At 27.1% G+C, this 262,848-nt stretch overlaps 9 protein-coding genes and 3 pseudogenes across 11 annotated transcripts; 7 read left to right on the top strand and 5 right to left on the bottom strand.

Annotated features, from left to right (window-relative positions):
* The first annotated feature begins 8,029 nt into the window (after positions 1–8,029).
* On the top strand, positions 8,030–8,673 carry LOC149058331 (uncharacterized). The gene has a single exon (XM_089221023.1). It carries the CDS (start codon positions 8,041–8,043, stop codon positions 8,452–8,454), a length of 414 nt encoding a protein of 137 aa, XP_089077149.1. The 5' UTR covers positions 8,030–8,040; the 3' UTR covers positions 8,455–8,673.
* Positions 8,674–13,268: 4,595 nt separating this feature from the next.
* Positions 13,269–19,492, bottom strand: LOC107164181 (esterase E4-like). Of its 3 annotated transcripts, none has more exons than XM_015511906.2 (9): positions 19,290–19,492; positions 17,671–17,993; positions 17,457–17,597; positions 16,848–17,193; positions 16,263–16,453; positions 15,852–16,190; positions 15,019–15,175; positions 14,795–14,921; positions 13,269–13,627 (listed from the first exon to the last, which is right to left on the bottom strand). In XM_015511906.2, the coding sequence occupies exons 2-9, from the start codon at positions 17,872–17,874 to the stop codon at positions 13,423–13,425; spliced, it is 1,710 nt and encodes a 569-aa protein (XP_015367392.2). In that variant the 5' UTR covers positions 17,875–17,993; positions 19,290–19,492; the 3' UTR covers positions 13,269–13,422. The 3 variants fall into 3 exon arrangements, with proteins under 3 accessions (XP_015367392.2, XP_015367394.2, XP_015367393.2); XM_015511908.2 differs by having other exon boundaries at positions 19,383–19,491; XM_015511907.2 differs by having other exon boundaries at positions 19,336–19,490.
* A 4,369-nt stretch (positions 19,493–23,861) lies between these two features.
* On the top strand, positions 23,862–33,213 carry LOC107164186 (low-density lipoprotein receptor-related protein 2-like). The gene is made up of 6 exons (XM_015511916.2): positions 23,862–24,364; positions 27,001–27,141; positions 27,250–27,459; positions 27,576–27,780; positions 30,360–30,601; positions 32,557–33,213. The coding sequence occupies exons 1-6, from the start codon at positions 24,274–24,276 to the stop codon at positions 33,126–33,128; spliced, it is 1,461 nt and encodes a 486-aa protein (XP_015367402.1). The 5' UTR covers positions 23,862–24,273; the 3' UTR covers positions 33,129–33,213.
* Positions 28,459–29,764, bottom strand: LOC149058330 (uncharacterized; annotated as a pseudogene).
* Positions 33,214–37,510: 4,297 nt separating the features above from the next.
* Positions 37,511–38,177, top strand: LOC149058329 (uncharacterized; annotated as a pseudogene).
* Positions 38,178–38,790: 613 nt separating this feature from the next.
* On the top strand, positions 38,791–43,521 carry LOC149058328 (uncharacterized). The gene is made up of 2 exons (XM_089221316.1): positions 38,791–38,871; positions 42,788–43,521. Exons 1-2 carry the CDS (start codon positions 38,791–38,793, stop codon positions 43,268–43,270), a joined length of 564 nt encoding a protein of 187 aa, XP_089077442.1. The 3' UTR covers positions 43,271–43,521.
* Positions 43,522–46,414: 2,893 nt separating this feature from the next.
* On the top strand, positions 46,415–51,003 carry HDAC3 (histone deacetylase 3). The gene is made up of 3 exons (XM_015511914.2): positions 46,415–47,393; positions 48,125–48,312; positions 50,484–51,003. The coding sequence occupies exons 1-3, from the start codon at positions 46,689–46,691 to the stop codon at positions 50,890–50,892; spliced, it is 1,302 nt and encodes a 433-aa protein (XP_015367400.1). The 5' UTR covers positions 46,415–46,688; the 3' UTR covers positions 50,893–51,003.
* Positions 51,004–62,667: 11,664 nt separating this feature from the next.
* LOC107164188 (dipeptidase 1-like) lies at positions 62,668–242,211 on the top strand. Its single transcript, XM_015511919.2, has 13 exons — positions 62,668–63,112; positions 99,035–99,321; positions 189,243–189,390; positions 194,296–194,479; positions 222,514–222,670; positions 231,900–232,032; positions 232,108–232,258; positions 236,793–236,859; positions 239,849–240,025; positions 240,107–240,191; positions 240,281–240,356; positions 240,998–241,136; positions 241,210–242,211. Exons 2-13 carry the CDS (start codon positions 99,052–99,054, stop codon positions 241,318–241,320), a joined length of 1,698 nt encoding a protein of 565 aa, XP_015367405.1. The 5' UTR covers positions 62,668–63,112; positions 99,035–99,051; the 3' UTR covers positions 241,321–242,211.
* Positions 129,146–135,993, bottom strand: LOC149058327 (uncharacterized). The gene is made up of 13 exons (XM_089219653.1): positions 135,171–135,993; positions 135,016–135,066; positions 134,733–134,807; positions 133,059–133,247; positions 132,739–132,992; positions 132,407–132,678; positions 131,519–131,741; positions 131,191–131,451; positions 130,635–131,006; positions 130,029–130,562; positions 129,861–129,955; positions 129,490–129,692; positions 129,146–129,385 (listed from the first exon to the last, which is right to left on the bottom strand). Exons 1-13 carry the CDS (start codon positions 135,284–135,286, stop codon positions 129,259–129,261), a joined length of 2,772 nt encoding a protein of 923 aa, XP_089075779.1. The 5' UTR covers positions 135,287–135,993; the 3' UTR covers positions 129,146–129,258.
* A 6,784-nt stretch (positions 242,212–248,995) lies between the features above and the next one.
* Positions 248,996–253,975, bottom strand: LOC107164179 (uncharacterized). Its single transcript, XM_089218359.1, has 8 exons — positions 253,886–253,975; positions 251,572–251,764; positions 251,335–251,496; positions 250,299–250,480; positions 250,049–250,229; positions 249,870–249,996; positions 249,183–249,364; positions 248,996–249,099 (listed from the first exon to the last, which is right to left on the bottom strand). Exons 1-8 carry the CDS (start codon positions 253,973–253,975, stop codon positions 248,996–248,998), a joined length of 1,221 nt encoding a protein of 406 aa, XP_089074485.1.
* Positions 253,976–254,109: 134 nt separating this feature from the next.
* LOC149058326 (uncharacterized) lies at positions 254,110–256,544 on the bottom strand (annotated as a pseudogene).
* Positions 256,545–256,808: 264 nt separating this feature from the next.
* sina (E3 ubiquitin-protein ligase sina) lies at positions 256,809–259,890 on the top strand. Its single transcript, XM_015511918.2, has one exon. The coding sequence runs from the start codon at positions 257,394–257,396 to the stop codon at positions 258,402–258,404; it is 1,011 nt and encodes a 336-aa protein (XP_015367404.1). The 5' UTR covers positions 256,809–257,393; the 3' UTR covers positions 258,405–259,890.
* The last annotated feature ends 2,958 nt before the right edge of the window (positions 259,891–262,848 follow it).

Below are 262,848 nucleotides of genomic sequence, written 5' to 3'. Positions count from 1 at the left end.
ATGACGAACGATGATGGCGGGTATACAGCAAAACACCGCTTAATCAAACCATCCCTCAAGCGGCACTACTGGGCACTGGCGACGGCCTTTTCCGCATGCACAATATTAATATTTTGTATCGCTTGTGATAAATTTGACGTGATAAGACCAGGTTAAGGAACATCGTAAATTGTGCAATTTTACATAATAGGCACTCATGTAATTCGAAATATAAAGTTTTGACGTAAATTATAATAGCAATAATAGGCATTTAAATATTTAGTACAATAAGCCTATAAATTGTATTTCAATATATTATGTATTATCTAAGCATTTGAATTTGCAATTTTAATGATTTTACTCACAAATCTAACCCCCTAGCATTTGCCAAAATTTAAATTATTTTTACAAATTCAACTGCGATCGTGGTGTTACGGTGTTATTAAGAGTGTCTTTATCTGCATGCACGAGAATACATATTTTTTTGTAGAAGAGATCTACAACCGTACTGACTTGTTCCCGCGATCTATGACAACGCTGTTTTCCGTTTTCATTTGATATCACTGAATTTATCTTTTCTATACTGTGTATACTATGTGCCAGTGATATGTTAATAATTATTAAAATGTGCTGCAGTTTTCCACTCAATCTGTTCTACCGACGACGGCCTTTTTCACACGGACCATAATATTATATTGCTTACCGTTAGCGATAATTGTGTGACAATCGATTCTACAATTCGTCGTAAAAGCATCGAGCAAACTGTTTTACGTGTCACAATCTGAACAAATATTTTGCGTTTCGGTTTAAATTCTAAATCCACAGCTACAAACGCGGTAGCATTACGAGTGTACTTATACACACACACTCTGTTTGTATAAAAGACCTGTAACATTATTACTGCAGCCGATGACAACTCTATTTTTCGTTTTTGTTGAATCGACGATCGTTTTCGAATCGATTATTTATATTCTATGCCGATGATATACAAGTACTACATCAATGTCTGACTAGACCTTCGCTAGAACGGCACTACCGCATGGTCAGCCTTTTTCGCATGGACAATAATATATTATACCTAGCGTTTGGTGTTCGCAACATCTATATGACTTTATGGGACAGTCGATTCGATAATAATTTGTCGTAAAAATATTGTAAAACATTTAGTAGTGAGTTGCGTGATATGTGTGTGACTACTGTTTTATCGTTTTATGCGCTTCATTTTATAAGTATAGTTGTGTATAGTAATAATACTTTAAAGTTGAAACATATAATAGAGATTTAAGGTTTAACGTAAAGTATATATTTTAAATATTTAATTAAATGAGCCTAATTTGTTCTGTACACATAATTTAAAATCTGTCCAAAAAATTGTAGTTTAAAGGTTTTAATCATAAATGACCCGTTTCCACCACAACACCTGTCACAATTGAATTTGTTTTTCAAATTCTGCTGCAATCTCGTGGTGGTTTACGAGTGTCGTTATACGTAAACATTGTAAAAAATATACCTACAAATACAATCTTATTACAATGATCATCTATGGCATATGACAATGGCACTCTCTTTTTTCCTTTTTTGTTCGATTTTATCAAATATATCTATTTCTATATAGGTACTGTGCCTGCAGTGATACGATACTATATATATACTTATATACAACACTGTCTAACCAGACCGTCGCTTTAGAGCGGCACTATCGAATCATTAAAATTAAAAAAAAAAAATTTAGAATTTTTAAAAAAAAATGGTAGATTTGTTAGGTTTAAGTTTCCTAAAACTTAAATCTACAATTTTTTAAAAGTTCTAATTTTTTTTTTTTTCTGGATAAAAAAAAAAAATGACATGTCTGTTTATTGCCCCAAAGTCTTCAATTGCACTGCTGTCAGAACAAATAGAAACATGAAGACAACGTGATTTCGACATTGTGCGTCACGTGATCCATGAAAAAATCTGAATAAAATATAAATTATTGTGCATATGCATATATGCCCATGGGCTCAAGTTGTAAGTCCACAGCACCTGCAACCACGGTGATGTTCATACGAATTTCGTTCAATGTCATACCTATATAAATTGTTTTTATACAAGAGACCTAAAATATTATTGAATGTAATATTGTTATCGCAATCTATGACGAATCTGTTTTTTGTTTTTGTTCGATTTAATCGAATTAATAATATTTTCTATTCTGTGCTAATGATACATCGTTGCATAATAATATCTTACCGTTAAAGACGATAAAAACCACTTGTCATAATTATTATAATATTATGTTCACCGTATGGCGTCATGCGAATACACTTATTGTGGATTAAGCGTATACGCCAGTAATCTACGACGACGTGACTGTAATGACGTGCAGTATGGCGTACGCATTCGATCGACAAATTATCATTTCACTTTTACCTACGTTTAATTACCACCTAGGGATTATAAGTATTAAGTATCTACTTTCTTATTAATGCAATGTATACACAAATAATGCAGTTGTTTACTTTATTCAATAGTGTGTAAATGATGAAACGAAACTCTCTTAAAGTAGGCATACCTTTATTTTATCAATATATTTACAGCATGTATCTTGGAGATTATTTAAAACAAACGATAATATACTTAAATAGTTAAATGTATTATACTCTTTAGCTATTTTATTATCATATTGGAATTCGCCGTTTTGTCAATTGATTGCTTATAATATATCTTATATAGTTTTATACAACATTGATCAGAATTCAGAGGGCGGAGACACGATTGAGCATAAAACACCTTTTTTTGCGACATGATTGAGCAAAATTATTGTCAGCGTATTTTAAAGGAAATTGAAAAACAAAAGAAAACCAATACAATTGAACATAAAAAAAACTCTACAACGTTGCCATTTTCATTTTCAAAATAATAATAATAATAATAATCGAAACATTTATAAGTCAATAATAGTTAAAATATTTTGGAGCATAATTAAATGTGCCATCGCCAAAAAATACTCACTACAATCATTTTGCATAAATCGTATATTTTTTTTTCCGTAGTTAAACATACAAAATTATCATCGGTCGGCAAATAAATGAATTGTTGACCGTTATATTTAAAACATTCTTCATTTTATAAGTTTCTTAATTGATAAATCACTTCATCCACGGAAGTTTGTAATTTAAGATAGGTTTGATTTTATTTATCATACTCGTACATTGCTTTCATTACCTACATTTCTTACATTTTGATTATTTAAATTTGATGTTGAAGATGAATTTAAAGTTCGGTGCGAATAATTTTAAGTGGTCGTGTGAAAATTGATTATTCAGCTTTTCTTTTACAATTTTCTCTCAACATTTGTATTTCTATTTTCGCAATTGAATTTTAATTGTGTTTATGTTGTCTATAAGTTTCAATCACTTTACGTTTATCTAAACCTGAGCAAATTATTACTGAAAATTTATTATTGGTACACCTTAATCTTAAAAGATTATATTTTTTTCGTTCTCCGGTTAATTTATATTTGTATAAATTTACTAGTGCCAATTATTTGCCTCATTCCAATAAAATAATAGTTACATTGTCCATATTAGAAAAAATAGAAACTACAACATGTGTTTATACATTTTATATATCGATATAATACCACTTAAATAAATAATAATTGTGATAAAATATTTTTCAATGTGACAATTTCTTTTTTAAATGAACGATATTTCGATAGGGAATACGCACCGTTTTCTTTAGTTCTATTTATATCGTTATATCGTCGCGCGGGTTTCTGCATGTTGTTTGGAATTTAGTATTTACCAGATATTTAACTATCGTATTTGTTCAACTGATACACAAAATTGTTGCCATGAAAATGTGCATTATCATTTATCAATCTGTGTGTTTCTGTATTCACTAAGAATGCCTGTATTTTGGTTTTGTTTGCACTCCGAATTTTGATTTTAACCGTCCAGTGTCCAGGTCGTTCACAAATCACGATTGCAGTGTAGTTTTTGAAGTTTTTCCAAAGTGTCTGAGTTTTATACGCCTACATTATTTTAGTCCATCCACAATCTCAAGAAGTTCCATCGCTGGATGGATTCTTCACTCAAGTCATCAGTCCCTTTTATTTTATTTTATTTTATTTTTATTCTATTTCTTATCAACACTTATACTCATTGTAAAAATATATTTACAGATTGTATAATAAAACAAAATATACTATAAAAAAAAAAAAAAAAAACATTATTTTAGTAATCAATTCAACGGTAAAAACGATATAGGTTAGTACTTATTATATATTTATAACAATAATAAGACATAATGCAGTGTTTTGTATGTAAACACAATTTAGAAAATCTTAAGTCGTTAATAGTTCATTTTAGAATTTTCCATACATAACTTACTATAGGTGATCGAACACTAATATTATTTCTATAATAATTTTGAAATTTTATGCCTTGATTATCTTATATTTACCCCCAATGCTAAATGTTTAAAACGTCGTAGAATTTTATTGCTCAGGAACTAATTTAATAATCAATAACATTGCCAATAAAGCTGAGCTCGACTCACGGCTCTCGGCTCGCGTCTGATATAATAACTGGGGTAAAAATACATGAAAATAATAAATTACAAAATGGTGACAACATCACATAAAATATTCTATGCTCAATCGTGTTTTCGCGAAATTCTGATATAGTGTAAGTATATTTCACATTATACAAATATTAATTTTTTATAGTCAATCGTATTATTTTGATTGCTTATAGATTATTAGTGCCTCGCAAGTGATAGTTGGTTGTTTTCTAAAATGTTATTAGATAATCATAAAGACAGACCGAATGAATATATAATTTAATTATTAATTGTTTACAGTGGGTATTTAACGACTTAACGTATTTTACAATAACTATAGATTGAATATTGATAATAATAATAAGAAGGTGTAAGTACTTATTTTATAAATTATTTATTCAGATTTGATGTAATAGGTATTAAAAGTTGGAATATTTGAATTAATAGGATTATATTTACATATTTTATGTTTTTATTGCAAACATTAATTTCCTAAATAATTTATTTAAAAATAATAACAAAAATGATAATTATTTCACAGCAAACTATATTCAACATTTATAAGAAATCTAAAAATTCTATAAAAAATGATTGTCATACAAGTTGTGACCTACAATATTCAAAATACATAGTTATAGGCGTTATAACTATAATGAAAATCCTTCATATTTCCAAATAATTATTTGTTGGTAACTATAAAAAATTTTTAAGAGCCTTCACCTATAAGCATTATCGTCACAGCTCAACAATTACAATATGATAATAATATATTAGATCCAAGGCCGAGTAAGCTAACTTATATTTTTAGCTTAATAATTAATAAAGAAAAATATAAGTTAAGTTTAAAGTTACTTAATTAAAGTAGATTATGAATAATTCAGCTACGTTATATTTTTAACTGAATATTATAATATAAAATATATATCTGATAAAAATATATAAACGAAACAAAAATACATAGTTAGTTGTAAATAGTATCGCGTAATAAATAAATACCAAGTCATTAAATGGATAAAGTATTGAAACTATTGTTAAATTATAATAAGTAATTAGTTACTATTATTTGTACATTCAATATTTAAAAAAGTATCGTCAGTGTTAATGAAAATGCATTTTATTTAAATTTCAGTTCACAATGTCTAATTCTCTAATTATACTTCATCATATTTAGTTACTTATGTACATTAAAAAAACCACGATTGTTACTAAGTTCTATAGTTAACTCATACTATGTATAGGTAACTAAATTAATCAACTGTATCAATGTTAAAAAAACAGGTAAGTTGTGAATGCTGAACAGTAGATATATAATTGTATACGAAAAATTATTCTGAGCGGAGACGATTTATCTGTCTAGGATGTATTATAGATTATTAAAAATTTTCAAATCTTAGATTTAAAAAGAACATTGTTTATGAATTTCTAGCTTAAAATGATTTGCGAATTTTCGTGATTTTTACGTATGTTATCAAAATTCAAACTTTGAATGCTTGTAAAAAAAAATTGTGACTTTATGTATTTATTTTACTTTTCAACTGCTATTGTAAAAATATGTTAGGAGCCTTGTATTATATTTTCAAATCTTTAGATATAAAAGGAAAATTTTTTATGAATTTCTAGCATAAAATATTAAAAAGCGCTGGGAAAAACAAAAACAATTAAGGCAAAATGGGAATCTTTTACACAAAATCGGTTTTCAACAAAATTGATTTTGGTTTTAATATAACTCTAAAATAAAATACCGTAGATAAATGCAATCTTCACTGAATAAATTTTATACTAACATTTTCCATACACCATAATAATTTAAAAATATTTTTACTCAAGTTGAACTATCTAGATATTTATAGGCATATGCATTTTTCCATTATTATTAGTTTTTTTAATTAATGCATTTTAATTATAAGCCCATTAATGTGAAGCCTTTATATTTAGGAAATAAAGTTAAAGAACTCAAAAACTTCTTGTATGAATTTTGATTCTGATAATCAAATATTTCAGAAAAATTATTCACAAAATAATTTACAGTTGACGATGGGGGTTCTCATTTGAAGAAATAGAAGTTTGTATTACTACACTACAGCTAGGATATTTCTAAAGTAGTGTCTGTCAAAAACCTCTAGAATTTTAAAATATGATTTTTAAGTATATTTAAAAATTCCAAAAATCTGATTTTGAATAACTAAATAGTTGGATGAAATGAAAAGGGTGAACTTGGTGTTTGGTGAATAACCCTATGTATAATCTCATTATGTGTTTTTTTGTTTGCAATTTTTGTTCAATCATAATCTGTAAGAATGGTAAAAAAATACGACCATAAGACAGATTGTTATTCGAATCAATCATGTGTAATAAAAGTCAATCACATTTCAGACTTACATTACAATTGATACTTTTAATATAAATTATTAAAAATAGTAAAAATATGTATGCTTTAAACCCACAGGTTTGCAAAAATAATCATATAGTAATAAGTTGTAGTACCTCGTATTTAAATTTTAAATTTTGTAAGTTGATCGAATAAGTAGTAAACTCTTATAGTAAGTAAATTAGGCAGAATATTCAACTAATTTAAATATTGAAAAATGAAAAAAAATATTACAAACGTTTAAAATATTTGGTATCTATACGTATTACGTATATAGTATAAACTATTACTTCTGCAAGATTATGTTTTGTTTCATTTGATACTGGTTTATCACTAAAGTGAAACTCTTATATATCTTGGGAAATTTTGCTTCTCAGATTCTTGGTTGAAATTGTGTAAAACCATAACTCGCTCCAATATTAAAATAACGAAAAACACTGACAATGTTGTCACATTGAAGTTGTACAATAGGCTAAATCTCTCGAAGCTGAACGTGATTTGATGAGCATTCATAATTGGTTACTTTACGTAAGACAGAGACTATAGGTTAGGTTATAGTAATTAGGGACTATTCCATCCACTAATTAGTTTCGATTAGATTGTGTATTAAGATTTTAAAATTCAGGTTATGTTGAAGGTAAACTTGTTGAAGGTAAAACTCATGCTAATTATATAAAATATCAAATATGAGTATCTATATAAATAAAAGCACAATAGAAGCTAATATTGAAAAATAAGTACTCTCTAAAATATAGTGATTATCTACTGGTTAGTATTATGATAGTGTGTGTTTTGATCATATCATATTCTTGTTATTAACTTTTGAACCAATTTCACCTATTACAGAATAGTGTGAATAGGTTCATGGACTCATGGTATAAACAAGTTATAGTTTTAAATTAATTGAAATATTTTGAAAATTTCATTGCGTATGGTAAATTTATAATTTACACGGTAGATAACTAATATTGTTATTATTCAATTAGATATGTAATTTTATCTATACTTGATCTTCAAAATTGTATAAAGAAAAATGATGCTTTTGTTAACTGATACACGAATTAAATTCGTATATCGTGTTTCGTGCAGAGTGTTAAGTTACCTATGATCACTAATTATTACATGTGACACAATAATTTATATTTGATATGCCTCCTATACGACGAAGCAATTTAGGTAGAAAAACCCGGAATGCTACAAACCAAGGTAATTACCGATCTAACCAAAGTGCTCAAGAACGTGACGACCGAAATGAACGTGAAAGAATTCGGATATCACAAACGCGTGAAGTGCGAGCGCGACATTCAACTAATAATCGCGCAAGTTTGAATCGAGCTGCTTTCAGTTACGATGTGTCAATTGACTACAGTAACTACCACTGTGTTGTTATTGGTTCTATGAACTCGGTTTGCTCATATTGTAAGGCTTTGAAATACAAAAACGAAGCTAATGGATTGTGTTGCGAAAATGGTAAAGTGAAATTGATACCATTGGATCCACCACCAGAGCCATTGTACTCATTGGTTTCAGGAATAGGAACAGATTTCAGGGGCAATCATTAAGTGTTTGTGGTATTAATCTGGAAAACCCATGTTTCTCACATGGTTAATTGTATGTTGCCTTTTCCCGTGCTGGGAAACCATCAGATTTGTTTGTCTACGCACCAGGTAATCAAACAAAAAACATCGTATATCACAAAGCACTACAATGAAAATAAAACTGATTTTTGTTAATAATTATGATTGACATGATTAACAATAAAGTGATTATTTACTTTTAAATGCTTATATATGTTTTATTTAATTATTTTTTTATTCACATCGCCCTATCACCAGGGTGACGGTTCTGTTCAGGAGAATTTTTTGCCCCGACAGGACGAGTTACTGGTGACGAAAAGGTGATACAAATTAAATTAAATAACAAATAAAATTGAATTAAGTTTGAGTCATATGGAGATGATACATTTAACGGGCAACGAAGTGCACGGGATCAGCTAGTATAAGATATAAATTTAATTTTAGATTCTGAACGAAGTGATGAATGTATTGATTTTACAATGATGTGTGTGTGTGTTTTTTTTTGTGTCTGTGTGCAGTATAACTAGTCGAAATAATGTTTCGATTTCAAACATTGGGGGTGGTTTCCGATGTAAAATTGAAGATCCTTAGTGCATTATAGAGGTCAAAAGTAAACATTTTCCAACAGTTTTAAAAAAAATCGAGAAAAAAAAATGACAGAAAAACGGGAATTTTTACGCAAAATCAGTTTTTGACCAAATCGATTTTTTTATAATATAAATATTATGGTTGTAATTCAAAAACTAATAATAAAAAGTTCCTCATAAGTTATTCTTATAGTGATTAAAAAATTATAAGAATACATTGGAACAATTTTTTTTTTTATTAGCATTTGAAGTTCAAATATTCACTTAATACGTAAAAATTACGGCAATTTTCAAATTATCTTAGATCGAAATTTATAAAAGTTTTTCTTTTTAATTCTAAGATTTGAGAATTTAATACAAGGCTCATAATGTATTTTTACAATAGCAGTTGAAAAATAAAATAAATGTATAGCCACCATTTTTTTTTTACATGTATTCAAATTTTAATTTTGACAACATACGTAAAAATCACAAAAATTCGTAAATTTATTTACCTAGAAATTCATAAAAAATTTTCTTTTTATACCTAAGATTTGAAAATTTAATACAAGGCTCCTAAAATAATTTTACAATAGAATTTGAAAAATAAAAGAAATATATAGTCACACATTTTTTTTATAAGCATTTACAGTTCAAATTTTGACTAAATACATAAAAATTACCGCAATGTTCAAATTGTCTTAGATCGAAATTCATAAAAGTTTTTCTTTTTAATTCTAAGATTTGAGAATTTATTACAAGGCTCATAATATAGTTTTGCAATAGCAGTTGAAAAATAAAAGAAATGTATAGTCACATTTTTTTTTTACAATCATTTAAATTTTAATTTTGACAACATACGTAAAAATCACGAAAATTCGCAAATTATTATAAGCTAGAAATTCATAAAAAGTTTTCTTTTTAAATCTAAGATTTGAAAATTTATTACAAGATTCCTTACAAATTTGTCAATCTTTATCACAAAAAAATGTCCACCGGAAATTCAAATTAAATTTTTATTAGCATTTAAATTTCAAATATTGACAAAAATTCGTCAAAACCATGAATATTTGCAAATTATTTTGTAGTTCAAAATTCATATTATTGTTTGTATTTATATCTAAGGTTATAAAATTTAACACTAAGTTTTCCATAAGTTTTGCTTAAAATAGGTATAGAGAAAATTTGAAGCGTCATTATAGGAAAAATGTTTTGAGCGTTTGAGTTTTAAATTTTTATGAAATCGCGTAATGATAACGATTTATCCTCAAACCAGGTATTCGTATATCTATGATAATATAAGGTATTATGAATTATGATAACTACATGATAATTACACTCAGTGGCGTACCCAGGATTTTCGAATGGGGGGGGGGGGGGCTAAATCTATATCGGTATTCGGTACCATAATAAACATAACGTTTATGCTTTGCTTATACTAGGTCATTGTTACTAAAGATAATACGTTGTATTCAATACCGTTTTTTAGAAATATCATGGGTTGTACTTTGTCTTTTATAATATAAAATGTATTCCAAAACATGGCCAATGGGAGGGGCTGAAGCCCCCTTAGCCCCCCCCCCCCTGGGTACGCCACTGACTACACTAATTGATTAACCATGCCTTATGCAAAATGCGTCTTAATTGAAAAATAAAATATTTGTTTCAAAATAGAATATATGACAATATTTAAATATAATATATCCTAGACTGACAAATCATCTCCGTTCAGAATCGTTTTTCGTATACAATGATACCTATCATTGCATTCAAATTTAATCCTATCCATTACAGTAACCTACTGTACAGCGGAGCGACATCCACGACTTACCCGCTTTTTTATATATAAATTCGTTTCGCGTCATTCTAATTCCAAAAAAAACGAATTTATTTTTGCTGTTTTTTGTGTAAATGTTTTTTATGCTTTTTTATAGCTTTTTTCAGTTTTTATAGCTGTGGATTTTTATATGTTTCTATTGTGCTATAATAATAATTAAAAAAAATGTTTATTGAATTAATAAGAAATGTGAAAACATGCAATAATAATTTATAATATAGTATATATTATTTATTATTTATATCTAATGGAGATATTACAACTGAAATTTCAGGTAAACTAATTACTAAACCGTGTATACTATACTGTGTGGCGTTTCATCAAACGAAATTATCATGAGTTTGATCTAAATTATGTTATATCCTTATATCTAAGTAATATAATATTACCCATCTCGAGTTTCAAGTCCAACAATTACGAGAGTTACTCGTAAGTCATAATTAGGGAATGGATATCATTGTAATGAAAAAATCAAAGTATGTACATAAATATCTACTTATTTTTATTGAAATATGTAAAAAAAAAAAATCAAAAATATGTAATATCCACTTAGCAGAAAAAATAAGTATTAAAAGTAAGTATAAAAATCTTATCTCTTATCTAATTATTAAAACAATGCGAAACTATATATTCTCTAAGATTTAAAAATGTAAAATGGCGGCGATTTGGTCGTAAAATGTTTTTATATTGACAGAATGAATGTTCCATATCAACTGACGTATAATGATAGCATACTTCATATTAACTACATCAAGTAATGTGAATTTGACAGTTTTAATTTGTTTTGTGATTCTTCAATAACGCATAAACTTTCTGATAAGGACATATTTCGAGTTGTTTTATAGTATGCATCAAAAAACCAAAATTAGCAGACATTTATGTTAAATTATTTTTTAAATTATTATTTTCCATCAAATTATTTGCTTTATTGATAGCGGTGGCAGTTTAAGTATTAAGATTTGAAATTATATTTTTAATTTTTTCAAAATGTTCACAATAATATTGAGCGGCTTCTAACCACGTAACCCATCTCGTTAAAATAGGCTCTGTAGGTAGATTGAGATCAAGGTATAATTCTTTGATTTTAAAACTCTACTTAATGCTTTTTTAGAAATATTTTCTTTATTGTTGCTATTAACTGGTCTACGTCAAGGTAACTTGATCTTATTGTTTCTGTCACTCGATGAAAAGCATGTGCTAACTGCTAAGCAAGTGACATGTATTAGTTAAGGGAAAAATGCATTCAGAACATTACCTGATTTAGACATATACGGAGCGGTATCGGACAAAAATAATAATACATTTTCATATTTTACTCCTTCGGGCCATAATAAATTCATAGAAACACTAAAGAACTTAGCAATGGTTTTATGATTGCATTTATTCAACTGCTCACAATTTAAGAGAAATGAATTACTAGGCTCAGACAAGTTTATTAACAATAACATAACGACATTATGACTCATAATATTTATATTTTAGATTCTGAACTGAGCGATGAATGTATTGATTTTATGATGATTATTGTGTTATTTATTTATTTTTTGTGTCTGTTTACACTATAATTTGTTGAAATAATGCTTCAATTTTCAACTTCAGTAGCATTTGCGGTTGGAAAGTGAATCTAGTTGGTGCATTGGGGTGGTCAAATTTTGAGATTCTGAGTAGTTTTAAAAAGCGCCGGGAAAAACAAAAAAAAGATTAAGAAAAAACGGGAATTTTTATATAAAATCAATTTGATCAGATAACCAATTTTGGATGTTTGTGTAACTCTAAAACAAATTACCGTAGATATATGAAATGTTTACTGAATGTTTATATTGACATTTTCTATACTTGATAAATTTTTAAAAATATTTCAACTTTTTTAAAGTTATTTATAAACATCTGAAATTTTCCGTTTTTTAATGTTTTTATCCTATTAATGTTAATAAAATTGTATTCGTTGGGTCAAAAGGCTTGACAATTTAATATACAAGGTTCGGATAAATTATCGTTTGGGAGGATTAGGATTTGTCTCCACCGACGATAGTGTTTTGCTCGAAAATAATTAGTTATTAAATTTGATTATGTATACCTGCGTACCTGGTAAAATAATTGATAATTATATACTTTTTTAAATATTTTATTTAGTTATACTAAAATACTATTGGATAAAAGACCATTTACTTTCAGCATCGCGTTATTCGCGTTTCGTCATTACTGAATTAAAATGTATTAAATTCATTACAGTAACCTATTCTGCAATGATGTGGTAAACTTGAAACTTATCATACATTAATTAAAAATTAAGCAACTGACCTATATTATTTTTTTGAATGAGGTATAGGTATATGTTTAAGTAATCCTATGATGTTGTTATCCATTGTTATTAGATGAAGATTAAAAAAAGATAATTTTTATTGTAATTTATGGTAATTTATTTATTTTAAATTTAAATTTTGAATATATGATATTAATAATTATCATTAAACAAAAATTTGAACTTTAATGTTTAAAAATAGTATCATTGTAGTAAATGTTATAATATCACGTTTTTATGTTAATTATTTATAACTCAGTTTTTATGTCTTCCGGTACATTAACTTCATTGAATTCTGTTAATGACAAACTACTCCAAAATGCATAATTTCGATGGTTTAATTGTTCTTTGGCTTCAAACGTTTGTTTTTGAGTGATCTTAATGAATCTAAAAGGATCAGCTGGATTCTTGGAAACAGGTAACCAAATTTTTGTATTTCCAATATCCGGTTCTCTAAAAAATTAAATAAAATTATAAACATTATGATTTTAACCTATTAGTTGTTAATAGGGTTATGAGTATGAAATATTTCACATGAAATTTTCACTTTGAAATATTGAAGAATATAATATTTTAATATTTTGTTTTTGGTATGTTTGACAAAATCATCACTATACTCAGATGGTCAATCTGATTTCATAGCTGATTAATGATCATCGGTTCACGATTGTGTTTTTTTTTATGTTTATAATTAAATTATAATGATAATTGATAATACTAATATAATATAATATTTATATATTATTATATTCATAATATTCATAATATATTAATGTACAAATGTGATATTATATTAGCTCTATTATAGGCTCTAAATTATAAATTACAATAATGCTATTATACTAAGGATTAAATAGATATAAAAATTGTATTTTGTTTGAATTTAAATAGGAATACTATATAAGATTTTGACTCATAGATTATTATAATAGGGACTCTGGTTATAAAAATATATAATTAATAATTATAAAATATTAAATAAACATTAATTGAGAAATTGAGATGGGTAATTCATGTGTTTTGTAACTTTTTTAACTATGTTTATATGCAATTTATGTAATTTGTATAATGTACTAGGTATGTAAAAAAATACTTCGATAACATTTCTACTCTAGATTTAAATTAAAATATTTTTTTATTATTTTTCATAAAAATGAAACATTTCAACAAAATATTTTTATGAAATTTTAGAACACTAATTGTAGATAACTGTTGATAAATACTTATCTAGAATATTATAAAAAATATTGTTGGTACATTTTTAGACTTTTTTTGTAAGTAAGGGGAATAGGCCATTGGGTGTGGGGTGGTACGGTAGGGGTTATTTTTGTATATATTTTTAGTAGGTTTTTAAGTGGGTAGGTTTGTAACACGTGGTTGTGTATGTGTGGCTAGGGCCAAGGATATGTTGCTAAAAATCCCGGGTGGTCACCCATCGGGGTGTTAGCAACTGCGGCCGGTAAGTACGCTGCTCAGTGCGTTTCCGCAGATTGAGCGTACGACCGCGACTCACCAAGCCACCGTTTTTAGACTATATTAGTCATTAGGTTAAGAACCTAATAAACTTAAATTTCTTACATTGATAACAATCATTTATTACCGATAAAAATTAATAATTACCCATTTTTTATAAAGGTGGCCCAGATGTTGACCATCAATTTGATCATATTTCTATCTTCTTCATTGTCATGAAGAGGGAAAACATTCTTTTTCAATACATAATTGGTATCGTCAGAATGAGTTACATCTAATAATATATTATTTATAAAGAATTAACAATATAACGTATATTACAGTATTACACATACAAATAAAACAAATAATATCTAAAATATGTCATTTACTTGATCCTCGGGAATATGATTTTGGATCGATACTAGCCATGATAGAATAATTACCACTGTATCCAAATTCATGGAAATATACAGGTGCCGTATTCTTTGCGGCAATATGCTGAGCTGCTTTACTTACAGCATATCCAAACAATCTATCTGAAATCATCTAAAATATGTGTATACTATAGGTTATTAAATGATTGTTTTAAGATAATTTATGTAGATTGTAGGGTTAAGAATAAAAAGCGCAGCGATAATAATGCACTAAAAACTGAACAATAAATGAATTTTAGAAAAATAATCACTAAACACAAACTATGCTTAAATATGACCTACCTAATTAAAAGTCTAAAAACCTAAAAATATATCAAACAAGAAAATATTAACGACAAAAATATATAAGTACATATTTTGACGGTAATACATTGGTAAAATATGCAATTATATGCAAAATAAAATGTTATTATTATTTTTATTTTTTAATATAGATATCATGACACACATTTCTATATAAGAATGGAACCTATTGGACAGCCAAAAAAAAATATATGTAAAATCATAAACATCTAAAACCTATTGATAAAGATCTGTTTTAATCCTCAAATATATAAAAAAAAGTTGTAATTTAAAAACAAAAAAAATTACTGGATAATATTCCTTTTTTTTTGGGGGGGGGGGGGGGGAAATATAACGAAAAAATGGATTTGATAGATATAGTAAGTTAATAAAAATTTAATTAGTATAGGAATGTAGAATAATAAGTTTATTTATTTAAAAAAAATATATAAAAAGTTGAAATTTAAAGTTTATCTACATTTAAGCTACTTATAGTACTAACTTACTTCCACAAGGTTGCCTACAGTTTCTTTTGATACTGGTTTGTCACCAAAGTAAAATCCTTTTATATCTTGAGCAATTTTGCTTCTCAGATTCTCGTTTAAAATTGTGTAATTATAATCAAGAAGATGTGGTAAATATTCATTCCAATTATTGTTTAGTTCATTTTGACCATTTTCATACATAATAAATATCGCTAAAATAAGACCCTCATCTTGGGTAATGCTCATAAGCACCGGAATGTCATACGGAACGAGTTTTTCAGGGATATCGGGTAAGAATTTTTCATCTCCGGCTACCTCAACAGTTGGACCAAATGGTGAAAAAGGATTGTATTTCCATGGCTAAAAACATTATAAATAAAATACAATTTGAGTTCATATAAATTTATTATTTAATAAACAACAAAAAATTACCATGAAGTTTATAAATGATTTTGCAATGTCCGTTCCTGGTCTAGAACGAAGACATTCCACTATATCCATGGAATTATTTGTTGGACATCCCAGCAAGTTTGCAATGTACTTTGTTTTTTGATCAACGTTTTCAGTATACGACCAAGGACAGAATGCACTACCACTTTGAAGTATTACTCGATTAAATAAGCCTTAAAATGAAAAAAATATTTATAACTAAAGTTATAACTTTAAAGTGCATATACATCTAAAATATTAGGCTAAATATTTCTTATATTAAAACTAACTAATCCAAACGTTAACATTGGCATAAGTTAATTTAAACTAATTTTATTTAGTTTCAAGTTATTGAGACTATAACTAATAGCCCAAAATAAATATAATATGCTTATATATGCCAAAATATCAAAAAATGTAAGAACAAGCACTTTCAACAAAAATGCAAAATTTATGATATCATTTATTTGACAATTAATTAGAATAATTTAAATTTCAAGAAATTAAACGTAAAATATCTTAATTTATAGTGCATGAACATAGAAAAAGTCGAATGAGTAAAAAAAAAAATCATTCACACATACCTACCTTTAGACATTGGTGAAATCATATGATAATGAACTGAACCTGCTCCAGCAGACATACCAGTGATAGTTACACTATTTGGGTTACCACCAAATGCAACTATGTTTTGTTGTATCCACTTCAATGCTGCTACTTGGTCTTTCATTCCGTTATTTCCGGGTAAAACACTATCGCCGGTGGAGGCAAATCCTAATACTCCCAAACGGTAATTTATTGATACATAAACAAAATCGTTGACATCCAAAAGATATTGAGGACCATAGGAAATGCCTTGACCACCCATGTACGCGCCGCCGTGTATGTGCACTACTACATTCATTAAATCACCAGACGTATTCACTTGTGGTAACTGTATAATTAATGCAACTATATTTTAATTTACATTGCAATGCCGTATTGTGGTACTAGGGTATAGATTTAAGAATAATGATAAGTAAAACAATCAAAGTACAAGTTCAGATTATTAGTGTTTTGTATATGTTATTTTTGAAGTGTCGAGAGTATATAGATTTAAAAAGTATTTTAATTGTTTATATAATAGGTACGATAAAATAGTAATACATTATTGACTATTAATATTATATTTATTATTTACATGGATTTTTCACGTACCTTTGGTGTATAAACATTGAGATATAAACAATCTTCTTGTCCAATAATTTTTAAATCAAAGTCATAATCCGGTCCTAAACAAGCGCTTCCAGGAGTTGTGGCGTTCCATATGCCCAACCAAGGTTTTACGGGTTGTGGTTCCTGTGAAAATAATATTCAATGGGTTTTAAATTTAAATTGACATGCATGAATAAGAAAATTGTTCTTAACATACTTTAAATCGATAGTTTTGAACTGGAGGACTTGCGTACGGTATGCCTATGAATGAGTAAATTTTTCGACCATTATAGGTATATTCAAATCCACCTGCAATTTCACCAGAATGGACTTTCACTTTAGGCGTATTAGACGCCGAAAATGTCAAAAAGCATCCGATAAATAAAAAAAAGCTTAATAAAATTCTACATGCTTTTTTCATTTTTAATGGAGACGAATGTTGATTTAGATATTAATTTTTTCAGATTTCTTAAATATGTACTAATAGTAAACTATATTTATCTTAGAAATCGCTGTGTACTTAACCTTTACAGCCAAAATCTGAAAATAATAATCAATTAGATTAGGACGATTAGGTAGTTGCACAGATAATAAATAAACTATAATGTATTTAGGTTTCTTTAATGAGAATTGAAAATTGAAATTAAATACCTAAGTAATTATTATACAATAGGTTAATATTAGAGCTATTAAATTATATATGGAGTTGGCTACTATACTCTATGGAGGTATAATCCTCCGGAATTTTATTCATCATCGTTTGACATATACGACTATCAACGAATTTAATATCACGATTGAGCAGTTCGTTACATACTTTGCATATGTAATATGTATATATTTCGTTATTCTTTGTTTAAATATCTAATATCTTCCAAATTTTAACTTAAGATGTCTATAAAATAAAATGTTGTTTATATATTTCTTAGATTTTTTGGTTACAATATTAACTACATATGAAAAATTTTGTTTTTAAATGTTCAAGTCTTTTAACTTAGCAGAAAATTATGTATCGACAATAATTGAAAATAAAAAACAAAAATCTAAATTTATCATTTCTATAAAAACTCAAAAGGAATACAAATATTTTAAAATCGTATTTCGTATGAAAAGTGATCACATAAACATATTATGATGAAAATTAAAATTAACTAATAAGATTTAAAGGTAAGATTATTATCTAGCCAACCTCATATGCTTTTTATCATATTTTAATTTTTTAGAAGCCCTCGATAATAATGTTATTTTTAATTTTTATAATAGGTAAATTCACTCCAAATTTTAAACTAACGGAGTTAAACGTGATCTTCTGAGCGCAAAATTTGGTATGTTACGCACTTGTAAGAAGGAGATTACACATGCAGGTATCACGTCCTAGTATTATTAGTTTAATAGTTATTATTAATAAGAAATTTTCATTATAATATTTTAAATTATTATTTAATTCTTTTTATATATTATTATATTAATACTATAATATTATTATTAGAGTACCTACTTAAATTAAATTTACTTAGCATTTATTTATATCACATCTTTAAAGTGCTTAAAGATCTGTTTTTTTTTTTTTTACTTAGCTATTTTTTATACGGAGTTAAACGAAATGTTGATGTCGTGATATCACCAATTTTTTTTGTAATTTGCCTCCAAGATTATTATTATTAATAATAACTATTAAACTAATAGCACATTTTGCGCTCAGCAGATTACATTTAACTCCGTTAGTTTAAAATTAAGAGTGAATTTACCTCTTATAAAAATTAAAAATAACATTATTATCGAAGGCCTCTAAAAAATTAAAATATGATAAAAAGCATAAGAGGTCGGCAATCTTACCTTTAAATCTTATTGGAGGTCAATTCACTCTAAATTTTAAACTAACAATGCTATACGTGTACTGCTGAGAGTAAAAATTGCCATGTTACGCACTTGTAAGATGGAGACAACATAATATGCGGTTAGGTCTTTTTAACAATTAGAAATATGATACCTAATAACCTAATAATAATAATATATAATATATATTTATATTACGCGTTGAAGCGATAAGCGATAACGAATTACGAAATGACACAAATAATAAATACCTACGGGAATGCGAAATAGCAATAGAGAGATGCGTTGTAATTTTCTCCTACCTAATCCACCAAATATTGTACTGCATACACGAAATGGAGTGGGGGAACCGGTCGGAACGACACGCGATATACGGCCGCCGTGATTTTATATTTCATTTTAATTTATCATCAAAACGTTTACACGTTTTTATCATTAACTTAATTTCTAACTGTACAATTTTGATGATTTTTCAAAAGGATCATCTGCACAATTTTTCTGATTTTTACAGTTTATTAGGTATTAATTGATTCAGAAGATAATTAGTTTGGTCCGGTTAAAAAAAAACACCAACATTTACACTGTTTAAATAAATGTCCGATCCTGCTTTGAGATAATAATATACATTGTCGTGCCACCGCTATATTATTTTTTTACTTAGCTGGATGTATAGAGTTTACTGTAACGTTATAAATTAGAAAAATTAACGATGCCTACGATTTACTGGTTTATGTTAACATTACCCAGATAATAAAAAAATTTTACAGCTATATAATCACATCATATTAAGTATGTTTAATATTAACAATACCCATAAAATATAAATATTTTAACATTAAATTTATCTTCGCCAATTATCATAATCATTTGATGAAAACTTATCGATTAACATGGTAAACATAGTAATAGGTATTTTTGAACAATATAAAAATCATTAAACATTTATTTAGGTATAATAAATATTATCAATACTATAAAACACAAAAATAGCGATAAGTATATCAATAGGTACCTACCTATATTTAATTATCCATACTCAATTTTAATTTTATTACCGCTCATATAATTAAACGTTAAATATTAAAATATATTATTATTCACTACATGATATTATGATCTTAAACATGTAAACTAATATAATATATATTAAGCTGTTTAGTATTAAGAAAGTGCGATAGTGTAGTTCGTAAACGGGTGAAACAGTAGTAATACAACTAACAACATATTTTACATAGTACTTTTTTAGATCTCCATGATTCAAGTTCCCCTACTTGTTTATTTTTTAATTCATGGTCATAAAATACAACAATGTGAACACACTGGATTATAGTAACGGCGGGTGAAAAATCGGTTATTTAACTAGTACTTTGTTCGAAAACAGTGCCTATTGATATTTATTTTATAACCTGTTTAATTATCATAATTGGAAGCCATTTATAGCTATTTGATATTTTTGAGGTTCTTCGTATTTTTTATAATACCCAAAATACACATGGTACACAATTTCTTTTTAAACGTTTCTGAAATTCTAAATGTTGAATAAAATATTCATAAAAATTACGTTTTAAAATGCATAATATATTACAATAGGTTCTTCATAAGTTGTAAAAAAATTCGATATGATAATATAATAATATACTATTTATGGTTAAAATAATAAATTTACTGACTATAAGGTAGATAGTTCAACATGAATGTAATATGTAAATACGCGCGCGATCTATAGCAGTAATCCATTTCTATGTGTAATGCTTTTTCTTTTAGTACCTATCAATGTCTTTATCTTTCCAGCATTTACTAACAACAAATTGTTCATTAGAATAAGATATTGTACTATACTAAATATACCTTAAAATATGTCTCGGATAAAAGTAGTCGTAATTGTTACATGTAGTTAAAAATTTTTGTTGAACAAACTATTGTTTCAAAAATTAAATAATTTAGTTTAATATGGGAACATACGATATGTTAAAAATATATATAATTCACTGAGATTTGCAGACTTCTTGAAAATTAATTTTATATTATAAATAATTTATAACATAAATTAAAAATCAAGAAACTCACCATTCTAAACACCCTGTGTGTACAAATAAAATAACTTTTATTTTTACTTATGATTTTTTTTTTTTATATAGGTACCACTAACAGACACTTGTACTAGACGTACAATATGATATTTTTTAATACGGAAAATAAAAGATAAAAAACATCTTACCTATTAATAAAATAGGTTTTAAAAAAAAAAATGTAATGTAAAAATATTTATTTAAGCCATGGAATTTTATTACATAGTAGATCCGGTAAGAATTTCAGCATTCAGTTTTTTTTCAAAAATAATATTTTTAATCTCGTTCCATTGCACAAATTGGGAGCATTTAAATTTCGCATGAGAATAATAGGTGCAACATTTTTTAAATCAAGTTTGTATGGGGGGAGACCTGATGGATTTTATAAGTTAAGAAATTCAGTCGGGTTATGTATAGCTTCATCTTGATTAGTATAAGTGTATCTATGGAAATATTGTTTTTTTTTCATCAGCTTCGAACATGTTAAGAACTTTATCGTTTATGATGTTGACGGTGTCGTTTTTAAGGGCCGATTAACGATCGGTTCAGTAGTTTCCGAGAACATAGGCCTCAAAGGTTTTCATTTTCACATTTATATAAAATACATATATGTATATTATATATAAATTATATAATAAACGTTTTTTTTTTTATAAGATAGAGTTATCACGATTAATATTAAAATTGGTTAGTTGTAACTTATAAGCATGAACTAATATAATATGGATTGGTAAGAATACTTGTATCGGCAGCACAGTTTGCGTATTCTATAAAAGGTTTATTGGGAGGCTTCTCTGTAACAGGTACCTAAGTTTGTCTCATCTTGAGCACTGCGTCTAATTAACTTATTCCCATAATACTATTTATAAATATTTATACATCTATGTAAATAAAAAATAACATATACCAAAATAATGGTTATAACAATTAACCACCAGATTCAGAGCGGTCTATCCTCTCAGACACACACAAAATCCGTACGAAAATCAGATCGGAAAAGGGGTTCCCATCAATCACGTCGCACGTTGTTTCCATTCCATCATATTATCTTAGTAAATTCATAGTTATAACTTATAAGTTACAAAAAAAATGTTTGCCGGGGGGACAAGTTAATTTTTTCGAACGTTCAAAATTAGACACTGGATATTTACCAGTAAATTAACTAATTATCTAATTGTCTTGTCATTCAAAAGCTATTATAACTGTAGGTTATTGAATTTTCATCAATGCTTATTTTAACATTTTCTATTCAAATTAAAAATAAGATTTTGACTAATTTTGAGATATTTATAGACATTTGAAATATTCAATTATTGTTAGTTTTTATTCTTTAATGTCAATAAAATTGTTATTTCTTAGCTCAAAAAGCTTGAAAATACAAAGGTTCTTTACAAAGGTCTATACAAAGGTTTACAAGGTTCTTCATGAGTTTATATCAAAGCAGTAAATAAATATAAAAGCTCCAAAGGTACGATGAATTTATTTTATAAATATTTAAAATGTTATAAAATTTACCAAAATCTTAACAATTTTCAAATTATTTTGTAATTAAGAAATTATAAAGTTTTTCAAATTTTTATTTAAGAATTGAAAATTGAAAATAATGATTCTCATAAAAAGTTTATACTATAATCAAAAAAATCTAAAAACATACTCGTATATTCACAATACCTAATCCTATTCTTACTTTTTACATTTGTAATAGGTAAATTAATTCTAAAATTAAACGTATAACAGAATTAAATTAATTATTCAAAACATATACATTTGCTATGTTTCGTGTTTGTAAAACGGAAACAACACATACTATTATGATGGATATATATCACAAAAGTTTACTTTACAATAATTATAAACGTTATTATTTGTTGGGGGCAGGATGAGAGTTAGGGTCTAATGTTAAATTTGCACTTATTATAAATAAGATAGTATACAATTAATATTAATAAATAATATTAATTTTCAAGGCCAATATGTTCGAGATAATATGGGATATAATGCTAGGATGCTAGATTTTTCACCAAGACAATAATAATTTGAAAGAAAATTACACAAAACCTATATAAATAAAAAAATCCATTTTATTTTGATGAAACAAATATAAAATGGCATGAATTATTTCGTCTTACATTTATTTGTTTAATATTACCTACATTATAATATTTCGTTCCATTTAACGATATTCTACATATTTTGCTAACCATCATGTTTTATTTGGTCATTTTGTATTTTATTACGTTTAAAAAGTGCAGTCATTTTTTTCATGTATAACGCATAAAGGTCAAAGAGGTGAACGTTATTATAATGTTTGCAAGCTCAAATTTTTAGCTTTTATCAACCTAACAAGGAAATTGTTTAATCTATTTTTAAATGTAACTTTTGCCTTTTGCGTATCATGCATACCAATCCAGTCCAATTAAATCTTATCAGAGCCGATAACAAAGTTCAGCAAACGTCAGATCAACAAGTAGTTAAAACCGAGAGACGAGGGAACGTGACCGCTGGCCGGTAGCTTCTAGTAGTGACTTGTATGCGCGCGCGAACACGACGTGTGTTCCATGTTTCATAGTCAGACACTTAGTTTATTGTTTATTGTGCGTCCGGATAAAAATTAATAATAATACAAATTATACGAAATTCGCTTTGTAATGCATACACGCATTATTATACTCCTCATCTGTATAAAAGTATAGTGTGCAATGCCAACTCATCATAATCGGAATCGTAATATATAAATTGTCATTCGTTTTCGGTCCGTTATCTCAGACTTTGGCAATAGAAGATTTTTGGATTCTGCCCCTTACTCAACGCGGTTTTTCCGGGAACGTGCGCCTCACTGTGATATTCTGAACTGATCGGGACCGCTCCACTTAGAACACGCGTGAGCGGCGATTGTGATCCAACGTACTTCAGACATGGCTAAAGTGACGTCGCGTTCAACTCACGTCTTTATCGCCACTGCAGCTGTTCTCTGGCTGGCGGCCGCGGGATACGGTCAAGACGAAGGTGGGTTCAAAAACTTTTTAAAATAACGACATTATATGTAAAACTGTTAGTATTTATAAATTGTTATAAATGAAATACGCTGAGAGGATGTGAGCGCAATCATTGTTTTCTACATCTGACCCATGTGCAAATGAGCAACATATACCAAATTTGTGTTCAGTAGAACCGAACTTTTATAGTTATAAAATATGTAGTGAGAAATTATATATTATTAACGTAAAATTTTGATAGAGTTTACTTTAATACAACCATTGGGAAATCAAAAAAAAAAGCGACAAGTGGGTATCGCTCTGCTGTACATTAGGGGATGGGGTGTGGACCTCTGACAATGGTAGTTTAAATTTGAATGCAATGATAGGTATCATTGTATACGAACAACGATTCTGAACGGAAACGGGTTATCTGTCTAGGATATATTATAGATTATTAAAAATTTTCAAATCTTAGATTTAAAAAGATCATGTTTTATGAATTTTCTAGCTTAAAATAATTTGCGAATTTTCGTGATTTTTACGTATCTTGTCAAAATTAAAATTTTAATGCTTGTAAAAAAAAATTGTGACTATGCATTTCTTTTATTTTTCAATTGCTATTGTAAAAATATGTTAGGAGCCTTGTATTAAATTTTAAAATCTTAGATATAAAAGGAAAATTTTTATGAATTTCTATCTAAGATAATTTAAACATTGCCGTAATTTTTACGTATTTAATTTAGTCAAAATTTGAACTTTAAATGCTTATAAAAAAAAAATCGTGCTATGTATTTTTAATATTTTTCAACTGCTATTGTTATAATGTGTTAGAAGCCTTGTATTAAATTTTCAAGCTTTTCTACCCAACAAATAAATTTTTATCGATATTTATAGAAAAATTATCTAAAAAATTGAAAAATTAAAATGTCAATATTCAGCTCAAAACAAATCTAAATATTTTGAATATTTTATCAAATATAGAAAATTTCTATATTTACATTCAGTGAAAATTTCAAGTATCTGTGATCATTTGTTTTAGAGTTACACCAAAATAAGAAAATCGCTAAATGTGAAATCCAGTGAAAATCCAATGTTGTAAAAATTTAAATTTCCAAATATGCTCATAAATATTTAATTTGAATTTCCGTTAGACATTTTTTTTGTGCTAAAGATTGACAAACTTGTAAGGAATCTTGTATTAAATTTTCAAACCTTAGATTTAAAAAGAAAATTTTTTATGAATTTCTAGCTTAAATTAAAAACTAATAATAATCGAAAATAGCAAATACCTATGAATAGTTCAACTTGAGTCGAAAAATTTTGAAAATTGCATAATAGATAGAATATACTTATAAACATTCGGTGAAAATTTCATGTATCAATGGTCATTTGTTTTAAAGTTACATCAAAAACCAAAATCGATTTTGTCGAAAACTGATTGTGCGTAAAATTTCCCATTTTTTCTTTAACTTTTAGTTTGTTTATCCCGATTATTTAGAAAAATATTGAGAATTTTTTTCTTTTGACCCTCCCCCCAAAGTACCAAATAGATTCACTTTCTCATCGAACGAGGTACTGAAGTCAAAAATCGAAGCACTTTTACTGTCCCAAAACGTGATGACAGACACACATCATGGTAAAATCAATACATTCATCGCTCCGCTCAGAATCTAAAAAATATCGTTGAAACTCAAGTATTTTACTGAGTTAAGGACGGTGGTGTAATTATAAATTGTTATTCAAACTTCATTTTGAAGTTATAGATAGGCAGTTGAAGACAATAATTTATCACGCGAATACTTTACCCAATGGAGATGAGGGTCGTACGCATTAATATACCGTTGAAAGTTGTGATGAACTGAAGATAAGTGATATTGATAAGTTCTTCGATCATAGTCATACTAGTCATACCTACGTCATATATGATTAATATATTTACGTTTTCCATAGATTTATAGATTATAATTTATAATATTGTATTTTGCGATGTTTATCCGAGGTTGGCTTAAGAAGCGACTACTTGTGTTACTTTAATAAATTTTATTAAACATTGCTTAAATAACAGATTTTTTTTGATTTTTTATAATCAATAAAAAATATTTACCTACTCAAAAGTATAAAAACTAAATTCGTTAAAAGTATTTATTAAGTATGAAGTTTATTTTTTGACAAAAAAATCTAAGGAGTATAATATGTATACACTTAAATGTTTATATATTTATTACAAACATTTTAAGTTCAAAAAATTCGATATTTTGTCAAATTTCATTTCTAGGCATTGGGAATTTTATTTTAGTATTTTCAATAATTGCCGATTAAGCTTAATCTTTTTTGTTATTATAGCAATTAAAAATATCAAAAATTAAATAGGTATACACTGGCATTTTAGTTCTACGAAATTATTTAATCTAGTATTATAGTAAATAGAAAATGAAACATAATAAACATTTGGTGAAAATTTCGAGTAGGTATCTGCAGTAGTTATTCTACTAGTGAATTACAATGATGTAAGATAGTCTATTTTAACGAAAACTGGTATTCACAGCTATTACGCAAACATATCTGAAAATGTGTATCGTGTATGCCACCTTTGCCATAATAGTCAATCACTAATCGTAATACTATAAAATAATATATTTACTGTTGGTTTTTTTGTATTAACAGTATCGTCACCTTGCAGTAATAATAACGGCGGTTGTCAGCACATGTGTAACGAGTCTATAAGTGGTAGCGACGGTTTGTTAGCGTACAGTTGCTCCTGTAACATAGGGTATCATCTTGCAGAAGACATGCACAACTGCGTTTGTGAGTATTTATTAATATTTCTAAAACCATTTATCCGTGCGATTCGTGTACTTGTAGAATATTAACGTACACTTGTACCTAACCTGATATTTTTCGTTTTAATATTAGTGGTCGAAGAATTCTTGTTGTACTCGGATGATAAGTTCATCAAAGGTAAAGTCTTGAGCAATGTTTCGCAAGGGTATACTGCCGCCATACTGCCAGTAACGACAAGTAATGCCGGGTCCGCAGGTCTAGATTTCGACGCCCGTGATAACTACATTTATTATTCAGACGTTTCTCAGAACATTATCTATAGAATACACAGAAACGGGACAGGTGGGCGTATACCACTTTGATGTTATCTTAAATAACGTAAAATAACACGTTTTGTGGAAAAGGCATAATTTGGTATCAGCGAATACAGGAAATAACACTGTGTCATACATTTTCAGGTAAAGAAATTGTATCAACCTCTCCAAATGGATGCGTGGAAGGTCTTGTCGTGGATTGGGTGGCAAAGAACCTATACTACATCGATAGTAGAAAAGGTACGTTGAATGTAGTTAGCACTCGGAATGTGACCAATCAAAGGGTGCTATTGAAGATCACGAAAAAACCCAGCGTACAGAGAGGAATTGTTGTCCACCCTAACAAAGGGTAGGTGTTTCGTACATCATAAGAGAACATAATATAATTTACAACGGCGTTTGAGTCTAATACTCTAGATATAAAGTTTTTATTTTTTTACAAATAGGTATCTGCATATTTATCTGCATATTTCATATATTTGTCTCACGCGTTGTTTTAATAATTTCAAATATTAAGATTTAAGAGTTACAGAATAATAAAAAAAACATCAAGCCAATTAATACAACTTTTATCTAATTATCTGCAGATAAATTTTTATTTATTTAAATAATATAGAAATACTAGCTGTCCCGACACGGCGTTGCCCGCGTATTAGTTTGTCTTTTGGCATTTTCGTAGGCCAGTGTATACTGTATAGTGTTATTACTTATTAGTTATTATGTACCTATGAGAAAATAATTTTTTTTTTTTTTGGAGCTTATTAGTGGTTTGGGCGTTCATAGCGTATAGTAAACTATTGAGAATGTCAAATTAATATTCTTATAGTGTCACTAATAATAAATAAACCTCGGGATTAAGGATAGAACATAGTCTGCAATGAATGAGTAAATTACAAAGTTCTTAATTGATAACATAAACAAATATATTTTTATAAATTATATGCATTTTAAACTATTTTAGATTCTGAACGAAGTGATGAATGTATTGATTTTACAATGATGTGTGTGTTTTTTTTTTATTGTCATCTTTCACAGTCTTTCCATTCATCTCTCAGTCATATACCAGTATACGACATTCCCACACACAATATTATTATTTCTTCTTCGAATCACGATTTCTCGTGTAGCTGTACGGTCGCCAACCATGATTCCAGCAACGTCGTCAACTACAGGTGCATTGAATCTACAAATGTGCTCTCCAGCTGGTGTTTTATCAGGATTGATGACAATTGCGTGATTGTCACTTTGTAATTTGTGCATGTGTGATTTGAATAATTTCAACAATTCATTGTGCTCATTCAATAAAGCGTCCAGATCACCGATGAAGCGTCTGGAAAAAGGTGAATTAAGGTTATTGTTACTACAACGTGCATCCACGCGATTGGCAAGTGCGCTTTCGGAGTCCTCACCGCCCATAAAGTAAATTTGTAAAAATGTATGTGGTTCGTTTGGCATTGGTAGCAAGTGAGTCCACTCTATGATAAACTTGGCCTTTGATTTTGAATGTTGAATTAAATTGTTGACCATTTGCAGCATTATTTTTTAACTATTTCTGTTGCTCTGTTGTTCTGCTTGTCATTTGGAAACATGAATTGAATGTTCGAATTGACTTCAGGAACAGGTTAGAATCTGGATCCGTACCGATAAGTAAACCGTTCAATGGTTCAGGTGGTGTTTCAATTTCCGGTAGTTGCACTTTTCCTGACGCGCAACACATACCAGCTGGCTCATTTTTGAACTTCAGCGCATTACAAATGCGGACATTCCTTGTCCATAGCACCAATCTCTACTTTCGAATGAGCGTAATATTCAATATCGGGCCCATACTCGAATGCTAGACGAAGGAATGAATTGGATGTAAATGCTCTGTGTACCTACTTGTTGGCGTTGTCGGTCATTTGCTTTGCGTGTGTCAACTACGAATTGACGCGCTTCTAATCGTCTTATTTGATTTTGTTCAGCTTGTGCCTCACGCAATCGCACCATGTTCACGCGTACATTTTCATTGTTCGGTTGGATTTGTACGTCTCTTCTTTGTGCTCTTCTATCTCGCATGCTTGTACTTTTGGTCGTTCGACGGGCCAAATCAGACCCCTTGCGTCTTGCTGGCATTGTACAAAATACACAAATCGATGCAATTAAAGTTCATATTAAACTAAATTTATTTATTTATTTTTATATCTATGGAAATACGTCAGACGACAGCGGCGACAACGGTGGCTGATCGGTCAGTGTGGCCATTGATTAAATATATGAAACAGCGTTTAATTTAAAAAAAAATATATATATATTAATAATAATAATAATTGAATATGTTATGTTTGGCAACCAACGGAAACTCTATAAAAAAAAAAAATTGTCGTAGGTTAAAAAAAATCCCTGTATGAGCCACCCTTTAAAATAAAAATAGGGGTGTGAAAAATAGTTTACATCACTCTCTGAGACCTGCTTAATATACACAACAAATTTCATGAAAATCGGTCCAGCCGTTTCGGAGGAGTTTGGTAACAAACATTGTGACACGAGATTTTTATAGGTATATTAGAAGAAGAGAAGATACAGTGCATTTATATTATATCTAGATACATTTTATAATGTAGAAAACTTTTTGTACTTTTTATTCGTTAAGATACCTTTTTACCCTAAAAAATCAGTTTGAATTCCACAAATTAAGATTTATGTATTTAACGTTTCCATTATGTACATATATACTGTAATCATACCGTTTGACATTTTCACTCTGAATTTGAATTATATGTAATTTACCATATTGTTTTTAATGAATAATTATATTTAAAATCTAAAATAATTACATCTCAAATAACTAAATAATAATTTTGTGTATTGTGTGGATGATTAAATTGTCATTAATGTAAATCTACTAAAGCACGTGTATAAGTACATAATATTATGGTTAATGGGTTTTAGGTACATATTCTTTTCCGAAATGGGTATAAGCCGTGCGTATACAGATGGTTCGAATCTGATCAAGTTAGGCAGCCATAACCAAAGATGGCCGAGAGGTTTGGCTTTGGATTTTGCTACGGACCGACTGTACTGGTGTGACGTACTGTCTGAAAAAGTCCAACATTCGAATTTGGACGGGACTGATGTGAGGGATATCATATCGACTTCAATACGAAGTCCATGGTTGATAACCATACATAAAGGTATGATTGTTGATAATTTACTTGATTTGGATTGGGTCGTATTTGAGCATTTTAAACAAGCCCCACTCCTCTAAATAACGATTTTTAATTTATAATATTATTTAAATAAATTAAACTAACTTTTTAAATTAAGTTAATATTCAATAAATAAATAAAAATAATACAATATATAATTTATAACGATCCGTGCCTTAGTGTGGTTCGGCTTCAGTCACAAATGTGCCTCGGCTGCCAGCACCGACAGGTGCCACTAGTCCTTGGATGGGTTATGGATGTATCTATGTTCCTAGTAGCTAATCCTTAACATATATACTAATCGTACCCTCATCTACAGTTAAGAACCTAATAAAAAATCAACCAATGCCCTATGTTGCTAGGGGTTAACTTATAACTTGACAGAATCAAAAATATTGCACTAAAATTCCAAACTATCACTATTTTAAATAATTAAAACCCATAGAGTTCATTTTTGACATTATTTAAAAAAAATTAACTTCAGTTTTTGAGAAATTTTGAGTGGAATTATGTATCTTTAAATATACCTACATCACCTCATAGATGCTGTTTTCAATTTTGTGTCTTTTAAGATGCACTACTTTGTAAACGATATTTTAGTTTAGTATCTTAATGGATACATCACTCTGAATTCCTCATTTTAAAACTAGTATCCTTTAGTGTACATCACTCGATTATGTCTATTCTAAGTTTTATTACTAAAAAGATACTAAGTAAAACTATTTAGGTAATAAAATGTAAAAACATGACTTTATTGCTTTTCAATAAGAAAAATTTAAAAAAAAATTATAATAATAGGTACATAGCAGTATAGTATATGATAATATAATATTTTATATACCTACTTGTTAAATAATATAAAAAATGAAACATTTTTTTTCTAAATAAAACTAAAAAATAATTATACAACCAAACGGTTTTAACGTACCTATCTAACAAATTAGAGTTACCTATTAGAATTCTGAAATCAGAAAAATCGTTTTTAAAATCTTTCAAAACAAAATTAATTAAATAACAAATATCAAGAAATCAACAACATACAAATATAATTGTATTGCACTCATTTCTATTTAAATTAAATATTATTTTATTATTTAGTAATACGCATGGCTAGTATAATTTTAAGCAGAAATGTAAATATATATGATAATAACAAACTTTAGATAAATAATTATAATAATATCTTTTTAGATGCATCAATAAGCATGATGCAACTAAGCATTGTATTTTATTGGATACATCAAATATCAACCATAAAAAACAACAATATTTGAGCAGTAAAACCTAACAATTTATTATATTAAAATGATATTGAGGCTTAGCTGAATAAATACTACAAATTTCAGCTAGTTGTAGGCTGTAGCATATATTCTGATATTCAATGACTTATATAACACTCTAAAGTCACAGTAAATCACAAACAATAACAGCGTAATCAATTTTAGATATAATCAAATGATATTAGAAATATAAACTCTTTGGAATATTTAAAAAAATTTACAAAAGTTTCATGGGAAAAATAAATATTATTTTTAAAAATCAAAATTAACTGAATCACGTGTATCTTTTAGGATACAGCGTCAAGTTAAGGATTAAATAAAATAAAAAGGTATTAATAATAATAAAAAAAATTGACAAGGATCATCTACATAACAACTAGAACTAATGTCCCGGGCGGCCATATCATAACGTAGTGAAATTAACTTTCGTAATGTTGTGAATTGAGTTTTAAATTCGTTTCAAATTGTAAAAACGTTGGAGTTGAAATTACCCCAAGAAATGGTTAAAACTGAGATTTTAAAATGGTTTTAAATATAGGTTACCGTACACGGCTTTTCAGAAAATTCAGTCACCAGTAGTTGTGCGTGCGGGTGCTGCAGTTGGCGTGTGCGTAGTATTATGAATTTATGATTAATTGTCTTTAATATTTTTCCATGCAGATTGGATGTACATCATCGATTGGGACCGGGACGCTATAATGAAATTACACAAGCTGACCGGCGTCTTAGACAACATCGAGGTTCGGCAGCCGCGAAACTGGTTGATGGGCGTGAAGGTTTACAGCGAACATGAGCAGCTCATCATCAATAATCACCCGTGCTCGATCGCGGCTGACTATGGGGGTTGCCAGAAGTTGTGTTTCGCTGTGCCGTTCAAAAAGTGGAAAATTTCGTTACTCAAGGCGCGTTGCGACTGTCCGTTTGGCGAGATGGTTGACTCGGACGGCAAGACGTGTGTGACCGACCCGAACGCCGAATCGATGGTTTGCCCGAACGCGCAGGACTTTGCGTGTAATAATATGCGGTGCATACCCAAAGCTTATGTGTGTGACGGTTACGACGATTGTCACGACAACTCCGACGAGGCACTAAACTGTACCAGAGCAGAATATACTGAGCAGCCTAGCCCGGTACCAACGGTCGTGACTGTGTCGGGAGGTGCCTCAAAATGTATACAATATCGTTTAGTAACTACTTTGTCTATTGTGATTGCATACTTATTCATTATTTAGTTATGTATTAAATATATTATCTAGTATTGTTTGGCTGACTATTACAGACTCCAGTAAAATAATAAAATATAATTTAATAAAATAATTTGTTTCAAATTGATTAGATTTGAACCGTCCTTGTCTGCGCTGTAAATTTTTAACGATGATGCAATTACGAATCTATACCTATAAAAGTCCACTAACCATAGTATTATGTACTTACGAGCAATATAATTTACTATAATTTAATTATTAAATTACACGGTTGGTTAAATGATTGTAGATGTACGATAATATGTGTCTTATCACATTATGACATAATAATATAGTATATATTATAAATTAAAGTTTTCTAAGTTTCAGGCACATAGATTGCATGATAAAATTAGGGTAGCCTAAATATCACTAAAATTTTTCTCCAGTTGCCATATGCGCAATTAGAGCAAAAAAAATTGGGGGACTTCAGCCCATCACATTTATTTTTCAAACACTGCCTCTCAGAATCTATTTTTTCCACCCTTGACCTCTATAAAAAATATGCTTATTGGAAGGCAAGTAAAACTTAAAAATAATAAATACAAATTTTATATTCTTATTTTTCTATTTTTTTTAGCAAATGTATTTAAAATAATTTGTCAAGTGCGGCTACTCACAAATCTTTATTAGGTAATAATATTATTATCTCTTGATAGCTGTACTTGTATATACATATACTGAGAAGTTTTAGTTTTACATACTGAAATTCGGTGGTTATCAAAAGGTAAGGTTTTAAACATGTTTTATGAAATGAAAAATGAGTTGTTGCAATTGTTCAATAATATCCGAATATCGACTTCGTAACTTAATTAAATAATCCATTATGGTCTGAAAAACTTGCTTATCTAGCTGATATTTCTAACCATTTAAATATCCTTAATTCCAATATGCGAGGTAAAGATGAAAACATATTTACATGTCTGATAAATTAAATGGGTTTTTATGGAAAATTAATCTTTAGATATCACAAGAAGGAAAAAAACAACTGCAAATGTTTCCATTAACAGCATATATTGATCCAGATGGAGAAGTAACATCTGATTTGGTAATAAATCATCTCATAATTTTAAAATAGAAAATAAAAAAATACTTCCCATCTTTGCCTATTCGAATATGATTGGGTGCGCAATCCTTTTGCAGTAACATCAGATATAATATCACATCTAGGATTAGTTGAACAAGAACAACTTTTAAGACTTCAATCTGATAATTCATTGAAATTAAAATGCAATAGTATACGATAATTACAGAAATTGCAATAAATATATTATTACTATTTTAAATAATTATATGATGTTTTTTTTATAAAAAAGTTCAAGTTGTCGTGGCAGATCTTTCAAATCTCACGGCACACCCTTTGGGAAACACTGGTATAAATAATAACGTAAAATGTCCATTTTGTTCAAATTTTAATCAGAAAATAACGATTTTTTTATTTTACATTCATACAACTTGAGTAAGCAGATAGAATAAAACATGATACATGTCATGTATCATTGTATATGAATTTTTTTATAACCATGTGTATGCAATAATAATGATCTACTTTTTTTTTATTGAATTTTTCACCTTTTATAGTTATATTCGTGTATACTTTTCAAACATGACATAATAATTATAATGATTTCAAATTACGCTGTTGTTTAATAGAATAAAAATGATGTACTCTTTCATTGAATTCCTTTAGTACTATTTGTGTCAAACTTAAAAGTTGTATTATTATGTCGTTGCCAATTTGATTGTACTGACTTAGCCAGCAGGTGTAGAAACTATTTTGGTGCAATCTCATAGGATTTACAAGTATAAAAAAATGTAACAACGTTATTGTATTTTTGAAATGGTCATCGGTATACTACTGCCTATTGTTATATAAGAAACATACAGGGCGTCCCACAGAGATCTGACATTCTGACAAATGAAATAACTTTTGTTCTAATTAATATTTTTAACAAATTTCTTTTAAATATAATTCATAGACACTTACGCTACATTTTTAGAATACATTTTTTATTTTTTAATACTGAAAATAAAAAACTTAAAAATTGATAAATTTTTTTTTCGAAATATTCAATATAGCCAATTTATAAATTTAATTTTCAGAAAAATGTATATGGTAAAAACACTTATTTAAGTCAAAAGGCTGATTTTTTACAATTTTTTTAAATATCAATATTTTCGTTAAGTAAATTACCATCTAGTTTATGTTAGAAACCTTGTAATCTCAAATAATAATAAAGTTTTTTAAAAATATTATATAAGAACATTTTTTAATTAGTGCATGTTAAAATCTAATTATTTTTTTTTATTGTATTTATTTTAATAATATGTGATGTATAAACTATAAATTACTATAATTTACCTAACGAAAATATTGATATTTAAAAAAATTGTAAAAAATCAGCCTTTTGACTTAAATAAGTGTTTTTACCATATACATTTTTCTGAAAATTAAATTTATAAATTGGCTATATTGAATATTTCGAAAAAAAAATTTATCAATTTTTAAGTTTTTTATTTTCAGTATTAAAAAATAAAAAATGAGAGATATAAACTAGTAGTGGTGGCCCTACAAGCGATAAGATGGAATGATAAAGGAACGCTAGATATTCAAGATACAAAAACTTAGTAACTTCAGTAAGAGAATTCAAAAGCATTAACCCAAGAATATCAGTGTTAACAATAGAAGCACAATATTTCGATATCACATTCGTGAATGGGCATGCACCCATGGAAGAAAAAACGCAAGAGGAGAAGGACGAATTCTATGATAAACTGGAACACACGCTAAACGAAATCCCACAAAATAGAATTAGAATAGTCTTAGTGGACTTCAATGCCAAGTTAGGGAAGGAGAACATACTTCGGTCAACGATTGGTGTCCATAGCCTTCACGATGTAACTAGTGAGAATGGACTCAGGCATATAGATTTTGCTAGTGGTGGAGGACTTATTGTAAAGAGCACGATGCTCCCACACAAAGATATTGATAAGGGTACATGGAAGCACCAAATTGTAGATATGTCAGTCAGATAGACAATGTCCTGATAAATACTAGGTTCATAAATTATGTACATGATGTTAAAACTGTAAGAGGAGCTGACTGTGATTCAAACTACTACCTAGTTAAAGGAAAGCTGAAAGTAAAACTCAAGAAACTAATACATAGTAAAGGATTATTAGTGGACAGATTTGATGTGAATAAGTTAAAGGACACCAATATATGTGAATTTTCAAACAAAAATTACATGAAACAATGAGCAGTTTAAACATAAATCAAGAAGAGACAATTGATACTAAATGGAAAGTGTTAAAAGATGCTATAAAAACGGTCAAAGATACACTAATAGGAAAACAAAAGTGAACAAGGAAACCGTGGTTCAACAATTCCTGCAAGGAAACATTTAATAGAAGGAAAGAAGCCAGGACTCAATTGCTCAATGACCCCACTAATAGAGAGAAAGCTATAGTATACAAAGAACGCCAAAAAGAAGCAAATAATATATTTAGATATGAAAAACGGAAATATACAAAAGATGTACTAAAGGAAGCTGAGGTTGATTATAGATTAAATAAAACTAGAAAACTATACCAGAAGATAAATTCAATTAGAGGAGAGTACAAAAAACATAATAAGTTCTTTAAAAATTACGATGGTTCTCTAGTAAAGTAGTAACAGAACAGGACAAGGTATTGGAAAAATGGAAACACATTTTGCATCATTACTTAATTGTGAAAACCCAGTGGAGACATTTGCATAACCTAACCTAACCTAATGAAACTGACGAATGTCCGCCTCTAATAAGCAATTATTTAATATTACAACAAATTTTAGCTAAAAAGTGTATATTTCATTAATTTTATACACATATTATGCATATTTCATATTTTTCTAAAAAAAATTGATTTTTTTCTTTCTTAACCTGTATATTTCAACTAATATTGAATATAAAACTCGAAATGACCAATGTTGGTATTTATTGTTATCGTAAATATAATGATGGTTTCTTCGTTTATCGTTACTGTTAATTGTACACGATTGATGTTTGAAAGTTTCGTTTTAGACGTCGTATCATTAGTAAGTGAAGTTCGTATATTTTTGGAATTCAGAATAATATTTTTGCATATATAACATTTTTAATGCATATTTTACAATTTTTTCATGCATATTTTACCTTTTTTAGCTCCTACAATTTCCGAGCCCTAATAATAATTAAATATATTTTAACATAATATCTGGTTTAATAAGTTGCCAAAATTACTTAAAATGTCAGAACTATTTTAAATTAAAAAAAAAAAAAATTGTTAACAGTAAAATGATAAGTTATATTCAATTTTATTCAGAAAAATCTCGTACTTCAAATGGTTAATCAATTTATTTTCCAGTTAATGAGATCCAATATAATAACACTGAGCAGGTGGAAGATAATGCTGACCAAAGTAAACTAGATCATGAATTTAAAAAAAAATATGATTCAAAATAGAACAGCAGCAAGAATGGGATTTGAATTACAAGCTGAAAGAATGCTGCGTTCATTAAGACAAAAGTTTACTCCAGCTTAACCTGATGATACTGTTCGTATCCGAGTTTCTGATGTTGACCGAGGGTGTATGGATCTACAGAACATACATTATTAGCAGTTGTCGTAGCTGTCGATAGACGATAATGAATTTTACACACTAGGCACAAAAGAGGGTGTAATAAATCAATTATACACCCGTAATCAATTTGCTGTATGCAAAGAACAATTATTAACACCTGAAGAAGTTGCTACTGACCAATACATGTCCTTAAGGAAAGCTTCCACTTCAGTTTCTCAAACAGGTGGACAGGGGTACTTGAGATGCAATTGTAAGGCGAAGTGTGTATCGAAGAAGTGTAGTTGTAGATCCTCAGGAATTTTATGTAATTCAAAATGTCATAATAGTTTATCTTGTTGCAACAAATAATTTTTATAGTATAAAATAAAATAATTTATGTATAATTATTAACCCTTTAACTAAAATTATTTTATCACTAGGTATACATTTTTTTTTACAAAATGTCAACATTCACCAGTGAATGTCTACATCTAAGAAGAAATTGACATTCACCAGGAATTTTGGTGAATGTGACATTCACCAAATGTCACGTACCTACGTCTTGCTATGTTTCCAAAATACACGAATTCTATTACGCTATAAGCATTTACACCAAACTTAGCATTTAACTTTTCTCTGATTATGGACTTAAGTTCTTGATTTTTATGCTAAGTAAAGGCGTAAAATGGAGATATTTTTATTAGATTTATTCAATATAGTATTATACCGACAATTTGATTGTATACAATCAAAATATATTAATGTATTATGTATAAGTTTATGAGCTTATATATTACTATAATATTATATACATAAATACATTATACATATAACAAAACATGTATTCCTATTTCCTAGACCCCAGTCACCACACGTGTCTAATAATCAGTTGTTAGATAGTGGCCCAGTATTAAAACGTATAAAATATGAAAATTAAATAAAAATCAATGAATTTATTTTATTATTACTATTAACTAATTGTTTTTATTGTTGCTTGGGATAGTTTTAGTTAAAATATACAAACAGTAGATTATAATTTGATACATTCAGGATAAAAATTTTAGACGAGATGGAAACAAATGATACAAATTATAACAAGAGCAATACAATATACAGCAGAGATTTTAAATGGCCAAAAAAAATTAAAAAAGTTTGTATCAAATAATTATAGTTTATTATTCCATAAAGATAGGATGGGTTTATATGATTTATCTCATTTGTGAAATTTGAATAGCGTGAATACAGAAACAAATATTCCTAACTATATTTAATAACATTATGATAATATACATAGGCATGTCCACGGGGGGTGCAGGGTTGCACCTGCACCCTCTGCAATTTCAAGTGGCACCAATGCACCATGAATTATTAAGAAAAATTATTTAAAAAAGGGGGCTAGGGCCCATTAGCCCCTTGGGTACGCACCAGGTTGCACCCTCTGCATCAAAGATACGACTATGATAATATAGGCTAAATAGATATTGTTCTATAAAAATCTACAACCAATTATAATATTATTATTCCAATAGATCATCGCTATTACAATTTTTTTTAGATTCTGAGCATAGCTAATGTTTTGAACTTATGTATTTCCAATGTGTGTTTTATTTTTGTCTGTCATCAACATTGATATTGAGGTGATAAAAATGCTCCAATTTTCTCATTTTTTCTGGTTCAAGTAAACAATTTTTTTTTAAATTTTTTTTTTTTAATATGTTAAATAATAATAGAAAAGTTTAATAACAACAAATTTCTAGACTAAATTATATAATTATAATAAGGTTGTGTTATTTAGATGGTTAAATAAATTGGTCAAGTTCTGTCTCCTGGAGGAACATGAATATGTCATATAAATCGCTGGATAGATGATTGCGGTTTAGTAAATCATTACTTTTTTTTGATTTTTGAGATCATTTTAATCAGTAGCTGGTAGTTACTGCAAATTTTCAATTTTGCCTTCCTAAAAGTATTATCTATATATTATATTATTATAATTGGTACCAGATAACTTCACCAAAGGTGATGATCAAAGAATTTCTTCTATACAATTCAAAATACCTAATTTCTGAATACAAAAAAAAAACAACAAAACATTCATCATTGTAAAATCAATAGGTTTCATATTCATCGCTAAACTCTGGAAAATCTAAATATATATATATTGCTGTGGTTTAAATACTTAAATATTTTTCTTTAATACAATCTATATTATTATTTAATATTATATTGAACCTATTATTATTAATATTTATTTACATCTATCTACGACTACAGCTCAACCTAATAATTAGTTTTATTATTGATCAAAGTCCGTGCATTTATATTTATTAAAAACAATGTTTTTAGATGTCTACTTAATAAGTTACTTACCTATTTATAGTTTTTCACTTTTGCATCAGCAAAGGTATAAAGTATAAAGGCTGTATATTAAGAATATAAGTAGGTACCTACCTATATTGCGAATATTGCGATATCTCCTGAGATTATAAATGTGTCATATTTCTGGTTTTAGATTCTGAACGAAGTGATGAATGTATTGATTTTACAATGATGTGTTTTTTTTTTTGTTCTTGTGTCTGTGTACAGCATAACTAGTCGAAATAATGCATCGATTTCAAACTTTGGGGGTGGTTTCCGATGTAAAATTGATGATCCTTGGTGCATTATAGAGGTCAAAAGTAAACATTTTCCAACAGTTTTCAAAAAAATCGATATTTTTATATGGTTGTAATTAAAAAACTAATCACTGTAAATACTTGAAATTTTCACCAAATGTTAATGTTAGTGATATCTATATACAGTTTAATTTTCAAAAATTCAAAAATTATAATTGATTAACCATGCCTTATGCAAAATGCGTCTTAATTGAAAAATAAAATATTTGTGTCAAAATAGAATATATGACAATATTTAAATATAATAAATCCTAGACTGACAAATCATCTCCGTTCAGAATCGTTTTTCGTATACAATGTACCTATCATTGCATTCAAATTTAATCCCATCCATTACAGTAACCTACTGTACAGCAGAGCGACATCCACGACTTACCCGCTTTTTCATATGGTTGTAATTCAAAAACTAATCAGTATAAATACTTGAAATTTTTACCAAATGTTTATGTTAGTGATATCTATATAAAGTTTAATTTTAAAAATTTGTTGACCTTTTTGAGTTATTTATACACCATTGAAACTTTCAATTTTTTTGAAGTGCCAGCAATTTTTTTTAATTAGCATTTGAAGTTCAAATATTGACTTAATACGTAAAAATTACGGCAATTTTCAAATTATCTTAGATAGAAATTCATAAAAGTTTTTCTTTTTAGATCTAAGATTTGAAAATTAAATACAAGGCTCCCAACACATTGTGTTAATACATAGGCACGATTTTTTTTATAAGCATTTAAAATTCAATTTTGACTAAATACGTACAAATTACGGCAATGTTCAAATTATCTTAGATAGAAATGCATAAAAGTTTTAGATTCTGAGCGGAGCGATGAATGTATTGATTTTGCCATGATATGTGTTTTTTTTTTGTGTGTGTGTCTGTCATCACGTTTTGGGGCAGTAAAAGTGCTTCGATTTTTGACTTCAGTACCTCGTTCGATCAGAAAGTGAATCTAGTTGGTACTTTGGGAAGTTAAAAGTGAAAAATTCTTAATACTTTTCTAAATAATCGAGAAAAACAGACTAAAAACTAAGGGAAAAACGGGAAATTTTACGCACACTCATTTTTCGACAAAATCGATTTTGGTTTTTGATGTAACGTTAAAACCAATGACCATAGATACATGAAATTTTCACCGAATGTTTATATAAGTATATTCTATCCACCATGCAATTTTCAAAAATGTTCGACTTAAGTTGAACTATTCATAGGCATTTGAGATTTTCGATCATTATTAGTTTTTTTTAAATTAATATCGATAAAAATGTATTTGTTAGGCAGAAAAGCTAGAAAATGTAATACAAGGCTCTTAACATATTGTTACAATAGCAGTTGAAAAATAAAATAAATTCATAGTCACATTTTTTTTTTATAAGCATTCAAAGTTTGAATTTTGACAAAATACGTAAAAATCACAAAAATTCACAAAATATTTTAAGCTAGAAATTCATAAAAATTTTTTTTTTTATATCTAAGATTTGGAAATTTAATACAAGGCTCATAATATATTTTTACAATAAAAATTGAAAAATAAAAGAAATGCGTAGTCATAATTTTTTTTTTACAAGCATTTAAAGTTTGAATTTTGACAACATATGTAAAAATCACGAAAATTCGCAAATTATTTCAAACTAGAAATTCATAAAAAATTTTCTTTTTAAATCTAAGATTTGAAAATTTTTAATAATCTATAATATATTCTAGACAGATAAATCGTCTTCGCTCAGAATCGTTTTTCGTATACAATGATATAATATCATTGGATTCAAATTTAATTCCATCCATTACAGTAACCCACTTGTAACCTACTGTATAGCAGAGCGACATCCACGACTTACCCACCTTTTTTAATTTAATTTTTTGTTAAAAAGTTAAATAGTAATTTTTTAATTTTTTAAAAATTAAAAATTAAAAATACCTATTTTATGGAGTTTATCTTGCTGAAAATGTCGACCTTTCAACATTTTGTTTTCCTTAATCTCATGATTTTTATTTTTTAATAATTTTTCTAGTTCATCGATAAAACGGCACAAAACTAGTTTTATCTTGGTGGCGAGTTCTCCTCTACGGCTAATGGGTGTATCCTCACGGGACATTCTGTATAATATAACTATCGTTAATCGTTATCCTTTAACGTCTGGATTGTGGATGGTTATCGACTGTAAGATTATCAGAAAGTTGACTATATTTTATGTGAGCCAAGGGGGCATATGAGTTAGTATTATATCTAATAGAATAATTTGTGAAATACTTAAAAAAAAGCTACTGTTCTATACTGCAATACTGTATATTAATTTTCTGTATACAGATAAGTGTTTACAAATTCACACAATTGTTCCTTGTAATTTATTTAAGCTTTATAGATATAGGTAGCTAATTCTTGATATTTATAGGTGATAAAAAATCAAGTTGCCACATGTATGCTTTGTAAACCTCAAGAAAAAAATCAATCCATAGTCACAGAAGAGTGTGAAAAAAAAATCAAAGATTTTCAAGCGCTGTTTGATAGGTTTCCGAACCTAAAAGACGTGTTATGTAAAATGAATATTGATGAAATAGACAATTTGGTTAAAGAAAAACATAAAACTATATACGATTCGGATTATAATAAACCAAAACAACACGATTATATTATTGTTAATGGTGCAAAATTAAATTGTGACGACAGTGACGACCACGACGATGACGGTGAACCATTCAAACGCGACATAAGGATTAGGTTGAAAAAACCTTATGTACAAAGATTAGGTTTAAAATATTCAGGAATTTCGCCGCCTGAACCATACGTAGTTCCAATTTCCGAATATCGTTCTACAATACATTCATTAGGTACGAGAATAATAAACGAAAAATTAATGGTTCCAAAAATGACATAATTTGTTAAAAATATACGAATTTTAATCAATTTATAAAATATAAGAAGTTAAGATGCCAAATACATTAACGTTAATAAAATATGATTCCTTGACTACTAATTTTAACAGTACTGGCCCAAGGTATTTTGACGACCCGGCAATTTTTTGAAAGGCGCCTTTAAACAAATTCTGTATACCTAATACATTTAATACTTTTTATACTTACCTACATATTTTGTTTAATATTTTTATATTTATGAATAAGTAAAGGATTGCAAAACTTATTCGGATACAATTTATTATTATTATTATTATTTATAATTAATAGGTATTAAAATTATATCTTTAATCGTAGGTATACAATATACTAAATAATAATAATAATACCTAAATTGTTTTTAAATATACATTTGTATTGCTAATACTATTGTATACAAATTTTGTATTATTTCGTTTAGATTTAAATTAGAAACTATATCATTTTCTATACTGATTAATGCCAAATTGTTGAGACATTCTTCTGTCATTGTTGATCTCAAGTATACGTTTTTATTAACTAAAGTTTGCCGAAACTTTTCTCGTAGCTTGCAGTAGTTACAGGAATTGTCATCACAATCTCATTTTCCCGAGTTAATGATTATATAATATTATTGTATATTATTTTTAATTGTTGGTGATATAATAATAGAAACTGAAAAGTGACGTATAATCAGTAAAAAAAATTTTAAACAGAATATTACCCTAAAATTTATAAAATATTTATATATTAAAGCGCCCCTATAAAAGTAGCGTTCCGTGCAACCACCCGGTTCGTCCGTATCTTAGGCCGGCGCTGCTTATTTATTATTACTTAATAAAGTTATAAACAGTGGCGCACAGAGGTATTTTAAGAGCACATGCAGTTAAAATATGTTAGTCCCATCCAACGTTTTATTTATGAAAAATATTTTCACTTATTATTCACTGTAGTTCAAGGAAATTAATTATTATATAATATAGACTATAGTCTATAGTTTATGACGTTTATGTAATCATACATTTATAAACTTTCCTGTACAACCTGAAGTAACATACACCCACTCCCTCTCGAGAACGGTAAACGGAAAAAAAGTTCCCCTATTTTTTTAAATTATAAACCATATTTTATTCAATTTTTAATTATTTTATGAAAGGCATGTATCAAAATAAATACATTTTTATATTTTTTTTAATAATATTTTAATAAGTTTTTTATATTATATTTTTTTATATAATTTAATAAATTTAATATGCAATTATGTTTATAAATACTTATATATACAATAAAAGACTAAATTTAAATATATTCTATTATATATATATGCATTTTTTGTAAGTATCAATAAAACTGAAGGAAAATATCTAGATAACTATGTAGAATTGTAGAAAATAATATTTTGTTTTTATGTTCTTTCGTGAATATATGAGCATGATAATTTTTAATCCTAGAAAGCTAGGTACCAATTTAATTTAGTTGTAATTATGTAACATGAATTACCTTTGACCTATGTACCTATATAAATACATATATGATAGAAAACTGAATTTAAATGTAATATTAATTTGGAGACTTTCTTTCCGTGAGACTTTTTTACCGGACCACCGAGGACTTTTTTTCCTGATATAATAGTGATAATACTATAATAGGTATTCGAGAACACAAGCAGTTGCCTTACTTGCTAACCTGTCTGGGAGACACTGATTATATATATAATATTTTTGCATTATTTCATAACTGTTGGTTTAATTGTATAAAGTTGTCTACTATCGCCCCATATTAAAATGTCATCTTACACCATATTACCAATATATCAGGCGACCAACGACCGAGCAACGGATAATCGCACGTGATTCGGATGCGTGAAATTTAATTAGAGCCCGGTCGGAAAAAAGACTAGGTAGGTTGGTAGATAGTAGGTACTCCTCCTTGTAGACACTGTTTCTCCCTCAAAAAAAAATTGTATACTCCATACTCATCTATAAAGTTTATGTGGCGCTTAAAAACTTCGTATCGTAAAAAAAAATGCATGGCACTTTACGTCTATACCACCTTAATTCCATCATATTATTTAGCAGAACGTCAGAGTGTCTGAAAAGTAATAAAGGCTATCCCATTTAATGTTATCAGATACGTACAAATATTTATTTTTATTTTATTTTATGAAATTCATACAATGAATATTAAATACTGCGCACATTTTTTTCAAATTTTTAAATTTTTAACCTTTTTATTGTGCACATGCACAATACAACTTGCATTTTTTAAATGGCAATACCTACTTTTAATCACTCCAATAGGTATATAACTTTTGAACGGTAAATTTGCGGAAATTTTTTCGCAACAGTTTTGAATTCAGCATAAAAAAACACGTATTTTTGAAAAAAAAGGGTGTCCGGTAAAGTAGATTTGTTCTCCTATAGTTGCACCTCACGGCTCACCTATACCGGCTACCAGTGCTACCACATGAAATTGCTTTTATAGAATAGTCTGATTGTTGCATAGATCCCTGCATTACTTTTGTAGTGATCAATGAACCCAGAAATGTGACAAAAAGTGGAATAAGTGGCTTTTGGCCATAGATAATACATGTATTATCTATGATTGTGGCTCGTACGGGAAGGTAATATTATTTCATTTTTGGGAGAAATGAGGCCCACGCCTGAAATAGCTTACTTTTTCCACCTGGCACCTTCCCAGTATTACAGAAATTATTTTTAATTATTTTATAAGCATATATTTTTTCCAAGTATTTGATATAACGATTGTATTATTATTAAAAGTGTCTATAGTGTCAACCAGTCTACCATAGAACAAGACGAAAGATCCTGTTCTAATAATATTCTTTATTATTTATTATTCGAACTCGAAGCGCTGAAGCTGAATTGATTGAATGATTGGACATTTGAAACTCCAAGGTCTTGAAGTCGAATGAACCGATGATCGCCATTTTATGGTTTTAAATTTATAAAATTAAAAATATTAACAGTTTTGAGTTTTTAACAGTCAACAAGGTAGCGGCAGTAGCTGGCGATGTACTAACATTTTGCGAACCAATTGAAAACAATATCTCTCCTTATCTGTTACTAACTTCTGAACCTAGAACCTCCGTCGGTGCGCCGTGCGATAGTGCATTACTATTTACTAACAGTACTAACTGCAGTAGTGCAGTTGATTAATTTTGATATTGTGGTGTGTGGTTGTCGAACCGATAGTTTTGTTTTATCTAAGTCTGTCGTGTATTATTGTATACCAAAATCAAATAATAGATATTAATTTATAATTACTGTTAAGTATTTGAAAGAATATCATTCTTATTTTACGTTAACTTAAATTCAAGTGAAATGCATTTGAATACGATCGTCTTGGAGTCAACCGCTGTGTTATTTATGATTTTCGAAATGTTCTAATATTACCATCAATATGTCGAACAAGCGAGTCTTTTACTTTTATAACCCTGATGTGGGCAATTTCCATTATGGACCTGCACACCCTATGAAGCCACATCGTTTGTCGGTCATACACAGTTTGGTATTGAACTATGGTCTCTACAATAAAATGAAAATCTATCGGCCTTACCGTGCTAGTGCTCACGATATGTGTCGGTTCCATCATGACGAGTACATTGAGTTCCTTCAAAGAGTAACGCCACAGAACTTGACCACGTACAGCAAATATTTGAATCATTTTAATGTGGGAGAAGACTGTCCTGTATTCGAAGGTCTATATGATTTTTGTTCCATGTATACGGGTGCTTCACTGGACGGTGCAATGAAACTAAACAAAAACTGTTGTGATATTGCCATCAACTGGTCTGGTGGTCTTCATCATGCTAAAAAGTTTGAAGCGTCAGGTTTTTGTTATGTAAATGATATTGTAATTGCTATTTTGGAACTATTAAAATATCATCCAAGAGTTTTGTATATTGATATTGACGTACATCACGGTGATGGTGTCCAAGAAGCATTTTATTTAACAGATCGTGTGATGACTGTATCATTTCATAAGTATGGTAACTGGTTTTTTCCTGGTACTGGTGACATGTATGAGATTGGAGCAGATGTTGGAAGATATTATTCTGTAAACGTTCCTTTAAAAGAAGGAATTGATGATTTTAGCTATTCACAAGTATGTAAAAAGATAAAAATAAAAATAATTACATTTCTAAAAAAGATTTAGTTATAAAATTTTTGAATAACATTTAGTGTTTGAATCAATCAATATATATTTGAAACACTATTATATTATCTAAATTATTAAGACATAATCAAGGCATTTGTTGCTTATATAATTTTTTTTATATAATATTGAGAAGTTTTGGGCATTTTGTAGAAGCCGTAGAATCATTCCATTATTATTAATGTTTTTGATATTTAAATTATAAAAGCTACAAATCTTAAAAAATATCATATAAAGATTTCACATATATTAACATAACCTACATAGGTATTTATACAATTATATAGATTGAATACATTAGGGGTCCTATAAGAAATATTTAGGTTTCTTTTAGTTAATTTTCATGACAAATAATAAAATTATGAGGTATACATTTTAAAATTGCATATTAAATTTAATATTTGTCTGTACTTGGTTTTAAAAGTCATTAAAATACTAATTATTTAAATACTTTCTATTTGTTGTTATAGCATTAAAATGTTTTAACTGCTGTAAAATATAAATTTTGATTGAGATTTGTCAGATATTACCTAAATGTTAAGATTGTTCATTAAAATATCTTGATAAAAGCTATGACAAATACCTATCTACACGAAATAAACTTTCTTCATGCAATAAATAATATTATGTTCAAAAAATTGATTTAATTAATTTGTATTAAATAAACTTTATTATTTTAGGTATTTAAACCTGTAATTCAACATGTGATGGATCTTTATCAACCTACTGCAATTGTTCTTCAGTGTGGTGCAGATTCATTAAATGGTGATCGTTTGGGTTGTTTTAATCTAAGTACTAAAGGACATGGAGAATGTGTTAAATTTATTAAAGATTTAAATGTACCTCTTTTAACAGTTGGTGGTGGAGGGTAAGTACTAATTAAGGAAAATATATTTAACATATTCAATTAATTTAGTTCTTAAATCAGACATACTTATATATATAAAAAAATGGAGTGAAATGGTTATTCATTAATTAAGAACGGCTGGGCTGATTTGGCTCAAATTATACTTTAAGTCATGACTAGGTAAATAAATATGATGATTATAAAAAACAGTTTTCATCTGGTTTGTGCATATCTCCACTATTCTATACACTAAACCATTGCCTATAGTTCTCGGCATTTCATTGGTTGGCAATGTTAATAAGATGTCAGCGCAACATTTGTTTTCTTTCTCTAGCCCATGTGCAACATAAACAAAACACATTATTTTACGCAGAATCGTTTTTTTTAAGTAATCTTAGAATAAAATCGTCCATTAACAAAGAATAATATTTTTTAAGGAATGACGTATCAATATTTTGTTGTTATTTGATTTTGTATTCAACTTTCAAAGTAAATAAAATATGTTGTAAATTTAAATTATGTTTAAATTGTATTGAGACAATATTTAGACAAATCGATAATATGTCATACCCTCAAAAATATTATTCTCTATCTTTTATTTGATGGGTAATTTTACTGTCAAGATCACTTAAAAACATGGAAAAACCATTCTGCCTAAATGCGTTTTTTCTATGTTGTGCATGGGCCAGAGAGAAAAAAAAAATAAGGCACTGACATCCTCTTAATAGAATTTAATAGAAGCGGAGAACTACGCAATAGACGAGGCAAGGTTCGTACGCTTATAGCAAAGTTGTGATCATACCTATTTATTTAGTCATGCTTTAAGTATATTTTCCTGCTAGATTTAATGTTTTAGTGAATAGTAATAAATCAATTTGAAGCAAAAATAATATTAAACATACTAATAGATCAATACATCAACTTTTGGGCTAATTATTATATTATACCTTTACTAAATGTTAATTAACTTAATTTAATAAATATATAAATATTTAAATATTCATTTTAAAGTTTTATATAGGTACCTATTTTAACTATTTTATTTAATATATTTATATTTAATAATTTTTTATTCTAATGAATTTATTAATTAAAATAAATTACTTAGGTATATTAAAAATCTAATAAAATTGCTATTTTAAGTTTCAAGGCATCATTAAATGTTTTGGATAGGATACAATAAAAATGGATTTGGAAGAATTGCTAAGGGTTACTGAAAGAGATACTACACATCTTTGTGTTATTTAAAATCAACAACAATTGATTAATTTCCAGGGGGGAGGGAGCTTCGGCCCACTATGCTACCGGTTTATATACTCTACTATCCCCCTTAACACGGCCCTGCTAGCAATCTTTAAATGTACTTATAACTCTTAGTTATTAAAATTATAGATAGATGGGTGGAAAAAAATTGAGGGGCAGTCGCTCAACCTAATGTAGGTAGGTCTTGCTTTGCAGGTATGCTTTGCAATACCTCTAAAAACTGACTTTGGAGCCACTTATCCCATACCTTTATTATACTTTACTCTATAACCTAAATACTTAATTTGAAAATTGTAAATTGTAATACTTATATTTTTACATTCTTGAGAATTTAACCCAAATTTTTGTTTAATCCACATGGGATGGGGCAATATCTTTAAATTATGCAGCATCCTATTTCATTTTTTACCAGTTTGCGCTTGCCTACCATGTCATCTTGTAACAGTTGTAACTTATGCAATTTTCTTTGTATTAATAAAATACTGATGAAAATAAATAATACAATTAATATTAATATGCATTAAATATTTTGTCAATTTTAACAAAATAATTATTTTAAATTGGATAATAAAAAAAAAATTACGATTTATTCCTAAAATATATTTATTAAAATGTTAATATTGGATTTACGTTTTTAATAAAAATAATTTATTATTATTGTTTGATAAAAAAAAATAATGTTTTTAATCATACCCAATACTCAGCAATTCTAACTATATGTTATTCTTCCTTAAGACCTAATTACTTCTAAAATAATTAGAATGCATACCAATTAATACAATTTTTTTTTTGTACTTATTGATAAATAAAAAATTGTTTATTGTTTTCATAGGAATAGCTGAATTTACCCCCTTCTCCTTTTATTCTAAACATCAAAGTAATTGTTATGTTAAATTATGTAAATTATAATGTTCTTTATCTGAATTTAGGTATACCTTAAGAAATGTAGCGCGGTGTTGGACATATGAAACGTCTCTTTTGATTGATGAAGAAATTAGTAATACGATTCCTGAACATGAATATCGTGACTATTTTGCTCCAGACTTTTTATTACATCCTGAGGTTGTAACACGGCAAGAAAATGCCAATAGTAAACAATACTTAGAACTTATTGTCAAACATACCTATGATAACCTAAAAATGGTACAGCACTCTCCAAGTGTGCAAATTCAAAATGTACCAGGTGATGCACTTCCTACAGAGGAATTTAATGCTATTGCTTTAGATGAAGTTGATCCAGACGTGAGACAATCACAGGTTGAACTTGATCGGAGAGTTGATGCACCAAATGAATTTTATCAAGATGACAAAGATCAGGATTTTGACGAAACTAGATAAATTTATCACTTAATAATTCCTGAATATTTTTTTTCAATATTTGTTTTAAATGTAAATATATTTAAACAGATTGATGCATATATTTTAATAAATTGACAAAAATGTTTAATATTACACATCTTTTTTTTTTTACATTAAGAGAAAAAATAATTGTTTTATATGTATGTGTTTTAACTTTTTAAGTTATAATAACATGGTTATATATATATATTATTTATATTTTATTATTTTTGATCTTGTAACGTGTCAAGAGTTTTATTTTAGAATTTAAAATTTAAAATCAAATTAATGAAGTTTGGAAATATAAATGAAAAAATTAATAATATTAAAATAAATTTACAGTATGAATAGTATGATTAACTAAGCATTACTTACCAATTTGTAGTTTGGTGACAAACCTTACTAACACTCGTAATTATTTTTTGAAAACATGCTTTATTCATTACCTGTAAATATTTCATTTTTTCTATAGATTTAACAGTATTATAATGTAATTTATTGTATAAAAATGTATAATATTTGTATTCACGAATAACATTCTAGGGCCATTCTTACAATGTCCAGTTAAAGTTAATGGACACTTAACTTAACAGAATTCTGCTGGTAAAAATTCCACTAACGATTGGTTAACCGGACATAGTAAGATCACGCCTTAGTTTACTTTATTAGTCAGACATTGTAAAACTGTACAGAAAATGTTCCACAGCATCTTTCTCAAAAACTTATAACTGACATCTTAATCGGTATGGCATACCGATTGGGTTTACTATGGGTACTAGGTTTATCCGGTATTATTGGATTTATGTTAGCATGTTAATTCTAGCATAAATTCTTTTCTATGGTAAAACTGCTGTTTTTTTTTTGTGAGTTTTTTTCATACTTTTTTCAGTGACTTCTATTTAAAAATCAATTTTTTTTGTTTTTTAGTATGATAGGTTTTATTTTATAGTAGTTAATATAATAATTCTAATTGTTCCAACATTGATGGTAGAACTGCTGGTTGATAGCTTTTGTTGGCGTCGTTGACTTTGAAATTGAGATTTAATTATTTTGTAAGATCACTATACATTTAGAGATATCATAACATATTATATCTGGTGCTTTTAAGGAGGTTTGAGGAATTTCAATTGGTGTTATTTTAATATATCCTTCAGACGATTCCATTTTTTTTTCTTTCAATTTTCATGGTAAATTGTTTGAGATTTAATTGATTGAATGTTGTTGGGGAGTATTGAGCACCAGAGACTGGAGTGGCTGTGAAGACTGATTTTATTAAATGATTTTTCTTGAGGTCATTGTTTAGGCATATCATAACCAAGTTTAATCAAATTTTTATTATATATTGCTCACTTCTTGATTTTGACTTATTGCCTTCTTATAATTATTATTAATATTAGTTTCCATGTCATCAATATATGTCTTATATGAGGAGAACAAAATGGAACATTTTTTAATTTTCATATGAAAAAAAAATGTGCCTGAAACCACAATAATAAATACTTGACATGATTATCTCTAAATATGTATTTATTTTTTATAATATTTAACTGTTTCAATTGATTTGTCAGTATTTATTATGTTTAGATACATTTTTAATATTTAAAAATTAAATACAACTTTTAATAGGTTTAGATAAATTTGTAATTATTCTCTTAATGAACTGTTTTTTTTAAGTATAATTTTTAAAATGTAATACTTCATTTTGTTTTACTAAAAAAATTATTGTAACTGATAACAATCTTTAATTTATCTACCTATCGTATTATTTCAGTATATAGGTACAATGTATCATAACTTGTGAGATAGTAGATTATAAATTTTCTTTTATTTAAAGAAGTTTGTATAATTTTGCATGTATTTTTTTTTATGTACAAATATTATATTAAATAGTTAAATATTTAGAAATATGAATTATTGATGTAAATTAAAAGTAATATGTGAATACTCAAATAGAATTAGGTGTATTATGTAAGACTGTAACTCTGCAAAAATCATTCATACTGACTTCAAAAATCAAGTAAATTTAACCGGTAATATATTAAAAGTTTTAAAATATATTTTGACTTTATGAATTGTGCTTGTTGATGAATATTATTAATTTTTAAAATATCCAATATGATATCTACTTATTTTCAATTTTAATGTAGTCCAGATAAAATAGGTTTTAATGTAATAATCAATAATGTAATATAATATCATACATTAGTAGCTGAGCCTAAAAATATTATAGGTCCGTTTCATTAACACCGCCATATTGAAACTAAAAAATATACTAACAATTGTTATTTCATTTGTACACATTTGTAATCCTAATATATACTTTTGTACAACTATCTAAATCTGGCAAAAATAATTTTAACTAAATTTATATATTTTTCATACTAACTAATTTTAAACTAAATAAATTTTTTTATATACAATTTATATTATTTATGAATACTGGATTTATAATTTTGTAGTTTTTCACTGCAGGTTTTTGCTAATAGCATCAGACCTAATGTATGTAAGAGTTTCCCACTATTCCGAGCAACATGTATACATATGGATGCTGGAGTAACTTTGTCTACCAGATCTAAACTTACATTAGATGCATTTTTTTCTCCAAATATCCAAATGTATGCCAACTATTTCTAAATCAATAAAAATTAATGTTGGCATTAATTTCTGTATTATTAATATTCAGTAGGTATTAATAACATTTTTAAACTACAACAAAATAAGTTTTATTCATGCAAAAAAGTGTATTTACTTTTGTTATTTTCATTAATAATTTCAACAAATAAGAAGTTACAAATCATGATATACCTATAGTAAATTATTGAAATTATAAGTATTTAGTATTTAAGCCTTAAGGTGACTTGATATGGCTGGTGACAATTTATATGTAAAGAAATGATACATAAATTTGGGCCTAATAAGTAAGTAGTAATAACTAATTGATAACTGAAGTCTGCTATTGCAATTATTGCATTAATTCACAATAATTATAAAGTTTGTGGGTTAGTCAGTAAACATTATTGACTATAATCTTTATCAGTTCTAAAATTAATTTTATAGTTTGTAGTTTATGGTCAGGCACGGATTGGGCCGGTGGGATGCCGGGAGTGTTCACGGTGGGCCGGGCTACTGGGTCGTACTTTTTTTTAGAATAACAGATTTTAATAATAATCATTATAAATTTAAACCATGAGTAGCATGGACTTATAGTAATTTAGGATTGGCATACAAATTTTTTTTAACACTACCATCAACTCAGGTACCTACGTATAAATTTTATAAATTATTTAAATACACTATAAATATCGATTCATACCATTTGCGTTTTGCGTAGGTAGCATGTGAGTGAACATTTTAGACATTAAAATGTATTAAAAACAGACTATCGGAATCCAAGATTGGCGTTTATGTTAATGTCCGTCGAAAAAGAAATACCTACAGATACAGATAACATAATCAATAAAGTAGCTACTATTATAGCTAGTACCTCTAAAACATTAACTAAATAATTAATTACATAATAAATTGAAATAAATTGTTTATAAATATATTTGTGTAACTAAATTTGAGTATATTTATTTTTCATAAAGAGCCGGCTTAGGTACAGGTTTCCCAGGCCGAATTTTTATCCCAATCCGTTCCTGTTTATGATTTAGTTATTTGTTATTAGTTGTTACTTCCTCATGGTAAAACGTTAACATATTGGGTTTTATGTTTTATCCTTTTATCTATCTTTTTAATGAAATTCATCAAAATTAAATAATATTCAAATAATGATCTGCCATAAACACTATCAATACAAAACCTTGGTTATGGTTCTAAATTTTTAAAATATCATCCGAAACAAAACAAAATTGAACTTTTTAAATAGGTAGGACAAGTTATTTGAATATTCAATATATCATATGAAATAACCAATTGATTGTTGATAAAATTGCTAACAAATATTTTTTTGCACAGATATATTAATTTTTTTTTTTCGGATATTTGTTTCGTGAAGATTTTTATACTTATAAGTTATAAATAGGTATGGGGTTCAGATTCAGTCATTCAGACCTCCTCTTCACCAATTAAAATATGAAATTGAGATAAAAATGTTTTCATATATTAAAATTTAGCCTAATAAAAAGTAAAAAAACCGTAGAAAATACTGAACACTTGTTTCATAGATAATTATAATTAAAATATATATAAAGTATAATATGATGGTACCCTAGGTAATATTCTTACCTTTAAATTTTTATGATAGGCGATTTGATTTTACCATAATATTAAAAATAATAAAGTAAAATAAATATGTACTTTGAATATTAAAGTTACTGTTGCTTGTTAAGTAGGTATTCGCTGTTAGCGAATAGAAAACAACACATTAGGTATGTGATCACATGTGGGTATAATAATAAATAAAATCCTTTAAATAAATGAATATTTTTAAAACTGTAAAAATAATGCCTACCTATCTAAATCCTAGCATGTATTATCAGATACCTGTATATCAGATACCTAGCTGTGTTCTAAGTTCTAATAGATAATACCTACAACTATAATGGGTACTTAACAATTATTATTTGAGTGGGTAAATATAGGTAAGTGTATAATAATTTATTTTATTTAATAATCTTCAAATGATAGTAATATATTACTAATAATACTAATTAATAACTATACATATTATGAGTTGACCTTTATTATATAATTTATAGGTACAATTTTTCAAGCTTATAATTGTCTACATAAAATATGTTTATTAGTAGGTAGTAGGTACCTACCTAATCTGTTAGCTAATATGAAATATTATTATCAAATATCAATACACATCATATAACTATTTATATTAGGTATTTAAAGACCAAAGAAAACAACTATTATAAAGTAATTAAGTTATAGATATTAGTACCTTTTCCTCCTATAAACTATTTCTGGATGTTTCATGGTTTGAAGCAAATAACCTACCTGGATCAGGATGAGAGATGTTATTTTTCAAAACTAGTATTATACTATTATAGGTTAGTCTTATAGTATTCACTATTTGTGGTATAAATTTCAGTATGTAGGGTACATTTGACAAAGGATTTCCGTTTTTTTCACAATCGTTTGTGGGGTGTTGATTACCATATTTCACAAAACGCGGAAGTTACAACAGCAATTTATTGTATGCCCCAATGACTGGCAGTTAAGACATTGAAAGATGTTTTTTATTTCCGGGAATTTCCTATTTTTGTGCACGTAATATAATATTAATGTATAATATGCAAAAGTAAAAAGATTTTTTAAAAATATGATAATATTTATGTAGGTAAGATAATTTTTAATATATTTGTATCAATAAGTACGAATAATAAATAGGTACCTATGTATGTACCTCCCTACCATAGATTTTGTCGAATATTTATTAGTTTTCATAGATTTAGATGTGTTCTAGATTACTAATATAAAATCTGTAGAATGAAATAAATTATGCAGGTAAAGGTAAAGATACTTATAAAATAATCGAACAAATCCACCAAAGGTTTTTTCAAGTATCAGTGTACAAGTATATCAAAATAATATACAGTGCATGTTTTAAATTGAAACCCCATTTTTGGAGAAAAATAAGGATTTTAAAATTAATGAATGCACATTCAATATTTTATTATCCATATAGACTTTATAATGTAGGTGCTATAGCTAGTGAAATTGTTCTCGTGTTCAACGACGTACGATTTTCTTTCCGTCTCATTAAAAATTCCATCATTTTTTTTTTTGCATCTGCTTGTTACCACTCAATGATACCCTTTTTGATAAAAACTACGTCGCCTACTTTTGTAACGAGAAAAAAAATATACATACAGTATAATAATATACATACACTAATAATAAGGAAAAAAGACGATGAAACAAAATGGATAAAAAATAAAATGACCTTCTAGAATATAATATATATTATACAATATGTCTACGGACTAAGATTACGTAAAAGTATTTAAAAGCATTTTGTTAACGTAAATGTTAAGTAAAACTCATAAAGTATCGTTCAATATGAAAGTTAAGTACCTATTTGTTCATAAGTAATAAACGATATTATTTAAACGTTTAGTATAGGTTCCAACCTATATTGATTATTATATAATATATTAGTTATTGGCCTATATTTTTGCATTGAAATATTTAAAAACCTATATAACCTATACTTACATCAATTGAAAGATAGGTAATATTTTTATTATTTTGTTTTCAGTTTTAAAATTTTAAAATAGATACCTTCATTTAGATTTATTAAGAAATTATGCTTAATTCCAAGCGCCTAGTGGTTTAAATGGTTTAATTCTCTATTGATGTATAGGTGCCGTATTTTAATTCATACAAATATATTATAATTAAGTAACTTTTGTAAATTATTTTGTTGCAATTGTTAACACATTATTACACAAAGAATTTCAAACGCAGAGATGATAAATAGCCAAGAATGTATTTCAATTTAATTCGTAGTATTTTGTGTACCACCTACTTTTGTCTATACATATTATGAGACATAGACGAGGCACTATAGCCTTTGTAGTAGTCTGTATATCAATATACTTATATGTATACGAGGGTACCTACCCATTTTTTATTTAAATTATACACTATCCTGAAAATGGCTACCTAATAAAATAATAGTAAATATTTTTCAGAATTGTTTTTATTTATAAACAGTGTTGGTATTTTAGGTACTATAATTATAATAGTTATTAATTTAGGTACCTACTACTCAATAAACTCGAGTGTTAAAATTCTGATGTCTTACAAGTTATAACGCTTAATATTTAATATTTTTTATTTCTTGCTATAATTTAATTCATATATTTATGATAGTAACTTTTCTATAATTACCATTGAGTAGTAAAATCTATACAAAATGGCAAATAGTACTTACCTGTAGTCTATGTAACTAATTTATGCAGCTCATGTTTATTCGAGGTATTTATACAAATATACAATGTTCTCGAGATTATGAATAATGTTTAACGTAGGATTATGAATTCCGATTAATAAAAGTTTTTTTTTTTAAATATATTTGTTTTAGTATGATATAAATATAACATATATTTGTCGTGCACAAAATGTAAATAACGTACATTTATTAATTTAAATGTTTAATACTTACAAGGAATGTTATTTAATAGATACCAATTGGCAATTGTTTAGTTATCTATAAAAAAAAATTCATTACATAATTTATTAAGATCAAATTTATCCACATTGTATTGTTATGATTGTTCATGAATTTATTTACTATTTTGTGATTAAAGAATTGGAATTATATTATAAATATTTTAAAGTATCATTTAGCCAGATTATATTAAACATTAAATTAGCATAATTTTGTGGTATAAAAGGTTTCTTTTCAGATGAAATAATATGTCTTTTGTTATTTAATTCGACCTTAGAGAATTTATTTTTCTTGCAGTATTAGATATAGTACCTACCTACTACATGTCTCACCTCTACATTTAGATTGGTATCTACTATAAAATTACCATTTTAATAGATTCGTCTTTCACCTTTGTAACATTTATGTGTGTGGTCACGTAGATGTGAGTATACATTTTTTACAACCAGTTAAAACAAGCAACAATAATGGAATAAGGCCCCTACTCTAATACAAAACCATTATAAATGCAAAATCATCTGTGCTTCGTCAACTTATTTTTATAATAATTTTGTTATATTAAATCGATGAATAAAGTGAGTTGTCAAATAATAAATAATTTAGTGATGGGTGATCTGAATCGATCTTTTTCATACAATTAATCGGTTTTTTGAATCGATCTCCAGGGCTCGACCTTTTAAGATCAATAAAAATTTTTGATAGTAATGATAATGACTAACGATGAGTATAGAAAACCTTTATATATTATTATATTAATCGTTATGAATCACACCGCCACGAGGAGGCATTAGGTACGTCAAAACATGCCATTTAGTGATAAAAAATTTCGATTTTTAAGAATCGCTTTTTTGTCACTGGTCTTTTTTTTGAGTCGATCTTTTCTTTTCAATTTAAATCGATTAAAAAGATCGATTCACTTTTAAGAATTGCCCATCAAATGTTAATATTTCGATTTAAAGCCTTAAAGGGCATAGCTTGATTACTATATAATAATCATTTGGATAATAACAATAACAATTTGTCTCTACTCAATGGAGGATAAAAAGAAGTGTGTATATTCAATGTACATGATGGTTTAATATTAAAATATACGAGAATATTAATTTTAATTTATGATAATAGTAATAGGTGAAATTATAGTGTAGATAATTATTATTTATTACTCTAGGTTTATATCATAAAATGTATGGGTCTAAGTCAAGTAAGTCGTATGTCGTCGTACTATTGTGCTTTTTTTACGATGGAATTTTATACCTCTACCTGTGAAATTTATCGGTGTAACCGAGCAATCAAATGGAAAAACGATTCTCTCATCACGCGACGATAAGCAATTAGCTTTCGAAATACGAATATAATAAAATTGCAGTTTTTCCACTGTGAGAAATTAATTAAAAGAACAAAATGTAATTGGACTTATCATTAATTTTTGTACCTACACATTTTTCCCTTTCTAAACAGTTTGTGCAGTGAAATGCATTTTTGTTTTTTACTTCTTCAAAGGAAAAAGAGCCTCGTAGGAAACGGGTCGGATGGCTTGTTTCGTTTAGACCCCGAGGTTATAATTCAGGAGAAACAATCAAACAACTCATAATATTGTCGATCACTGCGGAGGCGGTAAAGACCACGGCCGACTTAAGGCTGATGAGTGATGGGCCTATAGCTCAGAATTAGATAACTTTTTTATTTATTTTTGAAGCATTTTTATGAAGATAATTTCTTAGCTATGGGAATGTGTTGTTTCAATATCATAACATATGCATAAATGACTAATTTTTATTTTGCAGTTTTTATCGTTAAGGCATTTTTCAAAATTTTAAAGTCATTTAAAATCATTTTTCACTAATTTAAAGGAAAACCATGACTTTATTTTTTCCGTGATGTTTTGAATTTTATAATTAAAATCATTTCAAAATTAGATGATTTCAATTATATTTTAAAACTATATAATATATATGATAAATATTAGAGATCTTTAGTCATAGCAAATAAATAAACTTTTTCATAAAAATAGTATTAAACTATCGTATTTTTTATTAAAATTATTAAATGCATTTAAGCCAATTAGAAAAAGTATTATTATAATCTCGACAGTTTTACGAATTGAAAATGTTTGTTGTCATTTTTTTTTAAACATTATAATGTCATATTTGCATTTTCTTTCTTCAATTCCGAGCTTTTAAGATAATCAAGAAAATTATCGTAATTATCCACTGTAATTCCACATAATATGGAAAACTTCTTAAATAATGATAATAGGCCTCAGTTGTGCCTCTCACGATTGCGTTCGAAAAAGTTGACGCCACAACATAAATTATAAATTATAATGTACCAGACTACGGTAATCACCGGTGAGAACCGACTACCGACTACGCAATGTTTATGAGTAGAGTTTGGATGTCGATGACTTAAAAAACACACAAAAATGCCTTAAAAAAAATGCAAAAATGCCCTAAAAACTTCAAAAAATTACCTTAAAAACTGAATCAATACTGACAATAGTTCCTTTTACTACAATTATAAGCACGTCAATCAATAGATCTAATGTCTATATCAATTTAATCCTGTTTTTTGGATTTTTTCCATACAATTTATAAATATAATACTCGATAAGCGTAACGTTTGATAAGCGTGTATGAGTTTGAAAGAGCATTTGTTTTATCAATATTATTTTGACAATATATAACACCTAAGGTCTCAAACAATAAATCCAAATTCAGAGTTAGATTTTAAAATTTTAAATAAATAAAATTTGTTTCCAAACTCTGGTTTAACACTTTCTCTAATTTAAAATTTGAAAAAAATTACCTAAAGGATTAAAAAATGACGTTAAAAAAAAATGCATTTATAGCTAAAAATACAAAAAAATCATGAAATAAAATCAGAACATTCTGCATCAAGGGAGCACGAAACAAATTTTTAGTTAGGATAGCATTGTATAGAATAAAAGGAAAAAAAATCCAAAAGTCATCAACATCCTAATTCTATTTATGAGTGGTATTGGTGGCCTAAGTATAATCTCCATATTTTCCATTGGTTATACGCTTGTTAAATGGTCAGTGTGAGTCATTTTTTCCAGGCCATCATCCGACAATCGTTAATACTAGTTTTGCTTTTCTTTCCTATTTTAGGCGTTCGCGATTTTAGTGTTGTGCCGTGAGTAGAAATTCCGACCATGAATCTAGGTTTATAACTTACTGTTTAGCGTTGTAGTCCATGAATGCGTTTTGTATATAGTATTCTGGTAACAGTGACGAAACAAGTCTTATCTCCTCTAGCCTACCACCTGTTTCCTGAGGATTTGCAGCCGGACGTTCCGTCAACTCATCAAGGTAGAATGCACATGCATTATTCACTGCAGGTTACTTGTCGGAAAATTAATTCTATGTAATCACTGTTTTAAAAATTAGAATCTGTTGAGTTTACATATATTACCTAACACCTACTATAAAAAGGTTAAGTTCCTATATATAGCCACCTAAACGGGTAGGTATCTAATCTGCAACCTGTATGTCCTATATTAATATATTGTTTTTTGCATTAGTGCGCTCGTCATAATAGCGTATGCGCTGAATTATCTTACAACACCACTGCGCGCGCCGGATAGATTATACCTAATAATTTATCATAATAATAATAAAAATAAATGTCCGTATTTATTGAATTAGAACTAATGAGCGTCCGCACTATTATTATCTTTTAGGCTTTTAACATAATATATTGGTTATACCTATTGGGCCATTGACTATTACATAATATAATAAATTATCAATTATTATAAACCAATTACAAAAATATGAAATGATATGATTCTGGTAGTGATTGGTCTTCAGTATTTTTCTCAGTTTTGTAAGAATAAATTTAAAATTCAAAATTATTGTCCAACACATTATTTTGAAAATTATGAAGAGGGCCTCCAGTACCCCCGGACTGAAGTTGAGTCACCGTAACTCCGCGCGGCACTGACCATAATATTTTTGTTCGATATTTTCAAAACAGTAATATATTATTATTATGTTCAGTGTTGCAGTAAGATGCAAACGAGTGTTGCCCAAAAACTAAAAGTGATTGTAGGCAGGTAACAGAAGTAACGAAATAGAAAATAAAATAAAAACGTAGACATTATGACGGTGGTAAGCTCGGGGGAAATGGACCGGGTAAATCGCAACGGGCGTTCTTTGCAGTCCGCGTACCCGTGTCTCGCGTCTCTGTACCACCGCCGACACAATCTTGGTCGCCCGCTGTTATAGCCGTGTTCTCGTCATACCGACCGTTAATTAATAATTAAACACGCGCGGTCGGCGGCGGCCACCATCACCGCCGCCGTCACCGCTCACGTTTTATACGCCGCGATCGCGGGGCGCGCGAGCCGTCTATAGAAACGCGTGGCCGCTGGCCGCCGGCGTCACCATTTCGGGCGCCCTTTTGGCCGGGGACGGACGGCCGCGCGCGCTCGGATTCGGTCGAGTCAAGCCCCCGGGTTTTTCCGTGACTCGAGCGTGGCCGGGCTGAGGGTGTGTAGCAGCGGCGTCGTCGCCGTCGCCAAGGTGCGCCCCCTGTACACCCACCAACCCATCCAACCATCTCGTGCACCGACAATCCCGCCGACGCCGTCGCCACAGCCACCACCGCCGCCGCCGTTACAGCGGTGTTGTGTAACCGCGTTGTAGTCGCTGTGCGGCACGGCCACACCGTGCACGGGGGTCTGCTCTGAACACCGCGCGGTTGTCATTGTGTCGTTACGCGTGTACCCCGAATACACGCGACTTCAACAACAACGATAGAACATTTTTTTTTTCCACGGCATATTAAATTATTGTCATAATTATTATTTTATTTCACGTGCCTACATTATCGTTCACTGTGCACAATCACTGCCGCTTCGTCACGTTTTGCGCCCGAACGACGCGAGCACACAATTAACGCGTGGTTTTTTCAAATTACCAACAATAGTTGCTGTTGTCGTACCTTATTTGCACTGTGCACACGTGGCCGTCACCGTGCTGGCGTTTCGGGCGGTCGATTATGCGAATGTGTCGCCGCCGCCTCCAACTGCAGCTAATACGTTCATGCAACACGTTCGCTTGGCGTTGGGTGAGTGCCGTTGACTTAAATACCTAAAAGGCTAAAAATACATGTTGTTGGATGCAAGATATACATTTGGCGGGATGGGCTGTGGTTGGCAGATCGAATTGACGAAAATGTGTTGAGGTTTAAAAAAACGTCTGACTGCCCAGTAGGTAGGTAGGTACCTATATTATGCGTATAATCTTTGGAAGCAGTACCTACGCTAAAACATTTCTATTTAAAGTTAATCCTGAAATATAGGTGTTATGTTTGTTAGGGCTTGGATTAGAAAAAAAAATACATGTATAAAAATTTGCTAACCCAGAGATAAAAAAATTCTCATTAATCAGGATATATAATTAGAGAGGATGTGTTAACATATTTTTAAAAAAGAACAGGTACTACATCCCTCTTGACCTCTGCAATTCAAGCACTGAGTATATAAAATGATAGTATATATCATGCATGATTGTTATCGTATCGACTCTTATAAAATAGCAGTAATGGGGGGGGGGGGGGAGGAATATTTATCGTCTTTTAACCATAAGTTATGATTTATTAACTATCAAAATGTAGTGCTTGTCAAAAAATCAGCCACATAATTTCACCACGACTGAGGTCATAATAATATAATAATATGCATTTTGACTTAATCATGTAAGTCATATATTGTAACTGTATAATGTGAAAGTGCACTGTATTGGGTAGTTTTGATCTCAATAAATGTATCAACTATCAACTATCACTTGAAGTTTCCCGTCATATCAAACGTCGATATCATGTGAGTACCTACTAAGTTTTGTGTTTTGTATGTTAGATTTTTGGTGTGTCCGAAATCCAAATTGGTATTACCCTATAACAGTACAACACGTACTGTGTATACATTTGATCACAAATCGATGAAAAAAGAAATTATTACATTAATAAATAAATAAATGAGTATACAATTATATAATATAATTTACATCGTTCGTGACGTGTGTATTGTGAGCCATATAATAAAGTTTAAAAAAAAACTTCATTGTCCGTTACAACAGATAATCGTTTTTACTACTTATCTATACCTATAATAATATTATAATGAAGTACAGTGAAACCTCTCTTAGCGGACACCTCTAAATAGCGGACATCTCCAAATAACGGACTTTTTTTTAGGAGACTGGGACATTTTTACTATTTATCTTTAAATACAGGACACTCTAAATAACGGACACTTTTATGACATTGATATTAGGAATTTTTATTTTAAATTAAAAATTATTTTGGAATACCTGAATATTATTAAGTGATCTTATGTGTACATTATTATACTGTATATGAATATCTTATCTTATCCGTTAAATCATTGCAATAATATTATTATCGCGTCAACGAAATATTGTATCTAATGCATTGTCCTATGTAATTCACTGGGTGTCTTCATCTACAAAAACTTTCAACCAGAAACAGTGAAGAAATGGTTTTTGCGATCTGGCTTTAGGCACCGTGGTCCGTGATAACAACGTTACAGACGTTGATGATCTACTTACACCCATAGAAGAACTTGGCAGTCTTATTAATAAAATTAGGTACGGAAAATTACTGCATAACACTAGACGATTGCGTAGAGACTTATTACGACGCTGATATTGAAAATCCATCTGATAGTTCGAGCATGTCTACACAAAATGAAGAAAAAAACGATGAAGAAAATAATGGGCCCGAAGATCAAGAAATTTCACAAATAAGAAGTCTGCGAGGGTATTGCTAGCAATAAAAGACATGCGTAAATATATTTCTTCTATCGAGGTACGGAAAGTTCATTGTTCTCAAACACAGTCCAATTATTAGAAAATACCTTGACATACGAAATAACTACGCTTGCAATAAGTAAACAAACTAAAGTAACAGATTTTTTTCAGAAATGTTAGTTTTTATTTTTTTAAGAAATATTTAATTAATGTAAAAATAAGATAAAAATTTAGGTAACTTTTTTTTTCATAAATATTAGTTTTATCATATATTTAATTAATGTAAAAATAATATAAAATAAAATTATTGAATTTATTTATTTATTAATAAAAAATGTTTTCTTCTAAATACCGGACACCTCTAAATAGTGAACAAAATTTCGGTGACCGAGAGTATCCGCTATTCAGAGGTTTCACTATATTACGTATGGTTTTTTTTTTGTATGTACCTACCTAGAATTATTAAAATCTTCTAAACTATAAATCTATCAATATTATCAATTTATCTGTAATTTATCAATTCGATATCGACATGTATTACTGATAAAAATAATAATAACACAATATAAGAAGATATAACTACTGTATAACAATTAAAATATAGTGGTTTTCTTTCGGCACGATTTTCGTTTTTTTTACCTATACCGCATTAGGTTCGTAATTTATTAGTTTTTGTTTTTTTCTCTCATCAAGGTTTTTCTTTTTATGCATCATCTTAACAGCAGCTTATATATATGTATATACTAGCTGAAGCTGCGCACTTCGTAGCCCGTTAAAAATCCTACCTCCTATATGCCTCAAATCGAGTGTTAAGTTCGTTTCCTATGATTATGCAGCAGTATATTTTTATACATATAAATAGGCAACGGTTAAAATATACTAAGTAATAATCTTACAACGATATTCAATTTAGTTTATCATTATGTGAATTTATTCGTTTTATCGAGTAAAGTCTAACAATTCAAATATTCATATAATATTGAATGGTATTTGGGCCGATCACTTTTTTATTTAACCTATATTCTGCCAATTATAGGTCTAATAATTCTCTGTACCAATTAATTTTATCGCAATCGGTTTACCAACTGGAATGGTATTTAATTCTGGAAATTTTAAATTTCCGTCAACACAGCACTACTTGGTGCCCCATTCTTAAATTTGAATGCTCTATAACAGCGGTTCCCAACCTTTTTTAGTTTCGTGGACCACTAATTGTGTAAAAAATTATTTGAAGCCCACCCATAGCATACCTATATACGTTTTTATAAAATTATAATATATATTATATACATATATACATGCATATATAGTTATTAGGAATAAAAAATTAAAAAAATTAAAAAAAAACATTTTCATTACAAAAAAACTTAATTATATTACCTATATATATATAATATTTATTAATATTATACCTATGGCTTGCGGCCCAGTTCCATGCTGCTCAGAGCCCACAAGTGGGCCGCGGCCCATGGGTTGGGAACCGCTGCTCTATAATATATATATATATATATATGCATAATTTATCAATTTGTCCAATAACCACAATGACTCTTGGATGAATACTGTAATTATAATTATACCAAATTTCGTTGTAATCTGTCCATCAATTGGAATTGGAATACATAAAGGATAAACAGACAGAAATCCATTTATATAAATATATAGCTATGTATATATTATATATAAATAGGACTGTTTTGTCCTATATACATTCCTAAACGGCTGGACCGATTGCGATGAAATTTAGTACAGAGATATATTAGAATTATGGGCAGAAGATAGGCTAAGTTAAAAAGTGACAGGCCTAATTATCATTCATAATCTCTTTGCTCAATTGTTTCTGAAGCTCGTATTGCCATTTTATTTCATGCTTGAGGCGTACAACTATCGATCTATCTTTTTTTGGGAGACATAATTTTAAAGGTAGAATTTTTTACAGACTACAAAGTGCACAGTTAAAAATAATTCATTTAACATTTAAAATAAATGTTAAATTAATAATATAATAATAATAAGCAACCATCACTAATAGAAACCATTTATAAATGAACAAAAATTTCCATCGTAAATTTTAAAATGTTTATTCGAGCATCTCCTGGGGTTGGGCCTATCACTTTTTAACTTAGCCTTCCTTCTGCCTATATGTCTAATATATATCTGTACGGTACAGACTGTACCAAATGTTGTCGCAATCAGTCCAGCCATTTAGGAATACATAAAGGACAGACAGAATAATATATATATTCATACCCTCAGCCTCTCTTGATTTCCACTCGTCGCGATCGCACAATAAAACGAACATTTGAATGGATCACGTACTACACTCCCTAAAAAAAATTTCATCCCCAGAAAAAAAGGTTTGATATGATATCCCTTTACTATATTATAATTAATTGATCGAAAATTGATAGTTATTTTAACAATTTTTACATTATTATATTGAATACTATATTTATGGTAAACAAAAGCTTCTTAAAATTTTGAAAAATAAATTTAAATTTTTAAGCTTTGAAATGTTTCAACCGTTTGATATGTGTATACATACTACATAGGCATCTGTATATATATTTTTAAACTTGTTTAGCTGTGGTATAGGAGCATGATATGTTCAACATTTTAATAATTTAATAGTTTATCAAATGACTGATTTTGGGGCAGGTACCTATTTAAATTTTGAATTTTACATTCTATTCAAATTATATTTGAAATTAATTTACATTGCATTGACATATTTAGCGAAATACCAACTATGGATGGTATGCTGTGCGCAGTCCTTTTTTCAAAGTATTTTATTTTTATACCTACATTATTGTTCGTGTTTTTGTGGGATTTTAAAGCATAACTTCTATGGAACTAGTTATTACAGGAATTAAATATCGATCTATTCTGCTTTATTTTCCTAGTAAGTTATGTAGTAAATGGTAGTACTGGTATGTAATGCGATATGCAACAAAATACACGAGCTTTTAGAAATAAAATATATATTGTACTTCAAACAGTTCAAACTATAAAACAAAAATTGTTTATTTGAATGTTGCGCATACCTACCTATAATTAATAAACTCGATTTAATGAAGAATGCTATCTAAACTATAAAATTAAATAACACAATTTATTTCTGATGGGAACTTTATAGATGATCATATGATGTAGTAAATAGTTACATGATATTGTTTATGATTATTAATATTTTAGCAGTGATTATTTATAATTGATAAGTGTTAGGTACTGAATCGGTTAAATATAATTTTTAAAATAGGAATAAAAATAAATATTTTATTAACATAAAATTGTGCGTATTTGATCAATGATCATAGTTAAAGTGGAGAAAATAATAATAATAATAATATAGCTCAAATATAAGAACAATAATGAATAAATTGACAATAATTTAATTTCATCTGATCTCAACGATCGGTGATCACAACGATAGTTGAGGTTAAAACTAAAGTGAAATTCGCTATTAACGGGCGATAAAACTTGTGTTAGTGGATAGATTATTACTACTATAAGATCTTTATTTAAACGTACATAATGTTATCTTATAATAGTAGTTTTGATTAAGTTTTATACCTTCGATAAATTGGGATATCTGTACATCACACTCATATCTGCATGACCGTATATAACATATAGTTATGGTAGATCACAATATATGTTAGTCAGACCTGCTGAAATAATTTAAATATTAATAATTATCATATAAGATACAAAGGTTAGGTTATAGATGATATTTTTTACCTTAGTTACCTAACCTATAGCGAAAATAGATTTGAATGTAAAAATGTGTACTTTTATAATTTATTATGTTTAAAAATATGAAACTAAATTGAATACATAATCAGGTAGGAAGGTAATTAAAACAGGATTTACATTTATAATTTAAATGCTACGATTTACGAGTATGACGAAAGTCTAGGTTAATATAGTTCGTTAGGATATAAATAGGTAGGTTCCCTAATAAGTTTATCACATATATTTTAATATTTGAACTGTAGGAAATATAATTTGAAATATATTTACATTTGGTGTGTGTAAAAATTAAAACTATCGACAAGATTCAAAAAAATTTAACTGTTTTTCATTTGATATGTAGCATCATTTGCTATAATATTTAGATGATTTTATAATATTTGAATCGATACAACCAATAATGCGCACTAGAATACATTTCTTATAGAGGAAAATAATTATGTGTTGTGTGTCAATCATAATATCAGTTGACGCAATGCAGTTTCAATACTACCATATGCCTTCGATTTGAATGTTGAACGATAAGTTAAACATACAATAAAAAAATTAAAATGTTATACATTAAAGATTATTTAAATTTATGTGCTATTAGATTTTTAATATTTTAATTTCAACAGATTTTGATTTAATAATATGATAAATTTAAATCATCGGAGAATCGATATATTTGTATTTGAATTAGCTTATATTTTTAATATAGCTCAGAGAAATATAGTATAGAGAAGCAAGGAGAGGAAATTAAATTTTGCAATTTACCTATATCGCACTACATACGTATTAATAATAATATATTGATGATCACATTAACTAATGTCTAATTTTATTATAATAGAATCCTTTGATTTGTCTTCATAGTATTAATTATTGCTGAGTGCTTTTGTTTTATTTTCAAATATTAAGAAAGTATACATTACAATATTGTTGTAATCTATAATATTACATGTGTAATTTATTATTATTAAACTATTTATTCTATTTTCTATTAAATATATCCCAGCTCCTCGGGTTCTCCTACTTAAAGTGTTGTATTCTTTCAGTTATGTACTAATTTTGACATCATATTATTATCTAACTAGGTCCACAAATTCAATTTCTTAACCATGAGATATGCATATACGATATTATAACTTACAGAAAATTTACATTTTTTAATATTTATTCCAAATTTATACTACGTGAAACATGGGTAGCATGTATATTAGGTGTATATATATATATATATATATATATATATATTATATTGTATACACATGAATATACTATATTATATGCCTATTACTAAATTATACTCATGTACGATGTACGTATATTTACTATTATAATATTATAATTTGTGCATACTTACTATTCTTAAGTCTTAAGGGATTGAATTCGTGTACCATACAACGTAATGTATTATATTATTATTGCAAACGCAAGGAATACTTCCATTACGAATTGAGAACATGGATTAGGTTAAGACATTTTAAATGGAAGTTGTCAGCATGTATGATTCACGTCATATTCATTAAATTAAACAGTTAATAACTTCTCAATGGATTGGATAGAGAGTATAACGTAGGTTAGGTTATATCCATCGTACTATCCACGTATTTCGCTTAGAATAGCATAAACGAGCGGTGTTATTGTTATTTTGGTTTGTACATATTAAGTGTGTATTTCAATGATATTAATTTAAATATAATAGTATATCATTTGGAAAATGATAAAAATATGACGAGGGTGTCGACATATATAATATGTTAATACTATATTTATATTGTTTTTGTTTTTATTACTCCGTTACTCTGGTTTGAGTACTTAAATATTTATTATGATTTCAAGTGTTTTTAAATGGATGGAAACTGTAGTTGTCAATATATTATTATGATTGTTTTATGAAAATATATTAAATATAAGTCTCGTATTATCATATTACTTTTGTATAGTATTATACTCGGTGCTGTATTACTATGAATTTCATGTATATAGTACCTATATACATATTTATTTTTAATTTTATCGTTTATCAGAATGAAATTGAAGTTGATACATACAAATAATGTGCAATTTAACAACAACTTAACAGATAATATAATTTTGATTATTTTAAATGTTATACGCTTATAATTTTAATGTTTATAATTCAAATGTTATTTTAAATACATTTTTACGATTAAAAACGTTTAAGGCAAGTAAACTAAGATTAATTATTAATTTAGTTGAATAATTGCATGGTCAGGAAGATTAAAGCGGTGTTTTATTTTTATTTTTTTAAGTGATTATAAATATGAGTTTAACTAATTGTTAGAATTGTGATTTCTATTGAGTTTGTATAATTGTTTAAAATATTTTGATTTATCTACAATATTATACATTTACGTAATTATTGTAAATTAAAATAAGCATTTAGCTAGAGTTCCTATAACTACGGTTAAATGTATATGTAGGTATGTTGTTTACTGTATATACAAACGAGTAATTAAAATTAACTATAAATCTCATCTCGGTTTTGACACCTGATTGAAATGATCGATGCTTATTGTTTTCCACCCACTATATAGGTATTATACAATAATCTTTAATTATTAACACGAATATATGAATGAGTCTTTACTCTTAATGTGCTTATAAACTTAGTTTCAAACTATGTTGGCAGGTAACTATACTGTAAAAAAATTATTTGAGAACTTTCAATAACTAAAATTAACACCTTAAGCCATGTTCTTTGGAAACAGTTTCCATGGAGTATAGTAACAACTTATCTAGTATCTATAAATACAACTTTCTATTAGTTTAGTCTAAATAAACTTAATACATTATAGATAGAAAGTAATTTATCAAATGTTTATTTATTTATTTCATCTAATGAATTTTTTTTATGCGATTCAAAAATAATGTGCATACTGCATAGTACAATATAGTACATCTATGTAGACATATATTAATAAAAGCTAAAAACTAAATTTTTAAATAATATATTTTAAAGATAGTTTTTGAGGTTGTACTTATTGAAATTAAACAAAAAATTAGATTTACTGCGATAAGGAAATAATTCTAAAGGTTGCATGTACATTGTACAGTAGTAATTTCTAATAGAAATAATTTTGACACCAGATCATTATCATTCATTAATTGAATAGGCCGATAAGTTAAAATGTCCAAAAATAAACTGATAATAAATGTATGCACTAAAAATATTTATTAGTGAAATAGCCGTAGGGTTCGGGACTTCTTGCGCTTAAAATTATCGAAATACACAGCTAATTTATTTTTTGTTTTAAAAAAACGCATAAAGTATATTATTATTTATTAATTACTATTATAAAAATAAAAATCTGAAAATTAGGTAGGTACTTAATGTAATAAAAATAATTTTTACATGGGTTAATCATCTGTATCGTCTTCATGTTCATTTGTAACATAAAACAAAAACAAAAAACATTTATATAGGTATTATTATTTTTAATAAGTTTTTCATAATTTTACCGTTAAAATTATTGCAATGTATGTTAAGATATTATCTTATGTTCTCAAATTTAAATGCACCGTAATTATCGGTCAGTATATTTTTGTAGTTATACCTATAGAGAAAGAACGTTCAACGCCCACGGAAGTGATCGGCGCGTAGGTACTTAAAATATAATATTAAGAGGACGTTACACCCGCATGTGTTGTCTCCGTCTTACAAGTGCGTAACATTGCAAAAACTGTTTCGCGCGGGAAAGAACCGAGAAAGCTACAGTTATAACTAAGAAACGAAATTTTCACCACAAAAAAAGGAGAATTTTGTCTGTGCAATATCGATTTTATTTTTTCGATATCAGAACTATAAAAAAAGTTATTCATGCTTAAAAAACACAAAATTAATGTATTATGAAACAATAAGAATTTTTTTCTTATAAGTGATATCGGAAAAAATAAAAACGATATTGCACAGACAAAATTCTCCTTTTTATGTGGTGAAAATTTCGTTTCTTAGTTATAACTGTAGCTTTCTCGGTTCTTTCCCGCGCGAAACAGTTTTTGCAATGTTACGCACTTGTAAGACGGAGACAACACATGCGGGTGTAACGTCCTCTTAAATCATTAATGTTCATATCTTCAGGTAATCCGTCAAAATTTACTTCATCTCTCGACAAAATGTTCGAAATTTTTATCAACAATTGCAGCTACTTTATGAAAGGCATGAGCCAAACATGTCACATGAATAATTTTTGAATATAGATTTTTTATTGCATATCTGGACTTCACCATATAGGGTGCATCGTCGGACAAAAGCAACAGCACATCATCGTGTCTTACTCCTTCCGGCCACAGAATATTCATGGATTTATCAAATAATTTAAAAATCATGGTATGGTTAGCATTTTTCATCTCTTCTACGTGTAACAGAAATTGTTTACCGTAATTATTTTCTTCCAATGTACCTACAATGCCATTTTCTACATATCTACCGGTTACATCAGTCGTTTCATCAATACTAACCCATATTTTTTCCCCATAAATAACGTATTACGAATTTTGTTTATTGTATTTTTATATACTTCATCAACGTAACCTTTACGCAGAGTGGACTCACGTGGTACTTCTTTTCCTGTATATTTTGTTAGAAAATTTCTGAAATTGCAGTTGCTTAATTTATTTAATAGGATATTGGCGGACAACAATGCTTTGCACAAGTCATGGTTAAACGTGCTTTTTTTTTAATGTGTTGAAGTAAATACTAACACTGCTGTGACTGTTGTGAGGTACTATTAATCCGACCTTGTTGGCGCTTCACTGATAATTTATGTTTTTCTGTTTTTAAATGTTGTAAGACAATAAATCGCCTATCAACACCTACTTTCGTTTCACATACTACTTGTACAAAATAAAATAATTCCATCCTAAGAAAAAATATTTTTTTCCTGATTCGGATATATATTGATTAATTTTACCATTCATTTAGGTCGTTTTTAAACACAAATTAATTGTTAAAAAAAAAAAAGGCACAGTTAATAAGAGATAATGTAAGCGTGATGATATGATTAACGAACGAACACGTGCTTTTCATTTCATCGTACAATTCATACCCGGCTAATAACTGATTACTTGAGAGAGTTTGAATTTATTTTGTTTCGTGATAAATCTGTAGGAGTATAGGATTAATTATAGGTTTTATTACAACTATAAAATTGTCAATATTGTCGATAAAAAGGTTGATTATTAAGCGATAAAGATACTATATCATCGTAAACAGACGTATGTGTTAGATGCTTAGATATGATAGACTACGTCCATCCAATTATGATTTTTCCAGACAATTTTACATCTATAAAAATATAAAAATGTGAAATATGCCCAAATATATCAAAAATTGCTCAAATATGCGCTTTTCATAAAATATGATGAAATATGCAAAAATATGCAAATCCAAACTTAGTATTTGATTTCGTCATTTCATAAAATAAATTTATAACTCACTTAGAATAGACTACGACCACTACAAAAAAACATGCAAATGCAAGAAGTTCCGAACCCTAGAAATAGGTAAGGCAACGTAGGTATTTATAAACACATTTTCATTATTATTTATTTATTGTATTATTTTTTTTTCATTATATCCATTAAATTGTACTAATATACATTTTAAAATCGGAGGTAAATCAATACTTAACGATATTAATTGATAAAAATGTACCTTATTATTATTTGAGACGAATCCATTCAGAATTGATTGCATTTTCCTTCTTTTTTATAATTTTTTTAATTATTTATTTTTCGTGTTTGTATATGAGTAAATCAGGACTATTCTGTTTAAGCCTATTTCATATAATATCAATTATATATTATTATCTACCTATATTGAAAAAATATCTAGGTGAATGCATAATATTAGATATTAGATATTAATATAGGTATAATTTAAATCATTAATATATATAAATAATTATAAATACATAAATGTATAATATATTAATATATAATATTAGACGAGAGCCCAATGAACGCCGAATTACTATACCTCATTTAAAAAAATATATATTTTATTCTATAAAAACCTGGTAATAAGTAAGTACCTAAGTAAGTAAGTAACCTAGTAAGTCTGATGACAAATTTGACAATGTAATTTAAGATTAGAATAGGAATGCTTCCAGCGGTGCCACCTGCCATGTTTAAATCAGTATTAATTGTTATATTACTATACCTATATCAGAAATTTTATATAGTAGCTTATAAATACGGACATTATCCAATATTATATATCAGAGGTCGGCAATTAATTTCCATTGGAGTCCGGAAAATTAAAATAATAAATAAATGAGGTCCAGAGAAAAATATTTTTGTCAAATCTTTAAATTTTTATAGTAGTATAATATTATGAAGACAAAAAAATTGTAAGATATGTTGACGGTCTATTCTGTGGTCCAGTTTTCTGTCTTCTACGGTTTGGATTCGGACCGCGGACTGTCAGATGTCGACCGTTGTTATACATAATAAACGCCTATACAAAATTATGAACCCAATAAACTATAATTAATGAATATCATAAGTAGATTATATATAATTGTGGGTCATAAGCAGATGCAGAACAGTTTTCAAAAAATTTTCCATAACATTTTTCAGATTAAAAACTCTTTTAATAGATAGCTATAAAATTAGTTTATCAATTGATAACATATGTTGAAGAATAATATATGAATGAGTGTATGACGTACAACATTGAGTTCTATTACTTTCAAATATTATTTAACAATAAGACATTATGTCTTAGACGTAGGTAGCACTCCTTGTCTTTATAAATATATACCTAATAGAAAAGTTGAAATTGGTATTTATTTAATTGAGTTCGGGTTTAATTTTATTGCTCCATACAACATTTTTTTATGACTTAAAAAAATTAAAACAAATTTTAAAGTTTTTAAGAGGTACAAATTTCAACTGAAATGTATTACTAAACCTTCTAAACATTTATAATTAAATATAATATTTCTAATATCATAAAGACATTTTCATGACAATAATATATACAACTTTGAAGCTTAAAATATTTTAGCTAACTTAAATAAGACTATAAGTACAAGCTTTAAGTATAAACAGCAAAGTATTTTATAAAATATTCAATTATTAAAATTTTGATATTATTTATAAATTATAACACTAGTTTTGTTTATAATTCATTAAATTGTATTTATATTTATATGATAAATTTTGTAACTTAAAATTATATTAACATTAATATAAAAGTTGCAATTAAATAGATTTATATTTCATAAATAACTTATGGAATTGTTTCAATTTTTATTTAAACACTAAAGAGGAATTTATACCTTTATCGCTTTTTCACAACCAGAAACACCAAAAGCATCTTAATTAATATTTATTCCAATACAATCGATATCTCTCACGTCAAATCTTTCCCCTCTTTTTCCGTTTATTACTCCATTTAGTTTAAATATGCTGGGTCGACTATTTTTTTATTTTTTAAGAATCCAAATAAAAAGACGATGGTTTTTAAATTGAAAATTGAAGAAACACATTAATCAACGGATGTAAAAATCTGCAGTAAAATACCAGATGGAAAAAAATGTCAGTAAAATAAATAAAATAGAGTGTCAAACAACTTACAGCTGTGTAGTAATTTACGCATTGAGTATTAAATACGTATTGTATTGAATTTTAAATGTTTTTTTATGTCATTTGAATTTACTTAAAAAAAAATGCATATAAATAAAGTTCTTTATTTTAAACTTATTCTTTATTTAAATTTATTTTTACACATAGTACCTAATTTAATAATATTATCTTTAGTATTATAATTTACAGCATCTACCGATAAGCTTTATAATAAAATTAATTTTTATTTTATAATATGAATATTGAAGTACCCAATAATATCAAAGAAGTAGCTATCATACTAGACATAATCGTTTAAAATGTAATGTAGCTAGTGTAACGATAAAGTGAAAAACCTATTTTTTCCACTAAAATCTTTATATTTTCACTTAGTCTTTTTACACATCGATTGATTTTATTTAGGATGGTTAATGGATTAATATTTCAATATGTTCTAGTTATTAAATACGTACAAACCAAAATAGTAAATACTATATTAACGAAATATTCGATAATAATAGGTAGAATCTTACAAGAAAAAATTCGACTTTTTTAATAATAATATTATTTGTTGTTGATGTTTTATCATAATTGTATTTGAGTTTAATTTGCTTATTAATTGTTGTATCTACTGAGATTTTTTTCACTTTTATGACATTTTTTAAATAATAATATAATTTTTTTTTTAATACTATTTAATCTAAATTTTCAATGTAGTTTTTTGAAAAAAATAAATTTTAGTTTTTTCTGTGATATATTCTGTATTTTCATAATGATTAAACACTTACTTTACATTTAATAAAGTATAAAACGTTTTTTAAAGAGTACAGGTATGTTTTTAATCTTGTAATGGGCAATAAAAAATAAAATTTGGTTTTCACTAGTATAAAAATATTAGATGTCAAGTAGATAAGTATAATAATGTAAGCATATAAAATCAAACGCCAGTTACATAACTTCAACTTATTTAGAATTTGAGAAATTTCCCATGGGTTAGAAGTTGGAACTCCCAATAAGAAAATAAATTAAACTAAAATACACACTAAACAAATACCAACTACCAATTGGAGTTGTAATTTGTTTGCACTTGTACTTGTTTATATATAATGTAATATATAACGAAATATTGATGAACAGTTTTGGTTTATAGACAAGTATTCAATTTAAATATATCATTTCGAAAATTGAGTATAGTTTCAAATAGTTATTACTTATTTGTCATAATTCAGGGTATCAATATCTATAGATACGTCATTAAAGTAAAACTATCAAAAATAAACGTTTCATTTTAATATATGGTATGGTATATAATATAATAACACATAATATATAATCACATTTATACTGAGTGATTCATCATACATTTTTACCTACAATTTTTCTTTAAATGCGCTTTATTCAATTTATAATCTTTCTAATTCTAAATATGTCTATATATTTTAAAAACCATATTTTCAAATATTTAGAAGTTTAAACTATTACGAAGGGACTACGCTTAAAACAGCATAATGTATTAATGTGATAGAAAAATGTTGGTAGTATTATACTTTTAAATTGTTTATAAATATTTCTATAATTTGAAAAATAACTACTTCACCTAAGGGATTTCTTAAGTTACATGATGTGTTAGTCAATGACTAAAATATATTGTTTATTTATTTATTTGAACATTATCATAGTTACTTAGTATAGGTGTAAATAGCGTTTGAGATTTAGGATCTTAGGCACCCTATTTTCGTATATGTTTATCATACAATTTTGTAGTTATAAACATTGCTTGAAAATTATTTAAGTAATATAAATCATTGCAAGTTTGGTATATAGTAAGTTTTATAAACCTGTCTATGACATTTTTGTACTATATTATAATCTTAAATAGGATCAAATCTATGCTATATCATCCAGTATACTGCTATTTATACACATATTATAATAAATTGGTAAGGTACAAGGGGAAATTACTGTTATGGAAGAAACGGGCTTCAGGCTTGGATAGTAACTATGGTCGGACCACAGATATTTCAAAAAATAATTGTTAAATGAAATGTAATAATAATAAATGTACCTGTCGTACTAGCAACAAAATTTGTAACTAGAAATTCCATAGTATAGTACCCATATTAAAATAAAATTTGAATTTATTTCATGTATAAAAAAAAATGCATCTTTAATATAATAAATGTTACCTAGATAACATCAGCCATGGATAATAATGCTTAGTCAATATTCAAATTTTGAGAATGATTAGTACCCATCGGCTGCCATTTGCATAGTATTAATTCTTCATTTTCCACAAAATAATATGAATCAAAGAAGCGAGAGGATGATTATTCTTGGTGAATCAACATGTATATCATGTAAGTACCATTTAAATTTCTACGAAGTGTATTACATAATTCGATATCTTCAAAATAAATAGAAATTACTCAATCTTTTAAAATAACGAGGCCATATTTACGAGGTTAAATTTATAAAGTAAAGTACCTATATAAGTAAAAATTAAATAAATTGTTCAATCAATAATAAGTATAAGAAGAATATATTGTGTTTTTATTGTATTTTATCCGAAGTCTTTTCTGAAATGTCGGGTAGCTTCTATCTTTAAATAAACATGGTGGATCTTTTGTTTAGTACCTATGCGCTTTTACAATTATTGTTATTGTGATAAAAGTGAGAAATTCAAAATTTGGAATGGTTTGAAAAACAGTTACTAATTCTTAAAAAATAGGGAGATAAAATATATTTTGTCGATGGATATTTTTAACAAAAATGTTTTAAGAAAATTTGTAAATGTTAGTAAATTTAAATTTAAAATTTATTATTCAAAAATAATTTCACGTAGGGTTCCAGCACTGGTTAGCCTCCCTCTTCATAATTCATGTTAATTGTTGTAAATCAATAAATTACCAGATTTACTTATTATGCAAACATTGATTGTAAATATATTATTTCACTTATTTTAAAATTTTGAATTAATAATAAACATTATAAGGGCTAATGGGGTCACTAATCTTTATTTTTTTTGATTCACTGAGATGAATTTGTTTTATAGTTTTGTACTTATTAGAGTTTATTAATAATTACCCAACCGAAAATTTTGTATAGGTATGGTATCATAATTATAAATCACTTTATGTAGATTATTGTGTATTGCATAATATTATTATTTAATACTACACATTACATTTTGTATGTAACAAATATGTTTACACCATAAATATTACTATCGAAATTATTAAATTTAAATTTCAAAGAAAGTGTCAGATTTTCGTTTTATTTATCGAACTTTGACCATCAATAGCTTTATTTTTTTAATGATATTAAATTTATAAGTACTAATAAATCATGGGAATCGAATATAATTTTGATTGGAGCTCAGTTATAACTTATAATAGCGTATGTAGATTAAAGATTTTTCAACGATACAGTTAAAGCAAATAAGAGCATTTTGAAAAATCGTGTGTTCGAAAGTGTCATGTTGACTAGATATTCGTACTTTATACATGTAACTCCACTCCACCCCCTAGTATTAATTTTACGAAAACCTAGTTAAATGAGAAATAAAAATTATCTGCGAAACAAATCACACAACGATATTAATGACCTTATAGGAACCTTGTAACTATAAAGTTCTAAAAAATATTTTTTGGTGACTTCATAATATGAATTTGGCTGTCAGCAATGTTTTTGGGTTAGTCTTAATTGATCTTTAGTGTCAGTCTACGGGTATAGAAGACGTACAGTGGACAATCTTACGCATTCACATACATAACTATTTAGGTATTCCCTGAACACAAAAAAATAAATATTTTCCATTCGAACAGATGGTACTATGGGAATAGCACGTTACAATGCATGCTCAGATTTTAATTTGAAAAAATATACAAACTCTCGGTAGTATTTATTAAAGAACGACCCTGGAGCATATTTTTTAATATTTTTAGTTGATTTAATATTGTATCTAGACATTTTTGAAATTTTTAAATTATAATGTGTATGAACATTCAAAAGACGAAAAAAATGGTTTGGTATTCCTTCTCACATGTTAAGGATTTTAAATATTTTCTCATACAAAATCAGGATAATCATAGTGATCCACTTTTGATATTATAATTAAAAGTTTTTTTTACTGAGACTACGATAGTAACGAGGCCCTCTTATAAAGCTCATTTCGACAAGTCACATTTTTTAAAGTTAACCATTGAAAATATGCAATAATGCAAACTATTATGATTATAATTATTAAAATATAACAACATTTTATAATTATATTTATAAATTAAGTTAGGAAAATCATAGAGGTAAAAATAATAAGAAATCTAGTTATACTAAGCAATTAGTTAGTTATATTTATCTAGCCTATCTAGAGTAACTAATTAAATTTAAGTTCACATGGGAATCGTAAGAACGATAATACATTTATTTTGCTGTGTGATTGTTAATTAAATAATAATTTTTAACTGTAGATCATATATTATATTAACGTTGCTGAACCGCTAAATAAGACAGCTACTGGATTTCTTGATGTAATTTAGTTTCTTAATTTGTTAAAGCATTCGAAACTCAGAATTTCATGTTCCAATTATGAGTTGTAGAATTTTGACCATTGGTTTGGTCAATTTTGATTAGTTGACATTTGAAACATTTACAAGAGGCTCATTGAATATTTTAATAGTTAAGCCAATATACCTATTTCAAGCAATAGCAATATAGTTACGGGTGATCTTAATAATATAATGTCTCGTTGAGCAAAGAGTATGCAAACAGTTCCCAAATTATTATTTATCGAAAATTACCTACTGGCTATTACTATAATAGAATTGACAAATTAATGTTCCTCCCTCCAAACTTTGAATCGATAGGTCTTATTATTAATTATAATGACATAATATCTCAAACTTAAGTGTGTATACATTTAATTAATCGATTAGTCAATCAAACTCAAATTGATGGAAATATATAAGTATATTTACATTGACCGCGAGAAGTGGGTGGATCTTACATTATACTAAATCTAAAATTAATAATTTGTTAGTATTTACTCTTATCTTACTTATATATTAAAAATAGAGAATTCACGTTTATATTGATTTTCAAGAGATGTAATATTTTTGTTTTGATGTTACGTTCTATATAGGTATTAAAGTATTTTGTGACTTCATATTTAAAATACAAAAGTAGATTCCATATATTATATGAGTCTGAGTGACTCAAGTCCCTTTCTTTAAAAAAATTAACTATTGGCTTTAAGGGATGAGCGTAGGAATGGATATTACAATGTCTTGTTTTTATTAACGATTTTATAGTCACTATTGACTACAGTAGTGTTTTTTTTTTTTAACAAATAGCAATCAGTTGTTAATAGATTTTCATAGTGGCTACGCAACGTTTCACAATATGTAGGTACTTAATATACATTTGAACATTAGTGTGTTTTGGTCGAATTTATCAAATCCCTATTTAAATAACTTTATATTTATACAATAATTTTGCATTAATTTTAGTATATTTAGAAAATGCTTTAGATCTGAGATTAGTCTTGTAAACATATATTTATATTTATATAATTGAAGTTGATCATTGACGACATTTGTTTGATTTTATTAAAAGGTATTTTAAAGATTTCTAAATTTAGAACCGTTTAACAAATAATACAATGCATAAAAATATTTGTAGAATCATATAAGTTGTCAACCACAGGTCAACGGATAAATAGGTACCTTCTATCACGTCAACGTAGATCGATGAATTTCAACTTTTGTAGTATCGGCAGTCGAGGTGTTGTATGTAGATGTGTTAGGTAATAATAATTTTAAGATTTTTACCGAAACGTGTGTTATTATTAATAATGTACAAATCTTCATAATATACTTAATTGGATCCAAAGATATATTTCTTAAATTGTGTAAATAAATTAATATATTTTTTTTTTTTTTTGTTAGAGTTGTATGATTGTTTTTATTATAGTATTTTATTGATTGGATTGAATTAATGAAACAATCATCCTTATTAATTGTTCACTTTTTGACATAGTTTTCAAATAGGGAATCTCAATAGGGGAGCTCCAGTACTACAAGTTATTTTTTAATTTTTTCTTTACAAAAATTACATTAATACAATGGTAAATCTGTGCAGAGGAGGGCTGAATTCACATTCACATTAGGCGGGTTTACCGCCCCCCCCCTCAGTGGCGTACACAAATATTTCAATGTTAAGGATTATATAACAATAATAATACGTGTATGTAAATATAATTATCAAAATATAGTTTAACAAAATACTGAGGGGGGTTTAATCCCCCCTAATGTGTGTGTATGCCACGGACGTACTCAGACAGAAAATAAAAGTGATGAGGGGAAAATTATAAGTTCTATTATCTGTCAGATAAACTAACATGGAAAAATCTGTAAATACCTAAGGTATGTATAAAAAAAAGTGGGTAAGTCGTGGATGTCGTTCTGCTGTACAGTAGGTTACAAGTGGGTTACTGTAATGGATGGAATTAAATTTGAATCCAATGATATTATATCATTGTATACGAAAAACGATTCTGAGCGAAGACGGTTTATCTGTCTAGGATATATTATAAATTATTAACAATTTTCAAATCTTAGATTTAAAAAGAAAAATTCTTATGAATTTCTAGTTTGAAATAATTTGGGAATTTTCGTGATCTTCGTGATTTATACATATGTTGTCAAAATTCAAACTTTAAATGCTTGTAAAAAAAATTGTGCCTACGCATTCCTTTTATTTTTTAGTTGCTATTGTTAAAATATGATAGGAGCCATGTATTAAATTTTCAAATCTATTAGATATAAAAGGAACATTTTTTATGAATTTTCGTGATTTTTACGTATGTTGTCGAAATTCAAACTTTGAATCCTTGTACAAAAAAAAATTGTGACTATGAATTTATTTTATTTTTCAACTGCTATTGTTAAAATGTGTTAGAAGCCTTGTATTAAATTTTCAAGCTTTTCTACCGAACAAATAAATTTTTATCGATATTTATAAAAAAAAAAACTAAAAAAGTTGAAAAATTAAAATGTCAGTAAACAGCTCAAAACAAATCTAAATATTTTGAAAATTTTATCAAATATAGAAAATGCCTATATAAACATTCAGTGAAAATTTCAAATACCTGCGGTAATTTGTTTTAGAGTTACACCAAAATAAGAAAATCGCTAAATGTGAAATCCAATGAAAATCCAATGTTGTAAAAATTTAAATTTAAAATGCTCATAAAAATTTAATTTGAATTTCCCGTGGATATTTTTTTTTTTGTGATAAAGATTGACAAACTTGTAAGAAATATTGTATTAAATTTTCAAATCTTAGATTTAAAAAGAAATTTTTTTATGAATTTCTAGCTTAAAATAATTTGTGAATTTTTGTAATTTTTACGTATTTTGTCAAAATTCCAATTTTGAATGCTTATAAAAAAAAAATTGTGGCTATGAATTTCTTTTATTTTTCAACTACTATTATAACAATATGTTAGGAGTCTTAAATTTTCAAGATTTTCCACCCAACAAATACATTTTTATCGATATTAATTTTAAAAAAAACTAATAATGATCGAAAATTGCAAATACTTATGAATAATTCAACTTAAGTCGAAAATTTTTTGAAATTGCATGGTGGATAGAATAAACTTATATAAACATTCGATGAAAATTTCATGCATCTATGATCATTTGTTTTAAAGTTACATTAAAAATCAAAATCGATTTTGTCAAAAAATGAGTGTGCATAAAATTGCCCGTTTTTCCCTTAATTTTTAGTTTGTTTATCCCAATTATTTAGAAAAATATCATGAATTTTTTACTGTTGACCCCTCAAAGTACCATCTAGATTCACTTTCTAATTGAACGAGGTACTGAAGTAAAAAATCGAAGCACTTTTACGTCCCAAAACGTGATGACAGACACACACAAAAAAAATTAAAAAATTAATAAATAAATAAAAACACACATAATGGTAAAATCAATACATTCATCGCTCCGCTCAGAACATAAAATTAGATCAACATACATTATAATAGATTAAAAAAAATAATGAATAAAAACTGATAGTTTTAGCTATATGAAAAGGATTAATGATGATTCGCATAAGGGAGTGCACAAAATAACGCATCTATTCATCCCCAGATTGTTGCTATGTTAATCGAAAGCTTGTGAAACTTTTCAAGCTAACATAATGATTGAGGTCAACGAAAATCATCGCCTATAATCCAAAAAATATGGTCAAGATGTCATGACCAAGACTATATTATTCACTTGATTCAGAAAACAGCTATAAAATTAATAGAGGTTTGATGAGAATTAAAGTAATATTTTCCTATTTTCCTAACCAAATGTTATACGATAATATATTGCTACGTCTATAGCTTGAAAAGAAAACGGCAGACTAAAAACATTCAAAATGAAGAAAAATATACTTGATTCAAAATGAAACCAAAAAAAAAAAAACATGTAAACTTATGAGATGTAATAACACAAAATTTTTTTTTTTACTAAGAATAAGCCCTCGGCGACATCGGCCACTGGGAACATATTATCAATAACACAAAATTATAATGCCTGAATGTCGAACTATTTAAGGAGTGCCGAACAAAATTTAAAAAATGATGATACAAACGATACATATCAAGGTAAATACCTTCATTTAGTATTTCAAACGAAGATATATCAAGGGCCTCGTCCTTAACAAAAATATCTAGCTAATAAATAATAACATTACTTTTACCATTAATAAAAAGGTAGGAACCTCAGAATCTAATTGAATTTTAAAATATATAGAATTAAATAGGTATACATAAACACTCCATAAGAGAAAATTATAAGGCAAATTAAAAGCTTAAAAAAAATTAAACAAAATAATTGTAAAACTACATGGAATCTACAAAAGGTAAAAATAAAGACAATATATAAATTACAAAAATAAAACATAATTTTTCCTATATGTTTATGTACCTAATTGTATTTCATTGATACTGTTTTAAGAATATCACTAATGCTAAGACAAAAAAAAAGCCACAAAACTAATGAAATAATGTAAATTATGTTTGAGAGTATGTAAGTATAGTATATAGTACCTACTATATAGTACAGCTATCAAACCATTTAAGGTTAATTATGTACTATCTATTCGAAATAAATATTTTTAAAAACAATCAGTGGTTGAGTTATTTATTTCACAGTAGAAAAATACTTACCCAAGTATTCACAATACTCTAATTAGCAATTACTTACAGTCGGTAGGCGTGTACACGGTATATACCAATTATACTAGTTAACTATAAAATGGTATAACATTATGGTTTTTTTATATTTATTACTTATAAATTATCCATTTAATAATTATGACTTAAGTGTGAAGTTTGTAGAATTATTAAATTAAATACGCCAAACAGAATAAATTGGATAATAATTTTTTACACGAATAATATTATATTACATTATTCGTACTATACGTACTTTGCTGTGGTAATTTTAGTCATAATATACTTGTAAAAACTTAACCCAAAACAGATTTGCAAGATATTTTGCGTGTTTAAAACACTGTATCTAAACATTCCTTGACCTTTAAACATTTTCACATTTTGCTTGATGTGTAATACTATATGATGTGTACATTAATGTTATTTTTCAAAACTAGGAGAAATGTCAACAATAGCCATAATGTTTTCAGTAAGATATTCAATATTAGTACAATAGAAGGTATCTTCAATTTTTAGCTAACTTAACCAATGTTGGCCAAATATTGATTTAGCACATCCGATCAACGAGAAAAATAGGTATTGTGCCATAGAATTAGTAGGGTAATAATGACAATGTGTCTAATAGTACCTATTACTTTTCTCAGAATAGTAATAATGTTATTGAAATTTATATTTTAAAGACATAAGTATTCATATACCAAGAATAATTGATTACCTATAGAAGAGCTAACAGACCTTATAGTTTATCAAATGTCGATAATTATTTGATCCATTTTTCAGTTATACATATTAAAAACACCACTTGACTTTGATTAATGTGCATAAAGAGTGAAGGCGTATTGGTTAAATTTATAAAATGTTAAACGTGTCATCTGGAATCGTTTAACTCTCAAACATAATTTACATTATTTCATAAGTTTTCTGGCTATTTTTTTGTATTGGTTAAATTTATAAAACGTTAAACGATTCCAGATGACATCCCTTCTTTTATCTCTTTATTAAAATACTAAGCACTAAGATAAATAATATTATTAATATTATTATTGTCTACGAGCTATTAATGTATATTTGCAAATTGTTAATATGATATATTGAGATGTATGAAAATAATTCATATCCGGTACATAAATATCTTGTTTTGATGACCAATTCCGTCCATGTTTCGTCACATGTTTCCTACCCATATGTTAGAACTGATTTTATGACCGTTTAAATATGCTTGTATCTTTTTAAAAATTTCTGAATCACTATAGCTTTGTTAACCGAAAAAAAATATTTTATAATTGACTTGGATTTTTAACCATTATTTTTTTTCGTTTTGTTGCGTTATTGGCAATAATTATATTAAATTGTTGGTATCTATTTTACTCTTAGGGGCTGAACGTCTTTGACCTCCAAATATCTAAACCAATAACTGGGCTAACGAGTTGTCATATTTTTTGTACAGTAGATTCTTAATATGTCGAACGTCGCTATCTCGAATTTTTCGTTATCGTATTTATTTTTAATTATATACGTGCCTATCAGTATTTTGGCTCGTCTTTTAAGCTTTTCATTACTTTTTGCCACTTAGATTATTTCGTCTGCGTGTGCTAAAATTACAAAATTAGTATTTCCTGGTATCTTCTTCATACATTATTGTTTATTTTGTAACTTATATTAATATATGTTGATTGAAATAGCTATATCAGTCATATGTCATAAATAATAATTATTCTGTAGTAACTTGTAATGCATATCGGGTGTTCTACTTTAATAGTAGATAATTAAGACTTTAATAGTGTAGTGGTAAAAATAAATATAATAATAAAAGGGGGGGAAGCAGTAGTGGGAAGCGGGGTAGAGAGATAGTGTGAGAGACGGATAGAGATATGTGAATTATTACAATTAGGTAGCAGGGAAATATAACGCTAGACGGTGTCCACCGGATGTATTGACCCGGGATCACGTCAAGTACTTTTGTAATCGAATAATATAACTGTGTTACCTATACTGCACTTCCTTATTACTCCACTACTTATATTATACTTAGATCTTCATGGTCTATGATTTACTCTAAATATGACAAATATGACTGTTCACTTACATCGTATGGATTGTGATGTGGGGTACGTAGACCCTCACTGTATTGGTTACGTCTTTGGTCGTGTAGATCGATGCACGTTATTTATACCCTTTGATTATATTTTTACAATATCCTATCACAATTAATTACACTGTTGACACTTACTAATCGGGATTAATTGTCATCTACATTCATGTCTCACATGGACAGGAAAGGATTTGATACTAGGCGGATTTTTATGAGATTAAGCTACATAACGATTATGTGTGTGTTCAGGTTTGCTTATGTACTTGTATTCTTAATATGTGTACATTTTGTCTCGCTTATATAATTGTAGTTTGATTCTCGTTAAGGTAACGAGCCGGTCCAAGAGAATATCCTGTCCGCTCCTTAGCTCTAAGAATGTGACTACAAATATACTTTGATAATTCAAAGTTTAACAAACAATGAAATATCAAGCAGCGCCCAAGATGTATTCTTAGTATGCACACATATATCCTAGTTTTGGTTATGTGATTTTTTTTGATTTTTTAATATGTGTGCCTTTTGTATCGCTTATATACTTGTAGTTTGATTCTCGTTAAGGTAACGAGCCGGTCCAAGAGAATATCCTGTCCGCTCCTTAGCTCTAAGAATGTGACTACAAATATACTTTAATAATTCAAAGTTTAACAGACAATGAAATATCAAGCAGCGCCCAAAATGTATTCTTAGTATGCACACATATATCCTAGTTTTGGTTATGTGATTTTATTTTTAATATGTGAGATAGAATGCATATTTGATTATTTGGAATGGATCATTGGATAAACAATGGATTGAAATTAGTATGAACATTATAGGATTGCATGGGTGACGCAGTAAATAAAATAATGACGTTTTTTTTTTGTGATTAACGAACATAGATGAATATACATAAATAGACTCATACCTGGTGATAGAATAGACGCAAATATTGGAAGTTAACTGGTTACAGAATAAAAAAAACACTGATTATGGTTAAACGAAGATTTTAGCGACATTTAGATTACTGTGGGCAACGTGGACATGGTGTAGCGTAGACCTCCGTGTTGCACTGTGAGTTGCACTGTGAGTGGCACTGTCTATGCATGGCGCTTATATAATGAATCGATTGTTTTTATCCTCACTCAATTGTTATTGCGTAATCTGGGAACGTGTTTTTTTTTTCGTGTCTGCTACGAGAAGTACGGTTGTGCGCATGTTAGTTATGTCGAGTTTTCGCACATTTTCGTTGGTATTTTTGCAATGTTTTTACTAAGGGGTTGTTCTGTTACGTCATGTGGTTCTGTGGGTTATTGTTCTTTTCCTTTTTGTATAATATCTTAGTGCATATGTGGTGTTTTCTGTTGAATGTGTGTTGTGCGTATGTATGAGCAATGAGTTATGTTTCGCACGTTGTTATTGGCTTTTTGCAATATTTTATATAGAAGAAGTGTTATGTTGGGCCACGTGTTCACACGTGCTAATGTTATTTGTGGTTTGTATAACATTTTGCATTGATATTTGTTTGAGACTGAGTGAATTTTGTATACTGTGTACGCGTATTTTGTGTTTCATAGTTATGTGAATTTATTGTTCTACCGAATTTGGTATTTTGAAGTTATTATTTTGTAGTTTTTATTTCTGGTGCATATATGTAATTGTTGTGTAATATTTTTGATGTAGTCTTTTTCTGATTTGCCTTATTGTGTTATATGGTTGCTTTTTGTCTTAGTAGTGATATTACGTCGCTTAGGGATGTATTATATTGGTGCTTATTAGTGGATTGTCTGTTATGTGCAATACTCATGAGTTATACAATGTTGATGTTATTGTGGTTATAACAATGTGTTTGATATTTTAATTGTGTACGTTACAAGGCACAGTTTGGTTAAACTATGTGTTTCTTGTATATTATTTTTGGTATGATAATATTTCGACTTATGTCATGACATATTGGTGCTATTGTTTGTTTTTTATAAGGTTTAATTGAGAGTCTTTTGGTACTCGTCTCAAAGTTTTTAATTAAGTTTGTACTTGTGAGTTAGTATTACTATATACGTTAGTTTTTGGTGCGCTGGAATTTTGGTTACGTAATATTATTTTGTGTTGCGTAATAAATTTAATTTGTGTTTTAGTTTAAATTTGGTTAAAATTTGGTTTTTTTTTATGTTTTATTCTAACTCCTAGGTATGGTCATTTTCTGTATATTCATTTTGTAATTTTATTCAAAATATAATATGGTATAATTCATATATTACAATAGCCTTAATGGCTTTTCTATATATTCTTTCTTTCTTTATTTTATCATATTTTTTTTTTTTTTTTTTTTTTTTTTTATTGGTTAAGCATCAACTACATAGGTTATTAGCTTACATGTGTTAATTTCTACATTAAATGATTATATGCTATTGTACAATTCTATTTTTTTAAAGTATAAAATTATGCTATGAAAGTTTGTAAATGGACCAATTGCTTCGTACAGGTTGTCTGGGATGTTGAAATCTTTTCTAGCTTCGTTGAAGTTTGGGCAGTGGATGATGATATGTTTGATGGAGTAGTTTGTATTGCATGTTGGGCAAAGGGGTGGATCTGTCTTTGCCATAAGATGCCGTGTGTCAGTTTCGTGTGACCGATTCTGAGTCGATTAAGAATTGTTATCATATTATATTCTTATTATACATCCATTTGAATTACTGTAATCGTAGTACACAGTTCGTATTTAGTTAAATTATTAGCCTCAGCTTCTATATTCAACGTCGATAGTCAAACTTTATCATTTAAATTGATATATCTAGATACTGTATTGGTTGACAAGTTTACAATTTATGCGACCTTGTAAATTCATACGATACCTTGCAAATTTGTATAAGTTACACAACAAATTTGTTGTACGTAGTAAATATTTAAGTAAATTTAATTCAAATATTGTTTACAATATTTATAGAAAGCGTTCAATTTGAAACCATATTTTTATGAAAAAAAATAATGATTTTCGTCTTTCTGTTTTTTCTCGGTTATGCGGAATTTAATATTCTAACCAAATATTCTAACCAACTATTCAAAGTAAAGAGTACTAATAGTTTCTTAATCTATTGTTGTAAAATATGTGTATTTTATATTGTATATATCAAAATAATAATAATAATAGCTAGCATTATTGTATATAAAATAATATTTTCTACGACGAAATGATTATATTTCTATTTTCGTTCATGTAATATAATATATTAGTAAATTTATTTATATAATCATACATAATAGTATTATACATATGAACAGATCGACAATAAAATATTTACTTTACATGTTTAATCAAAGATTTATGTACATAACGGAGAAATTGTAATTTGGTTTTACTTAATGATTAAGGGATAAGTTTAAATCGTAACTTATATTATGTATATTTTTTTAACAAACCTAAGATTATCATTATCGAAACATCTTAGCATCGGAAGCATTTATAATTTTATCTTACAGTTCATAAATAATCTGCAGGTTTTTGAATTCCTGAGAAATCATAACATATATAGGTAAAAAAAAAAAATTTTAAAATAAATAATGATAACATGTTTAAAAACATAATTTTATATATTTGGGGATTTAGTCATCAAGGATCAATACAGTTTTCTGATTTTATATAATATTATTTGTAATCTTATATGTATATTATTAGAAATATAGTTAATACAATTACATTTTGAATGGTAAATTAATATTTAAAAATAGTGAACATTATATATATATATTCCATTTATGATGAATGGTTCAAGTAAATGTACTAAATACTAATTTAAAAGAAGTACTGTTTTATATTCGTTAAATTTCCCATTCATTAGTATTTTTACTGTTCTTTTAGAAAGTGTGAAATATAAAATTTCTAAGTACCTATTATCGTATTATTACATTATGAATATTATATTTAAGTTCAAAAAGTAAGAATGGAACATTTAAATAATTAATAACACAGTGATTAATTAATAATTGAGGAATAGTTTGAACTCGACCCGATTTATATCACCTATAGTCTTATTATTAAGGTGCTACTAACTCTACTTCTGTTAATACGAGTATTATACAGTACGCTCAAACTTCTTCTATTTTATTATTTTTCTGACCAATGTAATATTTTAAACTTGAAAATATTAGAACACTTATATTATTAGAGAATAAAACGTTAGGTAAACGAGGAATTTATATATTATGATCATTAATGGCACTATACTTATTATATAATTAATTTTATCATACGGATTTTCATTAATACGTTATAGTTTATTTGTTGTTTATGAAGATAATTCTAATATTTAATACAAAATAAAGGTATATTATGTTTACACAGTTTTGATAAAATTTTACGCAGCCTTCAATCGACTTGACATCATTGTTAGATCATACATTGTGTGTTAGCTTACCTATACCTATATACTATACATAATATATATTATATATATGTTTTTGATTTTGGTGATGATGTTAGTGAATATATTGTAATACTTTTTATTAAAGAGAAATGATTTCAAATAATAGAAGACAAAAATTTTTTTGGGGGTGTAGTGGCCGAGTGGTTTAAGGCGTCCGTTCGAACCCGGTCATGGGTGGCATCGCTTTCTCGGGCAGTTCATGCTGTCTGGAAAGAGAGGCCGCCGCCCCCCACCCGGGCATTGCAGAAACCTACGGGTGCATATTCGAAATTCGGCCAAAAACACCCATGAGTACCAAAACCAACAGTTCCCTCCCCCACAGTTCCACAGGATAATGGCCCTCGCTGTCGAAGCTTCAACCACCAATAAAAAAAAACCTTTTTAATTTTTTTTTATCATAATTTACTATTAGGTTATGATTTTATGTACATTAGTCTTATTATATTGTATTGGTTTTTTTAAAAGAAATAAAGTAAGTATATTTATGTAACTCAATTTTTAGTTCCTAAAGTTTAGGTTAGATTGAAGTGCGTTTTATAATTTATAATTTTTGTCTACTCTTTTACTTTGTAGTAGTTATGTATAGTAATTTTTACAATTTAAAATACAATGTTTTATTTATTTCATACAATAAACGTATTATCAATAAATTAGTTTTATAAAAATTGTTGTTGATTTTTATGAGCAATAAGTGATATAGCCTCAAACTTTAGTACTATATAACATTATTAAATTAATAATTTTTAATAAATATGTTATGTAGTTATATTACTTAAATAGATAAGATCATATAATATACATTGTAATAATTTAAAATAGTTTAAATAAATCTGAAATGTATGGAGCATCTGATATTTGATTTAGATCATGTTAAGACCTAACTAAAAATATGGATTTTCTTTTTGTATCAGACAATATGATAACACTGTACTAAAAATAAAATATTATCATAGAAGATCATAAATGAAAAAAATAAGTATAGGTATTTTTCAAAGATAAAAATATTCAATACCATATTTCATGAAATATATCAGAGTTGCTATTGTAATATTTCATATAGCATATACAATATTCTAAAATACTAAAAGTTCAGAGACTGATTTATTGATGATAGAGGGGGAGAGTTTACAGGTTTAATATTTATTTTTATTTTTTTATAGTTAATATAAAACCATGGTGGCATGGTGTTTACACTGTGTTCCAAACTTCATAATAGTTTTGTAATTTTTTTAGATCATAAGTTTGCCATACAACCGTTATTAGTAATAACTTATTACTAATTATAATCACTTTCGGTAAACATTTGATAATTTATCTTCTTCTTTCTATCTTATATCATATATACTATGGATGAAACTACAGCCTATAATATCAGTACAAAAAGTTGTTGCCAATATTAAAGAGGAGTCTCTGAATAAGGTTTTCGATATATGTGCATACACGATGCAATTCGTCGCTTATTTATCCAGATGTTATAATGTTATATTTTTATTTTGTTTACGGCTTATGGCTAATTATGTGACGAAATGCATCGCGCATGAGCATATTGAATACCTAATTCAGAAACGCCTCGCTAATATCGGCCACAAAATAATACGAAATAATACGGTATAGCTCCATCTATAGTACATGATCTAAGGTTTCTATGCTATTCACCAGTTGATTTTTCTCAACTGTGTAGTCAAAACTCATATTAAATTATTGAACTTATTATTAAGTTATACTACAATAGTTTAATAATACTAAAAAATTTAACATAAATACTGTCATGTGACCATTCCATCAAATTATAACATGCCACTACTAATTATCGCTAAACACCAACCTTAAATAATATCTCTGTAATAAGTGATAATGTTATACATTTTATTATTTCAAACTATATAGCATGACAGTGAAAATTCTCAAATAAAAAATTGATTTTAGGATTACAGTTCTAAGTTTTTTTTGTAAGAAATAATAATATAATCATCACTATGAATATTTACATTTATAAATTATTATGTTATAAGCTGATGAGATAAGTATGTGAGTGATCTTATGCTGTATTACTGTCCATATATTTTGATTGCTTGTTAGTTACTGTTCTTTAATAAATTTATCAAGTAAAAACTAACGGAAAAAAATAAATAGTGATAATAATAATAATAAGATAACCACTAAATAAATTTACACGACAAAATATTATGCTCGAATATTTTCATTGGTACAAAATATAGATTGATCAGTTTTGAATAACAATAAACATACGTATCATAGAATTATATCCATTTAAAATATTGAATTGAATAACCGATATTAAGTAAATTAATAAGAAATAATATTGATAAAATGCAGATCAGACACTAATCTGGATCTCTTTCTACACGTGTCTCTATTTGCCCACCACGGCTGCCACTCCTATACAATAAACAGGTACAATAAAAAAAAATTAAACCACTGTACAATTAACCTTTTGTGCACTCCAAATTTTTTATTACATTCAAAATTCTTAACAGCACATTACTGCTGCATCTAGTAAGATGATTAATGGAGCTTTTGACGTTGAAAATCTGACAGGGAGTCGTTTAGTCTTTTTGCATATCGTGGTGTTGATGACGACACTTAATCATCATTTCCCAAAAAAACCTAACAGATTTACAATTCAATGATCCGTAATGACTATCGCAGAATATATTGGTACACTTCTGAGTTCTGATACTTGGCTTTCGTATAGGAAAAATATCGTTATATTACGGATTTATATATTAATCAAGGTTATTTTTACCATTATACTTTGTAATAAATAATATATTTTACTTATTACTATTATTATTTTTTATTTTTCAAAAATTTGAATTAAAATGTCCTAAGTATGTTGAAATTATTAAGTAAAATATGGCATGTTTTAAGATAAAAGAAAAAAGAAGAATTAAAATGTTAATTAATTTAGGATTATCAACTGCGTATATAAATTTAATATACCTGTATAAAAACTAAATAGTTATCAGATCAAAAATAATGACACTATCACACCTTACATGGCCATAGTCTAATAATATATTGATATTAGGTTAGATAATAATTACTGTAATATTGTATAATGAAATTACAAACATTGTTAATCCATATTTTAATCTTCATCATAATATTAGACTGTTATTCATTGATTTTTGGATGTAAAATATAAATTAATGAACATAAAAGTTTCATTGCGGGTTATAACTTCTTTTTAATATATCAAACTTATACGAGTAAAATTTATAACGATAATAATAATTATATTATCTATTTATATTTAACTTTAAATCTATATCCACCGCCTAAATAAAATTGGTAATACAAGTATTATATAGGTATACAGGGTGACAAGCAATTGACACAAGTGGCTCGTTATTTCAGAATATAATATACATTACACACTAATTTACAATGTCATTATTACTTTACTTTAATGTATAGTAATTAATTTTGTTTCACACGTTTAATCGATCAATATCAGCACTGTGTAATATTACCTAAATACTTCGTAATGCATTTCTCTTTTTACTGTTTGGATTTTTATTAGGTATAATATGAATATTTGAACGCGTAAAGTGTAACTATAAAAGCAATTCCTAGAAAATCACTGTTCTCGGGAATATTGTTATATCTAGCTATTATATCTATTATTTGAAAAATGATTAATACTTATTGTAAATTGTTTTTTTTTTTTTGGCTTAATATGAATTTTATGAAAAATAGTAAATAATTAAATGTTAATAAAAAATATAGTGTGTTCAATGTAGTGAATATACGCCTTGATTAATCTAATTATGAATAAAGACAATATTTTACGAATCAGTTGACGAATTTGGATGATTGTTATTTATAAAATTTGATATTTAAATATTGACACACTTAATAGCGAGTACTATATGGTGCTCGTAAATGAATTTCGTATTCATACACTTTCATTGACTTATGTTAAGTGAGGTTATTAAATATCTATAATTTAATATAGGTAATAAGTATACATTTATAAATATAATATTATTATACATAATGTATCAGGCACTTATAATAATTGTGTTACCATAATAGTTATAAATTAAAAGTTATAACTCAATCAATTGCACTATCCGCAGTACCGCAGTAATTATACGATGTAGCGGCGTTTTATATTATTTGACGTAAGTTGTGCTTATCTAGTGAAATTTTTATATTTTTATTAGCTCTAGTATTCCATTTGATGTACATAATATTAGAATAGAACGTGACCAATAGAAATTTCCATCCGGAATCGTTAACGAACACTAACGAACCTACAGCAGCAGTCCTTTTAGAGACAAACAAATGTTCTCTCTCCATTATCTCAGTCACTCCATCTCTCTTTAATATTCAGTGGTGAAGTGTGTGTGTGTGTGTGTGCGTGTGGGTTTTGCTCTCTTCTTTCTCTCTCTCTCATTCTCGAATTACGTTTGAAGGGATCGATTAATTCTATACAAGCTAGAAATTAATGGTTTATTTGTTTCGCGTGTCGAACGGAACCCGATAATTAAACTTTGAAACTATATGGAAAGCAATACATTATTTAAATGTACAATGACATTTGCCAATAATTTCGATGCTAAATATGAAACCGATTACATACTTATAATATATATTATACAACAAATGCTTGCGCTTGTGCACGCGCGCGCGCGCGCACACACACACCAACTAATAGCGTGTTTCGCAAAAGTTATTTTCATCATTGTGTTAACTGTATTTGTCATTTCATTTTAAAAGCTGTCTTCTGAATGATTTGGAACATTATTGTTTAATTCCACTGAGAAAAATAACTTAACGAAAGTTCAAACATTTCAACTCTCTTTATATCAAACTATACACATCATTTAATAAAAGACAAGATTGACTTTTTGAAACTTTTGATTTCTCCATGTTAAGAAGCAATGGAAAACGGCTAGATATAAATCAAAATAAACAAGAGTAAAAAAAAAAATTAGCACAATTTGAAATAATTTACGATGTACCTACTGTCAAATACATTATATTTAAAATAAAACAGAAATATTTTACATATGACTGTGAAAATTAATAATAAGAGGTCAGTTAAAAAAGTTTATAGTTAAAGCTTCAATATTTAAAATATTCACTAGTATTTAATTAATGTTTGTGTGTGTGTGTTTTTGTTCAATAATGAGTGCAATGAGTGCAATTAAAAGAGGTTTAAGGGTTAATTTTGATTTGGTGATGGTGTGAAGTTTCTCGAATGTTGGTGTGTTAATTTTGATTTCGATGTACCTATGACGATTTTTCTATTGACTTTTAACCGAGAGTTTCGTTTCCGTTTATTTGAGGTGCTGAAGGCCGGGCAGGTGTTCGAAAGAGATGATTTGTTTTGATGTTTTTCTATTTATAGATGTTAGATCTTGTACGACTTATAATGTCCTTGAATGTTTTGCATCTTTTATAGTTGGCTGTGTGATAAAAATTACAGCTTGCGCATTTCGCGGGTTCCTTCATTTTTTTAGGGCGTTCGTCAGTGAAGTATTCTGGTTCGCATTTCTTGCAACGCGAAATGCGGTGGCAATAGTTTTGTGTAGATATATCCGAATTTCTGAAATCTGTTGTATTGGGGAAGACCTAGGAGTAATAATATAAATACCTTGTGGAACAAAATATTTTAATTATTATTAAAACGTTGATTCTCGTAATATAATACCAATGAAAGTTTATTGTTGAATATTATATTTGGTTTACACATTTCATCCATTTAATCATATATGAAACTGTATATGATGTGTTTATATTGGGTTAGGAATGGATACTAGATTAGGGTTAGTCTTTGGGGGGCTAGGTAAATTGAGTCCGAGATAAGTTTGGTACATTTTGAGGGAAAACGCGAATTGGGTCCCGAGATATTCATTGATCCCTTAAAAAAAACACGAGTTGGGTCCACAGTATTATTTTATAATACTCGAATTGGGTCCGTGGTAATATTGTCAGTGCCGGTCGCACACGCCTTCCACTGGCACTGAATATATTATATATATTATTTTAACAAGACGTATAACACGATGTATAGATGTGGCCTATAACTTTCTAGTAAATAGTAATAATGTAGTATGTACTATATTAATAATTTTAAGTTTTATGTTTACAACAGTAAAATATAAATTGGTAAATGTTTACACAAACCAAAATACTCATCATGCAATTTATGATTTATGAATATTATGACTTGGAAAAAAAATTAATAAAATTAATTACTGAGTTAAGTTAATTTAATTTTATATCCTAACTTTAATTTTAATTAATTGTATTCAATTATTTTCATTAACTTGCCCACCTTTGCATAAAATATACCGGGACCCAACTCATGTGCTCCAAAAAATATACCAAGACCCAACTCATGTACCTCAAAAAATATACCGGACCTAACTAATGTACTCCATAAAGTATACCGGGACCCAACTCGAGTTTGTCCCATTTTGAAGGCGGTAAATTGAGTCCCGGGAAAAAATTGGTAGTAAGTAAATATTTTGATTTATGTTAAGCTATTTATATAAGGATATAATATTTAGATTTATATTGTTTAAAAATATTAAAAATATAAATTAATAAAAATAATAAAAAATAAATGTAATTATTATTATACATTACATTATATTATCATTCATTTCAGTATCAACATCATTATGTCTCTTAAAAAAAACACTTAAACCGTATTTTAGAATTACAGTTTTGTTTTTTTCACTTATCATTACTTCCATTTTCCAAAATTGAAAAGAAACACTCAAACACGTTACTATTTCTGCAAACACGATACCTATAGTTATTGTTGGGGAAAAAAATAATTATATAATTAATAAAAATGCATGTTGCTATTTTCAAAATCATATACATGCAGTCAACGAATGTCCACAAATCACAAATAAAAATTTTATAGTGCATATTTTTAATTTTCAAATGCATATAAATCGTTTTTCCCTGCGACTTAAATTACCTACTACCTTATTTTTTCTCTGACTCAACTTACATACTACCTATTTTTCTCCGGGACTCAATTTACCAACCCCGGTCTATAGAACCACGAATTAACGTACAATATTCATTATTGTCATCATATAACCGTGGTTTTGCATTTACAAAGTATAATTTTATATCAAGTTCGTAACCAAAATTCTATTTTTAATTTAATTTTTACAGACAGTTAGCTAACGACTATGGTTGAACAATTGTTACAAGAACGATGTGGTCGCCAGTTATCTTCCTGCGTGCGGATGAACACCAGACTGGCTGGAGCAGAATTCGAACTAAATTGTGGAAAGAAACAAAGTTCCAGAAGATCTACAGAACAGAGAGAAAGGGGCCATGTGTCAGGAATATTCGACAGAGAGAATGTCGACTTAGATTTAGATCTCAAGTATCATCTTCAGACTTGTACATGTTCTTGCAACCACATGGGCTTTGGAAATTATATGGATTATTATCAGGTTAGTTATAACTGTTATTGTAATATGATATATTCAATCGAAATATATAATATAATTTAAATATATTATATCAAATAGGAACATTATTCATATTATAGTCCTATCTATAGGCATTTAACAGTAGTGTGTATATTCAGTTTATTTATGCAAACTGTCGTGCTTATATAGTGTAGTTACTAACTAGTCAATATTGCTCCTTTTTTGCTTTTAGTCTTTACATTTTTTTTTTTACCTTTTTTTTATGTTTGTAAACATATATTCACTAACGAATAAATATGGTTATTTAATTATTCTAAAAACAGTTAGTCTTGCGACGATTTAAAAAAATGTCTCTGGCAACGTATCAGAACTCAACAATAATGTCCGTGTATACCATAGTGCGTGAACACTAGTTTTTGAATGTTTAAAAGACATGGGGTTGTTATACAATTTATAGTAGTTCCATGTTACACAATAGTTAAAAACTTTCTGTATATAAACATAAATATGTATGTATTATCATTTATCATTACATGTTATGGGCTTATGACATTATATGCACATGAATACATAGTCTTATACCATTTTTTATAAAACATAATTATAGGTTTATAATTCGATTATCATACTAAAGGTCTAAAAGGCGAGAGATAATAATCATCCAAAATTCAATCGTTTTATTTTTTTATTAGTATTTTTGAAGTTATAATTATTGTTGAAACCTAATTATGCAAAAACAATTATGTTTATAAAATTAGCAAAATATATAATAGGTATAGTAGCTAGTAGGTATAGCTATATGTATAGTTAATTATTTAAATATTAATATATATTTTAGATATTAGTATACTACCAATTTTATATGCGATTATAATGAGACGTAAACTCGTAAATAATGCTAGGTCATAATAAAAATAAATTTAATTTATCACAAATCACAATATTTGTTTTAAAAATAAGTACAATATAATTGTGATTGATTTTTCATCTATATTAATTAATGTGTTAATTATTAAATACGTATAATTTTTTCCATTTTGATTCGTCAAGATCACTATATAGATATGATTACATTTTGGAAAACACATATCATATTATCATAATGATCGAAGAGTCTCGCCAGAGACTCCTTTTTGTGCGTAAGAAACACTGAGATGAAACAACACAAAAATATGAAATAAATAACAACTCAACCCAACCCGATAGTGAGACTATTATACATTAAGTTTTGTCTCAGCGTTCGAACCTCTAGCTCGTACACGTTGGTTGTATGAGGAGTGCGAGAGAGAGACAGAGCTAAAAATTGCAGTTTGTGAATTTCATTTTTCGTTCCGTGGATCCGCCGTACTATGCTATATTATCACACCAACTGTACAAACATTGAAAAAAAAATTAGCACAAAATGCCGCGAATTACAGATTTGCAACGAAAAATATAGTCAGACAGATTATAACTGGTAAAAAAGTCGACAACTATTTTTTAATTTCAAATTTCTTCATTAATATACGCTGTTCTGTGGTAATTTTTTTTTTTTAATGTTTGTGCCGTTGAACATCTTGAATTTTCATGAATCGATATTTTTTTAAGTCGAATCATCAGCATTTTGGAATTAATTTAATTTACTTATTAACCTCAAAGTTCAGAAACTTTTTTAACAATGTGCCTTTTTAGCACAAAATTTTGGTATTGAATTCATTTCTTTATTAAGATCCAAATTCTACTTTTTAACCATGAATCTTATTGGCACAGAATTTTAAGATTGATCTAACTTTTTTATTAACATCAAAATTCTATCTTTTCTTTCAATCGCTTTAATTTACGAACAGAAAGCCTTTTAACTGCTCTAAGGTACTTTTTTTGTGGATTATATTATAAAAATTGAATAAATAACTAATATATAAAACATGTTTTTGGCGTGGCTATCAAGAATATTCATTTTTAGTAGGTAGCTTACATTTTAATAGCTAGAAACAGAGAAACTATTCACTTTTGGTTTTTACAAAATATGATTAAAAATTAATATGATACTTCTGCTATTAAAATCAGTATTTTAGTTACGTATAATATAATTAACGGTATTTTCAAATATAAATTATGATATTATACATTATAATTCCAACGTCAATACCTTAATGTATGTCAATTTATTTCTTAAATAATATATGACAATAACTTGATACCACCAATTACCAAGGTGGTCGATGTTTTAACTATTTATAAAACAATTAAACATATAATAACATAGTATTAACCTTTTAATGCATGAATATTAAATCCCAGCTATCATAATTTTGTATTGTTTCAAAGTATTTTATGTAGGAAATAAATTATACCTACCTATATTTACAATTTTTTATTTATGCCTGATGGACAACAGTTTTTTTTTTCATTTATTCGATATTGCTATATTATAAATAGATTTTTGTTAAAGTAGGTATTTGTTACAACTTTTTCTGAATGTGCACATTCATCTGATGATTATATGTCAATATAAATAAGTATAGGGACTATCGTTTTTTTTTTTTCATTAAACAAATTATCCGCGGCATCTGTGGCCATTGGACTTAACAATACATTTTAACAATATTCAAAATTATTTACACGGTAATAAGTAGTGAGTAAAAGAAAAAAGAAAAAGAAACATAATATAATAGTATTATTGGTGAAACAGAACGTGTATACAATTACAATTTGTTAATAAGTTATGTTTACAAAAAAATAAAAAAATTTAAATTTAAAAAAAAAAATAAAAATAGAAAAAAAAAATAAAACTCTCCCCCAAGTTAGAGGGTATCCACACTGGTGGACCTCCCTCCTCACGCCATTCATGTTATACCTACCTTTTCTTTGTTATCATATTTACTTATTGTATGTATATAAATTACAGATTGTAAATATTCTATTTTATCTAATAAAAAAAAAAAAAAAAGTATGTTTACTATTGTTTTATTTTTCTTCGTATCATTACTATCAACTACAAAAGATAATAATATTTTATTACTTTCATTTAGATATTTTAAAATTTCATTACTTATATGAGTAAATTATTGAATATAATATTTCTTTAAAAAATATGGAATTTTTTATGTGTATTGTATAAGCTCTATGGAGGTAGGGGAGATTAGTCATTTGATCTAGTTGTTAGTTATATAAGGTGTAATAAAAAACAAATCCATAAAAAATGAAATAGGTTGTTTTTGGATGGAAATAACTTAATTTAGGCATGTAACTAAAATAATAATTAAGTCACAAAGTGTCAACCAGATCAATATTTTAAGAAAGATGAAATATTTTAGGCCACACTGTAGACTTTCATTAAAAATCCATTTTACGGTATTAGGATAAAGGTTTAGTGTTCAAGCACTATATATAGCTATAAATGTATATTACATATATATATGTATATTGTATATATATACGTCTTTACGTTATGGTGGCTTAGTCAGCTGAGTTCAGCTAAAGCTTATGAAAGTATAGCATGATATATAGCAACTTCATCGCACAATTAATAATTTATTCTAGAATAAGGGAATTATAGGACTGTCGAGTTTTTCAAAACTATCATTTGAACAGTGAACAGTGAATACAGAATATTGACATGTATTGCATTTTCTAGCAAGCTTGTAGTAAATAATCTTTGAAATATAGATTTTACTTCAAATATTTTCTCTAGATCGTACATGCGTTTGAATTTTGATCATTAGACATGGATGGTGGATTACAGAGAAATTTGAAATAAATAATAAAAGGGATTACTATGAAAAACTTGGGTACGTGACTGTTGTTTTAATTAATCCCCGAAAAACTTAATATTTTGGAAAGAGAATATTCGATTCTACCTGTCATTTTAAGATATTTATCTTGAAAGAGGAACACCAGATATATTTTTATCTCAAATAACCAAGTTTAATTGATTTATTAGGGAACACACATTAGAAATAGAATATTTATGAATGAATAATTCCTATTTGGGTTGCATGGTTGATTAACTGAGTTGAATTACATGTTTTGTGATATTATCATTTTGATAATTGTTCGTAAGTTATATGTTATATTTACTATATCATTGTTCTAATTTAAATGTAAATATTAAGCACAAAATAAATAAACGGGTTTTAAATATTACAATGAAAATAAACTAGGTGTATAAGTATGGATAATAAACATATAATCCAATTAATCTTATATTTATAATTACTTTATATATTAATGTAGTATGTGATATATTCAGTGTGTAAATGGATTGGAAAGTCTTTAATACTAATTCAGAATGTAGGTGAAATATTTTAGTGGAGAAAAAATTATAAATTATGACTATTATATAATTACCTCTCTTTTACCATGATATACGTCTATATGGCATGTAAATATATTATATCAAAAAACGGAACTAAACCATTTGCACTAAATCATGAATTAAGGTTAGCTTTAGAGTAGAGGCAGTATTTTCCAATTAATTGATCTTCTGCGTACCAATGTATATTTTATATTTACGGAGAAAATAGAAAATTTTGAATATTAATTTATATCATGTATTTTTTTTTTTAATGTGAAATATTATAAAAAAAACTTCAATCATTTTGGTTTTTGTAAGATTTTCTAACTTATTTTAATCATATCATTGAAAATTATTACATTTTTTTTTATGTTTTGGTAAATTAATTATTTATTATTCAAATTTAAAATTTCATTTATATTGCTAAAGGATACTAATAATTTTGCGGACCAAAATATGACCAAAAAACATATCTTTCGTACAATAAACTCTTTATTTATTTATTTATTTCGTGAACTATATTTTAAAATTATTATTTTATTAATTTTATTAAACTTATATTAAGTCACATTATTAGACTATAACAGAAATCATAACCTCTTGGCTACCTTGCTGGGAATTCATAGTATTGACTATATACAATGTCTATATGTTTGAATAGATATGAAATTAATATTTGGCCTGTAATTATTATTATTATTATGTAATACTAATAATGGTATTTACATATTGTAAGTTGGAACATATTGCTGTAAATATTTTTAAACTTTAAATATTTTATTGATAAATATATCTGGAAGATTAATTAAAGACTATACGATGAACAAACTATTTTCAAAATAACATTTTGACAAACAAATATTTAAAAAAAACAGGATAGTTACGGATAAATATTACAAAAAAACACACTGAAAGAAATTCGTCAGGAGTGAGGACCACAGGACTCAAAACTGAAATAAATTATAACCTTATAAGCAAATAGGATATGTATGTTCATTGTTCACCTTGAATTACAATACGTCTTTATATATTATTATAAAAAAGAAAGAAGGATTAGTATATATTTAAATCGATTCATAGAATATAGTTTTTTAATTAATGTTTTTTTTTCATTTTATAAATGTTCTGGATCCTTTTGTTTATGTTATAGACCACCATTAAGGCTATTGGTTGTACAGTAATGATATGCCAGTTCAAACATTAAATTATTTCCAAAAATATGCATATATTTATAGAAAGGGTGGAATCCTTAAGATTACTTATGCGTAATTTTAAATTTTGACATTAATATGGATATTCAAATTGTGAATTTATTTGATGTTGAATACATGATGTAATGTACATGATTAAACATATACTAGGTACAGAAATTAAGTTTCGAAAAATTGAACGATTATAAATAAAACATAATATTTTTGTAATTTGTTTTAAGCTTAACTTGGTTCCTGCTTGAATCATTAATGATCTTTAAACCACATTTTAGTATCAGAATGTTTAAACTTTGAGATGTGTTTTTTACTCTAAATAATACAATGCACATAGTTTAAATTAAGAGAAAACATTAAAGCCACTTATTAATTTCTTCTTCATAAATTATATTTACATTTGAAGATCTGAAACTATCCTAAAATCTGCAATCTACATAGCTAGTCTTTGTTTGTCATGGAAACAAAATACGCGTTGTCTGTTATGCACTTTATGACTCGTCCTAAAGTTTTATTGTAACTCAAATCGTAACAAAATAATAGTTTAGACGTCTTTGTATAGCAACATATATTTCCTTTTTCGTCACATTTTACTTTAATTACTCACCTGATACTTTAACTGACTGTGTAAATAATCAAGTTACTTATGACAAATACAGAATATACAATATTATACGATTTTTAGTGTTTCCAATAAAATAAGATTGCTGTCGTTTTGAAACTGTGGTATAACTTGTTACGCTATAATACATAGGAACAAAATATAGAATAAGATTGTTACGATTTTACATAACAAATAAAAAAACATACGCAAAATAATAAAATACAATTTATATTTTATTATTTACTACGGTTAATGACAATGTATTGGTTCAGACGTAATATAAAGACTGCCTGTATGGAGGTATAGTATGCTAGATGTCGACGCTCCGTGTCATAATCAAAATCTCAGTGTCAGCGGATTCCACGGTCTCGCCGTTGAATAACACACTATTCCTGATGGTCTTAAAAAATATCATGTAGAATTAATATTATATTATAATATGATTCAGGGGTTCATAACAAGATGGACACCCTGTATTTTAGGATAAGTTTTATTCACATATTTATCAATCTGAATAATTAATTTAAATTACTATTGATTATTGTTTCGAAGATTTAGAGCGTAAGATAAACTCTGTTTTGTATTTATTTTTATATTATTTCAAGCAATATTGTTCTTAATCGTTGTACTACCGAAAGTCGTCTAATAATCATACTGCAGTTCTTTATAAGACTTATAGCTAATAAAGACACTAATAGATACTTCTCAAGCTTCAAACAAAATCTAATATATATATAGGTTAACAGAAGCTATACTTTTGATTATATAGTATCGTAAACTTTCAAAAAAAAATATATATATATTATTAATAGCAATGACATGTTACACTAATGACAATACATTATAAATTAATTGTTGGTATTTTTTTTCTTATACTATTTAGTTGCGTGATATTACGCGTGAGAAAAATATATGCTAAATCCCTTTTTTTATTGGTATTGGAGGGCAAATGGGATCTTATTATTAAGGTGTTAAACAAAAATTCACAAAGAAAATACAAATATTTTTATATCAACAAAAATTTAGTTACGAGTTACTGTCATTATTATAACGAATTATTGTATTGTTTTTAATTTGTATAAAATCACTCACAACATTTCAATCTACTGAGATTGATAAATATAGATGTTAAGAAATTTCTTAGAAAGTACTGTGTAGGTTCATCTGTTTTTCTATATTGTATATGTGATGAACTATATGATAATTACCTTATGTGGAGTCTTCTTAATTATAAAAATACCTATCTGAATAATGTAGTAACACCCTAAAATCCAAATTTAACAACTAATATTCTATTATTTTATTAGCTATAAAATTTATGAAAAAATTGATCGTAATGTTTAAATGAGTTGGAAAAATCACGTTTTGAAAAATCGGAATTTATTATTATAATGTATTATGTTAATTAATAATTGTTTATTTTATTTTTATTTTAAAATATACGTTGACTAAAATATATTTTATAAACTATCAAATTTAGATTTGAATTAAAAAAAGGTACTCGACTGTAGATTACAGTAATTTGGCAAAACTACAGTTGTTTTGATATACAATACTCACATATATTATATGTATAATATGTAGATAGCGACAAAGAGAGTTTGGCTGTATAAAAAACAATAACCCAATTTTTTTAGTTTGCTTTGGTCTTGAATAATATATTATATATAGCGGTTCAACCTTATACCTACTGAAAAAACCGTTTTTTTTTGTAACTTAATGTGATATATTCAACAACTGTAGTACTTCATAAGGGTTTTCTTTTCATCAACTTTTAGTCATGATTGTTTAAAAAAATTCACGATATATTATAATTGTTTAGTATTTCTATTTTCCCAAACTGAAACAACTACAGTTTTGGGTAGAAAGTATACTCGTACCCGGAAATATCCTTCGTGATACTAAATAATATATTAATTTTTTTTTTTTTTTTTAATTAGCCGGTGTTAACATACGCCATTGGGTGTGGGGTGGATACTATAGGTTTTTGGTTTGGGTAGGTTTGTTAGTACACGTGTGTGGTTTTTCCAAAATTTTGAATTGGGCGCCCATAGGTTTCTGCCATGCCGGGTGACGGAAATATTTATTTTGTAATACACATTATAGTAATAAGTTATTACTTATAACTAATGATAATAATTATTTTTTACGAACTACACGATATTATTGATTTATTTCCAATCAACAGTTTACCGCGCTCTGATAAATATAACTACGATTTAAATGTGAGCCTTATTAAATTATTGAGATTATCGCCTTATCGGGAAAGCGTATAACTTTAAATCATGCATGTTCGAGTATATTACATGTTATACCTTTATCACGATTTGTAAAATAATTTCTCTAATTCGATAAATAAAATACTTCAATTATTTCTACGGAACTATAGGCACCTGATAGGATAATGGTGAAAATGATCACAGAATGTGTACGGTTATCATACGCGTACCTACATATAAATTAATTCTACTCTCGTACAGGCGCTAAATAATAAATAAACGCGTACAAATATTATAAATGTATTTTTTTTCTCCCGAATTGTAACAATAATCCGGTCACGCTTTTTCTGCAGGGATGTAGTTTTAATACAGAAAACATAAATAAAAGCATGTAAAAAAAGAAGAAAAAAACGTACTTTACGAGACAAGTGAACGACGCTACTTTTTTTATGTCATCAAGACCTGACGACCACGTACCAGCGTAATATTTTCCTGGCAGATTTTTGTATTTGACATGTTGGGAGAAAAATACTCGGAACACGTGCGTTCGTGCTTGGAATTATTATCAACGATCGGAATACAAGTATAATATACATCGTTATGTTTCATTGTGACCAAAAATAATTATAAAAATCACACGTATTCCCATCATAAAGGTATACTTATAGACTTATAGTGTATATCAGTATACCTATTACCTTAGAACCAACAACGCTATAATACATTTTTACTTTCGATAATAAATGTGTAACACAGCGTTAAACTGCAAGCTTGTTGATTCAAAATATTAATATAATAGTTATATATACTTTAGTATCATCTATGATGGATATATACGTATATGTTTAATAGTGATGCAATACAAACATTTTTTATTCTCATAATATTATAATTGTGTCAGCTGTAACATTGTTGATATGGACAGAACGGCTTTGACGTAATAACCATTATTCGACTAAGACGTATTTATTTATTCCAGATGCATTCGCCATTTTGTTCATTGTATAATATATTGACTGTTTTCAGAGAACATAATTATACCTCGGAGACTAGAAGATTTCCAATCTTTTGTGCATTAAGTATTTTCAGTAACAGAATCGAATTTGGATTAACTGTACATTCTCCGTTCCACCAGAAAGATATGTTTCGGGATTTTCAATGTCTAGCATTTAATGACGTTTTATCGGTTCACATTTGCAGAAGCTGTTTGGTTTCTATTCTTCTATTTGACTTCGAAAAATCTAAAACTCTGTCCGTTGAATGTAATCTATGTCCTTCGTGGTAGTTTTTATGATTTAAACCTTTGTGCAGAGCCAAGGTTTTCGACAAACAAGTGGAATCGACAAAATTACTTCTGAATTCGGTTCTCTCCGTTTAACAAAGGATTTATTTCTAGACGGCTGTTGTAAGTGCAATATACAGTGAAACCTCCCTTAACGGACACCTCTAAATAGCGGACATCTCCAAATAGCGGAGTTTTTTCGGGGACAGGGACATTTTCACTATTTATCTCTAAATATAAGATACTCTAAATAACGGACACTTTTATGACATTGATATTAGGAATTTTTATCTTAAATTAAGAATTATTTTGGAATACCTAAATTATTAAGTTATCTTATGTGTACATTATTATACTGTATATGAAAATCTTATCTTATCAGTTCAATAATTAAAATATTATTGCGTCAACAAAATATTGTAGGTGTCTAATGCATTGTCCTATGCAATTTACTGGGTGTCTTCATCTACAAAAAATATTCAACCAGAAACAGTGAAGAAATGGTTTTTGCGGTCTGGCTTTAGGCACCGTGATAACAAAGTTACAGACGTTGATGATCTACTTACACCAATAGAAGAGCTTGGCAGTCTTATTAATAAAATTACGGAAAATGATTATATAACACTAGACGATTGCGTGGAGACTTACGACGCTGATATCGAAAATCCATCTAATAGTTCAAGCATGTCTACACAAAATGAAGAAGAAAATGATGTCCGAAGATAAAGAAATTTCACAAATAAGAAGTCTACAAGGGGATTGCTAGCAGTAAAAGACATGCGTAAATATATTTCTTCTATCGAGGTACAGAATAGTGAATTGTTCTTAAACACAGTCCAATTAGAAAATACCCTGACATACGAAATAACTACGCTTGCAATAAGTAAACAAACTAAAGTAACAGATTTTTTTCAGAAATATTTAATTAATGTAAAAATAAAATAAAAATTTAGGTAATTGTTTTTTTTTTTTCATAAATGTTAGTTTTATCATGTATTTAATTATTGTAAAAATGATATAAAATAAAATTATTGAATTTATTTATTTATTTAAAAATAAGTTTTCCTCTAAATAGCGGACAAAATTTCGGCGACCTAGAGTGTCCGCTATTCAGAGGTTTCACTGTACATTAAATATGTTTACGTAAATATTACAGTAGGTACATACAGTATGATTCTTTTATCAAAATACGTTCATTTTGACGTATATTACCCATGCTGCTTCCAAAGAAAATTCCACATTTCCGAAAAATTAGTAGACCAGGAATTACTAAAATTAGGTCAGTAATATTCACTGTGATTGAGTACTATAGTAAACCTAACCTACTTAAATAGATTCATGCAAAAAAATGTTAAATTTAGATTGAGCGAGGGACAAACATGATGTAATTTTGTTGAAAAATTAATATATTTTCAAATCTTTTTTTTCTTCGAAAAATGGCTTAAAATGTTAAAAAAATTGTTTTTAAAACATAATTTTATAGACAAAAAAATGTATTGTTTATTGATAAAAAAAATCACACTCCATAGTGTAGTTTTATTTAAGATAAAAATGGAAAATGTTTCAATAGAAGTAATATGGCAAGGAACATAGAACATAGAATATTTTATGTACCCCAATTATTTTGCCAAACTTCTCAAATATGAGCAATTAAATTCGTTCTGTAATGTACCAATTCGCTATAAATAAATCCAACACACAACTAACAAGGAACATACCGTAGAGTTATAAAATATTTAAATTTTGGAACGTTCATCAATATTTAACCAATTTTAGATGAATCATTGTCATTAAATTACCTTAAATTTATATTATAATTGTTGCATATTATATTATTATGTGATTAGGTAGCGAATAAACAATAGCCATGTATCGAATGTATTCAAATCTAGGTTTCAATTTTAAAATTAAATCAAATTTATGATAACATATGGCTTATAGACATTTAGACATATAGTTCGGCCGGGATAAATTAGTACGTGATCTTAAATGAGTTACCTATGCTATTATTTAAAATTCGTACCACCAAATTATATATTAGCAACTATTTTCATAACTGTGAATTGTAATTTTGGACTATTAATTATTATAATTAAATAGTTTAATTTTTATGACAAAGTAGGTAATTTTATGTTTAAAATAATAAGCAGTAAATGAAAAATAATTCTTAAAGTTGTGGTTAAAAATGATTAAGACGCTAAATTACCTTTTCTTTGTAATTAAAAGTAAAAGTTGTACTTCGTTTTAATACATACCTATTAAAATTATATTATATAGGTATTAGTTTATTTATTGCATGTCTCATTTTGAATATTTAAACATTTATGGAAATATAATGGTAGAATAAAAATGTGTATATTAAGTTCAGAGTAATAAATTACTAGGTATGTGAGATACAAATGGTAAATAAGTCTATGGGTAAACTAGGCCTATATTAATTTAAATAACATATTTCCAAATTACATCATAATTGGTTAGATTAACATTATCTTACGATTTAACCAACATGTACCTATAGTAATAACTTATTACTAATAACAAATAATTCTGTTAATTAGACAAACTAGATATCGCTGACAAATCCAAAGCCACACCTCCACCACATAAATTTTAACCAGTCTAAAACAATCTAAAGCAAAATTATTCTTAGTAAAAATACATATTCTGACCCCCATGCACTCAACGCCATGAAGAACTACAAAAATAAAATACTGAATAGTCATACTAGAGCTGCTAGTCATGTTACCAGCTTTGTTATTTTTATGAACGTATAACTAATTATAAGGTACTTGTTTTAAAACTTAAAATATTAATTATCTTTTCGGACTAGATAAGTACAATCATAACATATACGTCTACTTAAAAGTACTCATAATGAGAAATAAAATAATCAGATTATTTAGAAACGAGAAAAAACAGTACTGTAGGCTTGATTAATTAATTTAAGAAAGAAGTTGATTAAACAGTTAAGTTTTCGTTTTTAAATATATTGTGTATTATTTTTATGATTATTTGGCATTTGATTTGATAGCTTGTGAAGAACTTTGTTGAGAATTATTATTATTAAAATTTTAAATATGAGTTGCTGTGTTAAAATTTTTGTATATTGATTTTGGAATATAAATTTTCATTATCATCAATTTTTATTTTACATTTATATGATAAATGGTTACGAAGTTGTTTTAAGTTTTTAAAAGTAATGCATCAGAGATAATTTTAGTGTTTATTACCATTAATGTGGGTAAATTTGGCAGGAGTTAACGTGGCTTTAGATAAGGTTACAGACTCGTGGTTTTTGTCACATCAAACACATAACATCTGGAATGATTGTTGAAGTAAAACCAAATGTGACCGTAGCCTAGGCAATATAAACATTGTGGTATAAGTTTGTTAGTTCTAGTTTCTTCAAATTTGAGTTTAACATTGGGATTATAATTCAAAAATATGTTTGTGATTTAATAAAGACTTGTATTCTACAAAAAATAGAGGTAGGTATTGTTAAATGATTTTAGCAAACATTTTTATATTTATCACTGAGCGTTTTCTGTCCATGTTTCCTCGGCATAGTTAATGCAATCACTTAATGAAGTCCTACTAAAACCTCTAATTTTACCCAAGTCAGTAACACAATCTAACTGTTGTTCAATAATCAAAATTAAATACAATAACGTCATCACTTCGCTCTAAAAACCATTAAGTATAGAAATGCCATAAACGACGAGAGATTTCAAAATGTCTTATATTTAGTTTACAAACGGCACTTACTTATAATGGTTTACCATACATCCGAATTTTACAATTTTGAATATCTTGCTGGCGCTCAGTAGTTTGAAATATAGACTTAACTTGAAAAAAAATTATAAAAACTCATTGTTAACAACCTATATAATATATTATATGAATACATCCAAAAACATCTAACGGAAATAAAAGGCGTTTAAATGGTTATCGATGTACAATAAATAACCAATAATATAAATCGCGTATTCACATAGTCCATAAATGTGTCAAAACTACGTTTACTATAGTTTGATGTAATAGCCACGGCTATATATAAACAGTGTTAGCATAAACCAGGTAAAAAATGATATTATCAATCTTGTTTGGAATTAACTATTTAAATATGTTTTTATAATAGTAGCACTATTTAGTATCATGATTAAATGCCGAAAAAGATCTTAAGTGTCTTTGGTTATTTTTTTACCCTTCAAATTCAGTGACCATGCTACTGCTGAATCTTTAATAAAATATTTCAATACCCATTATGTGAAATTAATGAGAATAAAATTCAAGAAATGAGGTGTTGCCATAAATATATAATACTGGGATAGAATAATATAATTTGCATTGATTTGATCACGTCAATTTTATATTTTGCTGCAAAAAGTTAGCAGAAATAAAGATTATAATAACAGTTACCAGCTTACAAAAAAATCCACAACTTATTGTTTTGTTTAATAAATTGCACTCACATTTTAAATTGTAATATTCGATCCATTATTATTTGGTTGTTGGAAACTATGATGGATATATATTAAAAATGGACTGCGATTTGTAAAAGCAAACACGAGTGGAAGTAATGGGATTTATGCGAATAGGTTTCTTGAAGTAGTACATTGATACATTCTGTACTTCCATGTAAATAGTAATATACAACATAGTCATTTAAAATACATAGACAAACTAATAAAATACTGTTTATGTTTCTATGAAAACCTCTAGTATGAGTTTCCCTCTCGCTTGATGTCGTGTTCAAATGTTGTGGACAAGGGATAAGGGACGAGACTTGAGTGCAGACCATTATTAATTTGGAAATACCGTTTAATCGCAAATAAATGTTTACTATTTTCTTTTACGAAACAATTCATCTCATCAACATTAGATGACATTTTAAATTATTTATTTTATTCTGTATTAATAATCAAGCTAAAGAAATGGTGTAGGTAATATTATTATAATTATGTGACCAATGACCATATAATAAATATAAGTTGTATTTGTATACATTTATATACGTCGGAAGAAAAATACTATTATTGTATGACAAAATATGTGAGTTTTATTCGTATAAATTCAGACAGGTCTGCTTATACTTAAAATTATTGTTCATCATACACTTATGTACATTAATCTCTATAATATCGTGCATTAAATATTATAATAATGCTATTATTTGTCATATTCAATTACATAAATGGATTATGTTTGATGAATAATAATGGCTGTACTTAGAACTCATTAATATAACATTTTAAATTACTGTTTATCCAATTATACAAATGCAAACTTGGTAATTGTTAGGTACCTACTTGTCTATTTAAAGTTCATACTCATACAATAACAATCCTTTAACTGAATTCTGGGCCATTACGATACCCTATACGACTATACGTAGGTAAGTTACTGTGTTTGAGGCTAACTATGTTATAGTAAATACTTAAATATACTTTTGAATTTATTAGTTTTATTGTTTGGTTTTTTTTTTTTTTTGATTTTAATGAACTTTCTACCACAGTTTTATACGTAAATATTTGTTTTTTATTAATTTTTTTTTTACTGTGAATAAGCCTAAAAATCTCAAATATCGGCATATTGGTATTGGTCCATGAAGTATCGATGATGAAGTTTACTCATTACGAAAATTTTCAAAAAATCAATAAGTTAGTTGGACGCGTGTGAATAGTTTCTACTATGAAATAAAAAAAACTGTTGTAGTACTATTATCTTAATTGTATAGAAACTTGTTTTTATATTATATATTATAATACACAACAATTCACTATTGGAAATACTTCAATATACTAAACTTATACATTTTGAAGTAGTTATGTTATTATTATTACAATATGAAATTCAATATTAAAAAAAAAAATGATATATTTACATATATATTATAATATATAGTATGTTAGTACTTTATATTTCATTTTATTTTACCTACTTTACTTTTAGAAAAAAAGTTATTTTCTTATCTATAAGAACGAAGAAATATGGGGATAAAAATTCAATTTATACATTTAGGCATTTAGCTAATAATATCGTATGAGACAGGCAAGCTGTATTTAATATAAATATAGAATTGTATGCAACTGTTATATTATAATAAAAACGAATTTAAATTATACCTACTTTTGTCCGTAAACTTATCATTTTTATAAATGTTCAAATTTCAGCTTTTAGGATTATAACAATGAGACTTGTGTAGATTTTTGGATATTTTCTTCAATATTTGTGAACTGTGCTTTTATATGTTTAAGAATGTTAAAAATTCTATAATTAAAATAATAATGCACAATGGACTACTAATGTATTATGCGAGAGTAAAAAATTAATAAATATTTAATACATTTATCGGCAAACTTTATTAATTATTTTTAATTTATCTGTTAAGAATTAATATTATGAAACTGTAGTAACTGCATAGATATTTACCAACTGTATGGCAAACAATTTGCGTAATGATGTATTGTTTGGTGGCAACCTTTTAGTGATCTTACGATATTATTTTATCTGAATAAGTGTGGATCAAAATGTTTCACTTCCTAATTGAATAAAAATATTTAAGATTAATTATAAAATGGAATAAAATTCTGAATTATGTTTAATATTGATAATACAATCAGGTACCTTCCTCGTATTAGATTTATTCTCAATCATAACATTAAAATAATTTATGTATGATTGGGATAATATTATTATGATTTGCTTAAAATGATAAGATTTTGTCCATTTTAAAGTATTGATTTTTATCGACCAATGTTGTGTTCTAAGAGTTAATAACTATAACAATGAAATGTATATTGTAGCTTGATGTGGTGCGATCGTACACTCAACTACGGAGGAAACACTTTGAGTGTACTTACCGGCCGGTGTTGCTATTTCCCGGATGGGTGACCATCAGAATTGTTAGCAACAAACCCTTGCCACACATATATTATGTGTTCAAATTGTTTCAAACCAACTGCATTCCTCTACAAACAGTTAATGGCCATATTTGTTAGGCTTATGATCAATAATATATATATTAGTGAAAATAGAAACAAAATGTGTCATATAAATGTTTGTCTAATCTATTATACTTGCTATTTATTTTATATCTTGTCGTATAATTATCACTGTTTTGATTCATCTATTACTCAATACATTTTAATTGTATTTTAAACATTTTTTTTAAGCTAGTATACTTTATACTCTAATTGAATGGCATATTAATTAATTTCATTGAATTTTATCTAGAGTAAACTTAACTAGACGAAACTTTAGATTCATTATAGCTTTTAATCCTTATAATAAAATACTTCATTAACTTTTAAAACTCTCGAATTTTGCTTCCCAGTGAAATCATTAAAGACTCGGTGTAAACTTAATGAGTATCGCTTTATAAGACAGAAGATACCCATAAAAATACTTATTAAATGTCTACACAAACTAGTAGATATATAAATGTATTAAATATTTATTAAAAATTAATAACTTTACATTATTTTATCAAAAAACTACATTCTGTCAGTGATTGTATAATCGGTTATAGCCGTTATTATAGGTATTAAAATAAGTTGACAGAAGTTGCTACTTTGAATTCGCGGAAATGTATACAACGTATTCTGTAAAAAGTTTTTTAAATTAACTGTGATTAAAGATTATATTTTTACACAATATTAATTTCAATTAAAAAAAATAAAAACTGAATAAACTTTGTTGTATTTTATAAAACAAGAGATTTTATCATGATTGATTATTATTAATTTAATTGATATATTATAGTCACCTAATAAAGCATATACTGTTATATTATACTTATATCAAATGTGAAGTAACTATATATATATATATATGTCAATCTTTTAAATCACTTGACATTGGTACATTTGAATAAATATTTAGTACGTAAATTATTAGGTGCCTAATATATATATTAACCTAACCTATAAATAGTTTGTATAATTTTTAATATTTATTCAAATAATATTATTTTCGTATGTTGATATCTGAACATATATACATAACGATAGTACTACTTATATTATATATATTATATCAATGCTTGAAAAAATGTTTTACTATGTTAACAATAATTAATAATAAGTACCATTTTTACTTTGGTCAATATTAAAGATCTGCTGAGGTATGCAATTCTTAGTTTGTTTATTGTTTAATTATTATGCCCATAGGTAGACTAATTTATTAGAACATTAATTGTTAAAACAAAATACATTTATCAAACTTTTGTTGGTCCCGTGTCAGAAAATTATCGGGGTACTTTCCAAATGGAAATATACAATCTTGTGTAATGTACATATTTTCAGCGAACTTATTGGTTTTCTGGTGTTTGAGGGTCACATAAATAACGGTTAAACTAGAAATTCCATATGATTTTCCGGTCAATTGGATAAAAAAAAAGAATGAAATAAAAGGTAGAAAAACCGTCTATATAGTAGTTAACCACTATATGCTGTACATTAGGAAATGATGGGTGTCGAGTGCAACTCGTCATATGAAAGAATATAATATGTTCAATTTGAATTCAGTAATTATTATTGTGATGATATACGGTTCTGAGTCGCGACAGTCTAATTTTTTGGTAAAGAAGGTTACAAAAAAAATAATAATATTAACATTTTAACAAAATATTTTCGTATTCCCCCACCCCCCGTTATTTTAAAAAATACTGAGAAATTTTTACTCTCCGAAATATAAAATAGAACCAATTTTTTAATTTTCTATGTTCCCCAAAGTTTATGATCGTAGCATTTTTATTTTAGGAATTTATGCATGTCTATTCAAGCTCAAGAAAAAAAAATTGTAAAATCAATAGTCATCGATTCGCTCAATGTCTAGAAGATATAATTATAATAAAAATAATAAAACAAAATATAAATAGATAAGAAAATAGCATCAGTGATTAATGCCCCAGTATTTAATATATTGATCATCCGCGAGGATACCTGTCTATTCTGCTATCCAATGCACTTTCAATCGCGGTGTGCTGCGCAAAGTCAATGCTGTTTGGGCGTCGGTGCAGCTACTTTGACGAGTTGCAGCAATAATGACGGCGTAAATGTGTTTGCAAAACGTCTGTTTAAGGATTTGTCCGCGTTGACGTTTTTAGATGCAGTGCAGTTTCCACCCTCCTCTTCAACGGTTTGACCATATAAATTCAGTTCACTTCACAACACGAGGACGTTCGATTCGACTTTTAAATTGGATTAATAATATTTGCTGCACACTGAATAATATGATGATGTCTCATTTGCGATTGCGCGCACGCTTTGTCCACTTTGTCCGTCTCATAGAATAATAAATGTGATATTAACGTTTGAACGGTTTTACGCAAAAAATATCTACGAGCAATTACGCCGTACCATACTGTACCAATGAAAACCTCGACCATATGCATAGCCATATATAATATTATTTTATGATTATTAACGAGAAAAACTTTATGTGAAAAACTATGATATTTTTTAACCTAGTTGCATTTAGTCACGTCATTTTTGAGCCTCGCGGGTTGTAGCTGAATGCTTTGAGGCTGCACGTCAATAATGACTGCGTAGACGTGTTTGCCGATGTCCGTTTAAGGGTGTTTTTGTGCCGACGGCTTTAGTTCAGAATTTCATTCAGATCTGCGGGGTTGCTTGATTTGACTTTTTAATTAACTTTATAATATTTATTGAGCCTCGATCACGACCGTATCATTGAGACGGACGATTTTGCACACGCCTTGTCCATTTTATACAATACTAAATGGGTATGGGAAGACCATTAGTATGTATGTGTGTGTATGTGTGTGTGTGTGTGTGCGTGTGTGCTGGTGCAGATAAATATGCTTTTTCACGGGAACACAGTAGATTTCGTTGACGACTTTAAATCAATAATAGCATAAATAATTATCGTTTGAACGGTTTTACGCGAAAAATCGTCCGATCTCGGATAATCGCACAGTACCATATTTTGCCAATGAAAACCTCGACCGTAACTGATGCGCATTGCCATTATATATTATATCATGATATAATATATGACATTGTAACATGCGATGGCTATAATTTTTAACCAAATCGTGTTGAGTCGCATGTGCTCGCAATGACTAAATTTATTCGATTCGCAATTAGAACGTGTTACATCCCCGAACATTTCGCATTATGTCCGTTACATAAAAATAATAATTATTATGACATGCATTCATCGACCGTTGGTTTTCGTAACGGGTCATGGAGCTTAACCCCGAGGCAAATGTCCATTCATCTGTGTGGCGATAATCTTTTTCGCATCTCACGCATCTCCAACAGTCGAATACGCCATAAACATTGAGTTAGGCGGAGAAAATGTAAATCAATGCGCAGTGCGCACACAAGTCTAGTAGATATATATTGATACCTACGGCATGTTTAGGAAGTTTTATTTTTCAGTAACTTTTATTCTTATTATTATTTTCTTGTGTATTGTAGAATACATAATATAATGTTATACGTGGTAATTATATAGTTAGTGATTATTGTCAAAATTGTAACTGTTAAAATAACGTAGCAAGATTGCAGTAGTGACTTTCCTCGTTAATATTAAAACTTTCCAGTGGTTATATATTATATATATATACTATATGGATAGAGGAAATTTACTACATAAATCGTAATTATTTCTGATGCCTCTCACAGGACGCAATTTTAGAACAATAATAATATTATAGAATGTATGAATTTTACCATGCATTTAATTTGATTCTCCGAAGGGTTGAAATCAAAAACTTTTGTAAAATATTTTTTTTATTATGATCAATATGTTTACAAATAAACATTTCAGATGTGCATAATTTTAATCTTGTACATTCATAAATTATAATTTCTAAAAAAAAAAAAAACTGAAAATTAACTCATTGCGTATTATTTGATGTGCCCCTGTGGCTATATAACACATTATTCGAAGCTGATATTATGTGAAAGTATTGACAAATATATTTTGGGTCGTGCTTGTTATGAACATATTGGCAGTGATGATTTGTTGCTTTACATTTCATATCAGATACAGACTTGTATTAATGTATTATGTTCATAACATATTATCATTATTATAATGAGAAACAGTATAGTAATAATAATGATTATATAAAAATTATGTACTAAATTAAACAGTATAAGAACCTACATTGAAAAATTTAATAAATTAATGGTTGGATTAAGAATTTCATTGATTACCTACAATTAGGTACCTTTACTTATTAAATATTATTTATTTTCGTGATACACCAATATAATACATTAATACTTAACAGTAAAATTTAAGGAACAGAAAAATTTCCAAATACGATTTCATATCACACTTAGTAAATGTTCAATTATAGTTATATAATTGTATTATAAAACTAACTTGTGAGTAGAATCATTATACATAATACGTATTGTAGCACAAATTATATGTCATGATTAATTTACGACTAGCAGCTGTACAGAATTTAAAGAAGTACATTTATATTATACCAACGTACTGGTAAAATTAAGCTGAATACTTAATTAATTATATTAAGTACCAGGTTATTTTTTTTTCATTAATCAATTTATTTGAAAATTATTTTTAATACATTTAAACAAACATATTATGGGTAATTATTTTTAATTTTTCATATTTATATTAGATTAAAAAAAAGTTTAAAAGCCAATGGCCACGCTTTTAAGGCTCCTTCTTATTAATAATAATAAAAAAAAATTAATCTATAAACTGATAATAAATAATCAAAAATGTAACATTTATAAGTTTGAATAGTATGGTTTGATAATATTGTAATGTATATTATTCGTATTACGTATTTTATGCAAATCAAGGGCACACGCATAATAAAATTGCCTATATGGGACGTTACATTACAAATATAATAATAACTTTGGATAAATTATTATTTTAATTTATATTATCAACCGAGTTCATAATTTGATTACAAAATTATACAAATGGATACAGAATTTTTTTTATTTTACACAAGTACATTATATGTACAAATATTAATTTAAAATAGTTATTCATCCTGAACCTTTCCAATCCGTAGGTAATTCGTATTTTGCAACTGCTCATTTCGAAACGTTATTGATTTCGAATTATTTTCCAAATACACTCGAGTATACAGCATATCTTGTTGTATTCAATATCCTTCGAATCTTTTGAATACGCATTGCGGGGTTTGCATCGGTTCAAAACACACGAATACTTTGTAACCGCATCCGAAAAGAAAAACTGGGTCGTTGACATTACTTTCGTTGATTGCATTAATTTATCAAAACACAATCCGTTTCGTTGTAAAAATAAATATTACTCACCCTATCACAACATATCCAGGCACGTGAATCCGGGTACTACTACTAATAATAATAACAATGAAAATAATACAAATAAAACTCTGCTACCTGCCATTCATTCCATGGATGTAAAACAATAATTGTTTGCTTCATTTTAGATCCTGAACACAGCGATGGTTTGGTTTATATTCTGCAGTTGTATACAATGGCAGCTATGAGAATTTTTCATTTTTTATTCCGGAAAACATTGGGCCCCCTAAAAACTTTCGAAAAGTTTAACTACCTACATGAATAATTAAACTGTAAATAAAACATTGAGCGATATGTAATTTTTTTAAGTTGGTATATTATACTGTACTTTTTCGGAAAAAACTAAAAAATGTATTGCAAATTGATAAAATATGACAACACAAATTCATTATAAGGTACATAATTCGTATAAGTTTTTAATCATATCTTTGTGTCGTTGCACATAATATTTTTGTTCCATTATTTTTTAAATTATTAACTATTATACTATTATAATTTCTAATAATATACGTAAAATATATGTTTTTAATTACTTTCTTCTTAGTTAGTAGTATAACTGCGAGTATTACTTACACTGACAAGAAATTAATATGTTCTCTCACATCTATAATATATTTTTCGTTTTATGTTGTTTCCCCTTGTCTCTATACGTGTATAGGAAGGTACCTACTCAATACGTTCTGGAAATATATTTTTCGCAATTTGTTTTATGTGCACTTAAAATTTGAAAAATGTCAGATATTATAAACATTACAGGAAACCGAGGTCCGGTCTAAATGGGTTTTTTGAACGCCATCATTTCATCGTTTGTCATTGCCCGTTCTCAAGTATATAACAATAATGCATCACTGGCCGCGCCGCCGTGGTGAGCGGAGCGATATGAGAGTCCGTCACCCTCGCTGCCCGAATATTATTATCATGTTTTACCCTGCCCACTGTTATTTTTTTATTTTCATCTAAGTTCGAGTTATTAGAGGGAATGGGATCTACTCGGGATACGCACTGGCCAAAACCCGAATACATATTTTTTGTGTTATTTTCACGGGCCAATGGGTTTAAGAATGGTGTACCGACCTTCTCCAAAAATATAGCACCTCGCCACCTCCGAGTGTATACATTTGAAATGGACCGTGCGTTATGCGTAGGTATATACTCTCCTACCGCTACATACACGCACATCTATAATCTATATACATACAAGGTGATCCATTTAATGTAACACACCATTATTGTTTCAGAAATGTTTCTTTTACATAAACATTTTAAATCGTTACGCATTAAAATTCTTCTAAGATGAATATATACTTTTCATCGATTTAACTTTTTATTTTTTTATAATAGATATAACAGAGCATGCGTTTTAATTCCTTATTCCAAACTAGAGTATTTTTTTATGTACTTCGTCGATATATGCAAATCAAATTATCAACGAGTAATGTATCATTCATAACTTAGTAGTAAACTAAGGTTTTTAGTTTGGTAGAGTTCGGTGAAGTGATAAACAGAGGTACCCCACAAAATTTTGGTCCGCTATTCCACTCATCTAAAACTAGATAAATTATTTATAAACTTAAAACGATTTACTTAACTACTTGATCGAAATTTGAATTTTATAGACTACAATTAATATTATTCTTCGTAATATGAAACTAAAAAGGTATAATTACATTTAAAAAATTTAAAAAAACTTAAATGATTATTGAAAGATAAAATAGAACAAAATATATTTTTATTTTTCAAAAACTTTGAATTTTAATGATTTAAAATATGTAAAAGAAATATTTTCAAAATATTTGTGTTTTCTGAAATTAAGAGTGTCATGTGTTAAATGAATCACCCCGTATATTTAAATAAATGTGTGTGGCGATGGTGGGGATGGGAAGCTTTTATTATTTTTGTGAAATTCGGCCCCACCGTTTGAACCTCACGTTGGTATATATACGACTGGAAATGGATTTCCATAAGAATCAGCAACAAAATAACACTTTTTTATAATATTGTTCGGCATTCAGCAGCAAATAATCTTACTTCACAAGTATATTATTACGTATGATGTGGTGGTATGTCCAAACCCTTAAAAGTACAATTTCGTAAAATCTATTAAGTACCTACGTTTTTTAATCTCTAAAAACGCTGTGCGTTAAAAAATAAAGGTAACATAATAATATTATTATAACAACTACGGCTAGTGAATAATAGTTTGTATTGAAGGAACATTCTGTCTCAAGTCGCCACTCAATTTCAACACTATCGTGACGGTCACGACGTGACCCCGACAAGCACTCGTATTAGTAAATAATCATATTTGGCGAAAGCTCTGAAAAAATGCAAGCTCATAGTTTGGGATGAAAGTCCAATGTCTCATAAGAAAGGATTTGAATTTTTATACAACTGTCTAAAGGATCTGAAAAATTCGAATTTATTGATGGGAGGAGTCACGGTACTGTTGGTTGGAGATTTTCGACAAACTCTACCAGTCGTACAAAGAGGAACTCGAGCTAATAATGAAATTTCAGCTTGCAACAATTCTTCATATTTGTGGCATCTAATAGAAAAAGTTTATTTGATTATAAATTTGCGAGTACTTACATTTAAATGGAGACATAACTGCTATGCAGTTTTCAGAGTTATTCTCAAAAATAGGAGATGGAAAATATCCGGAATATGAAGAAAATTACTTTGCCGACCCGATTAGGTACTTTTGTAAAAACTATAAAGGAACTCACAGACAAATTATATCCAGGTATCGAAAACATCAAAGATAAATCAATGTACTGGTTATGTGAGATGACAAAATATTATTAGATTCTTTCAAAGCAAAAAATATGGAATACAGATTAGTGAATTCAGTACTGGAAGTAGATTATCCAGTTTATTATCCAGTTGAATTTCTCAATTCATTCAACCCTCCTGGATTTCCACTACATTTATTAATATTAAAAATTGGTTGTCCTATAATGCTTCTCGGAAAACTTAGTCCATCAAAATTGTGCAATGGGACACGTCTACGGATTACTGGTCTACAAAAGAATTTGATTGAAGCTATTATAATGACTGTATCTGCAAAAGATGAATCAGTTCTTATCCTTCGCATACCAATGATACCATCAGATTATCCTTTCAAATTCAAGAGAATGCAGTTTCCTGTAAAAGTATGTTTTGCCATGACAATAAACAAATCATAAGGGCGAACCTTGAAATTTGCAGAGATCGATATAAGAGAAGATTGTTTTTCACATGACCAATTGTATGTGGCATGCTCCAGAGTCAGTACGCCCACGAATGTAGTTATTTTGGCACCAACAGAAATTACAGCTAATGTAGTTTATAGAGAAATATTTTTATCAGCTTAATAAACAATTAATATAATATGACATTTTTTTTTTAAAATCTTATTTAAATTTAATTTAATTAGACATATTTAATCTTACCATATAACAACAATTAATAAACCTGGCAACAACGGGTAATTCAGCTTGTATTTTATAATTAGATTATACATTTTTTTTTTTGAGAAGTTTTTGAATTTTATATTTTTTCCAAATTGATGTTTTAGTTATTATAACTGATACATTAATATGAAATATATGATTTGTAACGTCACATCTATTTTTAATCTTTTTTAACAGTGTTTACCCATTGTTAAATTTTTAAATATCAAAAATATTATAGTGGACACATTTTGAAAATGCTGGTAAAGACGTATAGCCGACTGCTGTATGTACATGATATTATATGTTTTATTGGAGAACGCATGTATTATATTGTATTATAAATTCGTAACTTCAAATGTATTCAAATTTAACAGTAAAAACATATTGTATATATTATTATTTTAGAAACAATATAAGACGTTTGTATTATATAAAGGTCTAACGCTTAGAAATATTATTTTATTTCACTTTCAATAAAATACATCTGGTATGAAAAATTTGAATTTTGATCAAGTATTTTATTTGAATTAACGATAATAAAAGCGACATGGTTGGCCAACGCTAAGTATAGGATGATCAACAAAAATATTTATAATACTGCTGCGATGGAGTGACATTTAAAAAAAACTAATTATGAATAAATTATAATTAATAGTGTTTGAAAGTACTAAATATTTTGTTTATTTTAACAATAAAAATAATACAGTTTTCATTTTTGTTTTTTTGTTCTTATTTAAAGTGATAAAAAATGTGTATAAAATTAAAAATATTATAATATTTTTTAACAATCATTTGTAATATTAGACATGCCTGTAATGCATAGAAAACATACAAATTGATACGTTTTGTTTTTTACGTGGTATTATTACTTTTGTTCATTATTATAATGACAGTAGTTGTAGTAATATTCAATTTGGAAGAAATTGTATTGTTAGAACAATAATTATTTGTTTCACAATTTGTTATGTTCGACACAGTATAAGTTATCAAGTTTTTACTATATTTCTCAGCTGAATCTGTAGCTAGGGAGGTTAAGGCGTTAGGAATGTTAGAGAGAAGTACCAAGAACGAATCTGGTTATGCTGATTCAATTATTGTACGGTTGAACATGTATAAAATAGCTAGCAGCTAGCTGCATTACCGTCCAAATTGTTTCCAATTTTTTTTCTGTGGCTAATTTGAAATCACATTATTATTTTTTTCTAGTTTCTTATTTGTTTTCTTCAATTTTTTGCTTTTTACCCTTTTATAGCCTTTTTATGTTTTGATTGAAATACTATTGAAACTTTTACACACCCATTTTAAGAACATTTTAAAGATTATAATCATGTTGAAATAACATTATACTAATAATTAAGGAACATTTTCCTAACTTAAAAATAAATATTTTATTGTATTAATAATTTAGTAATATTATATTCAAAATATTTTAGAAACTCGAGAAACATTCGAAGAACATTAAAATTACATTACTATAAATAATTTGAAATATTAGCTAAACATTGTTTTATAATTTCTAACATTTTTAAAATTTTCTATGAAACTAGTTTTACTATCTCGGCTGCAATGTCATTGAGGTTCATTAGACGCAACATAAATGGTTTCAGTTTATGTTCATGCCATTTAACCATACATTGTCATGGGTATTCAATCGATAAATATTTTGTTTATTTTATGTATATGGATGTCGATTTTCTATTCTTACCCGCGTAAAGATAGAAACCTACTGATAAAAGTGCTATTCAATCAATGCATTAAGTTAAAACATTTTTTTTGTTTTTCTCTATTCTTGGCTACCCTGTTTTTATGATTATAATTTTAAAGTATTTGTATCAATACATTTCACGTAATATGTACATTGTCTATATTTTGATACTCATTGTAGACTAATCAATGATGAATCTGCTTAATCCGTATAGTACTCACCTTTAAAGATCTTCAAGGATCTTTAAATCATCTCGTCGGTTTTATCTTTTGCTTTTTCTGTGTTTTCCGGTTGCGATTAAAACCATTAGTATTGCTCAATAATTGATACATATTTTAATGTTCAATTTTGAACCACGTTAAATACAAATCTAAATAAATTATTGAAATTATATAGGTTCGTGAATTATTAGCAACCGTGCTATATGATATAGCAGAATAACTATTGGTGTAGTATAATGATAAACTGCTCTCTTGGGATATTGGTGAAAAAATAGAAACAAGAGATCCATACGATCAAACTTTATACACATAACATCCACAATAATCCATCAGATATTTGTATTATCAATGGCATTCAATTTTGTTAAAAATGATTAAGAAAATGTCAATGGAAATGTTCAATCTCCATTTACCTACTTACCAAATTACTTTTTCTAGGTATAAAAAAATTAAACATCTTTTAAATGTGCAATACAATTTGTTTATTTATTTAACATTTTTATTTAATATTTTATATTATTACCAAATTATACAACCTTTTTAATTAGAAACACAAAAAGTGAAATCTGTATGCACTAATAGACGGAATAAGTCATAACTACATATTTCATTGATTTGCCGTTAGTGAAGTATAATATTTGTTTCAAAAGAGTTTTATTTTTTCACTAACAGTTTGAACAAATATTATATTTAAAAAAAACACAAATTGTGAGGCTTAATAATATTCAGTTGATATTGAATATAATCTGACAGAAAATACGTAAATTTAATAAATATTACTAGGTGTGTAATCTGTAATATTATAACATAGATTAAAAATGTCCTGTCTAGGACCGTTAGTGGTATCTATTTTTTCTTTAAACCATATATTGTAAATGTGAAATATAAAAATATCTCATGGAATTAACACTAATTTAACATTCTTTGATTTTATTAACGATGCGGTGATTAACTTTATGCGTTTACGGCGTACAATTATTATTTATTTATGTCATATTTAATAACATACGTCAATATTTTTGCATATTACATAAATTTAAGTCGTATTTTTATGAAGACACATTAATGTACACAAAGTAATATTTATAAATATTTATATCATTTTAAATATATATATATATAATACTTATTTAAAAGGGAGGAAAAATAAATGCTTATGTTTAGTTTATACTAACATATATTATGAAGATAAATAAATAAGTACTTTCTAAATTAAATAATTAAATATCGATCACCGTAGTACCTACAAACACGTACTAATATGTAATTATTTGTACAATTTAATATTTAAATATCATTATAAGTTTCTAATTGTACAATATTCATGCCAATATTAATTAATCAATTAACACCTTTTTAAAGTAAAGATAATTAATTTTTGAAATGTATTTTTTAATACATTTTACAAACACTACGATATTGACAATCATATCACATTTATAAAAATTAATTTACTAACTTACAATTAATAATCAAAAGTAATATTTTACTTTGAGATTTAGAATTATTTCCAATCATCCCAAAAAAACATGCAAATGAAAGAAGTCCTAGAAGTATAAGAAAGTATGATAAATAATAGCTTTTAACAATGATGACGACAATTATAATAATAATAATAGTTGAATGCAGTATTTTATTTCATAAATTGTAATATTATGTCATGAAAGATTGACCGATTCATGAAATATTTAAATACTTCACAAAATATGAAAAACCTATTTACATATCATGAAATTGGCAATTTTCATGAAAAGATCGATTTCATAAAATGACCTCGACATATATATATATACATGGTAAAGGTATATTGGAATTCAGATTGGTATTTCGAAATTAACGGAACTTAAATACGTGATACTCATACTTGTGGCATTCTTCTTAAATATATATCATAATGAATTCACGTCTTAGTTAAGTATATAAATATTTATATATATATATTTAATAGAAATTATATTTAAAATTTTGGCATAGCATTTATTTTTATAACATTTATTTTATATTCGACATCGAAATGGCGTTTCTTTTAATAAAGCGATTAAATCTATAGTTGGATAACATAATTCATTGTGAAAGGTGTATGACGCTAAAAGTGTATAACAGATACTGTTAAGAGGACGCTACACGTAAAGCGAAAAGTATACAACGGCCGAGAGAACGCGCTGTTAAGTGTTTTGGCGATCCGCAAGCGCGCGGCGTTTAAGTCACGCCCACTACTCATAGTCCGTGGCACTGCTCATTCAGCGCGTCTGGCCGTTTCGGGAGCGCCGATTATTATTTCTTGAACGGTCGACCATGACGGATCGCATCAATATAAATTTCACACACGTAAACGCCGCGGTATTATTTTTAATATCCGTGCGTATCCATTCGAACTTTTTTTTTTTAAAGCTGCTGCTTACCTAAATATATGTAGCAATATTTATATAGTAAATACGGTAATACAACATAGCTTGATTTGTAGTTATTGAATTATTACTTATTCAAATATAATTATATAAAAAGCTACAATATTACTTATTGCGTGTGTCAATTCTATTTGAACAGAAACATATTATTTTTTATTCAAAAAAAACAAAAAGGTATTATAAATTAAAACAATTTTGTTTCAATTGCTGGTTTTATTGCCACAATACCTATAATAATATGGAATATTTACACAAATAAAAAAACATTTATAATTTTAACAGAAGTATTATTATAATTTGTTATTTTTTTTTTTTTTTGCATTTAAAATATGTTTTGGTTCTCTTATATCAGAGATACTTATTCGCTTTCCATATAGAGGGTCTATGATTTCGGGTAATAAACACTCAATATAAAACCTAAAAAAAATATAATAATATATTATTATATTACCTAATATATGTATAAAATATAATATATATAATATATTTAAATTTAAACATATATTGTTTAAATCACTCACAATTTTAGTTTATCGACCATTTTTTTCTGCCAAAAAGATACATCAAAATAGATTTTTTCAACATTAGTCCAATTGGGCGTGTGTATGACAAAATAGCATACATTTCTTCTTGTGACCCGTAATTGACCCATCACTTGGTAAAAGTATATATGGTCTTTTTTAAGTAAAATATTGCCTTGTTCGGTGATGGTGCAATATGATAGCTTAAAAATACAATTTTATGAAATTTAAAAATATCATTGCGATTATAGACTATGTATTAATTAATAAAATTGTACATATTTTTCCATAAAATATTTAAATTTTAAACTTATTCGATTTTAAACAAAGTAAAGAATGTATTGTTTTATACAAAATAATAAGAGATTTACCAATTTATTTTCCACTGCTTCAATGGCACTCTTCGTATTCTTTGCTACAAATGGACACTTAATTTCTAGTATTTCATCATCACCTATCAACCCATCTTGAACAATCCAATATAATATTTAAAGTTAAAAATAGTATTATGAATAAAAATAAATAATTTTTAGTTTTACCAGGGCTTGCAGCCAAATAAGGGAATTCTCGGTCAATAAACAAACCACAAGTACGTACGGTCAACCCATTCAATTCTTCAAACTGTCTCCTAGCATGAGGCTCCATTTCAATACCATAGCTCATTGATTTACACATTGTCGGATACTTATATAAAATGTTATGGACTTTGATTTTACAGCTAGTGTTCTCTCTCATTTTACATATTTCTCCAAACTTAGACGCTGTTAATCTTTTTCGACGCTCGTTTCTCCATGCATCACATTGACTTTGCCCTCTAGTTATTTGTTCAACCTCGTCTATGTCGACATCATTCAGTTTTTTTAAAAATGCGGTTTTTTTTTCAGCAAAAGCTTCTGGGCTGAGACTAAAGAGGTCATCCAAAGGCTCTGCTAAGCCATAGTCTTTGTCCGGCGCACTAGATTTTGTTTTCGGTTTGGATCGTACCACTCCCGCAGCGAAAAGTTTTCGTCGTCTCATTGTTGTGTTACTTCGTATCCGGTCTATATTATTTGAATATTTTTTAGCAAATTTTCCTATTATAAATATATTTTATTATTACAATGTACAGGTGCTTATGTATAAATAAATACTTTTAAATAATTTACCGGGGCTTTTTAGCATAATTTTCTTATTTATAGTTCGTATGTAGTTTCCTGAATTATGTGCAATAATAGCAGCATGGACCCGTGTTTGATAATTATTAGATTGTGTAAAATTAATTCGCTTGCCTCCGATATGCTTATTAATAAGGGAATTAAACTGCTCACACGGGTTGTTATCGACATCCTCTAACAAGCTATCAGCGTTTATTTGCAGCCTATATACTATGTTTCGGAATTCAGCCATAAAACCCGATATTTCTGCCTCAGGAACAAAATTTATTTTACCAACTTCTGGCCCCGTACAAAAGTATGAAGCACAACTGTCGTGTTGACCCAAACGGTGATATGGAGCGTTTGATATGTCTTTTCTAAGCCCTAAAAATATTGTTCAAACAAAATTAAAAACAAGGAAATATGAAATAACCATAAAAATGTTTAATGAAAATAATTTTTAGTTATTATATAGTTTTAGTTTTATAAATGTTATATATTTGTGTGTGTATAAATTTGGTAATTCCAAAATATTCATAAAATTTGATATATTTTTTTTTATGTTCACCTGTTGTTTTTTGCTGAAGTGTTAAATCCGTGCTCAAATGATATCTAACTGCTTTCCTAATATCAGACCGAAATCTCAGAGTGTTGTTTATTATAAAGTTACGTATGATAATGGGATATTCTGTTCTTTTTGAAAGGGCACTCAATTTCGTCATATAATTTCGCAGTAGATGATTTCTGCATTCAATTTTTTTAATTTTGAAATCTGGTCCATACGGCATAACTTCGTTTATTCGTTTGGTGACGCTACTGTCACCGTCACCTGAAAAATATAATTAATATATAATATAGAAAGTGGAAAATATAATTTCTTGAAAAATATAATTTACCAATTAATTTGTTATATTTTAAACCATGCATACTCATGCTGTTAAGAAATCCTTCCATTATTCCGTCCGCTTCCATTGCCGTTGATGCTTTATTCCAATTCAAAAAACATTTGTGAGTTGGTGCCTCTATATTTAAATTATTCGCCCGTTCACAAACGGAACAGTACCGATTGCGAATTCCAACGAATAACACCTTTTTGGTGTTATACCCTATAATAGTAGCCTGTAAAATTATTTAAAATTATATTATTAAAACAGGTACCTATACGAGATAACAAAATAATTTATAAATGTACACAATTTTAAATACAGCTACAGGTAAAAAAGATGTAAAAGCTTTGAATTTTTAGATTCTGAGTGAAACGATGAATGTATTGATTTTACAATGATCTGTGTTTTTTTTTATTTATTTCTTTTTTTTGTGTCTGTCATCACGTTTTAGGACAGTAAAAGTGCTTGGATTTTCTTCGACAGTATCTTTTCTGATAGGAAAGTGAGTCTAGTTGGTACTTTGGGGGGGTCAAAAGTTAAAATTTCCCAGTAGTTTTCAAAAGCGCCGTGAAAAACAAAAAAAAAATTAAGGAAAAACGGGAATTTTTACGCAAAATTTGTTTTACAGAAAATCGATTTTAGTTTTTGGTGTAACTTTAAAACAAATGACCGTAGATACATGAAATTTTCACTGGTTGTTTATATTTTATTTTTATAGTCATTTTAAGTTCGAATTTGGACGAAATTACTTAATAAAACAGTTTAGTCAAAAATATCCGGACAGAAAAAAGTCAACTTTAATATTATAATAGGTAATGTAAATACTTGTAGAATGTAATTATAACATAGCTAATTAAAATAATAAGGTACAAAAAAATAAAAACTATTGTTTCTTACCGCTCCAGAAAATGAGTTATACTTAGTCTTATACGATCTTTTTGACCATTGGCCATCTGTTACTACAGTGCATAGCGGTGTACCATTTTCATCAACATTACCAGTGTTGATGGCAATTTGCCTTTCTTCATTACCAGCTTTTATCATCTCATCAAAAGCCGTTTCTTGAATAGAATTGCTCATAACGGACAAATTTTTTAAATAAGATACTGTTGATAAAGAGGGGAGTTCTATAGATGCCGACAACTCGCTAAGCTGCGTATGTCCAATACCTTTAAAATATAAATAATTAATACAAATTGAAAATAATTTTAGAAAAATAATTTAATTACCAATTGCTAAACTGCCATTTACAATAGCTTTATTGATGGGCAAATATTTATCTTTATTCTTAATATTTTCAGATGTAAAAGATGAACTCTTATTACACATTTTACACCGAAAACTAAATACGGACAGGTATCCTTTATGACATTCTGATTGAAATGCCATATCCAAAAATGAACAGTCAAAAGGTTTATGTCGACTATTTTGTATTTGATCAAACAAGTGTTTGATATCCACAATTCTCCGGCCTTCAAGACTTCTATAATAATTATATAAAAAAAAATACAACTAAATGCTGAAATCGCTATAAAAAATAATGACATACTCAGAAATTGTTGAATTATCCTCACTATTATAATCAGTATCTAAACTATATTCCAACAATTCGGATCCATTTTCTTGACCAAATCCAAATGACGATTCAACTACTTTCTGCCTTTTACTTTGTGGTGTACTAGTATTTTCAGGAGCAAACGGACTTACGTGTTTCTCAGCGGTAAAAATTTGTGAATCACTATATTAAGTTTTTAGATTCAGAACAGTGATGAATGTACTGATTTTACAATGATTTATTTTTTAGATTCTGAACGGAGCTAAGTGATGAATGTATTGATTTTACAATGATGTGTGTTTTTTTTTTTTATTTTTTTTTTTATTTTTTTTTTTTTTGTGTCTGTCATCACGTTTTAGGACAGAAAAAATGCTTCGATTTTCTTCAACAGTACCTTTTCTGATAGGAAAGTGAATCTAGTTGGTACTTTGGGGGGTCAAAAGTAAAATTTTCCAGTAGTTTTCATAAGAGCCGTGATAAACAAATGAAAAATTAAGGAAAAAACGGGAATTTTTACGCAAACCCGATTTTCGACAAAATCGATTTTGGTTTTCGCTGTAACTCTAAAATAAATGAAAGTAGATTCATGAAATTTTGACTGAATTTATATAAGCATTTTCTACACACCACACCATTTTAAAAATATTTTGACTTATTTTGAGCTGTTTACGGACATTTTCAGTTTCCATTTTTTTGCTATAAATATCAATAACATTTTATTTGTTGGGTAAAAATTCTTGAAAATTTAATAGAAGGCTCCTAATATATTGTTTCAAATGTAGATGAAAAATATCAAAAATCCGTAGTCACAATTTTTTTTTCTAAGCATTTAAAGTTCAAATTTTGACAAAATACGTAAATTTGACGAAAATTTGCAAATTATTTTGAGTTAGAAATTCATAAAAATTTTTCTACTTAAATCTAAGATTTGAAAATGTAATACGAGATTCCTCATAAGATTGTTTATCTTTATTAACAAAATAAATGTCTACAAGCAAATCTAATTAAATTTCGTTGAGCGTTTTAAGTTCATATTTTTCTAAGATTGGATATTCACTCAATTTCTCATGTAGCGATTTTGTTATTTTGTTGTAATTCAAAAACGAATTACCGTAGATACCTACATGAAAATTTTACTGAATGTTTATATTTTCATTTTCTATACACCATAAAATTCAACACATCCATTATTATAGTCGGTGAAACACGATTGCGCCCGTCCTACCTTTTTACATGCAAAAAACGCAACATGATTACGCTCCATGAAATATAGGTCTAGCCCTTATAAGAATTTTCCAATGCCTTTTAACTGGTCATAACTCATAAATATAGGGAAAATAAAGTACTTAAAAACTTAGGCTAAGTTTACCACCCCGACTGTATTTTTAAAAATTAATTGGAACATTGTTATAAGGGCAAGACCTATATTTCACGTAGCGCAATAGTGTTGTGTTTTTTGTAGGTGAAACGGTAGTACGGCCGTACGGGAGCAATCGTGTTACAGCCATTATAGTGACCTACTCTATGACCGAGGTCCACTGATATACACTATACAGCAGGTTAACTTCCCCGGTTTTTACATATTGTAAATCGTGTATACTTGAAGTTATTATTATTATATTATATATTTATATATTTATATTTAAGATTAGATTTACATATACTTACGTAGATATAGACAAAACATTACTATGAATTATTGTTGAAGTCACCAGATTTGATCCGTTTTCCGCGAGTTGTATACTAATAAATATCAAATATCATAATATATGTGATTGGTATTTATAGTATTATGTATGGGTAATATATTTTCAAATTGAAAATTAAACACCATATTTGCTATACAATAGTTTACAAATGACTAATTTAACATATTTTTTAATCACAACAAAAAAACATATGAACACATATAAAATTAAATTATCGAGTTTGTAAATAAATTACAACTTACTCGACAATATCAATGTTAGGCTCTTCTAGGCTCAAATGTTGCCTTATTTCTCTTTAAAATCATAAAAAAATAATCATGATGGGTATTCAAGTTTGAAATTTTATAAACAGATGATAGTCGATAGACAACTAATTAGGTAGTAAATATATACTTACATATTATTATGCCGATTTTTTTTAGCCATACCTGCCATACTTAACCGGGTCTTCATATCTAATTTACGCTGTCTGTTTTTTTTTTTAACAGTACGTGCTTTTTTGTACGGAGACATAATACAAAATCAAGTTTCACAGCGCAGTGGCAAATGCCAAGTAAAAGTTAAAATAATGTAAAAATAAATAAAATCGCATTGACATCGAACGTTTGACGTTCACTGTTGGATGTAGAAGTCACAATGAAATAAATTCATATTTTATAAAATAATATAATACGGAATTATAATATCATCGGCAGTATTATTGTTTTCGTATCGACGATTTGGATATTTATAAACTATGCGGGCCTGCGATAGATAGCTATTTTCGACCTATGGTGCGGTACGGTGCTTATGCGCGCGGTGTACGTGTATGGGTACGTTTTTAGAACACTGCCGCTAGAGTAGCACTGGCAGCATTATACGGGACTATTACATGTTACAAATACGAAATATTTTTCAAAAACATGTCTCAGGAGAATCAGTCTCATTTGGGTTACATTAATCGTACAAAATCCAACTTTCGTTAACATAAAGGTAAGAATATTGTCTGTGTTCCTATGTTTTATTTTTTAGATAGCATTAACATAGTAATAATTATTAAATGTTGAATATATAGTTTTTTTATACTTTTCTACAATCCATAAAAAATTATTGAGTTAAGTTATAATCATAATAAAACATAGGAACACAGATAATATTGTTATCCTTAAGTAGTCAAGATTTGATTTTTGTGCGATACCTACAGCCCAAAGGAGAGCGATTCTCCTAAAACATGTTTTTAGGTGGCAAAAATGTGTGTGTAGCGTCCTCTTAAGAATGACTTCGCTATATTCAAAATCTTGGTACTAATGGTACTTGTCGTCGTTGGCTATTAAACAGTAGTCGCACGTATGTATAATAGTTGGGATGGGTCGTATACGTTGTTATTGTCATGTAGTAATAATAATAATAATATATTATTATATTCGTATTCCACAAACACAGCGCTAGATACTGTTAATACGCCACCTACACGCAGCTATACCGAAATTGCCTATACACCTCGCCGGCCAACGGATGAAAAATGGGTTATGTCTTCGTATAGTATGTTATCGCCTTATCGGTAAAAACCAACATCGAAAATTATAATCAATGTTTAATAAACGGTAAACACTGCAACGTAGTGTTATATAATAAGTTGTATGTTAATGGACTCAGAGCTTTCATTTCTCATAGGTATATCAGCCAACGGTAACAGTAACGGTGTTAGTATATTTACTCGTAAAAGTCAATAATTCTATAATATAATGTTATTACTTATTAGTAACTATTTAATATATTATATTTTATATTTTATATATAAAAAAAATACAATTTAATTCCTCAAAAAATTAATGTGTGCATTTTTTCATGAACAAATTACTTTTTCAATTATGTTGTTTTTATAGTTTTCCTTTTTTTTTTCTTATTATCTTTTAAGAAATACGTATGTGATTTTTCTTTCAAATGAAATACTAATTGGGTTATGCACATCATATATTGTAATATCACAAGTACGTTCATTATTATTTATTTATTGTTATTCATAAAACCCATTTAAAAACAACAGTTTTTTCTAAGTAAAATTAAATCCATTTTATGTAAAATTTGTTTTCACTTAAAGTGTACCGCTTGTTTTTCTCTTTCATTTCATTTAATAATACTTATTAACTATGGTAATTACAATCTTTGATGGAAAGCGTGAAACTGATGACAGACGATTTCGTTAATTGAACTTTTAATCGCAGTTCTTTGTTGTTTTCTTTTATTTTCGTTCTAAAAGAAAATTGTTTTTTCCATATTATTCTTATATTGAGTTAGCGTTAAATCATAACTAATTGGATATTGCCTCTGCCGTGGTATACATCAATGCAATTCTTATTTAAAAGTAAAAAAAAAAAAAAAAAATACGTAAATAAATCTCTCAATAATAACCCAATTTAATTTTTAAAAAAATGTAAAATATTGTTTTTTTATTATATAGGTACGAGTATATGTAGAAGATTGTGTTTTTTGTACGTACATTTTGATAATAAATAAATTTATACAGCAAGTTATATTGTTTATATTTTTCAATATTGATATTAAATACATATTTTAATTTCTAATATGGGTCAAATTTACAGAACTGATTGTTATTGTTTTATCTTTTTTACCATTTTTAAAACAAATTAAATTAAATTATGGATTTTGAAAATAATATTGCAAATATATACGTAGGACGTAGGTATACATTTTTTTTTAAAAATCATTCAGTATCTTAAGTAAAAATACTTAACAATAACATATAATAGTAAATAATAATTCAAATCAGCTTAATGTTTATCTAATTATATTAAAGATATTTTCATGTAAAAAATATTATTTTATTTTTATCATGTAATATGCAATCTGTACAATTTAGCACAATAAGCATATGCGAGAAAAGTAACATAACAGGCGAGAAAGACGTCAAATAAAGAAGCCACCCATTGGTGACACTTTAGATAATGTAAAAAATATGGATATATTTTATAAGTACTATATTTTAAAATAGCTAAACTTTTATTCTTTGTAATTTTATAAATAATCTAAGCGCGGTAATAATGAGGGTGGAGGAGGGCTTTTAAAGTATCAATTTTTACATTTACAGACACACACAAATCGTATTATAAAACGGTAATCTGAGATTCAAATATCACGTCTACCGATATAGGATTTCATAAACGATAAGTTAATTTAGCGTGTGGTAAATGTAATATCTATTGCGTTTTAAAAATTGCTTGTGGGGAGGCCAACCACTTGTTGGTGAAGAAATGTGTTAGCAATCGGTTCGGTTTCAAAATTGATAGAGGATTTTTCGGGTGAAATCCATCACGGATCCTGCGAGCAGTCCAACAGTTCGTAACATCTCATTCAGTGGGATATCTAAAACGTCTCTTATTATTGGTACACGTCAAACATAATATATATTACTCTTCGTTCCTGTGTCACAAAGGATAAAAAAAAAATCTCCTCGTCACTACCGCCGTACCCTCAATAATAAAAGCTAATGATTTATAAACTTTTCCCCAACCCCTTTGTATAATATGTCCTGGTCCTCGGCAGTCCACGTGAACAACCTGCACGGCGATCAATAAAGGCTCCGCCGGCGGTCGGTACGAGTATAATAATACGGCTGTGTACAGGAGGACGTGACGAAATCTTGATTGAGCCGAGAACGAACGACTCTCGTGCAGTCCTTGATTGATGACTGTACACGACGACAAGGAAAATTACTACTGAGTTGAATTGGCGGTTGTGGAAGTGTAGAGGGAAGATCTATTGAATGATGTGCGTTATATATAATAATATATACAATATATATACATACATACGTACATTTTATTTTTTACCATAACGTCTCGTTCTTTTTTTTAACTTTACTGTCAGTTTAAATATCAGTGCACCGATATTGTGTAGTGCAGTTGACTCTTCACGGTAGGCCTTTAAGCCTATCTGCACTGGCGTCGTCAGGATGGATATACTTGACGTTCGATTTGTAGGCACGTGGCACAGTTTGCATGATATTATCTACAGTATTCATATACGCCCCAATTACACCACAAAATCCAATTATTGATGTGATATAATAGGAAAATATGAATAATAATATGTTAATAACAGTATTTTGGTGGGTCAGTGTAAACTACAATCGACATGGTGTGTAGAGTTGACGAAAAAATAGACACTTGAGAAAGTATAGTCGACTATTTATCAATTTGTAACTGATGATAATAGTTGAAAAATTATTAATATTATTTATCACGTGTAGCCGTGATATCAGATTGAGATATTATGAAAAAAAGTGTGTGTAATATAACATAAAATTGATTCATACGCCCATCCCCATCCACTCAACCACCTTGACGCCTTATAAACCATCGCTCGGCAGATATACCATTATCGCATAACACTCCTCTTCGCCGTTCTCCTGCTGGCAGCCACCTGCCATCTTTCCACCTGTAAATCCAGTCAGTATCTTTTTGCGATCTAAAGCAAAGGGATAAGTTTATACGATATTTACCTATCACACACGTGTATAGTGTAAAATATTATACGGCCATACAATAGGTATAGTCTATAGTGGCGACGAGACGATGACAAAAGGCGCGAGGGAGTGAAAGAGTGTTACGACAGGGTGGACGGTTGACTGTGGCGTCGAGGAGTGTGGATCCCGAGAACGTTGTATAATCGGACTTAACGCGTACACCGATCCGGTCAACCCCCACCTCGAGCCAACTCCACCGCCGTTTCCTGCCACACCATCACAACGAGACCCCTCACGCCCACGTCCGCCAACTGTACGCGTTTTGTTAGCGGTGCCGTCCGCGCGCGCACTCACATACACCCACAAACACGTAAACGCACGCACACACACGCACACACACACACACACACACACACACATACATAAATACACGCTCGCAATAATATAAGCCCGTCATCTGCACTGGCATGGCCAATTTATGAGCTCCATCAGCGAGCGGCATAAACTTTGCACCCTACTGCCGGATTAAAGCGCCCAGGAAATATATTTATGTGTACGCATACCGTGGAGAGCATGTCGACGGACTGCGGAGCACAACTCGTGATTCCTCGACGCGTTATATATTATTATATGCGTGTAATATACAATAATATATACGAAAAACAATCGAATAACGACGCGGCTTTATACGAGTGGCCGCCGTCATAAACGATTGTGTATTATTGTTTTTCGTATTCATTTTTTTTTTTTTTTTTGTTTATCCACGAGCGATATGCATAATATTACAATACATTATATATTATATACCGTATATAAATATATAATAGCATGTGCAATATGTACAGCCCATCATCATCCATCGTGGAAATGCATAGGTATTATCATTCTTTTGGACACTGATATGTTGTACGTGCGAATGTGCGAAATACTACAAGCAGTCGGCATTACATGATCTATACCATCAAATAAAAATATGTAATAACGGAAAAAAATATGATACAATATCACTAACCTTAAGTTGTTCCTGAGTATCCCTGCTATGTATATAGGTACGTTATTCTTTCCAACATAATAATGAATCGCCGTCGTTATCATGTTATAAAGTAAATGTATAAATAAAAAACTCTTAGCATAAGAATATAAAATATTTGAATAACGACATAAAAATATAACATAAATATTGTAAAATAGTTTATGGGTTCAACTGCAATACTAGCAACGAAAATCTTGAATCGAAAACTTTTCGTTGCTCTGCAGCATGTTAGGCATATTTGAAAAACAAATGTGCCAAATCAGGTATTTGATCATTTTAATCACATCGACAATAACTCGTTAATAATATTTAGGTGAGAATATAATTTATGGCCAGTAAAATTATTTGTTTCATGTTTATTATTTCCCAATCAAAATAATATACATTGCATCTATGTACCTACATTGTTTGTAAAGCACGATTTTTGTTGCGATTCCCATTCCGGAAAGTAATATGAAATTTTTATTTCCTAGGAATGCGCGGGAATTGTTCAGCGATTAGAATAAAAGACACGATTTTCTCGGGCGATTGGACGAATTTGATAGATTGCACACAAAAACGAACAATTATTATTACATATTGTGTAATAATAATAATAATCACCCCTGCGTGATGTCATTGCCTCGTATAATAATTGTTCCATCTCAAAATTAAATAATATAAACATTTATTTATTAATTGAGATAGTGTCTGGTTACTCGGATATTCTCTTTGTGTGGTGTAAAAGCGGTCTTTTCAGTTCAATGAGTAAAGTGACGCTGCAGTGAAATTGCCTTTTTTTTACTGAGTAAACCGAGTGCAATTAAATAATTGAAAGTAGTAGAAGTAATAATAGTAGGTAATAGGTATAAAACGTGTTGAGTACTCGTTTTTGGATCGTTATTGGATTATTTGATATCGTTAAACTCTTTTTTTCACACTGAAAAATATTGTAAGATTATATCGAATTGCACACAAATTATAAATTTTTTTCACGTCATATAATTAAACTTTTTTTTAAAAATCTTATATTTAATATTACAATATTACCTATAGTATTATAATATAAAATATAATTATGTCAGCTAAATAATGTATGCCTTACAAAACATGCAAGTTAAATAGAAGCTAAGATTTAAAAAAAAACTTGGTTTACTTTGTATAGCTATAATATTATTATGAATCGAATAAGAATATACTTTTCAATCTTATATGTCAAATGTATATTTATAATAGTAAAACAATAGGTACCTATTAAATTATCAAGAATAAAATTCATTATTTTATCCATAATGTGAACGGTTTTATTCAAACATCACGATTAAAATTGGTTATGTTTATTAGTTATTAATATTAAATTGTATACAAATAAACATATAATCAATAGCAAATGTAATCATCAAGTAGGCACTAAAAAAAGAATAAGAATGGAAACAAAACCATTCAGAAATAGTAAGAAGTTAATTATTTAAAGTCAGCTGATGGAAGTATTCAGTAAACACTGCAGTAGGTACTGCAAACATAACAATTCAACTATAATCTGTCACGGAGATGTAATTAAAGAATATATTTCTTCCAGAGAAACAATTAAAAATAAAACGATTAGAAAAATCTTTTGTTATACCCACCTATTTTTTCTTAGACTTTTAAAAAGGTCTATTGTGCGATTTAGAGGCACAATATTTTAAAAGAAAGTATGAAATTTTTCTTATTTATATTATAGGTATATTTATATAAAAAAATGCCAGCTTATACCTATTGTTTAAACTTTCTTCCAACGGTTAAATATAATATTGTGTTCTTCTACCATATTCCAGATCGTTGATTTGTTTCTTATTAAAATTTGCGGTTTCATTTATATCAAAAACTGTTAAAATTAAAAATCATGCGGGCAATGACGAATTGGTTTCATACCAATAATTTATCATAATTTATAGTATATTTATCCACGGGGCCGGAGTGGTGCAGTGGTCACGCAGTTTATTGTGACTCACACAGTCATCGGTTCGATTAGTAGCAAAATGAAAAAAAATTACGCTGTTTTTTACGATCACCAATTTCTCGTTCTGTCGTCCGATTGTGTCATCCGGTTTTCAACTAGGTCCCACTCCACTGGGAGTGAAGACCGCACTTGTCTCCTCTTAGAGAAGGGGGATAGTATCATGTATATAGTGATATATACATAGATCAATAGATCACATGATCTCACTACTACCCACTTGTGAGTTATGATACGCATTGACAAAGACCTTAAGGTCATTTCAACGAACAAATACAGAAAAATATATATATATTTATCATCATCGTTGGCTTATTAGTTATTATAATTTATACCCCACCAATGGTATTTTAAAATAAATATTTGCTTTTAAATCGGAGTAAATTTGTTCATTTTCTTATAATTATTTATTTATCAATAAGCTCATATTATGTATACAATACTAAACAATAGTGTATTTAATGTTGTACCTATCATCGACATTGTCAAAATTAGAAACATTTAAACTCACTGAATGTTGATAATATAAATTAATTCACTATTACTATTATCTTTTCATGTACACGCGTTATCTATTGAATTTCACCAGTTAATACCTCGTCGCATATACGATATCAAAGTGTATAATATGTAGAAGTCATATTGTCTTAATTAAGATAAAATAGTACCTGCTGTGAGTGAATGATATTATATAATACCTATAGATTTTAATTTTAATTATGTGTTCGTTGAATTTCATAAATTGAACTTATTATGAATATTATGAAAAGGTACATAATATGCATGAATATGATATTTTATCTATGAATCTAAAAAAAAAGTCGGTGACAAAGGCTATTGGTTACAGTTTGTTTTCTTTACTTAAATATTTACAATGTTAAACATGTTGTAGATGTAACTGTTTTAAAGAATAAAAAATTAAGAAAAAGAATAAAATTTCTATGAATTCAGAATTATTAATTTTAAATTTGTAGGAACATTTTTAATCGATTTTAATTGTTGTTAAATAGATTGGTGATTCTATTATAAATTGTAAGATTGTTTCGATGTTAAACTGATTCGGACGGGATTTTCTAATATGTTTAGACTTCATCTTTCGGTTTGGTATTAGCAACCCTCGATTAGTATGTTTTTAATCGAGAGGCTAACTCTGTAGTGTTCAACTGAAGAAAGATGTTTTTTAGCCATAAAGAATCTGCAGGTTAAATGTGGAGATCCTATTCCAGTGTGGTTCATTGTAATTCTTCCTTTCAGATTGAGTTTGGGTTTTTTCCACTTAGCGATTGTGTTTTTAATTTGGTGTTTAGTTGTTTCCATAATTTTTGCCATTTCTGCTCAATTTTTTCTTTTATCTACCTACCTATTCTTTAATATCATCGTGAGTTATTTTTTCTAGCTTCTGGATGTTTTTGGGTTGGCTATCGCTATTTTCAATTATTTATCTACTTTTTAATTGCCTTTTGCATGATATAATATGAGTCTAAAAGAATTTTTGTTAATTTTATTTATCAGAATCATCTTTAATATTTTTAGGTACCTACATAATATGAACAAATCGTGATCCCGTCATAAAATTTGGGTTCCCTTATTTATTATTTTTGTGCATTAAGACAAACAAAATGTCAAAATGTATATATTTGGGTACCTCCCTCATCAGTCATCATAGATATCTTTGTAAAGTTTTAGTTACGTGGGTTTGAATTTTCATGACAGAAATTCTAAAAGTTTTTTCCTAAGTGCGTGGTTGGTACGAGATAGATGCAAGTGTCCTTAAAGTTTTCCCCAAAATTGGTGGTGGCTGCGATAGATTTCGATAAAAAAATTTAACATACATAAATGTCACATAAACTCTGATTGCTTATAATCTCGTTTTTAAAAACCCGTAGAAAAAGTTTTTTTCGTTTGTCTGGTATTCAGTCTGGAACGTAAATTGAAACTAATTTACGTTCGAAAAGAAGGCGTGCAATTTGTAATAACACAAAGTTTAAATAAATTCATCTTCATTCTTATTTTATTTTATATTTAAAATAAAAGTAGGTACAATAGGTAGTATTTATAATTTGTTAGTATTTACAACTCAACCTTCATTAATTTATTGGCTAGTTTAACATAATGTACACGTATATCGTTATGTAATATTATTTTGTGTCTATGTTAAAATATATAATAAACACAAATATATTATTTTTATATTCTTAATTTAAAAAAATAGTACCTTTTAGGCTACGATGTATTTATATTGCTGCTGTACGCACGGACTATGCAGGACTACCATTGTATATACCATAATTCCGAAGACCTATTTCTATCCTTCAAAAATATTTTACTAAAGAGCACAATATTAATAAAAAAATTTTAAAAAATACGGTTTTAAAAATTTTGTCAAAATATTGAAATATAGATTTTAATGAAATTATAGAGTTGAAGATTCTATAATTATTTTAACAAATATTATAAATATCACAAACAAATTTTATATTTTAATGGCAATAATTTATGATTTCACTAACACATATTTTTTTATATGTAATCGAGGACCCAATTTTTGTTTCACATATCCTTCCAATGAAATCAGTTCATGGCGTTCATGCTTATGATTTCTGTTCTATTTAGATATTCTACAGTTTCATTAAAAATAAATACTTGTATAACTATTTGTTACAAAATATGAAACAAACAAATTTTTGATTAAAATTTAAAAGTGTAAAAGTTTTTGTTTTTAATAAGTCATTAAATAATGAATTTTTCATAATTAAATAATAAGAAAAACGTTTAGCATTTCAATAAATTTTCGATTTGTCATGAAAAAATGTATTTTATAGGACAATTAAACATTATTAAAAACAATGGAAACTGTACACAATAATGGTTTATTATAAAATAAGCTTAACACAACTTTTTTAAACATGAAGACTAGAAAATAATCAAAACAATAATATTGTACTCTTTTTGGTTTCAAGCATCAATACAAATTCCTAAAATTAAACCACTGATGTACGTAGTAAATTAATGAAAATATGATAAATCACATTAAATATAAATACTACTGTATTCTTACGATTGTTAAATATTGAAATATTACGATTATCAGTGACAATACCATCTATATTATATTATTTACATCACAAGGTTTGTAGCTTCATTAAGTTTTATTTGAAGTAAAAATCAAAATATTCGTAATATCAATTTAGTTCCAATTAATTTGTTTGTATTAAATTCATATTGCATTTACATATGGATAATGGTGTTCTGATCTTTTATGTATATATATTTATGATATATTTATAGACTTATAAATATCCCTATATAGACCTATAGGTTCTGTTTGAAAGGTACTACCCTAAACTAATTCAGAAAGTCTTAACAAATTACATTCATAAAATTCATTTGATATCAGTCAGAACCTTAATTTTGATTATTTCACATTGAACCACCTCGACAGCTTAATCAAATCATTGACAAAGAGGTCGTAGCAATCTACTAAAATAAATACAAACAAATAGTTTATAGTTGTATACAATGTATTAAAGCAAACTTTATGAAATATTCATTTATGAAAAATCACGTTGAATAAAATTTTATTAAAAAAAAAAATAAAAAATATGAATACTTTACAATATATAATTTTCATACATACAAATATTTACAAAAATACATACACATTTTAACATAGATATGTTTTTGGGCTAGATATTACTTTTTCCAATCGCTTTTTATATTGCTTTGTTTATGTCTATAGAAATACAAGGAAAAAAAATTATAATAAATTCCTAAAATAAATGTTACAAGATATTTTTCCACTGCACTATACAAAAACATGTCTTCATTTTCCTTGCAGAGTAAAAAAACTATTAGTATCATGATACTAAAATAGTATATCTCATATGTATGACATTTTTTTTTAAATATATGCAATTGATATTGTAATTGTTATACTTTGATGTAAACATATCATGACATTTTAAATAAAGTTTTAATATAACACAAAATATAATAGCATAATAGATTATGCATAATATAATATTTTTAAATCCTTATAAATGAGAAAAACACATATTTGATACATAGATTTTCGATAAAATATAAAGTTTATGATATAATTATAAACTATTAACGAGTAAAAAAAAAAAAATGGTACGTAAGGGGAATTATTGGCTACATTATTATAACTATAAAAATGAATTAACTTTATGATGATAATATTGTATCTAGTTTTTAAAAGACTCACATGGTTGTGTATACTTTTATTATTCATTTTATCCAAACATGTTTTCCTGAATGTGGAAATGTTTAAACATTTGTCGAAAGGAGTGTCAGCTACTCAGCTAGTATTCAATTCGTATCACACAACAGTAAAATGAAAATAATGTTTTGTGGTTTCATACGTGTATATTGTTTTCAACGTGACTTTTCAAAATACACAATTGTACGGTTTCAAAGATATTCTTACGTAGCAACGAAGTTAAAATTTCTGCTCCAATAAACATTATACACCCTTGAAAGGTAACTAATACGAACGTGTATCATGTACATGCAGAAGTTGTGTGAATGAGAAAAATGTGTAAATGTACCGCTATCCGTATCATTATTTGCTTTTAAATTATATGATTGAAGTTATTGAAACGTGATCGTGGAGTTTAACTCCACAGCATTGTTTATATACTAAGATACTTATATTAATATGTTGATAAATCATTAACTACAACGATAACATTTAAAAATAATCACCTAATAAGTATCGTTGGTATTGAGAATTGATTGTGATGACGCAAATAACAATAGGTAAAATACAATAAATTTTGTCTGTTGCAAACAAAAAGCATGTGTTTTTTATCCACGAAAATAATGATAAAAATGTTTGATACGAGATAATTTTAGTGCATTAAGACCAGTACATGGAAGTTATTTTGCTCTTCTCTTTCAAATGTTGTATTGTGTTAATTTTATAAAGGATTATATGCTTGGTATATTTATATTTAATTTATTTTCTATCTTTATAATAGAAATGAAAAATCGCAGATAATTTTTACAATAAAATGAAGGGGAAATAACAAATACGAATGATTTAAAAAAAAAAAAATTGTTCTGGATAAATAAATAATGTCCACCTTCGAGTATTTAGATAATATAGATAATAGATAACAGAACAATGTTAAAGTCGTAAAATGTTAAGTAAAATGAAAAATTGTTTGAAAATAATGTATACGTTTTTATTATTTATGTAGATACATAATATAATTGATATTTAAGATAAATTTGTATGTTATGGAAAACTAATTTTTGTAAACTAACGTTTCGAATAACAAAAACCTGAATTAAGTTAGTATTATATGTATATTTTTGTTTACGTCGTGTATTCATGTATTTATATTTTGTAATTTGAAACACAAACAAACTCGTTATTATTATAAGTTCATGTATAACATTATTTTCGTATTCTGAATTGTCTATATTTATCTTTGATGTACCGCCTTATATTTTAAGACCAATAGATTTCGAAAAAATAGAAACATTTATCAAATGTAGAAACAGAAAATATTATATTTAATTATCTTACAAATTTTATTTTTATTTTTATATATATTCTATTCACACAAATGTATAATTTATATTAATAACCATCAAATAGTTGTAAACCATGTTTTGCTAAGTAGGTAATGTGGTAATTTTGATGAATATGCTGCGTAGGCTGGGTTAACACATTCGGGCCGACAATAATGAATGTTTGAAATGCAAAGGTTGCTACTTTAATTATGTTTAATTATACTATAAAACTTGCCTTCTACCTATATATTTTCTACAAATTTTTGGTGAAAAAAAATACATAACTTTATTTTAGATTGTACAAGTTGAGCGAGAAATTTGCTTATAAGGTCAACCATCTCACCCTGCAGAATCCCTAATCTGTCGTTAATATTTGATTATACATGCCCATCAAATATCTTAAACTAATCTTTGAACTTAATTTCGTCCATTTTTTGTAAAATAAGCGTTTTAAAATGTAATCTAGCGTTAATAACATTTTTACAAATGCATAATATTTGTTTATAAATTATTATAATTAAAAAATTAACCGTATGAAAAAAATTCAAATTATTTGTTTCTGTTTAATGGTTAACAAACAACACTGAAATATATTAAGTGTTCCAAACACTACCTTGTTACATGCTGCGTTGAACAGCTAATAGTGCATGTGAATTATTTGCAACACTGTTTGTTACTATAATATTATATTTACTATATGCAAGTACCTACATTTGTTTGTAATTATAACCTATATTATATGAGTACAACATAGCTGAAAATAGAACAGGAAAGCACATTGATAATGACAGTATATTACGTTACCTTATACATTTTCAAATGACACATTTTACTACCCATATACAATGATAATTTCATTGTCCAGAAGGAAATATATACATATTAATTATATATATATAGTAAATAGTTTCAAACAATACATATATTTTATAAATACAGTTATAAATTATAACGCATAGTGTACTATTTGTACTTTAAATGAAATATCTAATTGAAATCTGCGACTTTTCAATGCATATTATGTTTAGTTTATATTCCATCTAATAAAATATGTTTTTGTCGATAAATATTTATTTAAAAAAATATATGTATTTAAATATTATAATTATTGGAGCCTTAATCACTCGTTTTTTATTATAAGTTATAATATTTAGTGTATACTCATCATAGTAATATGAATATAATATGATAATGTTTTGTATAAAGTTTTTGAATCATAAATTTGTTGAATTTTATAAGAAATATTTTACAATGCTTGTAGTCATATTATATGATATTTTGTCCAAAAATATAAGACGACAATTTTATGATTACGTACATTAGTCTATATTTTAAATATATTCTTAAAAAAAACTTTAATTTAATATTACATTAACTTCTCAAACTTAAAATCCAAGCAATAGCGTAGTATTACATTAAATTAATACTACTTCTTTACCTTTGTTTTTAAGTTAATTGTCCGTATAATTATTCGTATAAAAATACATGGTTTCTATTACACAGGTATTTTTAAGAGAGAAATTATCTCTTATTCTGTTATTATTATTATTTTTTTTTTAATTTGTCGCTATCTTTTGAACAGTAATATACGAAAATTAAATATAACGACCTTCTTCTTCAGAAGGTCCATCAAGTACATTACCTTCAAAACTATTAAATTACATTACATTTTAGTGTATGGACAATAATAAATAGGTCAGTTTGTAAATTTTAAGTGGAATGAATTATTTTACATGATTAATTCTGATAGAGAAATATTAAAAAATATTATAATTTCATGAATACGGTTAGGTTGTGAAGATACTGTTTGTTCTACTTTAATAAGTAAAAATACCTAAATAAAAAAAAATATTTCCTACACATGCAGTTTCAACGCATAGCGATTATTTTAGCATTGTTTATAACTTTTAATATTCGTAATAATAGTATACAAATCAGATTTTTATTATAAATCTAACTAAAAAATGATATGAACATTATTAATTGCATGAAATAACAAAAACGTATATTATATTTATATTATGAATTTTTGTTAATATCGGAGTATAAAACTTGTTACAGTGTTATAGTTAAATATATTTAAAAATATATATAAAATATTACTCTGTACCTAAAATAACTATTTTTCTACATATTACGAGTTTAAATTAAATTAAATTTTGAATTCGAAGAGATTTAATTTTTTTTCATGACTGTATATCAAATAACTTTTGACCCAACCCCCTCATTCATTAAACTAACAAACATACTGTCATATTCATTTACCTGACGTTAAAAACTTGTTAATTGTGCTGTAAACAATGAATAACGCCTAAAGGCTTTTTTTGCTATCCCGTTGTCAGAATTACAAATTAGTTATATACCTATTCTACATAGTACACACCCATTAACTAGGTGCTCTAGAGAATTTTTAGTGACCAAAAATCTGCTTTAGAGCGTATATTATAATATTATATGGATTACACATTTACCCGAAAAAGGCCGTGAATAAGATGGAATTGTTTTATACCTAAAGCAACACATATTGTTCAATAAATTAAATGGGCTATACGGATACGTACTATTATGTTAACATTTTACGTTAGCTGTTAGAAAGATCTTGTTCATCACTTTCATTTACCCCCAAATTTCAACTCTAAATGAGCAATTTAAAATTGTTTTTCACCAGGATATTAAATGAATAAATGCACATTTTTTCGTTGATGAGTCGTAATAAGATATAGAGCTCAATTATTTAAATTCATAGGTAATCAATTTATCGGTCTAAACTCTGAATATCACAAATTAATAATGAATATTATACTTCATATTTGTTTTTGTATAAGTCATATAAGATAGTTTCACTTTTAATTATTTTAGAAATCTTCACTTAACACAATGGGGGGGGGGGGGGGGGAATAAAATAAATTTTATGAGCTTTGGGTTTTTTCGGTAAAACACGACTACGGATGGTTCTTATCAGGTCGATCTTTTTAATAACACGATTGCAAACGATTATAATTAAACTATAGGCCTCCTAAAATTTTACGATTGCGGACACATGTTGCCAAATTTATAAATATAACTGTGATAATGTGGGAAAGTGGTAATTCATAGCGTATTAAAATTATTTACATTAAATTAACTATTCAGAGCTATAATGATCATAAAAATCACCAAAATGTATTACAATATTTAAAAATCATTACTTAGTTGTACTTGCAAAGGAAAAAAATATAAAAGTTGTTTTTTTTTCAATTTTTCAATTTTAACTTTTTAACGTGCTTTTGTAATTGTATTAATATTGTGAACTTTTATGATGAATATGTACAGTAAGTGCTTATAATATTTTATTTTATACAACACCTATAAATATAATAGGTACTTAAGTTTTTTATTTTGAACTTAATCATAATATTGTAGACTAAATAAACATATTATGATGCCAGTGTCATTATATATTAATTATCAATTATCATAATTTGTATTTGTAATTATTATTATTATAATTAATATTATATACTTTACACATCTTAAACCTAGGTGTAGTCGATGCTAACTAGACATCCTAACATCATAACAATCAGCCAATCATTAAATTAATAATTGTTGGGCTAGATTGCGTGGCACAAATTGGCAACGTTTCATTAAATTTCGTCCGGAGTCGTGTCATTTTATGGGCGCAAAATAATACCTTTTGTCATTTAGTGATCATCTGAATCGTGTTACAAAAAAGATAAAGCGTCTGCAATTGTGTTTCATCCTTTTTTTTTAATGTCTCAAAATTATAAAATAACATACTGTACAACAGTGACAATTGTTATTAATCAATATTCCATAAACAGAACAATATTTTTAAAAAACAAAAGTAATAATTTATTTACATTGGAGAGGATTATAGGTATGGCTACATAATATTGTGATAGTGATATTCCTATCAGTTTTATATTCATTCCAAAAATGTATTTATATGTCTTGTCTTTAAAAGACTGTTTTTCTCTAACTCTATATTTTTTAATTTTCTGAACGTATAGAATATATTTTTGTTCTAAAATTTAGTTCCATCTTATAAATTGTATTGTTTAGATAGGTATGTATAAATTACCATTTATATTGCGATTTATATGTATAATGTATATATATATATAGAGTCGTTAGCAATTTTTAAATACTACATATTAGTGTCAGAGTAATATTTACTTTTAAATAATGAGGTACTTAAAATATGATTAGTCGTTTCGATTAACGTCTCAATAACAACATAAAAATGCATGATAATGTTTATTAATCTATAGTTATGAAAAAGGTAAAAATGTTTAAATGTATAGCGATAACATTTGTATTGAGTTTGTGGACTTAAATGTGGTGATGTATTTCAATTATATGTACAGTAAGTTATACTCCGAACCACAATTAATAGATTTCACCATTGGCATTATAATAAATTATCATATAAGAAAAAAAATCGAATAAAATAGCTTGCAATATTATCAATTTCATTCGAACATTTAACGACATTTTTCACGAGCTGTATTTTGGCAAGTGATGCAATAATGTGAGTAAAAATAAAACACACTCTGACCTATTAGACTTTTAAACTCCGGTAACAAGTACTGTTATTGCCCCGGACCGCGCTGCCTCATTCGGTCGGCTTTTCGATACATATCTGCGTGTTGAGGAGCAGAAAATGTCGGATTCTTCACCCCCGGATATCGGTAGAATTGCTGGTGGAGTGTGGAGAAAGGTTGGTGGGGGGAGGGCACTGGCTACCCACGGCGTTGGTAAACGATCGCAATTAGCGAAATGCCAATAACACTCGCCTAGGGTAGTCTCTTTCACCCTCTCTCTAAACACACAAACATATATATATATATATGCGTGTCCCTCTATCCACATATGGTTCAGTCGATACGGAAGTACACGCTTACACGTGGTCCACACTCGATACATGTGTAAATTTATATATGTATATGTACATCATCGTATATATGTATATAATATATACGAAACATTAAATATAACGCGTACGCCATCAGCTTGCTTTTCTGTCTGTGTGCTACTGCCGCTGCTGCTGTTACGACTACAACTGCAAAACAACAATAATCATAACACTAGGGTGTGTGTGTGTGTGTGTGGGTACTACGTATACTTATACTATTGTGGTGTAGCGTCGCAACAAACGGCTCGGGGAACGGGAAAGTTTTACATTGCGACGGTGCTTTATTCCTTGCGCCGACCGAACGGAACAACAATATATACACAAAATATAATACATAATATGTGCACAAGTAAAATATGCCTATAATACCTCGTGTATTGTATACGTCGATATGACGTATTACGGAGCAGCTATAGGGTACCTATGCGGACCAAAAACCAGGCAGCTGGTGGTCTGGAGTCCACATAATGCAACGTTATAATATGTACGGGGGACACATTGTTTTGATATTCAAATTGTGCACCCATTTTCCGCAAATTACCCGCGGAAAAGCTAACGCGGATCGGATCGAAAACGCAATATCGTCCGCGTCTACGAGTGTGCTGCGGCGTATATATATAGATATAATATTATTATCGCGATACGATGTATATATATATATACATATTACATTTATATTGTAATAAATAGTTGGTATATATTATACCTTACTTTACTTTACACGTTTTGGTGAGCCATTCGTTCATAACAATCGTAGCCGGTGAAATGAAAACGTATTCTTATCGTTTTTTGTTGTTATCATAGTGAAACCAGCAATCACTGTATAATATCTATTATTATCTATAGTTTTCATTCGTTTAACAGGTGACCTAATAGACAGCAGCAGCTAGGTGCCTACTAATATTTAAACCATGGTGTGCCTACTTAATTTTAGATTTTGAGCGGAGTGAAGAATGTATTGGTTTTACAATAATGTTTATTTCTTTTTCTTTTTTATTTTGTAAACACATTTCTCCCTCTAAACCAGCTCAAAAATATCAAGTGTAGCATCTTTTCTGAAAGGTAATATTCTTGATCTGATACTTTAAAGAGGTCATTTTTCGATTTTCGAAATGGTATTTGAAATAAAAGCGGTTAAAGGAGAAAAAAGTGAAATTTCACGATTTTATAATATTAAATAATTACGGACGACGTTTTCTACCGGAAATATTGCTTAAAATGAAAAATGATGAAAGATCTTTTTTGTTGTAGTTTGGATTTTGTTCCTTACGGTTTAAAGTTCGGAAAATTTTAGCCATTTTTGAGCTATTTATAGACATTTTAAATTTGGTAGTTTTTTTGTTGTAATTCGGTTAAAAACATTCGTAAAAACTTGAAATTTGGGTTGTTTACTTATATTAGCCTTACCTAGACATGGTAAAATGTTCAAAACATTTGAGTGACTTTTTTCTTTTTAAATCTAAGATTTCAAAATTTTTAATAATCTATACCTATGATTATTAGACGACTTTCGGTAATACCTAATACATATACCTATTCAAGACAGATAAACCGTCTCCGTTCAGAATATTTTTTCGTATACAATGATACCTATATCATTGGATTCAAATTTAATTCCATCCATTACAGTAACCCTCTTGTAACCTACTGTACTGCAGAACGACATTCAAGACTTACCCGCTTTTTTAATTCATTATGTTTATATAGTGTTAGTACGTATAAAAATAATATTCAATTTTGATGATAATTGATTAATTTTTTTAATAATCTTTCCTATAATTCAAACTCATATTATAAGTGATTTATAATGAGTCAAATATTTTTACCTATAACAAGAAATCTTAATTAAGTTGGTTAAATACAATAACATTTTTCTGATACCTAGTAAAAGATTATAAAAAAATCATATTTTTTTTAATAGTGACGTATGTGGTATGTCGTATATTAATCATAATATATTATGCTTCAATAAAATTATCAAATGATAAGAAAATATGATATAGAATATGATATGGAAATGTAAAAATAATTATACTTTAAAACGATTCACAGATAAATGTACACCTAAGATATGGCGTAGGACTTTGTACATCGCTATTATTACCTGCAATAATATTTATAGAATTATGTTTATAAATCTCTATCAAAAAAAAAAAATTAAATATTATTAGTATTAAATGCAATTTTTTTTTGTTTTTGACTAAATTCTTAGATTGTTCATTGTTTACATTTATTAAAAAGTTCTATATATATATATATATGTATATGTGCGTGTGTGTGTGTATTATATTCTCACAATATGTGTTTTTCAAGTGCGTCCGCAGAGGGGGCAAGTAGGGGCATCTGCCCCTCCCTTGGCTTTTTTATGGGTTGATTATCATAATCACTATGTACTATGCAGTATAAAATATCACAAAATAAATATTTTTTAAATTAAAAACATTTTTTGAAACGAAGAGTAACCCGCGATTACCATCACGCGCACCCGACCTCCTAGACAGCACTATCTACTAGTAAACTTTGTAGGTAAGTAGTAATAAACTTGTATGTATAAGTAACTATTTCAACTATTTGGATCAATCTACTTTTATTTGTAATAATCTTAAAATCATTATCATCATTGGTGCTCTCTAGCTACGGTTTAAATATATTCAAAAGAATCTAACTTCTTCCCTGAATATAGGTATTTAACTGTTCATTACCAATCACGTTACATATTTGGACACTTTTTAATTTATTTTTTTATTTTATTATATATTCAATTATTTATTTTAGTCGACAAATGTTATGTGGATCTTTGTCATCGGTTTTCGGTGCACTGTTTCGACTTATATATTATGTGAATACAGCGAAGTAGCCAGGATTTTTTTTCGGAGGGGGAGGGGGGCTGATCAATTTTTTACACAGCGGTGCATTAAATACCTATTAGCACGGCCGAAGCTGTAGAAAACTAACAAAATAAAGATGACAATTTAAAATTAGTAAAATACAATTTAAGACTTTTTGAGTGAATATTGGAGACCATTGAAATAATTTTTAAATTTTATTAACATTTCGGGGGGGGATGCAGCCCCCTCAGCCCTCCCCATGGCTACGCCACTGTGTGAATATTTAGTAGAATCTCGTGATTTTACTGGTATCATTGACTATAAATACTAAAATACTATACTAGTATTTATAATCATTTTAATCAATATCGGCATATTTGAATTTTGCGTAGCTTTTTTTAGTGGGTATTAATTATGTTTTCCTGAATGACGACGGCGATACTGAACAATGCAGCGGTGTCATTTCCGATAATAATAATATAATAATTTAAAGTCAACAGGCCTCTTTAATTTTATTTAATAATTTTTATTTTTTATTTTTTTTCATAACCTACCATAACTGTAAGTCTGTAACTAATGGCCATAGTTGCCGAGTTTATTGGATCAATAAAATATATATATATATAATATAATAATATTATATTATTTGTGTTGTTACTAATTGTCGAAAAAAAATAGTATTGATTTGTTTTAATAATATTTAAATAACCGATTTCAACAAATAGTTGACCTACCAAATGGTTTGGTAATTTTTTATTTATTTTATAGAAGGTACAAACATTTAGGGCCAGTTGTACCGTCTCTGATTAAAGTTAACCGGAGATTAATTGGCCGAATTTGCACGATTAAATATCTGTTATCAGCTGATTAAGCGTAATCGAAGTTTAACCGTAGACGGTACAACTGGCCCTTAATTTTATAAATAACCTAAACTTATCAAGTCAATGATTACATTTTATTTACATAAAAAAAATGCATTTGTTAAGATAAAGTTGACGTTACTTGATTAAAATCAATACTGTAAGATTAAGTTTCAATACTTCCGACTATACACATAATTAATAATTTAATTTTTACATTCCCTATCTATATGATAGAACTCGTCAAAAACAATAAGGTACTTTATCACCAATCAGATAATGAAACAAAAATTAAAAAATGTAAATACCTTGCCCTCCCCTTGACAAATTCCTGCGGACGCCCTTGGTGTTTTTCCTCCATTAATAGAAAGATAGGAAGATTACGTTAAAAATACATAAGAAGATGAAGCTAAAGGTTGATGTTGTTTTATTAGATAATTAAAATTGTATTTTATCAAGCTTTAACTTGTATAACTTATAGGCGTGTTCTATATGTGGATAAAGTTAAAATTAATTATTTATTTTTCATATAATATACTAATAATTAAAATTTATTATTTTGTCATAAATAGGTAACTATAATAAAGTAATAAGTTATTATACACTAGTAACCTTATAGATTAATATTTTATATTTATTTGATACATACATATTACACGAATTCATTTATTTTAATGGTTGGTTAGGTAATTTTAATTAGACTTTTACTTATTTTTAAAATCATTTCCTACCATAATTATCAATAACACATTAACGTTGCATATTTTTTTTTTTTTTTGTAATATAAAAGGTTATCAAAGTCTAAAAACTGTTTATTTTTGCAGCTGCCAATGGAAATATATATTTAATTTTTATTTCTATTTTTAATAATGTTGGTACAGCATCAACTACTGAGGTTAATAGATTGAACAATAATAATATGACTAATATATTATTATACTTGCATGCAAACGGAAAGTTGGTTTTATAAGAAAATTGGAATACCCAATTAACCATAAACAGTTTCATCAGGTAACCCAACAAATGAATCTAGTTTAATATCATATTGAAATGCAAATAGAAAATCATATATTATGCTAAAAAAATCATTTTATAATCTCATAGATCGATGTTAAGAACATATTTTTCATTGAATTATTATATATAATATAATATATATAATACAGGATTGGCTTACTTCAATTAAGAGATTTAAATATTACACATGTTAAATAAGCAAGACATGTTTGTTAGTTAACTGTATTACATTAATTCATACTAAAAATTACGCTTTAAAATATTTGATTTGTAAAATAATATTTATAATGTAAATATAACAATGTTTGAAAAAACTGCGTTCAAAATATGTAAATTCACCTTAGATGTGCGCATACAATAGTTATATATATATATGTATATTTCAAAAATATAATTTTTCTATCCATGCTTATATATCTATAGTAATAAATGTCATATTGAATGTTATATATTATGAATTACTAAATTGAATATTGGTTTTTTATCCAACTCATACAGTATTAAAATTTTCATCCATATTTTCATCTTATGATTAAAAAAAAAATAATAATGATAACGTATTCATTAGGTACTCTAGTCGTCATGAAAAATAATTGTTGGTGTATTACCTTAGAATTCTTAGTATTTGAGTTTTAGAGCGTGACTCTAATTTTCTTTGAAGGATTTAGTACCTAATCATCACAGTAGGTCATATTACAACTTAAATAAAATCAAAAATTAAAAATTAAATGGTTTTTCTGGTCTTTAATATGCTACCCTTAAAATAATTTGTGTCGACAGAAGAAATGGCTCGAAAGGTTTTGTTACTCTGGATTTTTTTTTTTTTTATAACATTAATTTAAATAATATAATTTGTTGTTTCAACGTGTTCTTTGCTATTAAACTTTTATTTATTTAACAATAAGACTTAAAACAACTGTTTTTGTACACTTTTGTATAAATTTAATATTATTATACAAACAGGTATATTTAAATTATTGAATTTACTACTTACTTATTTCAACAATTAATTTAGTTAGATTATACAGTTAGAATCTTATCATCATATTATATTCAATATTCATTAATATGTTTGAACTTTGAACATTAAATGTCCTCTCAAATTTAACAATAAATCAAAACTATTTATTTGGTTGATTACTGAATATATTTTTATCTTCAAGGTATTTTAAAATAAATATAGCTGTGAGATTGAAAAAAATATCAAATAATTGTTTAAAAAAAATATTTTCAAAGTAGATACCCACCTAATCTATCAAACGTAAATACTTTAAGACACAGGTGGAACAAAACTTGTTTACAGTGTTACTAACCAAGCATACTCAACACATTTTCTTCAATTATACTGCAGTTGTTGAAAATCTATCTTTAGGGATTTTCGAATATACTTAAATACCATGTTTTCAAGTTCATTAAAATTAGTGTACTATTTAAAAAATGTAAAGAACCATAAACTTTTGTTTTTTAAATGAGAACTTATCATTTCCACTGTATATTTAATAAATTTTTCTGACAATAATGACGCATAAAAATCAAAATTTGATCAAATAGTATTTCAGTTATTTACTTACTTTGTATACAAAAAATAATAATTCTGTTATAATATGTGTATAAAACATGGAGCCTATGGTGATTTGAACATTTTAGTACCTCATTAAAATTATTATTGATTATTATTTATTAATTATTATTATTATTATTATTATTAATTACATTTATCATTCGTAAACATTGTAAATATTGAATCCATTTTAATTATTTGTTGTAATATTATTTTAAGGATAATAAATTATGCTAGAAGTAGGACTAGTATAGACATGTTAACTGAGAAACTACCCATTCAAATTTTAAATTAAGTAACTATATCAAAATTTAAAAAAAATGATACCACTAAATAATTTACATTAAAAAAGGATAGTTCGTATTTGGAAAATAGAAGTTTGTATTACCATGGGACACTTCATAAGTACGTATAATACAAAAAAACTCAAGAATTTTAAAATATGGTCTTTAAGTTTATTTCAAAATTCCAAATTCCAAATTTTAATTAATTCATTATTTACGGAAAAAGTAGCTAAGTGAGCAAGTGAATACTAAAGATAATAAATTTATAATATTAGCTTACCGTGGATAGCATTTTAGTTATTTAATTCAATTAAATAATTTTCAATGATAAATACATACTTAAATACATATTATATACTATATACATAGGTAATATAGTTAAATACACTTTTAAAACATATTATCTTAATAGTTCCTGCAAAATATCAAAAAATAATTGCTTAATTCAATATAATAATATATTATTATCATAAAATACATCATATGAATACATTGTTATACGATTGTGTTGTATAATCACCGAAAATATAAGATGATAAACTGACAACATATTTAATGTTGGTAAATATTTATTTATTATTTATTATTCATAAAAATGAGATTCAATTACTTTTATTTTATTAAAATAATATATTTTATTACTACTTAGTACTTACATTTTAGATTCTGAGTAATGAATGTATTGATTTTACAATGATGTGTGTGTTTTTTTTTTTAAAATATATCTGTGTACAGCATAACTAGTCGAAATAATGCTTCAATTTCAAATTTTGGGGGTGGTCTCCGATGGAAAAGTGAATATCCTTGGTGCATTATAAAGGTCAAAAGTAAACATTTTCCAATAGTTTTCAAAAAAAATCGAGAAAAACAAAAAAAAAATGACAAAAAAACGGAAATTTTTACGCAAAACCAGTTTTCGACTAAATCGATTTTTTTATATGGTTGTAATTCAAAAACTAATCACTGTAAATATTTGAAATTTTCACCAACCTAGCCTAACTTAACCTAACCCATAAACATAACATAACCTAACCTAACCTAGTTATTTATAGACCACTGGAATTTTCAATTTTTTTTTTTGAAGTGTCTGTAAAAAAAATTTGGATAACCAAAATAACTCGAAAATTGAATACAAGGTTCCTTATGAGTTGTTCTTATTGTAGCTAAGAAAAGTTAAAAATCGTTAGTCACAATTTTTTTTATTAGCATTTGAAGTTAAAATATTGACAAAAATTCGTCAAAACCATGAATATTTGCAAATTATTTTGTAGTTCAAAATTCATAAAATTGTTTGTATTTATATCTAAGGTTATAAAATTCAACGCTAAGTTTTCCATAAGTTTTGCTTCAAATAGCTATAGAGAAAATTTGAAGTGTCATTATAGGAAAAATGTTTTGAGCGTTTGAGTTTTAAATTTTTATGAAATCGCGTAACGATAACGATTTATCCTTCGAACCAGGTATATGATATCTATCTATGATAATAAAGGTATTATGAATTATGATAACTACATGCAATGTTTTTGGAAAAATTAATTAACCATGCCTTATGCAAAATGCGTCCTAATTGAAAAATAAAATATTTGTTTCAAAATAGAATATACGAGTATGACAATATTTAAATATATTATATCCTAGACTGACAAATCATCTCCGTTCAGAATCTTTTTTCGTATACAATGATACCTATCATTGCATTCAAATTTAACCTTCCCTAGTTAGAGGTCCACCCCACACCCTAATGTACAGCAGTGCGATACCCACTTACCCGCTTTTTATTTTTTTAGTTGTGTAGAATGTTGAATGCAGATTCTTCGTATGTGTAACACAATATTTAAATATATTAAGAATTAATAAGTACAGTACATATCATAAGACAGTCGAACCTTGAATAGTTTCCACGCTGTATCTTATATAATATAATAGTCTGTGCAATGTACATATTTTAATTGATTGAATAATCCACCATCCTTAATGGTGACATCACTGACGATAAAGCCATCCTGGCCCTCTACCATGACCCTCTCGAGGCATCCAACAGAATCCAATCCTATCACCTCGACATACTCTCGACGTGGTACAAAGAATTGGGAACCAAACTCAACGAATCCAAATCCATCCACTGCACATTCACTCTCAGACCAATAAACTGCACATCTATTACACTTAATGACCAACCTCTCTCGACCGCTCAAAATGTGCGTTACCTAGGTTTATACTTAGATCGCCGACTCACGTGGGCTACCCACTTACGTAACAAACGACTAGTACTTAATAATCGTCAAAGATAACTTCGCCTCCTCCTATCTTTCAAACACATCACACTACATAACAAAATCCTTATGTACAAGGTACTCCTCAAACCTATATGGTCCAATGGAATCCAACTCTAGGGATCAGCCAAAGGCTCAAACATTAACCGTATCCAAACTTTTCAATCTAAATGCCTCCGGCAGATAACCAAAGCCCCTTTTTATGTTTCGAATGACACCCTCCACAGGGACCTCCTCATTCCGACAGTTAAAAACGTCGCCAAAATTCTTTACAAACAATTCCACCTCAAACTTTCAAATCACCGAAACCCTCTCATCCAATACCTCTCCTCTCGAACAATCCCGAGAGATCCTGGCCGACGTTTAAAGCGTAACTGATGCCATGATCTGCTAGTCGACTAGTTAACTAGTGCACTAATCTTTATTATCCCGCCATGAATTACTATTATTGAATAGCTTCTTCATTCAAGCCAATCAAGACCTATTATGTACCCCTCCATTGCGCTTATTGTAAATTCCTCTTACAGATTGTATAAATTAAATAAATATATATAAAAAAAAAAAATTGAATAATAATTAATTTCAACTTTTATAATTTTTAATTTATTAACGGTTCCCCATTTTGAAATAAAGGGTTTGCATAGTTCCCCTCACAAAAAATAAATAAAAACCTGAACAATTAGTAATATATATCATTATGAAAATATTTATTTAATTGTAATTATATCTATGTTATAAGACATAAGTTATATTAAGATTTAGGTTTATATTTATTTGCATACCTAGGTACATTAAATTAATGGGATAAATTATAACATTCTATGGCAGCGCGGAGTCCCCGAAAAGACACTGCGGCGCACAAGGGCGCCGCGGCACATAGATTGGGAACCACCGAGGTATAGGGTTGTGGTGAGAGTGGTTGTGGTATATTAAAGGTCACGTCAAATGATATAGAAATAAGAAATTTATATTATTACACTTATTTCCTATAGAAATATAACATAAACAGATTATAATATAATATACATTTATAATGTATATACAAAATGAGGTAATAACAACGTATGAACTATTAGAATTAATATTCGTTTTTACAATATAATAAATAATAAATCGATTTAATAAAAAAATAAAACGTGAATTAATCACGTAATAATGAACTAGGTAAAAAAAAAAAAAAAAAAAAAAAAATGAAAACGAAATTACTAAAAAATATTTTCGATGAAAAAAAGAGCAATCTCATTTACATAACAGAACCTTTTGGTATAACGTATAAACCCTTAAGATAAAGCCCACGTGGTGAGAAAACCTCTTTGGAGTTATGTCGTATTTCCATGTCATATTAAAGTACTCAGAAATTCAAACTCGTTCACTCTAGGTAGATGAAAAAAAATTGTACTACATCGTATTGCCGACTAAAAAGACCCTTCTTGAAATTATGGGTCACATCACGTTTTCTCGTTTTTTGACCCAACACTTTTCTCTTAATGATCCATTTCACAGTCTATCTTTTATATAGCTCGAGTTTTCCTATTCTTCTTATAAAATATCCGATAACAACAGAAATGTATACAATTTTTAAATTAATCTCTACTATTGGACATTTAAAAGCATTAAAATATTTAATTTACTCAATTCATATGGAGGATATTAATTAGATTTTGTAAATTTGTAAATTTATTGATATTCAAATAGATACAATTTTAATCTGAGTACATATATTAAAATTTAAACATATATTCATCAGTAAATATGTATTTTACGCAATTAATAGACAGAGACCAGAAGCAAACGAATTACGTATCACTCATATTTTTTTCCTCTGACAAGTGTATATTATATTTTATATGGTTTTTACTTTTTAGTCAGTTTCCTGGAATTTAAATTGTATCGTCATTTTTAACCAGTGGTCTCAAAAATAATAAAAAGTTTTAAACAACTCTGGTAAATTGTTAATTTTTTGAAGAAAAAAAAATAGGATCATCTTTAATTATGAAGAACTTTGGGTCAAATCTCCAAAATAAACTGAAAAATATTCAACAATCCAAAAAATATGGTTAAGATTAAAAACCCTTGGTTCTATACATATACTTCTATAGTCATTATACATTTATTTCCATATTGTGATAAATTTAAGTTTTTACTTTATATCCATTAGATTCTTTAAAGTATTCTTCAGAATGTTTACTTAAAAAAAATATATACTCTTTGTTATATACGATCGGTACTTTATGTTACATAACATAAATAGAACATTGATAGAGGTATATAAAAATATATATACATTTAATATGGTATTATGAGTTAGGTAGGTCTAGAAGGTATACAAGTTCATAAGCTAAGTATATTCCTTATAGAAATGTAAAAATATAGGTAATCAATTTAATTAAAAATTTAATCGGCCTAAGATTTTTTGTTATTAAATATTGTTGTAATATTGGATAAAATTAATACAACTCAATAATATTAAAATTAAAAATGTGAGTTTTATTTTACGAAATAATATATCTAAACAACTTTAGCAGCTTCGTCATTGATCAACGTTGTACTTTATTTCTTTGAAATTTATTTGTAGAGTTTGAACTAAAATTATTGAGGTGTGCAAGTTTTATAATTTTAAAAAAAAGTTCTCTTGAGAACAAATATTATTCAAAAAGTTATTTTTATTAATATTGCATACATGCGTACGATTCTTTTGGATATTCTACGACAGTAGGTAGGTACCGTGGGAGGAACCAAATGAAAAACATAAAAAAAAACTTCTGCAGTGTTTCGAACCCGGCAAAATTGGCTTTCGAATATCGTTTAAATAACATGAAGAAAATTAAATAAAATGTTGATAGTTTATTCACGAAGATGTATTATAATATTAATACCTACATATATCAAATGTAACATTAATATACTATAGTAACTGTGCTAAGCATACGATCATAAATCATCCGCAGAATCGAAACTTGTATAGGTACCATGGATAATAAACCAATATGCACCTAATGTACTTGACGGACGTCATAATATTATAGGATTTTCAGTTAGGTCATACATTTACCTACCATTTTGTGTATACCTGTTATAATGTTTTTTTCGTTATTGGTCGGATATTTCTAGTAAAATCGTACGATATTGTTTCTTATTCTTTCAAAACTTATACGTATTTGTAATATCCGTTTCGCGAAACGGATAGATCGTCTCGTGTGTATTAAAGTGGCTTACAACTTTTGCACTTTATTCAACTTTTATAAGAGAATCGTTTTTATCGTTAAAAATACAATGAAATACAATCAAGTGTGGAATCTATGAAATTTTTATGTACTCCAAGTTGTTGGTGACTGTTTTTTCTCAATAATGTTCGATAAATACCCTATCATAATAAACTCAAAATTATTGTAATAAAAGCATGATAAATGTTGTTAAGTTGAATTTTATTTTTTCCAAATTAATACACAGCATAAATCTTGGATACTATTAACAAATCAAAAAGATAAAAAAAAATAAAAAAACATTAACATTATTCAATCGTATAATATATTTGTTTTAAGACTATAAAAAGGAAGTTGCATAGCCACTTACATATACCAATTTACCTTAGTATAAATTAAAATATGGAAATAATAATTAAAATAAACGAATGTTAATCATAATGATAATTAATATTTGTATAATTAATAATTGCAATTATTATTATTGTTGTTGCGATTAGTTTTTGAATTTGTATTAAATTATACAAAATATATATATTATCATTTCGATTATTATTTTATATGTCGTTTGAACTATGCTAAGACTTAAACATATTGCATTTGAAGAATCAAATTTAATCCAGATTATTGGGATCTAAGTTTAATAACTCGAAATAATATGAAATGGAACATTTTTTCAGAAAGCATCCACTGGCAGACATTTGAAAAAATGAATGTAATCCTTATATCTATTGTGTTGTGTATACGTAACTTGAATTTTGTACATATTCTCATATTCCATATATAGTGTTTTGTTATTACGTATCTTATTATATACAAAATAAACATGGTTAAATTTGCGTTTTCAAAAAATTTCATCCAAAATTCTTATAAAAATATATTTTTTAATTTTTTAATTGAATTTCAATTTGAGTTTAAACTGTGTCATTTTTACACTAAAAATATACAAACATGTAAACATTTTAAGCATAATATGTATGTACAGTGTAAATTGTTAATAGTAAGATATAACAAGTGTTTTAGATACTTAAAATAATTACAAGTGTTTTGTGTTATTATACAAAATATAAATACTGTTATTAAATTGAAGTATCAACTGTTTTACATTTTTATTAATGCATTAGATTTCTTTAAAACTAAAACTGTAAATACTTAAAATTCACACTAGTACTATGTTAGTAGTTTTTTAATTGTTCAAAGAGTTATTACAATAAATTAAGTTTACTAAACAAAAAACTATTATTGTATTAAAATCTGAATTTGGATTTTAAAACCAAAAATTGTCACGCATTTATTAAATAAGAATAATATGTTTAAAATAAGTGTGTAAACAAGCATGTAGTTTTTAAATAATGTAAGTACGAACTTGTTCAAATGCAAAAATATTAATCAATTTCATCAATTAAATAAATTGTGTTTTCCTTAATTAAAATGTAACCGGTGGAACGTTGCAAGAATCATTTACTTAATAATAATATATACTTTCGTCGTAAGAGTTCGCATCAAATAATATTATTCAAACAACAGTTGTACCTATAATGAATAATAAATACCCGTTTTTCCTATAGTTTTTTGATTAACGCTGTAAAATACTTGCTTTATTTAATTAGTTCATTCTGTTAAAGTATTGAAATTTCTACGATATCATAGTCTACATTTATATTACGTAGTTCATCGAAACAATTTAAATATTTTATGAAAACTAAAGTATATATTTAGATTTATAGTATTAAGTACTAAATATGTTAATTATACCAATAATAGTTAAAAAAAAAAAAAAAATGATATTGCATAATATACAAAATTATGGTACCTACATTTTCTGTAAAATGTATTTATTTTTATTTATTTATTTATTTTTTTTGTTATTGGTATAATTTATTCAGACCATTATATTGTAAAATGATTACAATAGGTGATTGAAATTTGTATATTATAATGAAATGTCTAAGATGCTAAAAAAAAGTACCTTTTAAGTTGAATTACATGTTTTATAAAATGTATATAGTATTTAATTTTAAAAACTACGAAGGTAATAGCATTTATTTTATTATAAAATCAGTGGTAAAAGTTATTTTGTTAAAGAAAAATCATTTAAAGTTTATCTATAAAAATATTTATTATTATTCATAAATGTAGATTTTACGTGATTTTAAATTGCGGAAACCTTATAGTTTTATCTAACCTCAAAAGTTCCCATTTATATCACTTATCAATTTGATTTAAAGATACTTTATTTATCATATACCATACCTTACGTACTTTAATTGACGACTAAATAAAACTATCGAATTGTTCCATAACATACATTTTATGTAAAATAAAAAAAAAATTTCTTATAATGGTTTCATTCATTGATTACTGAGGTATAATAGATAAAACCAGTTTCAGTGAAAATACAATAATACAAAACACTTATTTTAATATCAATAAATAATTTTAATATTTTGTGTTTTAAAATATTGTAAAAAAAATTTTATATGAACATAATATAATATATATTATATAATTTATTTAATGAATAATAAATCATTCGGTTATTATCTTCATTAACCTTATATTATTTTAAATTATTGATTAAGACATAATCATAATATTAAATATTAATAATAAATAATAATATGTATGATTAAAAAAAAAACTGGCTAGTGGATGTCGCTCTGCTGTACATTAGGCGGTGGGGTGGACCTCTGACTAGGGTAGGTTAAATTTGAATGCAATGATAGGTATCATTGTATACGAAAAAAGATTCTGAACGGAGATGATTTGTTAGTCTAGGATAATATATTGTATTTAAATATTGTCTTATATTCTATTATAAACTAAATATTTTATTTTTCAATTAGGACGCATTTGGCATAAGGCATGGGTAATCAATTTTTCCAAAACATTGCATGTAGTTATCATAATTCATAATACCTTTAACCTTATAATATCATAGATGTAATATACATAATATACCTAGTTTGAGGATAAATCGTTATCATTACGCGATTTCATAAAAATTTAAAACTCAAACGCTCAAAACATTTTTCCTAAATTAACGCTTCAAATTTTCTCTATAACTATTTGAAGCAAAACTTATGGAAAACTTAGTGTTGAATTTTATAACCTTAGATATAAATATATACTAACAATTTTATGAATTTTGAACTACAAAATAATTTGCAAATATTCATGGTTTTGTCAATATTTTAACTTTAAATGCTAATAAAAAAAATTGTGCCTATGTATTCTTATAATTTTTTAATCACTATATAAGAATAATATTTTTGATAGGGAAAAAAAAAAATTTATCGACACTTCAAAAAAATGTTTTCAGAAAAATTGAAAATTTCAGTTTTCTATAAATATCTCAAAAAGTCAAAATATTTTGAAAATCAAATCATGTAAAGAAAATATCAATCTAAATAACTGGTAAAATTTTCAAGTATCTACGACTTATACTTTTTTGAAAAATAACAAATATTTAAAATCGTTTGAGGATAAACCGTTATCGTTACACTATTTCGCAAAAATTTAAAATTCAAACGCACTTAAAATTTTTCCTATAATCATGTTTCAAGTTTTCTCTATAGCTGCTTGAAGGAAAACTAATGGAAAACTTAGGGTTGTATTTTTAATCCTTAGTTATAAACACAAACAATTTTATGATTTTTAAACTTCAAAATTACTTGCAAATTTTCGCGTTTTGGACAGATTTCGTAAAAATTTGAACTATAAACGCTTATAAAAAGAAATTGTGACTTACGATTTTTAATTTTTTTTAGCTACAATAAGAAAAACTCATAAGGAACCTTGTATTAAATTTTCAAGTTTTTTTGGTCGTCCAACATTTTTTTACCGACACTTCAAAAAAAAATTCTCAAAAAAAGTGTAAATTTCAGTGGTCTATAAATAACTCAAAAAAAGTCAAAATTAAACTGTATATAGATAACATTAACATAAACATTTGGTGAAAATTTCAAGTATTTACAGTGATTAGTTTTTAAATTACAACCATATAAAAAAGTCGATTTGGTCGAAAACTATAGTTTTACGTAAAAATTCCCGTTTTTCTGTCATTTTTTTTTTGTTTTTCTTGATTTTTTTGAAAACTATTGGAAAATGTTTACTTTTGATCTCTATAATGCACCAAGGATATTCACTTTTACATCGGAAACCATCCCCTAAGTTTGAAATTGAAGCATTATTTCGACTAGTTATGCTGTACACAGACACTGCAAAAAAAAACACCTATCATTGTAAAATCAATACATTCATCACTTCGTTCAGAATCTAAAAGACAATAATAATAATAATAATCACCAAGTATATTATACTTGTGTACATTTGACGAATATTATGTTTTTTATACCAAAAACCTATTCACACTAATATTATGCGATGTTTTTGGGCGATAATTGAAGATCTATGGCTATTACCTTTGACATTTAGTATAGGTACCTATGCATTATATAATATATTTTATACTCAATTGTCTCAATTGTTAATAATTATGTAAACATATAATATTGTAAGCGTATTAGTATAAAGTCAAATATTTAATTTTGTAAATGTAACAATAATAAGAGAGTTTCTAGTAGCCTATTGAAAATAATGTTGTAGTAGTCCATAAAAATCAATACGACACTAAAGCGATTGATGTTAGTCGATTTCGAAAAGTACTAAAAAGAATTGTATTTTTTTCCTCTATTGTTTAAGCATCGACTACAAAGGTTATTAGCTTTACAAGAGTATTACATTTTACATCGTTAAGTATAGGTGTGGATTTGTCTTTGTCATAAGGTGTTTGTATTAGGTATGTAAGTTTAGTGTGGCCAATTCTAAGTCGATTGTATTATCTAACATATTGTATCTGTTTAAAGTGTATTATGTGAAGAATACCGTTTAGAAACGTATTCCAAACGCTTGTGTATAAGAAAGCTAAAAGCAAGTTCAGAAAATTGAGTGGCCCTGGTCGCGATCTCAATCTTATTGACAGTTCGGCACTTATAGGTACACAGTCATCATCGTAACAATGGGAAATTGTCGAAAACGCTCATTGTTTGAACCTAAAATAATTATCGAAATCGTGCGATAATAATGATCTGCAGTCTGGCAATGACACTTGAAGTCTATCGATCTGCATAAGACCTCAATAATAACCGTTAATAATTATTATATACATCATAACGCGCAATGGTGGCTTTTATTTAGTTTTGTTTTCGTGTTCTCGAGTAGGCGCCTATATAACTACACCCACGTGTATTGCTTTGATGGGTTACATAAGTAGGCACTCGATTTTAGCAAGGGTGCCTATATTGTATACGTGGGTTTCCCATCCCATTAGCTGCTGGGGTCGCGGTCTTCATGTACAATGACGCGTGGCCCGCAACGAACAGCGTTTCCACATTTTCCGCAATGTATGCGTAATTATATATTATTACAATAATGTGACGGGAACACGTGATTGCCGCCGTTATTATACAACCCTATACAATAATAATTCGACAAAGTTTAATCGATGCGGATAAAAATCAAATAAACATTTTTTTTTAATTTCATCATAATAATAACGGAGTAATATTATCACCATCATAGTCAAATATTAAAATAGGTATATTATTAATTTAAAATTCAGATTTCAACGCAAAGTGAATTATTTACTGGGTGCTCTACGACAGTGAATTCTATATTATGCATAATTCATTTCATGTAACAGATATTAAAGTTATGAAACTTTTATTTTATTTTTTTCGAGCATTTTTTAGCGTTATCGAGTCATTTTATTAAATTTTAGTACATATTACTACACTGTATACCATTGTAAATATTAGAAAATTCAAAATATTTTATCAAGTATTATTGTTTTCAAAATACCGATTTACTTAATATTTTTTAGGCACTAAACGTTAATCGTTCTATTTATAAATGCTATCAAGTCATTCGACCTGTGTATCTATTCGAGTGTTCAGTGATTATCGGATATGTGGTGTTTACAGTCATTTATACAAATAACAACTAATTGGTCAGTTAGAGTTACAAATCAATCGCGTTGCCACTTTTTAAATCATTACTATAGTCATTACTATGTTTAGGGAAATTTTGTTATTTTTAAGAGCATCTTTTGAAATTTTTTGGCCATTTAAATCTGGGCTCTAAATTGATCAATGTCTTACCTCAAACAATAATTACATTTATTTAACATTATTTCGTTTAATTTTAATCAGGCGTTTCTGATATAAAAACGCTTGTATGCATCATAAACACAAATCGAAAGGGGGCTAAAGAGACTTAGCCCCCAAAATATTCCATAAGCCTTTCCTCTCCCCCACAAAAAAAATAAAAAATAAAAATATGTACAGTTTTTTTAGTTATGTGAGATCAAAATCCACCCTCCAATCAATTTGATGTTTAAAATATTATAGCCTTCCCTGAAATTTTAACGGATTTGCTACTATAAATTATAATATTATCTGCTTTGTTTTGTTGTTTTATATACTCGTATATGCAGCAGTGTATCTTCATCTATTATTGAATTTAATTTAATAACCTTCCGATGATCCAACTCGAGACTTATACGTAGTGACAATAGTGTTATACTTTCTAGTAAGTACGGAGTACGTGTGCTTACTTAATTTGTATACTACTATATATTATTAAATAATTACTGTATTTTATCTACAGCCACTACAGGTAACCATCATCCTACTTTATTCAATATTTGCCAATAACATAAAACATTGAATGAAAATATAATAAATTAGAATAGGCACATAAAAAATCGAATCTTCAAAATCAATTGTTTAAACATAATATTAGCATACAAATTGTATCTCCATAATTAAGTGATGTAAAACTGACAACTGTAAACTATAATATTTAGTATTGAAAGTAATTACCATACAAATATTATAGTTTGAGGAAACTATCTGTATAATAGCTATAACTAGAAATCTAATGGTCAGTGTAGCGCATGTATTATTTAGAAGAAGAAATAAATTGTATTTTCATATTATTGTCTTTGATAATAATAACATTATGATGATTATCAAAAATAATTGAGTATTATATATGAGATTATTCAATTCGATAAATCAGTTTTAGAATTTTAACACGATCAAAAACTTTAGCAAAAAAATAATGTAACTATAATTATAATTCATGCGATGTTGGTAAAAATATGTACTTTAGAAAGAAAAAAACGGTTAGTCGTGGATAAAAACTTTTCGCTATACCTATAGTAATTTACCGTTTTAAATATAAGTAAATCGGACCATGTATCAGTTGTTCAAAAATAACCTTATTTTTTTTACCCCAAACTTTCTAAGCAAAATTCACCAGTCACCTGTATACACGACTACAAATACTACATCTGGAGAAAACGGAGATGGTAAATATAAGTATTAGCACAATGTCGTTTACATGGCTATTGTATTAATATTATAATGAACTAAAGTATCGTATACAAATATCATGAAAATATTTTCAATGATAATTATTATAACTGGTATACCTATGAGCTTTTACCCAAAATATGTTTGAATCTAAAATTACCCATGTTGGTAAAATTTCACGATTTATACCGGGCGCGCTATTTTACGTTGATATCAATATTGTGTTTAAACGCCGAAAACAGCTGACGAGGACAACTGGTCAACATAATCTCACGTGGTCTGGTAGATCACACATTAAACGATTGCCGACCCTATCTTTTTTTTAAATTTGGGAGCGGGTGCAATTACGGCACTATGTGTTGAGCCACGTTCACCGCCCGTGCTAGGTTCGTAGTATTAATATTATGCCCAAAACAATCTAAGGTATATATTATAGATATGACATATAGGTACCTATTATAATATTGTATTTCGGTGTCGCGATATCTTACACCATATTGTATTACGGTGAATGTCCAAAACATTATAATAAATAAATAATTGTTTATTATTCCGGTAGATATCAAATTACGCGTGTTCGTACACGCAATATTTATTGAGGTCCGTATTCCGGAGAAGTAGCTGCGCATCGTCTCTGCGGTGGCGCTTGACAATATTCGGTCAGAGCCCAGAGGCCTCGTGTTTATAGCAACGGCACGTCGTCGTAGACCACTTAGGTCTTAGGTATATATTGGGTATGTGTGGTTAGCGGTGGTTCTTCGACTTTTGCGTCCGGAAAATCGGTCAACGGTCGGCTGCTGTATTACTATTGTTATTATTACGCTCGCTGCGGCTACCGTCCCGCCGTATTGATCGTAGTCCGCAATAATATAATATAATAAATAACCATATTATTATTGTTATATTATAATAACCGCCGACCGGCACACGTCGAGCGTTATGTTACAGTACCAGTGTCTACCTCGGACCTCCAATACGTATTATACATATTATACCATGGTAGCCGAAATAAGGCGAAAAGCGGAATGGGCGGACGTAACCGGACTCGCAGCAGGCGAAAACACGTTCCCGTAAACCAAAATAATATTATAACATCGCCGTCGTCGTCTTCGTCGTGTACTCGTGTACACAATGCGCGAAACGTTTGTACGGTCGCTAATTTCTGAGAACTGCACACCACTTAACTGACGGCGATCAAACGCACCCTCGAGACCCCAATAATAATAGTAATTATATTGCGTTTATTCGGTATCTGTTCTCGGCAGTTTAGTATAAAACATAGTCATACTATAATAATATTATATTTTATCACAGAACGTCTTGTCAACTTGATGAAAATAATGTGGAATTAATATCGTCAGTAGGTAGGTACACGAACATGGTATTATTATATTTTATTATTGAACTGCACAGCGATAGAGATGACAGTTACTTTTAATTTTGATCCCATCACATTATTATTAATAACACTATCCGATATGTTCGAATAAAATTAACTCGGGTGTTTGACGCTAGAGGACTAATAAGAACGGACGGGGGAAGGTCCACGCTAGACGAAATTTGAAGTGAAAGTATGACGGTATAATGGGATTATTATGTAGTAACTCCGCATTGTTACTAGATAGAGACCTACATCTGATAATTGCTGCAGCAGGTCCTCAATCAGGACACCACCATTTTATTATTATGTCGTACGCAGAGTGATTCTTTGAAATGTAAACACTTATCATCTCAAAAAATAATATATCAATATATTTAAAACTAATTTTATACTTATACAGCTTGAACAAGTTATTAGAGGTATTAGCGATTAAGTATTAATATTTACAAACCATTATAACTTTTTAAATCTTTCAAATTTTTTGATAACAAAACAAATCAAACGGAAAAAATAGTTTTACGCAAAACTAGTTTTCGATAAACCTGATTTTGGTTTTTCGTTACATTAAAAAATAAATGACCATCATGCAGACACCACAAGACTTATTAAATGGCAAGTTACACTTGACTCTTACCTACTACACAGAAGAGCGGTTATCCACTTGCCCACTTTTTTTGATTTTATGAATATTTCTATAATTATAGATAAAGCGGTATACTGATATAACTTAAATACAGTTTAAAGAATAAGAAAAAAAATCGGGTTATCGCAACGACGATATTTTGTTGTTGTTGATGTGTTATTTTACATTAGAATATGAATATTTAATTGTGACACACTAGCATGCAATGTATTTTATTTATTTGGGAAGTTTTTTTTTTATTATTATTATTAATGAAAATATTTAATGATATATGATTTTAAAAATCCTTAGAGTGATGTGAACTCTAACACATATAATTCTAGTGGCCTATTCACAAGAGTGGTCTAACCATCACGATAAGAGTACATCATACTTTTTTTTTAATTTGTTACCATGTACTTCATAGTATTATCACGTACATAAAATATTAATAATGAATTTGAAATCTAGAACTTTATTTAAAACTTTTTCCATAGTAAGTGAAATATCACTATTTCAAATACATAACATGCATTCTTATATATATTTATTGTATTTACTCGAATATTTAGATATTTATTATTTTATTATATAGATTAAAACTGTGTAGCATAATTAGTTTCTTTTCTATTATTATCTTTTTTAATCATTTAACTTGAAATAAGAAATTTAATTGTATAAATAAAAAAGGAATATTAAAATATAATCTTATAAATTATATAGCTCTAATATGAAAAAGTCATACAACTGTTAAATTTTAAATTTATTATGTGAATATTTTATTTAAAAACTTAGTACTAAGAGTAACATGGATAATATTAACGAATAACCTAAATTACCTTGAGAAAGTGGCTCGAATTACGTATATGTGTCAAAAATTCAAAACAATTTATAAGTAAAGTTTTGTATTCATTTTTTTTTGTTTATAAATAGCTATTTTTATTTTAATCTAAAATTTAAAAATGTTAAATAGATACCAGGTAAAAAAAAAAAAAAAAATTATAATTATTAATTCACTAGACTAATAAAGTGTTGAATACCTAACTCTCTTGATAAAAAGAGTGTAATTAAAATAATAATTTGTGATTATTTACAATAGGTATAGACTACCTATATTATTTTCACAATATGTAGGTATAAGTTAAATTTTTAATGGCAACCACCATTTTTAAATTCACCAAATAACCATTATATATATATAATACCATATTATCAACCAATTATTATTATTAAGTCCAAATTAAAAATACATTTGGCCCCTAAACACTAAACACTTACTGGGCCCAGTGTATCCGAATTGGTTCCCCGGAGAAAGCATTTTCAATTTTCCTTCTCATTTTATACAGACTTAGGACTGTCTACATATTATGCAGGTATGGTTAAAAATTGTGGCTTTTGTCATGAATGTCATTTAAAAAAATAAAAAATAATAATAAGTAATATAATAATAATACAATTTTTCAATTCGTCAATTTTTCTTTTTTCATAAGTAATAATAGTTTTTTTTTTTTTTTTTTTTTTTAAGGCCTTTGAGACCATCTTGCCATAGAACAAATCCTAACAAATAGTTAGGTATGTATTAATGTATTATTGTGGTAAAAATTTGCAACAAACATGTTTTATAAATTCTAATTCAGTTCGCATATATTTTATCTGGGTTTAAATAATATTGAATTAAACGAAAAGCTTTTGTGTACGTGTCACTAGTTTTATTTGGAAGTAAAAAGAAAACTTAAGGAACATAGTGGTTATTTTTTACACCATGAATTGTAAAAAGTTGTTAAAAAAGCTTGGGACAACTTTTGAATGTACCGTCAATAAACACAGTTTTCGTTAAACGTAATATTTCCAAATTGCTATTACTCGAAAATCCTATAATATTGGTTTCTGCACTGTTAATAAATAAAAAATGTTCTTCCCGATTAGTCATTAAATTATAATTTTTTAATATATTATGAGTCTCGTCCAATGTTTTAGGCAAGGTTGGTACTATACTACACCGACTAGCATGTGTATATTTTTTTGAACTCTACATAAATCTTGAGGATCTATGGTTTCAATGTCGCATTTAGACAACTCACAGTGAATTATTTTTGCTGGTCGTTCATGCAATACTTCTATAGTTTTTCGTTTTGAACTGTTATTTAATTTCTGCCTGTTATAAGTGTTTTACCGTTTTCTTTTTGATGGTTATGCACTATATTTTTATCGACGATTGTATTCATATTATGTATTTAGTTTCAAATACGGCTTACATTTTCTTTTAACACACGTCCAACCGTCAATGTCATCTGCCAATCTTTTTTTTGAATCCAAATTTATAACCTTCTAATACAATAAGTTTTTTATTTTTTTTCACTGTTAATGAATTCCATATATTTTGATACTTAAACGGAAACAAAAATACGAATTTAATATCACTGTACGTACACTAATAATAACAGATGAGTATAACTATAATAAGTAGGTATCGACTAGATATCCGTCCATATCAATATAATACAACAACAATTAGTTCACTACACAGTTCTTATCTAAATCATTTTTTGGCACATTTTTACTTATAATGTTGGGAAATATATTATAATAATATTATTAGATCGTATTCTTTTTAAATGAGAAAGGAGAAAATAGATAAGAGAGCACGTTTGTTAAAAAATCACTGTTTTTTACTCGGCGTTTTCGTATGCAATACTTATGTTAAGTCTTCTCATTCTTATTCGCTGTGTTGTCATTAGTGTCACTTTGTCACGTCATACCGAGTTGTTTGGTGGCCGTGAGAACGGCCGTTTTATGATGTGTAGAGGTTTGTGCTGTATCACATACTAATCGTTTATTAATAATTATTGTTTATTCATCCGTCCAAAATCCAAAATTACAGGTTTCCATTTAATATAGTTTTATCATAATGGTAGATGCAAACCTATTAAATATCGAGGTCGCATACACTTCAAAACAAATTTATACACACAGTATAGTAGGTACATATAATATATTATAACGTGCTTCGTTATATATTAGCCTTCGTTCCCTAAAATCGTCACGTTTTAAAGTAAAACCTATGATAGGTCCATGACGTATACAGATAAATAAATATTAACTGATTTGATCATGGTTCCCAACATCGTGGATATTATATCGATATTATATTAGAACTACAGATGAACTTAATTTTATTTTGTGTAAATAACCATCAAAGGTAGGTGTATAAAATATTATATCATGCGTGTGTTTGTTATTTGTAAAACGAGTACTTACTTAATATTATTATTATTAAATATCATTTTGATTATTAAAATTATCGGGGTTTATAAAGCATTATTTTATTAAATATACTCGTACTATTGTGTATTTACGTACATATAGTATTATAGTAATACGCTTATATATATATATATATATATATGTACAATACCTATATATTTATTGATACTTGGAAATTACAATTGATTTTGGTATTAAATTTTGTTAATTATATTAATCTGGAAAATCGGTAACGTTTTTGATTTGTGCCCGTTCAGCGTTTATAATATGTGCGTTATTATACTATTATTATAATAGGGCAGGTACATGTAGATACGAAATTCAGACTTTGTCACTGTCAAGTGACATTTTTGATATAAAAAGAAAAAAATAACTTTTATAAATCTAAACCTAAAATGATGCGAGTTGGATAAGACACATATTTTATTTTACTACGATTGCTATTATTTAATAACCAGATTAAAATTGGTAAATAACAGCAAACCAGTCAACTGCAAGCTTTCAATATTATTTCAATTACAAATAATGGATTATGATAACAAATTTTAATTGATACGGATATTATACTTATCGAGGAGTAAATAGTCTAATATTATTTCTCTATACTTATTAGTCTTATATTTATTTACCCTCACTTGAACCCAAAAACATTTTGAATAATATATTACTATAAAAACATTATTGATAAACATTAATTGACAAAATTTAAATTTAAAATTATATGCTTGTAAATTGTTGATTTATTAATATCGGATATTAACTATAGTATAATTAACGTAATTTTCGTTCTAGCAGTTTACAAAATATTTTTAAGATAATAGTATAATACGATTACGAATGCACTGATATTTTTTTACATAATGATATAATAATATATAATTTGTAAGTTATATTTATATTAGGTTCAAATTTAAATTTAATAAAAATTAAATGCAAACAAACAACGAGCTTTCACGTTTTGTAATCATTAATTTAATGAAAAAAAATAATAACTAGCTCCACCCCTTAATCTAAACTTGTGACAGTTAGAATTTTCAAAAATAAATTATGTATGTATAGTATCCTTTATTTCACAAAAATTTGACATAATATTGTGTGAACGTGAACCCTATCCAAATAATTAATACTATCCATCCTCGAGCTTAAAATTTACTAAGAAATACTATAAGTATCCATTTAATTTAATTTATATTTTTAATGCATGATTATGTAATCATATTATTTGTTATAATTTATAAATACGGTGCGAAATTATTGTAATTGAATAATTTTTTTTTTCAATAGTACTGCGGTGATGTTCGCAGTTTAAAATATTAAAAAATAAATTAGATTTGCGACATTTTTGGTACAAAGACAAACCACGCACAAAACCGTGAATATCATCGTTATCCTCGGGACTTCAGCCAAATGTGACATCGATTTTGAACTCGCTAGGTCCAAACACACCCTCCGGAAACAAGGTCTGGTTCAATTTGGCTTGTACCCATACTCTGATAACATTCTTCACCACCTCAATCGTAATGTTAGCTATACAACGAGTGGAATTCTCAGCCAACCTTAGGCCCACTTGAATCTTATTTCATCTACATTATTGTATTGCTGAATAAATTATTTTCGGTATCGTCATTCGGAAGAAGAGATCAAAGTTGTTTAGTATTTTCGTTCATATCTACAAATATATTTTTAAGTTAATCGTTTAATAGTCGCAAGGGGAAAAATTATTATTTTTATTTTAAGAGTTTTATATTGCAGCAGGCAGCAGCACATATTGTGATAGTAATAAATTGTCTAATAACACTCTGTTATTACAGTTATCATCTATACGACTTTAAAATAAAACATATTAGTTACGTATTGATAAAAGTCATGAAATGTTGCCACGTTGGCATATTACGCATCAATACGTGTTACGACTTGCATTGACACATGTATAATGTTTGGTGTAAGTACTATGACATATCAAACCAACTGTGGTATAATTGGATAGTATTCCGAAATCGTCATTTATTATTATTTTTTTTTTTTTTAATACCCCTACTGTCGTGTTTTTGCAGTGAAAAGTAATGACCACTGACTTACTCTGTAATAAGTTTAAACATAATGTTGTAATGCAAGTTGTTCTGAAATTATTGTATTGAATTATCAAGTCCCCAAAATTATAACGATATCAGTGAATCCCATCGAATAGGTAATTAGTTATTTATCTAAAAACTTACATATTAAACAAATTATTATAATTAATACATATGTATTAAATTAATATTAATATTATTTTAATCTTTTTTTCTTATAGCTATTTTCATCAAACCTTGCTTGCTTTCAAAAATAATGTTACATGAAACATATTTAGTTATACATAATAGTATACTGTAATGAGTTTCTAATACCCGTTCTATATATTTTGTCGTCCAACTTTTTATGAAAATGGGTTCTCATATACATCTCACGCATATGCTTTATAAAAAAAAATTATAAATCGCGTGTTATAATATTCAATAATAATGTTAAATTTGCGAATATTTAGTATCAAAATATACGACGATTGAAAGACTAAAAAAATGTTTGAAACTTGTTTTTGAAAGACACCACTGATGGTCTTGAGTAAACATAATATTCTGTAAGATTCTACGCCAAGGATGATTAATTAAATAGCCCTTTAGATTTTCCTAAAATACAAAATTGTTCTATTTATGGTCGTAAATCTGACCATTGATTCTATTTTAATGTTATAAATCACATTACATGTATTATATTTTGATTAAAAACAAGCTAACATAATTCTTAGGACATATTTTTTATTATTTTAAATATAAACGTGATTTATTTTGTGTCTAACGATTGCAGCATAATATTATTTACCACTGTATAGTTATTATAGAGAAACTTGTTTGACACATAGCAGCGTGATACTGAAATAAGGCGCTGTAGAAAAACAAACACCTCAATATTGAATTTTTGGAATTTTAGATTTGTTTTTCTTAAAGTTTGATCCAATATACTAACATTCCTTGGAGTTAATAATGATCGTTTTGCAGAAAATGTACTAAGGGATTTTATTTGTTGTGTCTGATGGGAAACCACAATAACTTGTGATAAACAGGACTGATTAACTCGTGTACTTTTTTCATTCTACCATTCCGTCGAATACGTTATATGAGCTGTAAAACATAATATACGGTAATTTAGTAAATTATATTTAATAAAAATGTAGATATATTTACTGAATCTTTAATGGGATTTCAGTGGTGTTTTTTTCGAATACAAAGTAATTCCGGCTTAGAATATTTTATTTCAATGTATATATGCTATACATGACGCTTTTGTATTGCTCCACAAAGCTAAAAGTTACTTTTGATACATTTGATCAAAAGTGTGTGTATAATAATACATACTTCATGGTTCACCATTTAATGATACGGTTGATATATTTTAAAAGCGTATAATGCTATATTGTTTGTAGGGCAAATATATTGTGAAATTTAAATAAATTTAAATAGAGTAAGTAGTATATAATTTCTGACTATCGCTCGTTCAACGCGGTGATAATATTGAAATTGATTGATTTTTGTCAGAGTCCAATATAAATTATATAATACAGGTGTTGGTGTATTCTATATATTTAAATTTGTAGTGTGTTGTATATTACCTATAAATCTCGAGTATTATAATAAATTGTTATTATTTATGAAAATTGGCTTAAATTGTGCAAACAATTCAAAAGTTAGGCATACGCGCATACGTAATAGATACCTATTGAATAAGGAGATTTAGAAGTTAATTATGTGATACAATTTGTTTTGTCTTTAGTCATCCGTTGTGAGTACATTTATTTATTACCACTTGTACACTTACCACTGGTACAATGAATCTTTGTGCAATCTACATAATATCACAAAGTTTCATAGAGTTTTGATTATAACATGTGCATACTCCAAGTTAATTTGTTAAAGGTCGTTATAATTACACTGTCCTCAGTCTTATGATTTGTTGTTAATTTTTGTAACTAGTTAATATATTTTCTATTTTTAAATTAAGCGTAGGAGGCATGATAGTATGATACTCGTATTTTTCCAGTATATACTGTAGTAGCGTATTTGAGAAAAACTTTTCGACATCTTTTAAAGCAGGTTTTGATACCAACATCGTCCATTTCTGGTGACTATTACTATGCATACTATTCAGTAGACGTTTTCTTTAACACTGTTTATAGTAAGAACTTTACAATAAATGTTTGTCTTACATAATTGTATCATGTAACCATTCTTGTTAATATTATTTAAGAAAATATTGTTAAATTATAACATTATTAATGGTTAAACTAGATGAAACGTAATATATAAGTTAACATACAGTAATATTATAACACAAATAATGAATACACACTGTACACGGGACGTTTGAAAATTTCTCAATAGACAATGCAAAGCTGCCCATAATTCAAATACCTGGTTTTTATTTTTCTATCATTAGTACTTAATGCCATAGATAGAGGGTAAATGAGAAAAATTAACTCTTTCTTCTCAATTCTAGACAATTACTAAACAATTCTACATTCAAGCTTTTCAAGACTGTCGAAATTGTATTTTCTAAAATCATAAAAAATTGTTTTTGTCACCCAAATGTTAATATATAATTACTAAAGTCATGCATATGATTCCTTCCAATTTTGAGAGTTTAAGTTAATCTTAGATCACTTGTAAAACATATACAATCGGTATGTTTTAAATTAAAATATATGAAGAAAAATAAATAATTTTTATTAGTTTCAAAGTTTAGCCAATATTGTTCAATCATTTAAATATTAAACCACATAATGAATCACGTAAGTTTTAGTAAATGTATACAATTTACTTGTATTAACAAATTAATTAATTCTTACTTAGTATAAAATCTTATATTTGTTATATTTGTTAAGTTTCGTGTCATAAAGTAAACTAGCTGATAATAACAACAAAAAATATTTCACATTTAGTAGTATCAATAGTTTAGTTGTGCGAACAAATTCAAACTTAATTGGACTATATAACAATTTACAAACTATTTAACGATTTTTGAATATTTTCTCGAAAAATTTCAGATTATGACATTTTGTACGACTAATCCAAAAAAAATGGTTGAAACTCCCTCAACATTATGTAACGTCATTACACATAGCCTATAGGAAATTGCCATACCAACTTATTTTTTAAATTACTCATCAAATAAATTATTTAATCAGTTCGCATAACCAGGATAAAATAAACTTAAATTAAACTATGATTTTAAAAATTATACAAGTTCATTTATTGTTTTATTATACACTTAAGCATAACTTTTATGTGGAAATGACGATTATGACACATTGACACTTGACTTAAGTTGACTAATTCAGTCTTTTATGAACCATTTATAATTATTAAAAACAACATGATAGTCTGTATTCAAAATTTCGATTAACTAATTTTACTTTAGTAAAAAGAAAAGATTATTTTAAATAATTTAAAATCTTATAAACGTAATATACAATTCGTTTCAGTTATGATAAAAATTAACGACTTAAAACTATTGTTCTATTTGTTTAAATTATAGCACATCAAATCTAATGTATTAGACATATTAATTATTATTACCATGTGTGTAAATTTATTTACCATGAAATATGTTTATGATTTAGTAATTGATTATATGTATATTTAATTAATACAAATTCAAGAAAAAAAATCAAGAAATCCGTTACTAACTTATATACAAAGAGTTTTTCATGAATTATGTTTAAACCCTGATGCTTTCTAATAGAATTTTATTTTTTAATCTAATTGACTTGAAAGTCATAAAACTTACTTAGGGTTTAGATAATATTAAAAGGAATTAATGTAACCACAGTTATTATAACAGGACAATTGTATGCACTTTCAGTTTAATAATTTTGCATATGATTTCATTGAACCATACTATTCAGCTATTCAGTAAGATTGAAGTTTAATAATTTTTTTTTTTAAATAATTATCGTAAGATATTCAAATAAACTTATTTTCTCCTGTGCTATACAAATAAATATGTTGATAAAAATTCTAAAAATATATTCTATTATTAAAAATATTTACATAATAGGAAAATACTAAAAAAAGAGAAATATTTGAAAAAATCGTATTAAGCTTTATTTTTACCAATAACCAAGTTTATAAAATATTCTAAAATACACTATTAAAAGTATTGAATTTAATAAAAAAAGCGGGTAAGTCGTGGATGTCACTCTGCTGTACAGTAGGTTACAAGTGGGCATAGGCAAATCTAGGAATTCATAGCAGGGTGCGTCTTTACCTCAAAAAGGCCTTCTGTAGTTCAAAATACCTCTCAGTTATCACACGTTTAAAATATCTTTCCCATTTTAAATAACATTAATAATATTAAATAATAATTAAATACATTTTTATTACCTAGTTTAGATGCTATATTTTTCATGCTGTAAAAATACAATGTAATGTTTTAAAATTATTCAATTTAATAAACTACAATTATTGCAAAGTTTAATATATTTTGTTTCTCATTATTTTTTTTTGGACATACTTACAAAGTTACAACCAACAATTAAATTGTTAATCAATTATGTTTAAAATTCTTGGAAGTTTAATATAACATCTTATTATTATTATTATTAATAACAAAAAATTGTATTAAATGTAATATAATAATAATAACAGTAATATAGTAAATATAATAATAGTAATAGGCCACATGATATATTGATATTATACTTAATAATGCTTCTGTGTTAAATGTTAATACTTAATACGAAATAAAGTATTTTTTATTTTGTCAATAACCATAAAAATGATAATTACTGTTAAAATTACATAAAATAACTATGATTATGGCTATAAATTACGACTATAGCCGTGCTATCATAAATAAACAGGCATGTATTCTCTTTTCTTGAAAATATTGCTGATATTTTATCAACTATGCTTATCACTATAATATTTATTGACAATATTTGTACCCATAAAAATGTATTAAAATTAAAATACAAATTGTTTAATGTTTAGACTCAATACCATTGTAACTGAAATGAGTATTATGGGCCCTACACAATTTTATACGAGTCGCACGGTGTGCCCTGGCACACCAGGCACACCCTGTAAATTTGCCTATGCAAGTGGGTTACTGTAATGGATAGAATTAAATTTGAATCCAATGATGTTATATAATTGTATACCATAAACGATTCTGAGCGTAGACGGTTTATCTGTCTAGGATACGAGTATATTATAGATTATTAAAAATGATTAAATCTTAGATTTAAAAAGAAAATTTTTATGAATTTCTAGTTCATAGTTAAAAACTACAATAATACCTATCTACGAAGAAAATTTGAAATTTTTCACTATTTAACAGAAATTCGTTCTGATATAAAATGTTTATCACGTCAAACTATAATTTATTAGAAAAGGTTATAGTTTGTTAGGTAGAAATTATCTCAGTATGCTATTTTTTGGCTCACTGACAATTTAAGTTGAACAAAAATGAAATTTTTGACTCATAATTAAATATTATGTATTGCTTTATTGAAAGCTTATAAAGTAAATAGGCAAAGGATAAAAGTTATTTTTTATGTTGTTGTAAGCTATAACATGATTTACAGAAAATTTGACAAAGTATTTTTAGTACTAATAAAATCTTTGCAAAATAAAATAAAAACATAATAAAAAAATGTTTTTCTATAGTTTTTATGAAAAAAAAAAAAAATAATATTAAAAACAATCATTACTATGCTTTGTACGTCCAGCAACAGTGCCGATTATACTATTATACTCGTAAGCTAATATATACTTGTATTATACAAAAAAATTATGAACTTTAGTTACCTACAGAAAAAATAAATACATTTATAAATGTACAATGATTGTCAATTTTTACCATAATCTAATTCTTATATACTTAATATATAAATCATACACTTTAAATAGTTTTTATAATTTCATTAGATTACCTACTTACCTAATTATTACTTAATTATATAGTATTATAAATTATTTAAAAATGTTTATATTATCATAAATACATATTGTTTTTATCATTTTTGTTTTATTATTTATACTTATATTATCACTTATTATAAACTAAAATTAATTATAAATTACAGCTCGTATAGTTACATAAAATATATTTTTTATTTAAGTACATATATATTTATACATACACCTACATGTTTGATATTGTCCCCAATAAACAAGACTCTTATGAAATGATAATTACTTCAGCAAAATGATTCATTCATTTTCAGTTCATTTAATTTTTAACAAAATATAATGAAAATCTGATTGATCACAACAATTATGATAAAAGAACCAAAATATATTTTTTAAAAGATAAAATATTATATAATATGCGCAGGTATAGACTTAATAGCTTTCTAATCTAGTTAAAAAACGGTTTTATATTATTTTAACTCTGATTTATTAATAATTTTTTACATGTGGTATTATCAAAAACAAAAAGTTCAAATTTTATTCTGTACTACTCAAGGAGTCATATTTTCTGCGATATTGAGATGACAAACATTTCTATTTAAAAAAAATGAAAACTCTCGTTTATACGTATTTTAAATTGTTCAGAGAATAACTTTTCGGAAAATATTTAACGTATAAAATTCAAAATTATTTGAACGAGAACTTTTTAACCTATTGAACTTTTGGGTAAGTACTAATGATAAATAATTAGCCAGTAATAACTCTGAATGATATGGGACTGTGGGAGCAATGAAGATTTAAAAATGTTAGTTATCAACATCCATAAATTGTAAAAATAGCCAGAGCATTGCAAATTCTACATCCAATATTACATTTATTTTTGTAAAATTATTTCTAAGCTATATTATCTTAATGATGAATATTTCGATATCTTGAAAGCTGCTCTTTTAGATTTTAATTACAAAAAGTCTCAAGAATTTAAAAGGCCTTCAAATATATTTACAAATTCCAAAAATCAGAATCTGAATAAATTTGTTATGAACATCAAACCGGCTCGGTAAGAGTAAACATCGTATTTTTTACAATAGCTATTATAATGATTTATAATAATCATAAACATTTCAAATATTAATATAATCACCGTATTTTAAACTTTAATTTATTTAATTTATGCACAGGAATGAAGTAAAATATATTGCAGTTTATTTCACTTATTTTTTTAAAATTTAAATTCATAATATTGTTATCTAATAAAAAACGTAAATAATAACATTTTCCTAGCATCCACATGATCACTGATATAATAAAAATATAATAAATAGAATTCTAAGAAAATTAATTATAAAACTATTGTATTATTTACGACAGCGCTCCGATTCAATGGATAAATCGGGACGAATCACTGTATAATTTATACTAAATAACTTTTCTAGTTATGAAGTGATTTTTTAATATAAAATTATCATTGGGAAACTACGATTAACTGCCATACGATGGACATGGTGCTTCAATACAACTTATATCTAAAACCTTCATTAATATATAGCTATTACAATAACAATATTTTCCTTTTAACACTTTGTTTGATACCTACCTTGCTACATAGTACCGACTATTGGGTATATCAATTATTTGGCATATTTTAGATGTAATTTTCAATGTTCTCATCAATTTTTATAATCCATTAATAAAAACATTTATTTTTGACGGATATGTCAAAACGTTTCAAGAAACAAGCGAGATTTTACCACTCTTCACGGAAAATCGTTTTCAATTTGTACATTTTGCTTAAGCATATTAAATATTAACAATACTTCACTTGTTGAAATAGTTTTGTGCTTTATTTTTTACGAATTATTTATTTTGCATAAAATGTGCAGCAATGATGTTTTGTGTTTCGGCTACCATATTTTAAAGTCGTACTATCGTTTGAAATTTAAATTGCATGATATTTCGGCAACCGATCACCACCCACATCTAACCAGTCGCTGTGGATTTCGAATAATTATCTCAAGTTAAAAATGTAAAAAACAACATGAACAAACTCGTTGCCTTAAACTCAATATTAATATACATAATAAAGCTCAATTGAAATAATTCATCAAAATTTGAAAAAAAAATTAAAACTATATACTTAGCACTAAATGTGCTCGGTGACGTTTACGTTAGCTACAATTATATGTAGGTAGTGCCATAGTGGTCAAGAACGATTATAATTTACAGTTGTTTGCTTTTTATTATTATATACCTCGGTAGGGGGTGTTTTTTTTCGTAAATATCATAAAAGGTATAATAATATTTTAATATGACGTTGTATATACAAGATACGTATATTTCAAAAATAAATTGCCCTAACAACAATCGTGTTACACATTATTACCAAATATTATGATTAATTATGAATATTCTGAGTATAATATACAGCATGAAGTATTGTGAGAGTTTAATATAGACAGTAAAGTTGTCAATAATAATCAATATTTAAACAAAATTGTAACAGATGAATTTATAAATAATATTAATATACATATAATGTTCCAAAACGAACAAAGTGAATACAAAAAGGTTTTGACATAATTAATTATCATACATTATACATGTAAATTTTCGTTGAATAGTAAGAGAACGAATTATTTTTAACTGATTAGATATGTTCAAACAAAATAATGTTTAAACTATATAAATAATATGATCAATCATGTATGGCTTTTCCAAAAGAATATCGAGAAAAAATCATTTTGATTAAAATGTATTTATTGTAAATTGTATTGGTAGTAAATTATAAGTTATGACTTATAATAATATGTAGCTACCAGATACCTATTATAAGGATGGATTTGTTGATTTCGATACCGTATTTTTAATTTGAAAAAACATATTGATGCAGTTTAAATTATAGTAAATAATATTATATTCATTATTTTGCTATTTTTTTTTAAATTATATATGTGTATGTGTATATTCTTAAAAGTTTCATTCATTTTATAACTATCGCTTTATCCATCTATTATAATAACAAACTTTGTCTAATAAAAGAATTAAAACACCTGACTTATTTTAAAGTAGGCGAAGTTAGTGTTTTTATCCACATTAGCTTTAAAATTTTATAGAGTTTATTGACTATTAACTTATAAGTTATAGCTTAGCATTTACTTAACTTAAATAACCCAAGTTAATTGTCTTCGTAAACTTGACCGTCTTTGGAAAATTGTAATTATGACATCGAACGGCGTTGTGCGTTTGTCTATAACTAGTCTGACCTATCTAAACTTAATATAAATTGCACATAACAGCTAGTATTATGTAGGCACAAAATGTAATAAGTTTCACATAGGTATATACAAACGTGGTCGTTTATCATTTTTCTTAAGATTATATAATATACGTTCTGTCATACTATTCAAATAGGCTGTTCCATTCAAAATATATCTCTCACTAATGTCTTTGATGCCAACAAATTTCGAGATTCAAAAGATTTTGTCGTATACATAGGTATATTGCATCGGTATACCTACCTATATTATATTTTGTGTACGTTTTAAAAAGATTGACCGACCGCATGTTATTAAATATTTATATTTTCTACCTTCAATGTATTTGCAGGTTGTGTACTGTTGACAGGAATAATCCGAATAAATATAATACGCTTTCAATATTAGACTTAGATTACACAAAGTAATGCTTTTTAGATGTCTAGCATTATTAGTGTATGCTTATGTATCCATTATATATTAATAAAAACATCACTTGTATATTTATATAAATATATAATATAATGTGACGCTATAAGACTTACAGAATATTTTGTAGACAAGTGTATATTTTATAAGACGTATGTTTTTTGTTTAATATCTTATGTTCAAACCACAAGCATACATTTTTATTCATTATTATTAATGTTGTTTTATAGACTGGATATCCTGACGCACATCAATCGTCCAGGCCATCAACTTCCGGTAACGTCAGAAGAGAAGGATTATGTAATGGACAGGTTCACAGCAACAGAGAGTATGAATCTCCCGAAAGTTCAGTTACATCGGATAGAGACCGGCAAAGAAGTAAGACAATTTTGATGTTGAAAGATTTCAAGTTCGTAGTCTGAATAAGTCTACACTTTGAACATTTAAGCACGTGTAATGTGCATATTCTGTTATGCAATGGAAATAATATATGTATTATAAGTTTCTTACCTTCCTTAACTACAAAGTTATTCTTGAGTGTATGCCACGAAATTAAGAAATTAAGAGTGTCAGAGTTCATAAGCACAAAACACAAAACTCATTCATTATGATATGCAAATAAATGTATTTTCTATTAAACGAAAAAGTTTTTATGTCGCGTACGTGCCTTAAATGTTATAATAAAATATACTATTTTAGAATTGTAATTCAGAAGATATTACTCTTAAAATTGTAATTTATAATAATCGAAAAAAATGATATTTTACCAGTATCTGAAATAAATGTATAATATTATTATATTTTAGTCATAAAAAAGATTTTGGCTAAATATTAAATTTATCAAAAATGGAAACTATAACAAATTATTTAATACCCGAACATACCTGCCTGGTAAATTTATTTGGAGTTATGTGATAATAAACGAAGTTAAACTTTTTTAAACATTAAAATCATATATATATATATATATTGTACACATTGAGTCTACACCATAATAATCAGATATACCTATTAAATATATTCCCTAAGTTTAAACAATTTTTAAGTTCGTTATATTTTTTTATCCATAATTATGGGGGAAATATGTTTGGGCGCATTTACCCAAAACAGAACATTTTAGGACGTAAATCCATAACACGTTTGGGTGTAATATTTCCCTTTATAATAGTACATTTGGGCGCATTTATTTCTTTGCATATATTGACAACATTTTTGGCCGATATATGAGCTGATTTTTCAAAATCCAAATGTAGAAATTTAACTTCTAAACTTTGACCAAAAAGTTCAAGACATAAATTCTTAATTGTAGTCCAAAATGTTGAATACGTTTCAGTTGATTTTGATTTTAAAAATGCATAAACTACCGGTACATAAAATTAATTTATGTTTATGTACATTTGTAAAAAAAACATTTCTGTGCGTACGAAAATGTACCATCCGCAAATACACGACTTGATTTACTAAGTAATTTTAAATTAGAAATGCTTGTAAAAATTGGAAACACATTGCCTACACACGAGAGCTCAATAAACTGCAACGATCATAAACAATCAAACGGCATCCACGGTAACTGTACTAGTAGATAAATATCTATAGCTTCATTTGATGTGGTATTTTCCAATAACTAGGACATGGTTTACAGATCAAACGATTAAGTACTTATTAGATTAGATTAATTTTTAATATACTTTCAATTATTAGTTGCAATACCTATTGTGCCCAAAGGTGTTTTTATAAATGCATCCAAACGTTTTAACAATTTTCAGGTAAATTATTTATACCGGGTCATCCCCATAATATAGTATTATTCTAAAATTTAAGTGAGTCTCAAGTTTTGAATTCATGACCAAGGATATTGATTTTGGTCAATCTCGGTTATTCTTTTTCCCACGACGTAACATATTTTTTAGGGCACATAAAACAGTGTATTAAATACTTCAATATAAAATATAAATATGATGACGTTACATAAAACCAGAAACCTATAAATTAAAACTGAGGTCAATAGTCGGCATTAATCACAAATATTTGAACAATAGTCAAACAAATTTATAAATCATGTAATTAAAAATAATTTGTTGTTAAATAATGTTTATTTAGGTACTTGTTTGTTTATTGTGAGTTATGATCCTTTATCCTAAAGTCCGATTAATTTTATATTCAAAATGTAGCTCGGAAATAATAGTTTCACGCTCATAATAATTTAAGTTATTTTTATAGTTTATAAAATACTAAAATTTTTGAGGGTAATACCAAAAATCCAATGTAGTTTTAATAATATAATTGGAAACCAATGGAATTTCATAGAATGGTTTAGTAAGTATACAATGTTCAATCTATAAAAAAGTCACACGATAATATTTAAGCATTCTAAGCACTGATTTAACCTAAAATCGAGTAAAAAGGAAATTGAAAATCTTTACAGGTCACTGCAACTGTGTCATTATTATTTATTTTATCGACTTTTTAAAATTGTATTTACTTCACATTCTGACATATTATTACGGTGATAAAAATGCATTTATTATAATATATTATATCTATATCTATTTTGTATACATGTTTTGGTTTGTTTGTAGGTACATTTAAGATTTAATTAAAAATTATAACTCAAAAAGTAATAAAAAAAAGCCAAATAACACGTTTTAATTTCAGATGGTTATAATATGTTTCGAAGTGTTAAAGCTTTATACACCGGGATATTAGTTGTTGACTTTACACTCGAAGTTGTTCTAAATCATTCTCTACGCAATCTTGTGGCTGTGATAATACAAAAAAAAAAGAGAAAGAATAAGAAAAAAAAAACTAATAAACTAGACTAAATCCTTGACACAAACTTAAAATCTTTTTGGTTTTATTTACTATTTAAAAACACTATGTATAATTTATCAAAACTAATTTACAATAACTATTTTAGTAAAGCTTTCAAAATGATTTTATTGATATTTTATAGTATTTATTATTTGTATAATCTGTGTTATACGATTGTAAAACTCTAAGTTATCCATTTTTTTTTTATTTACTAATCTAATTCTAAATTTGTATTTTTATACACTCCAAGTTGATAGTCTCAAAAAAAATTTAATTAATAAAAAACAGTACATCGAATTCGTCATGGACATTAGGTATTATGGTTTGGAAAACTAACGAATTACAAGTGTAAGTATAATTTATTCTGACTTGTGAACTACTTATAGTATGATTCATAATAATATGTTATATGTTTAAAAAAGCATTGTTAAAATAAAAATTGTATGTAAAACATATTTATTATTTTCTAGTTTTCTTTATCAAGTGTTAAACATATTATACACATATATTGACCAGGATTCACAAATTATTTAGATATTATATCAAAATATTTTTACGACTTTTTTATTTCTAAAACTCTAACCTGTAGTAACTACATAGTAATACATTTTTAAAACTGTAGATAGTAGATTTGATACTATTATTCTTATTCTACATTTCCTTTATTTCCCCGGCGAATTGATCATTTCAATATTTTACTATACCGGCCAGAGTTGTCACTGTCAGTTGAACTAGGATGTCATTGAATAATTTAAGAACAGAATTGTACATTATTTTCAAATGAAATAATAATGCATAAGTAACTTTTAACTTCAACATAGCAACATAATAATATAATAGTTAAGAGGTGAAAGCGTTTCAAATATATAGATGCAGGTCAATCACAAAACCTAACCTTCTATTTTTTTTTTTACCCATTTGTATTGTTTGAAATCGATGACACCGTCCATGAATATAGGGTTCATCGATAACACAAATAATTTACGAGTATGTTATACATATTTGTGACTCATTGGTGGTCTATATATTTTGAAGTGTTGCTTTTCTTTAGCTTGCACTCAAATGTGTTAAACAATATTTTGAATTTCATCTCACCATTGTTTAATATGTATATATATATATTATATCATGATGTGTGCATGTGTTTTATGCATATAACATGCATAGCTTTTCAGTGTCCATTCATTGCATTTTCCTAGTACCTATACCGGAACACTTTTTTCAATAAAATATTATATATAGACATTATATATTTCCTTAAATGGACCACGTTAGTGCTTTTTAGATCCATTTCACTTAAAGTTATTTATTTATTGCACGTAAGTACGGTCAGTAATTGAGTGTGGGCCCATTATGTGGAACCCAAATCAAAAGGTCTCAGTCGATGGCCTGGAAACTATTCTGTGGATCCGTTTATACACTGTATATTAGCGTTTAAAGGTGCCTAAGGTCCATAATATATTTAATGAGTTTACCAAACTATTAAAATACAGATTTAACCGCTTACGTGTAGAAGAAAATATAATGTGCTATAGTTGTTTAAACTAACGTCTATTTTTAATGAATTACAATTTGAAGATTTAGTCGTGATTTCATTTAATATTCCAAGTTTAATACTCATTAGCGTTACTTCTAGCTCTGACCCGTATATTGTGCTACATTGAATACCGAGGTATGTGATGTTTCTGTGTAGCCACTATGTAAATAAATAATTAGTCTGTAATTACTTTTTGTTAAATCACTGCTGGTATGTTCTAACTTGAAATATTTTTTTACTGGATCAGATTCAACCAAAGTTCACATCAAAAACGGGGAAGAATCAGACTTAACTTACGTTGTATAATTGTATCGTACATGTATAATTCGTCAACGGGTTGAATTCAATCTCGCAAGTATTTTAACATAAAATTACAATATGATACAAGAAGGCATAGTTCACTGTTCACTGTTCAATAATATCACACTAAATAATAATATTGTTATAATTGTAGCTATGCTATGTGGATATTTTAAAGACGATATTAAAATCAGTATTTGTCTTTATTATATTATATATTATCAATGAATATATGTAGTTGATTGCGTATTATTACCAGTCGTTATAAGTATTCATATTAATATCATACTGAATTCGCTTTGTTTTTGAAGTTTTAACAAAATTAAATGTGATTTATACAATTTTTAGAAACGTTCAAAAATAATAAATTAAATTCTTCAAACAAACTTACTTATACAACATTTAGAAAATAAATATTCTACCAATTGTTAAGGCATACACAATTTTTTTAATTTGATTATTATCTACCTTTGAGTACCTACTATATGACGATTTTATTGCTGATACAAAAAGTAAAAAAATGAAAATTGATGAAATAATACAATAAAAGCATTACTTTAGCCAATCAACAAATTGTACAATTAGAACTTTTATTTAGTTATATAATATATTTTATACGTCATTTTTATTTACAGCCGTATATGAAATACAAGTTCGACCGTGTGCTGGCATTGTATTGGTAATAATTGGCTTTGTCGTGTTGCTCATATGGATTGCTCTGCCAAGCTCGTCCGAACCACCTGGTAGTTTTTCATCTCATCGAGAAGAAACTTTTGAAGTAGTCCGGCGAATTCTTGAAGAAGTGCCATTAATAGACGGGTAAGTTTTGAGTACCTATACCACATATCTATCGAAATAAACCATAATTCTATTCAATACAACCGTTATTTTTTTTAAACAAAGTGTAATATTTCAAAAGCGACTGTAATTTATTTTATGGCATTATACAAAATAATTTTTAGTATTTTTGGTATCTATGGTATTTTTAATCACTGCATCTCAATAAACCACAGAAAATTTATTGAATATTTAACAAATTGGAAAAATATAAACTGGAAACTGTCAGCATTTAAAATTTAAATACACGTATATTACCTATATATTATTATTAAACATTTTTATTTCGTTATTTTTTTTATTGTATACAATTTTACAAAATTTGAATGCATTACATGTAATATATGAATTTTTTATTTGCCTAATATGTATTTATCTTAAATTCGTGATTTTCTAAAAATTAAAAATTAAAATACCAGTATATTAGTCCATTATATAATATTAGTTATTTGTAAATTAATTATCTTCTATAATTATAAAGATGGTTTTTTCTTCTGCTTTTCAGAACTAAGAAGAAAGTAAAAATAAATTACGTAAAATAAAAATTGTATTGATCCGTATAAGTTGTCGACCAATTTTTAATTATTTATCTCTAAAAATAATTTAAATCAACATTATATTATTACTACGTGAATTACGTATCTACATTTTTTTTCAATACATTATAACATAATATTTATAACAATATAATATTGTAATGCGGACGTATTTATTTTGCTTTTAATCATCAATTTTCATTATTTCCGATACAAATACAAAACCGTTTAACCTTGAGCCAAATCATACCATTTGTAAGTTAGATACCTAAGTAAGAGTACATATATTTGATTACTTGATTTTATTTCTTGAAAACTTTTTGTCACTTTTTTGGCACCGAAAGTTTATTCTTTTGAACTTCCGCCTTTAATTAGCCAAAAAAAAAGTTTGAACGTTAAATTATCTGTAGAGGTAATATGATGGAAGACTGCACTTTGTTCAAACTTCTGCTTCAAAACGTTCAATGTTTTGTATAACACTCGGTTGACCTTTTCTTGAATGCGCACTAAATATATATTATTTACTAACACAAAATAAATATTATCTCTGAGTATATTAAATTATAATATCTAACCTCAATGATATTATTTAAAAAAATATATTTAAAACATTTAAAAACAGTTAGTTTTATTGATATTTTAAGGATATATAAATAAAGACTACTATTACGTGATCTTTGTGTTCCCTTATACCAGAAGGCAGAGATATTCAAACTGTGCGTTAAATTATCAATAAATATAGCCTTGTGGTATATTTTATTAATAATGAATGTCTTAGACGATTAATATCTTATTTTGTCCTAAAAGTTATTTACTTTTGGTTTCCTTTACTTTTAACTTTTTTTTCAATACATTTTTTAGATAAATTTCCTGTAAACTATATTTTTTCCTTCCTCAACTACAATATTTTTATTTGCCTACCTTAATTTTTGTTTTGACTGTATAAAAAAAAAGAATTATTCTGAATATTATAGTTTTGATAGGATATCCTGTTTATCACTGTTAGAATTATTTTTTAGTATGATGAATTTCATTTTTAAAACATATTTATTGTAATCTTTGATCGTGAAATGCACATTTTTTAAGTTGATAAGAGGCTGTAATAAAGTCAATGAACCCCATTTAGCAAATCACCCGACAGAGAGTCATAAATTATTTGAACGTAATGTTATCCACCACACGTACTTGATACCTAAACACTGAAAATATATCCTTTATAAAACCATTTTGACCTCTTCAAATGTTGAAAAATCTCAAATATTCAATCTTACGAGTATCAGAAAAAAATAATATTGTTTACGCATCGTCTGGTACAGAATATATTTTCAGAATTTCATTTACCTTTAATCTGATAAATATAATTTGATTATTGTTAATTTTTTATTTTTATCTACACGCCAAAAACTTATATATGTATAGGTAGGTACCTATATTTAAATCATATTATAAACAAAAAATATTCTACGTCTACTGAGAAGATTCTACTCATTTGTAGTTAATTAGGTAAAGGTAAATCAATTTCAACGAAAATATAACTAGACAATAAAACAAAGAAATTTTTGTGCGGCTTGTTGTGACTCGGCGTCTGAGTCTTAGTCACTGATGTACTCTAAGTGTCAGCACCGGATGGTGCCATCGTTGCCATTAGTTTCTAGACTCACTTGAACCAATATTTCTACAAAAGCTATGGTCATAGTTTCCATGCTCAATATCAATAATCATCATCAAATAATTTTTCATCGGAATTATTTGATTAAAAAATAAAAAATGTTAGAAGATTTACATATATAAATTAAATAGTTTATATGTATGTAACTTATTTCATTAATTTCATTATTTTCTACTATTTTAAAATAAAATAAACTATTAGCTAATAATATCAACTACCAATATTATTTAATTATATTTGATATTTTGTTATTTTTCGATGTTTTATTAAAATCAACATCAATAAAAATGTATTAAAGTTTAATTAATTAGTTCACCTTATATTACATTTCTAAATAGTTAAAATAATTATATATATAGTATATACATACATTTTGAGCCAACCGTGAAATTTCTTTTGACATATTGTGAGTGTTTTTTTACAATGTGGATCATAATTATCCAGAAACTATTTCCTTACATAGAAATTTAACTTATTAATCATTTTAAAACACAAATAATATCACTCATCATAATAAACTAATTTGTATAATGATCTTATGTATTTCTTAAATTCTTAAAAATAGGTATTGAATATAATATCATAATAGACAATTGGAAAAAATATATTATTATTTACTTTTACTTATATAATGTCATATTTAAGTAATATAACCTTACTTTGGTCAAATATTATTACTAATAAGTGGTATTTAACATTTGTTTATAAAATATATGAATTAAACGTAATTATTCACAAGATGTAATATTATTTTTTTTTTAAATAATAAAAACATTTTTTACAGCTATCATTGGCTAAAAAATGTATCAATCTTGATCCAAAAACATATGAATGACCATTGGCCTTCTTAGACCTTCCATCTTATTACAAAAGGGCTTCGTTGACAGGGGATAAGCCATAAATCATGCGAAACTTTTCCGAATTTCGACGCCTTTGAGACAATAGCGGAAACCACCGTATTAATATTTAAACCTTCTTTCTTTGGCCTATTATCAGATATCTTACAACCTACAAATTCTCCTCTACTCCACAAAAACAATAAATATCCTCTTTAGGTACGCCTCCCGCATAACCATTATTCTTATGTACACCTATTATTTACAGAAAATAATAGTATACGTTTACATTAAACTATTCTCGAGTAATGCCATTTCAAGTATAGTATAAGATAAATAAAATATACCATAAACGTTAAAATTCCAATAATATTTGTTGTAATATTATGATTAGTGGTTACCGATTAAAATGTTTGTAGTACTTAATTCATAATAGTGCATTGCATTAAAAATATAATGTAATACCTGCAGTATAAATATGTAAACAGCAATTCATAATTTGTATTTAAAATCAAATCCGTTGAATAAATTGTTAAATCGGGATTTAATAATTAATCGCCTGTTTGTAAATTTTTAAAAACTAGGTTAATCGAAATATATGTATTCACTTATTTAGACTTAATGCGCTGACTAGAAACATCGTGGCTTAAGATTTACAAACATAAAAAAATATTTATTAATTATAAAAGCTCGAATGAATTACTCGACTTCAAGCCTTTCTAACTCGTATTTTATCTATGTATATCAAATGCTTTTAACTGGTATATATTTATTTACATATCGCTTATTTTTTTTATAAACATATAAAATTCATAACTTAATAGAAAATAAACGAGTACTTACGTGTTTATTTTGCTCGGTTTGATTGTTGAATGGATATAATTTGAAATACGCATATACATGTTTAAAATATTTGCTAATGTAATTTTAATATCATTCTTATGTACAACCTAATATTATTATTTATAACAGTGTTCACTGTCCTGAACACATTATAGTAAACCGGAATCCACTCAAAATCATTTACCGAATGCAACGATTTATCATTTCTTTCAAATTTACAATAAACAACACAATAGTCTGTCCTATGCTGGGGTGACCGAATCTGAACCATTATCCAACACCCGGTTTTGTGTCCTGTCCTGCTTTTTTATTTACAACTTTTAGATTGATTTTTCATTTGACAGTATTGTATTTTTTAATTTTCATTTTGCTGACACATTGTTCTTGTTGAAGAGCCTCAATGAGTTCCGTACATAGAGGATGATTACAACCAAGAAAACCGTTTTCTTTTATTGATGACAAAGACGTTCTTATCTTAGTTTTAAAAGTTTTCAGTGATTGATTATGCACGGCATCATCCTATTTTGTCTGTAAATCTTTCGTGAATTATATAAAGTATATATAGATACACAACTTTTAAATTTTAAAGTGTTATTATTCTCCTTGCTCCAAATACCTGCGACGTTGTTTTATTTAACATGTTTTTCATTCACTCCAATCTGCATCGCTTTAAATATTCGTGATAACGAACAAAATCAATTTTAAACACATATTTTTTTTATTTTATTATTATTTCGTAATAATTGTTTTATAATGGTCGTATATTTTTATGGATTTGGGGTAATTGTAGTTATAACAAATCAGCATTTTATAAAATGTATATATTATTTCTTTCTAAATTAAAACATGGTAGCAGTAGACTACCTATCTAGTATTATTATAATTCCGAATGCCAGTACACGCCGTTTACGTTCAACATGGTAATTTTTTGCGTATTATGTATAATTTATTTTCATAGTCCCCCCTGTATTATTCAAACAAATAAAATGATAATTTAAAAAAGTTATAAAACTATAGTTACAAATACAACATCAGAAGGATACCACGACCGTAATCCTAGTCTCATTGTTAGAAATTATTAAAATTATAGTAGTTATAAATGACACTTATTAATTACAATTTTCAGGTTCAATGTATTAAAATTAATTTTGAGCTGTTTATACCATGAACCTATTCTCACCCTTCCAAGGTTCATAGGTATTGACTTATAAAGGAAATTACCGCTATCATATAATTTTTTTTTTTAATGATAATGCAATACATGTGTACAATTTGTTGCAATAAATAAAAGAAATAACAAGACACGATAGCGTGATAGAAAAAAAAGCGTCCACTAACTACACATATGTTTATTGCTCCAAGTATACAAATTTAGAGGCTCAGAGTTTACTGTTTAGAAATGCTAAACTAGACTTAAAGTGTACTGCAATACTTACTCTCAAATAATATGATCACATTATATTCCTTTAGCAGCGTGTTTAATTTTATACCTAATGTGTTTCCTAGTTAGGATGAATAACAATATATTATAACACATCAAACATAATAATAATGTGTATTATTAATTCTGCAATATCATATTGACCTGTATTATTCATCATGATATGTATCTACATCTAACTGCGTTTGTAAATAATAAATCTGAAATATAGCAAACTTCTCATTTCTATGCGAAAATGTATTTAATTAATACTTCATATGTATAAGTTTGATAGCATTATTGTCAATTCAAAAAAGTAAATATAGTTAAATACCATAAAATAACTGTTTAACAAATTTTATTATTCATCATAAACCTTATTTAGTATATTTATTTTATAATGGAATAATAATAACGATCGAAGGGAATAAAAAAGAAGATAAAACCGGCAAAAAACATTAATTAATAATGACTAAATGGAAATCAATTTGAAACAATACAACTGCGATAACGAAGACGACATATGACTTATTAATATTAAAATCAGTACCTACTCAATAGAAAAGAGAAAACAATAAATCAAACTCAGCGAAATAAAATGGTTTAACAAATACACAAGAAAAAATAGGAACATTTAAAGAGAAAAAAGTCACCCTTAGGTGCTTAAGCTGGTCTACGCCGGATACGCCCCACAGCTGTTTCATGAGTATTTAGAATCCAACATAATTCAAAGTCTGTGGAGTACAACATTGACCGCCAAACATCTCCTGGTCGAATGCAAATAAACGGAAAAGATAACAATATCCCCGAATCTCTCTATTGAGCTTTAGATCAAGATGTCACGGTCATAGGTGATTCCTGAAATTTTTAAAAGAAATGAACGTTATATAATATATATAATGAACGTAACAAATAATGAACGTGTTGATAATATTACAATACACTAAGTATTTGAGAATTTAATTTTTGATTATTTTTTGATAGTTTTTACGGCATTTATCAAGCCGTAACTATATTATAAAGGAATTATAATATATATTAGATTTATTAGGTATAAAATAAGTTTTAAATATTGACATATTTTAAGTATTGATAGTTATGTTTGCGCCTGTTTTGTATAACGCTTCTTAAATTAATTTTAAAGCTGTTTAACATAGGGCAAAGGTGAACCAGTAATTGCTTTAAATCGCGAACAGAATTCCTACGAAGCCTACCTGCGGGCTGCCATAAGGAATGAGTTCGCTTTGAACTGCTCACGTGACTGTGCAAATGTAAGAAAACCACTCACTTCTGTTTAATAAGTCTATTCTATGAATTATTATAATATAATAACCAACGTAATTTTATGAGTGCAGCATAACATTTATTCTCCACACATTTTCCACCAAAATTTCCAAAAGATACTCATTTATTACACACATAATAGATATATTTCACTGATGTGTCCATACAAACTGTTTTTGAAAATATACATTTATTGTATTTAAGTCATTTTACGTTATTCTAATTATTTTTATAAAATATAACAAACAAGGCATTTCCGAACAAATATTAAAAACTAATTTTGATTTGGGGCACTGTTATCCAGTGGCGTAGCCAGGATTTCTACAAGGGGGGGGGGGGGATTTAATAAATAACATTCAAATAACAGTGTTTTTAATTTTCCAAATATTTAGAAATATTGATGATAATGACACGCTTATCAATCTACGGTGTCTTGACAAACAATTAACATTACATTTTTTTTAATTATAACTCCCAACCGGGACATAGCCAAAATTAATAAATTTACGATTACTTTTTATGTATTATATGATACTACCCATGAGAGGGGGCATGGCCTCTGTGCCCCCCTGGCTACGCCACTATTGATGTCAGGTTATTGATAAAAATAAAGTATTACCTTAAAATCTTTTTGTTAATTATATTTGAAAATACACCAATATAAAAAAAATTAACTAGTTTTTTTCAATAGGTACATTATTGACATGTAAAAATTATGGAGGCTAAGATAATTAAAAACCATGAGTGAATTAAGTATATGTAAGTCATATATAATATAAATAATAATAAGTATTGACTTTTAAAATAAAAATGCATTATTTGTAAGTAAGTATTTTTAATGCATTATTTGAATTTTATATTCATTTATAGTTATTATATTATTATTATACAATTTAGTGTAAAAAAAAATAGTTTATATTCAAACCATAGCTAGACGCCCGGACATCAAACTAATGCATAATTTAAAAAAGCGGGAAAGTGGTTATCGCTCTGCTGTACATTAGGTGGTGAGGTGGACCTCTGACTAGGGTAGGTTAGATTTGAATGCAATGATAGGTATCATTGTATACGAAAAACGATTCTGAACGGAGATGATTTGTCAGTCTAGGATAATATATTATATTTAAATATTGATATATATTCTATTTTGAAGCAAATATTTTATTTTTCAATTAGGACGCATTTTGCATAAGGCATGGTTAATCAATTTTTCCAAAAACATTGCATATTGTAGTTATCATAATTCATAATACCTTTAACCTTATATTATCATAGATATACATAATATACCTGGTTTGAGGATAAATCGTTATCATTACGCGATTTCATAAAAATTTAAAACTCAAACGCTCAAAACATTTTTCCTATAATGACGCTTCAAATTTTCCCTATAGGTATTTGAAGCAAAACTTATGGAAAACTAAGTGTTTAATTTTATAACCTTAGATATAAATACAAACAATATTATGAATTTTGAACTACAAAATAATTCGCAAATATTCATGGTTTTGACGAATTTTTGTCAATATTTGAAATTCAAATGCTTATAAAAATTTAATTTGCAATTCCTGATGACATTTTTTTTGTGATAAAGATTGAAAAACTTGTAAGGAATCTTATATTAAATTTTTAAATCTTAGTTTAAAAAAGAAAATTTTTTATGAATTTCTAGCTTAAAACAATTTGCGAATTTTTGTGATTTTTACGTATTTTGTCAAAATTCAAAATTTTCAAGCTTATAAAAAAAAATTGTATCAATGAATTTCTTTTATTTTTCAACTGCTATTGTAGAAATATGTACAGAGCCTTGTATTAAATTTTCAAGATTTTCTACCCAAAAAATAAAATTTTATCGATTTTAATTTAAAAAAAACTAATAATGATCGAAAATTGCATATACCTATGAATAGTTCAACTTAAGTCGAAAATTTTTGAAAATTTCATGGTGGATAGAATATACTTATATAAACATTCGGTGAAAATTTCATGTACCAGGGGTCATTTGTTTTAAAGTTACATCATAAATCAAAATCGATTTTGTCGAAAACTGATTGTGCGTACAATTTCCCGTTTTTCCCTTAATTTTTAGTTTGTTTATTCCGATTATTTAGAAAAATTATTTTGACCCCCAAAGTACCAACTAGATTTACTTTCTGATCGAATAAGGTACTGAAGTCAAAATTCGAAGCACTTTTACTGCCCCAAAACGTGATGACAGACACAAAAAAAAAATATTCATGGTTTTGACGAACTTTTGTCAATATTTGAACTTAAAATGCTAATAAAAAAAAATTGTGCCTATGTATTCTTATAATTTTTTAATCATTATAAGAATAAATTTTGAGGAACTTTGAATTAAATTTTCAAGTTTTTTGATCGGGCCAAAAAATGTTATCGAAACTTCAAAAAAATTTTCAGAAAAATTTCAGTTGTCTATAAATTACTCAAAAAAAGTCAAAAATTTTTGAAAATTAAACTGTATATTATAGATAACACTAACATAAACATTTGGTCAAAATGTTTACTTTTGACCTCTATAATGCACCAAGGATATTCACTTTTACATCGGAAACCACCCTCAAAGATTGAAATTGAAGCATTATTTCGACTAGTTATGCTGTACACAGACACAAAAAAAAACACCTATCATTGTAAAATCAATACATTCATCACTTTGTTCAGAATCTAAAATTATATGCAATTAAATTAAACATATGTTTTATTTATTTAAATTACGTAAATAAATATATATATTAACTATATTATGTATTATGTACATAAATACGATCACCAGTGGAAGTATGATTTTAAAATTAATTGTTTTAAATATTGTATCATCGTTGGTTTTTATTTAATAATCAATGGTTTGATAAAAGAAAGTATAACGATTAATTCTATGTTTAAATTAAAATAACATATCTATACAAAAATAAAGTATCCAATATATTAATATTGCATAGACTTAATTTATTATCATCAAAATAAAGTTGTGTACAAACATTGACAAGTCAGCTATTTTGGGGAGACAAATGTGTTTTTGAACTATAATAATCTATGAGTTTAAACTTATATGATTGAGTGACTTCATGAGTGATTACAAGTTATAGTGTATACCTATTATACTAGTACGAACACATTAATAATGTTATGAGAGTAGGATGTGTATAAAATCTGTGAAAAATATAATCAACAAATTTATGATCCATATATTATATTTTATTATTCATCGTTGATAACGTAAATTAATAAATGTTCAACATTTGAATTAAGAATTTAATAACATTAGGTATAATGCAGTTAACCAAGGGGCACATACAATTTATAAGGTTTCTAAAATTTAAACGTTATTTTATTATATTTTTTTTAAATTTAAATTAAAATGTTAAATAGGCTTGAATTGCAATGCACGACCCCTTGATACTATATCTTTCACTTGGAACATTAAAAACGTAATAGGGGTAAAATAAAAAAAAGTTCTCTATGTTAAAAGATCGATGGTGAGTATACCTATTATAAAATTATTATTTTGCATTTTCTATCAAGAGAAATTGTTGTTGTAAATAAGTTATAGAAAAAACAACCACCTTTTCTTGAAGATCAAATATACACTAAAGGTTTAAAGTTCTTAACACTATACACTATACAGTATATAATAATAAATACTAACTTTCCACAATATAACAATTTTATGGTTTCCTTGTGTATTTTAAATTTTGAGAAAAAAATTCAGGATCTTATTACGGTTGAATGGTAAATTTGAAGGTCTATTCAAAATCACATTTAATTTAACTACTCCTCCGTAAATGGTATGTGGTGGCTTATTTTGGAATTATCAAGGTAATTTATTAGTTCACATTCTATAGAGTATAGAGTTTCGGGTTATTCTAAGTTACCAACTCGATGACTTAATAATATAGGTAGTTTAATAAAAAAAATAACATGCAACATTTTTCCAAGTGTATTATTCTATTAAGTTTAATTTAAATTTTTTGGATAGTTATAATTTATTATTGATAGGTACACTATTAGGTATTTGGGGATTTATCTACTCCAGACGGTTTTTTAATAAAATTACAAAAAGGTTATGTGACAGGTAAACCTTCTAATTAAATGATGCTGAAATGTGTTTTTATGATCCATATTGTCGACTTTAATGTTGAAATGTTACTGTGTAAAAAATAAGTCACACTGCAGGGTACTGCTTAAGTTTATACAAACAATAATTTAATATAAAATTTTACTCTAATATAATATTTCGTGGAATATTTTGATAACAATATTTAGTGAATATAAACGTTTTGCATTCTACATACTAATAGTTAATTAATTATTTACATTTTATAATTTTTGGATATAATTAAACTTTATCTAGATTTATTGTTTTATTTGTTTTTAATTACAATTTAACTACGTTTAAAAGGTAAAATAATTTTATAATGTGGCAAACTAAAAGATTATAATTTATAAAATATGAAAACTACATAGGATTAATTTAATACGTTAAAATTTCGTTATAATACTTTTTTAAAATAGAAAATAGTTTTTTCTGCTTCTATGGGTAATCCTATTTTTTTAATTTTGCAATTAATAATCTTTAAAATTTAAATCTACATAATTTCAGAGCTAATAAAATATTAAAAATAGATTTCCGCGATTTAAGTTTATAGACATAAAGTTCAATAAAAACTATTGGTATAATAACTATAATTTATTAGACTTTTAGAAAAATATACCCAAACTTTGTTCTTTATAGAAGATCTTAGCTTTAATTAGTTAATACAAGTGATGCATTGACAATATTAAATTTAAATAAAATATACGAGTATGACAACATATCATTTTATTCACTAGTAACATGTTGCACTTCAGTAAAAAATTTCAATTTCAATTTAAATCATATTTTTTATATACAAAGTTTTATCAATATTAATATTATTCTTTCACTTAAACTCTATATTCCCTAATTTATAGTACAAATGTATTAGATCTATTTTTAAGAATACATTTAATGAATCAGCTATATGAAATTAAGTTTTTTAAAGTTAAGCTCAAGTTAGTAACTATGGTATAAAATATAAGATATGTAAATAAAGTCATAAATGTTAATAACAAAGCTTAAAGTTGGTTGGAAAATATTATTGGTGCTTAAGGTATAACGTTAGAATCCTGAATCTAAAAACTGACTTAAAAATGTTATGGTTATAATTTATTTATTTTTTGATAAGCAATTATATGGTCAAATGGATGTAGTTTTTTTAAGAACCATCCAACGAGCATATAAATTACAGACGTTAAAAACAAAAAAATTAACCCATGTGACAAAAAAAAAATTTATTTCAAAAAATCCAATACCTAACTTATTTGACTACCATTGTACTTAATTTTATGTTAGCTAAATAGTTATTTATTTATATATTATCACCAAGCTTCAAGGATAATTAATTCTGCTAGCTAGTGCAGAGACTTTAAGAAATATAAATCATTTAAGATAAACTTTAACTATATAGTTGTAATAATGAAGAAATCTAAAATAAGAATATTGAATTATAATTATGCAATCTAAACAACGATATTATTCGTCAAATGTTTTGAACATTATTTTGTACATGTAAATAATTTTAAATGAACAATTTCTTTTTGGTGTTCTGCTTTTATTTAATGTTTACTGTTTTAATGATGTAACAAATAAAACTCTATTATAGGTGTACTCCATTTAGAACATAATAAAACAATGAGACGTCAACAATGGTTTGTAAAAGTAATGGATGAATGACTGTGTTTTGATAAAAAAAAAAATACATAACACTCCTGTGTATGAAACGAAATTATATATTTCTGTCTTTTAAAATATTACAATAATCACGATATTAGGTAAATACTCATAAAGTTTACTGTTGTTATAAATAAAAATTGTATCATGATTTATGATAGGTACCTATAGTAAAGATACATTCGATATTTTTGTTTCAAATATTTTGATACACGACGAAACTTTCAATAAACTTTTTGAATATATTATAATGTTGTAATAAAAGTTTGAAAAATAGCGTTTTATTTTTCTGTCACTCAATATTGTAGTCTTTACTTTAAACAAAATACCCCACCATATAATTTTGAATTGTAGAAAGGTACGTTATTATTTAATCATGAATGATTATCTTACTCGTACTTTTTAAATTTTAGAAACATTTAACATTTGGTTTAAAAAAATAAAATTATGAAAAAATTATAAAACCAGAAATTTAACAATACAATAATTGCTAATTAATTGTTGATTACAACCAGTCATAAAAAACAACATGGTGTGGTTCGTGACCGATGACTTCATGCGAGAAGCTTATGATGAGGAGGAAATAATACATACATGTAATTAGTCTGGGTCTATTTTTCTACTTTATTGTGGATTTTAATAATTATATTATTCTTAAATGTGAATCATACTATAACAATTAGTGGGAATTAAGTAGATATTGACAAATATGAAGCATTCTTTGATTTAATTAAAATATGATTGTAATATAATTATCAAAAGTAAAATATTCCTAATTTAAAATTGTACATATTATTGCATAGTAATAATTATGATTTAAGTTAAATGGTTAAAAAAAAAAAACACAACAATATTTTTGTTATTTCATAATATTTCTGAATATCGACTCATTTCAGGAATTCTTATTCGTATACCTCAATGATAACTATTGAGAACTTTTACATTACTTTATTATAATATTATGGTCTATTGGTATACATAGTAAGCTACCATACCTATTTTCCTTAAGGTAAGCACAGTAAAATGTAAAAAAATAGTGGTCCAAAAATCAGTTATCATAATGTATAATAACATTAGGTAGGTAATGGATTTATTCAAATTAAACATCAACTTGAGTTTTTTGAACTTTGATATATCCCGATCCTAAATTAGTAATAACAAAATCAAAATAACTTTAGTATACCTATACATTGAACTTTGTGATTTCTATTAATAAAGTAGATAGTATCAATTATGATTAAACTGTTCATCTGGCATTTCATGTTTCGATATACCAAGTATTATAGATTTATCAAAGTTATGATTAATTTATGATCATACTGGTTTACTTTTCTTTGACTCCAACAATATAATGACAATAGTAGGTTCTAATGTTTAACCGTTTTATCAGTCAAACACTGAAAAGCAATATGATTAATATCCTGTCCCGATGGTGCTTTTATACATAATAGAAAATTTCAACTTAAAAATCAGTAAATTCATATATTTATACAAATCATATAAGTTCTCAACAAGTTACAACATCAGAATAATAGAGCGTTTTAAGGATATTAAAATTGAAATAAAGAGATTTTTTTGAATTACTATTCTTGTAATTATATTAAAAATTGTATAAAAACAATATGAAAACGGCTCTGGAACTGTGAAGAAATTAGGATGGAAAATATGAAAATAGCGTTCAGATTACTTATGCTTTATTCAAATATTAACGAGCGAATAAAAAACTTAGGGGCGGTGGACTTAAACTTTTCAATGAGACATTTATGGCTGAAAGAAAACTAGGTCACGAGTCATAACTGACAGTCGTTTGGGAGATTAAGAATATGTAATAAAAAAAAACCGGCATAAAGGGTCAACATCTATTTTACAGGCATTCAAGTTTGATGTTATAAGTTATCGGTTTATAACCCAACAATGGATAATTGTATGTACTAACAATAAATTACAGAATCATATTCCAATATTCAAAGATATTAAAAGAAAACTATCCACAAAATGCATCAACGATTATTATTCTGTTGCTTCACAGGACAATGAATATAACGTCATCATCCAACTAGTAATGCAATAATACTCGTAATTAAAATAAAATACATATAGTTTTAAATTATGACGGAATCTCATTATTTTTAAACGAAAAAAAAGAACATACATTTTAAAAGTTGTTTTTTCCAAATTTAAATCCCATCGAGTTATTTTTTATCAAGAGCAAAATATTATGAAATATTATAAATAATTCACATTGATAAGTGTATAATGGAGATTTTATATAAAAAAATTACTATTTCAACTTCAATCTTAACATTATTAATACAGCTAATATATTTTATAAGATATTTTACGGTGCATACAAACTGTACGTCGAATAATCGTATGTAGGTATTAATTATTTAAAAAAAAAAATGTTAAAAAATGTGTGTATACAAATAGATTTTAATTCACGACCGATGTACTGGGATCAAAGATGCTCAATAAAATAGTATCTACTAAAGTATTAAACCACTGTATAACCCATACTGTGTGGATGATAAACGGACGAATGTCCACGCAGACTTATGGAGGTATATAATATAACGATGCTTATCCCAGTGTGAAAGAGAACCACTCGCGCTCGGTGACAAATGACCAACGGATTTTCCAACAAGAGCGGTATTTCAAGTGATTGACCACTGACATTTTTATAATAATAAATAATTATCATGTTATACAAATAAAATATGAAAAAGCCGATTTTTCCCGCTATAATGATTTGTCAACAAGCTTCGAAAAAAATAAATAGTAACACACCCTTTGCGCACGATGCATAATAGACATTATAACCTATATATATTTTGTTATATTCCTACTGCTATACGTACGTTTACCATGAAATATCCATTAAATAAAAACGAAAAAAGGGATGCATTAATAATATTTTCGTTTGAAATCATATTAGGTATATTAACGTAATATATCAGATAGTAATGAAAATTAGTATTACTATTTTAAATGTTCCTATATACTGACTGTGTACTTAATGCCATATCTAATTCCCTGTCTATCGTTTGAATACCACACAAGCTTCACTGCGCAGGTTTTTTACGCAGGTCTTCTGGTATCTGCATGCCTACAAACACAATATTATTATTGTATTTAATAATAAACGTGTAAATAAATTGCAAAATTCACCATTATAAAATATACTTCGTGTAAATGTATCATATAGGAAAGTCGTGTATAACATCTATCATTGTTAACTACGGGGTTGTCACCGTTCCCCGTGCAAACAAAAATGTTCCTAAAGGAAATGATCGGGCTTTGATACTTTAGAACAATAAGTTAAACCGTAGGATCGTGTTAGGATGATTGGATGGATGACTATCGTCGGGGCGCAGTCGTTTACAGAAATACATATATTATAATTAAAAATATTTATTACACTGCCTACCAATATATAATATACAATACGTATATTGTGTAATAATATTGTCGTATTTTAATTTTCTCACGTTAATGCGCACAAATGTAATTCGCTGACAGTAAAATATGTTGAAGATATTCATTTTGGGTAAACCATGTAACCGAAAAATGTAGGATAAAAGAGCTTAGAGAGCTGTTGAGCATCAAGAGTAATGTCGACTGAAGGCGGCGACGTATATTTCTTAAACATTATGATTTTGGTTTGACGACTGCGATTTATATATTTTGGCCAATAACTGATATTCAATATGCTCCACATAGACTAGACTCATCAATGTACATTTATATTATTATTATTATTATTAATTTTTTTTTTGTAAAATAATATCTTATAGGTATTTATATTTAATGTCTAATTTGAAATTGTTTTATATGCACTGCATATTCGCATTTATAACACTATTGTTATGCATTTAGTATATTATATTAACATTTTTTCGAAATTTTAGACATATTAGCTGTAATATTGTTTACATAGCACAGTATAATTTATTGGAAAAATAATGATGGAAATGTATATTTTTGTGATTCCATTTCATCATGAACATTGTGAAATACGATTTTTTTTTTTGTTAATGCGTTTTAGAGTCTGACTGATTGAGTGAAGCAAGAAATCTATTGTTTATAGTGTTCAAAATTGAAGTGCTGTTTTTATACCTACTTCTGCAAACGCTTTTTTTAATGTGAATACCAACTTGAAAAGTTTCATATGAGATCAGACATTAGTTGCAGTTCCTACATTTTTAAAAAATATCTGAAACATTGTGTCAAATAACTATTAATTACTTTAACTATACAAAACTTCCATAGTTTTAAACTCTCTAATTATTTAAAGGGTTTAATATATTTTATTGATTATATATGATATTAAGTATTGATTAGTACGACTTCGGACGTTGTAGTATTATAAAACATTAAAATAATAGGAAAAAAATAACTGAAAATGTTATCGTTTGTTGTCGCCTAAAGTTAAATTATCCAAAAAAAGATTATTAATAATTATTTATATTTATAATACCTATATATATATATATATATATATTATTAAAGCTTAAAATCACAGTTTATTAACCAAAAATTGTTACATACATGTTGTTATATTTATTTATAATATATTATAACATAGTAGATACACTGACTTTAGAAAAGTAAACATATATTCTCCAAATTCCATGAAAAGATCAAGTAACCACGTGGAATAAGAATTGTTAACTTTCAACATTTTCCTAACAATAATGAAATAAACAATAATCTTATATTACATTAAATAAACTAAGAAAGTGAGAAAACACTCTTGACACGGTGGAATAGTTGACGCAAAATTACTAATACTTTTAGAACGTATATATGTATGTATACTACACAAGTTTGCGACGTGTAATTTTGTATCTGTATCAATCGTGTCCTATAGATAAATTTAAACATTTCAAGATAAAGTGAATTTTATCCATTCTCTTTGACATAACACTTAGTGTTCATAATAACACTAACTTTTAATACTCCAAATACGAAGATATAAAACATTTTATAAAACAAAACTTAAAAAAAAAATAAAAACAATTTTAGAGTAAAAATTATAAAAAAAATTGCTAATAAAGAAAATGTAATTGTTGTTCATATAATATAGTATGAAAGAAATTGTTAGATGATCTAGCTTCATAATAAACCGATAAAAAAATAAGTAAGTTTCTACAACAGCTGAACTCTATTTATTTTCTAATTGAAAATAAAAGTTATATATTTACTTATACCGAGTTGAGTGAGTTACGTACACCAATATTTTGTATAAACAAAAATAAATTATTAGATAGTGTTATACTAGTTTTATAAAAATAAATTACTTTTTATCTTCTGTAGGTAATTGTTATTACTTTTTCGAAACAAATTTATTTAAATTTGGTAACATCCAAAAATATGAATATCATATTATGGAGATTACTCCACTTGGTAATGGCTACGGTAATTAGTTGAAACTTGAAAAAAAGTCCGCTTCTATTCATTTTTAAAAAATATTTGTTTAATTATAAGAATAACTGAATATACGACCAGAATCGTAAAAAATATTTTTATTTGATTTAATTTAATATGATTAATAAATAGATCTTAAATTACAAGTTGTAAATTGTTTTAGTGAAAGTTTATATTATTTCTTAATTTTAACTTGTATAGGTACGTGAATTTGAATAACGCATATACAATTGTATAATAATTGCTATCTGACAAATATATATAAATATTTTATTTTTTTACCTACTTTTAATCACAGATAGCCAATAAACAAGCATCTGATATCTTAAATAATTAAAAAAGAAAATTTCTTTACTTATCATTTGCATAGTATAAATAGATTATAAAAATTTGTTTAGGAATCTGAAATTAAAATTTATATGTACATTTTATAGAGACAATAAAATATATTATACACAATGACCTATATAATTTAGATATTCTCTTACAAAACTATACATAAAAAATCATAATATAGAAAAAAATGATGTGTTTCAGTAGGTACCTAAAATAACTATTCCGAAAGTATAAAAATATAACAATATAATTCAAATAAATTAAAGAATTTACTACTAAATAGTATCATAAAATATTCGAGTTAAGAAAACAATATAACATAATGCATTTTAAAATATATAATATATTTGGTTATATTAGTAAAATAAAAAATATTTTTGTAAAAAATAAAAAATATACCACCAAAAACAATATCGTAGGATTACTATAATTTTAACATACAAGTTCTCTAAAAGATTATATACAACTTTAAAGCAATTGGAAGTAATATCAATATTATATACATATTGTATGTATATTGATCCATTTTAGATTTAGTATACATCCATTTTAGTTTATATATAGTCCAAAGTTTGAAAAACTTCAAGAATTTCATTTTACATAAGATCTTCTACCTTTAATAAATTCAGAGTACTATAAATATTTAGATTCTATTTTAATAGCAGTAATTTTATTAAGTATAAAATCAAATAATAATAAAACAATATTTTTTCTTTTACAATTATTTCAAGTAGATTATATGTGGTAGGGAATAAGGAGACTCCAATCGAAACTACAAATTCTTATGAATGAGTAACTATAAAAATATTATATTGGTTTCAAATTTGACATTTAAAAAAAATATATTCTGCTTCAATAAATATGAAACTAAAAAAAATATTCCATTATATGGAATTAAAATATTTGCGAAAAAATTATCTTTTATGATACCGTGATTTCAAATAACCGTGTTAAAACTTTTTCCGAAGTCACAATAATTGACTTGAGAATAAATGAACTTATTAGATTAAATTGATATGATACATTTAAATATAACTTTAACTTTCACAGAGATATAATGAGGTAGATATTCTTTGAGTCTATACTAATCAATGTTTTGAACATTTAAATCAAAGAAATCAAACCAACATAACAAGTTAACTGTTATGTGCATCAATTTTGGTACAAGGTACATTTATTTAATAACCAAGCTAACCCAAAAATTATGAATACTTTTTCACGCTACAAACCTAAAACTTCATGAAAAGTCTGACATTTTTATTTTTGTCAAGTATAATATTATATTATGAATAAGATTATAATACATTATTTTTAATATTTTTTTTTATTGAATTAAACCCGTGGCGACATAGACCATTAGATGGGAATTAATGAAAATTACAAATAATTATAACACAAAAGTAACTCAATTGTTATCAAACAGTTGAATTTAAGATTTTTATTTTATTCGGAAATTTTCGTATAACTATGCTAAATAAAATTTGTTAGTTTTCTACCTTTCAATAATTTTCAAAATTGTATCTGCTTCAATGAACAAGTACATAAAGAACTTAATGTATACTTAATAATAGTTTAGAATAATTATTTGAATATATTGTTTAATTATGTACACATATAAATTGTTATGATTTATATAAATACGACCTGAATTATCCGTCGTTGCCAGGTTTATTAATTGTTGTTATATGGTAAGATTTAATATTGTCAAGTTAAATTAAATTTAAATACGATTATTTAAAAAAATATGTCATATTATATTAATTGTTTATTAAGCTGGTAAAAATATTTCTCTAGAAACTACATTAGCAGTAATTCCTGTTCGTGCCAAAATAACTACACTCGTGGCGTACTGACTCTGGAGCATGTCACATACAATTGATCATGTGAAAAACAATCTTCTCTTATATCGATCTCTGCAAATTTCAAGGTTCGCCCTTATGATTTGTTTATTGTCATGGCAAAACATACTTTTACAGGAAACTGCATTCTCTTGAATTGGAAAGGATAATCTGATGGTATCATTGGTATGCGAAGGATAAGAACTGATTCACCATTTGCAGATCCAGTCATTATATCATTATAATAGCTTCAATCAAATTCTTTTGTAGACCAATAATCCGTAGACGTGTCCCATTACACAATTTTGATGGACTAAGTTTTCTGAGAAGCATTATAGGACAACCAATTTTTAATATTAATAAATGTAGTGGAAATCCAGGAGGGTTGAGTGAATTGAGAAATTCAATTGGATAATTAACTGCATCATCTACTTCCAGTACTGAATTCACTAATCTGTATTCCATATTTTTTGCTTTGAAAGTGTCTAATAATATTTTGTTTATGTCTCTTGCTGTATCATTTTTTGATGTCAACATGGTCATCTCACATAACCAGTACATTGATTTATCTTTGATGTTTTCGATACCTGGATATAATTTGTCTGTGAGTTCCTATATAGTTTTTACAACAGTACCTAATCGGGTTGGCAAAGTAATTTTTTTTTTATATTCTGAATATTTTCCATCTCCTATTTTTAAGAGTAACTCTGAAAACTGCTTAGCAGTCCTGTCTCCTTTTAAATGTACTAGCAAATTTATAATCAAAGAAACTTTTTCTATTAGAGGCCACAAATATGAAGACTTGATGCAGGCTGCAATTTCATTAGCTCGAGTTCCTCTTTGTACGACTGGTAGAGTTTGTCTAAAATCTCCAACCAACAGTACCGTGACTCCTCCCATCAATAAATTCGAACTTTTTAGATCCTTTAGACAGTTGTTTAAAAATTCAAATCCTTTCTTATGAGACATTGGACTTTCATTCCAAACTATGAGCTTTCGCAAAATATGATTGTTTACTAATATTGCACGTTGGTGTCCAAAGCCTTGAAGCGTCCGATGGATTGCAAAATATTAATATTACAACACCGAATAGTTCTCTCATTTTATTAGGTGAACGACATACTTTTGCTTCTTCTAAAGCTAAATTCCACTGATTGTCATCTTCTAATAATCCAAGGGTTCTACTGTCCTACATTTTGCTTGAAATGTCAGATATTTGGTGTTGTCCACAGTCTTCAAAAATAAATACGATGATGGGACTTTTACGTGATGAGGAAGAAGACGAAGATGGTAACATTCAACATTCTCTTGTATGAACTCTACCCAAAGCTGTATCTTTCTTAACTCCTGACCAACCCACGACATTCTGACCATATATTTACATCTCACAAATTTCTTATTTATCCACACATAATACGAAGCAACTTGTGGATAAACCAATGTTCTTACAAAATCATCGGTTTGACATATGAGAAAAAAGCCTAAAGAGTAATTGTAGGTAGATTTTCTATTCTTTCTGTGACATTATCTGCTGTAAAGTTAACACGTTGTCCATTTTCTAGGTGAACATCAAGATGAGTAATAGCTGCACCTATCGTGCATATGAAAACCTAACATTTTCCAAGCTGCTTCAAAACTACTGATATACATGCCACTTTCATATATTTTTATTTAATCTGTATTGTCAGTTTTTTCTAAACCAAACGCTACCTTTTGTATTGGTTTAACAATAGTCCATAACGAAGCAAATGATTATCTAGTTCTTTTCTAACCATAATTCTGTATGAATAAAAGTCAGATGCTGATACAGTTTTATCCTTAAAGGGAAACTTTTTATTTGCATCCTTCCGAGTATTATTCTGTAAAATATCTATCGAGTCAAATATCTTCTCCACAACAAAACATTAGAAAGTATTGAAGTGCGTCGTAGGATCTGTGTAATTCACTTATCCATCGTGGTCGATTATCTTGGCTTTGAATGATAATATCTCTTTTTTTAAATTGCTACCCAACTGTTACTAAAGCTACTTCATTAGCCATTGCTGCATTGTAACAGCTTTTGTGTCCGTTAGCAGGTTTTCTATTTGCGATGATCACCACCTTAAAATTAGTAAAATATTGACTCACATTTTCTTCTGTGACTTTAAATTTTTGGGATGGGTAGGTTTACATTTATATATTTAGTGAGCTTATAGCACGTGAAATTGCATATATTTTAATCAATATGTCTAAATTGGTAGTGTTAAGTTTATTAAATCAATTAATTTTTTTTCAATACTATCTGTTGTGTAATTTTTTTAAATATCATTAACGTCTAAAACAAATAGAAACAGTTAATGATTATTTATAATATAATGTAAATTGTGGAAAAAACAGTATGTAATAAAGAAAATTATGTTTTGCATCATTCAAATAAATATACATTTCATTATTCACCAAAAAAATAAGTTGAATGCATTTTTAACATAAATGTTAGATGAAAAGTTATTTGGACAATAAACAACAATTACGCCTAATTGATACGTTACAATAATGTATACGCCAATGTGCCATATGATATTATATTATTCTCTATTCGTTGTCCCCTATAATATAATATATAAGTTTATTATGAAGGGAAATTTATTGCGAGTACTTCGTTGTTGTATGAAAAATAAACTTCAAATGCACTCTACTAGAATGGTAATAATATGACAATTTTTTTTTTTACTCAAAATTTGTTAGAACGCATGTCTCCCTTGATTAATGTCGTTTATAACAAAAGCTTGTAAGTTACATCCCACAAAAACATTCACATTTGTTTATAATCGAGTTGATCACTTGTCTGTTACAAGAAAAAAAACACTTGTTTTTTTATTTAATACCTGACAGATTGCATAGGTAGCTACATGATAATTTGTTTAAACCCAATCTTTTTATTTAATTTATTCGACGCCTTTCAATATTTATCATGTTTCTAATCTATATTTTTCATGTTCTTATACATCTTTAGACCAGATGTCTTCACTTGTTATAAAAAAATTACTCTTTTTGTTTTTCGCAAAAGTTCGTAAATCGAGCTTGTTGCACTGAACTTTATTCTGTCCTATACGGAACAGATGTTCAGCCCCTCCCATTTTACAACTCTAAAAAATGCAGAAAATCATAAGGTATATAAATATTAAAATGTATTTATTTACCTAAAATTAATAATATTAGCAATGAGATATTATTTTATTGCCTCAATCAAATGTAGGCGTATAATAATTATTAACTTGAATTATATCAGTTGATAAATAATTGCCATAGGTATTTAACACAGTGAAAACTCACTTATGTAGAATTTATGGAATTCACATGAGAATTGGTTTCGAATATAACTCAATTATTTTTGATAGCTATACCAATATATGTCTTCTCATAGTTATAAGAACTATTTTACTTTATTATTATTATTTATTTTTTATTTTTTGTTAACTAACATACAAGTTTGGAATAAATTTTAAGAAAGATTCTTTAAGACTTAAAAGTGATAATTAATAATTAAATATTAGTAGTTAAAAATAAATAGCAAGTCATCCTATTCCTATATCTGCCCATATGTCGTAATACTGATAAAATTAATTTTGTAGTGTTAAAAATCACGGGGGGACTAAATAATATCCCGTGTTAATGTATTACAATAATTTTGAATAATTATTGTATACTATCTCAATACCTAAGCATACAATATATCTTGAATTATATTCCAAAGTGTCTAAGTCTTAATAGTTATGAATCAGTATAAACTTTATTTAACGTAATTTTTACCTATACAATTGTAATAATACGTACCTACAACTATGTACTAGACATTTATTACCTATTATTATTGTGTTATAAATTTAGAACAAGCACATATAATTTAAAAATATCAAAATATGAAATAATGTCAGTTTTTCTTTAAAAAAAAATCGTTCAAAATAAGTGATCTATTTGAACGTTTAATTAATAATAGTTTCAACCAAATTTATTCATTAGTTTTCGTGAATTCGTACCTGATTTGACCTTAACCTCAGCTTTTGAACCTTTTAAGAGATTTTACAAAAGTCGACTACATAACAAACATTCATTCCAAATGTACTTTTAGACCAAATGTATATGCAGAAGTTGAAAAGAAATGGGACATAAACCAACCTTTTGGTCATTATTTAGTATTCTTTCTTTGCAAATTTGCAATATATACCCTCCTGTTTTCAATTTATCATCATGTATTTAGTTAATGTTTTAAGAGCATTAACATTTTAGTCTAGTGCCTGGTATTTTTGTTTGATTTTATGTAGGTTTACACCGTATATATTTTTATTCATCTTGTTTATTATACATTATTCCAATTATAATAAATACAATCTATTAATATTCTCACTAAATAGTTAAAATGTGAATGAAATTAATTTTCACATTGACAATAATATTATAGTTATTAATTATGTTTTTTACAAAAATGCTTTGGATATAATACCATATTATGTACCTATTTGTATGTATTTATAAAAATATTCCAACTTTAATGTTTACTGCTAACATTTAATATTTACAATTTTAGAAATGAAGAAAATCATCAACACAATTTTATAAAATATTTTTAAAAACAACAGTGCATCGTTTTTTAGTCAATAAACTCGAAACATAAAGGTTTAGTTAGGCATTGAAGTTTGCATAGAGTATAAGAAGATGTAACGGCGGATAATCTGGTGAAAATATCAAAAGTGTTTGCAATGATTTTTTCAGTTGGTTACACGAATTCCGTTGAAGTTAAATAAAAAGTACTTTTCTTTTGACCTGGAAACTAGATAGTAAAATCCATAAACCGGATAGATTGTGTACATAATATTAATAAATATAAATATATATAAGAAGTAGAAACTATAAGATTGAATTTAATAGTATGTCATTTATATTCAATTATATATAAGTATTTCAAAAAGTTAATTAAATGCTTAATATTTTTTCTATCTTAAATTAAGTACTTACAACTATTATCTAAAATACAGACACATTAAGAACCTAATAAATATAGGTTATATATATATAGGTAATACCTATATAGAACATTTTTATTAAAACAATACAATTAAAATGTGCAAAAAATTAATATAAATGTAAAAAAATTGCTTTTGAGTGCCTCTCCTTTTATTTACTTGAATATACAATTCACTTATCCGCTGATAACATTTTTAAAAATAAACTAGGTTTTTTTTTCATTCAGGAAAAAGAATATAAATATTACAATGTACCAATTTTAATAATGCTATCTGCTGCTCAATATTGATGTTTTGAACCTTTCGAAAAAACAATTAGTTGTTTTACCGTATTTTTATACCATACACTATAATTTGGCTTTACCTACAACTGCTAGAGTACATTTTATCTCATTAGTATTGAATATTGGCATCCAACAAAAAGTTTGACTAAGGGTTCGAAAACAATACGATACATGTTCAGGGCCGGCGCTAAGTATTTTGCCGCCTTGTGTAGTTAAAAAAATGCCGTCCCTTTCAATAATATATTATTATAACGCATATTTCAATAACTTGATAACGGTTCGACATCTGTTCAAACTAGTGGTACCAGCAGACACGGCACAAAATTGCGTATAAAATTAATGTATTTTATGAAAAATGAAAAATTTGGACTTGAGCCCTTTCACACAAACACCGTCCAAATAAACATAATATTATTGTAATGCTTCAAACCGCAGATTTTTAAATATTTTAATTTTAATGCATAAATTAAAAAGGATGCTTTCGTTTTTTCAACTACCTAAACAAACATTTTTTTGATACAAAAAAATAAAAACTAATTCAAATAACATTAATATGGGGTTACATATATTTATTTATACCTTTTTAATATTCTGACAACGAATAATAATTATTAATAATTCAATTATGATATATACTGATATGCATATTAGTGTCGTGTCCCTGTACATATTATAATATAATATAAATAAATAGGTATAACGAAAAGGTACTATATATTATATATTATAAAACAGTTTATAGCCTACACATTTAAATTAACTTTTCTGTTAATGGTATTATAATGGTAAAATAAAATTGCATTTGAATTTTATATTGTTGGATATTTTTGATTTATGATTATTTAGATTGATATAATCAAATAAGATATATAGATTGTAAATAGCAAGTATACGGTATACATATTATCGATAAATATTTTTTATAAAGAAATATTATTCATGTTCATGTATATATTATCAGATATAGTTATCAAAGGTGTTTAACACTTTCGAGTGACTTAAGATTTTTTCCAAGATTTGTTCATATATATAAATATATATATTAAAACTTTAAAACTTTAAAAATGTCTGAAATACCACAACATAATAGAAGCAGTCAGGCGGTCTAGAAAAATATTATTATAAAGAAATTTATAGTTTCTAGTTGTATTATTTATTTATTTATTTATTGTTCAAATGCTACTTGTCTTTTATTATTCACAAATTGAACGACCCTGTCCAAAGTCTTATTCAGCGTATTTCTTTTGAACTCTGAATTATATTTGTATTCGGTATACTTCCGTCTTATTTGATATAGGTATTTAGGTAGACAGCACTATATAAATAATATCATAAAAAATATTTTTTATCATTCGACTTTTTCTTTTACGTAATATTCCATATAACTAAAACAAGTTTTTCGCATTTACTTTACCTCAATAATTAAAAACAAAAAACGATTATAAACCCTGATTCTAAATAATACATCTTTTGAGTGGGTATACCATATAGTTATACAGTGTGTTTCCTTTTAAAGGTAACACTAAATAATTCTGTCCAGTGACATCGGATTAATATGCGGATTTCGGGAGGGGATAGGGAATACATAAATACACATTTCTTGATGATTTTTACATTTTTAGATCTATCCGTGTGCGCAAGCGCAATATAACTTGCATTTTTTTAAATAGCAACAGGTGTTTTGAATACCAAATTCGGATAGACCGAATTTTTTTAAGTCGATTTGGTCCTTTTTACCATACCTCTAAAATCAAAATTGACTAAATGGCAACCAGTCAAAGTTTCGATTTAAATGATTTAATAATATTATCTGCAAACCTACGGATACAAAAATAATAAATACAATTTCATAATAATTCATAAAATTCTAGTATGATTGGTGAAAAATTCAATAATAATAATCGAAACTTTGACTGGTTGCCATTTAGTCAATTTTGATTTTAGAGCTATGGTAAAAAGGAACAAATCGACTTAAAAAAATTCGGTCTATCCGAATTTGGTATTCAAAACACCTGTTGCTGTTTAAAAAAATGCAAGTTGTATTGCGCATGCGCACACGGATAGATCTAAAAATGTAAAAATCATCTAGAAATGTGTATTTATGTATTCCCTATCCCCTCCCGAAATCCGCATATTAATCCGATGTCACTGGACAGAATTATTTAATGTTACCTTTAAAAGTAAACACACTGTATACTTCACGGGTATCAGACATAAGACGGTAAAAGGTTTTAACCTATATATAACTGTATACAGTTGTGATTTATGAAATAATAAAATATTCAGTTGGTATAAAACTACGGAATGTCTACTTAAAAATCAGAAATATTTAATTAGTTTGTTAATCGACTTGTAAGTTGCGATTAACGCGATTTGCACGTGAACGATCCTGGACCGCAAAGAGAACGCAACTTTTGTAGTACTTTCTGTCTGTCGTTGACAGTTAAACGTTATTATCGGATCTGTAAGTCTTGGTCTAGTTTTAAAATGAGTAGCTCTCATTGTATGGCGATCTTGTCACACGTGGTCATAAGTATAATTTTCAGGTACTCGTTAAACGTGTAAAAAAAATATATATACCTATCTCAATAATATATAAATAAATTGATATTAATTTATATAAAATATATCTACTCCTACAATAGTGGTCCATTAACTTATAACGTTTAGACCTATTGTTTTTTACAAAACATATTTTTACCGTCCACTTCGTGTTAATAATAATATAATATATTCACCAACGATTATCATTATACGTTCGTTTGTTTTATAGGCATAACGACCTGCCGTGGAATATTCGTAAGTTCGTACACAATCAGCTGATGTATTTCAATTTCTCTGCGGATTTGACGACTGTGGAACCGTGGTCGAAGAGTAATTGGTCACAAACCGATTTACCGCGGCTCAAAAAGGGCATGGTTGGCGCTCAAGTAAGTTATAACACATATTGTATACGAAAAATCATCGTTGCCGATGAAAGCTTTACTTTAATATTTTTCGTCAAACTCGAGTTGAATATAAAGATTACAAGGGTAATATTGCACCCTGAAAAAATTAACTCACTGAACGTGTCGCCCATTAAAAACCACCCATTATCGAACTCACTTTATGTATTAAACGTGAAAACTATTTTATTTTTTATTCTTTTCTATCTGTAAATGATGGTTTTTTACTATAATAATTTTTCGATTGCATTCTCAACTCGTCGTCTTTGTATTAAGTATAAGTCAATTAATCCATACACGATACACCTCTTCATCAGCACAATTTTCAAATATTCGTTTTAATGGAATGATGTCACGAATTATTATTAGTATTAAAAATCATCAGACCTATACCACTACAACAACACACGCACCGTATATCTTAGTAGGTACCTATAGTTCTCATATCGAGTCTAAAAGGCACGGATAAACAGCCATATTTGTAATCATTCCAATGGAAATCTATCATTGCAATTTGAAAATTATTGTGTATTTAAAAATGTGCATTATTTAAGTGTCAACCAAATCTGTGATGTTCCGAAATTTTTCTGCTTCTACTCTACACAATTTTAATACATTTTCATTAAGTTTTCTCCCCTTACAAACATTATAATATAGTTAGGTATTAAGTACTAAGTAGACATATTGTGATCTCCACTCTCTCATTTATTTCCGAAATGTCAGCAATTAAATATTTAATTTAAGTATAATATAGTATTATAGTATAACATAGAATATTTGTAATTGGAGTTTATTCTCAAATTAAGAATTATTTTAATATATTATTAATTCATGTCTCTACAACACTCGGAATACTTTCAAATATTTATTGATGCCTCATATAACACAAATGGTGTGGTACTTTCGGTTATCACACAAATTATATTTCCGGTCACCGTCCTTCTATTTTATGTATATTATATACACTAGAAAATTCTGCTATTTACAAAACATTGAAAAATCATCTCATCTTTAAACATGCAGAAAAACTGTTACATCATAATAAGTGACTCTTTGAGCGTCCACTCATTGATTTTAAACTCATATAAAAAAAATAAACTCGTTTAATACATTCAAAAATGAATATCTAGAATTCATAAACCAATATTCTCATGTAGATTTTCTTACATGTATACAAGGAAATGATTAAGTAGACTACAGCCCTACGGATCCATCAGTCACCACATGTTTTCACAAAACTAATACAACAACTAATTATAGCGATCCCCAAATACATTAAAGCCCATTAAATCCTAAACAACCTACCTTCAATACATAAAGTGCTTAATAAATAGAACACTGAAGCATTCTGTATTTTTTTCCATGCATGATAATCCAAAAATTTTACATATTTCCAATACTGTATTCATTGTATAGCCACTATATTTATTAAAACATAATTAAATTTATATTTATTTTTAGCTATTAAATGATTATACGCTAAAAATATTGTAGATGAAGCCTTTTGTTAAATATAAAAAAAATATCATTCATATTCATCGACTATACCATTTAATCTAAGATCCTTATAACATCTACAACGTTCTTTCCAACTTGTTTAACTTAATGATTAAAGTCAATACAAAATATTTGATTCGTATCAACAACATAAAAGAAAAAGTATACCACTTCAAAAATAATAAACATTTGTACCATACGTAAGAATACCTTTAAAAATGTTCAATTATTTATTTAAAATACTTAAAAAATAAACGAAAAAAATAATTTTTACATTCTATATGAATTCCTGACTTGGAGTGAATATTAAAGGTGACGTAAATAAACATATTATATAAGCTCATCATTAAAAAAAAATGAACTTATTTATTATGGCTGTGAGTTGTTTATAACGCGCGATAGCTAAACAAATAGTTTTTTGTAAATGATGTCAATTTTTATTTTAACTTAAAATTCGAGTTTATGAAGTAACTATCAAACTATACTAATTGTCTACGTGTTATATTATAATTATTTTATACATGAAAACCAAGTAATTCTCAATACTCAATACTTCGATACTCTCGATAGGACTTTTAAAAATAAGTAGATAAAAGCCTCAATTTTTCTATCGATATAAAAATTTATCACACATATATTTAAATATTTTATAGTTTCAAATTTGATTCAATGTGTAATTTTGCATGACGTATTGTTTACTTATTTATTTTAATAATTTAATTAGTTATGTTTGATCATCATAATTTGGTCTATTTTCATATAAATTAAATTATTATTTTATGTTTACTATATTATACGATATAATAACCAATAAACATAATAATATAATCTATCTTCCCAATGGCCTTAGTTGCCGCGGGATAATTAAAAAAAATATATATATATATAATCTAATGCATTTCTTCATTTGATTCTAGTACCATATTTAAATATAGATGGGTACTTAATAGTCTTTACTTTAGTTTACTTTATTTTAAAATAATGAACAACACATATATTTGCAGTATGGCTATTTATCTGTAAGCTAGTAAATAATGCATATTTATATTAAAATACCTCTTTTTGTTGATCTTTATAGGGTATTTATATTCACATCTATAGTTTTGTGCCTAACACTCAGTAAAATACATTGTAATGGAAGTTGACCCTATCGTGTAGAATTGGGTATAATGTATTAAAATTTAATATTTACATCAAGGGTGGTCAACGCTTTAGACCTCAAATGTCGAGATACTTTGTTTTGAATCTCATGTAATATTTACGAAGGAAAAAATACCTTCTCTAAGAAAACATTTTTAGAATGTTATTCATTTTTCTCAATTTTTGAAAAATACTTAAATAAAATATATATTATATATTATGTGTGTATTTGAACATTTTTGTACACAGGAAGAATAATAAAAAATTAATTTATATGGAAAAAAATATAAGAAATGTAAAAGTTTTTATTCTGACTTTATATTCTTAATTACAAAAGAAAGGGAATTTTGTTTTTCATTTATTAATATACTTGACATTTTAACAAAAATTATTATATCTAACTAAGTCGCTTATAATTATTTATTTAATCTGTATTCGAATTACAATATATTTATGTTTTATCTATTTTATTTATACTATTCATACCATATAAATTATAATTCTTCATTCCATATAGTTTTTTTTTTTTTATTAGAAATCAGTTTTAGAACTAAACATTCTGACAAATACCGTTTTCAACTCTAAAATTATAATTTTTTTTGAGACCATAAAACATAGTAGTGTTATAACATTATAACTAATATTTCAATTCATGCCTATATTATCAGGTATGATTTTTTTAATTTGTGTACACTTTAAAGTGTAGATTTTACGTACAATAAGTTATTTCAATATCGGAGTAAAGAATATCATTTTAAATTTAAAAAACCTTGCTAACATTTCAAGATTTTAAATTGACAACTATGTATTCTAATAAAAAAAATTGATTAGTTTTTTAAGTATTAATACAATTTTCATAAATTATATAAGTTTTATTAATATTTTTGAAATTGAAATAGGTATTTAGTTATTATTGTTACTGTTATTAAAACCCGGTTAAAAATACTTGAAATCCTAATGAAGGTATAAATTAATTAACTTACATTTGTAATTTACGGCAGCAATATTTAATTGTTTTATTTATATTTATTATTTTATCAAAAATTGCATTCCTCGTAAATTATAATACTCTTTTATTTAATAACTATTCGTTCTTATTATCTATTTTTTTTTTTTTTTAGCTCATTAATATAACAAAAAACAGTGTAAAAATTAACATTTTCTTTAAAAAAAAGAATAAGTTGTTTAATAGTCGTTTAAAATAAAATAATAATTATAAAATCTAATAATTTTTAAATTTATTAATGCTAATCACCTTAAAATATAACAATATACACCTATTTAGTCTATCATACAATATAACACTTATACTTTAATCATATTTACATTATTTATTTTGCTGTACAAGTAAAACTCGATTTAAGTTCTTTGAATATGGTTCTATTTAAAAATAAAAATGTAATTATAATTATATTAGTAACAATAGCAACTAAGCTCTCGACACAAATTTTGTGATAACTGTTTTAGTAAACTATTCTCTAAACAATAACTATATAACATTATAACAAAATGTTATAAATTATTTTTGGTTTACTGAAAATTAAGCACCTACTATACTATCGCGATTATATTTGAAACTGACAGTGTAAATAATTGTTATTTTAATAACTTTTAACAAAATGACAAGATAATGTTAGTTAAATTATTCATTTTTTCCAAACTAAATAAAATGTTCTAATCACATGATTGTACAATACCACAATTATACTTCTCTGGATTTAATTTAATATTATGTAAATATACAGCTTAAATTAGTTTTTAAAAAAAATCATAATTTTAAGTTAAAAATAAGATACATTTGTTTACTCTTGTTTGTTTTAATAAAATACTCCATATAAATGTATCAGAATTTAAAGTAATATCTGTACGACACTACGACTGTACTATAAGTTATGATATATGCTAACAGACATTGAATTTAATGGTTATAATTAGGTCTAAAATAATACAAGAAGTTTTATAACTTTTTTTAAAGTCTGTTTCGAATCACTAATACTTTAACCCAATTTTAATATCACAAATCATATTAAAAATTCAAAAATATTGTTTAATATTTTCTGTTCCGTGAAATTTCTGTTAAACCGGTAGACCGAAAACTATTATATCGTATAAAAATAATTTATCAGCCTTAAAATTGTATGGATTTGATATTGGATAATATCTTACTTGCAAACGTATTTAAGTATAATTTATTACTATATTTATTTATATTTATTTTATTTTTACTTTACTTTATCATCGGTATCTTCCTTATGATACATCTTTTTAGTAAAATCCCTAAATTATTTATCATTATATTTATATAATATGTTTAGTTTTTAGTTATTTTAACATGAAACTTCATACAAACATCACCCATTTCATGTATTTAATGTATAACAAACATAAATATTAGCATTGATTTAATACTATAAAATTAATTGCCAATTGGTAAATTATAGTAAATATTTTAATTACAAATTCTGCATACTCATACTTTGCAAAACTGAACACGAAAGTTATTGATTATATAATTATGTATATTTTATTTAATGTCGCTGATGTTAGGAAACGTGTTCTAAAAGTTGTATGTAACACATGTCGTCGATTTTAACTTTTTAACTTATACCTACATAAAAGTAGGTACCTATTTTGAATTTGTTCAAGTTACAATATTCTTATTATATTTTTGAATAATTAAAATGTATTAAAAATAATTTAACTATAGTCATGACATGGATGTATAGATAGGTGCCCAGATTATGTGCTTAATTTTCTTAATCTTTAAAAAATATTTATTGACGTTTACAAAATTTGAACTGTAGAGTACATAAATACATAAATGTAAAAATGGTAAATACATGCATTGTATTTTATAAGCATGCCAAATGATTTTAGATTCCTGTTCGATAAAAGTTTGGCTTAATTTTATAATAATATGTTTAATGTTCAATGTTTATATATTTTTAATAATAGGGTGGTCCTTATATTTAGATTTCTAAACTAAATTCTTGTGACCAATCCCTTTAATTAGGTTTCATTAAATATAAAAATGATGCTTACAAAATTTAACAGTATAACCATTGTCAAAAATCCCTTAAAAGCTTAACATTGCTAATATTTTTATAAAATTGGCTAATTTATAAATGTAATAAATAAATTAAATTGTAAATAAACATTTCATAAGGAAAACACCAATTAATATACCATAGTAACAAAATTATGATTTCATTTATGATAATTGATAAGTAATTTATCTAATTTAAATAGGTCAAATAAAATAATCTGACATTTATATTGAATATATTTTTTTCAAAAGTTGCATTTTATACATAGGTTTTATCAGATGATTTCACTATTTCGGTTTATTTTAATCTAATCCATTGCAGATCAGCGTTATTTGTTATTGAGAAATTATTTATTCAGACTAAACAAACTATATTTTATTTTAATAATAGTCAGTTTTATTTAATTATTTTGTGAATTATTATTAAAAATGCAATGATAACAAACAAATTTGTTTGTTTTAGATTATTAAAAATTTTGTTTTATTAAAAATATCCAAGAAAAATATACTTTAATATGTCGGTGCCATAATTCAAAATCGACCTTGCCGGTTAATAAGATAGGTAGATAGTTATGCAAATATTATATGCAAATGCCATTAGATATTTAGCTATAGCATAATTTTAAAACGTTGAATATTGTTAGAAATGAAAATAATATTTTTATTCCTTTTTAAATTGATTATACAAATTATAAAATGATTTAATCGATAATCTGTGTAAATATTTGTGTAAATATTTTTCTTTAGCAAATACAAACTTAGGACTTCAATAGGACAAAATATCATTATCATTTATTTAAACGTACGTACGTAAAATTAGCATCGACACTTTGTACTACAAACTCATTTCACCTCAGACCAAGCAAATATTTTACCAATAATTTGTAAACATTTGGCAAGCAATTTTCATAATTTGTATATATTTAATACTTACACATTAAAAGCGCATACACTATTACATTTTCAACCAAATGTAAGCTGTATAACATATTATTTAAACCTAACTATTTTCTACTTTTTCCACAACTCTAACTCATCCGTTTAAACGTGATATTTTCAAAATTATAATCACACCAACAATAATGATTTTTAGTAATTCGTTTTGCATTTGTATAGTTGTTAATTAATTTCTAATAATATATTTTTAGATCGGTTTTAAATAATGCAATGATGATGCAGATTAAGTAAAACATTATCCAAATTCGCATAATAATATAATGGAACAACTTATCTATATAACGGCTATTTGCTTTTCACAGATTGAAGTGTTACCAAATAATTTATGGGACGAATAGCTTATAAATAGCCGTAAATATTCATCGGTTTCAATCCTCTTGAACGAATTTATCTATCTACTTATATGTAGGTATTTATTTGTTTAAGAAAATATATTGACAATAACTTATTTTCATTTGAAAATGTTAATCGATTGCTTAACTGCTAAGGTTGTATGAAAATAATAATATTCGTCTAAAAACTCTAAAAGAACAATTTACTTTTAAAAGAAGTACTTTTAGGTTTTTTTGGGATTCCTATTACCAATATGTAATCTTAAAACTTAAAAACCGATAACACGCCTTTTATTTGCTGTTAAATTTAAAGAATTAGAAATTAGAAAAACTCATTTATTTTAAAAGTAAGATAAATCAATTATGCAGTTAAAAAATACATGGAATACCTATGGGTGCTAGTACTTTTTTCTGAAATTAAATTTAAATTTATCTTATCTTATAAAAGTAAGTCTTAATTACCTGCTGACTTTTATAATTTATAAATATACTAAGCTTAATTAACTTGTTTTATTCGTTAAAGTATTCAAGGAATTATAATGTTTTACCACAATATGTTTTTTTTAATCCTTGTTCAGTGCTTTGAGCAAATTATACTGGTAGGTAACAGGAACCACTAAAAACAAAAACAAACGACCAAAAAGGAACGAAAAATAATATTTTCTTTATTTCTTATCATTCTTATTAGATAAAGGAATTATTTTCATTCCTAAAAGTTTACGAATAGTTGATATCTACTATGAACCAAACAATGTTACGAATTAAATCGGAGAGACGGAGACGCAATTTCTTTATTGTCATGGACAGTTATTAATTATTATCGTATTACCAGGGTAAGTTTGTATTATAAATTATAATTGATTACACATATGAATTAAATTATTTCTGTTTTTGTTTTATATAACAAAAATTAGTGATGTAAATAATGTTATCAAAATTATGTTTATCTGCAAAATCAGAAGCTAATTTAATGTTCAATAATTTATATAAATTACTCTGAATTTCTATAGGTTATCTCGCATTTAATATACCTATAAATATTTTCCTATTATTAATAATAATTACGTACCTAATTATTTATTATTAAATTATTATTATGCAAATTAAATACACACTATGTATACTAATATACGTACATATAGATAGGTATTGATTAAATTATTATATTTTAGAATTTAATTGCCTATACACTGATAATTATTATAATATATTAATACCTTTATCATGTATATTTATATATTATGTATCTATTAATAACACGTAGTTTAGATTATACTACCAGTGTTGTAGTTGAATTATGCATATATCTACAATAATATATGTCAATCAATTTAACATTTATCAATATTGTTGGTCAAATTTATATTTTAATGGAATCGATGAAATATATAGCCCTCATAATTCCATCACATTGTGTTAACTAAATGATAATTTTGAATTTGATTGACAATTTGGAAGTATTTAATACTGGTTATTAATTTACCATAACATTACATGAGTACCTACGTTTTCAAAATCACATTGTATATGTGACACATAACATTATAAAGTATGCTGAATAAATGTCATTATTTGTCCAGTAAAATACTACCCATATCAAAACATTTTAATGTTACCTACTAATTATGTGATTCAAATCTAATATTAATATAGATAATACATTTTTTATTTTTTTTATTGAACATGCATATAAACATCGGCTACTAGGCCATTAGTTATTGATTACATTTTTTTTTGTTTTTAATATATGCTTTACATTTAGTTAAGGATTAAATTAAGTTGTATAATTTGGTTTCCTTTAAGAAGTATATCATATTATTATATGGTTTGCAAGCTAAATTCATTATGTTTATAAAATAACTTACTATTTTAAGTTTATTAATTATAAATTTAAATGAAGGTTTATGGAAATCATGTTCAATCATTTAAAAAAAAAAACACACAAAATCGTGTTTTTATAAAAAAAACGATGAGAACAATTAAATATTAACAATACATTTATTGATGATCTAATCAGAACGAAAATATAACTAATAATATATACGTATAAATATAATATCTGTAATTTTTGCTAGAAAAAATAACTTAACGGATGCCACTAAAAATCCAAAATGATAAACGTTAATTTATTGGCCGTATAATATTCACCATAACGCCTTAAGGATAATTAGCGTTTATCGATGATTAAGTACCTTCATGAAATTATGGTTTTTAATGTCTTATGTACGTACGTTGTTGACAGTTTTGGTCAGCCTATGTACCCTGTGGCAGACAGCACCTGGATGGTGTCCAAACTACAATGGAACAAATCGACGTCATTAGGCGGTTGGCTGAAACCTATTCCAGTGATTTACAGCTTGTAACATCGGTAAAAGGTACGACATTAATCATAAATATTACCTATATTATACGTCTTTTTATAATTGCATATAACTATATCACTTTTTCAGGAATACGAGACGCACACAAAGCCAAAAAAATTGCTAGTCTAATTGGCGTCGAAGGTGGTCATTCGCTAGGAAATTCACTAGCAGTGCTCAGAATTTTCCATAGCCTTGGAGCCCGATATTTAACCCTGACACATACTTGCGATACATTATGGTAAGAACTCAAGCATTACTACCTATTTTTATGTCAATCAAAATTCGAAATGCATACAAAATATTATGTTATTTCAAACACACATGATAATTTTGACAAACATTAAATCTAAAATATCGTGAATTATTTATTGATTTAATCGTATTTTTATAATATCAAATTTCGGATCAAATACTTATAAACAACATATTATTATATTTTTCATCATTAACAATGTAAATATAATTAATTTTTAATAGAGTGAATAGGTAAAACGTAGATACATTCTAACATTGGATGTTTCCCTTATTTTTTCATCCTTGGTAAAACTACTATGAACTTTAGATTTTTAACAGACAACTTATATTTATGATTTTAAAATCTAGATTATGCGAATAAGTTTTGTAAAAATGATGATATACAAATATTGGATATTGAACAAATAGTTGTTTTGATTAATAAGCATTTAAATCTTAGTAAATTGATCTGAGGGATTAATCCATCACAAATCGACTCTGCAGGGTGACCATATAGTGACTTCATTCCTCTTATATTATATTATATTATATAGCTTAAATTGAAATGCTTGTTGACAAAAAATTAAAACACTATAGATTCAAAAGTATAATTTATTGATTGATATTAATTATGGTAATACTTTTGAAAACAAAAAGTTGATAGTATTTTCACCAACAAGTGTAAAATAGTAAAGAAAAGTATTAATGTTAGAACATTTAGAACTATATACTTATATATTTCCAATTTTCTAATCGGCAAATTAAAAATAATAATTTATTCATTTTGATATAATGAAAATACTCTTTATACTGCACTTTACTATCAATATTATCTTCCCGTTTACCCACGTGTCTAATATCTTCCTTGGCGCACAAAGACAAAATATTTGAAATATCATATTATGTAATTTTACAATGGTATATAGGTAATAGCTGGTACCTGACACGTCGCGCATACCAACATGCATGAAACAGAATCTGATCAAACCACCAAGTCCTCTTAATTATAAAACCAATAAGTTACATTTGTGAAATCCACTTAATGTATCAAACAACTTTCGTAATTGAATTTATATCAAATTTCGTTAATTTGAATAAAGCAACTATAACAGCTGTATGTGTTCAGCTCATATTATGACTTTGTGTGTTCTATATATAAGTTGCTCCAAGTGTAAGCTAATTGTATTAGAGTATATGTACTATGTTCTTGATGTATATTGTATGCAAATAATGAAACTAGCTAACAACAATCATAATATTATACGGTTTCATTTATATGCGTTTTTTTGTTTCCTATATAGTTAACGGATGTAATAAGTGATATTGTTTCACCGAAGCGTCGATGCAATCTTTGGACTTTTTATTTCTGTTTCGTAACAAAATACTTGAGAGCATGCGTTTTCGCTGAATGTTCAAAGGAAAAAAAAACAGTAAAGATTGTGATACAATCTATAAATCTAAGAGCCGAAGATAAAAACAAGATAAATCACCTAGCCACTTTGAGAGTGTTTAGAAATAATAATACTTTTTTTTCTTAATTCAGCACATTGGTTTCTTATCAATCCGCACACGCTCACGAGCCGAACGTCCGGATAAGTGTGTTGACGATACGAACAGCGGGTGGCGAGAGTTTGTGCGGAAGGAACGGAGAGAAAAAAAAAGGTCCGAATTGATTGAATTTCGTCACACACACGGTCGTTAAGTGTTCTGCAGCAAAGTACATTCGAGTGGTTTCAATGGTCTAATCGAATACGAGCGCGGGTCGTGTCCTACATAAACTTTATTGACTCTGACCACGAGAGTAATATATTATTATGTTATGTGTAAGGTATTATCGCCGCACACCACACAATATCTGTACCCGGTATAGTCGAAATTGAAAACAAATGCGCTGGTTATAATAATAATAATAATAATAATATGAGCTGTTCTACTGTGCCGCCGTTTTCGGTTTAATCGACAACGAACGCTCCTCGTTCGGTTTTTATTTACAATTTTATAACGGTCGGTAATAAAGGATAACGCACCCTCATTCTTTCTTGGCCGACGCTGTAGGTTAGTTTTGCCTATGATTTTGAAATATAATATACTACACGAGCTTTAGTAGTACTTCCAAAGTTCCAAATACGTTTTGTGAGGCATTGGTATATCACCGTATTTTTACCTTTTTTGACATCAGACAATATTAGGTATTCTATAAAAAAATATGTTTTATAATAATTTATAATAATTTATTTATGAATTGTGACGTCTATATTTCATTTTTCGAACATTTTTTTAAACTATTTCCTAGTAATCGTTTTACGACTGCGCGGTTTAAAGAATAAAATCTTTTTCCTGTCCAAAGACGAGTTAGATTTTTTTTTTAGTTACCATAGTTTTAAAACAGATTTTCTGAACATATGATATGTCTGAGGTATTAAATACAGCTTAAATCAATCGGTACATGAATAAACCATCCTATATAAAAAAAATTAGAAAACCATACGTAATATGTATGTAGGTTATTTAAGTAGATATTATAATATTATTGTTTTAGGTATTTGCCTATAAAATGTTATTTTTACCTTCTTCCATTTTTCAGAGATGTAACCCGATCTATATAATAAATATTATTATACATCATATAATTGGTATGATAATAATATATTTTATATATATATATACTGAATATCATCCATTTCACATAAGGGTTCATTATTTTATGTTCTGAACAATTTAAATACGTTTATACAGCTGCGTATATGAATATTACTTAAGTCAGATTTTACATATTAATACTTGGAGTAGATTGTTCAGTCGACTTTATAGTAGATATAATATTATATACTTTAGTATAATATTTAGTCAATGAGTGGGTTCTGTTTAGTAACAACAATACAGGTTTTCGAGTACAAGTTTTTGTTCTCTGATTTCAATGGGTATGTTATCTTTCTGTTAAGAGAAAGACTATACGTATTGGGTTGCTATATGTTGTTGAGCTTAATTATAGTTCTATATAAAATGTTGTCTCTTTACATACAAAAAGTGGCTCTCCAATAACCACTGGTTGCGTGAGGATTCGAGTTTTATCACTATGTACAATCGATAACTTATTTAATTATGAGATATATTTGTTATATTCTACAGTCCATTTCAAACGAAAAATTGCTCCAATCGTATCATCACATATCAAATTATGTCAATAATTTTGAACAAGGTATAGGTTTGTGTAATTATTATAACATTGTATTCGTATTCGATGCATCTGAAAGAAAACAAATGCTGACAAATAATGTAATCTTAAGGTTTTACATTATATTCATCTCATTTCAAAAATGACTTTTGAATAATGTCTACATAAATTCTTAATGCCAATCGCCAATGATTATGCGATAGTAAATACATTTCACCCAACATGACAATAACACATCTATAAACAAATCATAAAATGCATTGAAGGACTCTATTACTTAAAAACATACAATCATTAAAGTCAAGAAAATAATTGTAATTTTAGCATTAATTATTCTGAAAAAAGAAGAGAGGATTATCTCGAGATTCCTTAATCAAATACTACTGCCTATCAAAGCTATTTCCAAAGCTATATCTATAATCAATTAATTACTTATAATAATTAAATTATTTCGTAATAAAAGACTGTTTAAACAAAACCTATAAAAGCTCTTGTCATCGGAAAGGCGTTTATACAAGTAGCACCATGAATGAATCGACTGTATTTTATTGTTATCATTAACTTATTTTAATCACCTACTGGGTACTTACCTTTTTTTATTAGATATTAATTTTTATCTTGCACTGTTTTTATTTACCAGAATTTTAGTAACTATATCATATACTTATACAATAATATATAAATATATTGTACTTTTTTCCTTTTCTTCTTATGTATTTTATAGCTATTATTTAAATAATGTTATATGTTATTAATTAATACTCATTGATAAGTGATAACCCTTTTCTAGACATAAGCTTGGAATTTAAATAGAAGAGTAATCAACTCTTGTAAATACTATATAAAATTTATTGTATATTTAATTATGTTATAATAAGGATTGAATTGAAATAAAATAAATAAAATATTATGTAGGTGCCTATATAATTGGAAACGGGCCGCGAATCTCTCGGTTCGCAACTCTTATTCTTCAAACTTTAAACAAAAATACACCTCCACTAGCCACCTTCCCACCACTTACACGTCATCATATATACAAATGAGAATCGGCAGGGGATAAGTTATATTCATTTGGTGACGAGACGGCATTTATTTTGCTTCACCAAACAATAAATTATTACATACTATTCCTCTGTTTTATATTATATACAATGTACACCACTGACCACTGTACGTTTGACAGATTTGGTAAGACACATTTCGTACCTCAATAATTTTGATTAAATTTTATATAGGTAATACTTTTGTTTAGTATGTTTACAAAAATTAGTTTTAGGTAATAATGGATGACGGATGTGTTCCGTAATAACTATTGTAACCTTCCCGCATAGATTACCATATATTAATTTATTATTTTTATTAGGGCTGGCTGTTGTTCCGGCTTAGACTCACCGGAGAATGAACATCAAGGGTTATCACCATTTGGTTTGGTAAGTGCGCGTAATGCATATTATATATTAACAATAATTTCAATATTACTCTTCCATTCGTTGTACGAAATTCCTACTATACATTGTAAAATAAATCGTATTTATACTATCATAATGTTTGTTTTAAAGCTAAAGTACTATAATTGATGCATACTAGTTACTTACTTGGCCTTATGCATTAATTACTATTTACTAGTCGTCTGGGCAGTGGAATTAATATATTATATAGTTAATATAAGTTTATGGCTACAGTAAAAATGCCATATTTGAATAAATTAATATATGATTTTATTTATCTTTGAGAATAGTATACACGTTGGTAGGTACTCGAAAATCTCATTATTTAAGCAAAACAAAATTTTATTACACGATAAATGTATTAATAAGTACACCCAAATAATAACTATAATAATAGAATTACTTATTAGGTATCATTATTATGTTCATTAGTTATTTAATACTCAATTTAAACAATAATTTCAGTTCCTTCACTTTATCATATCATTAAAAGTGTCATTTCTAAAAAGAAAAACTCAGCTAGCAAAATGTGCTAAATGTCACTTAACACGTCCCAACATATATTTCAAAATCAATCATATTTCATAAACTAAAAGTTATACGCTAGTATTAGTAGGATAAGCAATCTCATATTTATTTCACGTATTGGAATACTGCAATGCACCATCATGCACCTAGTTGGTGTGCTAACATGTCAATATATAAACAAGTGCCAAGTATGTACGCCAGTTAGCTCTTCATTTCAAAACTCTTAATCCGCTAGCCAATTATAGACAAAATATAATATCACTGAACTATACGATTAAAATCAAAAGGTTTTTTTCAATTTACAGTTTAAATAAACAATGACTAACTAGTTAAACTCAGAGGCGCTATTTCAGTTTTTTTTTTTAAGAGTGTGCATGCAATTAAAGAGGCCAATTTTTTCCCACCACCAGGCCAATTGTCAAAAAAACGTTTCTCATCGTATTTTTTCTATACAATTTGTTACTATCAAAAAAACATTTGGCTTTCATACATAAAATATTACAAATTAATAAATTAAATATTAATATTTTAGGTACTAGATATCTTACCATTCAACTATTACTATTTTGAAATTTTTTAACGCATAAATTTAATTAATAGTACCTATATTTGAAATTAGAATATCAATAAAAATAGAAAATACAAATCAATCATTAAAAGCAGTTTATGACCTAAACCATAAAGTAAAGCGTGCTATGCAATGGAAATATAATAGCTTAATGTTTATTATTATAATTATACGTATATAACTTTTATATTAATAATTATAAGTATAAAAAAAAAAATTATTATTATAAAAGCATAACATTCGGTAAGGTTACTATTTAAGCGAGTATCTCCGTTGCTTCATATTTGAAAATACATCTACAGCTTTGTATAAATCTATGCACACCCTGCTCCCCCCCCCCCCAAATGGCGCCCCTACTTAAACTAGTTAGGAATAATACGATTGCCTGAAAAGTTATTTAATACCTGTGCCTAAGCACATCCAACAATTTGAAAAGTGTATTTTTGAACACAAATTTCATAGTTATAACTCATAACTTAAAGGAAAGTATTATTACTGTAATACCTATCTCATGTTGAGTTTATTTTGAAACCTAATATCCGTGTCTAACGTATACGTATAGCCGTATAGGCAGGTTGCAGGTACCTACATAGTTTTGTCGTTAAAAAGCTTCCTCAACATTTGGCGTTTGAATTGACCCTTTCAACAAAATATAACAACGTAAAAATACAAAAAACTAATTATTCATTTTTGGCGAATGGCGTAGATATTGCAATACGGTAAAGAGTGTTCAATACATATTTTGTACCTAAACGGTGACTGTGAAAAGGGTAATTTAAGATAAGTAAACAGAATTCTAGAAATAACCATACAGGTTTTGACTAAAAGTCTAAAAATACTGTTTTAAATTTACAATACAAACTGATTTAACAACAAAAATATATTTTATTGTTTGTGCTTTGGTATTAATAACTTTAAAAAATAAGCTAATTTTACTAGAGCGTGGGTAATCATCTGCTTACAATTATAGCACAATACATAATAAACTTTAATGAAGTTGAAGATAAATCTGGGGTTCTTTATTTATACGGAGTTATAACCAAGTTTTTATTATTATGACAGTATATATATTATTCACAAAAAAGTACTTAGGAGGAGTAAAAACTTGTGTAAGTTAAAGCAATTGGAAGAAAAAAAGAATTCTGATGTTAATAAAGAAGTTAAATCAATATCAAAATTCTGTGCCAATATGGACCATACAGGTTGAAAAAGTAGAATTTGGAGCTTAATAAATAAATTAAATCAATACCCAAATTCTGTGCCGAAAAATCACAACGCTAAAAAATTTTCTGAATTTTGAGGTTAGTAAAAAAGTTAAATAAATTCCAAAATGCTGATGCCTCGACTTGAAAAAATATCAATTCACGAAAATTTCAAGATGTTCAACTGCACAAACATTGAATAAAAAATTACCACAGAACGGCGTATATTAATGAAGAAATTGGCCATAAATCGGAGTTGTCGATTTTTATACGAGTTAATCTGTCTGAATCGAATTTTTGATGACAATTTGTAATTCACGCCATTTTGTGGTAATATTTTTTTCTTTTAATCTCACTATCGGGTCGGGTCGGGTCGAGTCGAGTCGTTATTTATTTCATATTATTTTCAATTGTGTGTACTGTTTCTTCTCGGTGTTTCTTACGCATAGATAGAGTCTCAAGTGAGACTCTTCGATATAATATAATTTTTAAATCTTCACTAATGATAGGTAATACCTAATCCGGATTGGTCAAAATAATGCTCAGCACTAATAGGTATTACAAAATACTATGTATTGAAAATAATCATAATCTGCCTACTGCTTAGGTATTTATTGTAGTAAATTAAAACTTTCTAATACATGTTCGTTTATTTATTGTTATTATTTTGTAGCTAGTTCTTAGAGAATTGAATCGACTTGGGATGATGGTTGACCTTAGTCACACGTCTGTCAAAACAATGGAAGACGCACTTAACTATACTTTAGCACCTGTAATCTTCTCACATTCGTGCGCATATTCATTGTGCACCTCACTGAGAAATGTTCCTGATCATGTGCTCAAACTAGTGGTAGGTTTACATACAAATTGTATTATATTTTAAATTGAATGAATACATATTATTATATAAAATATGCTATTTTAATTTTAGGCCTTAAACGATGGTATAGTTATGGTGAGCTTCTATTCCTATTTTATAAGCTGTAATTCTACATCAACTTTGGATCAAGTTATTGGTATGTACTTAATCTCATAATATGATAATGTCTACGTATTGCTAGTTTTTAGTATGTCAAAATTAATATTCTTTTCATGAACATTTCAGCTCACATTAACCACATAAAAAACGTAGCTGGAGAGGACCATGTCGGCCTAGGTGCTGGGTACGACGGAATTAACCAGTAAGAATAATACCATTGTAAATTAATTTAAATAATTTAATATTGAAGTATATAATGTCATGTATCCTTCAACCGGAATTTATACAACATAATTATTTGATAAACAATTTATTCAAATCTCTATAATGAGATGTAGCCAATGTAGGCAATTACATGATGATTAAATTTGTTTTTATTCATATAACGTAATTGGTTTATTCGTCATATCTTTTTTTAATATACCTACTTAACAACTTAATAAAAGTATAAAGTAAAATACATTTTTAGTACGAATTTCTGAGTAGTAATATTTATTCCTATAATTATCTTAATATAACAGTGGTAAAAGTGTTGCAAGTGATCTCCAAAACAACTCTCCTTTTCCAAAAAATAAGATATTACCTACCTATTAGCTATTCTTAAATGTATTACCTCTTACCTTTGCTGTAAATTTTTTGGTCTGTTCTATTTACCACATTTTTCTAGATGCCAATATTAAAATCGTTTTAAAACAAATATAAAACCATATAATGTAATTAAAATCAGTATTGCTAAATCTAAATCTTGATAAGCTCATTCATATAATTGTAAATTGTTAATACCTCCAACCTACGTTTGTCACAATTTAAATATATTATAATATGCGATCAAAATGATTTCAGCACCACGAAAGGACTAGAAGACGTATCGCACTATCCTCAGCTATTAGCATCATTAATGAGTAACCATTCATGGACTGAGGATCAAATAAAGAAGCTTGCTGGCAACAATTTATTAAGAGTCTTTTCTAAAGTAGAGAAGGTATAATAAATAAAAATTATTTTACTCCCGACAATAAACTTATTTAACCTATTTAAGATTAAATTAATTTTAGGTCAGGGATGAGTGGAAAGAAGATGGAATGAAACCAGTTGAGGACATTTTGATGCCGTTGAACAAAGAACCTTTGTTACCTAATTGCACGGACGGATATAACATGACTTGATGTTTTTAAATACATTTATTTTAGCAGTAGTACCTACGCCCTACGGTAAAAACTGAACATTTTCCGTCGGATAAACGGAATCCAGAGCGCAATGGTGTCTAGAGGCCCCAATTGTATTATAGTTGGGAATTTTTTAGTTTCATTTGAACGCATTTCTACTTTGACACAAAAAATTAATAACAACATAACAAAAAACTTAAATTTTTGTCAAACATGTGGAACTATTTAAATCAAAAAGGAATTCACAAATGTTATAAAATGTATCTCGATAGGTAGTTAATAAATGAAACGTATATGTATTGGCACGTATTTTGTACGAAATATTAATGAGTAATGTTGTAGATGTCCAGAGACAATTTTTAAAACCAGCTGTTGATTTTGAGAGTTCATGGAAACGTTAACCAATTTGTCATCTTATCTTCTATGTATACGTGTTCCTAAATTAAAAGTTTAGAAAAATGTTATTGCAACTTACAAATCCCGTGCACACGCTATAAACTCGTGATTACATAAGCACACATTATGTTGAATAAAAGTTATTAATTTATCAAATTATTCAACGCTCTGTAGACCAGACAATTTAGTTGAATTTGTAAAATATTTTATTTAGACTCAATAATATACATTTTTGTTATTGAGGCAATCATTACTGTTAGCGTTACACCGTGTCAAAACAATTGTTGAAATTAATTTTTTATTTAAATAATTATGTATATGCATATATTATATATTATTATGTAAATTACAATTTAAATTGTTTTAAAAAGTGTTCATTAGAGTTTAAAGTAAGTTAAAAAAATATTAATAATAATGATTTAGATAATATTTTGATTTTAACATTTATTATTACTTATTAGATATTAAATTTAAATAAATGAATACAATTTTAAACATTTTTTTTTTTTTTTTTTTTATGTAGGTTTCTAACCTTTCCTAACCTGTTCTTATTAATTATATATTATTATGTATACTTAATACAGTAATAATGAAACACCTCGCAATAGTTCGGTTGAACACTGTTAAGTAAACGTTCGTAATAATGTAGGTAGTTATAACTTATAAAATATATTGTACCTGCGTATTACATCTTATCAGATAGTTTTTGGGTAAAACTTTTCTTTTAATACCTAATGCAATACCTACATTTAGCACCCATTAACTAGATATTATTCTTTGCATTAGATACATTTTTCAGTATCAATACACAGTTAGATACAGTCATATGAAGTCGTACACTTCTATATTTTTCGTCTATAGTTGTAATATGGGATGTAAATCGGAATACATGTTCCATTTTACGACCTAGCTGTTACAAACAGATAGCAATCGAAGCATAAAGTAGGTAAAAAAGGTCAAAATGAGAAGAAATCGAAATACACCCAACGTAATTCTTTGATGTAGGGACGTCTGTAGTGCGCGTTCAATAGTTCGGCCAAAAGGGAACAATCGTTTATCGTACTCAATCTTTCGTTACACGAAATACATTTTATATAATATTGACTTCCGACGGTCTTACCATTCAACGGTTTACGGCTATTTTCGAGTCATCGTTGTAAAAATTACCAGACTTTTGCAAAATTGGACATTGACTATAGATGAACTTTGTATCAGATTCATGAAATCCCCAGTGCTTGTCTGACAGTAATAATTATATGCATTAATTACATTTATAATAAATTAGTTTGCTAGGTTCACGGGTAGTATCGTTTGTAAAGAACAACGTTCCTGATCTCATATTAAACGATACCTGAACGTGAACAACGCATATATTTTTAATAAATTTGAACGATTTTTAAAACGTTCTGATATTAAAATTCATTGAATAGGTGAAATTCCAGTGGATACTGCAACAATATGATGGTATTACAGGGACGTATACAAGGGGGGAGGGGCGTAAGGGCGATCGGCCCCCCCTGGACATTGTTGAATGTGTTACATGTATAAGTGCTTACTTATTTTATCACAATTAATAATTATATTTATATCTTAATCAATAAACCAAAAATTAAAAAAACCGTGCATATTTTTATTTTTGTTTTTAGTTTAAGCAAGCGAAACGATCGAAAAATCTTGAACTGTTAATTTATTCATAATCTGTACACTGTCGTGTATAGACATATACTATAAGTGCCTATGATTTGAGTTCAAATTTCGCCCCCCCCCCCTGGAAGTAGAGCTGAATAACTCTCTGTGGTATTGTAAAAGTATTTAAACGATTCATAAAAAAACGAGTAAATGGAACGCATTAATCTTATTAATCAACACGAATGTAAACGAGTAATTTTTTTAACACTGAACGTGAATGTGAATGTGCAAAACGAATTCAATTTTTAATGAACGCTTCGAACGTAATAGTTAGTAGGTAGTAGGTTTTTCATATAGCTAAAGTACCAGGATCCCATGTAGTATATTGTACATAACGGCAGCCAGTATTAATAATGAGTGTTGACGACATGCATCTGTACGTTCGGTTGCCAACACAAAAACTCCTTGTAATGTTGGTCACCCGATCGTAGCGTATTTTTTCTCCAAAGTTACACATTTTATAATATTATGACATTATTAAGAAACACCATTTAAGCAAATCCACACTTCAGTGTTTAACTTAATAAGCAATATTTTATTTAATAATTGAATTGTGACACAAAAATCAAAATCTATAATAAAATCATAGTAGAAATAACTAATGTATTAAAATCTATGAAAATAAGTTATCTAATTAAAATGTATACGTAAAAACATGGTTCATGATACTATTAAAGTTAGGTTAGGATACTAAATATTGTTTTATACCAACTAAAGTTTAATTTATAAAAGTATATTTATTATATAGTCATGAACTCATCACACTTATAACTTACAATTAAAATTTTAGTAAGGAATAATAACCCCTTCCTCGTACAGGCCAATCAGTCTCCTGCCGGCATTTGGTAAAATGTTTGAAAAAATAATACTAAAAAGACTTATGCCAATAGTTCAAAATGAAAATATTCTGCCAGACATCCAGTTTGGCTTCCGTTCTAGACACTCAACCAACCATCAACTTCACCGCGTAACCGATTTCGTCTCCTCGGCACTCGAATCAAAAAAATACTGTGCAGGAGTTTTCCTAGATGTTGCGAAGGCTTTTGATACCGTCTGGCACCAAGGACTATTGTTTAAACTTAAAAAAAATATTCTCAGCCCCCTACTATCTACTCTTAAAGTCATATCTCGAAAACAGATCGTTCAGAGTCAGAATCAACACTAGACTATCAACCCACCATGAAATTCAAGCTGGCGTTCCGCAAGGTAGCGACATCGCCCCATTTCTCTACACTGCTGATATCCCAGTTAGTCAGTTCACTCTCATCGGAACTTATGCCGATGACACAGCCATACTTGCCTCAAGTGTCAACCCTATCCTTGCCAGCCATCAAATCCAAACTCACCTAAACATCCTTATGCCTTGGTTCAATAAATGGGGAATTAAAATCAATGAAACCAAGTCATCGCATATAACATTTTCCTTAAGACCACATGACTGTCCGCCGATCATCATGAATAATTCCACTATTCCTCACTGCAAGACCATCAAATATCTCGGTCTCACTTTCGACAGAAAACTCACATGGGGTCCCCACCTCAAGGACAAACGAAAACAATTAAATAGTAGACTTCACCTACTTAGACCCTTACTAAGATCTAACACCAACATTCAAAACAAAATCCTTATATACAAATGCCTCCTCCGACCCTTATGGACCTACGGCATCGTACTTTGGGGCCCAACCAAAAAATCAAATGCAAACACGATCCAAGCATTCCAATCAATTTGCCTACGAATCATTGCCAAAGCTCCATGGTACGTAACGAACAAATTACTCCACGATGACCTCCAAATCAAAACTGTCCACGACACAGCCACCAATTTCTACAAAATATTTCATGGGAAACTCCTCATGAACCACAACCACCTCATCTCTCAACTGGCCTCAAAAACTCTTCCAGACAACCCCACAAGACGTCTCAAACGCAACTGGTGCAGACGCCATAATTTATAAAAAAAAAAAAAAAAAAAGGAGTAACAACATAAAATAAAGAATGATATTATATAGTTAAAATTTCACATAAACATCACATATTCCAAAAAATTAAATACAAACATAATGTATTAAATTACTGTTTAAAACTATTATAAATCATTGACCGAATCGGTTAGGTTAGGTTAGGAATCCTTAATCAAATGTACAGAAGATCAATTAACTATAGGTATATATTATATTTTATATTAGGGTTATTGGTCGTAATTTACTATCCAATATTATAATAAACCGGCTTTATATTTCAGGTATCTACTACAATATTAAATATATCTAGATAACCAAGTTAGAGGTAAGCACAAAACAAGATAGGATATACCTATAACGTTTTCGTTTTATTGATACCCACTTATAATATTAGATAATATTGTAATTTATGCCATTATAATTAATGAACTAAATTTATTTTAAAAACGTAATTAAATTAAGAATTGATTGATAAATTAAAACTTTTATAATAGCAGAATATCTGCGTACGTGTTCTGTTATACAGTTATACAGTTTATCAGTACTACAATCTTTCACACAATTTATTCGATAAAAATGTTAATACCTATGGCCATAGAGTAATACTAAAAAAGCAGGATACCGTGTCACTAACCTCGATCTAAGTATTATTTATTAACTAAAAACCCACTCGAGTCGACCTGATCGTTGCCAAAACTACAGCGTCTTCTGCCGTCGTAGTATGAACTTTATAACGAGTGCGCAAGAATTTCATCGACCAACCACCCATTACGAAAGTGAGTGCCAACTGACTTTTGTCACTAGATAACGCTTCCGTATACGATTATCGTATTTTATTAATTTTCAAATTTCCTACTATTTAATACAAAGTAATAATTTTAAAATACAATCAATTGATATAATATGTAGTTATAGTTCATTTTCTAATTAATTCAAAATAATTTAGCTAGTTGTATATTGTAATATCTGAAAACTAATCATTTTTTTCCAGTTTAACAGTTAATTTTAAAAAGCGGGAAAGTAGGAGCTCTGCTGTACATTAGGTGGTGGGGTGGACCTCTAACTAGGGTAGGTTAGATTTGAATGCAATGATAGGCATCATTGTATACGAAAAACGATTCTGAACGGAGATGATTTGTCAGTTTAGGATATATTATAATTAAATATTGTCATATATTCTATTTTGAAACAAATATATTATTTTTCAATTGGGGCGCATTTTGCATAAGGCATAATTAATCAATTTTTCCAAAAAAATTGCATGTAGTTATCATGATTCATAATATCTTATATTATCATAGATATACATATACCGGGTTTGAGCATAAATCGTTATCATTACGCGATTTCATAAAAATTTAAAACTCAAACGCTCAAAAAGTTTATCCAGTAATGAATTAATGACGCTTCAAATTTTCTCTATAGCTATTTGAAGCAAAACTTGTGGAAAACTAAGTGTTGAATTTTATAACCTTAGATATAAATACAAACAATATTATGAATTTTGAACTACAAAATAATTCGCAAATATTCATAGTTTTGACGAATTTTTGTCAATACTTGAAAAATTCAAGTGCTAATAAAAATTTAATTTGAATTTCCGGTGGACATTTTTTTTTTTTTGATAAAGATTGACAAATATGTAAGGAATCTTGTATTCAATTTTCAAGATTTTCTACCCAAAAAATAAAATTTTATCGATTTTAATTTAAAAAAAACTAATAATGATGGGAAATTGCATATACCTATGAATCGTTCAACTTAAGTCAAAAATTTTTGAAAATTTCATGGTGGATAGAATATACTTATATAAACATTCGGTGAAAATTGCATGTACCAGGGGTCATTTGTTTTAAAGTTACATCATAAATCAAAATCGATTTTGTCGAAAACTGATTGTGCGTACAATTTCCCGTTTTCCCCTTAATTTTTAGTTTGTTTATTCCGATTATTTAGAAAAATTATTTTGACCCCCAAAGTACCAACTAGATTTACTTTCTGATCGAATAAGGTACTGAAGTCAAAATTCGAAGCACTTTTACTGCCCCAAAACGTGATGACAGACACAAAAAAAAAATATTCATGGTTTTGACGAACTTTTGTCAATATTTGAACTTAAAATACTAATAAAAAAAAATTGTGCCTAGGTATTCTTATAATTTTTTAATCATTATAAGAATAAATTATGAAGAACTTTGAATTAAATTTTCAAGTTTTTTGATAGGGCAAAAAAATGTTATACAAACTTCAAAAAAATTTTTCAGAAAAATTGATAATACTAACATAAACATTTGGTCAAAATTTCAAGTATTTACAGTTATTAGTTTTTGAATTATAACCATATAAAAAAAATCGATTTGGTCGAAAACTGGTTTTGCGTAAAAATTACCGTTTTTCTGTCACTTTTTTTTTGTTTTTCACGATTTTTTTGAAAACTATTAGAAAATGTTTACTTTTGGCCTCTATAATGCACCAAGGATATTCACTTTTAAATCGGAAACCACCCCCAAAGTTTGAAATTGAAGCATTATTTCGACTAGTTATGCTGTACACAGACACAAAAAAAAACACCTATCATTGTAAAATCAATACATTCATCACTTCGTTCAGAATTTCATTGGTTCATGGTTTTGACGAATTTTTGTCAATATTTGAACTTAAAATGCTAATAAAAAAAGATTGTGAAATTTGAAAAATTAAAATTTCAGTTGTCATTTAATATCTAAAAAATAATCAAAATATTCCGAAATTTAAATCATGCAAAGAAAATGCCAATCTAAATAACTGGTGAAATTATCAAGTATCTACGACTTATACTTTTTGAATAATAACAAATATTTAAAATCGTTTGAGGATAAATCGTTATCGTTACGCTATTTCGTAAAAATTTGAAATTCAAACGCACTTAAAATTTTTCCTATAATCGTGTTTCAAGTTTTCTCTATAGCTACTTGAAGGAAAACTAATGAAAAACTTAGTGTTGTATTTTTAATCCTTAGTTATAAACACAACAAATTTTATGATTTTCAACTTCAAAATTACTAGCAAATTTTCGCGTTTTCGACAGATTTCGTAGAAATTTGAACTATAAACGCTTATAAAAAAAAATTGTGACTTACGATTTTTAATTTTTTTTAGCTACAATAAGAACAACTCGTAAGGAACCTTGTATTAAATTTTCAAGTTTTTTTGATCGTCCAACATTTTTTTACCGGCACTTCAAAAAATTGAAAATTTCAGTGATCTATAAATAACTCAAAAAAGTAAAAAATTCGTGTAAATTAAACTGTATATAGATAACACTAACATAAACATTTGGTCAAAATGTTTACTTTTGACCTCTATAACGCACCAAGGAGATTCACTTTTAAATCGGAAACCACCCCCAAAGTTTGAAATTGAAGCATTATTTCGACTAGTTATGTTGTACACAAAAAAAAAAACACCTATCATTGTAAAATCAATACATTCATAACTTCGTTCAGAATTTAAAACAATCCTTTTAGTCAATATTAAAAATTTTAATTTTTTGAAAATTAATATATCTATAATGATATAATTATATATATATAACATCTGACATGCCTATACAATTGTATAATATTTTATTTCATAAGTTAGTGATCTTAGCTCAACTTAGAGGGGTTGTTATTTGAATTCAATTTTTCCCATAATTTCATAATATTTTGTGCTGCGATTTGTTTGGCTGTTGACTTCTTGTTACTGTGTCCTGTGAATATGTATTATCTTATTTAGTAAGTAGTATCTACTTATACCTAACTAATAATTTAGGAAAACTAAATTAAACTATACCTATTGCCACTAAGTTCATCGCATTGCATTGGATTGAATAATGGTTTTCCAGTTTATTATCATTTTTGGGCTGTGATAAAAGTGTGTATATTGGTGTTTGATATAAATATTTAACGCATTCATCATTCAGTACCTCCACATAGTTTGCTTTAAACTTAATCAGTGGGCTGATGGTTTTTAATCTATATAGAAAAGTGTTTAATGTTAACTCATAAGTACACAATAAATCTATTTAAGGGGATTGGAAGCGGCGATTTTCTGTCTTTGTCTAACACACGTACAACGCAGGATTATAGACGTGTTATATGTCCATAAAGTACCGATTGAAATAATGAAACGATAAGAATTCTGAAAACAGTATTGAATTTGTAAAATTTTCTTGAGATCGACTTTTCTACATTTTTTATTTTTTTATTTAATCTTCTCCAAATTTAAAATAATATGTCAATTTTTTAATTATTCTTTTTTAAAATATTATTTCCAGAATTTTGTGGGATAAATCAAAAGTGTAGGAAAGTCAATATCACGAAGACTTAACGACATATTCAAATATGTTTTCAGAATTCTTATCGCTTCATTAATCATTCAGTACGTTGGACATAGAACATTATGCCTTATTTAGTCCTATGTTGTACGTGTGTTAGATAAGGAAAATGGCCACTTCCAATCTTCCTAATATTTTTTTACTCCTTTTCGTTAAATGCTCTTATATGTGAAGAAAGTGTTCGGTTTTTCTGTTTTCTTATGATTGACCTCAACATTTTACCAGCTGCATTTATTTTTGCCTCATACTTGCTAGTACCACTTCCTTCAACTTAAGACAATTACGCTTTTTAAAAATACAATTAATCACATCATTCACTTACCATACATTCCAAACAATGTACACGAATAGTTGTAAATAAATTGTTCACCAGATGTGTTTCTTCTTAGAAACCGATAAATTGGAACGATTCCGTGATCTACAACTCTATTTCTTAATACTTCCATTGGTGATCGCAAATCGGATAAAATAAGTTGTGTTTCTTTAAATTTAAATTGATTTTCCTTAAAATTACAGATAATAATTATATTTCAACTCAGTAGGTATATGGCCATATTCAATTTTATTCATACTATTTCATTTCTTTTTTCTTTAGACATATAATCTAATTTAAATGGTATCATTTGTTGTTCAATTTTTGAATATAAATTGTCCTTTGGAAGATTTAAAAATATTCTCATTACATTATATCTTTTGACAACTGAAGCTATTGCTCTCTCCATCCAATTTATTTTTGTTTTTAACTCATTGAATTCTATAAAGTAGGTAATAACATTAGGCACCTATAACCTAATATTGATGTAACTTGGAAAAAATTTTAAAAAAAAAGCCCTTTACCAACAAACACTATAAGCATTCAATAATGATGCTTTAAAATTTAAATATTTCGAATTTCTATGAATAATCAAAATTATTGATATCATTCATTAATCAATAATTATTAGCACTGTTTTTAACGTGCTGTAAGTAGGTAAGTTTAGTATAATTATTCATTTTTGTACTTTTTTTTTTTTTTTTTTTTTTTTTTATTAACATAAAGGCTTCAATTACTAGGATTATTAGCCTATAATTACAAAATGATAGTTATACAATATAAAAGTTGACATTGTCTTTATAGATTATCTTATTATTATTATTATACAATGTAAAATATTCTAATATTTACAGTTTTTTGTCTATATCTATTTGTTTGAAAAATTTAAGAATGTTGTCGGAGTTATGTTGATTGAGAGCTTCTTCGATTGACCTTGGATTGTTGAGAATAAAACGTGCGGTTGAAAATGTGGGGCAATCCATAACGATGTGTTCAATTGTAAGGTGGGTGTTGCATGAGTCGCACATTGGTTTAGGTTCCTTGGTGATTAAGTAGGAGTGGGTGATATTGGAGTGGCCTATTCTAGCTCTGTTGATAATTATTTTGTACTTTTATATCATATTATTCAATAACAATTAAAAATAGGTACACTAAACACATATTATGGTATTTTATACTGGCATACTTTTATGTAAAATTTGATTCAAATAAATTACGTTATAGGACCAAAATATTTTTCCTTTCACTGTAGTCGATATGCTGAAATAATAGGTATAGGTATCGAAATAAATTACTTTGTTTATCCTTATGAATGTTATCATTTTTTGGTGCTAACAAAACAGATTTTTCTACTTGTATTAAACAATTTAATTGGTTAATAATTTCATATGCTGACTTCATACGCTCTTTAAAATCATCCAAGATCAAATTTTCCTCAGAAATGGATTTGTGAAATTCTTAGAATAATCATATTAGTGTAAAATTAGTTTATTAAAAAGTAGTATTTATTTTAAAAGTAAAATGTTTGTTACTAGAATTTTTCAAACAATCCTTATCGATTATAAGCTTGGTCATAAAATTATTGATGGCAGTAAACATCAATTGCTTTTCTTTTTGATATTGTTCAGACTGGCTCGAGTGTTTTAATTGATCTGTGACATTTGTCCAGTTTTGAGTTTGTTTTTGTTTAAGATTATATCTAGCCAATTCCATGTGGTCATTTAGCTATTAAACAAATGAACATTAATTACAATCTTAATAATTCATTTTGTACCTATATTGGTTTTACATTGAAGACCATTGTATTTGCTTAATTTTGTTTGACTTCAACTGTATTAGGTAAAATAAAATGTGATAAGTAATGTAAATTAACGTAATTAAAATTTTAGTGTAGGGACTAGAGATTAGAGAGAAAAAAGTGTTGTTCATCACTTATTGTTATTGTTTAATTACACTTGAGACTATGGTTACCAAGTAAGCACCTAATACCTATGAATAAGTTATTAACTTAAATACTATTCTCGAAACAATATTTTTTTTTTTAAACATCTTTATTTATTAAGTATGTAACTTTGGATTTATGTTGGAACAATATTATATTAAAAAGTAATGTACCTTTTGGTCTTACATGATACATGTACAACGTAGGTCGTAGCTTCATAAGTATCTTCTATATATATATTATGTTGTATTGATTTGATTATTTATACTTAACAACAATGTGTAGAAGAATAGCTGTAGGTATATATATACAGGGATCATCATGGTGTCAAAATTAAAATCATAAACAATCAGACATGGTTCATTTTTTTTTTTTTAATTTCAATATAGGTAGGTAACTTATAACCTCGTAATAATAAACATTATAATTTTATTAAATAGTTCAATAAGTAAATGTGACATCAAGTGAAAATATGATTCAATGACTGAAGACAGTGTTGAAAATATCACAAACCTAGCTACAGTACCGGTAGGGTAAATTTCTTACCTAATATTGCTGCAGTGTGTAACAGTTTACAATTACTAACTAGGTAGATACTTATATACAACAAATTTTGTAATTTTTAAATATTCAAACCAAATTTAAAGGAGTTGGAGATCGAAATTTTAAAAAGTGGATTAATCGATCTCAAGTAGACATGTTAACAAATTCAAATCAGTTTTCAGAAATCTTATCGCGTAAACAGTTCCATCGGTGTGATTGACAAAAAATTGGTATATTTAAGATGAAATAACAGACGTTTGCAATCCCCTTAACGGATACCTCTTATTCAGTGGTGTACCTATTACTGTGGGGAGATGTGGGGGATAAATCCCGCTTGGTCTCTTATTTGTTACTTATTTATAATATTGTGATGTCCATGACTATGTGAACTATATACTAAACTATTCCCTCCCCTTAAGGAAATTAAATGTTTGCTAACGTATAATCCCCCCCCTTGAATTTTTTTTAAACAGGTACGCAACTGCTCTAATTAGCGAACGAATATCAATAACAAACAAATTTTCAGATCCCGACTACCGGCAAAGCCCCATTGGAATAAATTAATTGTACTCCTCAAAAAAAGCAGAAACATTTTATAACGGACGCGTTCAAGTTTAGGTAATTCGGTGAGCTAAAATACCTCTAAATCACAGACAGATATACTGAAAAACAAAAACCTACTCGTATTCGTATTACACTTTTCATATTATGTTAATTACTTAGATGTGTTATATGCTATTTTTATATTTCCAATAAAGAAATTTATGATTTATCCTTATGATTGAATCACTGTATTTATAATTAGGTAATGGTATAATCAATAAACCTAAACCATTGATTATAGAAGTCTATTCTGTAATAAATGCCTAAACTAACGATAAATAATGACAAAAAAACACCTTAGGGCTTAGATCATATACGATAGATGGTATAGATGGAATAAAAGTCCCGACGTAAAACGTCCCACCTTTAATAATATAGACTTGATTTTAATTGATATCTTTTATTTGTGTACCTAATGTCCTAATGATCGGCAGTCGAACACATACCTAATGATAATTATATCGATATAAATTATATAATTGATATAATAATCGATATATAATGATAAAATGTTATAATAATTATAATTTTAAAATGAAATAACATATACATTTACCTAGTCAATAATACACAAATAAATATAAAATAATTATGATTATACAATAGGTACACAATATACTAATCGCACTTCTTTATTATATTGTGACTTACCTACGCTGTTAAAAAATCTAACACACTGATTTTGTCCGCTTGTATTTATATACATAAGTTTTTTAGACGGGTTTCTATTGTCCGAGTTTGTACTATAGTTTTCTAACAGTTCTTAAATCTCCTACAGCATCTAGAGCTAATTTCGCATCATCTGCAGAAATTTCTATTTTTATTTTTCGAATTAATTTCCATATCATCGGATGCTTATGTCCACAGAGTTTTTTTCAAAACGATTATTCCATCCTTCAGTCATATTATTTATTCGATGTCCGCCTATTAATGTCGTGTAATGTACATTGCACGATGAAGGAGAAAATATAGGTAGCATTTTTTAAAAATGTACACAAATGACGTACAATAATTGCTTGAAAAATTCAAGCACGAGGCCAAAATTTTCGTCGACAAACCACTAACCAGGTATCAGATTTGGCCAATAACGACAAATAATTATCAGTGATAAACATTAAAATACTATTATTAGCATTCGGGCTATTGTCATACAGCAAAAATATTCCATTTCCATATTCCTGAAACTCTCCTATAGTAAATTTTAAAAAAAATATATGTTTTTGATAAAATAATCACTTGAAGAGCATTTAGTAGTGGCGCAAATAGGGAGGGAGAGGCTTAGCTACCCCAAAACTACGATAAACAATATTACTAATAAACTAGACTACTAGGTATAGACTATAGACAGTAGTTCTATATACTTGTAGTTATAATTTAACTACAAATTATTATTATTTTTAATTAGATAAATCGGTTTTTTTTATAAATTTGTAATATTATAATATTAATAGGTACCTACTTATGTTAAGTAGACGTAAGTCAGAATTGAAGAAAGAAGAAATACAGGTATCCTTAAAAATGTGTACTTGTACTAATATACAATATACTAACATATTATAATTTTAAAAAAAATTTCTTAGGACTTTTTAGGTGGATCATTGAAGCCCTGTGGTTTCGAATTGTTGATACTACTTTTCTGCGAAAATCTGAGCTGGCGTATCACTTGTTAATTTAGCTTTTTCCACAATTAAATTTTTTATTTTTGTCGCAGAAATAAAATGTTCATTGCCTTGATGCACATGATCATTATTTACAGAAATAAAAATTAAATTATTTATGTTTAAACTAGTTTTTAAAAAACACGGACCCTTCATAGAGCTATTTTTCGAACACCTCCAACGGAATAAAAGTAGAACATTCTTTGTGGAAATTAAATAAAAATCCCAAGTACACAACCTGAGGGTATTATTTGTTAGAATTAATTAATTCCGTTTTTAAATGCTAAAAAAATCAAACTAGATGAAAACAAACGTATAAATGTGTAGGTGCTCTTTCGATGTAATCCAACAGACTGGCAACAGTTTCAAGCCTTTATATCGATACATCCAACAAAAAAAGGTTTTAAATCCATTGTGCCAATTGTTCAGGAGAAGCAAAACAAAAGTCAAAGTGTATTTGTATTTGTATTTGCATTTTTTTTTTTGATTTTTTTGAAAATCACTATCCATCTAGTTTATATTATGTGACCATAAATGAATTTTTAAATTTTTCTCAAAATTATTATTATTTATAAATATTTTTGAAAATTTATAATTTTTTCAGACTTAAGACACTTTTCGTCAGAAATTTAAAGTCATATCTCAACTTACGATTTATTTCGTGGGAAAATAAAAGCTCTCATCTTACACCTTTTTTGGAAAATGAAAGAATTATCATTATAAACAGTACCTAATTATTAATATTTTTAAAATATAAATATGTATATTTAAAATGCTGTATACAAAATTATTGTATTGTCTTAAACAAAAATAAATGCAACGAAATAAAATAAAAACTTTTAGAACATAATATTGATGAAATTAGAACAAAAATAAAATTATGTTGTATCAAAATTATTGTTTGATCAACGTCACAAACACAATTAACTGTTGTATACCTACATAATAATAATATTATTATTATTATTATTATTATCATTGTTTCAAAAAAATACTTTTAATATCAAAACAAAGTTATCCATCAATATTCATTAAAATTACTAACTACTTATAGTTAAGAGATTTATAAAAATCATGGTAAGTTAATGGAACATGACCCATTTTACACAATAACAAATCTTTGACCTTTGCTTTTTCTATAGGAAGTTTTTCAGTGTTTGCAAGCTTGTGTGGGTATACTTCGAGTCTGATGTCTGCCAATTCGCTTTTTACTTTTTTAAATCCATTGTAATAAAATTACTTGATGTAAGGTTATATTTTATATTTAAGATGAATTGTTTTTCAGAGGTGACCGTCAACTCTTTGATTTCATTTCATTTAATCAGGCTTCCATCAACTGCAGTTATAATAATACCTCATATTATGAATGTGTCAGATGTTTGGCATTAGAGAATTTTCCAGTTCACCAAATATAGGACCAACAGATATGGGTAATGAAAGTTTTTATTAGGGCTGAAATTTTAATTACCTAAAAATTCTTAAAAAATTCTTATCGAAAAATTAAAAAATGCATTTAAATTATATTTATTATGCCTCAAAAAGTTTAAAGTTGGAAAAAAAATTACTTACTTATTGATTAGTAATCAATGATTACTAATTCAGTAATTATACTTATCGAGGCCTAGCTATATAATATATATGTATGTGTGGTATAACAAAAATAATAATACATTATGGCCAAAAGGTATATAACGGCGATAATTTGAGTGGAAAGGCTTAGTTCGTGCCTTACATTCATGGGCTTATGGCTGGTGAGCATCAAGATTTATAAAGATCTATAATATTATCTATTATAGATCTTGGGTGAGCTTTTCCAGTTATCATATAGTTTAATGATACCAGCCCCCTTGAAAATGTACTTTGTTTTGGTTTTTTGTACAATAATATCATTATTATTTAATATTTATTTTTTGCACTGCAATACACAAACAATGTCAGATTGGCGACACTGTAACCCATGTAATCTCCTTGTTCAATGCTACAATGTCGTTATCGTATCAATATGAAGATGAATAGATAAAATGATTGTCATATGAATAGCTGCAGAGTAATGTTCTATGTCAGTAGTGTGTTAAAAGTGTAGGTTTACTATTTTGTTTTTTTTAAGGTTTTTACGCGTTTCGGCTATGTCCGTTTGTTTACCAATACATCAAAGTGAAATTACTTTTGATTCGCATATTAAAAAAACATCTTAGTCAAATGTCGTTATTCATATAAAGCGTGTTCAATATTGTTTTAATCGCCAACGCCGGATGTCCAAGTTACTTATACCTATCATTTTGGACATGCGACCGTGCATCAATAAAGGACAGTAGTTCGTGATTGACAGCGAATCAGGAAAGTAACATCCAAAGTACGCGTGAGGTACTTACATGTGTTTAGCTTAATTTATATGAAAGTAGACTTAAATAAAAATACAAAATAAGAAATGGACAACGCTAAGAAGTACGACACATACTCGGTTGTTTTGTCTTGCAAGTTATTGTTTGTTTTCTGACAACTGGTGTTAAATACCAAACGATTAATTTGGTTTACATTGGTTCAGTTCTTATGTGTTTGAATACCAAAGACTTGATTAAATACACTCATGATTATTTGTTAGCTTTACATGGCAGAAAACACCTCCATATCCAATAACAGTGGTATTGTGGAATTCAACCACCATTTAGTCACTGATCAAGAAACAAGGATGAGCGGATCTGGCGGATCAAATAGTGGTGGAACATCAATCGGTAACCCAACTGCTAATGTTGGTACTGTCAGTGTTTTATTACCAAGCGGTGGTGGGACTAAACGAAGAAGTGCTGTAGGCAGTAATAGCTCTCACAATGGTGGTTCTGCTTCAAACTCTGCCTCAATATCTGCTGATTTAGCATCACTTTTTGAATGCCCCGTTTGTTTTGATTATGTGTTACCTCCAATATTGCAATGTCAAAGTGGACATTTAGTTTGTAGTACATGTCGACCAAAACTCAATTGTTGTCCAACATGTCGTGGTCCACTAGGAAACATACGCAATTTAGCCATGGAAAAGGTAGCTTCAACAGTCATGTTTCCCTGTAAATATTCATCATCGGGTTGCCCTGTATCATTATTGCATTCTGAAAAAGTTGAACATGAAGAATTATGTGAATGTCGCCCATATACTTGTCCATGTCCAGGTGCTTCATGCAAATGGCAAGGTGGGTTGGAACAAGTCATGGAACACTTAATGGTTGCACATAAATCTATAACAACATTGCAAGGAGAAGATATAGTATTTTTAGCAACAGACATAAATCTCCCTGGCGCAGTAGATTGGGTCATGATGCAATCATGTTTTGGCCATCATTTTATGCTTGTACTTGAAAAACAAGAAAAATATGAAGGGCACCAACAATTCTTTGCTATTGTACAATTGATTGGAAGCCGAAAGCAATGTGAAAATTTTGCTTATAGACTAGAACTTAATGGACATCGAAGACGTTTAGCATGGGAAGCAACACCTAGAAGTATACATGAAGGAGTTTCAACAGCAATTTTGAATTCAGACTGTTTAGTATTTGATACAAGTACAGCACAGCTCTTTGCAGATAATGGAAATTTAGGGATTAATGTTACTATTTCAACAAATGTTTAAAACGCATAAATATTTATATGAAATAATATCCACGAAAAATAAAAAGTTTTTCTATTATGAGTTATGACTTATTCCTAACCAACTATTTAGAATATGGATGAAAATTAATTAATCAACTGTGCATTCTGGGTAGATAACTAATGTATGAATCAGTTTTTGGTAAGAATGTGTACATATTTCTGATTATTCCAATAAAAAACAACACTTGTATAATTTAGTTGTTGACAACGTTTGTTAAATAAATAGCCTAAAAATGTAATTTTAAAATATTCATTTTTAACACTGAATATCATGGTTTTGTTATAAGACTTGAGTACATGCATATATTTCACATAATCTTTAAACCTGTAACTATATAAAATAATATTTGTTTAAAAAAATAAATCTTGTTTATATTTCTATGAGTTTTAATAATCACTTACATTTGTTATTTATTTAAAATAACTATATATATTTATAAAAAAAATACCTCGGTCTTCTATTACTATTTAATATTGAACCAATATTAAAAAAAAAAATTAGTCAAAATGAAATAATTAAATCAGTTTCAATTATTAGTAATATTTTTTTATTTTGCATGTATTTAAATTTTTAATTATTAACATAAATATATCATAAGATTTCAATGATTTTCTTAAGATATGTGTTAACTATTTCTTTTTTATGGATTTTGTTCATCACTTGTGTACTCACCATAATATTATTTGTGAGTTACAAAAATATTTATATTATATGATTAATTAATAATTTTGTTTTTATTCTACTTTGTATGATATTGTAAATATTTATTATAAGTTTAATTTATATTAAATTTGCAAATTTTAAAAATAATACCTAACTTGTCATTGTTTCATACATTATGGAAATAACATCTTATGAAACATATCATTACCTACAAGAATAAACATTTTGAACATTTGAACTGATTTGTTCTCTTAATAATACAATTTATCTTTAAATGTATAAACCACTTGTTTAATATAGTTGATATAGAATTGTGCTTCTCATTAATAAAAATTAAACAAATTGCTTGATGTTTTTTCTTGTAAAACTGAGACATTTGTATCATTATTAAAGTTGTAATGAGGTAATTATTACCTATTAATGATAGGTTTAATACAATCATTCGTTTTCATAGAATGTATATTCATTTTTTAAACTTGAATAGTTGAATGTATTTAATAAATTATTAGGTACCACTATAGGTTTTACTTTTAATTTTTTTTGTTTTTTTTTTTTTTATTTATTACCCATTTGTGTTCATTTTGTATGCAATTTTATCCAGGGGCAGATTTATACAGTGAAACCCAAAAGCATCTAAAGCTCTGTCTGTGTAATGCTTAATGTGCACTAAATTATAAATTATAATACAAATATGTAAAATATAAAAAAACTATACATTATACATCATATTTATACTTGTACTCCAGGGGCATATTTAGATATTTTTTTTTTTGGGGGGGGGGGGGGGGGCTGTGGTATTTTTCCAACTGAAATTCCCAATTCAGCCTATATGAGTTAGAAAATTTACATCTGATAGGACATAATAAGCAAACTTCATAAACAATTCCTGGATTTCGAAGGGGAGGGGGCTGACGCGCCCTCAGCCACCCCCATAAATATGCCCCCGTTGTACTCCATAAAATATGTGCAGTTGTCTAGTATGCTATGTATCCGCCCCTGATTTAATTTTACTCATTATAGTTAATATTTGGTCATCAACATAAATGTCCAATATCACTTTAAATTGTATGTACTAACTTATTTTAATTTTATATGGTGCAAAATATAATTTTTTTTATTAAAATGTTTTTAAAAAACCTTTTAATAAAATTAATATGTAAGTAACTAAATCTTAATATTTTTGGTAAAATTAGATAGATATTATTTTAATTACTTATTATTATGATGGCATTATTATTAAATATGTATTTACTACCTATACTTAATAAGGTTTAATTTATACTTTTTTTTTATTATCATTATTATTTAAATATTAACAGACTACAAATGTTCAATTTTGTGTTACTTATAAGTACCTAGTATATGTCATAATTGTTAGATTTTTTATAAACTCAGTAATTTATTAATACATTTTATACAACAAATCAATCTATAAGTATTGTACACGTATACTTAAGTTAAGAAAATAGTCTCAACAATAAATATGTATTTATAAGCCTAAAAGTTATTATGATTTATAAAAGTGACATAACCTTTTAATTGTTCAGATATAAAATATCAAATAAGTGCAACAGTGCATACCTATATAGAAATAATTTTTTGAGGCTAAAATATATAGCAACTAACAAATAATTTAGCACCTAGAAACTACCTACTACATTATATTTAACAGTTATAACTGGATTTTGGTGGGGGGGGGGGGAGTGTAACCTACTGGGCTCCCCTTATACATCACTGAAGTGCAATGTTATAGTTACAGTAACTCTGGGTAATTAAATTAAACAAATAAAACTGTTTCACTGAACAAAATTTTGAGTAATTAATTAATGATATTTAATAATTAATAAAAGAAGATTTGTTTATTGATTAAATCAAGATTGTAACTAGTGGTTTTAAAAACTGTTTGAAAATAAAACAGAAAATTTAAAACTTTTAAATTGAAACTAAAAAGCATGAAGATTTGCACAAAACTACCATGGTGGTGGTAAAATGCTTCTTGGCATAATTTACCACCACCATGGCATTGTGTGCGTGCCTTAATAATTTTATAATAGCAGAATCAAAATTTGGGTTTGTTCTTAATGAAGAGCACTAAAAAAATGTATGGAACTGCTGTTATGAATATATTGCTATTTTGTCATCGCGTTCTAACTAGCCAACGTAATACTTTTTAAATTTTGGTCCATATTTGGGGTTTGAATAAAGAATTACAAATATGGTTGCAATAATTTTTGTTACGTAATTAATTTTTTTATTAAACATAGACAATTATTAGTATTTATTTTATTTATGATACCTACTGAAAATGTAATATTAAGTAATGATAAAATAATAAAACCCATTTTGATTTTTCAAATGTTTAACTTAAAATAATTGAACTGTTTTAATATTATTTTTTTAAATTATAGTTTTTTACTTGGTTTTCTGTGAATAGTATAACTAATGTATTGACATAATAAGATTAGTAAAGTAGTTGGTTGCAATTATTATTACTTTAAATGTACTACTCAATATGTATAATATGCAAGTTACATCTGTGTAAATCAAGCAAAATCATTCTGATTTTATTCATGCAATACATATAAAGAACTTTATTATTATAATTTTTTTTATATATATATATATTTATCATCTCTAAACAGTCATACTACATGTTTCAAATTTTGATTGTTACACTTTATTTTAATATTTAAAATAAACAGTATACAATAACAATAAAAATTAGTTAAATTATATCGACAAATCATGATACAAACAATATTATAGCTGTTAATTTAAAATAAAATTACATTTTAATGTAATAATCAATCTATGTTTGATTAATTTAAAATATAATTGTTTTTGATTCAAATATTCAAGTGTGTTTTTAATTTATTGTAACTGTTAAACACCTACAAGTCCTTAGAATTTATATCATTAAGTATTACAGTATTATGATGATTTGTAAAATATTATTATCTAAGTATGAGACCTACTTACCTCATATATATTATTGTAACACATAATAATTATAACATAAAATTATTTGAAATATTATTTAGTAAATCCGGATTTCACGGATTATCAAGAATATCCGGATTATTCAACTAGATTTTGGTGTTCAATGACTCATTTTTATATTCAAATAATATTTTAATCTTATAACATAATTTTTGGACAGAGATATACTAAATTTCAAACACATTTTAATTACTAGGGATATCATAAAACTTAAGTATTAAGTTATTATTAAATTATAATAAAATAATGTTATTTATTTAACCATACATTAAAAATATTGTAAGTAAAATCACATAAAAAGCGAATCCATAATTTGGGAAATCCAGATAAAAATTTGATTCAAATGCCCATCCCTAGTACCAAAGACCAAATTTTGTACATAATAATACATGTATAATATACATTATGAGAATATGAATTTATATGTAATTCAGGAACTTTAACTACTCCAAATAGAACTTGTTCTGGAACTGGAATCAAAAATCCTTTTAAATATTGAGAACTGGAACGTAACCAGAATAAAATTTAAATAATTTCAAATAACCAAACCCGTAACCTATATTTATAAATAAACATAAATTTGGTCATATAACGATTAATTTAAAGTCACCTCTACTCAATTTATTATTACTTTTTTTAGAGCTATAAAATCTGTAACCAGAACCCAATGATAAAAATAATTATGTAACAATGTATGATACCGTAAAAAACTTGAAGGTTCTAGTTCCTGACTTGTATACTGTATTAAAATCTTTATGTC

Source organism: Diuraphis noxia, unplaced genomic scaffold (assembly GCF_037042655.1).
Source record: "Diuraphis noxia isolate RWA-SAM2 unplaced genomic scaffold, SU_Dnox_SAM2 contig0002, whole genome shotgun sequence".
NCBI classification, from domain to species: Eukaryota; Metazoa; Arthropoda; class Insecta; order Hemiptera; family Aphididae; genus Diuraphis; species Diuraphis noxia.
Note: the sequence above shows the minus strand (reverse complement) of the source record. Positions and strands in the feature narration are given on the sequence as shown.

Excerpts from the sequence above, each read along its gene's own strand:
- LOC149058331 (XM_089221023.1), top strand. The coding sequence starts at position 8,041 with ATGCCTCCTATACGACGAAGCAATTTAGGTAGAAAAACCCGGAATGCT.
- LOC107164181 (XM_015511906.2), bottom strand. The coding sequence starts at position 17,874 with ATGAAAAAAGCATGTAGAATTTTATTAAGCTTTTTTTTATTTATCGGA. Across the intron at positions 17,598-17,670 it reads TTCAAAACTATCGATTTAAA|GAACCACAACCCGTAAAACC; the intron begins GTATGTTAAGAA and ends TTATTTTCACAG. Across the intron at positions 14,922-15,018 it reads ATCATATTCCCGAGGATCAA|ATGTAACTCATTCTGACGAT; the intron begins GTAAATGACATA and ends ATATATTATTAG.
- LOC107164186 (XM_015511916.2), top strand. The coding sequence starts at position 24,274 with ATGGCTAAAGTGACGTCGCGTTCAACTCACGTCTTTATCGCCACTGCA. Across the intron at positions 27,142-27,249 it reads AGACATGCACAACTGCGTTT|TGGTCGAAGAATTCTTGTTG; the intron begins GTGAGTATTTAT and ends TTTTAATATTAG. Across the intron at positions 27,460-27,575 it reads AATACACAGAAACGGGACAG|GTAAAGAAATTGTATCAACC; the intron begins GTGGGCGTATAC and ends ATACATTTTCAG.
- LOC149058328 (XM_089221316.1), top strand. The coding sequence starts at position 38,791 with ATGGAAACAAATGATACAAATTATAACAAGAGCAATACAATATACAGC. Across the intron at positions 38,872-42,787 it reads GGCCAAAAAAAATTAAAAAA|GTGATAAAAAATCAAGTTGC; the intron begins GTTTGTATCAAA and ends TGATATTTATAG.
- HDAC3 (XM_015511914.2), top strand. The coding sequence starts at position 46,689 with ATGTCGAACAAGCGAGTCTTTTACTTTTATAACCCTGATGTGGGCAAT. Across the intron at positions 47,394-48,124 it reads ATGATTTTAGCTATTCACAA|GTATTTAAACCTGTAATTCA; the intron begins GTATGTAAAAAG and ends TTATTATTTTAG. Across the intron at positions 48,313-50,483 it reads TTAACAGTTGGTGGTGGAGG|GTATACCTTAAGAAATGTAG; the intron begins GTAAGTACTAAT and ends ATCTGAATTTAG.
- LOC107164188 (XM_015511919.2), top strand. The coding sequence starts at position 99,052 with ATGGTTGAACAATTGTTACAAGAACGATGTGGTCGCCAGTTATCTTCC. Across the intron at positions 232,259-236,792 it reads CATACTTGCGATACATTATG|GGCTGGCTGTTGTTCCGGCT; the intron begins GTAAGAACTCAA and ends TATTTTTATTAG. Across the intron at positions 241,137-241,209 it reads TCTTTTCTAAAGTAGAGAAG|GTCAGGGATGAGTGGAAAGA; the intron begins GTATAATAAATA and ends AATTAATTTTAG.
- LOC149058327 (XM_089219653.1), bottom strand. The coding sequence starts at position 135,286 with ATGTCTCCGTACAAAAAAGCACGTACTGTTAAAAAAAAAAACAGACAG. Across the intron at positions 132,993-133,058 it reads GATAATTCAACAATTTCTGA|AAGTCTTGAAGGCCGGAGAA; the intron begins GTATGTCATTAT and ends TAATTATTATAG. Across the intron at positions 131,452-131,518 it reads AAAATATAACAAATTAATTG|GTGACGGTGACAGTAGCGTC; the intron begins GTAAATTATATT and ends TATATTTTTCAG.
- LOC107164179 (XM_089218359.1), bottom strand. The coding sequence starts at position 253,975 with ATGATATGGAAATTAATTCGAAAAATAAAAATAGAAATTTCTGCAGAT. Across the intron at positions 250,481-251,334 it reads CATTCATAAGGATAAACAAA|AATTCAATGAGTTAAAAACA; the intron begins GTAATTTATTTC and ends CCTACTTTATAG. Across the intron at positions 249,100-249,182 it reads GATGAACTTAGTGGCAATAG|GACACAGTAACAAGAAGTCA; the intron begins GTATAGTTTAAT and ends ACATATTCACAG.
- sina (XM_015511918.2), top strand. The coding sequence starts at position 257,394 with ATGGCAGAAAACACCTCCATATCCAATAACAGTGGTATTGTGGAATTC.